Source organism: Desmodus rotundus, chromosome 6, assembly GCF_022682495.2.
Source record: "Desmodus rotundus isolate HL8 chromosome 6, HLdesRot8A.1, whole genome shotgun sequence".
Taxonomy (NCBI): domain Eukaryota; kingdom Metazoa; phylum Chordata; class Mammalia; order Chiroptera; family Phyllostomidae; genus Desmodus; species Desmodus rotundus.
In genome coordinates this window covers 157,342,709-157,609,185 of record NC_071392.1, presented here as the reverse complement: position 1 = coordinate 157,609,185, position 266,477 = coordinate 157,342,709, and the positions used below count along the sequence as shown (strand labels likewise).

At 51.7% G+C, this 266,477-nt stretch overlaps 8 protein-coding genes, 2 long non-coding RNA genes and 1 other non-coding gene across 25 annotated transcripts; 4 read left to right on the top strand and 7 right to left on the bottom strand.

The window, feature by feature from the left end:
* Positions 1-1,535: 1,535 nt before the first annotated feature.
* Positions 1,536-28,115, bottom strand: FBXL18 (F-box and leucine rich repeat protein 18). Of its 4 annotated transcripts, none has more exons than XM_024577036.4 (6): positions 27,958-28,092; positions 23,813-23,956; positions 22,723-22,938; positions 19,563-21,106; positions 13,687-13,905; positions 1,536-5,560 (listed from the first exon to the last, which is right to left on the bottom strand). In XM_024577036.4, the coding sequence occupies exons 3-6, from the start codon at positions 22,933-22,935 to the stop codon at positions 5,404-5,406; spliced, it is 2,133 nt and encodes a 710-aa protein (XP_024432804.2). In that variant the 5' UTR covers positions 22,936-22,938; positions 23,813-23,956; positions 27,958-28,092; the 3' UTR covers positions 1,536-5,403. The 4 variants fall into 4 exon arrangements, with proteins under 4 accessions (XP_024432804.2, XP_045041015.2, XP_024432803.2 ...); XM_045185080.3 differs by having other exon boundaries at positions 23,830-23,956; XM_024577035.3 differs by lacking the exon at positions 23,813-23,956 and having other exon boundaries at positions 27,958-28,115.
* Positions 28,116-30,769: 2,654 nt separating this feature from the next.
* Positions 30,770-34,162, bottom strand: ACTB (actin beta). Its single transcript, XM_024576734.3, has 6 exons — positions 34,026-34,162; positions 33,191-33,319; positions 32,787-33,026; positions 31,899-32,337; positions 31,632-31,813; positions 30,770-31,510 (listed from the first exon to the last, which is right to left on the bottom strand). The coding sequence occupies exons 2-6, from the start codon at positions 33,311-33,313 to the stop codon at positions 31,367-31,369; spliced, it is 1,128 nt and encodes a 375-aa protein (XP_024432502.1). The 5' UTR covers positions 33,314-33,319; positions 34,026-34,162; the 3' UTR covers positions 30,770-31,366.
* Positions 34,163-39,629: 5,467 nt separating this feature from the next.
* Positions 39,630-42,292, top strand: LOC123478342 (uncharacterized). The gene is made up of 3 exons (XR_006653516.2): positions 39,630-39,835; positions 40,237-40,280; positions 41,349-42,292. It is a non-coding gene; the product is annotated as an uncharacterized lncRNA (long non-coding RNA).
* An 8,119-nt stretch (positions 42,293-50,411) lies between these two features.
* Positions 50,412-51,734, bottom strand: LOC139441015 (uncharacterized). Its single transcript, XR_011651393.1, has 2 exons — positions 51,636-51,734; positions 50,412-51,505 (listed from the first exon to the last, which is right to left on the bottom strand). It is a non-coding gene; the product is annotated as an uncharacterized lncRNA (long non-coding RNA).
* Positions 51,735-63,876: 12,142 nt separating this feature from the next.
* Positions 63,877-72,695, top strand: FSCN1 (fascin actin-bundling protein 1). Its single transcript, XM_024576939.4, has 5 exons — positions 63,877-64,828; positions 70,204-70,360; positions 70,446-70,567; positions 70,799-70,966; positions 71,351-72,695. Exons 1-5 carry the CDS (start codon positions 63,997-63,999, stop codon positions 71,551-71,553), a joined length of 1,482 nt encoding a protein of 493 aa, XP_024432707.1. The 5' UTR covers positions 63,877-63,996; the 3' UTR covers positions 71,554-72,695.
* A 3,751-nt stretch (positions 72,696-76,446) lies between these two features.
* RNF216 (ring finger protein 216) lies at positions 76,447-183,316 on the bottom strand. 4 transcript variants are annotated; one of them, XM_045185172.2, is made up of 18 exons: positions 183,163-183,300; positions 181,390-182,090; positions 175,818-175,951; positions 171,073-171,206; positions 165,934-166,800; positions 164,896-164,972; positions 162,415-162,517; positions 160,926-161,090; positions 157,255-157,369; positions 152,548-152,687; positions 151,009-151,059; positions 150,026-150,163; positions 148,423-148,571; positions 147,863-147,941; positions 101,418-101,515; positions 93,342-93,564; positions 79,468-79,537; positions 76,447-78,861 (listed from the first exon to the last, which is right to left on the bottom strand). In XM_045185172.2, the coding sequence occupies exons 3-18, from the start codon at positions 175,882-175,884 to the stop codon at positions 78,542-78,544; spliced, it is 2,796 nt and encodes a 931-aa protein (XP_045041107.1). In that variant the 5' UTR covers positions 175,885-175,951; positions 181,390-182,090; positions 183,163-183,300; the 3' UTR covers positions 76,447-78,541. The 4 variants fall into 4 exon arrangements, with proteins under 4 accessions (XP_045041107.1, XP_053781903.1, XP_024432805.1 ...); XM_053925928.2 differs by lacking the exon at positions 181,390-182,090 and adding an exon at positions 176,493-176,752 and having other exon boundaries at positions 183,163-183,285; XM_024577037.3 differs by lacking the exon at positions 181,390-182,090 and having other exon boundaries at positions 183,163-183,316.
* Positions 183,317-194,360: 11,044 nt separating this feature from the next.
* On the top strand, positions 194,361-213,595 carry LOC112319750 (zinc finger protein 300). Of its 5 annotated transcripts, XM_053925916.1 has the most exons (7): positions 194,361-194,460; positions 199,604-199,723; positions 203,067-203,291; positions 204,310-204,352; positions 207,789-207,915; positions 208,161-208,256; positions 209,316-213,595. In XM_053925916.1, exons 4-7 carry the CDS (start codon positions 204,344-204,346, stop codon positions 209,912-209,914), a joined length of 831 nt encoding a protein of 276 aa, XP_053781891.1. In that variant the 5' UTR covers positions 194,361-194,460; positions 199,604-199,723; positions 203,067-203,291; positions 204,310-204,343; the 3' UTR covers positions 209,915-213,595. The 5 variants fall into 5 exon arrangements, with proteins under 5 accessions (XP_053781891.1, XP_045041100.2, XP_045041099.2 ...); XM_045185165.2 differs by lacking the exon at positions 194,361-194,460 and having other exon boundaries at positions 199,339-199,723; positions 203,078-203,291; XM_045185164.2 differs by lacking the exon at positions 194,361-194,460 and having other exon boundaries at positions 199,339-199,723.
* Positions 213,596-215,856: 2,261 nt separating this feature from the next.
* On the bottom strand, positions 215,857-220,603 carry LOC112319519 (olfactory receptor 10AC1). 3 transcript variants are annotated; one of them, XM_053925915.2, is made up of 3 exons: positions 220,514-220,599; positions 218,822-218,961; positions 215,857-217,326 (listed from the first exon to the last, which is right to left on the bottom strand). In XM_053925915.2, exons 2-3 carry the CDS (start codon positions 218,892-218,894, stop codon positions 216,350-216,352), a joined length of 1,050 nt encoding a protein of 349 aa, XP_053781890.1. In that variant the 5' UTR covers positions 218,895-218,961; positions 220,514-220,599; the 3' UTR covers positions 215,857-216,349. The 3 variants fall into 3 exon arrangements, with proteins under 3 accessions (XP_053781890.1, XP_045041101.2, XP_053781889.1); XM_045185166.3 differs by lacking the exon at positions 220,514-220,599 and adding an exon at positions 217,688-217,816 and having other exon boundaries at positions 218,822-218,895; XM_053925914.2 differs by having other exon boundaries at positions 218,822-220,603.
* A 5,947-nt stretch (positions 220,604-226,550) lies between these two features.
* On the bottom strand, positions 226,551-243,058 carry RBAK (RB associated KRAB zinc finger). Of its 3 annotated transcripts, none has more exons than XR_006653539.2 (6): positions 242,564-243,058; positions 241,562-241,619; positions 235,072-235,198; positions 234,706-234,801; positions 227,492-232,093; positions 226,551-227,253 (listed from the first exon to the last, which is right to left on the bottom strand). XR_006653539.2 is itself a non-coding variant. In XM_053925913.1 (6 exons), the coding sequence occupies exons 3-6, from the start codon at positions 241,574-241,576 to the stop codon at positions 230,178-230,180; spliced, it is 2,154 nt and encodes a 717-aa protein (XP_053781888.1). In that variant the 5' UTR covers positions 241,577-241,619; positions 242,564-242,695; positions 242,930-243,058; the 3' UTR covers positions 226,551-230,177. The 3 variants fall into 3 exon arrangements, 2 of the variants coding, with proteins under 2 accessions (XP_053781888.1, XP_053781887.1); XM_053925913.1 differs by having other exon boundaries at positions 226,551-232,093; positions 242,564-242,695; positions 242,930-243,058; XM_053925912.1 differs by having other exon boundaries at positions 226,551-232,093; positions 242,713-243,058.
* On the bottom strand, positions 239,549-239,744 carry LOC112319776 (U2 spliceosomal RNA). The gene has a single exon (XR_002976376.2). It is a non-coding gene; the product is annotated as a U2 spliceosomal RNA (small nuclear RNA).
* A 622-nt stretch (positions 243,059-243,680) lies between the features above and the next one.
* On the top strand, positions 243,681-256,472 carry ZNF12 (zinc finger protein 12). The gene is made up of 5 exons (XM_024577136.4): positions 243,681-244,263; positions 245,232-245,294; positions 249,174-249,300; positions 249,572-249,664; positions 252,758-256,472. The coding sequence occupies exons 2-5, from the start codon at positions 245,280-245,282 to the stop codon at positions 254,602-254,604; spliced, it is 2,082 nt and encodes a 693-aa protein (XP_024432904.2). The 5' UTR covers positions 243,681-244,263; positions 245,232-245,279; the 3' UTR covers positions 254,605-256,472.
* Positions 256,473-266,477: the final 10,005 nt, after the last annotated feature.

The following is a 266,477-nucleotide window of genomic DNA, read 5'->3' as shown; positions in this document are numbered from 1 at the left end:
AAACACAGCTGCCCCGAGAGCCCCCTGGAAGCCCCTCCCAGCCTTGAAATTGTCATCCTCAGACCCAGAAATCTCACTAACGAAGAGTCTTTCCTAAGGAAATCACTCTAAATATAGAAAGCCGCTCCAGCCCAAGGACGCTGGGAGCAGCCTTCCCTGGAAGAGTGACTAATTAGAGATGAGCTGATTCTCCAACAGCGGGGGACCAGCGGGCGGTGACAGCAAAGCCCTCTCATTAAAGTGACGGGTCTAAAGAGCACAGGCCAGGTGCTTTCATGGTGGTGAGTGAAGCAGGTCCCTAAGTCAGGGGGCCACACCCATGGACACCTTCACAGCACGTGATGGGGACATGGGGGACGAGGATGCGGGGGACAAGCACTCGGGGGATGGGGACACGGGGGACAGACGCGCACCGGACTCGGGCAGAGATTCTCTGGCTGCAGAGCACAGGGCGGTTTGTTTTCCCCTGGGATCTCCTCTGCACGTCCCGGAATTCCCAGATTTCCCGGGATGAACGTGATGGAAAAGCCTGCCTTTAACTGAATGAGTTAAGTAACCGGTGTGTAAAGTGAATTCGGGGCCTCTGTGGGAGTATGTGGACGTGTGTACACATTACCTCCATGTGTGTAAACATGTGTAAGTCTAAGACGGGTGGGAACTGAACTGTGTGAGGGTGGGCGTGAATGCAGGCATGAGTGCGACTCTGTGTGTGAACGCCGGTGTGCGCGTGCGAGCACCGGTGTGGGCTAGGATGCATGGGGCACGGGTGTCTGTGAATGTGGGTGTGAATTCACACACATGCTCGTGGGAATGGGCGAGGCTGTGACTGCATGTGGTGAGTCTGCACGTGCATGCGTGCCAGTGTGAGTATAAACGTGAGTGTGTAGGGCCGTGTGAGCACACACGACTGTGAGTGTCCGCTGTGCTCCCCAGTGTGGATGAGGCCTTGAGTCTGAGCGTACCACTGGGGAGGAGCGTGAGGGTGTGTGTGCGTGCGTGAGTGCTGAGTGTGTGCATTGGGTGAGCCCCCAGAGTGACTGAGGGTGTGTGTTTGGAGGGGCCATGATTTGGTGGCACCACTTTGAGGGCCAGGCCCCGCCTGCAGGTCTGGCTCAGAGCCCAGCTCCCTGCCTGGCCAGGCACGGTCTGCGCAGGCCACACCCCACACACCGGTGTGGCCCGGCTCCTGGCCCCCCAACACGCCAGGCATGGCCATGGGAGCCTGGGCCTCAGCTGAACACCAAAGCCGGCAGTAGCACTGTAAGCTCCGCAGCGGAGGAGGCCAGGCCTTCCACGGGGAGCACGGGTGAGGGCATCAGGCCATTTTTGATAGAAAGTGGGACAGCATCTAGTCCCCTCTCTGGGTCTCGTGTCTCCACCCAGGTACCCCTGATGCAGCCAAGCAAGGCATCCCTCCTCAACGTGTGAGGAGCGGCAGGTGGCAGGCTCGCCTCTGCCACCCTCCGGGGCTGGGGACGGGCTCACAGGGGAGAGGCCAGCAGTGTCCCTACCGGAAGGACCACAGAACTAACAGCTTTTCTAAATCAAGTCCACTTTATTGGAAACTTTTCACATGCCACAAATTCACATGAAAATACCCATTCAAGATGTGGTTTGAACACAAAACTCAGGAGCAGGCATCGCCAGATGGACAAGGTCTGTCGTCACAAGGCAGGTGACACACATCTTGTCATTTAGTACCCGGTCGCACACACGAACCGTGAGACCCCCAGAGACTAACCCCGCCCCACTAGAAACATGCTGGGCTCAGCTGTTTCCGTCAGAGTTGGCGGGGGGCGAGGGGCCACAGCCAGGGAGGCAGCTAGTGTGCCAGGCGTCACACACGCACCTGCAGGAACCCACACACACCCGCCACAGGTGAGCACAGCAGCCTCGCCTCCCCGAACCCGCCCTTCCAGGCCCTGGCCTCGGTTCCGTGACTGAGCGTGGCCGAGGAGCAGCCTGAGGTCACCACGTCCCCAGGCCCCCGGTCAAAAGTGCGGTGTGAAGCACCCTGCCCCCATGGTAGTGACACGGAGCCCCACCCTGCAGTGCGGGGGGAAGAACTTCAGAATGCGGGGTCACCCATTCGGTCGGCCTGTGTGAGACCACACTTGTTTTTCTATTCCTGTAGCTAAGTGCTCAGTGTGCCCAGTAGACCCTGGACATTTCCAACTAGAACCCTGCGTCCCCAGTGCAAATGGGACCGGTGACCACCACAGGGGCACCCTGGCCTCTCCCGCACAATCCTGCCCCTTTCCTGGCAGTGCGGGGAGGGGCTCGAGCAAGCCCACAGGCCTCCCGGTGCCCACCTCCCACCCACAGCTCCTTCATTCGGGTTTTACAGCTGAAACCGCTGGGACCCACTGCCAACGGCCACACGTCAGCATCCTCACCAATGATTTCTCGTTCTTTTCTTAAAAAGTCTGAGCGATTTTCAAATCCTAAAGGAGCAAATAACGCGGCAAAAAAAGGCAGCAGGAGGTTGCCGCTGCCCCGGTGCCACTGAGGCCTGGGACGTCCACTGGGCAGGGGCCTCCTTGGCACGGACCAGAGGGCCGCGGGCACAAGCGGACTGCGTGCTCCACTCTCAGACCCTCCTGAGGCCCCGTTCCCCCACTCCACTTTTCCAGCCCAGGCCTCCACGCTCTGTCCCTGCAGCCTAGGGAGTGTGGCCCTCAGTGTCCAGCCCTGCAGAGCTGCCCCTGCCCCCGCCCCCCCAGCCAGGGTATTCACAGACCTGGCCAGAGAGAGCGCCCTCCCACCACACACGTGGGCCGCCCTTGGAGGCCTGGAGGGAAGGGGCTCGGAGCCCAAGTCTGCTCAGTGTGTGGAAGGGCAGCCGAGAGGAAGGGAGAAAAGTCTCCATCGAATGAAAGAGTGGAGTGTTCCCACTAGGCCTCCTTGGCTTGGAGCAGAGGTAAGTGCCCAGGGAAATGAGCAAAGCCACAGAGGGCAGGAAGGGGCCTGCGGCCTCTGCATCTCTCCCTGGGAACACCTGCAGGCTGGGGCCAAGGGCAGGAGGGTGGCCGTGGGGAGGGCAGGGGTCTCTCTTTTAACACAGGGATAAATGCTGACCTCTCCTTCCTCATCCCCTCTCCCTCACACCACACACAAACGAGTGTGCACAAGTGCACTCAATCACACGCAGAGCTGAGCACAGGTGTGTGCAGACACACGCACGCGCCAGTGCTGACCAGGCCCCTCTCAGCAGGCAGCATATGGTCCGCCGCCTAACAGCCTGGCTCTGCCGACTAGGGACCATTATGGTGGGTTCTCTTCCCAGCGTAGATGCTGCAGAATATAAATTGCAATTAACACTGGTGCCAAAATGGCACTTAGAGAGAATAAGCACATTATTAACATCTGGTGGATCCTGTCTCGGGTGCAGGCGCGGCGGAACGTCTTGCTCTCAGTAAAAGGATGGCTGCGGGGGACACTGAGCACAGGTCTCCTGCTTCCCGACGCAGCCCACGCCCCTCCCAGCTGTTCGTTGGCATAAATGACGCTACCAGGTAGAAGTGCACGCTCACCCGGGCAGCCCATCAGGCAAGAGCTCAAACCACAGCCTCTGGATTACTTCCCGGGGGACTCTGGATGAAAAGAGAGGACACTCAGAGCCACCTGGGGCCGAGGGTGGGGACGGCCTGGCCCCTGGGGGTCCGAGAGACGCCCACATCCCACCCTTCCTCATCACCCTCACCTGGTGGTCTCCAGGTGCCACCTGAGAGAAAAGCCCAGACATTGGGGAGTGCGGTGCTCCTGCCTCTCAGACCCCCATCTACAGCTGCAAGGCCCCACACAGGGACGTGAGCCCTGCCTCTCAGGGCCCAGGAGAGCCTGTCCTGCAGCCTTCGAGGCCAGGAAGGGACAGGACTGGGCTGCGGGGTCAGGCCCACGAATGTGAAGGCTGCAGATCTGAGTGTGGCTGCTGGGGGGCACTCACCTGGAGACAGAGAGCCCCCAGCTGCAGCCCAGGATGGGGGGGGGCACCCTGCACTCAGAAGATGGCAGGAAAACCGGGGGACAGGGCGAAGCGCTCGCCCGGCTGCACCTGCGTAAACACGCCGTCCACTTGGTCAGGGCAGTGCCAAGCCAGAGCTGCTGGTAGCCGGCTGGACAGGCTGCTCTTAGGAAGCAGAACACTGGCAGCCTGCACCCCCGGGGCGAGGGTTGCAGAACAGGGTGCCCTTCTCAACCTCAGGGAAGGGCATGCAAGTGATGCCAAGGGGCCAGGTCCCTGGTGCTTTAACAACACATCAACTGCAGGATTAGCTACATGGAATGGGGCCACCGTCACCATGGAAACAGAGTAGGAAGATGGAGGGTCGAGGACCAGCAGGGCAGCAGGACGTGAGCAGGGCCTTGTGGGTTCTACATCCCCAGCCCAGAGGGAGAGGGCGGCGTGAGCCAGGCCCAGCGTGGGGAGCCACCCAGCGATGCCCAGTGTGGGAGGGCCTTGAGGCTGAGAAGGCAGGGGCTGTGGCTGGGCAAGCGGGGAGACCCTGGGCCCTGGAGCGGCTCTGCAGGGTTTCTAAAGTGCTGAGTGAGCTGCCCGAAACAGGGCAGCCAGTCACTGCTCCGGCCTTGAACACCCTCTCACGGCCCCGTCATGCAGCCGCACATCTGCTTCCCCAGAAACACAGACCCTCGCAGGGAGCTGAGGCCGCGGGGGAGCCCCTCTCCCTGGGCGCTGCCCAGCAATCCCAGCCCCAGGGGCCCCTGCCAAGCACTGACGTCAGCTGGTGGGAAACACTGGAGACACAGCTGGGTGAACCCGTGTCTCACCGGGAAGGAGAGCCCCACATCTGCAGCCACGAGACTTGCGAGCTCCTCACTGCAGCACCGCGGACTGGAGGGGGCCGCGTATCTCACAGGGGAGCGTGCCCACCCACACGCACAGCCACCCCCAGCCCTGGGCCTCAGGCCACCCTCCACGCAGCCCGGTGGCAGGTGGCCAGGGACACATGAGCAAATGGACACTCTTGGGGGTTGAAGTGAGGGGCAGCACGGGCCACACGGCGCTCTGGGGACCTGGCCAGAGCCCCAGGGAGCCAAGGCATCACGGTCTGCAACTCAGTTCAAAAACCCCTGCAGCCAGGCCTGAGAGAGGCTGACGCCAGCTCGCCCTGCCTGCCCTCCTCACACAATCGCCACCCACAGTTCGCTGAGCGAGGGGTCCTCACCAGGGAAAGCAAGAGGAAGCATCAGAAGCCCCAGGGGGCCGGGTGGGGGCCAGGTGGCTAGGGAGAGGCCTCCTTTCCTCTTGTAACCCACCCAGGGGTCCCGGTCTCTGGCAGGCAAGCCGGAGCTCTGCGGACAGGCGGTGGGCATCAGAGGTGGCCCAGGCAGGGGGCGGGGGGCTCGGCCCAGAAGGGGCTCCGCCTGGTGCTGGCCATCCCCTCACCACCACAGGTTTGGCGGCTCCTCGGCCACTCTGCTTTTAAACAAGGTGATCTCGTCCAGGTGCACCATGGGGACGTCCCGGATGACATCAGTCAGGCCCTCGTGGAGCAGGGGGAAGATGACGACGTTCAGCGCAGGCCGCTCAGCCTGGAAACTGAAGCACAGGAAGCCGTTAGCGGGCCCCAAGGCCACCTGCCCGACCTGCGGGCGCCGTGCACCTGCCAGACCCCTCGCCCACGGCCCATGCAGAGGTGCACCGGGCCCTTCCCACTGGGGCTGGAGAAGAGGCCCCAAGGCAGAGAGAGGGAGCCCGCCTGTGGGGGTGCCGTCACGCTGCTGTCTGGGCCCCCACTGAGCGCCAGGCCAGGGAGTGCAAGCAGAATGGGTCAGAATAGCCCCTGTGTTCCTGAGCACTGGCGGGGGGGGCGGGCTTGGGGGTTGGGGGCAGCACCCCAGGAGCTGCAGAACCAAGGCCAGCACCCACAGTGGGTCGGAGAGAAGGGACAGGACTAAACCCCACAGGCAGCCCTGGAAGGGTGTGGACTCCCAAGTCAGGTGAGGCAGCCAGTCTGCCAGGGGAGGAGACCAAGGCAGTTGCTGGGAGTCAGGAGCCACCGTCTGCACATGTGACGAGCGGCTGCCAGATCGACTCCCCGCTGCTGCGCCCACAGGCCCGCTGTGCTGTGGACGAAGAGCACAAGCAGACGTAGACAGCCTCCACAGGAACTCGGCCAGGCCGAGTGCTGTGCTAGGCGGTGACAGACGAGCTGCTCCGTGCCCCTCCCTGAGACCCCACGCAGCCGCCAGTGACCCCTTCCTACCTGAGGAAGCAGTGCTTGGGGAGGAGACGCCCAGGCCCCTGTCCATCAGCCAGTCACCAGTGGAGTGGGGCCCCTCCCTCCCTGTCAGACTGGGACTGGCCCTCGTGCAGCAGCCTGGACACAAAGCAAAGTGCCACGGGAGCTCAAGGAGAAAGGAGACGCGGTCCACCCCAAGGGACAAGACAAGACACCCAGAGCGCAGAGTGACTCTAGTCACAGGGAAACCATCTGTCCCTCGGGTCTGGGCCGGCAAGAAGGCAGGGACATGCCGCAGGATAGGGAACCTGGGCACTTGCCAAAAGTAAAGTGCGTCCCTACCCAGGGCCTGCGTAAGGGGAGGAGGAGACCTGGTCCTCTGTCGCCCCCCGCAGCCCTTCCCCCACGGCCCCAGCGCTGGATTAACGACTCCGGTCGAGTAGATGCCAGGAAAGCACTCATAAAACTTGATGTTTGGGCCATAAAGATGCTGAGGAAACGCCTCCCGTTCTGTGCACGGTGCTTTTCTTGTTCTGCCCTCGTTTTGCTCGAGGGCAGCGCTGTCTGTGACCGTGAGCCCCGCAGGCCAGTCCTTGCCTGCACACCCACTGTGCCACTGCCTTGACTGGAGACAAAACAGTCTCAGATGTGGGGTGTGCGTGCAAAGGCGCCTCACCTGCCTGCCTGCCTGCCTGCCTCCCGCCCGCCCTCCCACCCAGGGCTGCAACAAGCTGTCAGTTTGCTAAAGGGGATGGATTTCTCAGCAAAAGCCAGGAATGCAGCGGCTGCGGGCCCCTCCTCCACACAGCCCCAGCGGCTCGGGGTGGCGGCGGCAGCAGCTGTCCAGGTGCAGGAGCCTGTGCAGAAGGGCGGTGGCAGGAGGGGGCTCCTCCAGAACGAAACCCACGGCCCTCTGAGGGTCTCGCCTCAGTCCCCATGGGCCTGGCCTGGACTGAGACAACCCTCCAGGAGCACGCCCCCGTCCCCTTTCTCTGTGAAGTCCCTCCCTGGCCCCCCGGGAGCCCACCACACTGTCGGCTGGACCCACACCGTCCCCACGGAGGGGTGGGCCTTGCCCGGAGGAAAGCCTGCACTAAGTGAGGAAGACGGCAAATGCAGAGAAAGAAATCCCTCGCTTCCCAGGGCAGGGTCGAGGTGAGTTCTTGGCCGGGCGGGGGTGTGCTCGACCCATGTGCTCCGTGTAGCTCGTGTACCCTGCATACATGTCATAACGTTCTCTCGTATGACTCAACGTAGTTTGGGGTTTAAGTAAATAGATCCAATGAAATAAAACGCAACTCCTTCCGGCCACCCTGGTCTAGAAGCCGGGCTGGGCTGGTTACTGCAGGCAGGACAGCTCGCCTCAAGACCTTTCCCCTGCCCGGGGCTAATCAATCACATCTCCAACAGCCTCTGGCCTGGAGGACAAAGGCCAGGCCTGTGAGACGACAGATCCCTCCCACTGAGAAGCCCTGTGGCACTCCCCAGGCCCAGCTCTGCCCTTGGCTGGGGCAGGACTTGCACTGGGTGGGAGCCCTGGCCTCCCTGGAACTGTTCCCACTGGGCTGTCCCCTCAGGACCACAGAGGCAGAATCCACAGGGACTGGGCAAAGAGCCTACACACAGGGGCTGATGTCTGATTCTGAAAGCCAGCACCCGAGAGCTCACTGCCTGGCTCCCAGGAGAGGCAGCGAGAGGGGACAGCGAGGGGCAAGAGGAGACCCTGAGGAGCAGCTCCCCCAGGGTCGTGCAGTGGGTGGGAAGAAAGGCCGACCCCTCGAGGAGGGTCCGAGGGCATCGCAGGGGCTTTCAAAGAGAGAGTCTGAGACTCATCGAACTCACTCCACCATGCACAGTGGTGGGAGGGCAGCCGCAATGGAGGGCCCTGAAAGGCTCGGCCCCTGAGGCCTGCTCCGAGAGTCCCAGGGAGCAGGAAAGACTCTTCTACCTAAGAAACACCTGCTGGGTTTGCGTCTTCACCTGGGAAACTAGAAACAAAATCGAAGTTGACAACTTCTCCCCACCAAATAAAGGCCTTACACAACAGCCACAGTAATAAGATACTTTATAAAAGTCACTTGCACTACAACAACTACATTCAAGAAGCACCGAGGCAGACAGTGGCCAAGGATCAGCCACCCTGGAGCTGACGAGGAACATCCACCAAAGGCGCACGGAACCCACACTGCCTGCAGAGGCAGCGCCCACCAGGGCTCACCCAGACCCCAGTTCTGCCTGACAAACCGGCCTCGAGACCAAGGAGGGCAATGGGCTGCTCCTGTCCCCGCACAGAGGACGGAGCCGGAAGGACCCAGGGTTGAAATGCTCACTCTGGGCTGGCTGCTGTCAGCCTGCTGTAGTGTCTCCCAGGAACAAGAACACAAAGCCGAGGGCCCTGGCCATGGGAACCGGTGGCCTGAGTTGGAGGCTACAGCACGGAGAGGCCCATCGACAGCCTGCCTTCCCAAGGACTGGAATGCAGGGGAGTCGGCTTGGGGTCCACGGGGCTTCGTCCCTTCCCCTTCTAACAGACGCCCCTGTGCCTCTCCAGGGTGACAGCACAGGTTTCGTGAATCCCCTAGGACCATACGTGCACTGAAGGAAAGAAACACTTGCACCCTGCTGTTGCTTCTAAACACACCTGGCTTTTCCACAAGACTCTCCCTCCAAGGACGTCAGCGTGGCCTCGTCGCTCACCGGCTGCATGCCATCCCACCGCCTAGAGCCCTCCCCATTGCTTCCCCAGCCCCCTCCTGACGGGCGTTGGGGGTGTTCTCAACCCTTCTCGAAAGCCCGGCCTGTCTCGAACTCGCCTTACAACTGGGGAAGCAGCCACCTGAGCCCAGCACTTCGAGAGCTGGGGGCCCAGACCCAGGTCCACTGCCGGACCTGCAAAGGCCCCGGCAACACGAAGCAATTATCGCCCTGGCTAGGTGGCTCAGTGGACTGAACGCCAGCCTGCGAACCCAAAGGTCGACAGCTCAGTTCCCATTCAGGGCACATGCCCGGGTTGTGGGCCAGGGTACAAGAGGCAACCAATGTTTCTCTCTCACGTCGATGTTTCCTTTCCCCTCCCTTCCTCCCTCCCATCCCCTCTCTCTAAAAGAGGATGTCAATGACCCAGCTGACACCTTCTCCAGCAGGAGAGCTGCAGACGGGACACCGGCCCTGCTGGCTGAGTCACAGGGAAAGAGAGGCAGGTGAGCGGGCAGGTGAGTGAGGGAACAGTCAGGCACCGGGCACTGCTCCAGTTCAGTAACTCGGAGCTCGAGGCAGGGAAAGGGTGAGAAAAGAGGGGCATCAGAAGATGCGAGGGGGAAGTCTGGTCTTTAGCGCTTCGAGCTCTCCACCTGGTGGCCCAATGGCTAGAGGGGACAAACCCAAGTGCTGGGGTTGAGTGCAGGTTACCGTGAGCCACGGTGCCACCTGCTGGGGACTCGCAGAAAAGCAGCGGGGACCCCAAGGCACAGAGTGGCAGAAAGGCCAGCCCATCCTGTCTAGGCAGATGTTCCCCTGGAGCCACACTGCCTCCTGGCGGGGAAAGACCCATGGGGGGGGCTGCCCCACAGTGGAGGCCTCCAGGAAGACATCCGCGCAGATGTGCACAAAGAGGCCTGGACTGCCAGCAGACCCAGGTGTGGACGCAGCCCTGCTGAACACAGGGTCCTGCAGCCCGTGAGCCTCGTTCAGCAGGTAGGGGTCAGGGGACAGCCCCACACGGCACCCAGCACAGCCCCCTGGAGGGTGTGGGTGCCCTTCCCCCCTCATCCATCCAGTGCTGGGGTCCTGGCTGCACTGTCATCTCACGGAGCCTCACTACCCCATCTGCACACGGGGCTACTGGAACACCCCTCTCAGGGCTTTTTCCAGGCAGTACATGGTGCCCTCACAGATGGGGCACTGAGGGCAGGGGAGTAAGCAGGCCCCGGAACCTGGGTTTGCTGCAGGAGCACACATGAGGGCCACAGAACTGGACCGAGGCGTGCTCACTGCCACACCCCCAACCGGAGAAAGCCCCCTCAACGGGCAGAGGGCAGGCAGAGGGGGGAGCACTGGGCGGAGCAGCCGCACTCCCTGCCTGCGCCCTGGTTCCTGAAGCCCACGTGCTGGGAGCTGTCCAGCCTGTACCGAAGCCAGCCCTCTGACCACTGAGCACCCAGCAGTCAGCCATGCCGGCCACAGAAGCTGCCATGACCCTGCACAATGGGTACCAAACGGCACTTAAAAAGATGGTCTGGAGCTTTATTTATCGACACAAGGAATCCACGATGAGCGTTAAATCAGAAAAATCAGACGGGACTGTGTAAGAGCTCCACCCTGGCCTTCGGCCACAGGGACCGCCAGCTGCTAGGGCCGCGGGGGGGCCTTCACTTAAAAATGGCTTGATGAGCCCTGGCTGCTATAGCTCAGTGAATTGAGCGTGGCCTGCAAACCAAAGGGTTGTCGGTTCGATTCCCAGTCAGGGCACATGCCTGGGTTGCAGGCCAGGTCCCCAGTGGGAGCCACATGAGAGGCAACCACACATTGATATTTCTCTCTCTTTCTCCCTCCCTTCCCCTCTCTCTAAAAACAAACAAACAAACAAATAAATAAAAGAGTTGTTTAAAAAAAAATAATTGTTCTTTAAAAAAAAATGGCTTGATACAGAGTCTGCATTTTTAGAAACATTGTAAACACATACTAGTTTTACAGCCAGGGCAGAGAAAACCTCATTGAGGGTTTCTCTGGGGAAACCCACTGGCAAACCACAAGGACACAGCCCATCCCGCAGCCCCTGTGGTTCTGGAGACCCAGCTGACGGCTCATCTCGGATTTTGGGAACGGCCGGGTCTCCACACTGTCACCTCCCCCACCAGTGGCGACAGAAAGCGGGAGGAGGAGGCAGCGACCCCCTTGGCCATGCCACAATGGGGGCGCCCACCATCCACCCTCCCTTGGGCATCGCGGCACCTCCTCAGGAGAGGTATCCGGGTGCCGCCGCCCACCCTGCTCAGGTCAAGTTCTCTCCAGGAAGCCCTCCCCCTGGCCCACACTCCAGTTCTGGGGGCTCCCCTCAGCCCCCACTCCGACTCCAGGATGGACACCCTCACTGGGCAGCTGGGCCCGGCTGTGCAGGACAGCAGGCAAGAGGGCACCCACCTGCCACACAGTCCCCCGTGGAGAGCAGGAGGGGAACCCAGCCCCCAGAGAAGACAGTTGTTCTTAAATCCACCACCTTTACCCACCACCATCCAAGGAGCCCCTGCTACCAAATCTGAACACAGGGCAGAGATGCAAAAAATTTGGAAGGCAAAGGTCTTTGTGTCACTTCCTAGGAAGAGAAAGTGGATAGAGGCTCCCAGGGGCTGGGGAGCAGGCGGGGGTGGGTGCTTTGTGGGGCAGGGTCTCAGTCCAAGAAGATGAGAACGTGCTGCAGTGGACGGTGGGAGGACGAGCTGCAGTGGACGGTGGCGACGCTGCACAACAGCGCGTGGGCTTAAATGCCGCTGTCCTGGACCCTTCAGACCAGTAAAGTAACTTTGTTCAGCACATCTTACCACCATGAAGAGCGAGGGCTGTACGCACTGATACAGGGGGATTCCAAGACATCTCACTAAGTGAAAAAGCAACGCACACCTGAGAAGCATGGAGGAGATGGTCCTGTGTGTGCTCCTCTGTGCAAAAGCCACACAGAAAGAAAGGGTGTCAGAGCCTGTGAGGCCAGGGAGGCCAGGGAGACCGGGGAGTCTGGGGCGGGGGCTGGGACGGCGGAGGGCGAGGGGCAGACTTCCCCCAGCACCCCTCCTACAGGGCTGACTTCGCACACCCAAACACAAAGGACTGAACCAAACAGGATGGGGGTGGACACAGAACAGTGGTGCCTAGGAACAAACGACCCTGGCCGCATTAGGGATGAGTGGCGTGGCCACACTGGTGGAGGCGGGGAGCAAGGAGCAACCCTGAGAACCTGGGAGCGTGGTACTCTGCCTGGAGGCGGGGAGGCTGCGACAAAGAGCAAGCTCGAGTATTACCCTGCTCCCAGAGCTGGGTCAGCAGCTCTGAAACAGCCTCAGGTGTCCAATAGGACTGTGTGGACACCAGGGCCAGGCTGCACGCAGCTGGGGGGAAGCGTTACGAGACAGGAAGGGCAGGCTGCGAGGAAGCTGGGAGGCTGGGCTGGAATCAGAGGTGTCAGTATGAGCTCATTTCCCACATAAATGCAGACGGATGACATGGAGGCAAACACCGGTGTGTGTGGGGGGGTACATCAGCCAATTTCCTGCTCTGTCCACGAGGGGGCCTGGAGGCGATGATGCCTCCAGGAGCAGCGAGCACACCTAACACCCCATCTTGACTTCTAAATACTCCTCCCCCACACAAAGAACCAGTGTTAATCCCAGGGCTGGGGTAGGAGAAATACCTCGTGGTGACAGGAAGTAGGAAGGTGCTCAGAAAGGACAGGCAGGTTGGAAGGGCACGGGACCCAGGGTGCAAGCCCACGGCCACACCTGGGACAGCCCGAGCACCGGCATGAGCCGTGAGAGAGAAGGGAGGCGTCCACGAGGCCACGTCCCACAAGGAAATAGTCCAGGGAACACATAAGTAGAGGGGGAAAGGGGACGGGTCTGTCCCCCAGCAAAGGCCCCGTTAACCCACACAGAGAAATGACAGAAACAGCAAAGCGTCCCTAGGCAGATGCCAGAGCAGCACTGTGACCGGGCCCCAGGGGGATGCTGGGGTTGGTGGGCCCGGTCCGATGAGGAATGGGGCATCTGAGGACTCTTGAGTGGCCTCACCACACATGTTCGTCCATCAGAAAAGGAGCGACTGTGATTTCACGTTAGAGACACCTGGCAGACATGACCTTACCCACCAGCGACAAGACCTGAGGATACGTATATCCCTGACATGCTGCAGTGAGACAGACGCAGAGTCACCTCTGTGGTCTTCTGACCAAAAAACATCAGGCACAGCCGCACTGACTGACATTCCACCAAACACCGGTGCTCTGTGATGTCAGGGTCATGAGAGACCAGGAAAGACCAGGGACGGTCACGGACTGGAGACGAAGGAAATGTGACCACTGAGACCGAAGAGGGCCCTGCACGGAATCCTAGAACAGGAGGACTGTGGGGAAACTGAGCCAATCCAGAGGTCCAAGGCTGACTACCCACAATGCATTGTTCCCCCATTCTCGAGACTGCACTGTGGGAACCAGGAGGTGACGTCTCGGGCCGCTGGAAGATGAGGAATACTTCGGCCACTGTGGGTGAGGGGTTTCGACTGTAGAAATTCAACCCCGTGGCAGAGAGAACTCAAGGAGAGGAGGCCCTGCAGCGGACAGAAACCACCCTTTGCCCGGTGGTCTTTAACTCCAGGAAAGAGCTGTGGGGCACTTGAGGGAGCCTGGGGGAGGAACGGCACTCAGGACCCCACAGGGATGGGATGGTTGCTGGCGGAGGCCTCCTGGCACCAGAGGCTCTGCCTGGCCCCGCCCACTCACCTTCGGAGGAGGGTCTGCTGCAGGCTCTTGCAGGTGGCCAGGGACTCGCCCGTGAACATGTGGCACACGACGACATGCAGGCAGCGGGCCATGAAGGCCAGCACAGCCTCAGGCTGCAGGGTGCCGCTGCGGGAGACCAGGCACAGGCGCTGCAGCGCAGAGCACTGGCTCAGCGCCTGGAAGAACTGGGCGTTGGCGCTAAAGTAGGGCTGCTCCAGCCTGCGGGGAGAGAGGGCGTGTGAGTCTCACACGGTGGGCAGGGCCTCTGGGTCTTGGGCCCTGAGCATAGCAGGGACCCAGCCCTCCCTAGCCAGCAGCCAGGCCCCGACACCCAGCACCAGACAGCGCTGGCCAGGCGGCAAACCCCACTGTAGGGACACTGCCGCAGGCCACAGTGATACTGTTCTCTTCCCTCCACGTTCTCTGTTCCCCAAGGCCGGTCAACAAATCCATGCAGCACCTCCCCTGCCTGCCCAAGGCCCCGGCACTGTGCAAATCACTCCTGGCAGAAAGTCTGTGTCAGACCCGGGACTATGTCTCTCCTGGCCATGGCCCTGCCCACAATGCAGACACCCCCGATCCCCAGGTAAGCCCTCCATCTGCATGGCACACCCACAAGGAGCCCCACAAAGCCTGTCTCTCAGCACAAGCTGAGGGGGCCAGGCTGGCAACACCCTGGCACACCCCTGCAAGGTCTGCAGCGGTGAGCTCTCATCATGAAAGGAGAGGCTTCCAGTGTGGGCAGGAAATGCCTGCACCACCCCAAGAAGAAGCCGACCTGCCCTGGGGACAGGAAGTCCCTGTCCAGGCCCCCCAAATCCCCAGGGGGAGGGAGAGCCCAAGTTCTCTGAACGCAGCCACACACAGAGATCCCAACCCAACCAGGACACAGGTAAGGAAGGAGCAGTCCCCGAACCCCCACAGGAGCTGCACAGGCCTGGCACTGGTCTCCGCTGGCCCACCACCCAGGCACACTGATGGGCCACACGGCAGGGAAGGGGTTCCAAAATCGCGTCTGCGGGAACAGGTCATCGGAACAGTGGCCCAACAGGCGCCCCCGCACCAGCGCCCTCTATTCTGAGCCCTGCTGTCTGGGAGCTACTGGGCTCGGATGGGGTTTTAATACAACGTAAGTAGTTCTAGCAAGCTCCTGACGCCATGGCTGTGGGAGAAACGCGGGTGCTTCTTGGGTGACTATGAGAAGCCAAGTGTCGCCTCCTGCCTACAGCCCCAGGTGTGCAGGAGGGGAGCCCCCAGCAGGGCCGCCCGGGCAGCCACAGCTGGCAACAGGACATCCCCCATGGAGCATGAGCCTGTCCCTGGGCCCCCTGAATGAGCTGCACCCGAAAGAGCTGGGACTGAGCCCTGAGCACAGCACAGCACAGCACAAGCCGCAGGCTCACCTGGCAGAGAGAAAGGAAGCGCCCTCGCTCTACAGGGCCGGGGCAGTGAGCAAGTGGACATGCTATTTGGTTCTGTTAAAAACAACTTCTGAAACAACCTACAGGGAGCGCCTCCTTGCCCCCAGGAGAAGGCAGGCCCACGAGAAGGGACAGGCCTGCACCTCCGTCACTAGGTGGCGATGCAGGTCTGTGCTACCTAGGAGACCTCACTCCAACCTCCTGGGTTCCAAACCAGCTAGGCAGACGTGTGCTGTGTACAAACACATTTTAAAATGTGTTTTCAACTACCCAGCCACGTCCAGATCCTCCCACCCCAAAGGAAGCCACCTGTCACAGGTGCTCAGGTGGGCAAGCCTGCGGGAGTGCCCCGTCCATTCCCACTGTCTGACAGGCGGGGCTGCATGTCCACCCTACCTGTCCCCTCAGTGGACTGGCAGAAGGGACCTGGAGTGATCTTCAGGGTCTGTGGTGAGCGCAGAGGATAAGGAAAAGGTGTCCCCCATGACTGACTCCGCCTAGGGGGGCCTGCAGCCCGTCTCCCTACCAGCTCTGCCCCAGCCTCCCAACCAGGAAGGATCTGGACACGCACCCCACTCCCGGAGGGGTGACTCGGTTTCCCTGAGGCTCTGTGGGCACAGGCAGGGCTCGGGCTGCACCCCCTCCTCTGCCCACCCCGCTCTTGGCCCGCCCAGCAGCACCCAGGCCTCTAGAGTGGTCTTGGGACAGCCCTGGGGCCTGGCTCCGAACGTCTCTCTCGCATCCGCCCAGATGCCTCCCTGATTCCAGGTCACGGGCAGCCTAGGGTGACTCAGGGCAATGCTCCTCCCTTCCTGCTCCACAAGGCAGGGCTTCATCAGTCTGAGGAAGGACAGTGTCCTTCTCTGTCCAACTTATAACCCTGTGGCTGCCGAGGCAAGCCACAGATCTACAGCCAGAGAGGCCCCAGCACAGTGGCGAGACCCCGCACCACCTCCCCACAGGAGCAGCCCTGGCTGCACGGAGGCAGCTCCCAGCTCAGGCTAGCTACAAAAAGCTCAAACCCATGGTCCTCCCTGGTGGGGACAGCAGTGGCAGCAGACGGCTTGGGATCCCAAGGGCCGCCACCTCAGGAACACCCCCCGGAAAGTGCAAGAGTTGCCTGTGCGCACCGGCCTCTGCTGAGTGCAGAACACCCCCCACCCCCCGGGGCTGCGGCTCCTGCCCACACTGCAGGTAGCACCTGCTCCCTTCACTCCAGCCTCCCCGAAGAAGGCAGGGATCCAGAGTGAGGGGGCCATTGGCCGCATTTAGGAAAAACCAGAGTTTGTTCTGAACAGGCAGTACTCAGCCCCGATCAGACGTGGTTCCCAGCAGCCGGCGTGCACAGAGAGGCCATTATGAGCTGTGGTCGGGTTCTTAGGCGGCCCACAAAAGCCGTCTATCCCAGTCCAGCACGCCTCCCCAGCCATGTAACTCAGGCCGCACACACGGCCCCGCCCCTGGGGAAGACCTGGACCACGAGAATCCCATCCCAAGCCAGGGAAGCCACTCGGCAACCACTAAATGCGCTGCACTACCCCACTCAATACCCACCAACCAGTTGTGTCACCCAGGCAAGTTCATTAACTCTCTGGGCCTCACCTTCCTCATCTGCAAAATGGCTCAATAACGGCTACCCTCATGGGGTTGCTGAAAAGGTGTCACCACCTGTATGCACAGGAGAAGCACCATCACGACCTTGATGGTTCAACCCAACAGCAGCTGCCACTACCGCCTCCTTCTGTAGCTTCTGGAACACCTGCCCTCTCCACCCACCTCCTCCCTCCCTATGGCTACAGCTCGGTCACCTGTGCTGGTTCGTCTTCCTCCTCCTCCTGACCAGTTCCTGTCCCCCGTCTGTGGTCTCTCCAGTCCCACGTGCTGGCTGGCAGCCGGCTCCCCCACGGGGTCCAGAGTGTCTCGAGCTCACATGGGCACATGCATACCCACCCCACACGGCCTCCCTGGCCCACCCTCACCACCCCCTCACCCCAAACATCTGATCAATCAGCAAATTCTCTGGAAAGTCAAAATCCGGCCATTTCTGCCACCCTGCCTTTCGCCCCATCTCCGTCTGCCCCTGCAGCCCCCTCCCCTGGCCCCCTGGTTTTCTTCAACAGCCTAGTAACCTGCCCTTCCCCCTGGAAGCACAGCCAGCATCACAGGCCCCTGCTGCGCCTGGAAGACCGGCTCGCCAGCCTCCCACCCTGTGCTAACTCAGCTCCATCCAGAACTTCCTGTGCTTAATGACGTTCCTTCCGCACGCGCTCTGTCCGACACCTGGCCACTCACAATGTGGTTACTGAGCACCTGAAACATGGCCAATGTCGCTGAAGAATTGAGGGGCTGGATTTCGTGTCACTTGAATTCGTTTACAGGTAGGTTGCCCTGTGGCTTGTGGACACTGCCAGCTGGTGTGCTGTGACCAAACGGTCTGGAGCATGCTCTCCCCTGGTTCTGCTTTGCTAACTCAACTCCTCGAAGCCCTCGCTCAGCTCTCGCCTCCTTCACAGAATCTGCCTCGACTGCCGGCCCCGCACGTGCCGCCCTCTCCCCACGCCACCTGCACCCCGGCGCCGTCAGCCTCTGCCATGCTGCGCACTTTCAGTTCCTACACTCAGTGCTCAGCTGTTTTCCCCATGAAAACGCAAGCCCCACAAGGGTCGCTATTTTGTTCAGTGTCCCAGGTCCTGGAACAGCACCTGCCGTGACAGGCGCTTGCACGTTTGAGGGGATGAGGAACTAGGCCGCGCATCACGGGTGCCGCACCCTACCCCACACGCCCTCTCAGGAGGAGCTCCTTTAGCCCTAAGTCCCACCTCACAGATGAAGGAGCCGGGCACACGCAGCCCCAGGATGACCCAGGCTATCTGACCCCAGGACCCTGCCATAGCTCCTGTCCCATGGGACCTTCCTCCACCCAGGTCCCTCTGGAGGGTGAGAGGCCCGGGGACGCTGGACCAGCTTGGAGGCCACCCCCGTGCCCCACTGCACCGGGCAAAGCAGCTCTGAAGAGCCCTGGTGCATGCCCAGCACCACAAGCCCAGCTCTGCAGCCCAGGAGAGCTGGGGCCTCGGCGCTCTGCCGTCCCCCGGGGAGGGGGGGGGGGGGCTCTGTAGGCAGCAGGCACTATAAACGCTCTGGATGCGAGGCAAGCATGGGGAGCAAGATGGCGGCTTTTGTTACCCAGGGCACATTGATCCAACGTGGCAGGAAAACACTGGGGCTCCCTCGACCTGCTCCGCCCTTCGGAAGGCCAGGGCTGGATGTGCTGGGCTTGCCGGGGGCTCGGGGGTGGGGGGTGCAGCCCAGCAGAGGAGCTCTGGGAGGCTCCAGCCCAGATCTGGCTTGCTTCCTGTCATGGGAAATCTTCTAAGTGGGGGAGAGGTCTGCAAAGGATATGCTGGTCTCCATTTCCCATGCCTCAAGGGCTAAGGTCAAGTTCTGGAGCTAGACTGCCCCAAGCAAATCCTGAATCTCAGCTCCTGCCTCAGGCTGCCTCTGCCTCATCAAAGGGCCAACGTCATGGGGCTCAAGTCAGACAGTGCCTGAAAGCCCTTGGCTCTGGCCCAGAGCACAAAGCAAGCACTGACCGTTCCTTGTGGGGACAGTATCACATCCCCATGGCCTTCTGCCTACAGCCTCTCATAGACACCAGCTAACTGATCCAAGACCCACCACCGCTTGTCCCCAGCCCCAAGCCCTCGCAGAGCCCAGGTCTGCTGCCACCACCCCGTTATGGGAAGTTGCTGGGAAATAATGCAATTTCCCAAGACCAGATCTACCAAGATTTTCAACTACGTCTCAAGGTAACAAAGGCTTACCCTTTCAACGCCAGGCCCTCATGAGAACACCCGCCAGTCCACAGCGTGACTCAGGGGGGCCCCGGCGTGACAGTGGCCCCACGGTAAGGGCCTGGGGTGGGTTCTCTGAGGCTGCAGGCTGTGCCCCTCTCACTTTGGATCAGCCCTGCCACCTGCCCCAGAGGGGACTGCCATCACCTCTCAGCAGAGTGTGGTCCCCCACCTCTGAGCCCCCCTCTCCATCTCCTCTGTCCTCATTCCAGGTGGGAGGCAAAGGGGCCTTCCCCAACTGGAGGCCGGACCCGCTCCTGGTGCCAGGGTGGGTGGGAGACTCCATCCACAGTGGCACAGCCACTCTGAAAGCCCATCACGAGGACGAGGCAGGTGCTCAGCATCACAGCTCCCGCACACCTGCCCGGCTCCCTGACCCTGCCGACTGCAGCGACCCGAGGCCCCGCACTGCCCAGAGTCCCTGCTCAGGCTCCGACCCCAGACTCTCGGCTCCTGGAGGGCAGGTCTGCGTCCGGCTCATATGGGCAGGTGCCCGGCAGGCCTGCCAATGCTTGCCAATGAAGGGCCCTGCTCTCTCCCTCTGCCGCCTCCAGGCCCCAGAGAGCCAGTCGAGGCCGCAGAGGAGCTGCCAGGCCCTCACCTGAGGTCCTTCAGCCGCCTGCAGTGCTTCAGCATGTCCGAGAGGGCGGACATGTAGACCACCTTCCCCATCATGCCCAGGTTGGCCAGCGAGAGGGACTGCAGCTGCTGGCACTGCAGGCCGATGCTGACCAGTCCAGAGCCCGTCAGGATGCTGGGCAGCTGCGCCAGTGTCAGGTGCCTCAGGAAGGCCAGCTGGCCGATGGCGGCCACCTCCGAGTCCCCAACATTCTGCGCCCGGCTGCAGGGCGGGAGGGAGTTGCGGATGGCAGGCTCGTTGCGTGGCATGGCAGAGGAGAAGTTGGACCCGATCAGCTCGAGGCGTTCCAGAAAGGGCAGGTTCTTCAGCAGAGACCAGAACACAGAGGACGGCTGGGGGCCTGCCTGCCCTGAGAAGGGGCTGGGACACGTCTGCACGCCAATACGGACCTTCTTGCCAAAGCCGCAGGGCACAGCGTGCATGGCGGGCTGGGCGGGCTTGCAGTCGGCCCACGGCGCAGAGTCGGCCACGGAGCAGACCGGCAGGGACAGGGAGCGCAGGTGGCACAGCCGGGCCAGCAGCTGGCACAGGTGCCTGCCCGGGCCCTCGGAGCTGTGGTGGTGGGCAGCCGAGAGGTTGAGGTGCCGCAGGTTGCAGCAAGCCGCCACCAGTGTCTCCAAAATGCTGCTGTCAATGTCGTCCTCCGCCTTGCGCAGCAGGGAATCCGGGGACAGGCAGTGGACGCAGCCGCTGAGGTTCAGGCTTGCCAGGCTGCGGAGGTCCTTGCCACCGTTGATGACACGCTGGAGCAGATGGCCACCGGACAGGGTGCACCGGCTGAAGCTGAAATAAAAGGGATTGTTGAACTTCATGTGCTGGAGAAGGGACGAGCCGTTGAGCCAGGACTTGGGCAGCTGCAGGGCGTCCAGCGCGACGTTGCGGGCCATGGAGTCCAGCAGGTTCTTGGTGGCCCCGCTCTCGGCAAAGCTGCCGGGCACAGAGATGAGGAAGGCGTGCAGGTTCTCAGGTGTGCGGTCGCTGAGCACAGCCAGGTAGAGCCGCACCACCTCCTGGTTGATGTAGCCGGGCGCCAGGCGGGCGTAGAAGACCCGCAGGCTCTGGTAATGCGGCACGTTGCTCTGGCCCACCATGAGCTGGCCCGAGAGGATGGCGCCCTCGCGCGTGCGGTCCAGGATCTCGAAGTAGAGCAGCAGCTTCTCGAGGCTGGTGCAGCAGGGCACCACACCGTACGAGGGCGTGAACAGCGTCTGCTTGAGCTCTCGCACGCGGCTCAGCGTGGCCTTGCACTCACCGCTCAGCTGGCTGGCGTCAAAGCCGGGGCTCACGTCGATGGCCAGGGAGCGCAGGTGCTGCAGGGCCGACAGCATCTTGGAGAGACGCAGGGAGGTCAGGTGGCAGCCGGAGAGGTTCACCTTCACCAGGCTGCGGCAGCGGGCCACATGCTCGACGGTGGAGCCTGACAGCCAGTAGCAGCCAGCCATGTTGAGCTGCTGGATCTCCCGGCCGATCTCCTTTACCAGCTGCTTCACCTTGTCCTCACTTGCCTGCAGGACAGGACAGGGTGGGGACAGGAAGGGGAGGGGCTGAAGACACCCAGGTGCCACCCTCACCGTCACCCCTCAAGTCACCCTCACCCCAGACCATCAGGGCCCACAAGGACCTGCAAAGGCCCCACCCTCTGGCAGAGGGGACACTCCGGGGAGAGCTGGCGCCTCCTCTTCCTCCCCACACACTTACCTCCAAGCAACAGTCAAGAGTCCCCAGCGGCGGGGACGTAAAACGGTGCAGCTGCGGTAGGAAGGGTGGCGGTTCCCCAAAAACTGCACACAGAGTCACCAGCAGTGGTGACCCCACAATCCCGCCCCGGGGTGCACACCCACGGAAACCGAAAGCCGGACTCAGACATGCACTCGCACACCCGTGCTCATAGCGGCATCCTCCACAATGGTCCAAAGGGTGGGGGCAACCCAAGTGTCCACCCACAGAAGAATAAAGAACAAATGAGGTCCACCCATACAACTATTCAGTCATAGAAAGGAATAGAGTTCTAACCCTGGCCGGGCAGCTCAATTGGTTAGAGTATCATCCCGAGGTCGCAGGTTCAATCCCCTGTCAGGGCACATACAAGAATCAACCAATGCATACATAAATAAGTGGAACAACAAATCAACACTTCTCTCTCACTCTCTCAAATCAATAAATCAAAATTTGTATTTATTTTTTAAAGATTTTATTTATTTATTTTTAGACAGAGAGGAAGGGAGGGAGAACGAGAGGGAGAGAAATATCAATGTTTGGTTGCCTCTTGCTCGAGCTGGCCTGCAACCCAGGCATGTGCCCTTGTGTGGGAATCGAACCGGCAACCTTTCAGTTTGCAGGCCAGGGCTCAATCCACTGAGCCACACCAGCCAGGTCACAAGGATTTTTTCAATAGAATACAAAGAGCATAAATTCAAAAGTTTAGCAAAATGGGGACACCTGTACTTCACCAAAATTACAGAATGATGCTCTGCCAAATTCAATGTTAAGAAAATGAAACGGCAAGCCCCAGACTATGAGAGAACACACTCGTAATGCGTGCGTCTGACAAAGGGTTCGCATCCAGAACACATGCAGAACCCTTGTAACTCTCTGAGAGGAAGAGAGACAGCGGTAAACGGGCAAAGGCCCTGCATGACCCCTTCTGAAAAGCTCTACGGATGGCCCACACAGCTGATGGAGACATAATCAATCGACAAGAGCCTTGGTCAGAGAAACGCAAGTGAACACCACAGGGAGATACCATGTCCCGCCCAGCAGAACGGCTAAAGCTTAAAAAACTGACACCACCGAGAGCTGACGAGGACTCAGAACGAGCAGACAGCAGGCACCCTGCTGGTGGGATGTCAGAGGTGCCTCCCCTCCCCACACCTGTCACGGAGCCGGCTGTAGAGCTAAGGCGCCCTCTTAGCCCAAGGCCCTGCAGAACAACGTCCACGGTACCTGCACCCTCCCCCCAGGTGCCACGCTCCCTGTACTTTTCAGCCCCCAGTTTTTGTCACACAGGTGTCTTGGAGGCTGTCCCAGTCAGGAGTCTGAGCAACTGCCACCTGTCATGAGCTGCACGGCACCCCTCTGCACCTCAGCTGTGCCCCAGGCCACACCCATGTCCACGCCTCACCTCGTAGTCCTTCTGCAGCAGCACGGTGTGGGTGAGGCTCTTGTCCAGGCAGAGCTCCGCGAGCTTCCGGCAGGTGCGCCGGACATTCACTACCAGGTCTGTGCTGGGGATGTGGCTCAGGATGTGCAGGAGGATCTCGTCAGAGAAGCCCAGCAGGTGGGCACTGGCCGCCACCTCGGCCGCTGCAGGGGGTGCATCGCCATCATTGGACATGTCCTGAAAATAGGGGGGCACCAAATTCCCATGGGATCCCCAAGGGCAGCCTTCAGCCCGGTCTCCCCAGCCAGGGAGAGTTCATTTTACCAGAAGCCTCAACGGCAGAGCACGAGCCCAGGACACTCTAGGAGCCTGTCGCGGCCCACACACCAGGACCTCTCCTCACAAGCAAGAGACTCGAAATGCAATTGCACGTTTTTTGTTTTTTTTTTAACTTCAAAGTGATTTTTCCTGCTAAAGACTTTGGTCAAGCCTGGCGTGTTTCGGATTCAACTTAGGGCCACTGGCCAAGGTTCTTCGCTGGGGACACCTGCTGCCTTCCCACTCTGCCCCAAATGTCAAGCTGTACTGTAACCCTTGGGGAGGAGAATTCTATCAAGAAACAACAATAAGCCCTGGCTGGTGTGGCTCAGTGGACTGAGTGCCGGCCTGCGATCCAAGGGTTGCCAGTTCGATTCCCACTCAGGGCACGTGCCTGGGTTGCAGGCCAGGTTCCCCAGTGAGGGACGCATGAGAGGCAAACACGCAGATGTTTCTCTCCCTCTCTTTCTCCTTCTCTTCCCCTCTCCCTAAAAATAAATAAATAAAATCTTTTCCAAAAAATCTTTAAACAAAAAGAAAAGAAACAACAATACTTGGGGACAGAAACAGGGCCCCTCACAGGGCTGGTGTGACGGGTAAATGCGTCACTGCGCACAACCCTCAGAGCCGTGTGGGATGGGGACAGCCCTGTCACTGTTGGCCAGTAACACCAGAGGGCCCGCCGCTGCGAGCGAAACTGTGAAGCCCTCACAAACAAGAAACAGCGCCAACTAGACCGGCAGCATTTCTGAACGTTAAGATCAGTAATAAATCACAGGCCCGCTCCACTTACCTCCACCTGTCACACACCTGGTTAGAAACTCGGGTCGGAACCTCCGACCCGATGCCCACACACTTCTTTGTGCTTCTGCAGGTACCTTTCGCGCTACTGGTCAATGCCTTTTTGAGGCGCGCAACCAGGAGAGAGGGGCCCCACCTAGGTCAGTGTGACAAGAAATCCCCAAGTCAAGGCCAAGGGAATTTGGATGCTTTAAGGGGAGCACACAGTGGAAGGAGTCTGTGTCTCCCCAACACCTCCCCAGAGGGACCCTCCTGCCTCTAATAAAACATCAGAGGGGGCACCTCTCCGACCACACCCAGGAGAGGGCCCGAATCCTCTCTACTGCCGGTTCCAGCGACTCTGCCAACAAAACCCTCCTCCAGCCTGCGTTTTCTGCACATATTTCCATGGATGGAAGCACTGACGCTTGGAAAGCCCTGCGGCCGCTGTGGAAACCATGAAGTCTGGGGAGGAAGACTGCACGCTTGTCTGCACCCCAAGGCAGGCACTGTGGGGTTCCACCCTGTCCTCACAGGCCCTGCCCCTGCCAAGCCCTTGCCAGGCCAGGAAAGGGTTTCTGGGAATCAGTCCAGCCTGCTCAGCAGCACCTTCTTTTCTTCCTGGAGGCAGCAGCCTCCTCACTAGGCCTGCCCTCACTCCCTCCTTCCACTGGACCCGCCCTTGGTCCCACCTCCTGCCCCCACTGCTCACAGGGGCAGGAGGCGGCCCTCAGACCCAAGGCCACAGCTGCCCTGGCTGGCCGGCTTCTGGGTCCAATGTTTTGGGCCATAAGTGAGTTTTCTTAGAAATTTCCCAGACCCGATCACCTGAGATCTCACCCAGGCACCTGTTAAAAATCAGATTCCCAGACCCAGCCCTAGACCTAACGACTCCATCTCCAGCGAGAGGCTCGACTGGGGACAACCTTCAGCAGGCAAGCTGGCAAATAGGGCTCCGGCACCTAGGGGACCTAGGGACCAGGCGGGGGGCCTGAGGTGGACCCTTCCCGATCCCCAAGCTGCAGATTTACCAAAGAACACCACCACAGAGTGATGAGAACATAGGGCAAAACACTAGAAAATTCCAAATCGCATAATTTCCAGTTATACTAATAAATTTCTCTTAAAACCTCCTAGAAATTACAAGAATTAAAAAAAAAAAAAAAAGGAACTGAGTCACAGTTCCCTCCATCCAGTCTCAGCACATCCCAGAGATGACCTCTGGCCCACACCGTGCCCCCTAACGCTGGGCCAGCCTGAAGAACGAGGAGCCACTCTGGGAACAGGTCTCCTCGCTCCCCTCGGTCGTGGAACTTCAGCCCAAATGCTCCCTCCTCAGCGAAGCCCTCCAGGTATCCCCCAGACACACTTCACCACCACCCCTGCCCCTCCCCACCTCGTCTGCGCCCCGTCCCCTCCTCCCAGTCCAGACCCCAGTGTCCTGAGATGACTGTAATGGTTTGCTTGCGCATTTATCCCCTCGCTAGGTGGGGGGGGGCTCCTGAACAGGGATCTCTCTCTCTCTCTTTTTTTTTTTTTTTAGATGTTATTGATTTATCTATAGATAGAGAGAGGGGAAGGGAAGGGAAGGAGAAAGAGGGGGAGAGGAACATCAACGTGTGGTTGTGATTCACGCACCCCCTACTGGGGACCTGGCCTGCAACTCAGGCATGTGCCCTGACTGGGAATCAAACTGGCAACCCTTTGGTTCGCAGGCCCGTGCTCAATCCACTGAGGGCAGGGCAGGGATCATTTTTTAACACCCGAGAGAAAGAGGCACTGAACCAGGCGAGTCAACGAACCACCTGCTTCAGAATCCTTTGAAGTGCTATCAGAGATGGAGCTCTGCTCCTCAGAAACCCTGGGAGGAATCCTGGGCATGGAGCTTTACAACCAGCAATGACCGCCCTGGCTGGCGTGGCTCAGGGGGTTGGGCATCATCCTGCAAACCAAAAGGTTGCAGGTTTGATTCCTGGGCACAAGCCTGGGTTGCGGCCCTGGTCCCCAGCTGGGGGCGTGCAAGAGGCCACCAGTCAATGTTTCTCCCTAACATCAGTGTTTCTCTCCCTTTTTCCCTCCCTTCCCCTCTCTCTAAAAATAAATCAGCAAAAATAATTTAAAAAATAATAACAAAATCAGCAATAATTGGCCCTAGCTGGGCAGCTCAGGTGGTCAGAGCATTGTCCCCACAGGCCAAGGTTGCAGGCTAGATCCCCGGTCAGGGCACATGCAAGAAGCAGCCAATGAATACGTACATAGATGACAGCAAATTGCTGTTTCTCTCTCTCAATAATAATAATAATAACAATAATAATAATACCAGCAGTGACTTTCAAAATCAGAACACACCATTCTGGAATCAGATTATGAGGATGGGTACACAACCCTGTGACTATATATATATATTTTTTTTTTTTTAAGCTAATTTCCTTTTTTTCCTTTAATCCTCACCCAAGAATGTGTTTATTGGTTTTAGAGAGAAAGGGAAAGAGAGCGACAAACATCGACGTGAGAGAGAAACATCAATCAGTCGCCTCTCACACGCCCACCGACCAGGGATTGAACCTGCAGCCCAAGGCAGGTGCCCTGACAGGGGATGCAACTCACAACTTTTTGGTGTACGGGAGGACACTCCAAACAACTGAGCCACCAGCCAGGGTATGAATACGTTTTTTAAAGCCACTGAGTTGTACGCTTTAAAAATGGGGTGTTACGTCCTGGCTGGGGTGGCGCAGTGGATTGAGCACTCCACTGCCAAGCAAAGGGTCGCCAGTTTGATTCCCAGTCAGGGCGCATGCCTGGGTTGCGGCCAAGTCCCCAGTAGGGGGCGAGTGAGAGGCAACCACACAGTGATGTTTCTCTCTCTTCCTCCCTTCCCCTCTAAAAATAAATAAAATATATATATTTTTTAAATTATAACACCCAAGAAAAAGGGACCTTGATCTCCACTTCCACGGTGGAACGAAACTCCTCTCTCTCCTCTCACCCACAATGCAACAGGAGGCCTCACTGAGCAGGTCCCCGACCTGTGCTTCAAGGAACAGGGAAGAGGAGGCCTTTGTGCCAGGACCCCACAAGACCAAGGTACCAGACGGCAGACACTCCCCCCGCAGTACGTCCTCAAGAACACACCACTAACCAGATCTGCTACCACAGCCAGGCTATCCTAGGGCTCCGCCTCAGGGAGCTGCAGTTTCCCTGCCCTTCCATCCTCCGCCAGTCTGCGGCGGGCCCCACACCCGCCCCCTCAATCGGGGAGCCGCGGGAGCCGCTTCTGAGCGGAGTTCACTTCAAAGTTAGGGGAGCTGTCAGCTACTCCCGCCTACCTTCCACATACCCCAGCCCCATCCTCTCCTGTCCCCCATGCCTAGGCAAAGCCCTAAGTCAGGAAGTGTGCTCCCAGTCCAGTCGCGCATGACTGGATATAAACACAGGTGCACGTAAAGGTAGGCGGGGAGCAACAGAAGGGAAGACACTAGTCCGGGTCCAGATTCCCCATATCCTGGTCTGCGGAGAAAATACCTTGCAATACTTTTACAGTCGGTGGGTTGTCCATTGGACCCAGATTTGTGGAGCGTTGGAGAAGGAATTCTGGGTAACTCCTAAGTCCCCCAGCTGAAATGGCTTTCCCTTTCTACCCGCCAAGTCACACAAGTAGGCCCAAAGGAAAGTGGGCTAGACTTAATACTGAGCACTCAAGAGACTAAGGATGGGATGAGAGGCGGTAGGGGGTAGGGGAGAATCCGTGGGGGCACGGGGAAAGTGCCTGTGAGGCCTGCAGGAGCCTGGAAACGGGGCGGGGAGGCGGGGAAGAACTCTGGCGGTCAGGAATGCGGGGCTGGGAAAGGCCTGGACACCCGAACGGGGACAGAGCTTGTGCCTTCGGAGACCAGAGCGAAGGCCTGGAGGGCAGGATGGGGCAAGGCCAGGGTCAGGATGGGAAAGAATGCGCGAGGCCGAGTTCAGGGCGGGGACAGGAAAGACCAAGGCCGGCCGACGGCAGGGTCGGGGTGGAAAGGACCAAGCGGGGCCGGGGTCCGACAGGAAGGACGGAACAGAATGAAAAGGATGCAGAGGAACCGGAGCCGGGGTGGGAAAGACCGAGCGGGGCCGACGCCGCCGGGCAGGGACTAGATCGGAGAGAGGCGCCCGCCGTACCTCTCCGGAGCTGGCCATGTCGAGGTGGGACCGAACCGCGGCGGCGGCGGGAGCCGCAGCCCCAGGGCCTCAAGCCTAGCGGACCAGAGATGCTCAAAGCAGGAGCGTCCGCGGCTCCACAGAGACCCCGGCAGGGGGCGGGGCATCCAATCACTTCCGGCGCCCTCTTACGCACTTCCGCTAGCCCGCCGGCTTGCCCTGAGCGGCCGCCATGTTGGGTGCGGCGCTGCCGACCTGGCTCGGCTAAGGCTTGGAGTGCGGGTTGGAGGGCCCCAGGGGGTCCACCCATCTCCTGACTTTCATGACTTTAAATAGCCACGCGTGGCTCGTGCCCTGTGGGAAAGTGCAGCGAAAGTGAAGTCTCATGAAGGCAGGCACAATGTTTCCATGTTACTGCCGTACCCCCAACCCCTAGCGCTGTGTGTCTGCTCAGAATACAAGCTGAATGATGAATGCCTGAGTGAAGGCGGGCACCAGCCCCTGGCAGGGGGTTCTGAATGATTCCAGCCTCTGTGTCCCTTGTGTGATTCCAGGCCGGAAGACGTGTTCGAATACTGACCGTTCATATCTATCTTACCCGACAAGCGTCAGTTTCCCCACGAGGAGGTGGACTGCCCTGCATCAGTGTGACCACCAGCAGCCTCCCTGCCACCTCAACACCCGGCACCTGGATGAAGGGAAGGGTCTCGGGTTCGAAGCCTCTGCACTAGCCTGGACCCCTACCTCTCAGACATATTGGGGTGTCCAGGCAGGGCTGCTTTGAAGAGGAGAGACATTCCAGCGAGACAGGTTTCAGCTCATTGAAAAGGTGAGCCTCGGGTAGTCAGAGCTGCCTCATGGGGGAGCCAGCCACCTGAGAAAGCGAGTAGTTCCTACCCCAGGGCTAGGCAGCTGCCGAGGAGTTAGAAGCAAGTTCCACCTTTCTATGAAACAGAACAGTCGTGTTGATGGACGGGTCATCCGTCCAGGGAGGCAATGAAGCAGGCAGTGATTGGACTGCCTACATGTTAGGGTCCAACTCCATCTTCCTCACTTATAACTTGTGTAACCTGGGGCCAGCCACCTGTCCTCTCTGAGCCCATTTTCCAGACCTCTAAATGTGTGCTAAGACAGACGGGACCCTCCCGCTTAGCCTGGCTTGGGAAATGCTGGCCCTTTGCTCCAAGCCAGGCAGCAGAGGGGCAGCACCTGCCTGGGTGACTCTCTAGCTCCTGGGCCAACTCAGGGGTTCTCGCCACAGGAAGCCTCTGGAGAAGCCTCCTGCTCTGGAGTGATACCCCCCACTCACCAGTCGTCTGGGTTCATGATCTTTTACTACCTTTTCTGTCGTTCAAAAAAGGCAAAATGATTGAAAAGAAAAAAAGAAAAACAAACCACTCAAAGACTGGCTGAAGGAAGGAGGGAGGCAGGGTGTGTCTCTCTCCCCCCAAACTGTCAGCTCCTGCAGGGCAGGGTCCATCAGGCCATCCTTGTCACCCCAGGCCCAGCAAGTGGGGCCTCGATGAATAAATGCCCATGGAATAAATAAGTGGCCCGAGGTGAAAACTTCCTTTTAGCTCCCAGAGCCCAGGGTGTACTGCCATCCCTGACTGGCCCAGAAGAGCTGTAACTGGCCAAGGATGGACTTCCTCTCACAGACCTGGCTTCCCAGGCCTCTAAGACTGTGTGTGGTTGGGGAACAGAGCCACAGAAGTTCCTGGGCACTGGGCTCCCACCTGCTCTGGGCCAGCACTGCAGCGCTACCTGCTGTGATGTTTTAGGAACTAGACTAGGGAAACCTGCCCAGATGAGCTAGCCCAGTCTCCTACTTGGGTTTGGAAGCCATCACAAGGTCTGAAAACAGTCTCCTTCCTTAATCACCTTGCACTAATAGTCAAGTTACTCTCTGAATGCGCTAACCTCTGCTCTTCCTCTATAGACCACTCACCCTTCCAGGGCCACAATGCCCTTCTGAAGGGGCTTCATCAAGGGGCTCCCCTCAAACCTGGATTGATAGGGATCCAATTGTGCTTCGCTGTCTGGAGAAATGGGGGCAAAATCCCTCATGGCGGAGGGGGGCGGCTCACCCTTTCCCTTCCCAGCTGCTGCTGGCAGAGGGGACGGGAGGCCAGGCTTGGCTTTCAAGAGCAGCTGACTGGCAGGGCCAAGGGAAACCCCCACCAGGAGCCTGGCTGCTTCTCCTGCAGGCTGTTGAGACTGCAACCAGAACCACATTTTGGTGTCCAAGTGTGCACAGGAAGGCACCCACCCTCCAGCCCCAAGGCAGAATCCTCACACCCCCAGAGCCTTCTCTGCCCAACCAGACACCCTCTCACTCCCAGCCCCGGCCACAGGGCACAGCCCTGCAGACCCCTAGGAAGTCCTGTTTTCCCCTGTGCAGGATCACACCAGGAGAGCTGGTAGTAAAGGGCTCGGACCCTGTCCTTAGCCTCTGGAGTATGTGGCATACGAGCCACCATTGACTTGTCCCTTTCCAAAAGGACAGGACCAGCTGAAGGAGCCCTCACTCACAGGTGGTACAAAGGCACCCACCCAATCCCAAGAATTGTGTGGTGCCTGGTGAACAAACTCCCCGCTCTTGAAGCCACCTGCACTCCAGAAGCTGAAAGGAGCGCTTGGGAAAGTAGGTGGAAGGGCCAGCCTGGGGGATTCCTTTTATAGGTCTATAGGCCAGGAGTCCCCAACCCTAAGACTTTTATTGTCAAGGTTAGAGCACCTCAAAGCCCCCTTGGAAATTGGGATGGCCTGGTCCCCACCCTTCTTCCAAACTCCACCCAGTTGCCCAAAAACTCAGCCAAGCCACGAAAGCAGGTTTCTTTAAGGTGTGCACTTTATTGAACTGGTCTCAAGTCAGTGTACAGGGAAGCCCTGGCTGCTCCACACCTCAGCCCACTCCCGGGGGACCAAAAAGCCTTCATACATCTCAAGTTGGGGACAAAAAGGGGGGCCACGATGGTTGACCATTCAAAATAAAACAAAAAGAACAAGTATTAAGGCGAAGATTTAAAAATTTGGATTACATAATTTACACAAAAGCAACGCTATCACCCTCCCCTGTGTGGACTTGGGCAGGGACTGGCCCTTCTTAGGGAGAAGTGGGTGGCTTTAGGGCAGGCAAGGGACTTCCTTGTAACAATGCATCTCACGGTATTTGGAATGACTATTAAAAAATGAACAATGTACAATCAGTCCCAGGCCGCATTGTAGAACTTTGGGGATGCTCGCTCCAACACACTGCTGTCGCCTTCACCGTTCCAGTTTTTAAATCCTGAGTCAAGCGCCAAAAAAAATTCAAAGAAACAAACAAACGAAAAAAAACAAATAAAGCCATGCCAATCTCATCTCTTTTCTGCGCGCAAGTTAGGTTTTTTTGTCAAGAAAGGGTGTGACCCACTAAGTAACAGTCCGCCTAGAAGCATTTGCGGTGGACGATGGAGGGGCCGGACTCGTCGTACTCCTGCTTGCTGATCCACATCTGCTGGAAGGTGGACAGCGAGGCCAGGATGGAGCCGCCGATCCACACCGAGTACTTGCGCTCAGGAGGGGCGATGATCTGGGGAGAGAGTGTGACAGCATGAGGACCCTGGACCACACCCCAGGGGCCCACCCCCCAGGCCAGGCAACCTGACACTACTCCATGTGCCCAGGCCAGCTCAGGCTGGGTGGACACTCACCTTGATCTTCATCGTGCTGGGAGCCAGGGCTGTGATCTCCTTCTGCATTCTGTCAGCGATGCCTGGGTACATGGTGGTCCCCCCAGACAACACTGTGTTGGCATAGAGGTCCTTACGGATGTCAACGTCACACTTCATGATGGAGTTGAAGGTAGTTTCGTGGATGCCACAGGATTCCATGCCTGAAGGGAATGAAGACCCAACTTAGCTTTCCAGTGTGGCCACAGGGATGACCCTGGGGTGTGGGGGGCAGGGAGAAGGCCTTACCCAGGAAGGAAGGCTGGAAGAGAGCCTCAGGGCAGCGGAACCGCTCGTTGCCAATGGTGATGACCTGCCCATCAGGCAGCTCGTAGCTCTTCTCCAGGGAGGAGGAGGATGCAGCAGTGGCCATCTCCTGCTCGAAGTCCAGGGCGACATAGCACAGCTTCTCCTTGATGTCACGCACGATTTCCCGCTCCGCAGTGGTGGTGAAGCTGTAGCCACGCTCCGTGAGGATCTTCATGAGGTAGTCAGTCAGGTCCCGGCCAGCCAGGTCCAGACGCAGGATGGCATGGGGGAGAGCGTACCCCTCGTAGATGGGCACAGTGTGGGTCACCCCGTCACCGGAGTCCATCACGATGCCAGTGGTGCGGCCAGAGGCGTACAGAGACAGCACAGCCTGGATGGCCACGTACATGGCTGGGGTGTTGAAGGTCTCAAACATGATCTGTAGGGAGAAATGGGCCTTGTCACACTCGGGAAGCCATCAGGGGCAGGCAGGCAGGCCAGACTAGGAACATGCAAAGAGTGCAAGGAACACAGGCTAAGTGTACTAATAAACCTGGGACAGGGAGTCACTTCACACCTACTGTGCACCTACTGAATACACTCCAAGGCCACTTTATATCAGCCTTGTTGGCTTTGTCACACGAGCCAGTGTTAGTACCTATACCCACAGCACTTCGTACTTTAAAACACCTAGTCAGAAAGGCAAACACAAAAAAGATTCCATCTGGGGAAAAACAAATAGAACCTGAAGAGTTCCAAAGGAGAGACTCAGGTCAGAGAAGAAAGTCCTAGGAGAACAGCAGAACAACAAATAATGAGAAAGGGCGTGGCACAAGAGGGCCACAAAGAAGGGCGTGGCCAGCCCCTGAAGGCCCACAGACTACTGACCTGGGTCATCTTCTCACGGTTGGCCTTGGGGTTCAGGGGGGCCTCAGTGAGCAGTACAGGGTGCTCCTCCGGGGCCACACGCAGCTCGTTGTAGAAGGTGTGATGCCAGATCTTCTCCATGTCGTCCCAGTTGGTGACAATGCCGTGTTCGATGGGGTACTTCAGGGTCAGGATGCCTCTCTTGCTCTGGGCCTCATCGCCCACATAGGAGTCCTTCTGGCCCATGCCCACCATCACGCCCTGCAAAAGGAGCAGCAAGGTGCCCTCAGTATGGGCACAGCCCCACCAACCCCCATCCACCCAGAGAGCCAAAAACCTCCCTCCTAGTGAGGCTAGGCCTCATCCTCCGCCTGCTCCAAGAGCGGACCCCATCCACCAAATCAGACCCAAGGCTGGCACCCTACCTGGTGCCGGGGACGCCCCACGATGGAGGGGAAGACGGCCCTGGGGGCATCGTCACCCGCGAAGCCGGCCTTGCACATGCCGGAGCCGTTGTCGACCACGAGTGCAGCAATATCATCATCCATGGCGAGCTACGGAAGAGCAGGGCCATGAGCCTAGGTCGGGTGGGGCCGCCCCCGCCCTGCCCACTTCCGGCGCGCCACGCCTTCTGGCCGCCAGGGGGCGCCAACGCGCGCCCATATTGGGGACAAAGGAAGCCAGGCCGGCTGCATTATTACCATAAAAGGCAAACGCTGGTTAGAGGCGGCCCCACAGCGCCCGGCAGGAAGCCAGGCGCTCGGCCCCGCCCCAGCCCCGTTCAAAAAAGAGCCGGCTGGCCGCGCGGAGGCCACACCCACAGGAGCCGGCACCGCGGTTAGTGTGCGCAGGCGCTTAGGCGCCCCAGCGACCCCACCCCTTCCGGCAGGCCTCCCCACCCTCGCCCCGGTCCCAGCTCCCGACCCCAAAAGCGCACGCGCAAACGCATGAGCACGCGCAGTCCTGTCCCAGTCCCCAGCCCCCACCCGGCCCAGTGAGGCCCCCCCCACCGCGCCCACCCACCCGGCTGCCCAGCGCAGCTAACTAGCCATTCGAACTAAGGCCCGCAGCCGCCCTGGGTGGTCAGCAGCACTGAGGGAACTCGCCGGGTGCGCAGTGCAGCCGAACCAGAAACAAGGGCATAAGCCTCACTCTTTGCGCCCAGACGCTTTCCACCGGGCAGGAGCGAGGGGCGCCGCCTGCCCGGGGAAGGCGAGGGCCCGGCGCCGATCCGCACACCCGGCCGGCCCGAGGTCTTACCTGGAGGTGGAGTAGACCGGCGAAGGCGGAAGAGCGGCGAAGGCAAGAGGCCTGTGCTGGCGGGTGGACGAAGTCTCGGCAGTGGCTGCGCGTCGCGCTGCCGGGTTTTATAGGGCGGCGCGGTAGCCGCTCGAGCCATAAAAGGCAACTTTCGAAACGGCGAGCGCTGATTGGCTCCGCGCCGCTCACTCACCGGCCTCGGCGCACAGTGCAGCATTTTTTCACCCCCTCTCCCCTCCTTTCGCGAAGAAAAAAAAAAATGAGAGAGGGACTGGGAGAGAGCGAGAGCGAGATTGAGGAAGAGGAGGAGGGAGAGTTTTGCCGTTGGCCGCCCTAGGGTGCTGGACCTGCGGGCCAGGGGTGCGCGCCGTGGGCCACCGCCCTGCTTGGCAGTGCTCAGTGCGGACCCGCAAGGCGAGGCTTGCACCGGCCTGCCTTTCTCTCCGTATCCCCCCACCCCGGGACCTCTGGGTGTGGATGTCACATGAGCAGTGAGCTCCCCCGTGGGCACAAGGGTTAACACGGATGCGGGGTCTCCGGTTGCTATCGGGGGTGCATGCTTAAGTTTAGTAGCAGTTGTGGCCGAAGGGATGGTCAGGGAGTCACTCCCCCCCGCGTTGCCAACATTATCTCAACTAGTCAGCTTGGGTGGGGGTGGGGGCGGGGGCTCTGGCTTGGGGGTGCTCAGCTTACTAAGTGGAGGTGATTACTACCCAGAGACCTGGTGTGATAGCGGGGAGTCAGGGCCACAGTCCCCAAGGACAGTGTAGCCCCAGGGGCCAGTGCCTGGAAGTTGCACGTGAGGAGGGCTCCGGGGCTCCGAGGCTCCCCAGCTGCAGGCCTGGGGAGAGGTGGGCTCCCTAGAGCAGAGAAACTGTTGCCATGGAGCCGGGCTGCCTCTGAGGGCTGCCTGATCACACCCACCCAAGGCCAGGCCCAGGCTGTTAGCCTGGCCAGGCACCCAGGCAGCTGTCAGGCACTGCTGGGCTCAGCACAGCTCTGGGGCCCACCATCCATTGTCTCTCCTGTGTAACCACAGCTGAACTGCCCTCCTGGTCCATCTGGAGGTCCCCAAGGGCTGGAGAAGGACACTGTATGAGCCAGAGATGAGTTGGGGGTGGGGTACGGCAGGAACAGTAGCTAAAGGCCACCTGCCATAGGAGAAGACCCTCTCCTCATCACCCTTTACTGCCCTATGGCTCTAAATGCTTGGCAAGACCTGGGTGCCCTGTTCTGGGTGGTTCCCTGCTCTGAGAGCTGCCAGTTTGGCAGGAAGAGCCTGTACCCAGACGGTGGCAGACAGAAGCCCAGGGGGCCGTGGGACCCCAGAGAGGCACCTGGCTCAGCCTGGAGGACATAGGCCCCTCCTTAGAATTGGTGACAAGATGAATTTTCACATGAAGGAGAACAGCAAAGGAGGTCTAGCTGGGGGCACCGGCCCAGCACACCAGCCTGTCTCCAGACCGCCCGGGGCTCTGCAGCGCGCACTAGGTGTTCATTGAGCTTGTGCTGAGACCAGTGACCAGTTAGTCCATATATGGATGTGGAATGTGTGTCCAGGGAAGAGGTGGCTTGGTCCAGCCCACAGTAGGAAGCTGGTAGCAGGTCTCTGAAGGTTGCAGAGGCCACAACCAGGTGGACAGGGTGACCATCGCTCCGCACACAGCAGAGCCCACAGGCGCAGAGCCACAAAGTAACATTCCCATAGAGCTGCCAAGAAACTCACTGCAGCTCCCCGCCACCGCCCCAGCCGCAGGCAGAGGCTCCCAGCCTGTCCACGGCTTCCTCCTGAGGGCCAGACTGCCCTGTTCCTGTCCTTGTGTCTCTCAGTCACAGGCCTCTGGCCAGCCACCTTGGGACCTTCCAACCCTGCCATTCAGGGACTGGTTAGGTGGCGGGGCGGGGGGGGGGGGGGGGGTGACCCTTTTTGCTGCCGGTTGATGAGTGCTGCTTCTGGTGGTTCACTGAGCCTGGAGGGGCACTGGTAGGGCTGGGACCAGGGCCACAGGGCACAGGATGGGAGACTCTGACTCAGGCACCTGCTGGAAGCTATATGGGGTGGAAAACAGACATGGTCCCCACGCAGGACTTGTGCTGCCACCACACCTCTTAACCAGGGGCCGGCCAAGGGGCAGGAGCACCAGGGCCACAGGACCAACCTCAGACTGGAATAGTCCTGGCCCTCTGCAACAGCCATTTCCTGGTGCTCTCCTATGCACCCTTCAAGGCCCAGCCCAGAAAGCTCCTCCTCAGCAGGAGCTCTTAACATCTGCAACACGCACCCTCCCCCACTTAGAGCCAGCACGCTGGGCCTGCGTAAAGAACTCAGCTTCCGCACCAGACCGCCTGCCGAGGTTCTCAGCCCCCCATTCCTTCAGTCACCCCTCCCCGGGCCCCTACTGCTGTGTGCTGGGGGTGGGGCCGTCTCTCTTCCTCTTCTCAGCCTCACCTCAGATTCTTCCTCTGAAAAATGGAGCTTGGGGTCCATTCTCAACCCGCTTTCTCAGGGTCTCCATCCATCCACCTCCCCCCACTGTACCCACCCCAGGGCCAGGGCCCTGCTGTGCTGAATGAGTACGTAAGGGACTGCCTGGGTGTCCTCAGCCCTAGGAACAGACCTGGGGCAGATGGGGGGTGGGGGGCAGGAGCCTTAGCAATGGGGAGGAGCTGAGGGGAAAAGGCAAGCAGAAGGAAAAGAGGAAGTGCAGCAGGCGGAGGAAGGGGGAGGAGACTGGGGACAGGAAGTGAACAGGTTCTTCTTCGCTTGGGAACTTTGTCCTTGCAGGGAGTTTTCAGATCGGTCACTGGGGCTGGCACAGCCCACCGAGCGCAGCCAATGGGGACTCCACCTGCCTGTCTGGTGCTTTTTTTTCTCCTGCAGCTCCCCCACCTGCAGAGGCCTCCTGAGGACATTCACCCCCTTACCGAAACGGCCACCTTGCCTTTGCCCTTCTCCTGGGTGCTAGAGCCCCACTGTCCCCCCGCCCAGGCAGGGACCCCCAAGGTCCTTTCCTTCAGAGGAAGAAGTGGGGGTGGGCCTGAGAAAGGGAAGAGAAACTCTCCCTACCCCCCCCCCCACCACACAGTAAGTCCTCCATGAGGGGTAACTGAATGGATGAGGGGGCAAAACATTCCAACAGATGCACCCCCTTTTTACAGATAAGGAAACTGAGGTAGGAGCGGTGACATGCCAGGCTCAAGGTCCGGTGTCAAGGGCTTTCATAGGCCTCATGCTGCCCCTCCCGGAGTAAAGTGCCCCGGGGCGCCTCCAGGGCCTGGGTCCAGCAGCTGTTCCCAAGTCCGAATTCCTGGGCCCTATCTTCTTCCTCAGCGCTTATCTCCCGAGGCCCAGAAAGGACAGCCACCAGCCCTTGGTCACACAGCAATGGGTCCTGAGAGCCTAGGCCTGCTCTTTCCTGTGGCCTCTTTCCTCTGCACCCCTCCCCTTCTCCCAGGATTGTCTCAAGAGAAAATTCTGGGCCTCAGGACTCCTGAGGTCCTGGGAGGGGCTGGACTTGGGGTTCCTATGCCTCTTGCCCAACTTTACCCCAGCTTCCAGGGTCAGCTCTTGGGTTGCCTCCTGTAGGAAGCCTGCCAGGACTTCTTCCCTCCTCTATCATAACAGCAGCAGCTTTCCTGCTCAGAGAGGGGAAGCCACACAGTCAGGATCACACAGCAGAGGACAGCCAGGAGCTGGACCTCCGGCATCACACTGCTCCTGCATCCGACAAGCCAGCACCAGCCAGTCAGGCACACGCCCAGGGCAGAACAGCACCGCTTACTGTTTGAGCAACACCCTGGACACAGCAGGTGTGATCCCTGGGACAGACCTCAAAGGAGACAGCTAAAGAGACCAAGCCCCGATGCCTGGGAAGGACAGCAGGGACACGCTTCCTTAGGGAAGAGGGAGCCCCCAGTCCCCCAGAAGGTGCCCAGCCCTGAAGTGGGGCCCAGGGCAGGAGGGAGGGGCTGGGCCCAGTGTGCTTTCCTGGGCAGCAGCCAGGACCTCGGGCCCCACCCAGGCCCAACCTGGAGCTGGCGTCCCCTCCTGGGCTGTCCATGGCTCAGTCCATCCTGGGCCTCCCCTGAAGGAGCCAGCACAGAAGGGGGATCCCTGCCCTAGAAACTGGGAACTTACAACACTTCTTGGGAGAGTTTTTAAAAATCCTTAAAAACTACCCCTTCTCTTCCTATGCCCCAGGGGCGCTCAGAGAAAGGGCCCAGGACCTCCCCCCAGGAAGTTCCCAGCCTGGCTTCCTTGACAGAGATTTTCAGAAAGAGAACAAGGTGCCCTGGGCTTCCCCCCAAAAAGGCCAGCTGAGCTCTTCCTTCTCTCCAGACCCTCCTGCTGGAGGGGCTAGTTGTCCCCATTGTCCCAATGAGACACCAAGGTACCCCAAACAGACCCCCAGGGCTGGGAAGGGGAGGACCCCTCAGGGCCTGAAAACCCTGGGGAGGGGGTGTCCTAGCCTCACGGGTCTCCCCACAGTTGTGGTTCCAAGAGAAGCAGCCTGGAGCAGGTGGGGACCTGCCCAAAGTCACTTAGAGGTCAAGGCCAGGCTCACCACAGTGACAGGTCGGACCAAGTGGGGTGGGATCAGCAGCAGTTTCAAGTTCAGGCCGAGAGGGGTTCTGGAGACTCCTGGCCCTGACAGTCTGGGTGTCAGTAGACACACCAACAGCAAGTGTGCAAACTGGGGGCCCCACTACACAGACCCCGCACCCGAGACCGCTGGCCCTGGGCTGTGAAAAAGGGCAGAGGGGTATCTGGCAGCTGGGGGCCTGGGAACAGTCGGTGATGTGGGGTCTGGCGTCCGAAGCCCTGGGCCAGGCACCCAGGGACTTCAGGGTAGGTGCTAGGGCCTCAACCCCTTTCTAGCTGGGTGGCCTCATCCCTGGCCCTCCCCTGCCTGGTGCAGGAGTTGGGGGAGTGGAGGTCCCCTGTGGGAGGGGGGACCGAGGAAGTGAAAGGGGAACGGGCGGGGAGGGGGGATTGGGAAAGTGCAGGTGGGCGGGGCAGTGGCTGACTCTCAGCAGCTGACTCACCCAGGTCCCCAGCTCACCCACCTCTGGCCACGGCAGTGGGCAAAGCCTGGCTCCCCCAGTCCCTGAGAGGACAAGGGGAGGCAGAGCGCCCAGAGGTCTGCGGTGACCAGGGCTGGGCCAGTGCCAGCAGGCAGAAAACTCGGGGCCAGCTAAGCTGGAATCTCCCTATTTCTCAGACAAACTGAGGCTGGTGAGGGTGAGAGGCTCCGCCCACAGCTAATAGCGTGCTGTGACTGAATGTACTGAAACCTAGGAGTCCAGGGCCCACCGTGGGGGTGGGGAAGGCCATAGTGACTTGAAGGCACCCCCCACGTCCTCTGCCTCAGTGGGCACTGTTGGCAGCCCCGTGTTCCCGTGGGCAACCTGAGGCCCGGGAGGGTGGCAGGCAGTGGTAGAGGCTGCTCCCCAGCCGCCTGGGGCCCCACGTGGGGCACTTGTCAGCTGGTGCGACTCCTCTGGCCGCGGGTCCTGGGGCCCATCCAAGTGGAAACCCGATCGGTCACGGCCGTGGTGCTGTGTAACCAGGCCCTCCTCAGTCACAATCTCAGCCACCATTAGGCCTGCCAGGAACCCAAGCGGGTCCCACGGCCTAGGCTTCCTGACGTCCCCCAGGGGCCCAGCCCTGCACCAGCTGCTGGGGAGATGAGGGGATCCCCTCCCCAAAGCCTGCACTGTCCCCTGGGGATGGTCCTGACTTGGTGACATTGGTCCTGTGCGAGCCCAGAGAAGGCCCTGAACTCATGGGCTTGGGTTTGATGAACCAGGTGAGGAGGGTCCTCCTGGCCCAAGGGCCACTGTTTGGGGCTGGGGGACAGCAGCCAGGGCTCCCTGCCTCCTTTCCTGGGTCACTAGGGAGTGATGTTGGCTGTTTAATTAAGTGACCTGGGCTGCTGAGACCCAGACCCGTAGCACTGGGGGAGACAGAGGAGGGCACAGAGATGCGGCTGAGGATATGGGTACCAGAATACATAGGGGCAAGATGGGGGGTTCAAACCAGGCCCAGGCAGGACTCGGCAATAAGTCCCCTGCATACAGGGCCAGGGTGGGCACACTGTACCCTCAGTGAAGCTGGAGGAAAGAGAGCCCCAGAGCGGGCGGGGTGCCCCAAGAGGGAATGTAGTACCACCCCCCTGCCCCCATCTCTCTTTCTCTGGACCACTTTCAGGCTCTGTGTTAAGTGGCATTCAGTTCTGCCCCTGGATGTCCTGGGTAAGTGACTCAGCATCTCCGAGCCCACCAGGGTCAGACCGTGTGGGGGTGGCACCTCCTGGGCGGGCCTCCTGGGCCTTTCAGGGGTTGTCACTGACACCCTGGGAGCCGCCCCCTTACCGACGCAGAAGCCAAGGCCTAGGGCTGGCAGGGCTCCCCCAACCTCACCCAGCACTTGTGGTAAACTGGAGGCCAGGCCCGGAGGGCTGGGGATGCTGCATTCTGTCCCACTGGGAGGGCCAGGCTGGTCTGTGCAGGACGGGGCAGGGCCCCTCTGCAAGGCCAGAAATGACAATGGCTGTCGACAACGCGAGCGGGCCCAGCCTGGCTGACCTGGCCCTGCTGACCTGCACCGCCTCACTGTCACCCCTCCTGGAGACAGACTTCAGGGCCCTCAGAGGGTCAGGCTCCAGTTGAGGGACGCTCCTCACCAGCCCCCACTTGCTCCCAAGGCCCCACTGCGATGTCCCTGCAGGTGGGAGTGGGGGTGGGGCAGGCCTGGGCTGGCTCATCGCGTTCTCGGTGCACAGTGGGCAGCAGTGAGATGGCAGAAGTACACGGAGGGTTATGTGTGTCCAGCTCCGTCGTCTCCCCTACTGAGGACACAGCGAGCTGGGTTAGTGGCCTTGGGCAAGTGGCTCACCTGTATGGCAGAGCCATGGGGGGGGGGACAGGAGAATGACCGGAAGGGCTCAGGCTGGGCCCACCCAGAGCAAGTAGAGGGGGTGACCACACACTGACGACCTGGGGCCAGAGGTACCCTGTCTCTGTGGCATGAAGACCCTGGTACCTCAACTTCCTCCCAGGCTTGCTGGGGGCTCCAGGAGGGGAGGGGGCTCTGACAGGGGAAGGGAATGTGCCACCTCCAGGTTGGCCCCCTCCCTCCTCACCCAGCACACAGAGCAGAGCCCAGAGGGGTGGGTGGCCGCCTCCCCCCCTCCTTCTGGTCTGTGTTTCCCACAGAAAAGACTGGTAGCACTTGGGCAAGCGGCCCGGTGTGGGGGTGAGTGGAAGCCTTGAACGATGGCTTTAAACTAAAGGCCACCCAATCTCCAAATCTTTTTAAAGATAAAAAGCAGCGCAGCATCATGGGTCATCCGGAAAATGCGAACTAAAAACCACACAGATAGCGCCGTACACCCACCAGCGAATGAGAGCTAAGTCGGTGAGGAGCAGAGCCGGGAGGCTGGGAAACTGGGTGATCCGCTGCCAGTCTGACCCGGCAATTCCACTCCTCGGTATTTACCACGAAAAGCGTGTCCACGCGTCCTCCAATAGACAGGTGCGGAAATGGGCCTGTGGATTCCTCCATCACACACACATTCCTCACGGCCCCCCAAACTCCAAGCCCCCCGAGGGCACATCAGCAGTGGAATGAAGAGAGAAGACGCGGTGTGTTCACACCATGGAATAAACTACCGATCACGCAACACACGACTGCCACAAACGTGCTGAGCAAAAGAAGCCAGACGGGAAAGGGTGGGTCTGTGTGGCCCGGGTGTCAGACTGTAAGGCCAGGGACGGAGCCTGGGAGGCTGCAGTCGGGCTGGTGGCTGCCCTTCGGGAGCAGTGCCTGCGTCGTCGTGCCTGCGTCGGGCGTGGGGGCGGGGTTCGGGGGCTGGAAGTATCTCTTCATCTGGGCGCTGGGTACATGGAAGTAGTCAGTCTGTGGCACTGCGTGTAGCGGCACACGAGGGACACGCGCGCTTTCCTAAGACAGCAGCTAGGTAGGGAGCATGGTCCCGCCAGCCCTGCCAGCCTGGGGTCCTTAGCAGCAGACTCCTGCTGTTTCAGCCCTTCATGCTTGCTGTTCTCAGTCTATAATGGGCCCTTCCAAAACACTCTTTTTGCTTCTTTAAGTTCTGTGTATTCTTCAGGGCTCAGTGGAAACATCATCTCCTCCAGGAAGCCCTCCCTGATTCCCAGACAAGGGCATGGATCTTGTGGCTCCTGCACTTGTCATGCTCCTCACAGCTGAGAATTAGATGTGTCTGTGTGATTACAGGTCTACTCTCTCCCTCCACGCTCCACAAGCAGGACCACGTCTGTTTTGCTCACTGTGGGATCCCCAGCTCATGGTGTGTAGTTAGCGGAGTTTTCAGCTTCCACTTGCAGATGGAAGGAAGGGAGGAAGGGAGGAAGGGAGGAAAGGACTCAGTTCTGTACAAAGGGAGACAGGAAGCAGGAGTGGATGCGCTGTCTCTCTAGGGTGTGAGCATCCTGTCCCAGGAGGGTGTGGGCACGGGCAGGTGTGGTTTTCTGGGGCTGCCAGAGCTGGGGAGGAAGGGGCTGGGCAGCTGGGCTGGGCTCAGGACTCACACCTTCCAGGGGTGTTGGCAGGAGAGCAGGGGAGGGAGAGTGTCATAGGAAGTCCTCAGGTCTCAGGGCTGCAGCTGACTCACCCAATCTGATAATACAGGTGAGACTCCAGCCTTGTTCTCCAGAGGTACGGGCAGGGGTGGGGGGGGACAACTGTCTGACATCCTGAATGTGTGAGGGGTGGACCTGAAGCAGGGGCACCCCAGCCTGCAGGTCTGGCAAGGCTTTCCAGAGGAGGGTGTTTTAGAGCTGGGCCTTGTAGTTTGAATAGGAGTCCAAAAGGAGACACACTAGAGAGGGCTTGGACAGAAGGCTTCGCTGGGAGAACTGCAAACATCTGAGGTGACTGGGTGCTTCGGAAGTTGAGTCTGTGGGAACCTCAGTGGGAAGATCCGGCTGGCCCATTTCCAGTCTGGACATGCCCAGTAGAGCACATGGAGGCCCCACCTGAGAAAGAGCCCGACCCCAACGGGTGAGCTGGGGTGGGGTGGGCATGTGGTAGGGGAGCCCTTGTAGCCCCCCGGACACAGCCTCCTGGACAGAAGGGGGTCAGAGGAGGCTGTGAGTTCTTACCCCTTGGAAGGAATGCATCAGGCCTTGAATTCTGGTCCACTGTACCGATGGGGACACTGTAGTGGACATGGATACAGCTTAGATTCACATACCTGGGCTGAGCTTGGGCTCTGGAGCCCAAAGTATAAGAGACAGGCCCTCCCAGGGGCTGGATACCCCACAGCCACAAGTCTGCTGGGCCAGCCTCAGGGACCCAGGGCTGGGAGTGCCAGGAGACCCACAAGGGACTTGTTGGGAACCGGGATCTAGACCTCTGCACCAGGCCTCCCAGGTGACCTCTGCGCTTCCTTCCCCCAAAAGTGGCCGGGTGCCCCTTCCTCTCCTCGCTGGCCTCAGCCCTGAAAACCAGTGAGAGCCGCAAGCAGCAGGGCTACACAGCAAAGCATGTGGCATTGGAGTTCAGCCAGGAGGAGACAGCGCTTCATGGGCCTGCCATTAGCTGGCATCCAGCAGGTCTGGGGCAGGCGTGTCTCAGAGGGCTGGCAGTGATAGGAGTGGGGACTTTGTCCTGCAAGGGTGACAGGGAGCTCTAGAGGCTGTAGGAGCCGGAGAGGAACGGGGCAAAGTCTGCAGCTGCCACAGATGGCTCCCCCAGACCAACTCTACAGCCTTGGATCTTAGATTCCTTGCTGCCTCTGGCCAAGTGCCAGTCTGTGTTGGAAGCGCTAGAGGAGCGAGAGTAATTAAGTAACAGTCGTGAGTGGCTGGGATGCTCTCGCACGTCTCTGATGCTCTGGAGTTTGATTTGGTCCCCATGGTCTTCCGAGAGGTGGGCAGGGCAGCTTTCATTGTGCGGTTTTAGCCTTGCGGCCGAGGCTGCAGCTGGGCGTGGGCTGTGCTCACCTGGAGGAGGCGCTCACCTGTGGGCCTCCAGGAGCCAGGCCCGGTCTCACTGCCCATCAATTGCCCCCGTGAAGGTCCCCGAAATCACAGGCCAGGCTCAGAGGAGTGGGGGAACATGCCCAAGGGCACACACACACACACCCTGTGGGAAGATGGCCAGACGGGGCAGGTCTGCCATCTCTGTGACTCTGGGGAAGATAGTCTACCCTGAAGGACCTGTTCTCTCACCTGTAGAATGGGATGAGAACCGGGGTGCAGGGAGGACAAAACCGGTGTGTGTTGGGGCCAGAAAAGCGCCCCACGTGGCTCCCTGGCCGGAAGATGTCTGCCTGCTGTGGTGACTGCCACTCTGCTCCCAGGGGAGAGCCGAGGGCTGGTGGCCTCTCTGAGGAACCACCCATGGTGGGCTTTGGGGAGGGGGGTGGCGCAAGGAGGAAAGGAAGCAGGTGAGCTGAACTTCTGGCCCAGGAGCCCCCTAAGCAGAGGACAGAGGACAAAGGGCAAAGAGCCAGGGCTGCAGTCTGGCCTCTCCCTGTCATCAGGAGCCATTCGCAGGCACTATCTAGACATCGTCAGGACAGTCCAGCCACCTTGACGAGAGGGTGCAGGAGGGCGCAGCGGACGGGCGGTGCCGGCATTCCAGCCTAGCTCAGCAGCAGTGTGCACTGCCCCCCACGCCCCTCCTCCCACAGCCTGAGGGCAGGGGCCTGGAGCAGGTGTGGTCCCAGGTGAGAGAAGAGGCCTCGAGGCCTTTCAGAGCACCCGACTTGGGAAGGCTGGTGTCGCTGCATTTGCAGAGGAGCTGGCCCAGAAGAGCTCTCAGGCCCTTTCGCCTGGGGTGGGGGCGACTCAGGAGAATCACAGCCTGTCACAGGCCTCTTATGGTGGGGCCCTCCTCAGGAATACCTGGGACAGCATTCCAGTGTCTAGAGCCCTGGACCGGAGTTCTGTGGCCTGAGAACACAAGCACAGGACCCCTGCACCCCCCGGGCAGACCCCTGTCCTGCCCTCTGGGCCTCAGTGTGTCCATCTGCATGATGGGGCCCAACGACCTCAGACCGGATTCTCAGGGTCCCAGCTGGATGTTGGACCCCCTGATGGGGCAAAATACTGGGTTCCCAGAATCCCACAGCCACTCACAGTCCTCCCCCTGCACTCGGCCAGGGCCACAGGTGGGGGCAGTTGAGGGTTCTGGAGGGGACGCTGGGCCCCAGGCCAGAGACACCAGAAGGCTCTCCCAGGTGGTGAGAGGGAGGGGTCTAGGACTGAGAAAACCAGAGGGTGGAGGACCCATCTGGACACCCCAGATAGGTAACTGCAGGGGGGGCGGTGCCAAGGTGAGCCTGGTCAGACCCACTTCCAGACCAGCCTTCCAGCCTGGCTAAGCTGGCGCCCAGGGCCAGGGGCTGGCTCAGTCGCGAAGTCCAGGCCCGCCCCTCCCTCCACACCCCCATCCCCAGGCGTGAACAGAGCTGGGGGTGGGGCGGGATGGCTATAATCTGGTGCTCCCAGGCCCGCAGGGCTAGGGTGGCCCACCCCGGAGATAAACTGGCCACCTCTAGCTCGTGTCCAGCCGGGGCTGCTCCGGGCGGGAGCTCCCCGCAGGTCCCAGCCGCCCCCACCCCGCCCCTCCGGCAGCCCAGCCCACTTGGCCCAACTTCCTCTCCATAAAAGGCGAGGTTTGGGAGCGCCCCTGGAGGGGACTTAGGGCTGGCAGAGAAGGTTTGCCTGGGCCACCCCGGCTTCGCCCCCTCCCCCCAGGGGCCCGGCGTCCGCCTCCGGGCCCAGCCTCCGGTTTTTCTAAATCCCGGCCCCGCCCCTCCCCCTCTGCGTCCCAGACTGGGGACTGCCCCGAAGCCCCTGCTGTGTACGGCGTCCCAATAAGCTATCACGCTGTCCCCAATTTGTATTTGAGCAAATTTGTATTTGAGACCCACAGCGGGGTAGGGCCTGGGGCGGAGTGCTGGCCCGGGGGTCGGGGGTACGGGGGAGGGTGGGCGCTGAAGAGTATCAGCAAACTGCAAACGTGCCCAGGGCGTCACACTGCCACTCGGCTCCTGGTAGACACATGGCAATTCTAATCTTGCGTGGGGTGCACATGCACGTTAATAGCTCCAGGATCCGGGTGCCCTCTCCCAGGCATAGAAAAGTCGGGCCCCTAGCAATGCCGCTTAGCTCGCCTGTGACCTTGGGTTCAGTCGCTTTGCTCGCAGCCTCCCTTTGCCCACCTGGTAAGCGGGGAGATGATTTTCATCCCCTGAGTCTGTGCAAATACAAAGGAGGACACGCGGCCTGCCGGCGCAGGTTAGAGTGAAGGAAAGGGGAGGGGGCGCAGCTGCTTCCGGCTGGCACCGCCCCACCCGCGCACTCCTCCCAGGAGAGCCCGCGTCTGGGGTGCTGGCGCCGGACACAGGCCCATCCTCCCTCCAGGACTGCTGTGAGGAAGAGAAATAATGGGTACCTGGAGACAAACAGTGGGTGCTCAATAAATGCAGCTGCCCATCCCTCCCCACCCCAGGGAGTGTGAGTCATCTGTATCTTGGCCCTGGGCTGGGAAACCGGGCCTTTGGGTGTCATCAGGCTCCACCCTGCGACAAGTGTGACCTTAATAGTCTGCGTCCTTCTCCGGGCCTCAGTTTCCCTCTCCGTAAATTCAGGAGAGGCTGGACCCGGCCAGCTGGGGGTGGGTGCTGAGCGCCCGGTGGGGGAGCCCGAGCGCCCTCGCCGCAAACCCCGGGGTGGGGCGCTCCCTCCCAGCCCCCCGCCCGCAGTCACTGCCGCCCCTCGGAACCACGTCCGCTGCCCACGAGGCCGCCATAAAAGGCAAAGGTGGCAGGTCTGGGAGCCGAACTTAGTCATCGGGCCCGCAGGCTGCCCAGCGTGCTGCGCGGTTTCCTCCCTGAGCTTCCCGTTTGCGAAGGGGCCGGGGGAGGGGTCCCAGGGGTGGCCCGGCCTTTCGAAACGCTCTGGCTTCCCCGGAGGGCAGCGGGGCCCGGGGGCTGGGTGTGGGGCCTGACCTGGATGTGGGTACCGGCCGGGGGCGACCTCGGAGAGGCCGGGGTACCCGGCCATGGGGGATCCCGGGGTTGAGGACCCGCAGTGGACGGCCTCCCACCCTGTCCCCGCCGGCCCGCGGCGCTTTTAACCCTGCAGCTGCCAGACAGGCGGCAAAGGCGCGGGTGGGGCGGGCTGAGCCGGGAGCAGGCGCCTGGCCCCAGAGCGGTGACCTGCCAGGGAGGCCGAGGCTGCTGCTCAGAGAAATCTCAGCGAGGTCCCCTGGGGAGAAAAGTGCAGCGGAGTCACGCGCGGGCTGTGAAATGTAAGGACACGTCGGGATGAACACCCCAGACGCCGGTCCGCAGGGGCAGGTCAAAGGAATGTGGGCGGAGTTCAGAGGGGGGAGTAAGGAATGGGAGCGGGCAGCCTTGAGTCCGCGGGTGACGCTCAGAAGCCCCTGATGCAAACACCTTCAGCTGTCTGGTGCAGGACCCACCGACAGCACAGCCCACTTCTGGTGCCAGCATTGTGGGCAGGGAGGGGGGACCCAGGGGCTGAGGGTGGTGGCTGCAAGGCCCACCACTCGAGGCTGGTGACCTGGACTGTAAGGGACTTGTACCCAGCCAGAACTGTGAAAGTAAGCGTGCACACACAGGACACTCGTATGTTGTTCAGAGATGGCCTCATGGACACACAAAGGCCACGGAAATGCCTATGGGAAGGGGCCGGGCAGCTGCAGGGGGAGGGGCAGGGCCTCCGGGAAAAGTGTGGGAGTGGGCCTGCTGGGCCTGGCAGTCCAGATTTCAGAAAACAGAGCTGAAGAGAACGTGGTGAAATCATTACTACGCCTGGAGGTGCATTATGTTCCTCTCTGTATCCTTCCGTACATTTCACACTTTTCAAAAAGAGGTGGGGTGGGGGTGGGGGAGGTGAGCACTGAGGGCTAGACCTGGGGGTCCCCCACTTTGACCCTGGGTTTCTTCCATGAAGGCAACAGTCAGTAATTCCTTGGGGGCACCTGAGCCCTAGGCGCTCAGCGAAGGAAGGGGTCCACTGTGGGACTCCCCTTTTCCTCGCCCCTGGGAGAAGGGATGATGTGCCGGGGTGTGGGACAAGGGTGGGAAGGTATTTGCCCACAGCGCCCTTAGGCTGATGGCCTGGCCTGGCCGGGAAGGCTTGTGTTTCTGACAAACGGGGCCAGCCAGCCCTATGCCCTGCCCGTCCTGTCCTGTCCTGTCCTGTCCCTGCAGCCTGGGTCACTCCAGGTGAGGCTCAGGGCCAGCATGCTCAGTAGGACACAAGCCGGCAAGTCACCTGGCCTCCGATTCCAAGTGGCCGGATCTTCTGTGGGTGCCAGCCGCCGAGGCCTGGAGCTCTGCCCTGTGGTCTGGGGGGAGCACTGTTGGGGGTGCAGAACCCAGAGAGCCCCAGAGGGCTGCTGGCAACCCAACTGGAGCCAGCAGGTGGGAATGGAGGGGTTGTGGGGTTAACAAAGGGCTTCTGGGAAGGGAGAGGGAAGAGGAAAAAGAAAGCAAAAGGAGGGTTGGCTGATTTCCTCCCATTATTTTTGAGCACCCATAGGTGGGCAGCACACCCAGGCTCTCTGGTGAAAGCCCCCCCCCCCAACTTGGAATGAAGATCCCCAAATGCAGCAACGTTAAGTGACTAGGCCTAGGTGACCCATCTGAGAAGGGCAAGAACACAGACTGACAGGCTTCTGAGGGCGGGGTGGGTACAACGACGCTCTGGTGCTTTGGTCAGGGTGCGAAGCTGCTCAAGCGAAAGGGAGAGTAAGGAAGGGGGGTGGAGGCCCTGAGAAGTAAATGAGGGGTGCTGGGGGAGGGCCAGGGCAGGACCTGCTGGAAGACACTGCTCCTCTCGGGGGTCCTCCAGGGGGGACATTCACATCCCTGGCAAGGTGGTCCTGTGCCATCTCGCTCAGTCGGTCAGGCTAGCTGGGTTCTCCCTGTGCATGCAGCCAGCCTGCCACAGGCACCTGCGTCTCCCACCCTCACTCCCCTAGGCCCGGTTCCACCCAGGCCTTGCTGGACAAGAAGTGGCTGTGGGGAAACATCAGGCAAGCAGGGCGTCCTCTGATGGCCCAGGGCCCAGCTGCAGTCTCCCGGTACCCTGGTGGTGGGGACGTTTCTCTCCAGAGAATGGGGGTGTTGCATCCCCTCGGCTGGCCCGGGGCAGGCCCCTCCTCGGGTATCTGAGGACTCCAGCCTTCCCCGTAACACCCTGGCCTGAGGGGCCCTCTTGCAGGCTCCACCCGCTGGGGCCTTCTGCTCCAGAACTGGGGTCTGATTCCAGCACGCCCCAGGGCTGGGAGGGAGAGGCTGACCCTGGAGGAAACAGTTCATACTCCAGAACAAAGGCAAATGTTGCTAATTCCCAGCAACAGGAAACCAGGTGGATTAGGGCACGGCCCTGGGCCGGGTTTCCAGGTGTGGGCCACAACCCAGACAGTCAGCTGTGCATCGGCTGCACCTCCAACAGGTGTCTTGGCCTGTGGACTGAGGTTTCAACCCATCAGTGGCCTACATTCTGTGAGGCAGCCAGGCCAGAACTTCCCTGGCACAGCCAGGAGGAAGGATCCAAAGGGTGTGATTTGTCACGGGTGGCCTGCACACCTTTGGGAAACGCCTCAGTGAGGCAGCGCCACCGTCCCTGTGTTCTGGGGGACCCAGGGTAGCTGTCCTCTGCCGCTGAGAACGGCTCCTGGTCTCCGAGGGCTGATGGCAGCTCAAGTGGCAGAGGCTGAGCGGCAGTGCTTAAGCACTAGAGACAAGATGGGCAAATTACACAGAGATGGGGCTGTTTCCAGAAAGTTCTGGCTTGTTTTTGAAAATTTTTATTTATTGATTTTAGAGAGATAGAAAAACATTGATTTGTCCTTCTACTTATTTACGCATTCATTGGTTGCCTCCTGTATGTGTCCGGACCAGAGGTTGAACCTGAAACCTTGGCACATGGGGACGGTGCTCCAACTGAGCTACCCGGCCAGGGCAGGAGAATGAAGTAGTTGGGCCACTTACTGAAGCTGCACGTGAACTATGTAACTGGAAGTCTCCAGGTCTGCTGGACAGACAGCTATCTGGAAGCAGGCTGGAGTTTCTAGGCGTGAGGTGAACATAATTTCAGGCATTCATAGAGAACTGCATCTGTGTTACTGTCTCATCGGTTGTTCTTTCAACTTGTTGACAACCCTAATCAAATTATAAAGTGTCCTTTGTAATTCTACACATTTTATTTGATGCCTTTAAAAGCGTGATTCTGGGTGTGGCTCTGTCTAGCCGCACAAGCTTGCCTGGCGCTTTTCCCCACCCCTTTCCCCCAGGCTCGGTGTTCCCGGCCTGTCTCTCCTAAACTCCAAGGGCCTTCTTTTTGCCTCTGTAACTGGTTTCCTGAGCCCACTTCTTCTACCTATGTGACTTTCTAAATAAATTTTCTCTTACTAAAAAAACCCCATAAAAATAAAAGCGCGATTCTGACCCATCCATGAGTGGGTAAACAAAATGTGGCCTATACATACAACGGAACAGAACTCCCCCTTTGAAGGGAAGGAAATTCTGATTACAACGCGGGTGAACCTTGAGGATATTTGCTAAATGAACAAGCCAGACAAAAGGACAAATACTGTGTGATTCCAGTGAATGAACTAGCTAAAGTGCTTACACTCCTAGAAACAGAAAGGAGAAGGGTGGCTACTGGGGGAGGGGAAAAGGGGAATTTAAAGGGGATGCGGAGTTTCACATTGGCAAGATGAGAAAGGTCCGCGGCGCTATTTCACAACAGTGCGAAAGCGCGGAAGCCCTACAGTTGAAAGTGGTTATGGTGGCAGATTTTATATTGTGTATTTTACCAGAATTAAAAAAGTTAAAGATGCAATAAAAACACAACTTTAAGGCTTAATTTAAAAAAAAAATCATTCTTAGCCGAGGTCCCTAAGTATCAGTACTTGCTAAACGGTCCACACCGGTCCAGGACACCCGAAAGGTTAAGAGCCCCGGCGCCCCCTACTGGCCGGGTCCCGCAGGAATTCCGGAGCAACCGGGGTTCTGGGAGTCGTAGTTTGCAGCCTCCGGCCGAGGCCTCCCCGCGAAGGGTGGGCTTGGAGATGAGAGACAATGGATCCAAAACCCGCGTCCATGCCGGCAGGGAATGCGCTTGGCGCGCCTGTCCCCACGCTGTGCACGGCAGCCTCGCACACAGATACACGGACAGAGCGCGCGCACCTGTCCACTCGTACCAGGAAGCACGTAGCGCCCCCGGGTTGCTGTTTGCACTGGGACATCTCTGCCAATTTAAGTGTCCGTCCGAGCGTCTGCGGGTTAGGCTCGCAGCTACCCCCTGACACATCCCCGTGAAGCAGAGGCCTTGGCAGTGCCGGTGGGGAGGACGCTCTGGCTGCTGGTGCCGGGGGGCGGGGAAATGCCAGGCAGAAGGCGTGGCTAGTAAACAATCTTGAGGCGGAATCCTGCGTAGGGTGGCTGGGGGAGAAAGTCAGGGAATGGGGTTGAGGGTGGCCTCGCTGGCCCGCGAGGAGGCGTTAAGGCAGACAGTGGTCGGGTGTCCCAGGTCGGCGCTGGGCCGCGGCTCAGAGAATTGAATGACACTTACTGTTCTCACTTTGGTTGCAGCTGCAGCTTCGGAAGTGACTCAGCGGAATTCCTGGGAACTGGGGTTGACTAGGAAAAAGGCTCCAAGAGCGCGGGGGAGGGGCGTGGCCCTTGCAAAGGCTCCACCCCCAAGTTATGGCGACCGCTCGCCACGCCCACCCCCGGTGTTCCCCACCCCCTCCAGGCTCCTGCAGGCACCAGCTGGGGTTTGGAGGGCGGTCGTTGGCGACGCGAGTGCAGCCTGAGGATTTAGGGAGGAGGAAGAGCGGGAGCTGGAAAAATGGCGGGGTGGGGGGCGGGGATTTCCCCCCGCCCCCCTTGCCTTGAGAGAGGGTGAGGCAGACTGGAAGGATCTGGGGCGGAGTGGGGACCGGTTCTGTTTTCAATCCCGGGGCCCAGGCGTTTGGCAGGTGGCTGGGCGAGCAGAGTTGGCCCATCTGGACTTCCTGAGTGACTCAGCTGGTGGGTCAGGCCCTCTCCGGGACTAATTCCCTTCCTCTAAATAAAGGGAATCTTTCAATAAGCAGGGCTTCAAAGATAAACTCCCCGGTGGCAGGCTGGGCATTTTGGCGGAGGTTGGGAGGGCGTGGCTGGTCCAGCACTAGACCAGGGCGGCGGCGCCAATATTCTAAGAACTGAGCCTCAGTTTTCCAGTGCATAAAATGGGCATAAGGACCCTAAGAATGAAGCTTGCAGGAGTTAGCGGCGAGCCGCACGCTGTCCCCTTACGTCAGGGCAGGACCACGCTCAGGCTCCTGCACCCCGGGATGCAGGACTGAGAGGACGAATTAATGTGTCCTGCATGGCCCAGCTCCAGCTTGCCCTCCTAAGGGAAGCCGTCCACGACTACCAAGACAAAAGAGGCGGCCGTTTTCCTCCTAAATGCGGAGGCGGAGACACCACCGCCCTGGATCCGGCAGTCCCAGAACAGCCCCGCGCCTCCTCCCACCTCCAGATTATGCTGCAGGGGCACCTGGAGGCCACCAGGTGGCGCTGGGGATGCGTCTGCCACGCCAAGCTGGGCGGGGCTGGACTCGACCTGGCCTAGAAGTCCTCTCCCGCAGAGTCCCGAGACGCATTTAGAAGCTTATTGGAAAAATTAGAGAATGGACATTTATCAATTATTTGATTCAGCTCATTAATTAAAGAGGGAACAGTGAGATGGTAAAATTGCTGCAAAAAGCATCTGTGGAACTGGGGTTTGTATAGACCATTCACAAACACTAGAGTACCCGGGCCAGATAGCTTACTCGGTTAAAGCATCACCCCCTGCCCATTTGCCAACGTTGTGGCTTCAGTTCCTGGTCAGGGCGCATGTAGAAATCAACCAATGGATGCGTAAGTAAGTGGAACAACAAATTATGTTTCTCTTTCTCAAATCAATAAATTAAAAAAATAAAAATGCGAAGATAAGATTCTTAAATTCAATTTTTAAAAATCAGACTAATGGCCTCTGGGACATTGAAGAGTAGTAGCCTTTGGTGTTACCTTTTGTATCAGGTAGAAATCCACAAGTTAACCTATAACTTCATCAAATCTGAGCCCTTAATTGAAAGTAAACAGTAAGGCAAACAGACGTTTCCTAAAGAGGACCTGAATAGACCCCCCAGAGGACATACAGAGGGCCACCGAACACAGGAAAAGGTGACCTCCATCCCCAGTCGGCCGGGAAATGCAGATCAAAACCGCCATGAGATACCGACTCGCACTAGTCGGAAGGGCGATCGTCGAAAAGACGAGAAAGAACAAGTGTTGGTGAGGACTTGGAGAAAGGGGAACTCTGGCACGCTGTTGGTGGGGATGTAAATTAAGGCAGCTGCTGTGGAGGTGCCTCAAAAATTTAAAGATGGCTCTACCACAGGACCGAGACCCAGCAGTTTCACTTCCGGGGATTTATCTGAAGACGACGAAAACACGGATTCAGAAAGCTGTAGGCACCCCTACGCTCATTTCAGCGTTGTTCACAAGAGCGAAGCTATGGAAACAACCAAGGCATCCGTGGGCAAATGAATGGGACAAGGAGATGTGATACACATATTTTGTACAATGGAATATGACTCAGCAGTAAAAAGGAGTGAAATCTCACCATTTGCAACAGCATGGATGGACCCAGAGGGTCTTATGCTGAGTGAGACAAATCGGAGAAAGTCAAGTACCTTATAATTTCACCCATGTGTGGAAGCTAAAAAACAAAATAAGTGAACACATAAAGCGGAAACAAACTCATACATACAGAGGACGAACTGATGGTTGCCAGCCGGGAGGAGGCTGGTGCATTTGCCCACCCTGGTCTAGGAGACACACCCCTGTTGGAGTGTCTTTTGCATCCATTGAAAGTCCTGTGTCTGTCCGGTGGACGGTGAGCTCACAGCATTCACTCCAGCCCCTCCCTTTCCACGCTGCATAATAACTCCCTCCTCTGCCAGCAGCAACCTGGCTGCCCTGGTACCTGCTCATTATCTGTTCCCTGTGCTCCTGGCTCACAGTGCCCCAGCTTCCTCACCCCTCCTGGGTGTGGGCCCTTCCCGCTACTGCCCAGATGCGCTCCCCACCCCTCCCGCCTCGCCAAGCCCGCCACCCCACTCCTGCACATCCCACCTCCAGCACCCTGGCTCCCCGACCCTGGATTTCTAATGGCTTCAGGACTCAGTCGTTCCAGAAGGGAAGGGAAAGGAAAGGATGGGCAGAAGGAAGAAGCAGGAAGAGGTCTTCCCTGTTTCTTGCTTTATCTTGATAAGTCATGCAGACACTGCATTTTACTGTACGACAAATGCACTTCCTTTGGCTTTAACACGACACAGCGTTTCTCCTACACATCTCCAGGCAGAACCGCACCCGGGAGGGGTGCTGGGTGTTTCTGGGGCCATGTGTCTGGGTCTAGAGACAGAGACAGACGGGAGGCTGCAGAGCGTGGGGAGGGGACAGAGTGGTGGGGTGGGGGGGCCCTGGGCAAGGCTAGGCAGGGCAGCCTTTGCAAAGAGGCCTCCAGACCTCTGTACTTCCCTTCCTTCCTGAGACAATGGGCTGCGGGCTGTGCTCGGAGATAAGGGGCCGGTCTGGGTAGAATCACAGCCTCTGGGCTGCAGTCTGGGCGGACAGCTGCCCCACCTCCCCCAATGCTGGAGAGCCCACCCTGCAGCTGGCCAGCAGGGGGCTCTGATCCTGGTCACTCTGTACCTTGGGGGGGCAGGGGACCACCCCTGTCACTAGAGACCCTGCCCAGGTTCCAGGACTAGGTCACTCACAAGGAAAATATTTTTCTTTCCGTTTTTTTTTTTTGTTTTTTTTTTTAAATTAAGGCTTAACGCACCCGAAGTGCGCAGAGCTTCAGTAGAACTCTGAGTGTGTTGAGGCATGTGTCCTGGCCCGAATGTCGTTCCGTGGGGACCCCTCCGGGTGGGGCTCCGTCTAGTTCGGGGGTGGGGGAGAAGAACCTAAAACTTTTCAGTCATTTTTAAGTTGACTACATGTTGAAAAGACCACATTTTAGACATATTAATGGGTTAAATAAAATACATTATTAAAATAGATTTTCCTTGTTTATTTTTACTCATTTGATGTGGCTGCTGAGCATTTAAAGTTCTTATGTCTAGAGCTGGTTTAGAATATTTCCAGTCCCCAAAGCCCGCCCCCACCCCACTCGGCCAGGACCTCCCCGGGGTCTCTTGGCTGCTGTTCCCTCACACCAGCCAGACTGCTCTTGAACTTCCGGGAGCGTGGAGTCACAGAGCAAGTGCTCGCTCTGGCCTGTGGCGTCGTCCCTGGCCTTCGCCTGTGGCATGCTCACGGGGGGACTTAAAGAGCCACGCCCTGGACCTGGACGGGGCCTGTAGACCCAGTGGTGACTGCAAACGTCTGGTCCTGGCCTTGGGGAGCTCACAGATAAATTTGTTCTAATCCAACTTCTTTGTGGCCATTTGTTACAGCAGCCACAGGAAACTCACCCATGGAGCTGGTGGCAGGGAGCCCGGGAGCAGCACTCACCCAGGAACAGAGGGAAACGGGGAAACACAGGTTTGGGACCCAGCCCCACCCTGATTGGCTGGGCGTCCCCCAACAAGTCACTGCACCTCTCTGAGCCCCACACACCGCCCTCCTCACAGAGGAGCTGCTCAGGGTGGATGGAGACCCAGGGCTGGGCAGCGGCAGAGGGCAGGCACTCATGCCCTGAGCCCCGGGATGTGCTGCAGCTGGGCTCCTGGCGCTTGGGGCACGAAAGGGGAACCTCCAGGCCAGCACCACAGCCGGCGCTTTCAGAGCCTGGAGCAGGGATGGGGGCGGGGCAGGGGGCGGGGAGCAGCTTTCAGAGGCCCCTCTGTTATGATTTTGCTGTGTTGGTTTTACCAGAAAACCCCATAACTGGGCCACAGACCAGGTTGGGACCTTGCCAACCACTGGCCCCTTTGTGCCCCCACCCCACCCTGCCAGGGCTGACCCAGTTGCTGGGGGGAAGTGGCCGCTGGGGACATTATGGGCCTTGCACCCCCATCCTCCCATCAGCTGCCTTCCTCTCCATCACAACCTTGCGGGGTGGGTGTGAGGGGGAGGTAGGAGTCGGGGATAGTGGGAGGAAGAGGACGGTGGGGTCCAGCCCTGTGTGGCCTTGATGTTAGCTAGCTGGCTGTGGCTTCCAAGGGCTAGCTTGGCCCGGCTCCCGCTCCCCACTGCCGGTCCCTTGTATGGTGTCAAAGTTCTTCACCCCAAACAGAAACTGCTTTCCAGGCACATCCTCTGGGCCCCACTCTGCCCTTGTGACCTTCAGAATCTGGGGCTCCCCGCCACCATGCTGACTCACCCTCCCATGCGCTCACTGGTCTGTTCCTCCTCCATCTCGGTCCAGGCTGCCTCCTCTCCTGCTCAGACCTTCAGGGGCTCACTGTGCCCTCCGACCTGCAGCATCTGGCCTCTTGGACACCCGTTGCCCTCCCCTGCTCGCTCCAGTGGACGCTTCAGGGTTTTCAGAATATTTCCCCACAGCCCCGTGAGGGAGGCAGTGTTGTGCCCATTTCACAGACGACAAAGTTGAGGTCAGAGAGAAAAGAAGGTGGTGGGTGGGCAAGGGCCTGAGCCCCGGAGCTGTGCTATGCCCCACCGCCCTTCTCGCCCTGTTTTCTCGCCCAGGCGCGGGCCTGTGTTTCTCTGGCACTGTTGTCGAAATCGACTGGATGTGTCAGTCTGAGCTCCCCATCCCAGGCCTGCACTGTCTCCACTGCTACAGTGGCAGCTCCCTAAGTCACTGGGTCAGGCCACACCAGTTCGCCCACGTGGTTCCATTTACCCGCCTCTCGCACCCACCTTTCTACTTTCTGTCTCCATGATTGCACTTCCTCCAGGGGCCTCGTGTAAATGGGACTGTGTGGTATTTGTCCTTGTGTGACTGGCGCATCTCACTCACAGAATGTTCTCAAGGGTCCTCCGTGCTGCGGCCTGTGTCAGAGACCCTGCCTTCCTCCTCAAGCTGATGCCACTCCGCCGTCAGCCTCCGCCACGTTTTGCTTCTCCGTTCCTCCCTCGGTGAGCACCCAGGGTGCCTCCGCCTTCGGGCGCCGGTGGCCACGCTGCTACCCACCCAGGTGTGCACGCACCTGTCTGAGTCCCTGCTTTCAGCTCCTTTGGGTAGAAATCCAGGTGTGGCATTGCTGGATCTTCTGGTCATTCTAGGGGGCGAAGCTTCGGGGGGTGGCTGGGAAGGGAGGGAAGGTGGGCTGGGTGGCTTGAGGACGGGTTCTTTTGATTTACAAAACCAGTCCTCTACCAGGAGCCGAGGGGAATGGGGGAGTCTGGAGCCCATGAACTTGGATGAGGAAACCCTCATGCTGGCTGTCACTAACAGAAGTCAGCATTTCTCTCCTTTAGGAACGTGAGCGACAAACCCCAGCAGGGCCTGTGGCTTTGTCACTGACAGTCTTACGTTATTGCAGCAACTTAGGTCACATCACAGTAGGTCTTACACCCGCCACTGGAGGCTGTCATTCAACGCATTAATAAGAAGAACATATATCAGCACGCCACAGTCAAAGGGATGTCGACAGCAATGCAATTGATTTCCTTTGCAGTCAAAAGTGTTTTGTCTTATGCACTGAAAAACGTGATACTGAGAAGGGGTTCATGAGTTGTCAAAAGCCTAGGTTAGAAAAATGTTGGGAAGATGTGATGTCCGGAGCCCTGGCAGCCACCTTGTGACTCCGAGGGGCTCAGCCTGAGGGCAAAGCCACCTCAGTAAGGACGGTAAGGAGGACAGAGTGAACAGTGGGGGGAGTTCCAGGGTCTTTTCCCTGCTGATGCTAAAATTACCCAACCCAGGAAACTCCCCTCCTCAGGACTTCTTATTTCTTGTCATAACCGATGGCCTTGTTGAAGCAGCTGAGTCAGAGTTTTCTGTGTTTTGCATTGAAGGCATAGTAAAGGAGAGGGGGTTTTCCCAAAAGGTCCCTGAACGGCCTAGGGGTGAGGATGGAATCCTGCTGGCTTCCTCTGGGTGCATAAAAGGTGCCTTGGCTGGGGCTTTGTGACTTCTGGCAAAAATAAAAGCCCCTTTCCTCCAGGCTGCTCCAGCCCCCAAACTAGGGTGCAGGGGTTTAAGAGGCAGGACCAGTTTTGCCACAGAGGAAGCCACCTGGCTGCTTCGGGGCTGGATTGGAGGCCGTGAGGGTGGAAGTTGAGGTGACGCACCCGTGGGAGCTGCTGCTTGTCACTCCTGCCCCTGAGCACCCGAAGGTGGTCAGAATAGCTCGGAACTCGCTGACCTGGGGAGAGCAGCCCCTTGTCCTTGCAGCGGACCCGGGGCCCTGGACCTATGGCATGTGCGGTAGAGAGGGCTCCATGCCGGCTGGCAGAGGAGTGAGTGACCCTGCCATTCCACAAACAGAGCTGGCGCCAGAGACAGCCTGTCCTGCTGGGATTTCCTGGTCACTGGTGAAGGGGTGGGGGGACCCCGAGGGCAGCTGCAGGAGTCCGGAGCAGGAGTGGGGTAGCAGCCAGGTGCAGGGGGCTGAGGCCTGGCACCAGCCAGTGGCCTCTCCTCAGCCAAGGGACCCGGCCCTGCTCCTGGCAAGGACATCTTGGCAGGAGCGGAGCTGTGCCCAGGGAGCTAACGTCCTCTTAATTAGCCAGGCACTTACTTGCCAGGCACCCGCCACCACGGCTTTACTTTGCAAACCACGCTCGGGCCTCAGAGTGGGACTGGCCAGCATCTGCCCCTCTGGGAATCAGGTGGATGGCCAGGTGGGGCCTATGAGCTGCCCACAGAGGCCAATCCAGGCGTCTCCTCAGGGCATCACCATCTAGAAGGGTGACAGAGAGAGAGTCGATTTCCGGGGACACATGAGTACGGTAGCAGACAGAGGGCAGGCCAGATGTCGCACCTGGGCCCCAGCACCGACTCCACCCCGCTGACCTGTCCACCCTCAGCGGCAGCACTGCCTCCTGGAGCTCATGCGGGCGACACCCTGGGCACTCACAGGTTTGGTTTCCGCCTTTGAGGGGTCACATTTTGGGGGGGGTCACAGTTTTGAGGGGTCACAAATATCTTGGCAAATCTGATGAGAGCCATGTGCCTGGGCCCCCGAAAACTGCACATTGCTTTTTAAAGCTTGGCCAGAGCCTCTGTTCCATCCATTTCCCTATTTGTGACCTGAAGGCCCAAAGATTGGCAGGGTGTTTGTGGAGATGGGGCGATGGCGTGTCAGCTTTGTCCTGCTCTCCTTGGCTCTGAGCTGACAGTGCTGGGGCGCGGCCGGTGGCCCTGGGTGGTACAGCTGGCCTGGTCCCAGCGGTCAGCAGGGTGGCCAGGCCTGCCAGGAGTCCGGGCCTGGAATCGCTTCTTCCCACCAGAGAGGCGCGTCAGGGGGCGCAGGCCGCACCAGGCTGCACTGAGGGGACTGCAGAGGCAGCAGGACCAGGAAGACACCACTCCAGGGTTCCGGGGCGGAGGCCGGTCACTTACGCAAACGTGGGCCACAGTTTCCTTTTGAGAAAAGGGAAACTGAGGCTGGGAGAGGACAAGGACTGGCTCCCCATCATCACACAGCTCTAAGTGATGCTGGCAGGAAGCTCCCAGGAGAAGGTCACCTCCTGTCCCTTCATAGATGGGGGCTGCATTTCGCCCAAGGCCACCCATGGCCCCCCAACCCTGGTGTCTGGATGGCCCACCAAGAAAACCAGGCAGAGCCCCAGGCGGGGCGGGGGGCCAGGAAGGATCAGGAGGTGTGGGGGCTGCTCCAGCGGGGAGACTCAGAATGCACCTTCAGGGAGGGGGATGTGTGGCCAGAGGTGCCACCTCCTGCTCACTGTGTCTGGCTGGGCTGTGAGTGCATGGCTGACTGCGGGAGGCCTGGGTTCGAGTTCTGCTTCTACCAACTCCCAGCTGTGTGATTCAGTTGTGTTCCTTTTTTTATCTGTAAGATTGATGGATTTTTTTATTGTGGTAAAATTCACGTAACAGCACTGGCCAGTGTGGCTCAGTTCATCGGAGCGTCGTCCATACACCTCGAGTGAGTGCCCCCTACTGGGGACCTGGCCTCACAACCCAGGCATGTGCCCTGACTAGGAACTGAACTGGTGACTTTGGTTCGCAGGCCAGTGCTCAATGCACTGAATTGTACGGTACTGTAGCGTTTAGGACATTCACAGTGTTGTGTGAGCACATCTACCCAGCTCACAAAGTCTCATCCCTCCCGGAAGGAGCCCATGCCGTGAGGCAGCTGCACCCCAGCCCCGCCCCCAGCCCCAGGGGGCACCAATCTGTTCTCTGCTGGGTCTGGTTTCTTCAGCTCTCAGTTTCCTTATCTGTGTAAAGAGGAGACAAAAGCTTGTTGGAAGTTTAAGCAGATAAGGCCTTTGGCACAATGCCTGGAGACCTTACAATCTTAGTGATGTCAGGGCTGCCTCCCCACCAGCCAGACTCTGTGCCCCCTGAGGGCAGAGTCCAGTGGGAGGGGTCCCAGAGGCCCGTGGAACCTGGGAGAGTGGGACCTGAGGAGATTCCTGCAAGGAGGCGCCCACGGCGTCTGAGACCCGGCACAGCGCTGCTCTGCCCTGGCCCAGGCGAAAGGGCCTGGCTCTGGGGAAGATGCAGGCAAAGGCCCAGGGGTCCAGGCTGGCTCACTCCAGGATCCAGCCAGAAGCACAGCAGGAATCCCATGACATCCACATGCCAGGAGAATGGGCTGGGAGTAGCCGTGGAGACGGGGACTCGCGGGGACCAGTCACTAAGGCATGGAAGCAAGGCGCAGGGCAAAAAAACCCAAGCCAAAAGCAAACAAACCCGAAATCCTCAGACACAGAGCTCTGCATTTGTAGACCTAAATATCTATCAATGTTGCCCAGGGAGCCGTCTACTGACCAATCAAAAAGCACTCCATCCCTGTGCCGTGCTGGGTTCCCTCCTCTGGCCTTCCCCGAGTCTCTGTTGCACTGGGCACCTCTGTGTCCAGTGAGGTCACACGGGCCTCTTTGCAGGCCCTGCCTTGGGTCCCTCTGGGGAAGGATGGGAACATGGACACGATGTCCCTGGGCCCCACGGGAACCCAGGCGCCACCTGAGCTGTCCCGGAAGGAGGGCATGCCTGGGGCCAGGCCTGACCCGCTCCCAGGCTGGCCACTGGGCCTGATCTGGGGACAGAAATGAGGCCACCGGGAAGGGCTGCTCAGCCGGTTCTGAATCCAGTTTCCCGAGCCTTGGGGACTGAGACCCTTTCTCCCCAGCCAAGCAACCTCGGAGCGTTCCCTGCACTCACCACTGATGGGCAGGGGCCGCCTGAAATGAAATCTCCGGGTGCACCTGGCACAAAAGTCAAGGATCAGACACCAGAGTCAGGTGGCCTTGACCCATACTTGCCATGGACAAAGAGTAGTGAGCTCCCCATCACCAAAGGTATTCAAGCCTTCCTTTTTTACGTGGTGCATGGGCCATCGCTGGACAAAGAGAAGCACAAAAACCGTGCTGGTCTGAGGTTGAGGGCTTTACTGTCGGGAGGGGCTTCTGCCCAAAGCAGGACATCGGCAGCAGCAACCCAGGGGTCTGTCCACATGCTACCAGTTAAATAAACCTGGCACCGTGATCCCCTGGAATATTATGCAGCTGTGAAAAAGAACAAGGAAGCCACTGACATGCTGAGGCAGAAACTGTGCTAAGGTAACAAAAGCAGGGTTGAAAATGTTGTTTAAAAATGAAGGAAAGAAGAAGAAACCCACCCACACTTGCTAGTCTCGGTAAAGAAAGGAAACACCAGAAATGACTCTAACAGCACTAAGGTGGCGGAGCGGGAATGGGGAGAGGAGGCCTTCTGACATTCTTGGATTTTTGAACTATGGGAATGTATTGTCTATTTGGAAAAAAATCTGGCTCTCAGCATCTCCAGCCACGCCGCCAACACCCAGCCTGGCGCCCCATGGCCGTCCCTAAAAGCCTGCTGTTATTCTGCCCCCTTGCCTCAGAGTCTAGGTGGTGGGCCAGAGGGTTGGGGTCTCCCTAACTAGACACAGGCCTCCCTGGGTGCAGAGTGTATTCAGAAACAGTGTCTGAGAGTGCCCCCTGGGACTCTTTGGTCACCCTGAGTGGGGGATTTATATCTTTTCTACAAAAGAGGAAACAGGCTCAGAGACGTTAAGTAACTTGCTTAAGTCACACAGCCAGGGGGACTCCGAGTTTCAAGCCTATCAGATGACCTCAAATTGAGAAACTCGATCTCCTGGCTCTGCAGCAGGTGTGCCAGCGGGGGGCTCGAGGCCCTGCCAACCAATCCACGGGTGCCGCAAAGGTGAGAAGGTCACACCACGTTCCCCTGGAAGACAGAACTCCCTGGAGGGGGTTTCCTGCGGGGAAAGCACGGGCTCAGACCGACCAGCTGGGGGCCAGTGCGGTGCCTGCCGCCTTTGCCCGGAGACCTCGTGGGCAGCCTGTGGTCGTGCTGGCATTCCAGGGGCCTGCCCGGCATTCGGGGAATGTCCCAGCCAAAGCCTTGGCCTTCGGAGAGGCTCAGAAAAGGGAAGTTTCCTAGATGGGGTGAGGCGGTGTCTGTAGGAATGTCTCCCCCCTACCTTATTTGTAATTTACTGATTCAGAGAGAAAGAGAGAGACAGAAAAAAAGAGAGAGAGAGAGGAAAGGAGAGAGGCAGAGACAGAAATAGAGAGAGACACGGATTGTGGCCTCACGTATTCATGCCTTCATTGGTTGAATCTTGTCTGTGTCCTGACTGGGGATCGAACCCACAACCTTGCCCTTTTGGGGAGGCGCTCTAACCACTTGCACACCCAGCCAGAGAGGAAATGTCCCCTGTGGTGCAGGGTGGAGAGTTGGGGTCCCGAAGGATGAGGGTGTCACCCCCGCCCCACCCGTGTGCTGGCTCAGCGACCTGTGAAGCTGGGGTCTGGGGTGCAGAGTGGGAAGCACCCTGGCCCTAGAGGTGGGACCTGGGCTTGGACTGAGGGCCGCACTGTCCAGACCTGTGGCACCTCTCTGAGCCAGCCAGCAAAACGACACCCTGCTCACCCCGCTGACCCGTAGGCCACAATCCTGAGGCTTCTGCGTCCCTACCATGGGAACGCTGGTCATTTGTTGAGGCCCCTGCCAAGGAGACCTATTCCGCCCAGCCAGGCTGGGTGCCTGGGCCGCTGGGAGGGGTCTGGGTGGCCTTCAGGGCCACGTCCTGGGAGCGAGGCCTCCGGGAACCACAGCACCCCTCGGGAGGGGCTTACTGCAAGGCCTGGGTTGGACGAGTTGGGCCTGCAGACCCCTCCCCAGCTCCTGTCAAGCTCGCCCCCCACCCCACCCCATGACCCACACACAGGCCTTTGCAGGGGCTCCTCCCGGCTCCTTCAAGGCTCTGTTCTAAGATCACCTCCTCCGAGCTGCCTCCGGACAGCCTCCACCCCGTTACAACGTCTCTGTCACAACCTCAAACCCGGATTGTCTTTCCTCCATGCTAGGCTTGGGGTGGGGGGCCTCCGAGGGGTCGGTCCGGGGCTTCGGGTTCGTCCTCGGGCTGCGGCGCTGCGGGGGTGAGGCCGTGGCATTGGGGTGGCGGCCGAGGTGGGAGGCTACAGAGGCCTGCCGGCCAGAAATAGAGGACACTGGGAATCAAGCCGCCACCCGCGCCCCTCGGGCCCCCAGCTTTGCGGAGAGGGCTCCCTCCAGCTCCGAGCCCCCTCCCACGCGGAGCCGCGCTGCGAGGCGGGGGCGGGGCCTTGTGGCGCTGACGTCACCCAGCCTATAAAGAGGCTGGGGCGTCCCAGCCGGCTTTGTGGATCGCTGCGGAGGGTGCGCGCGGGCCCGCGGTCGCGGAACAAAGAAATCGCGAGCTGCCGCGGGGACCCACCACCGACCTCCCGGGCCGCGCCGGGGCCCGCCGCCCGCCTCCACCATGACTGCCAACGGCACGACCGAGGCGGTGCAGATCCAGTTCGGCCTCATCAACTGCGGCAACAAGTACCTGACGGCCGAGGCGTTCGGGTTCAAGGTGAACGCATCGGCCAGCAGCCTGAAGAAGAAGCAGATCTGGACGCTGGAGCAGCCGCCCGACGAAGCGGGCAGCGCGGCCGTATGCCTGCGCAGCCACCTGGGCCGCTACCTGGCGGCAGATAAGGATGGCAACGTGACCTGCGAGCGCGAGGTGCCTGGCGCCGACTGCCGCTTCCTGATCGTGGCGCACGACGACGGCCGCTGGTCGCTGCAGTCCGAGGCGCACCGGCGCTACTTCGGAGGCACGGAGGACCGCCTGTCGTGCTTCGCGCAGACCGTGTCGCCGGCCGAGAAGTGGAGCGTGCACATCGCCATGCACCCGCAGGTCAACATCTACAGTCTGACCCGCAAGCGCTACGCACACCTGAGCGCGAGGCCGGCGGACGAGATCGCGGTGGACCGCGACGTGCCCTGGGGCGTCGACTCGCTCATCACGCTGGCCTTCCAGGACCAGCGCTACAGCGTGCAGACCTCCGACCACCGCTTCCTGCGCCACGACGGGCGCCTGGTGGCGCGCCCCGAGCCCGCCACGGGCTACACGCTCGAATTCCGCTCCGGCAAGGTGGCCTTCCGCGACTGCGAAGGCCGCTACCTGGCGCCGTCCGGGCCCAGCGGCACGCTCAAGGCCGGCAAGGCCACCAAGGTGGGCAAGGACGAGCTCTTCGCCCTGGAGCAGAGCTGCGCCCAGGTCGTGCTGCAGGCCGCCAACGAGAGGAACGTGTCCACGCGCCAGGGTGAGTGGGGACGCCGCCCCCGCCTCCCCGGTCTGTGCACAAAGCGCACCCCACCCCCAGCCTTCCAGCCTCCCGCCCTTTCTCGTCCCGGGCGCCGCTGCAGTTCCCAGCGGCGCCCCCGCTAGACACGAAGGCCGCCCAGTCCCGCCGCGCTCCAGTCCGGAGGAGGGGGCGAGGGGTGGGGCTTTGCCCACCTTTGGGCGCCGCGGCAGAACCCCCACCACGTTGGGTTTGGGGATCCTAGGACCCGCGTATGCGCCGCCCTAGGTGCCACTTCGACCCCCCTGCCCACTCTGGGTTCTTCCCACACTCGCTGATCCCTCTCGGATCGGCTGTTTCTTCGAGCCCCTCCCCCGTCAGCAGGCCTTTTGCACCAGGGCGGAGGCGAGGGTCGCAACAAGTCCCGGGCGCGCCCCCAAACTCCAGGGGCCGCCTTTCGAGGGCGGGAGGGAAGGCTTTGATCTCTGCGGGGTGCGCTCCACCTCCCCGCCCTCCAGGCCTTTCTCCACCTCTTGCTGTCAGGAGTGGCTGGCCTCTGCTGGGGAGGGGGCCCCCGAGTGTCTGCCCTTCCCCCCAGCCCCTCCTCCCGCTTCTGCCCTCGCTCGAGGCCGCGGCCTTTGTGAACAGGGGGGCGGGTTCCTCGACTGGGCCCTCCCTCACCCCCTTTGTCCAGCTCGGTCTCTGCAGATGGGAAAACCAGATGCGGCGGGGCGGGTGGGGAGAGGAATCATATTTCCGCGGGTCCCCCTGCTGAGGACCCCCATTCACGTCGTCCCGAACCTAGCGCTTGGGTCCGGAGCCTCACTCCTCACGCCCGGGACCCTGGACGGCGTGGCGCGGATGACTCCCTGCCAGGCACCCCGCCCTGCACCGGTGGCGCGTCCCCGGGCTGGTGCGCACTGCCCCGCGGGCGTCGGAGGGCGGCCTCAGCAAGGAGCCGGATCCCTCGGGAAGCCCCCTGCCCTCGAGTGAACCCGCCCGGAGGCTCGGGCCTAGAACAATTAGCTGCAGCCCGTCGTGTCCTCTCCCGGGCCTCCCGCTGGTCTAGCCATTTCCTAGCCAGAAGTGAGCCTCGCTCTTTCCCTCCTCAGATTCCCTCCCCCCCTCCGCCCCCACCCCCGTCGGCTTCTCTTCCTTCTGGCGGCCCCTCCCCTCCTTTGGAGGCGAAGGCAGTTGATTCCTGGCAGCCAGAGGCCCCACTGCGCGGACCTGTGGGGTCTTGCTCCCCCGGATGGGAAAGCGGACCCCCGCCTCCGGAGATAGCTGGATGGGAGCCCAGAGTGGCCCCCTCCTGACGGGGCTCCTGTCACAGTGGTGGTGATTTTGTGCTTGAGTTTGTTGATGGGCATGGGCAGAGGGCTTCTTTCTCACAGATGGGTGGGTTCGGGCCCAGAGAGGTGAAGCCATGTGCCCCAGGTCACACAGCTGGGAAGCAGCGTGCAGAACTGGGCCTTTTGGACTCGGGTGGGCTCTTATCCAGGCCCCCTGATGCCTCTCCACCTCTGGGGCCCACGTGGGCCTCCCCTTCTGTTCTCACACAGTACTGGGTGGTGTGGAGTGGGGCTCCTCCCCTGTTCTGCGGACATTGAGCCCTTGCCAAGTGAGACACGCTGAGGCCTAGGTGGCGAACAAGTGGGCATGTCCCAGGCCCTTCTCTGGTGGGGCTGGTGTTCTCCCTGGGACATGATCAATATCCCAGGGGTGTCAAGCCAAGGCCTGGGGTCCAGGAAGTACATCGGGGTTGCACATGAGGTGGGGGGAGGTCCCTTCCTGAGGCAGACGCTTGGGCTGACCTGAAGGATGACTAGAAGGTAGCATGAATCAGTGTGTGGACTGGCTGCAGCTTGTGCAAAGGCCCTGAGGCAGGAAGGAGCAGAACGCCCAGATTAAACTCAAGGGTGTTTTTGGCAGCCACTCTCAAGCCTGGACGCACGCCCGCTCCTCTCTAGTAAAGCTCGCTGGGGGTTTATGATGTGATTCAGGCTGATGGGGCAGGAATAGCCGGAAATTGAGCCAAGAGAGGGGTGTTGGCTCATCTGTGAGTTTAGGGGGACGTGGAACTGGGGGAGGGGGCTTTGGGAGCTGATGTTGGGGCTCCATAGGCTTCAGATCTTGGGGTCTTCACCTCATTCTCACGTTAGCTGGCCCAGGTCTTCCTGGTGGGGTGGAGAACGACCAAAGGACCCCGAGCTGGCACCAGGCGGGTGTGCATCTGCTGAAGCCATTTTGGACGGGCCTGCGTGGCAAGGAGGCGGCTTCCGACACGCTGTGGGGAACCGCTGGGAAACTCCAGCCAGGAAGGAGGAGCATCCTGGGCTGGGGGGACGTGACTCATCCCCGCAGGCCTGCACTGGCTGGCCTGGTGGGGGTGGGGTGCGCTCTGCTGAAGCTGCAGCCTGCTCTCCTGCCTCAGTTTCCCATCTGTGCAGGGCTGGCTCCAGGGCACGTTTTCAGCCAGGCTTCATTTCCAGGAGGAGTCCATCAGAGCCACCTGAAGAGCCTGGGTTGGCCACCTGGGAGTGGGGTCCCGGTGTCTGAGAGCCGGTGTGAGAAGCAGAGGGCACGCGGCCATCCCAGGTCCCGGGAAGTGGTGTGGCTGTGACCACAGTGAGGACGCGGCTTGGGCAAGGGTGGGGGGTGGCAGGGGCACTGAGGGGCAGCGCTTCCCCTTCCTTGGGAAGCTCACCTGCCCCGGGGTCCAGCCAGACCCTGGGCAGAGCTGCGGCCCTCGCAGCCTCTTTGCACCTGGCCAGCTGTGCCCGGGGGGCTGCACACTCAGGAAGCTCCCTGTCCCAGCCACTCAAAGGCCAGGCTGGCAGGCTGAGGAAAGGCCGGTCAAGCTGGGCTTTGCAGGATGGGTAAGAGTTCTTCCTATGAGGCGGGGCATTTCTGGCCCAGGGAAAGGCTTTTGTGAGGGTGGAGGAGGGACTTGAAGGGGTCAGGGAGTGGCGAGAGTGACTGGCCACGGGCTTCCAGACCCCTCCCCTAAACTGAATGAGGGTAGGGGGAGTTTGGGAACTGCTAGGGCTGAGGGGGATGGGGACCGAGCAAACCATGATGGGGGGGATAGGCAGGGGTCTCAGGTGCTTCTCTGGGGCTCTCTGGGGGAAGGGGGGATGGGCCCGTGGGCTCCACTGAGCCTCCTGTGGGCCGGTGACTCAGGTTTTCTGTGCTGCTGTTGAAAAGAAAAATCCCAAAGAAAATGCTGTTTCCATAGTTACCCAGCTCTAATTAGAGACTCCAAGGCCAAGAGGGGCCTCTCCTGTCTGGGCCTGGCCTTGGAGCCAGGAGGAGCCTTGCTGGGTGGTGGGGGCAACTCCCCTTACCCCACCCCTTCCTGTTGGGACTAGAAGTCCTGGTGTCTCGGCAGCACCAGGCACCCAAATCCCCTCAGCTTCCAGGCAGGATGGAGAGACTGGGCCCTATCGGCGGGCAGAGAGAGACGCTGAGGCTGAGTGAGAGGGAGGTATTGTTGGCCCAAGGGTGCCACCTGGCCTCCACTGTGGGACCCTGGCTGGCCTGGGCCTTTCTGTCACACCCGTCCCAGTCCTGCCACAGCCAGGCTCGTGGGGTCTGAGCAAGGGAGCTGATGGTGGCTGTTATGGCCCCTGGGCACTGCGGAGCCTCCCTTTGTTCCTCGGAGGAAGTGGATGCTGGTGATGCTCCCTGGCTCCCGCCCACGTGCGCCCGCCCGCGGGCAGCCAGCTCAGTAACCAGAGCCCGCTGAGCTGGTGAGCGCCCTGTTTCCGTGCTGGGCTGGTGAGGCTGTGGAGAGGTTTGACCTCTGTTCCAGGTCCCTTCCCTGCCCCCTTTGGTCTCTTTCTGAGGAGTCCCCTCTGGCTTTTCTGTGGCTGGGGTGCACCAGAGGGGCTCTCCCTCTTGTCTGTGCCCCCCTTTCCCTGGGCCAGACCACCACGCACACACCCGGCAGGTTGTGCCACTTGGTGGGCTGGTGGCTGCAGGGTGGGTTTTGGCAGAGCGGGGTGTGGCTCCTCTGCAGCTGTGGGGGAGGGGCAGGTGGGCCAGTGTGCTGGGTGAGGTCTGAGCAAGGAGGGGATCCCAGCCCCCAGCTCTGCTCTTCGGTCCATTCTGGGTGGTGGCTTGGTGCTCACCAGGCCCAGCCCCTGCTGACCCTGTCCTGACTCAGTGCTGCCCTGGGCCGTGAGAGTCGATCCAGCTCGCTGTCCCTGACATTGGGGCGGGGCCTGGGGCCTGGTTCAGGGCCCTGGGAGACCCACAGAGGCCATAGCCGCTAGTCCGTAGAGAGGAGGGAGGGCTGGGGGGGCCTGAGTGTGTCCACCTCCTTCCTGAGAGCCACCAGGGCACTTGCTTTCTCTGCGTGACCTTGGGCAAGGACACCACCTCCCTGCCTCAGTCTCTGCGAAGTGGGAGTAAAGGTCCCCACCCCTTGGTACTGAGGTGGGGACATGTCACTGGGTTAAGAAGGGGCTGACACCTTTCAGGCCCTCAGAGTGGTGGCTGAGAACCAGGATGGGCCCTAGGGCGGGTCTGACCCGGCTCTGCTGCCCTCAGCTCCTCCTCTGAAGGGACATTGACACCACCATCAGGGTCACAACTTCCTAAAGGCATCAAGGTCCAAACAGTGACCCTCGGGCAGGCCCCCGCCCAGCAGCCAGCGCTCTGCACAGCCATTCTTTGGCTGTGGGTCTGAGAACCCAGGGCGCTGGGGGGCATGAATTAATTGGTTCTGTTGGGACAAAGATGCCAGGTCCAGGTTTTCGCTGGAGGCTGCAACCTGGTATGCAAAACGATGCAGATCATATGCAAATCCAGACACGCAGGGAGGATAATGTCCTCAGAAGCGGCAGCCCCAGTGCTGTCCAGGGTGCGCGGCTTGGGCAGGTGTGTGGCTTCGTGTCTGGACTGCTACGAGCTGCCCAAATTCCCTGGGCGAGCCTGCGCTCCCTCTCAGCTCTCGTTCTGCAAGCCTGACACCCGCGCGGGAGCCACACTCTGCCACGTCCCCACCCCTCCCTGTGGTCCTGGGTTTGGCTGTAGTCAGACCAACTCCCTGACATCAGGGCGTCTCATCTCGAAATGCTTCGGTCTGTATCTCTAAAAAAAGGTGGCCGTTTTCTAACATAACCACAACATGACTAACAACAATTAACCCTTCATATCTAACCCCGGGCCACGGGACGATTTCCTCTACTGTCTCTACAGTGTCTTCCTGCAGCTGGTGTGTTGGAAGGTGTCAGTTCTTTCGTCAGGGAAAGTAATGTGGACCCAGATGAGCTGCTTTGCTCCTGGGGGGGCCCCCGCCTGTCCTGGGGTCTGTCCTCTGCTCTGCAGGCCCGAGCTTGTTGGTGTGAGGGGACAGGGCCAGGTACCAGCTGGAGGCTCTCCCCCCCCAGGTATGGACCTGTCGGCCAATCAGGACGAAGAGACTGACCAGGAGACTTTCCAGCTGGAGATCGACCGCGACACCAAAAAGTGCGCCTTCCGCACCCACACGGGGAGGTACTGGATGCTGACGACCACTGGGGGTGTGCAATCCACCGCCTCCACCAAGTAAGTGCCCCACGTCCGCCGGTCACTCCCCTCCCCTGGGGCTGGGGCCTGGGGGCTCCACCTGACTCTGTCCCATCACGCCCAGGAATGCCAGCTGCTACTTCGACATCGAGTGGCGTGATCGGCGGGTCACACTGCGTGCGTCCAATGGCAAGTTTGTGACGGCCAAGAAGAACGGGCAGCTGGCCGCCTCGGTGGAGACAGCAGGTAGCCGCCTGTGGGTGCCCCCCTCAACGAGATCTGCTTTCCTGAAGTCTAACCATGCTGGGGCCACTCACCAAGGCCCCCTGTTGCCCACCCTGTGCTGGGCATCCCCACATTGTCCCCACCCAGTCTCAGCCCAGGGCTGGCATGCTATGTGGCCCCAGGGCCCCGCTCTCTCTCTCTGAGTCATAGTCTGGGTGTCCCAGCTCACGGCCCCTCCCCTTTCTGGGACAGGGGACACGGAGCTCTTCCTCATGAAGCTGATCAACCGTCCCATCATCGTGTTCCGTGGGGAGCATGGCTTCATCGGCTGCCGCAAGGTCACGGGCACCCTGGACGCCAACCGCTCCAGCTATGACGTCTTCCAGCTTGAGTTCAATGACGGCGCCTACAACATCAAAGGCAGGTTCTCCTGAGTGTGGTTGCTGGGAGGGACCCCCTGCCCTGCGTGGCCCTGGCTGTGGGGCTCAGCCTGGCCTCCCTCTGACTTGGCTTCTGCCATCCCAAACCCCAGGGGAACAGATGTCCTGAGGCCACCAGGGGCTCTGGACTGGGAGCAGCCCCTTCCCCACTTGTCTGTATAGGAGGGAGACTTCCCAGCCCACCCCATACTGAGCTAGAGCAGATGGGGAGTCAGGGATCTGGAAAGGGGGCAGGGAGTGGCCCCCATCCAGGACGGGTGGGTGGGAGGTTTGGGTGGGCCTAACTGCCCTCGCCCCCCTTCCGGAAGCCGTGATTATAGGGTGGGGAACAGGGTCTGACGGGCTCGCCCCCCACCCCCCCCAGACTCTACTGGCAAGTACTGGATGGTGGGCAGTGACTCCTTGGTCACCAGCAGCAGTGACACCCCCGTCGACTTCTTCTTCGAGTTCTGCGACTACAACAAGGTGGCCATCAAGGTGGGCGGGCGCTACCTGAAGGGAGACCACGCGGGGGTCCTGAAGGCCTGCGCTGAGACCGTCGACCCTGCCACGCTGTGGGAGTACTAGTCCCTGCCACCCTGCCGCTCCCCGCCCCCAACCCGCCCTGACCCCTCCTGCTAATCCTCCTCCAGGTGGGTGCTGCCGAGGGTGGTGTGCCCCTTGCCTTTCAAACTGGAAACCCAGAGAAAACAGTGTCCCTACCTGTCGCCTGTGTGGCCTCGCCCCGGGTGGGTCAGCGGCTGTGGCCTGGTCCTCAGGTGGACTGTGGCCCTCTGCCCTCTCCTCTGCTGTGGGCGAGGCTGGCACACCTTTCTTCTGACCTCAGATGACTCTGAGCCTTATTTCCCCAAGCGGCCGACGAACAGGGGGCCTGGGTGTGGGGGCTGTAACTGGAATCTCCTGCCCCCCTTCCCCAGCTGAGATCCCCCAGGTTCCCAGGACCCGGGCACTTGGCCCAAGCCCTTCGGTGGCCCCTGTCCTGGAGCGCCAGCCCTGCATCGAGAGGAAAGCCGTACAGGCAGGGGGCTGAGACTAGAGTGCCCAATACCCGTCCCCTTTGCCCGGAGTAGGCCTGCAACTGCACGTCCCCTGTGGTCTGGGGCCCTGCTCCTGTCTCTGTCGTTCACCCTGGCCTGACTGGAAGCAGAAAATAACCAAATCAGTATTTTTTTTAAAGAAATGTTATTGTTGAAGGCGGCTCAGGCAAGCCTGGGTATAGCCATGAGTGGTCCTCAAGGGTCTTGGGGGAGGGTCTTGGGACAGCATCCCAGGCCTGGGTGCCCTCTGCTCACCAGTGGTGGGCAGGCAGGGCGCCACCCCGAATGCGGAATCTGCTACCACCGGCCCAGGGGCTCTCACGGGCCCCTCCCACCTGCCCACCTTCCTGGCCTGTGTTCCCACCTGGTGGTGCTGCGCCCCTCACTGCCTCCAGCCGGCGTGGTCGGTGCTCCTTGTCGGACTGGACTCTGGGTTTCGGGGTGGGATGAAGCAGGGAGTCACCCTCAGCTGGGAGCCTGTGAGGAGCCACCCTGCCCCTGCCCCCGGCTCCCAGCAGCCCCTGCCAGCCCCTCCCCCCACCTTGGTTCGCCCCACCATGCATCTCACTCTGGGTGTCTTGGTCTTTTATTTTTTGTAAGTGTCATTTGTATAACTCCAAATGCCCATGATAGTAGCTTCGGACTGGAAAAAGCAAAATAAAATAACAGAAATCCAGCACCGAGGCCGGCCTGTGTGTGTCTTTGGGGTGAAGGTGGCAGGGAGGGCCTGGCCCAGGGCTCTGAGGGCTGGTCTGAGCAGCCAGGACGCCTCCCGAAACAGAGGAGGGCCTTGCAAAGGTGTGGCATCCCATGTGGTGGGGGCATTGCCGCTCCAGGGAGGGGAGGGGGCCGTCTCCAATGTTCGGGGCCTGAGCGGGAGGCACTTGGGGTGGGCCTGCGCCTGCTTGTTTAGGGGGCAGAGAGAGACCAAGCTGACAGCAGACCAGGAGAGCACACCCTCCTGGTGCTCTGGGTGGGAGGCATTTCCCCCCTGCAGACAAGAAGTGCAGGGAGTCAGCAGCTGTGCAGGAAACTTGGGTCCAGCAGTGGGGACTCCAGGCAGGTTGGCAGGCTCTGGGCTGGCCCTTTGGCTTCAGTGGTCCCTCATTCGCACCCCCCCCCACCAGCATCCCTGGGTGAGGGAGCTGGGTTCCCAATTTACAGAGGATCAGAGCAGCAAGACAACCTTGTGGGTGGAGCAGGGTGCCACCTGGGTGTCCAACAAGGTGGTGACTGAGAACGGACTGAGAGGTACAGGTTGGATGCAGGGCAGTGGGGGCTCCACCAGGGAGCAGTCAGCAGACGAGCTGATTGGCTGCTGCTGATGAAACTGAGATACCTGTGCTGTGATTGGTGGTGCCTGGGGGGTAGTCTTGAGATTGACAAGGGCAGATGGGGGGCTATAAAGGGATGGTGGGCATCTGGCAGTGTCCTGGCCAGTGCAACACCCGTCAAAGCCAGGCTGGAAGCCAGAAGGCTCAGTGACGTGGAAGGAACAGCTGAATGTCTCAGACCTGAGGGTGGGGGATGCACTGGAAAGGGTTTGTCCAGGGAGGGGGTCCCCAGTCGGGCAGTTGCACAACCTGTGTGGTGAGAAGCTTGAGCAAAGGTGACAATGCTCACTGGTTGCCGGTTTCATGAAACATTGTATAATTGTAGGAAGAAAGCACGCTGAAGGAAATGTGTAAATACATTATCAGCACCGCCCTGGCCCAGTAGCTCAGGGGTTAGAGTGTCTCCCTGCTAAGCCGAAGTTGTGGGTTTGAGGCCCATCAGGGTCCACACCAGCACTCACCGATGAATGCACAGAGAGGTGCAACAGCAAGTCGATGTTTCTCTCTCTCAAATCGATAAGGGGAAAAAACCATTGTCATTAGTTACCTTTGCATCACGAAACACTTTTTTTCTTTGCGCTAGCGTTTTGAAGTTTTTTCTATTTTGAAACATTTATAACTGGCCAATGTGTATATATAAAAAGAGATACTTTTAAGGATGGAAAACAAAAAGTTTGGACGGCACAACCACAAATGCCCCTGACCTGGAAGCAGCTCTCTCTGAAGAAAGGTGTGTCGATACAGGCAACGCCTCCCTGAGGTCAGATTCCAGAGGAAGAGCCCTCGACCAGCAGAGACTGACCAGCGGAGACTGACCGTGGGTGCAAGGCCATGCCCATGAGGGGCGGAGTGCAGCTCAGGGCTCTCCCCTGAGACCAGGAGAGAAATCTGGCTGAAGTCTCCGATAGCCCTGCCCCATCCTCGACTCCTGGCTCCACTGCTGCAGACTGGTCCAGAAGCACACAGGGCGTGCACAGAGGTGTGGGTGGTGTTCGGAAGCATCTGGATCTTCCTTAGCAGGGAATGCCTGAATGACGTGTGGCAAAGCTAACAAAGAAATCTCACAGAAGGCATAAAAGGGTTGGATTAGAGCTATGATAGAGCCACAGACCTGGAGAGCACCCCAGAAGGGAAAGGAAGAGAGCGAGCTGCAGGGGAAGCTACAGCATCCCTTTTGCAATAGCAAGGGCGCCCCAGTGCAGGTCTTCGCGCTGCCACATGCCAGCAGCTGTGTGTGACTCCCGGTACCCGGAGGGAAATAAAGATGGTAGCAGATGAGGAAAATAGGCATTACTTATCTACTTCTTGTTAACCTAAAGATAAAAAGGCCTTTCAAAGTGAGAGGCAACAAGCCTTAATTTGACTACAATGAGAATAGCTATTCAAGAATCATTAGTTCAGGCAGAAGCCCAAAGAGTGTTCCAATGAGGAGACAAAAGGAAGGGGTACTCACGAGAAGGAGGGGAAGGAGAACAGGTCCATCCACAGAAGGAAGGCCTTTCTACTGGTGCAGGTAATGCGACACAGCGATGTTAACCGTAACTGTTTTAAATTTCGGTCATTGGTCAAGCAGTCGTTATTTGCTTTCCAGTTATCTTTGCAGACAGTTTTTTGGGATGGACACCACATCGCCCTAGGCCCAGTGCAGGGATCATTTTGCTCTTTTCAAAATTCCAAAGACTTGAGGCCGAGGCCAAGCAAGGCCGCTCCTCTGGGGCCGCAGCTCCAGCTCCGTGTTGTGGTGGTTCCGTTTGTTATTGTTCTCATTACTGAAGCTGCAGAAAGTCTATGGTATCGCTGCCAATATGCAAAATACGTACGCCCCAGGCACAGGAGCAACGGCTGGACATGGGTAATTTTAAAAACAGCAACCCATTCAGAAGGTGGGAATGCGGGCACTCTTATCTTGGATGTACTGTGGGGCACGTTTGGGGGCTGTTGCGTAGCTGTAGCTGCTTGGAACCGTGCTGCTCCACCTACGTGTGGGTAGTTTTCTATTGACCCTCTCAGCTCCAAACTGAGTGTTTCCAGGGTGAACTGGTGGTTGGGAAGCTGGGTATGCCAGGGATGACGGGAGCTACTTGTGTGCTTATGGCAGCTGGTGCCCCCTTATCCCACTGATCAAGGGTCAGATGTACTTTAAAAAATAAAAAAGATTTTATTTTGGGGTAGGAGGGAGAAAGGAAGAGAAACTTTGATGTGCGAGAGAAACATCGATCAGTTACCTCTCCTGTGCCCCCAACTGGGAAGCTGGCTTGCGACCCAGGCATGAGCTCTGACTGGGAATCCAACCAGTGACCCTGTGGCTTGCCAATCCAGAATCACCCCAGCCAGGGCAGCTGTACTTTTTACAGACATACCCCCTCCAAAAAAAAATTCACTCAAGAAAAACTTGCAAAAAGCAGGAGAGGGTAGCCTTGCGTTTCATTAAAATTTTTAGCTTGGTTTGAGCCCAGGTACTGTGGCCCACCAGGATGCCCTCCAGGACTTGGGGCCAACTCCCACAGGTAGATCCTGGTACCCAGTAGGAGGTGCTCTGATGGGGCTGCTGGCTGGGGGTAGTAGGCAGGGAAGAGGGTGGGCCTGAGGAAGGAGGCCCTCGAGTGGTAGGGCAGGGCACTGCGCTTCGCTCCTCTGTCCAGCCGCTCGGCTCAGTTCTGCACTCAGCTCTGTTCTCCCACCTCTGTCTCTGGGTCTTAGGTGAGGTTTCTTCCATTCAGACCCGACCTTCAGGGAGGCGGGGGTTGAGCTTCTGCAAGTTGCTCTCCGAGGCGAATCTGCTGTAGAGGCCTGAAAGAGGGACTGACCACAATTTCCCAAAGGGGACTCTGTGCCAAAAAGCCATTTGTGCCCAATCTGGACCCTGGTTGGCATCACAAGCAGGGCTGGCTTAAGGGATCACGCATTTCACACCCACACAGGGAGGTGGGAACACCTTTCCCGAGCAGGCTGCTACATTGGGATCAAATCCTGCCGTGCTGAGTGATGTTCAGATCCAATCACCAGGGAATCGGGCCAGTCTGTGCAGCCTGCAGCTTCATGGGGGTAGCAGAGCCTGCCTGCTACGTGGAGAAACGAAACCAGAGGGCGCAGAGTGCACAAACATTTATTTACAAAAATGTCCAAGGTACATATGATACAGGCTTTTTACACACAGTAGTTAAAACAATTGTTTTATGAACTTTTACTACCAGAAAGAAAAAACTTAATCATTTTTGCCATTTTTATACAAAGTGACAGGTATGCACTTAAAAAGTTTTACAATTGTCTAAGTGCAAATACTAGATTCCTCTGTCCAGTTTTAAGGCAAGTGGAATGGGACTGTTGCGGGCCAGTGTCCTGCTCTGGGGAGCGAGCACTTGCCCTGAGGGGAAGGTGCCAGGCACCGCCGGGACTCCTGCTACCCCCACCCCCCACCCCCCACGCTGACCTCTGTGGGATTGCTGTCATTGGCAACTTGCGGCTCAGTGCTGGCTTGTCAGGTAACTACGGTCCCATCTTGCTCCCAAACCCCATCACTAGTATGGCTGCTTCTGGAGGAGCCCATGTCTCAGTCCTGCCTCTGAGACACTGAGGTGCCTAGTGGGTCATACAGGGTCAGAACTCATGGCAGTGACTGTCCTACATCTGGTGGGCAGAATGTTTGGGACCAGGTACCGGCAGAAATGCCTCCTGAGCAGCCCCGTGCCTAGAAACAGCCTGCAATGTCCACAAAGGACAAGTCCTCGGACTGGCCTTGGGGGAAACCATTATTCCAGTTCTTTGCATGCCAGGTCCTAGGGGAATTCCTGGATGGCAGCGACAGGGGCCTGCCACCTGCCGGAGGCCCTCCAAGGGGCCACATAACCTGAGCTGTGGGGAAGAGGTGGGATGACCTGCTCAGGCCTAGGAGGCCAGGGTGAGTGGCCACTAGCGGGGCAGGACATGCCTGCAGTCACCCTCCCCATCTGGTGGAATAACTGTCGGCAGCTGACGGCTCTCAGAGACCCTCCCTGGGGGAAACACAGGGAACATGCTTCAAAGGTACTTGTTGCTGCCATTGAGGCTGGCAGTGAGGAGCAGGTGGCCCCTGGGGAGACGCTGCAGGCAGTGCAAACCCAGAGGCCTGTCCGCACGGGCCCCACCCCACGCCCAGATGACCGTCTGCCTGCAAAGGGCACCACTACAGGAAAGGCAGTGAGGCGCAACTCAGCAGGTTTACCGTATTTTAATTCTTTAAATACTTCTAAGAAGCTGACAGCAGTGGGTGACCAAACAGTGACTCGTGGTCCCAAAAGCAGTGAGCAGGCTGGGAGGCGCAGGCCTCTGGCGGTGGGAGCAGGAGCCCTGTCGGGGACAGGCTTTGGCTCACTGTCCTCTGTGGGTGTGCTCTGAGCTCCTGGGAACCTCGCGGACCTCAGAGCCACAGCAACAGAAACAGGCCAACCCGGGGAGAGAGAGGCGCAGTCCCAGCAGAGGCCTCTGCTCTGCAGCCCAGTGGGGCGTGACTCCACAAAGTGGGGGCCAGGGCTGGGGCTAGACAGGAAATGAGAACTTGGCAGGGACCCCACACAACTCAACCTTGAGAAAGGCAGCTGCCGGGCCTGCAGAGCACCTGGCAGGGCAGCTCGTTGGGTGGGGGGCATCCACTGCCCCCACCAACCTTAGGGGAGCTGGTCATTGCCAGGTTGGTGACAGAGGAGGCTCCGCAGTAACTGGGCTGCCTGGGAGCGCCACCAGGCCCGCCAGAGCTACCTGACTTGGGAGCACACTGGACTTTTCAGAGACGGAGCGGCAGCCCAGTGGGCTGTGGAGAACCGGTGAACCCAAGTGAGTAAACAGCAAATACCTTAGACAAATCAGAACAGAACCCACAGCATTGAGATGGTCTCCTCTGAGTGGGCCAGGAGGGCAGCAGACCCTGAACTGTCACCAAGGTGTCCTGCACATGGGGGACACGTCTGTTGCCTTCCCACCCTGAGTGGTGCTCTTGGGCCTGTGGCAACGGCTCTGCCCTCTTTGCCGGGACCAGCGGCTGGGCTGGGAGCAGCAGGGTGCCACCCTGGGAGGCCCTCGGGCACCAGAGTAGCTGCAGGCCCGGCTGTGGCGGCGCTCCCGCCTCACTGCTCTCTCCAAACGGCACCATTTGTCACTTCAGCTTTATTAGGGATCGGACAGTGCTGTGGTAACGGCACAGCTCAGGCGTCAGAAGCGATGGCGCGGCTGGGGACCAAAGTGCATGGGCAGGTTGTGCTCTAGGGGCAGGTGGACGGGGGCAAACTCATAGTTGACCCGAATGTTGGGCAAAGGAGGCACGTAGGGTGCTGGGATGGGACCCATGTTGAGAGGGAAATTGTTGAATACAGGCCGGACCGGCGGCAGGGGGAAGGGCGGGTGCACGAAGGCGTAGGGGGGGATCTGCGGCTGGTGCAAGTTCTGTGGGACAGGTCTTGGCAGGGTTTCGATCCTCTGGACTTTCTCTGGAGGCTTCTCCAAGGGGGGCCCGATGCGCTTGAAGGTGTTCTCTGGGAAGGAGAGAGGGTTTATTAGAGAGAACAGTGAAAGCCGACCATACCCAGGTCTGGTTCTGCCCCTGGGGACATACCCTGACACAGGTCCCGCCTGCCCTCGGGCTGGAGCTAGGAACCAGGAGGAGGAAGAGGCGAGGCCAGGAACCTGTGACTGTGCGTACACAGGAAGGCTGGCCGGGCCACAGTGAGGCCCCTTAAAGCACCAACACCCCCACCCGTCACTAAGGACAAAATCATTCTTCTATCCGAGTGTGACACCCCATGGTGACCACCTTGGAAGGTGGGGGACTGATCCAGTTCAGAACAGGCCGAGCTTCTGAGACTCCCCTTCAAAGCCAGGGCCTGGATGGCCACCCGCAGAAATGCCACTTCGTTCTTTTGTGGCGCAGGGTGGGCCTGCTGTTTTCTAGTCTGGTTAGGCTGCTACTTGCTTCCTAAGCTGAAAGGTACCCCTTGGCACCTTCCTGCCGTGAGGAGACACTAAACCAGTACCTAAGCTTCCCGGCCTTTCCCGCAGGGGCAGGACATGCTGCACATCCACACCACCTGAGGGCCTGCGCTCCCTGGGTGGTCCCTGTGAGGGGTGGGAGGAGCACTTGCCTCCATTCTTTCTTTTCTGTTCCTCTTCAGCCTCCTTCTGGATTTCCTCAATCAGCTTCTCATCATCTTCCTAGAAGAACAAGATGATAAACAAGCTGGCTCTCAGCCGGCCGCATGCAGTGGGGAGGCCCCACCGGGATACTGGGGACGCCAGCTTGCTGCTGGCCAGCACTGGGGAGAAGCCAAAAACCCGCTGCTGACCAGCAGGGTCTTGGGCCTGCACTCCACTCATTCCCAGTTCCCTGAGAACCTCCTTCCTTCCTCACTGAGGGGGTCCCAGGAGGAAGCCCCTCTGAAAGGCTGGAACGAAGTCACAGGGTTTGTGATGGCAGGTGGGCTTCTAGGCATTGGGCCGAGACCCTGCTTTGCTCACTCAGCTGTAGGGTGAGCAGAGGGAGAACCTCTCTTGCAGCTCCAAGGGGCACATGGAGAACCCGAGGGTTTGGGAAGCGGGTGAGTCTGGGGCAGGCAGGGCCCGACGAATCCTGAGCTTATAGACTCTGAGCACAAAGCTTGTTTGTGTGGAGCCCAGCCAACTTGCTGGACAAATGTCCACTGAGGCCCACTGAGCCCCGAAGCTGGCCTTTAGCTCCTCGATGATGGTGGGCTGTAGAAGCAGCAGTACGCTGCCAGCACAACAGCGACCGGGGCCAGGCTAGTGCACAGGAGGGAGGCGGAACTGTCTGAGAAGAGATGTAGCACTCCCACCTCCCAAACGCGACACCTGGTGGGCCTGCTAACTGGCACCTCAAATGTGGAGTATTCCAGACTGGGGACAGGAGCCAATGAGGGGCTCTGGGCGCCGGCAGATGCGTGGGCTTCACCAGGGGGGTGGCTCTGGGGGCAGCACCGGGAAAGCAGGGTACCAGGTCCGTGTAGTTCCCACATCTCCACCTACCCTGGGCACCGTGGGGACAGCACTGGGCTGCTGGCTGGGACGACCACTCCAACCACGCCTGCCCCGTGCTACGTGCTAAGTTCTGCCATGGCTCAGCGGCCTAGTACAGAGGCTTCTCGATGATCTGGAATCTTGAAAACCCCCAAGATGCACGTCTCTGCTGGCTGATGGCAGGACTGCTGCAGCACAGCGTGGATGTGGGTGTGGAGGCTGTGGGAGGAGGCCTTGCCTTTTGGGGGTGGGGCTCGGTGAGGAGGAGAGGGCACTGCAGCCGAACCTGAACGCGTCTGCAGCACCGATGCAAGCTGAGTGACAGGCAGGCCTGGCCTGTTTTTGAGGGTCTTCCAGCTGCTTCTCCAGGAGTTAAAAGCAGCCAAGCTAGAAGAACGGGGAGGGGCAGTGGTGCCCACTGTGAGGGCAGCAGGGCACAAGCAAGTTTCAGTACTTCGAGAGCCTGCTCGTGGCCAGGTGTGCTCTGGGCGGAACACATCAGCGCCACATCTGGACTTTTCCTGCTGACCTGAGGCTCTGCCTGTGTGCTGACACCCACGGAACTTCTCAGATGGGAACGGAGGGACACAGAGGGGAGTGCAGGAGCCAGAAAGGACCCCTGAAATTCTTTGGACCAGAGGAGAGTGTGGCAGTCCCATCGTGGAGCTGAGCAATGGACAGTTTGACTATTTACTTAACATGCTATTAATGTCACAGCCAAGACGGCAACCTGTGATTCCATCACACAGTTGTGAGCCCTCGGGCTTCCGGAGGCACGACCCCCTCTGTCAGCGTGTGTTGGATGCCTGCTGTGCTGGGCACTGCCCTGAGTCTGCTGGTGAAGCCTCTGATCAACAATGAAGCTGATGGACGGGCGAGCAGCCACCGCACAGAGGAACCATGTTACGTGTATCATCTGTACTGCGGGCAGCAGCGTGGCCCCGGTAACTTCACTTCTATTCTCCAGGCCTCAGATGCCACCTGATGGTCCAGACTCAATGGCCTCAAGGTCTCAAGGATTCTTTCCAACTCTGACATTGGGAAATTCTTACCACACACCCAAGTCTTCTTCAGCCTCCCCTGGCCAGGTGTTGTGAGCGAGGCAAGGGGAAGAGGAGAGACAACAAAGACTAGGATCCCATCACCCACCTGAGAAGCTGCTAAGTGCTTGTGCGCACCAGAGCGCCATGTGTTCAGGAGGAATCCCGATGGGTGTCCCGTCCAGCCCCCAGGTGATACATAAAAATGCTTAACAACAACAACAAAAAATCCAAGACGCGGTCACCTGGCTTCCTTGCAAACACTCCACAAGAGGGACTTACTGCTCTACAGTGCATTCACTGAGCCCACAGACACAAAAGGCTGCAGGAGCTCAGAATGTGGTGGGCAGCCTGGAGGGCTGTGTGTGCGTGTCAAGATAAAGCCTACCCATTGTCTAGATTAGGAGCTGGCAAACCTCTTTAGTTTGGTGCCAGCGGCAGGCCTAGAAAAAAGATAAACAAAAACAAAAAGGACATTGATCAGGATGGAAAAGTGGGAGCGCAGTGGCCTACGCCTCTCAAAGACTAACCTGGGGCAAGTTCCTGAACACCCGATCTCAGCACCTCATCTGCACAGACTGTCACATGGGCTGACGGAACGCGAGTGTGGGAGGGGCGCGGCAGGAAGCAGGCGCTCACTGCTCAGGGAGGAAAGTCGAACAAGGCAGCACAGGGCTTACTTAGACAGGGAAGTTTCAAGAAAAAGCGGCACATCACTTCTCGGCCTTTCAGCTAAGTTCTAGCGAAGAGAAAGTGATACAGGTTGGGAGATGACCCCAACATTTCTCTCAATGGCTTTTTTTAACTCCTCACCCAACAACATACTTATCAATTTTAGAGAGAGAGGAAGGGAGGGGAGAGGGAGGGAGGGAGGGAAACATTGATGGGACAGAGGAAGATCGACTGGCTGCCTCTCACACATGCCCCATCCAGGGACTGAAGCTGCAACCCGGGCATGTGCCCTGACCCACAATTGAACCTGTAACCTTCCAGTTTACGGGACGACGCTCCAATGAGCCACACTGGTCAGGACTCAGTGGCTTTTTTATGGTACAAGTGACAGGTTTCCTGACTCTGGTTATTTTTAAGTTATCATTATTAGTACCTCACCTTCACCATTATCACCACCTTGTCCCTATTTCTACCACATCACCTAAGTGTGCTCATGCCCAGCAGTCCCCAGAGGGAGGCTCAAGGCCTCTGATGGCACAGAAGGTATCTTGGAAATCACCCATTCCAACTTCCTTTACAGCACGGAAAACAGAGGTCCCAGAGAAAGCGAGGTGTTCAATGTTATGGCTGGCTGGTGGAGGGGGTGGCAAATGCTTTAGACCACTCTACAGCGCCACTCAAATAGTTTTCCTGGACAGAATCCAAAGACAAATCCGTGAAGGTTCCCCTGCCCCGCGCTTGATCTGACTGCGAAGTCTGAAGGGCGTGTGCACCCTTTCCTTCAGGGGGCAGCACTGGCCCTGACTGGTGTGGCTCAGCGGCTGGGTGTTGTCCTGTGAACTGAAAGGTCACATGTTCAATCCTGGTCAGGACACATGCCTGGATTGTGGGCCAGGTCCCCTGTTGGGGGTGTTCAAGAGGCAACTGATCCATGTTTCCCTTTCTTTTCCCTCCCTTCCCCTCTCTCTAAAAACAAAGTCTTAAAAAAAAAAAAAAAAAAAAAAGGCACGCTGAGCACCTGGGATGCACCAGGCCCTGCCAGGCTGGCTGCACAGGGGAGAGTAAGGCAGACTGGTCTCTCCCCTTCTGGAGCTCCTGGTTTTGCACTGGGATCAGTTTTAGTGGCCAGTCTACACAGTCTGCCAGGATAAAGGAAGAATGAGGCCTGAGAGGCTTCCCTGTGGGTAGAAGATTCCAGGTCTTCTATCACACTGTGGAGAGGGTGGGTGGGCAGGGCACCTGCCTGTTATCAATGCTAAGTTTTCTGTTATAAATCCAAATGCTCCTGGTAGAAGCTCAGCGCCAAGTAAGCGCAGAGTTAGCAATCCCTTGGGTGGGTCTGAGGCCCTTGCAGAGAGGCACGTGTGAGTGGAGCTTCCCGACGGGGAGCCACCAGCTTCTGGGGCACAGGGCGGCTGGGCACGCCCGCTGGCAGGAACTCTTCTTGGAGCCCCAGTCCTTCACCTTCTGAAGAGTCAGCTGAAGCTTGTTCCTTCCTTCCTCTGATCGCTCCTGATCTGGCGAGTGGACTCAAGACCGTTTGTCCTTAAGCCCTGCCCTCCCCCCCTGCAGGCAGTGCCCTTAGAGTCTGAATTCCGTCTGTATTTCAGCAGAAAATGTCAGTGCTCAGCTGTTTTGAGCAGTGATTGTTACCATAAATAATGAGTAAATTGTCAGGTACACCTAGAATATGGGTCAGGAGTTTCAGTTTTCAACTTTCTCCAGCTGGTTGGAGCCACAGGACACTCGCTGTGTTTAGAAACTAAGATCTAAAACACTGCATAATAGATATGTATTTGTGGTTACAGTCTAGCCAAATACGTTAGCCTCTAAAGGGAAGATTCCTTACTTCCTCTGGGGTGGGGTGCAAGTTCCTTTCACAAGCAGTTTCCCTTAAGCATTTTACATTCCTCAAGTAAAGAGTGAAGGCAGGTTGAACTGTAAACTTCAAAAATGGAAGTTTTATATATATTTTACCACAATTTATAAAATTAATGTAAAAAAAAGAGTGAGGCCCTGGCTGGTGTGGCTCAGTGGACTGAGCGCTGGCCTGTGAGCCGAGGGGTCGCCTGCACGCGAGAAGAACCAACCAGTGTTTCTCCCCCTTTCTCACTCCCTGTCTTCCCCTCTCTCTAAAGAGTGAAGGCAAGTGTATGGTTATTTTGAGATAAAATGCAACACTGGCCCCTCATCAGAACACTTCTTGGGTTCGGGGCTGAGGGACAGAGGGGGCAACAGAAGCCCTCCTGGAGGTGAGCTCCCTCAGGACACGTGCTAGGCACCCCAACCGTCACCGCTCACAGTGAACAAGGACACTCGAGAAAAAGGTTCGTCCTTCTGCAGATCTAGGACGAGCTGGCTGCTGGGAATGGGGAACAATGGGAGGAAAGAGGATGTCCTGAGGGCAGTGCGGGCGGCTCAGAGGATGAACTGCCCTCCTGCCCTCCTGCAGGGCTGAGTCCCTCACAGGAAACCAGGTGTGCGGGGCTCCGTGCCAGCTCTTACTCTAAGCACCTCACATAAGAGTCATCTCCGGAGCCACCCCGGAGTTAGGGACTATTAATCAATCCCCACAGCACAGAAGAGGAGGAAGCCTGAGGCCCTGTGAGGCTCGAACCCAGGACACCCGTCTCAGAGCCCGAGCTCCTCACCACAGGACGACAGGCTCCTGAGCCACAGCTTCTGGAGGGGCCCAGGGACCGACCCTGCCGGCACAGCCCCACCCTCTCTCTGTCAGAGGTGACTATTTTTAGGTCCTGCTTTGTTCTAGAAAGAGTGCATCTTACCATTCGCAAAACACAAGAGGGTTCTTTCTCTCTGGAATGAGCGGAACTCTGAAATCTCCTTTCTCCACTATACACGGAATAGGGCAAAACAAAATAGCTCCACTCAAGGAGACAGCCGGCCAGTGCAGCAGAGAAGGGGGCGCGCCCCTGCAGAGTTTGAGGGAATTCTTATTCTCTGGGGTCAGCTCACCTAGAAGTTTATGTGCCATCCCTGAGATGACCCAGGCAAAGCTCTCTGGCCTCCCTGGCACTTGGCCTCAGATATGAAGCCAGCAGACTCTTCTGACCCAGTGGGAGCCAGGAGCTCGGGAGCCCAGAAACCTCAGGGGCAGGCTGGGCTCCATCCGCTAACAGCCCTAGTGAAAGTTCACCACCCCCATCCCAACCCAGCACAACTCTCCCTGGCCTTCAGGACACCCAGTAGGTCTCAATGAGTCCTCTTCTGTGCCCTCTTTCTGGCCCCTCCTAACCTCAGTGAAAACTTGCCAGCAGATCTGCAGAACGTGCATGTAAGCAAGGCTAGGTTGAGATGGGAGGGGGCGGTCACTGGTGAGTGATCAAGATGTCCCAAGACGGGTGGGTCTCAAAAGACTGACTGTAACAAAACACCAGGTGCAGTAGAAGTGAGCCATCCACGTCACTCTGAGAAGGCCAGGGGAACCACGACAGGAACACGTGCAGCCCCTACCGGGAGCCAGTGCACAGGACAAAGGATTAAAGCAGAACAGGGCATGCAGTCTCACCGCCCAGCAAATCTAGACGGCGCTTTAAATAAAGAACAGAGCAGGTTGCATCTTAACAGGGGGAAGGCTTTATTTCCTTCCTTTCCCTGAATTCCTGAGCTCAGCAGGATGCAGAAAGTGCTGGCCCGACTCTGGCACGCCTGCTTCACGCTCCCTGGGGAGGCGGGTGGGGGAATATGGTGGTGGGGGGAGCAGGAGTAGATGGTAGGGCCTGGCCTCACCAAGCAGGGACTCAGCGTGCAGGCGCTGGCAGGAAGTGAGGTAGAATACACCAGAGGTTCTAATAATAATAAAAACCTGCCACAAACTCCAATCCCTTGTCTCTCAACAAGGAAGCCTGCAGCTCTACCAGGGCTGCAAGGTCTAGACCAGGGAACAAAAAGGCAGAGAAAACGAGCCCTGGCTGGTGTGGCTCAGTGGACTGAGGGCCAGCCTGTAAAGCAAAGTGTTTCAGGTTCGATTCCCAGTCAGGACACAGGCCTGGGTTACCAGCCAGGTCCCCAGTAGGGGTCGCGTGACAGGCAATCACACACTGATGTTTCTTTCCCTCTCTCCCGCCCTTCCCCTCTAAAAATAAAGTAAAATAAAACTTAAAAAAAACACCACCACCACCCCAAAAACCAAAAAACGCAAGTGGTCCACCGGGAGAAAGCATGTTCCTCCAATTGAGTATTAACAATGACTGCCAGCCAGGCTGAAGGCGCCGGAGACAGACGTTCAGCCCTTGGCACAGGGCAGTCTTGCTATAGCTTTCAACAGTCCTTCTGAGCCTGTTTTCTTCAACATTTCTGTTACCAGGGCTGGCTGCCTGCCTGCCTGCCGTCCGTCCAGCCTCCTGTGACCAAGGAGAAAGGATGGGTGACTTTTCTTCTTCATTTAACTTTTTCTCCCCTTAAAAAGGTGACTGGGAATTGCAGGTTAACTGCTGCTTCCCCCGCGCAGTACTGGGGGCGGGGCGGGGCTGGGGTCCAGGTCATGTGCGGCCGCAGCTGTTGTTAATAAACTTGCAATGATTTCATAAGAGGCTTCCAAAGAGCTGAGGATTTAGTTTCAAATTATTCCCAGATCGGCTGCAGATCTCGGAGCCACACCAGACCCTAACCCCCGGCTCCAGCTGTCCCCCTGCAACAGGAAATTGCAGGGAGGAGGGTGAAGCACAGCCTCGAGGGACACATGCTGTGCAGCTGGGGTCTGGACACTGTGCTGGGGAGCTGGGGAGGAGCGAAGGCCCGAGGCTCTGGGCTGACTTCTGCAGCTATCTCCTCCGGCACAGAGGCCCAGCCCCCAAACACCTTTGCATCTAGAACTCCCCTGCAGGGACCTGGAGGCAGCCTGGAGTGTGGCCATGTTTTGACTCCTTTCAGGGTCAAGTGCTCAGTCTGGGGCCTGCTGGCATTTGCTGAAGACAACACACATCCACGTGCCAAGTGTACCGGACTGAGCCACGCTGCTGTCCTCCTCGGTCAAATCCTCCACCAGGGACCTGTCAGTCTGAAGCTGCTGGACCCGCTTTGTACCATCTACAACTTGCTCGACAGGGAAGAGTCCTGGGAGGGTCCCACCCCCAAGAAGGCCCCCTGTGGGAGAGCGCCTGTAACTGGGGCCTCTCACTCCAGGGTGTGGGACTTCAGAGTGGAAGGAGCCGTCTTCTGGTCCAAGACCTGGGCTCACATCCGGGTTTTACTATGAGACCCGAATGTCATTTTCCCATCTGCACAACAGGAAAGTGGTCCCACCCTCACGTTGGAAAGGAAACAATGGTATTTAAACAGTGACGAGAAAGAAAATGTCGTGGCCAATTGTGGGAGCTGGGGGAGGGGTAACATGGGGGCTCACTGTACTCTATTTTTTCTCTTGTAGAAAGTAACATTTAAAAAGTTGAGGAAAAAAGTGCTGAAGCCACAAATTAGTTACCGACCTGACTTCTGGGCTATCTGTCCCTGGGGTGGGTTTCCAGCTTTTCCTCAGCAGTCCTCCCCGAGACACCCCGCCACTTGCCTACCATCAGGGAGACCTGCACACGGGGTGGCCCGGGGAGAGCTGGAGCCACTGAGGGGAGGAGGCAGGCGGGTGGCTTGTTCAGGTGCTGGGAACAAATGACCTGAGCTGGAAACCCACACTCCTGTTAACTGACCACCATCTTCAGCAAATTTCCTCACCTGTGGAACGGGATGACACACCCGCTTTAGGGCACTGTCACAGAATGAAATATACGAACACATGTGGCTGGCTGCCCACCCCAATCCACTGCAGGCTTGGGAAAAATAACTAGGTCTCCTCACCAAGAGCCAGGATACAATGGGACCAAATTGTAAACTGGCTGTAAAAGCCCTGGTTTTATTTAAGATGAGTATGCGTCAAACTCTTACATTAAAAAAACAAGTTGTAGAATACAACTCTGTGCAGTCTCTGGTAGCCAAAACCCCAGATCCACACCAACCTTGTTTATATTTAAGGAATGGGGCCCTGCCTTCAGAATCCGGGCTGCCCGGTGACTGTTCTGGACACAGGCTGTTGCAGCTAGGTAGGAAGTGTGAGCCCCTACCTCTCCTGTGGCTGCGGGGACGACAGAGGAGCCAGCATACCTGGCTCCGGTCGAGTCCCAGGACAGCCTGACCCACACCCCACTGCGAAATGATGTCTGTTCGTTTGTGGGTGAGATTCTGACCTCTAAACCAGAAAACTGCGGTCTGCTGTGACTCAGTTTGCTTCTCTGCTTCTTTCTTTTTAAAAAGACATCTTGTTTTTATAAGACCCTTGGTTGAATGTTTTGGTTGAGTTTTGATAACTAACAGGGGAAGAAAGTTACTGGTCACCAGTTCAGCTCTCTTGCAGTTTGTTTGGGCTCCCAAGCAGTCTCTGTTTACCAAAGACGAAATCTCAACTTCTCTCCAAACCACCGAGGGACGACCCCCACCCCTGCCCCCACCAGTGAGAGATTCTTCCTGGCCCTGCTGGTTCATTAAGCGGAAAACAGGCGCTGTCGACAGGGCATGCTTTGTTTCCCTGAACTTCTGAATGGCTGTGTGTTCTCAGGGGCCCCAGCAGATGCTGGGTTGGAATTCAATCAGCCTCCTGGTGAGAATCAAGGAAACGGGGCTGATCCCAGTTTTGATGGGAACAGGACACATGGAACAAAACCTCTGGCTGTGGCCACCAGAGGAAATCGAAGGGGTTTGTATTTGCCTGATCTTCCTTTCCAGCTTTATCCTGAGCAAACCCAGAACCTTTCTCAGGGAAGAAGACAATTCCACAAGAAAACAAGGGGGCAATCTCATGCTACGGCACCCAAACAAGGTAACAGAACACGAGAAACCTTTATAATCATCAGCTCCACGCGTGGGAAGACAAGGAGGCGGCAGGAGAGGGAACAAGAACAGGGAGAAGGGAGAAGAAAGAAAAACAGTGCCCAGAACAGGCCAGACTGCGAGGCATCCTCCCTCACGTGGTAACTCCCACTCTGCTCTTTGTTTCTAGAGACGAGACGGGCGGTGGGAGGAATACTTCTCAGAAGCTGCAGCTGAAGAAGAATCCTATCGCCTCACGAAGTTCCTAGAGATGCTCAGCCCCCTTCTGCTAGGTGGGTGGGTCAGAGGGGTGAGCCACAGCAGGAGCCACTCCCGGAAGTCCTGTCACAAAAGGCCTCCAGGATCACCTTGCCCAGCGCTCCCACCTCCACCAGCAACAGATGACCCCTCTCTCTGCTAAGTGCCCCCTCCCTTTCACAGTTCTCCCTCAGCGCTGTGGGGGTGGAGGGAGTAGCGAGGGGGAGGCCTAGTAAGGGCCTTACGTAATCACCGTGCAAGAAAAGCAGTTCCTGGGGCCTCAGCCCAATTTCCTAACCAGTGAGGGGAGGTTGGCCCCGAGAGGCAGACACCTGGTTCCAGAGGACTCGCTGCTTTCCAAAACTGGTGGCTCTGAGGGTTGGGTTTGGCCACTGGGCTGGTCTGCTGTACTTTCCCAGGGACCACCTGCAATCCCGACACCCTCTCATCAGGCACACTGAGATGTCCTGTACCAGGTGAAGACTGGTCGCTAATAAGACTTTTCTTCAGCTTATAAAGTACTGGCTTAAACTGTGTTTTAAAGATAGTTGGATCGTTTTATTAAGAGCTAATAAAAATTGGGAGATTTCACATTAAAATAGATTTCCAGCCTCTCTGGACAATCTGAAGCCACAGGAACTGAGCACAATCTCATCTGGCAACAGTTGGAGTGGGGGTGCTGAGGAGCAGCCCGAGATGGGACCCATAGCTGCTCTTGCTGCCGCAGTCCCCACCACACCCTACTGTCTCCCGGACCCGGCCTACTGCATGGCCATCGGTCACTTCTGTGACTGCTTGCCCTGGGCTAACTTAGGTCTGCGAGCCCGGCTGCACGCTGTTTGTATTTTGTGGGTAAATCTTTCCATGTTGCCCCCTCGCCCCTCCATGCTTTTGAACGCGGACCCCTAGCATTGCTTTATAGAGCTGCGCGCCGTACTGACATGAGTGCCCCGTCCCTGGACTGCCCACCCCTGCACTTGTCCACCAGGCAGAAATAAACCTCTGTCGTGGAGCAGCTGTTTTGGGGCTTTCTGGTATTCCCAGACTAAACGATCCTTATTAACGCAGGAATGTTTACGGAGTCCCATCACTCTTCACATTCACAACACTCACCTATATGTTACAACAATTTTCTCTTGCTTCTCAATCCACACCGTAGCCAGAGTGACCCTGAAAACTCACTGCAGGCCGAGCCGCTCTCCCATGTGAGCCCCGCATCAGCGCCCACGGCACCCAGTGAGACCCACAGCCTGGTCCCGGGCCGCCTCTACTTTCCTCCCCTCACGAACCACCTGCAAGCCACACTGACCTCTTTTTGGTCCCCAAGCAGGCTGAATCTGTTTCACTCCCTTGGCCTGCCTTGCCGCTCGCGCCCCTGCCCCCACGAACCCCCGAGACTGCTCTCCTGCAGCCCATCACACTCCCTGCCCCGCCACTCTCCGCATTCCTACACGGCACCGACTGCACACCTGTGAACCTCAAGACGATGGGGTTTCTGTCAGACTTGCCCTGGCAACACTAAATAGTTGAGAATGAAAGAACAAATCTATCATTTCTCTAGTGAATTGAAATGGCATTTTTTTCACACATTAAGTTCTTACGGGTCTGTTTCTGGTCTCTATTTTGTTCCTTTGAGCTATCTGCCTATTTTTGTATTAGTCTGTATGGTTTTGATTGGTGTAGCCTCATAGTAAAAACCAGTTTCATTTTCAAAACTACAGGTAATTTTTCAAGAAAAAAAAATCCTTTCAATTTAAAAGGGAATTGCAGTAAACTTCTAGATCACTCCGGAGAGAACGGATCTCTCTCTGATACCCAGTCTCCCTGTGAGGGACAAGATGCTTCTCCACTGTCCAGGCCACGCCACTGGCCTCAGGTGAAGGCTGAGCCGGTGGGCTTCGGGACACTTCTTCAAGGCCTTTCATTTGCTCCCAGTTAGCAGGGCACTCACCGAGAGGTTGAATCACTTTTTGGTAGAACAAGTCTTTTCATATCTATCCTCATTTTCGTCGCTATCTTTTCATTGCTATCCTCATAGATCAACTTACAATTGGATGCGATAGTTTCAAATTTAAAACTATTTTTAAGAATTGATACATTTTAAATACAAAACTACTTAAGAACAAAGCACATTTCTCCATGTTTAAGTCTCTTCCTGTCCTTTGATACAGTTTTACAGCTCTCTTCATATTTCTTATTAAAGTTCATTTCTAGGGTATTTAATGATTTATATTGCTGTAAGAATGGCATTCTGTACATTTATTTTGTATTTAGCCACCTACTTCTACTAGCCTTCTGATTGATTATTCTGTCTTTTCTCAGGTTTGACATGGTGGACCTGCTTTTCCTCTTCACACATCGAAGTGCTAGGAACAGCATCTGACACACATGGGTGCCCTATAAACACAGCAATTACCTTCTCTGATGTCTGTACTTTCATTTCCTTCTCTCAGCTAACTGTACTGACTAGCAGCTCCAGAACAAAATAGTGGTGATAATCTTACACTTGACTTTTTGGGAATGCTAGTATGTATTTCACTATTTTTTTTAAAGGTTGGTATTTAAGTATTTATTTATTTATTCTAAAAGATTTTATATTTAATTATGTTTATAGAGAGGGGAAGGAGAAAGAGGGGAGAGACACATCAATGTGTGACTGCCTCTTGTGCGCCCCCCTACTGGGGACCTAAATGGCAACCCAGGCATGTGCCCAGACTGGGAATCGATTGGGAGACTTTTTGTTTCACAGGCTGGCACTCAATCCACTGAGCCATACCAGCCAGGGCTACTTACTTATTTTTAGAGAGGAGAAGAGAGGGAGAAAGAAAGGGAGAGGAGTATCAACGTGTCGTTGCCTCTCTCGTGCCCCCCTACTGGGAACCTGGCCTACAACTTGGGCATGTGCCCTCAGACTGGGAATCAAACCAGTGACCCTTGGGTTCGTAGGCCGGCGCTCAACCACACCAGCCAGGGCCATATTTCACTATTAAATACATTTTAACAATGCCCTGACTGGCGTGACTCAGTTGGGCATTGTCCTGCAAGTGAAAGGCTGCTGGTTTGATTTCTGGTCAGGGCACATGCCTGGGTTGTGGCCCCATCCCCAGCTGGGGGGTGTGCAAGAGGCAACCGATTGATGTCTCTCTCCCTCTCTTTCTCCTTCCCTTCCCTTCTCTGTAAAAAGAAATAAAATCTAAAAAAAAAAAATGCTAATAAAGACAGTTTTGAAATACGGACTTTATAATATTAAGTAAAGTACCCTATGATACTATTTTTAAAAGCTCAAATCAAGAATGGATATGATTTTTATTCAGTATCTTTTTAAAAAAGATTTTACTTTTAGAGAGAGGGGAAAGGAAGGAGAAAAACATCTATCAGTCGCCTCTTGCACGCCCCCAACCAGGGACCTGACCCACAACCCAGGCATGTGTCCTGACCAGAAATCAAACCAGCGACCTTTTGGTTTTGCAGGATGATGCCCAACTCACTGAGCACACAAGCCAGGCCTATCCTATGTCTTTTTACCATTTAAAGCTATTGCATGCTGACTTACATTAAGAGGTCTTAATTTTGAAACATCCTTGCATTTCTGGAACAATCTCACTTGGCCATGGTTTCTATTTGCTGGTATTTTATTCAGAGAATTTAAAACCTAAAGTAGTAAGTAGGGTAAGTTTACAGTTTTCTTTTTTGGGGTTATCTATCACATTTTGCTATCAGAAATATGCAGGTTTTATGCAAATATATGTAAAACTTTCCTTACTATGCTCTGAAATATTTCAGCTGTTCCCTAAAGCAAGGGACCCAACCCTCGCACAGGTCCATGGCCTGATGGGAACTGGGCCACACAGCAGGAGGTAAGAGGTGGGAGAGCAAAGCTTCGCTGGCATTTATGCCTGAGCTCCTCCCCAACCCTGACTCCATGGATTGTCTTCCACGAAACTGGTCCCTGGTTCCCAAAAGGTTAAGGACCACTACCCTGAAAGACTGAAAGACTCTGTTCATAAACTGGGCACGCTGCTTCTGAGGAGTAGCTTTCCGATTACTTTCAGAGTATTTTTTTCCTGTGGCTATTGGCGTGTGTATTCCCTGCCTTTGCGCGGGTCACAATGTGCTGTGTATGCACAACACCTCACTTCATTCTATCGCCGCACTGATACTCCCCCCGCAAAGCCACAGGCAGCCACGCATCCACTTACCGTGGGGTCGGTCCAGAGCGAGCATCGCGAACACTCCTGGCAGGGGGCTCCTGGAGAGCGCGGGTGCTGGCAGAAATGGTCATAGCCGTTGATGGAAACTCGGCAGAGGTAGCACATCTGGGCCCCGCAGCGGCAGGACATGCGGTTGCAGCCCTCGGACTTGATGAGGCCGGTTCCACACTTGTGGCATTTTCGAATGCGAGCAGCAGTCATTTTCTCCTCACTGAGAAGAGAATACGTGACTGGAGACAGCAGGGAAGCACGGCCACCAAGTACTGATTTCCCCCCACACATGACTGCCCAGTCCCGGCGGTGGCACTCGAACAGGGAAGGGCGCCTATGTCCTGGAGTCTGAGAACTGGGTTCGACTTACCAGTTGTTAACTTTGGGTAAATTCCTCAACTGACTGGAGACTCAGACTCATTTTTAAATTGGGAAACCCCAGTTTTTGAGGATTACAGGTAAAATAAAAAGTACCCTGGCTGAGTGCATGGCACGTGGCACTTAGAAAGTGGCTGTTCCCTTGTTTGGAGTCTCTGTAGGCTTAAAACGGAGAGAAATAACAGAGGGTCGTCCAAAATAATGTGTTTATGTATAAAAATCAGGACAATGGAGAGCCAGTAAGCCTCGACCTTAGTTATACTAGCACCTTGAGTTTTTAAATATTTGGCATCGGGGTGGGACGGACACAGTTGGGGATGAGCCCACAGCCAATGGAATCCCACATCCCCAGACCCCTTGCATTGAGGAGGCGGGCATACGTGACTCAACAGGAAGCTTGTAGGGAAGCCACCTGTTCCCAGAAGCGCTTTAACTGATGTGGAAGGACAGATGACAAGGGTCAAATTGGCAGGTCTTGGCTCTACATCAAGAGCGGGCATTGGCGAACTAAGTCACATCCATGGCACACTTTTCCTAACACTTGTGCCTTGGCCTGTAATTGTTTATGTGCCTTCAGCTGCTTACACTCGAGTTCCCTGGAGGTAGAGAGCAGAGGCTGTGCTGGTGTACCCAGCTGGCATGAAGAAGTGCGCTCTTGACAGAGTGTCAAAAGGTGTGTCTGCTGAGACTAGGGACCAGCACAAAGGACTGAAAGGATGGACAGCCCTGAAGTTGGGACTCGTCCCAGGGCTCCAAGCAGCTGTGACAATAACAGTGCGGGGATGAGGTCTGACCTGCAGACGCTCTCCTAAGGCTGAGAAAATGTGGTGTTCCTCCCACTGCTGCAAGCTGTTCTGCTGCATGAGAATAGCCACGTGAGCCAGGGGCGGGCGAGTGCTGTTGATTACTTGTATTTAGAAGACTGTTGTGGCAGTACGCTCCTTAGAAGCCAGACCATTCTTTAAAAACCGAGAAATGTGTTAGGAATTGGCTGCTATTTATTCAGGTCTAATTTCTGACTGACCCAAAATGAAGGCAGGCTGAACTCTGGCTTGAAAAGAATTTATACCCAGTGCAAGTTACAGAAGAACAAATGGGTTCTAAGTTTTGCTGAATAGGAAACACTGTCAAGCAGACAAAGTTTAAATGAAGTAAATTTATTATTATTCTATAAGTAATTAAGACTCACAAGGTTGTAATGAAAAAGTTTCCAATTTGAAATGCTGTGACCAAAACAATTTTGGTCACAGCGTTTCAAATTGTAGTTTTCTTAAATTTTTTTTTTTTTAATTTGAGAGAGAGGAAGAGAAAAACTGTGCACGACACACACACACACACACACACACACACACACACTGATTTGTTGTTCCACTTATTTATGCATTCGCTGGTTGACGGCTGTATTTGCCTTGACTGGGGACTGAACCCACCACCTTGGCAATACTCTAACCAACGGAGCTACCTGGCCAGGGCACAACTGCAATTTCCTACAGCACAGACTTTGTGTAAGAGGGCCCTCGAGACTGCGGTGCGGCTTTCAACCAGCGCACTTTGGTTGCCTGGGGCTGGCAGACATATTCCCCCAGCAGCCGGCAGGCTGTATCGTGGGAGAGAAGAGGCTGAAAAGAACCAAGGTTACACAGTCCTTCCGGAAGGTTGGGGGAGAGGGTGCGTTTGCTTGCTCTGCTCCACCACACAGTCAGTTGCCAATGGGGAATAGTAATGGGTGTGGTAAAGGAGGAAGGGCACTCCTAAATGGATGAGGACTACACAAAGACCGCATGCAACTCAATGTTGCTACAATGTTCAAACAGCTATTCAATACTGCATGAATATCCATTCAAGTCCTTTGCTTCTGCAAAACCACAGTACCAGGTAGGGCCAGAATAGCCTTGTACCCAAAAAGGATTGCTCTTATGGGATGTATTGACCGCCTGCCCAGGAACATAACAATGCCAACTGAACTGGGGAGAGATCAGTTGGTTCGTTAGGGAGGAGGGTGATTTGGCAACTAGATGCTAAGTTAGGCAGGAAAGAGCCCCACAGGATGTGTTCCTGTTTGAAACAGGAAGAGAAGACTGAGCCGCAGCTGTGCCTGCTGCCCTCGTGTTGGAACAGGAAGACTCATTACCCTCTTCTGCACAACCAAGAGAGGCCCTACGATCCCGCGGTCACTCGCCTCACACTATTCAAGTACGTTCATTCGCTGTGGCATATACCATTCAAAATCTTAAGTGGCTTTCCTTTGTGAGTTTGTGCACATATATTTTTTATTGTGGTAAATGCACATAAAATTTACTGTTTTAACCATTTTAAAGTACACAATTTAGGAGCATTTAGTATATTGGCAAAGCTGTGGAACCATCACCACTATGTCCTAGAACATTTCCATCATCTGAAAAGGAAACTCTGTATCTATTAAGCAGTAACTCCCCAGCCCCCGTTCCCTGCAATAGCTAATCTACTTTCTGTTTCTAATGGGTCCCTCTATTCTGCACACAGGCAATATCCATATGCCTGTGGACATTTTATATAAATGGAACATTTGAGATGTGGCCTTTTGTAACTGGCTTCTTTCACTCGGTGTATTTTCAATTTCTACCGCGGTGCAGCATGTATCATTCCCTTTTTACAGCCGAATAACGTTTCATTCATGGATATGTGGCACTTTGTTACCAATTCATCAGCTGACAGACACTTGGGTTGTTTCTGCCATCAGACTATTTGAAGCAGTTCTGCTGTGAGCATTCCTGGACAAGTCTCTTTTGGAACACCTGACTCATTTCGCACCACTTGTTATGCTGTGTTTTATGATTCAGCAAGGATGAACTGCTTATAATTTCCTGTGTGTACCCTGCTGTCTCTTACTTTTGACACTTGGCACCTGGCAGGACTCCTTGGCTCTCTGATCCATGGAATAAGTGCTGTGTGGCCAGGAGAGGAAGTGGAAGCCCAAAGAGCACCCCCACCCTACAAAAAGTAACACCAGGTTCCCGTGGGCACCTCTGAGATTGTGCCCACATGGGCACCACCAAGACTTCAAGGATGCAGGGCTGTTGATGGCCACCGCATCTCCTTCTACTTCTCTGGCCTGTGCAGAGAATGGGTCCTGGACCTGGTACACCAGTGGAAGCCTAATTAGGTGCTGACTGTAACTGCAGCTGCTGTTCCAGATGTCATTTCTCACCACGGCAAGTAAACAGAGCCTCTGGCAAATGGGATGCAGCTACTGAGCTGGAAAATGTTGTTATTCTCTGTGCAATAAGCAGAGAACACCAGAAGCAGTTGGCAAGGACCTTGAGCATCTGCTGTCCAAGAGGACAACACACCGGTCACCACTCAAAGGACACGCAGACTGAACCTGGTGAGCAGGTAGGAGCAGGTACTCCAGGACACACTAATATGGTGTGTGCATGCCAGGCGGTGGGGGGTCAGTCTCTTGAAAACACAGAGATCTATAATCTCCATGACGTTCTGGTGACCTGGTGGTCAGGTGTGCATTATTAGGCTATTGCTTCCAAAGCTAAGCACATGTTGCTGTATCTTGTATCCCTTACTGTGAAGCAAGTAGTCAGACACTTGGGAGGCCTTTCTGGATTTTGGAATCAACACATATCGTATTTGGATGTGACACTCTGATCTATTTACTGCTGGTGTAAGAGGCTGCCAGGTTCAAGTAGGGCCCGGGCCAAGAGCGACCTTCTGGTGGCTATCGGACCCAGGGGTGCCCCGAGGGCTACGGCAGACCAAGACACTGCATGCAGCCAGTAGCAGGAACTGACAGGGAACCAAAATGGGAGCTCTGCTTCAAAACGCAATCAGCTCTTCTCCTTTTGAGAAAGGCCTCCTGGCCCATGATTGGGCCCTGAGGTAGTCCAGGTGCCTGACCCCGGGGCATCGAGAATCAGCACAGGGCTGGGCATCGTGCCAGCACCAGCTCCAAGGGGAACACACGTAACCAGGCCCAAGCAGGCCCTGAGTGCCAGAAGTTATCTGCTCACGTACTGGCGTCAAGTTGGTAGATCAGGCTTCTACTGATGGAGGCCTTGTGGGTCTTCCATGTATGTCACGGGGATCCATTTCGTGTGTCAAAACCATTCTGGGCACTGTAATCTTCACAATAACCCTACAAGCTGGTGTGACTATGCTCTGTGCTTTACAGATGAGGAAACTGAGGCACAGAAAAATTAAGAAATTTGCTCAAGGTTCTTAACTACAGCTATTTATCGTGAGCACTTAGTAAACATGTACTGACTACATGAATAAGACAGCCTTCCTAGGAGCAAAACAAAGGCCCCAAAATAGCAACGACAGAAGTCCTCCCCTCCTCCCACCTTGAACCAGAAATGACATGTCTACAGCAACGAGAACAGCTGTTTTGGGAACCGACCCTTAAGTCAGCGGAAAGACGAGTCTGAAGGAGACACTGAAAGTGTTCCGGCAGCAGCACAACTGCGGAGGTCTGTGTGCTGCCTGACAAGGCGACTACTGTGGAGAAAGAATCATCTCTGATGTGCTGATCGTGTTGAGGCCACACCACAGGTCAGGCTGGTGGCCACTCTGACTTGTGACAGGGTGGCCTAGGTTTGAGAAAGCAGCACAAGATGTTTTTAGTTGGAGTGGCATGTGACTCTATGTACCTTGTTGTATTGGTTTTCCATTGTTGCCAAAACCTTAATTTCATCTGCAAAGTCCCTTTGCCATGTAAGGTAAAAACCGTCACAGGTGGTGGGGCTAGGGCAGGGACACCTCTCGAAGTCTCTCTTCTGCACACCAGTCTGTCCTCTGGCCTCCAAAGATTCACATCCATCCCCCACACCACAGCCACCTTGTCCCCAAGACCTTATCCGTTACAGCACCAGGTTCAAGTCCCAAATCTCATCATCTAAACACGGTATAGGTGCGACTCCAGACGTGACCCACTCGGACACAGTTCTCCATTTGTGGGTCTAAGAAACTAAAGAAACACATTATCTGCTCCTAGAATACAGCGAGGGGACAGGCACAGGATGACGGTTATAGATATTCTGGTTCCAAACCGGAGAAAACGGAAGGAAAAAAAGAGTCACCATTCCCAGTCAATTTGGAGATCCAGCCAGGCAAACCCTCTTATGTGTCAGACTCGAGAATAGCCCTCTTTGGTTCTGAGGCTCTGCCCTCTTGGCCCATGGCTCTACTTTCTGCGTACCCTTCCTCCCGTCAAGGAAGGTTGTGTATGCTTCCTTGAGCTGAGCTGTTTTCCATCAGCCTGTTTCCTGCTTATAGAATTTTGGGGGTCTGACAGACTTCTTTCACTTCATACTCCCTGGCTCTTCCAGTCCAAGTTAGCAGTGTTTCTGCTGATATAAACTCTCGTGAACCTTGTGGGTCTTCCATTTCTGTCACAGGGATTCATTCCGTTAGACATGAAGCTCATTCATAGCTATTTCCTAGATAACCACACCTCTATTTCTGCTTCTGCTGAGGTGGCTGAGTAATCATGCCTGAGTTTCCTAGAGGCTGCCGGGTGAGACTGCGAGGACCTGTGCCTGTGAGTCACTCCCTCCATCTCTTCGAAGAGCCTTTTGTGTGACAGAGCACTCCCGACGTTCTGTATGTACCCTCGTTTTCTGTTCTAGACCATGCTTCTCCTGACAGTGAGTCCATCAATTTTAGGGCCTTTTATCATCTGGATAGGATGACCATTTCAGAAACCATCACATCCCATTCCTTTCTGTTAGCACTCTTTCCTCAATGCCTCTCTTTCCACTTGCATGTTCACTCTTCAGTATTTCACAGGACACAATTTAGCTAGGCTTTCTGCCATTATGTAACAGCGTTCTCTTTCCTCCAGTTTTCAATAATATGTTCCTATTTCCTTCTGAGTCCTCACCAGTAGCGCCTTTAACATCCACATTTCTAACAACAGTCTGTTGATGGTGATTCTAGTATTCTCTAAGGAAATTTAGGTTTGGCCTGGAATGTTCCTCACTCACTTCTGAGCCCTCCATCGTGGAGTTTCTAACGTCCATATTTCTACTAACGGTCTGTGCAAGGCAATCTAGGTTTTTTCCCATCATGCTTCTCGAAATTCTTCCAGGTTTTTTCACTCCTTGTCCAATTCCAAATCCACTTCCACATTTTTAGGTATTTGTTACAGCAGTGCTCCACTACTGGTACCAAAATGTGTTAGTTTTCTAATGCTTCCGTAACAAATTACCACCAATTTATTAGCTTAATGTAACACAAGTTTATTATTATATAGTTCTGTAGGTCAGAAGTCCAGCACGGGTCTCATCAGTCCAAAATCGAGGTGTTGGCAGGCTGTGTCCCCTACTGGAGGCTCCGGGACAGGATGTGTTTGCTGCTCATTTGGGCTGTCAGCAGAATTCAGTTCTTTGAAGCTGTACGGCCAACGTCCAGTTTTCTAAAAACTGAACGCTCTTCCCTGCTTCTAGAGGCTGTCACATTCGTTGGCTCATGGCCTTCTTCCCGGTCTTCGAAGCCAGCAATGAGAGGGAGTCGTCCTCATGTCTTTCTGACACTGCCCACCACTGCCTCTGCATCTGACCAGAGAAAGGCTCTCTCTCTGCTTTTAAGGAGTCATGTGATTAGACTGTGTTTACCTGGATGATCCAGAATAATCTCCCCATGTCAAAGTCCATCACCTTAATCACATTTGGGGAGTCCTTTTTGCCAAGTAAGTTTACACGTTCACAAGCTCCCAGGTTCTGGAGATTAGGACATAGACATCTTGGAGGCTCGTTCGTTACTCTGCCTACCAAGCCTGTGGTACAGAGCAGTCAGAAAGCCATGTGATAGGCCACTCACTCACTGTGTGACCGTGGGTGAGTTACCTAGGTTCTGTGTGTCTCAGCTGTGTCATTTGTGAAGTGAAGATAGTAGTGCCTACCTGTGATGTGCATTTGGAGACGGTTAACTACCCCCAAAAGGCATTTCCCTCTTCATTTTTTTTAGTAACAAAACCTGCTCCTTAACCTCCAAGTTTAAGCTGGACATTAAGTCACCCAGCTAGAGACTACATATGATGTCTGCCTTGGAGCAGGCTGTGGCCACATGACTCAGTCTAGACCAACAGGGCACAAGCAGAAGTGGTATGTACACTTTCTGCATCACTTACAAAATGAAAGAAAACTGCCTGCCAGACATCTTGTCTCTCTCTCTCCTTACCCCTGGGCTAGAGCGTAAACGTGGCTGCAACCCAGCCCCAACAGACGGGTGAGAACACCACCTGAGGTAATGGTGAGGCAATGAGATAAAGGAACCTGTGTCTCTGAATGACCTCACGGGACAGATCTGCTCCACCCATCTAGCAAGGCTGGACACTTACATGAGAAATAGACTTCTGTATTGTTCAACTCAATGTAATTAATAAATTAATATTTGTAAAGTGTTCAGCAACACAGGGAGTGCTACACACAGTAATGGCTTTTATTACTGATTACGTTAATTTGCATGCTGGAGTTCGTGATTCTACTCAATGTCACCAGTATCCTACAGCTAATGCATATAAAGCAACACGAGTGCCACCTACCCGTGTTACAGTGTGTCACTTTGAGATCATTCTAGACTGAGGTAGCCTGAGAACTTGTTCTCCCCACACGACTCTCTGCCTCTCTCTCGGCCAGTGAGGCCGGCCGGCGTGCGTGTGGCTACGCTGCAAATTAGTCGGAACCCCCGAGTCACGTTACTCACATGGATGTTCGGTACTTGATGTCATCTTTTTCAGCCAGTTCTTCACAGGTGAGGCCGTTGTGCTCTTTCCAGAGTCCCTGACACTTCCTACAGGTTTCCTGGGGACAAAGCAGAGACACGCACACAGCTCCTGGTGAGTGCACCCCATGCAAGTTTCTGTCCAACAGCAGGGAATGTGAAATAAGCTCCACGCTGCCTGAACTCTTTCAGAGGTTCCCCCATCCTTTCAGCAGGCGTACTTCTACAGACATCTCAACAGAAAAGGAAGAATCACTAGAAGAAAGCACGAGGAAATTTTCTCTCCTTAGAGCAAAAGGATGCATGGTTTGCCCTGGGTGGAGGCTCAGTTGGAGTGTCATCCCATACACTGAAGGGCTGCAGGTTCGATCCCTGGTCAGGGCATGTACGGGAGGCTGCCAAGTGATGTTTCTTTCACATCAACACTCCCCCTTCCTCCCCTTCCTCTCTAAAAGCAGTGATAAAAAATGTCCTCAAGTGAGGATAAAGAAAAAAAAAAATAGAGAAAGGATTCATTGTTTCCATCACCCAATTTGTATACGGCTTTCTAAAATGCCAGGACCTGCTCCCCCCACTCCCCACCAGCAACAGACAGATATATGGGACTTGGGATTTTTAAAAAAGATTTTATTTATTTTTAGACAGAGGTGAAGGGAGGGAGAAAGAGAGGGAGAGAAACATCAAAGTGCAGTTGCTTCTCGCGTGTCCCCACTGGAGACCCGGCTTGCAACCCAGGCATGTGTCCTGACTGGGAATTGAACCGGCGACCCTTCGTAGGCCGGCACTCAATCCACTGAGCCACACCAGCCAGGGCAGATTTGGGATTAAAAAAAATAAAATACTGTGAGCTGTCTGAGGGCAGGGTCTGCCGGCCTTATCAGTTCCTGCTCTCCCTGAGCCCGGGGGCCCCAGCCGTTCTGACACAGACCACTTCCGCTGAACTGAAGTGGGGCATGGTCTCGATCAGGGTGGCTAGCAGCCCTTCAGCAGGCATTCCCTCAGGCACCCCTCCCTCATAAACATGAATCAGTCTCCACAGCTTAGTTTCATTTATAAACAGGAATTTAAAATTACTACTTTTTATTCTAGGATTCCTTGTAGTTTATACACTATCTCACACCAGTAGTAGGAATTAAAAAAACCCCATCAATCCAACCTAATTTAATTTCTGTAAGTGGAAAGTATAACCCTAATAACTATAGTAAAGGAGAAGATACTGTCAGCTTTAACTGGGGACCTGATCTAGCTTGGGGGACAGTGAAGGCTTGAGGAAGTGGAGCCTAGAATCTGAAAGAGGAGGCAAAGAGTGCCAGGGAGAGGAACATTCCAGGCCGAGGAGCACAGGCGAGGCTGGCAGGTCTGGCTCCTGAGACTGGACTGCAGACAGTGAACACAGGCCCGGTGAGGCCCCCAGGGGCCTTGTGGGGTGAGATTATCAGTTTGACTTTTACCCTGAGAGCACCAGGAAGGCGTCCAATGGTGTCGATCATGGGAGTAACATGACCAGCTTTGTGATTTTACAAGATCATTTTTCACCGAGAACAGATTGGCAGGAGGCAAAAGTGGAAGCGTAAGAGATAGTAGGAAGCCTCCTTGAGCTCTCTCGTCCAGGAGAGATCAAGGAGGCCCAGACCGAGGGATGCAGGTGAGGGCACGCAGAGAGCTGACTGATTTGAGAGAAACTGAGGGTGACAGCTGGCTCTGGGAGTGAGGGGAGGGAGGTGTCAAGGATATCACCCTGGTTTCTGGTTTGTGCAACACAAGGCAACAGCAATACAGATGGAGCTTGGGGACAGCAGGAAAGGCCTTGGCTTGGGTAGAGGGAGGGCTGGCTTTAAGATCCAGAATTTGATATGGGTGGCGATGGCAGAGGAGGATCTGTGGGACACCCAGCAGAGATGTCAGACAGCTGGGCTAGAGATCACCACGAGACTTACTAGATGATATTTTCACATCAATTCTAACAATATCTACTGCTGTACCCTCCACGTTATTGAACATTTTCTAACATATACCGGTAGGGTAACTCTAACAAGGCACAGAATGGTATGTATAGTACAGATGCTACCATTTCTATGGTGGTGGGGGGAGAAGACAGTGATATATGAAACCAATCTGAAAGGATACCCCAGAAATTGTTAGTACTGATTGTCCTGAGTAGCCAGGAGGCAGGGGTGGACTTCTTACTGTAGGCCTTTTGAATCTTATATCATATAAATGTATCTAATTAAAAGATAAATAAAAATTTAAAGCAAGAGAAAAAGGAAATGGACTGCTTGGGGAGCTGAGGACTCAAACAACCCTTTGGTGGGTGTTGTAAAAAGGTTTCGAACAACACAATGAGGTGGCATGGGGGGTAGAAATGAGCTGACTGAAGATGCTGTATTAAGTGCTTTTGTTTCCAAGGCAAACGATGTTCTCCAGTCCACTAATTACATCCCTGTCAGCAAACAGCCTAAATCAGTAGTGAGTTAATTATTACATACCAAAATTTAAAGCAGTATAAACCCCATTTTTGAAAGACCTTTCCCCTGACTATTCCATGAACCTGGAGGATAAACAACAGCTGGAGAATATAGATGAGTTGGTAGCTAGCTGGATCTTGACCTTCAAAATAATACTAACCTAGCCACCCACCAGGAATAGCGGCTTGAAAACAATGCACAGCATTTAGATAATGCTTAGCAGCATTCCTGGAGATCCAGTTATTACTTCACGGGCCCTTCTTCATAAGGGAAGGACCCATTTTCCAGGTGAGGCACAGGTCCACAACAGTAAGATGACTGGGCCAGGCTGAGTCAGTTGTGAGGGGTCACTGGGAAGCTACCACTCACTTCCAAAATCACAGTGGTTCTCCTGTAGGTCCTTGGGTGGATTTGCAGCCATGGTACTTCTCACTGAAGGAAGGGCCCAGGGGTCCCAGAAAATAAAACCAAAATGTCTTCTGAAAAGTCTGGCCAGCTAGACACCGAAATCCACAATTAAAACAAGGCAAGCAAACAGCAGGCTGGGTAAATTTAACATTTGGAGCTCTTTCTTTAAAAATGTACCTTCTCCTCTGAACACAGTATATACTTTACCATATTGTAATTCTCTCCTCTCAAGCACAGCTAGGCTCTGTCCCTAGACTCAACAAATGCTTAAACGGTATTAGGCAGAAGAATGTTCTCGAACATTTCTAACATGAAGCAATCTCGTTCTTCAAAGTGAGGTTAAGGAGAAAGCCCCAAGGACCATTCTGGAAGGCAGAGCACACTTTAACAAGCACCTTCAGGCACGAGGGCCACGTATATCCTGGCTTTCAAATCTAATTGGAGACTGCTCCCCAATACCTGTGTGCATTTTTGGATCAGGAGGAAACAGCTGATTTCATCAACATCCCCAATACAATGCGCACACGCGTATCCGGGAGAGCCAGCAAAGAAGCGGGGGGGGGGGGGGGGGGGGTTAGACAGAGAATTCTTTGAGGAGTTGGCATCTTCACGGGACTGACTAAAACAAGTATCCTGAGTGGTGAGAACAGCCGGGCAACCAGTCAAGTCCTCCTCCTTTCTGGGGTGACAGTTCTTTGTGAGACACCTTCTCCAGCTACGACAGCCATTAAAGCCAAGTATCTAAAATGTAGAACCAGGCGGTCAAACGTGACTAATGAAACATATTCAATATTTTAATGAGCATGAAAGGTTTCCATGTCATTAAATAAAATTATTTAGAAGTATGACTTAACGTCACCTTTAAACTTCCTTATGTTTTTGTTTTGTTTTGTGGTGTGTGTTACAAGAGCAATGCACACATACAGCTCACACATATACACACATTCCGGGAGGCATCCTGCTCTATGCATCTCTTCCGACACAGTGAGCAGCCGCAGCCGCAGGGTTGTGCGTCTACTGCCCTGGACGGGGACAGTCCTGACAGGGCAGCAGGCCGCCCGGCTTTGTTTGCAAATGCTTTGGTGGACTGAAGGGGCTGACATTACAGGCAGGAAGACAGTTAAGCACAACTGGAGGAGTTATGGAAGCGACGAGGGAGAAGCCTCTAGTAACTTCTGAGTTTCTGACTTGGGACACCAGCTGGGCTGGTGGAAACGTGAACTTGGACCAAATGATGCAGGAGGAGCAGCAGATCGAGTGAGAGTGCGAGCGCAGGCGAGAGCCCTGTGAACACAGTTTAATTTTAGACTGGCATCTTCATTCACCCTCAGTGTCTGCGGAGCTTCTATCATTTGTCAAGTGCTGTGTGAGAGGTTGTGGATATGGCAATAAGCAAATTAGACTCAGTTTCTACCTTCCTGGAGCTTAGGGTCTAGTGAAGAAAACGGGTATTACACAAACAATATACAGAACTACAACTGTGAGAGGAACATTTCAGAGGAAGAGCATCGGGCGCTGTGCGTGTGAAACAGCGGAGGTGCATTAGTCTGGGGTCAGAAAAGCCTTTCTGAGGACGTGACATGGAAGCGGAGCCCTGAGGGTGAGCAGGGTTAGCAGGTGTTCGGGCAGAGGGAAGAGAGGGTGTGTGCCAGGCTCTGGCGAGGAAGGGGGCCTGTCTCATTCCAGGAGCGCAGAGGAAGTTGGTGGGGATGGAGTCCAAGGGGCAGAGGCGGAGGGGAGTGGGGTGGGGGGAGTTTAGGATGGACAGTGGTCAGTGCAGATACTGAGGCTAGAGGGACGGATTTGGGAAGCAGGCTGAGTGGGTGAAGTTGTCCTTATGTTTTCACAAGATCGCTCTAGCTGCTGTTGGCGTAGGGCCGTCTGGCTAAGCTGCAGGGCCTTGCAGCGACCCCTCACTAAACTAGGGCCAAGTAGCTGACTGCTGGGGAAATAAGCCCTGGAGTCGGGATTCTATTCTCAGCCAGACTTCCTCCACAGCCCTCCACAAACTCCTTCCGGAGCTCAGCTGCACCAGCACTGAGGCTGGCGGGGCTGAGACTGACCTGGGACTAGAGAAGTAGCAGCGTGCCCATCTTTTCTTGTTAGGAATAACAGCTTTTCCTAATGTGGCTTTACTATTATTTTAAAAAGACTCTTTTTCAATTTTGGCTCTTTAGATGAATTCCCCACTAGAACGTTATCTACAAGGTAGTGTCCATCTTTAACAAGCACCTTGAACTCTCACATCCCTCCCACTGCCCCACAGTACTGGTTCCTGGTTCCACACCCAAACATCTTCTGGTACAGGGTGCTTTGCTGACACATCTCATTCAATCTTCAGAGCAACTCCACAAGGGAAATACTGGAACATTAGCCTCATTTTTTTATAAATGAGAAAAGGAAGGCTCAGAGAGGCATATTAACTTGTTTAAGGTCACAGAGCTATGGACTCAAGCTTGCATGATTCCGAAGCCACTAGCTCTTTCCCTTCTATTCTTATACTTGCCAGCATAGTGATTGTTAGCAAGAACAGGTCATTGTTTACTGGAAAACCCGAGGCACAAGAGTATGAGACAAGCCCTGAGGTTACAATGGCCACCTTGTGTACGGAGACCACAGATGAAAGGTCAGCAAGGCTGTGGAGCAACGAGTGTCAGGGTATTGAAGGCGCAGATGCCAGCTGCAGCTGTGCAGGATGCCTGCTTCCCTGTGCTTCCTGGAGAGCTGGGGGATTTTTTTTAACAAATACGATAGGAACCTTCTAATCACTGAGCAACCTTAGACTGGACCTGCGGGGAAGCAGCTGTTCCTGCCACCTTCGCCAGCTGCATGTCTGGCAGGGCACAGAAGGAAGCATGTTTTTAGATTCCCATTAGATGTGCAGACACAGACAGGCTCAATGTGACTGTTCCACACCAGAACCAAGTATCAGTTACTTGGTCCTCCCCTTCACCAGCCCCTGGGCCTTTACTTGTAAATACCTGCCACTCACGTCTCTAAAGGCAGCCAGGACTATGATACATGCAGACATGCTAAGGACAATGCCTGAGGTCATCACCGTCAGCAGCACTGACCTGCTCTAAGTCCTGTTCCCAGTGACACTGGTAGCATGGATGAGCCCCGCGCTGAAAGGAGCGACAGCACTCTCACCTCTCTTCTCCGTCTCACCCCCCCCCCCCCCCCCCCCCCCCCCCCCCGAGAGCCATCCAGGGTGCTTGGGCTCTGTTCTCAGCAAAGGATCAGTAACCAAACAAAGTCTCTGCCCTCCTAGAGTCTACGTTCTGGGAGGACTAGGTAGGTGGGAGGACAGACAGATGAGCACATGCTCTGTAGATGTGGCATGGCGTGGGAGTGCGGGCAGGGAGGCGGTATCTTCCACGGTGCGAAGCACACCTTGTGCAGAACTGGCATTCTGGCTCAAGCCTGAAGGGTCTCTGGCAGAGCGGTGGAAGCAGGATGGGGAGTGGAAGAGGAGCTGAGAGAGGCAGGCAGCACCCCCAGCGGGCCTCAAGGCTTGCCCAGACCAGCACGGTTGGCCTCCTGCCAGTGCCACACACCCGACACCCTCAACTGTGCAACGCTCTGTCTAGATGTCCTTTCTCCTCCGGCAGCATATACTCATCAGTTCTCATTTCAAATACCAAGGGCTCTAGGGGAAGCCAAATGACCTGGGCAAAAGTTGGCACTCTTCCCCTGGACTCCTACAGCACGTGGTTCCCACTCCAATGGAGTACTTTTAATAGTGCCTAGTAATTATCTGATTACATCACATATCCAAGGAGCCAAGCACTCCTTGCAGGCAAAAACTATGCCCTGCTGATCACTGCAGACAGGCTTGGAATGGAGAGTTCAATTCATTTAGGCCAAAAGTTAAGTTATCTTTGAATGGCTATTTGGTGCCACATGGTAATGCATTGGTGAATAAGCGGCACATTCCTGACAGCAAGGATATTACTTATGACCCACCACACTACGCCTGTTATCTTTGAATTTAAGGGCCTTGTACTAGGTCTGACCCCCCGCAAGAAGCTGAATGTATGGAAAACTACAGAGACGAAGGTGGTAAGACAAAGCGCACTCCCCTCTCACATGGGTGGGGGTGGGTGGGTAGGTGGAAAGACAGGCACGTGAGACTTCTCAGTAAACTGGCCCCTGCCCCAAAGAGTATTATTTCCTCCCCACAAGGTCTTCGTATTTATAATTACGCAAGTATAATGACAATTTTATGAGAAAATCAAGTTAAATATAAGACACTCTCTGGTTAATTCATTAGGGTTTATGTCTTAAGGATACGGGTTATGTATGAAGGGGAACCCCCCCCCCCAAAACCCTGGAATTCATTTATAAAAAGCTGTGTATTTATTCTCATATGTTTAAACTTCAGTCACCTTCAAAGTACTCTCCATTTGATGCAACCCACCTAACGAGACATTTCTTCCACTGCTTGAAACAATTTTTGGACTCATCAATGTTGATGAGTGCTTTTGGTGCTTCTGCCATTTTTTGTTTCACTTCTTCAACATTGGCAAAACATTTCCCTTTTAGGACTTTTTTTTATCCAGGGAAACAAAAAAAGTCATTTGGGGTGAGATGAGTAAATTGGGGAGGCACAACACAGTGGTCAAGCTGGTTTTGGTCAGAAACTGCTGAATAATCAGTGTGGTATGGGCAGGTGTGCTCTTAAATCACCCATCATGAAATGGGCAAACACACTGAATGAGTCTTCAAAAAAATCTCACTGAAGCCAAAAGCAGCCTCTCACAACACCACCAGCTGGTACACTGATACAGATGGGTTCCTAGAACACTCACCTAGTAGGGGAAGCCTGTACTATAAGGGGCCTGCCTTACGGAAGATAATTCTGGGTTTTTTGGGTCTCCCCCTTATATGTATTTTTTATTGTGGTTCCTTTCTTTGCTCCCTAATGTTCTTCCCCAATCTAACGCAAAACTGGAAAGATTAGTTATTACCAAAAAGCTCATGACCAAATGCTTGCCGATAGTGCTTGAGAAAGTACTGAATATACTTCAATTAAGATGTTCTTTATTGATTTTCTCCTATAGCTTCAATATGTGGAAACTGATTTCTTAATTTCCTTGAAAGGAGCTTCACAAATGGTAGCATAGGCAAACCTCTGCCTGGTACCTCTAGTTTAGAGGGGTTAGCACTGAAAGATCAGTCAGCCTGGCTCCACTCCCCCCCCCCCCCTCCACCAGGGGCTGTAGAGTTGTTACTCCCCAAGGTCAGATTACAGGTTCCTCCCACCCCATACAACCAGAATAAGACATCCAGCCTGCCTGGATCCACTGAATTTCTTACAGGACAAACAAAATTCAAACATCAGTTCTTTTACACTGTCTTGTACTGATCTGACCGCATCACATCTCTCCAAGAAGCCGAGCTGTCCTTGTGGGAGATTTCTTTCTTTTCCTCAAAGTAAATAATCTCTCAGAAGCAGGAGAACCTGTATTTCTAAATGCAGAAACTCAAATCTGGGCATGGCCAGGTGACAGCTCTGGGCAGCATTCCTGAGGGAAAGACTTCTCAGGGAAGACTTCATACTGTTGTTTTTAACAGCCATAGACTAAATTAAGGGGATTTTAAAAAGCATGTACACTGGATGTGCACTTTACCATTTCTCTGTACAGAAGTAGAGCTTGAAAAAGAAATCACCAAGTCGCCCTGGCTGGTGTAGCTCAGTGGATCGAGCTTGCGAAGCAAAGGGTCGCTGGTTTGATTCCCAGTCAGGGCACATGCCTGGGTTGTGGGCCAGGTCCCTGGTGGGGGGCACTCGAGAGGCAACCACACAGTGATGTTTCTCTCTCCCCCTCTTTCTCCCTCCCTTCCTGTCTCTCTAAAAACAAATAAAGAAAAAAATCTAAAAAAAAAAAAAAAAAAGGAAAGAAACCACCAAGTCTTATTCCTGCTGATTAAGAAGAAGCCAAACACTCCCTTCCTTTGGATCCACCAGCAGAAGGTGACAAAAACAGGTGGCCTCAACCTTTGTTTCTGTGCTAATGCTGCCCCCTAGGGACAGAAAGTTATGAAGGCACCCAGGCTCACTAACGTTTATGTTGCCTGGGAGAGGGGATGCTTGAGAAATACGGACTGGGAAAGCCACAGTTGCCTGCTTGTTGCTACCATGGGGACCAGGACTTTTAAGATGAAGTGGGAGGCCAATGATTCCTGGAATACAACAAGTTCTATTTTACCTTTATCAGAATAACACAAAATACCAATTCCTTTATAGCAGTTATTCAAATACTGATGACTCTTTCTCTCAACTGTCCATTTATATTGGCAACATCCAGAGCAGTGCCAGGAGGTAGGCATTTGTGTGCCAAGGAGAAAAATACAGGAAGGGAGAATGTTAGTGCTGGAGTGCAGAGATGGAAATCATTCAGATTGCTAAGGTGGTGGCTGGGGAACGCCTCTCTGAGAAGGTCTGTTTAAGCAAAGACTTAGGAAAGGTAAGGAAGTGAGCCTTGTGGTGTCTGGGGGAAAGAGCTCCAGGCTGAGTGAGGGAGAGCTAGGAGTGAGGCGGAAGGCAGTAAGGGCTGAATGGAAGGCATGTGTCTGGAGCCAGGGAGGTAATGATAAGGACTTTGGCATGTGCCCAGAGTAAACAGAGATTAAAGAGGATTCTCTCTGCAAGGGTTTGAGTGACGCTGGTCCAAAGTACCCCTCCCTGCTAGCTCCCCTTTTCATGGAGAGTTCTCATGCCTCTGTGCTTCACTCATAGGCATGAAGGGGCAGGAGGGCAGGGGTTATGACTAAGCCGCACCCAAAGAGTTCACTGGCAGCAGACACTCAACACAATACAAGTTTGGGGAAGCAAAGTTACTAATAGCTATGATTTTTAAACTATGAATTGCAACCCATTGGTGAGTTGTGAAATTATTTTAGTAGGTAACAACCAGTGTTTTGTCTATTTTTTAAAAACTAGAACAGAAAAGAAGATACTAGAGAGTGCATTTCACATGTCGGATATTTGTTTTGTAAAACTACTGTTTTGGTTATATATATATATATTTATATACATTTACGTATGTATTGGGTTTATAATAAAATACATTCTTACTATAGTTCAGAGTCAAAACAGTTTGAAAGCCTTTAATTTATGATTCATTCACTCAAAAACCTAAAGTTTCTTTAAAGGACCAGAGAGGCTCTTTCTCATAGTGGGAACTCCTAGGGACCACTGTTTCAGAACTGAACAATGGCCCCGCCCCCGGCTTTCTCTGCCGGGAACGACCACTCTCGGTGAGCAACACTGCATGAGAATCAGGCGGAACAGTGGCCTTCAGGAGGGCTCAGTTGCAAAGCAACGTGGTAGGAAGTGGCGGCAGGTCTAATAACAGACTGTTTTAAACTGTCAAAAAGAAACACTGCTACAACCTGGGCAGAAACAAGCCCAAGCAGACCTCTTTGCTCACACACTCCTGGCCTTCCTGGAATCTGGGCCTGGCAGGAGCGGCCAGCAACACCAGCTCTTTGACTCCACAGTTACCACTCCCTGGAAGAGGCTCAGGTTTCAGGAAACCCCAAAGCTGCACCTGGCACGTGGGACCGCATCTGTATCCTCATGGTATTCACTACGGCACGGTAGGGGGGTGGGGAGACAGACAGTAGGGCCCCTCACAGTGCAGGACTTGGAGAACATGAGGAATGCCACACATTTCTTGGGGGAGACACAAGTGGTGGAAGAGGCGATACAAATCACACAGGAGAGCGTTACGGCCAATGCAAGTTCCAACAGATTTGAGAAACAGAGAGGTGTTACCCCAGTTAGCTGAGGTTAGGAAAAGGGGAAATAAAGAGCTTGTCAGCTTGACTCCACACACTCTAAGGGAGAGGGAGCTGCACTGGCCAGCTCAGTATCTCTGGCTTTGTCACAGCTACCATCCTACAGTGCTGACATCTGGCCAGGAGGTGACTGGACCTCTCCCCCTGCCTTGTGCTCCCCCTCAGATGTGCCTCTGGGGACAGACAGCATATGCTGGAAGGCTGACCTAAGTATCTGTGATATCAGCTGTATCTATTAGCCCTGGCCGGGCAGCTTCGTTGGTAACGGCGTTATCCTGGGGGAACCTACCAAGGTTTGTGGGTTCAATCCCCAGTCAGGGCACATACAAGAATCAACCAAAGAATGCATAAATAAGTGGAACAATGAATTGATGTCTCTGAAATCAATAAATTAAAAAAAAAAAAACAACTGTCACTCAAGTATAAAACAAACCTTAGGATTCCACTATCTCAAACACTATCAAAACACTATCAAAAATGTTTGATCACAAAGAAATTAAGCAGGGTACACTAAGGTGTTGTAAATGGGTCTCCTAGCACAGAATGTTCGAAATGTTACTTTCCTCTCATCTTTTTGAAGCTGTCTTTCAGCCATAATCCATAGCTTCAATTCTCAGTTCCAGTTATATGGCCTGCCACAGGGAACTTGTAGTGCTGGTCATACAAGGAGCCCACCTGCAGCTTTTCATGACGGCAAGAGTCCAGCCCAGGAAGGTGGAGCTGAAGGTTGCCCGATGGGAACCACATCACTCGGCCCCCTTTCCATGCCCCCTCCCCTACGAGGCCTACAGAGTTCCAGGAATACTTGGCCTCTCAGAGAGCTGCCAGAGTGGTAGCCTGCTCTGGGATGTTGCTAGTATCTTTGTTTTTATTCTTAATTATTTCTTTACAGCGACTGCTCAAAATAACAGCAGATGGACAACAGACTAAAACTTCACAAGAAGCTATGTGCCTTTGCCAGGCTCCCCAGCCCTGCTCTGCTCAGGCTGTGTGTGCCAGGATGAGGGCTGCATAACCTGGAAATACGCAGGGCACACAACCGCTGATACTCTAATAGATTTGTCTTCGGCTCAACTGTAAGTCCCACTACAGCCGTTTCTGCTTCATACTATTTTCCCAACCGTCAGACGTGCGAAAACAGACACATTGCTACTTGGCACAGTCTGCGCTCCACAGAAGATTTCTGAGCCCCGTTGACTTTGGGCATTGTGCCTCAGCAAGGAGAAGGGCGACATCAGAGAATCGCATTTTCACAGGCATCACAGATCCTTATTTTTCTTTGTATTACTGGCTTGGTTGGAGTTGCTGGTTTGATAAAAAAGCCAAATGAGAAAAAAAAAGTGCCTTGGCCCTGGCTGCATAGCTCAGCTAGTTAGAGCTTCATCCTGATACGCCAAGGTTGCAGGTTCGATCCCAGATGAGGGCACATACAAGAATCAACCAATGAATGCATAAATAAATGGAACAATAAATCAATGTCTCTTTAAAATCAATAAAAAAGTTCCTCACCATAAGAAAAAAATCCTTTAAATTAGGTGACTAAAACTACTGTGTAGAAAGTATACTACTAATAGAAAAGGGCTCTGGCAGAGGCAATAGGTGTCTGTACTAGAGAGCATTCTAATTATCTAAAATGTGTGTTTTAATATATGCTGCTCCTCTTACTATATGCCAGGCACAGGTCCCAGCAAGGTACATGCTGTATCACGTTTAATGCTCACAACCACTTAATCAAGTAGGTGATATTTATCACTGGCCCAGTTTCATACATGAGGGACAAAGAAGTTGAGTGACTTGCCCGAGGTTACAGAGTCTATAGATCTGTGAGCTGCTGTTTGAATGGAGGCAGTCTGATTCCAGAGTCCCAGCTCTTAAACACTTATTTTATTGTTTTCTCAACTTTATAAGACTCTATGAATCTTTTTAAAAAAGATTTTATTTATTTATTTTTAGAGAGACAGAAGGGAGGAAGAGAGGGAGAGAAACATTGATCAGTTGCCTCTCGCATGCTCCCAAATGGAGACCTGAACAGCAACCCAGGCATGTGCCCTGACCAGGAATCGAACCAGCAACCTTTTGGTTCACAGGCTGGTGCTCAATCCACTGAGCCACATCAGCCAGGGCTCCATGAATCTTTGATTTAAAAAAAAAAATCCACTTGTGTTTTTTTTTGTGATCATAACATGATGTAGTTTAGATAAGCAGGGTCCAGCACAAATAATGCCCCCTCTTTATTATAAAATCATGAACACGTAATTCTGTAACATAACAGTATCGCACCCAAGCACACCATATGACATTTTAGGTGAAATGTTCCAATTATTGTCCATCTCATGTAAGACATTCACATACTCTACCAAGCACACTCAAGCAAGCCTTACTTCTGCTGGACTCTGTATATGGATAATTAAAACAGTTTTTGCCCTAGCTGGTGTGGCTGAGGGGATTGAATGCTGGCCTACAAATCAAAGGGTCACCGGTTTGATTCTCAGTCTAGGGCACATGCCTGGGTTTTAGTAGGGGCATGCGAGAGGCAACCACACATTGATGTTGCTCTCCCTCTCTCCCTCACTTCCCCTCTCTAAAATAAAAAAATAAAATCTTAAAAAAAAACACAAAAGTTTTTTTTGAAATGCATAATCTGAAGAAAGAAAAAGTCAAACACTTCACATGAACGGAGAGCCTACGGAATGGCTGGAGGTACAAATGACGTCCAGAAACACTTAAAAATAAATATTTATTCTAACATCCTCCATCATCCTGCGGCGGGGGTGGGGGAGACACATCATTTATCTGTGGCTGTTATGGACTAAAGTCCTAACCCCCATGCCTGAACCTCAGAATGAGAATCTATTTGGGGATAGGTCCTTTAAAGAGATGATTAGGTTGAAAGGAGGCTCCTAGGGTAGACCCTAACTTAATCTCACTGGTGTCCTGGAAGAAGAGGAGATTTGGACACAAGGGCATTCACAGCGGAAAAGCCATGTAAGGATACAGTGAGAAAGCAGCCATCTACAAGCCAAGGAGACAGGTCTTAGAAAAAAAATCAAACTTGTTGACACATTGTTCTTGGACTTCCAGCCTCCAGAACTGTAAAAAAATAAAAGTTGTTTAAAACCCCCAATCTGTGGAATTTTGTTATGGTGATCCTAGCAAACTAAGAGCGGCCTTTAGTGACCATCACACACCGGGTGGTGGACCCAGAGAGGCCCTGGCCCCTGTGTGCACACACTGCTGCCCTCTGAGCTTCGTAAGTGCTGGAGACTCTACCTCGTGATTCTTGGGAGGAGAAATGGGAAGCAGGCTGTAGAGACAGTGATTAAGTCCTAGAAAAGCAAGGGTACCACCAATGTACTTTCTGCCCAGATGAACACATAGTTTCCAGAACTCACAAAAACACATTGACTTAAATGTGCATCTATCTCTCTGCACTCTCTTACTGGTACCCAATGACAAATAGTTATGATGTTTGGGTATGAATATTTCAACAAATATTTACTAAGCAAGTCAGGCACTGTTAGGAGGTAGAAATAAAACTATGATGAACAAGACTGTGTCCCTGACTTTTGGGAGATTACAGAGGAGCAGGAACTGCAAACTCAAAGTGCCCATGTGGCGGCAGGCAATGCAAGCTGTTTGAAATATAACCACCAAGCGTGGTGACTGACAGTTGCTAAGCAAAGTGAGAATTCAGTCTGCCCAAGGTTTTAAACTGAAAAGAGGCCAGAAATCTGGAATTTTACATAAAAATCTGATTTTTATATACTGGTAGTGCAGGAGGCCAAGGTTATAATCCAGAGTGAGAGAATGAACCAGGTGAAATAGAAGGATGGCACATTCTGAAAAAATTCTTCCCTTTGGCTCCATTCTGGAAAGAAACCAAACAAAACACTCCCCAAACACCCAAACAACTCTAAGTCATCACAGACTATCACAAAAACCTGCTAGCCGGGAACCCTTGGGAAGTCTGTTCAAAGAGGCGCTGATGCTCACTCTCACTTGTAGGAGCACAGAGGGGGAGCCTTTAAAACAATGTGGATGCAAAGCAGTTCACGTATGAAAAAGCCAGCTCCTTCCCTGGCCGGGTACCAGTTGGCTAGAGCGCCATCTGGATCAGCTGGCAATCTCTCAAATGAATTAAAAAAAAAAAAAAGCAGCAGCAGCAGCAGCAAGCTTTCTATGTAACACAGAAGAACTCCCACAGTTTAACTGAAAGGTTAATTTTTGATTTTAAGCTGATGGCAAAGAAAGAAGTGGCCCTGGAACACTTTGACAAGGGACCACTTATTAAGCATCTGTTATGTGCTCACTGCTGTACTGGGCGCTGCATATCCTGCGTCCCGCACAGACACCAGGTCAGGTCAGTCAGACAAGAATCTGAGGCTCTGGATGCAGAAGGCTGAGGGCTCACGATTAATCAATCAAAGCAGGGGGTGAAGGGGACCTTCCTGGGCCTGCATCTCAGTGGATGGGGGAGAGAGGCAAAACCACTTCTATCCAAGTTCTTCTCATCCCAAATAAATTCCCTCCTCCCCAGTTCCACACCTTAGTAATGTATGCAAACTGTAACATGAAACAAAGCTGACGGCAAAAGCATCAACAGCAGGTGAAGGAAGCAAGCACTGCTCTGCAATGGGGCCAGCTGCATGTGCAGCAGAGCCGGTGAGCCCCTTCCCGCAGCCCCCATGCACGAGCTTGTCTGTGCTGAGCACACAGCGCAGTCGGCTCCAGACCCACCACCTTGGTCTCATCTGCCCGACGGTACTTCTGGAACACAACAGCACCCTGGACACCCTGAAGGGCACAGGAGGTGAACAGGTGTATAACTGGGAACGGTAGCTTTGAGCCATCAAAGCTGGTCTAATCTGAGTCCTTACTGTTTCAGAAAAAAGGCATTTCAGGCCCACCAACCAGGAAGGAAAGAAAAGGGCTCATACAAACGGAGGAGCACGAGGACACGACATACCGAAAAGCCACCTGCCTTCCTTGGGCCTCAGGCTCACAGCGCTTCCCCTCCAGCTATTGTCCCATGCTGCATTTCAAGGCTGACCTTGGGCCTGTGACCGGTGTGGTCCAGCTGGGGTGCTCCAATACGGGACCAGTCAATGCCAGATACAATCTCAACTAAGGACTATATTACCAGATGGGCAGGGATTATTGTTTCTTAAAAACAAAACCGAGGAGGAGGGTGGGGTAGGGGGATAAACGGTAATGGAAAAAAATACAATAAAAAATTTAAAAAGAAAACCAAAACAAACTGAATTATATTAAATGACCTTCTTAAGAAATCTAATTGGTGACCTAATTTAAGTAAAATACCACTACAGAAAACACACACGTGTGTGTGTGTGTGTGGACTTCCCATCCATTTTTAGGGCCCTCTGACACAGCTTAGAGTGTGGAAATGATTTTATTTTGTGCTGGCATTATTTCTCAACTGTCGAGGTGTGCATTTCAGAAGAAATACATGTTACTTAGAGACTGCTAAACACACACTGCCACATGTCAATCAAGGGGGTCACCAATGACTCTATTTTCCTTGCCTCTGAACAGGACAGCACAGGCAATGCACCCTACACTCAGTAACGGTGAGCATGAGATAAATTCTACCCACTGTAATGATATATCTGCATTCCTTTGTGTTCTTGAGAGTCCTCCAAGGAGAAAAAAAGGACCCTGGCTGGCATGGCTTAGTGGATTGAGCGCTGGCCTGTGAACCAAAGGGTCACGGGTTCAATTCCCAGTCTTGGGCCCATGCTTGGGGTGCGGGCTGGGTCCCTGGTGGGGGGCACGCGAAAGGCAACTACACATTGATGTTTCTCTCCCTTCCTTCCCCTCTCTAAAAATGAATAAACAAAATCTTAAAAACAACAACAAAAAACAAAGGAGAAAAAAAGGGAACACTCTGCCTATATATATAAAAAAAGGGCAAAGAAACACAAGATCCAGCCCCACAATTTGAAGTCCAGTTTTTGGCAGATTGTAATAATAGCAAGCACTTATAAAGGCTTTGTTCTAAGCTATCCATTAATCAATCATACCTACCTTAAGACCCTCAGATTAGAAAGAAAGCACTAAGAACCAGCTTGGAATCTAGCCACTTGATTGCTAACACTGGGGGTTAAGAGCCAAACAGCTTAATCCTGCTCTGGCATTTACTGCCCATAGTCCTGGGCCTGTTGCTCAGGATCTCCCAGGCAACAGTGTGCCCAGGGGGAGGGTCATACATGTAGAGAACGTTAGGGTTACTGAATCAGGACCCAGCAAAAATCAGGGCAAGGGGATACAGAACGTGAAAGAGTTGGGTAAACAGTTTCGTGTTCCTTTCCTGGTTCCTGTAGAGGCCAGTGGGTTCCTCTTTTAAATACAATGGCACACGGTCTCATGCCCCACCCTCAACGCAAGACCATGCGCGACCAGTTTCTGCAACTGTTCTTCTGCAAATAACTATTAATTTCTATCTGATGCCTTATATTGATCTCGGAGGTGCTGGAGTTTCCTCTCCATTCAGAGATGAGCACTCCAGTGTGGGCTTGCTGGTGAACTGGCAGGCTTCCCAGAGAAGCCAGATTCAAGGCTTATTGGTGAGGCTCTAGGGCCCTCTGCTGGCTCCCTCCTGTTAGCTTCTCACTAGACCAACAAGAAAACTGCCCTTTCTTGCTGTAAAATCTGGACTGTACCTGAGTTGAGTGCTGTTATTCAGAGGGACTGAAAAGCCAGCTCAGCCATTACCAGCAATCAAATGTTTCTTGTTACCATGCATAAGGTAGAAACCTATCTCTCCTGTCAGAAAATCTATTATTATTTAGGGCCAGAATCTAAATTCCAATCCTGTTTTTATCTTCCCTCATTTATCTAAGGTATTTTAAGGGGGAAAAAGCCACCCTTGGTTTCAAACAAGCGTCACATTGTACAGCTAGCTACAGAGAAATGACTTTGGATTACCATGTCTTAGACAGCTTCTTAGCTTCTGGCAAGAAAACCACCAGCCCTGTTCTGGCAGACATCTCACTCTACTTTATTCCAACGTTTTCTCAAAGCCTCAAGGGTCAGGTGTTTTCCTCCCTCCTAAGCCTACTGACAAAACACGTCAAGAACCTTTCTCTGCTCTTCTCACTTAGAAGCGTCAAAAACGAATCCCGTACCTCAACTTGGGCCAGTTTTCTGTTTGGTATATTGGCCTAAGCTTCACTGGTCACAACGTACCTATGACACTGACAAAGCACTGATCAGCTTTAATACTTAGATCAAAGTGTCCATCCAACACCACACATCATTACAAACAGGAAACAGACCCAGAACAGGAAGGGAAAAGACTAAGCTCAAAAGCAAGTTCAGAGCCCTGGCTGGGTAGCTCAGTTGGTTAGAATATGGTCTCGATATGCCAAGGTTGCAGGTTAAATCCAGGTCAGGGAACATACAAGAATCAACCAATGAATGCATAAATGAGGGGAATAACAAATCGATGTTCCCCTCTCTCTCTAAAACCAATAAATAAAAAAAAGTAAGAAAAAACAAATTCAGAGCTGAGATGGGATTTCTATAGCCTCAAAGGGTGGTGGCCCCATGGATATTCTAAAGAATGATACAAAAGTGACCAAAGGTGACAAACTCCAAGCCAACAGCAATCTTGATGGAAGATGTATGTGCTTGCGAAGGTGGCTTCACAGGCACACCTGTGGTTCTTCTCACGCTGTCTCCACCCCAGCAGCTGCTCTCTGCAGGGCAGGCATAATCCAGAAATGCCTGCACTTGAGATGCCAGCACAACTGTCCACTGAGAGAAGGACAGCTGAGACCACAGTGGGTGCCACGCTGCCAGGACGAACTGTGTGTTTTCCCTTTTCTAAACTGCAAAGCTGTTAGATTCTGTACCTGTGTGCTGGCTCACATTTTTTTTTTTTGGCTCAAATCTGAATGTAAAAATTCCTGTTTTGTTTTGATTCCGCTGGAATCATCACAAATGAGCCCTCACAGCTGACAGTGTCCCTCTGGAAGGGCAGCTGGCCACGCAGCACGTGTTACCGGTCAGCTTTTCTTTTATTTGAAGACTTATTTATTTTTAGAGAGAGGGGAAGGGAGGGAGAAAGGGAGGGAGAAAGAGAGGGAGTGAAACACCAGTGTGAGACAGAAACATTGATCAGTTGCCTCTCTCTTGTCCCCTGGCATGTGCCCCTTTCTCAGGGCAACCCAGGCATGGGCCCTGACCAGGAATGGAACTGGCAACCCTTTGGTTTGCAGGACTACGCCCAACCCACTGACACACCAGTCAAGGTACATGTTACCATTCAGCTTGGGGCTAAAGAACAGACAACATTTTTCCTTTTAAAATGACCCACATGTACTGGAGAAAAGACAACCACATAAAATCCTTTGGAAAGAAATTTGGAACTGTTACAATATTCTTTAAAAAACTGATTGGCTTGGATCCTGGAGTCCTACTCTAGGGACATATCCTCAGGAATAATTCTACAAAAGACAAGGCTTTATGTACAAAGCTGTGCACTACATTATTTGCGGCAGGAAAAACAGAAAACAGCCGACATTTCCAACTCAGGGGTGCATGTCAGTCAGTCAGAGCACAACAGTCTGATGCAACGACAACCACACACGACACAGATTTACAAACTGTTTAAGAATGCAGAAGGCACTTATGTCATGCTCAGCGAAAAACAAACAAAACAAGGCACAGGGACATCCACATGGAATGATTACCATCGTAAGGCAAGAACCCAATACCAGACCACAAGCTAACACTGCAGCATCACAGGGTATAAGGAGCAGGGGACAGGGGACCAGAGGAATCTGTGTGACCCTGAGCAAGTCCTGCCCTCCACTTCCTCACCAATAAAAATGGGGAGAGCAAGTACCCAGCAGGAGTTCTGTAAAGATGAATGAGAAAAACGTGCATGCTCAATAAATGACAGCAGTGACGGAGACACAGCCAGAGGCGCACCGCATGCGACCTTACCCGCTTTGCTAGAACTTTCCAGACGTGCTGGCCTCACTTCTGGCCCTGCAATCCACAGGTGGGTGAACCCCGAGCCCCAGCAGCCTGTCTGGTAAAACGGGCAGAATGCCACTGCTGCTTTCAGGGCTGCCCTGAGGGTGAGGAGGAGTTTTGCAGTGCGCGGCCCAGCAGCAGATAATCAGTGAGTCCTAGCATTCCCACGGTGGGGAGTGGGCGGGCTGGCAGTTAGATCAGTGTTAGGTCTTGGAGTGAAATCGTAAAAAGCTCCCGAAGAGCTGAGCGGAGTTCACAGCCTGGTTACTCTGACCATTATCAGAGGCAAAGAGAGACAGGATACTCCAGCTTCATTTTGGATGATGATGGGGGCAGCTTTGGTTTAAAGAAATACAATAACGTTACAACACGACAAAGTACATACGGTGAGAAGGCTGGCCATAGTTCACTGAAGGCCTGGGTAAAAGTGGGTGGTGATGTGGGAAGAACAAGGTGCAGAAAAGCAATTGCACCTGGTCAGCAGCTGGCAGTGATCTGCGATGGGCGAACATGAGTTTCCATTAGCGGGGCTTTCTAAGCCAAGTCCCTTAGAAAACAAACAAACAAAATCCTGAGGTTCAAACTACTGCCAGGTTTTGCTATCTCTGACCTGCTCCAGGAAACACCAGCCACCACTTTCGCTGCACGACGCTCCCTGGCGTTTCTGGAACTGCGAGCTTGGCTATGTCAGTAGCAGTCAAGATTACCCCAAGTATGTCCCCAGTTCCACTCAGGCTCAAGTGGCTGTGCCCTGGCTGCTGAGCAGCAGGGCAAGGAGGGAACTTATACAAGCAACAGCTCTTCCAGTGAGCACCTCACCAAAGAAAACAAAACCTTCTCTTTTGCAGGGTGCTCTCTTCCAGCAAATCAGGTAACATGCCTCACTTTTTTTTGAGGTGGCTAAAGGGATAAGTCAGCAAAACACCCGATTTATCTCCACACGAAGGAAAAGTGAGACCCGCTGGGGTGATCTGCGGCTGCTCCCCAACCACAGGCCGGCCATGGACGAGCTGCCAGAGACTGCGGGTGCTGAGCTGCACACACTGCACGAAACCAGCTTCTGCTGGCCGCACCTCTGCTTTTCCTCCCCCCGCCACCTTGGACGCTAGCTGGGTATGCCACTTGGACTCCTGTAAGGAGCCAGACCCCTGCAGAAAGTGGGGTGAGCAGTGAGGCACTGGGCTTGGGCTGTAGGAATCAGGGAAGCTCACCATGACCGTCCTACACTGCAGAGGTGTGCACACAGGGGCGGCTCTGCTGGTGGTGGCAGTCCACATGGAAGGGAACACAGTGAACTTGAATGTTTGTTCACTTCCTCCTCCTTGCCCCACTTCCCTGACCTCCACCTGCAGAACTAGGTGGATAAATGTGATTAATGTTAGGAGAGGCTGACTTCCACTAGCCCCTGTCTGAGGTCTGAGCTCTTTTGTGGGCCTGTGCCTTTTCCTCCGCTCCTCACAGGGCACCAGGGTGGAAAGGCGTAGGGTGCGATAGAAGATATTCAAGTCTCTGGGGAGCGGGCCTGTGGGAACTGTCATCGCCTTATTTTCCTGGGGGCCAAGGGATGCACACTAACTGCTACTACTGTGAAAACACAGCAAGCTGCAAGATGAGCTCCTATGCTCCACAGGACAAACTCTATTACCTTCCCTCTTTTCCTGGCCAAACAAAAAGGACAAAGGGATGAGCAATAAATACGAGGGGAGGAGTGGAGGGGGGAGGGAAATAAAAAGCCAAAGGCTGAACCTGACAGAAGTCATGGTTCAGCCCTTCTTCACTCAGAGTCACATCCAAATGGCAAGTCACCAAAGCTGCAAACAGAAACCTCGAGTAATTAAATCAGAGTAATCTTGGGAAAAGAGCTTTAAATGTTCAAAGACCCATTAATCCTCATGCCTCGTAATTAAATATGTATGTTAAAAAGGCTTGGATAAAAGGAAAACATTTTCAAAATGTGAATTCTTTACATTTATAGCAGTACAATGTATTCTAAGTACTGATCTTGTAGAAAACTATGTAAAAAATTCATTGAAGCACACGCTATAAAAACATGGCAGAAAGAATGCAGATACAATCTCAGTCTATACTGAGCTTTAGAAAAATGTGCCTTGATAAACATCTTCACTCTCAGGCTCCGCACTGTTTGCCCAATGATAAGTCTCCCTTTAGTGTGAACTCTCTCTGATCCTCACCCTTCCGGGTCCTCTGGGCACCTTGCAAAGCCCTTTGTTTCTACTGTCCTGGGACAGCTTTGTGTCATCTTCTGGGGATCACCTCTCTTTAATAACCAACCACCAGAGACTGATCACCCCTGCACAGTGTGTCTCGGAGGGAAGGTCCCTGATCTGCCATTTCTAAAACTGGGTGTGCTGCCACATGCTCTCCAATCAAGTCGAAGAGCCCCCACCGCACAGAACCCTGAGAGAGAGAGGAGACAGGAGCCCGCAAGCCTGTTTTTCTGAGAAGTCAGAGGAAATGATCTGCTGAAGGTCACAGAGCAGGGGATTAGAGTGGGAATGTTATCAGTCCTCTGATCCAGTGCTACTGGTCCCACCCGCCAGTACCTTCAGGAAAGGCTGTCAACAATGCGGGCTAATCACCTACAAGGGGCTCTCACAACTTGTTTAAAATCTGGGCTCTGTTAGAACAGTAGCCATCAACTATTTCTTTTCATTTTTTAAAGATTTTATTTATTTTTAGAGAGAGGAGAAGGGAGGGAGAAAGGGAGAGTAACACTGATGTGTGGTTGCCTCTCAAGTGCCCCCAAATGGGGACCTGGCCTGCAACCCAGGCACGTGTCCTGACTGGGAACCGAACCAGCAACCCTTTGGTTTGTAGGCCTGTGCTCAATCCACTGGCCACACCAGCCAGGGCCTATTTCTTAAAATATTTATGAGTGGGCCCTGGCTGGTGTGGCCAGTGGGCTAGAGCATCGTCCCATAAACTGAAAGTTCAAGGATTTGACTCCTGGTCAGGGCATGTGTCTAGGTTGCAGGTTCAATCCCCCGTCAAGATGAGTAAGGGAGGCAACTGATTGATGTTTCTCATATCAGTGTTTCTCTCTCTCTCTCAAATATGTAAACATGTCCTTGGGTGAGGATTAAAAAAAAAATCTCTATTGACAGTGGTGAAAGAAAAAAAGATACTTGTACATACTAAAAAATACGAAAAGGTATAAAGAATGAAAGCTCTCTTTTCCTTTCAAGCCTTCCTTTTGCAGTTTGTTTCATTCCAGAAGAATATACACATTTAACATAGAAATCTTTTTTAGAGAGAGAGGGAAGGAGAGAGAGAGAAAAGAAACAATGATGTGACAGAGAAGCATCGACTGGCTGTCTCTTTTATGCACTCACGGACTAAGAACCAAACCTGCAATCTAGGCATGTTCCATGACTGGGAATCGAACCCACTGGTTATAGGACGATGCTCCAACAAACTGAGCCACACCGGCCAGGGCTAACAGAGAAGTTTTTACATTTACATTCAAGGAGCCAAAAGCTCACACTGCACCCACTGTACCTCGCTTTCCCTAGACAGTGCATTGTCTTGGATACAGTTCCTGATCAGTCCCTATCGGGTTTGTCTTATTTTTTTGGAATGGGCTATGTGAAATTTTGTTGGTGACTTTTTATAGCACTGGGCAATTTTCAATTTATGTGTTTTATTGTCTTATCAATAAAAGCACTGGTTTTCATAAAATATGATAAAGCTTAAATGATAATAGCTAATAGTATGCAGACCACTGTGCTTTTTAAAGTAAAATTTAAGAGACTATGAACTCAAATATTAACAGAGTGATAGAACAGGAAAAAAAAAGTTCATAGAAATGAATACAGGAAATAACCCTTTTTTCCTCAAATGGATCTGAGACCCGTGGGGGCAACAAGATTCTGCTGTGGAAGAACAGGAAGTCAAGACTGCAAAGGCAGCCAATTCCCACTGGGAGAGCCCACAGCTTGGTGAGGAAGGGGTCTTGGGCCAGCAATGCTCGGCGCCTCCTCACAGACCGCCTGCCCTGCCCACACAGCGGCCTTCGGCGTCTTGCTGGTGTCTGAGACCAGGGAAAACTGACAGATTTACTTTCGGTTTTGAGAGCCATGACTCACCCCAAACACTCTCTCTACGATGGCCTCACGTGCCGTATTAACAAAGAAGAGAAAGCAGAACGTGTCAAGACAGGGTACCTAGAAACTCACATTCTCTGGGTTCTGCAGTCAAGTGATCAATAATTCATCACTTTCACAAAGCCTTTTTCAAGAAACATCTAAGCCTTGCTTGCTCTCAAAATGTTCTTTCCTACTTTTCAACAATTAAACAAATATTGTTTCAAAGTAGTTTTCCTCTTCTCCAGGACATCCCATGAGTAAAGTTCCAAAGCATAAGAAACCTGGTTTCCGAGTTGTAGTTCCAGGACAGCAAACACGAATACGGTAACTTAGGTATTCAGAGTTCAAGGCAATGGTACATAAGGGGGCAGGTAACCCCCGTGTGCAGAGTCAGCTGTATTTTATTTCACTCAAATCGTTGAAGTCCCTCTCTTCTTCCTGTCCTCTAGAAGGTGTAGTCAGTGTTGCTCAGAAGCTGGGTGGGCCTTTGCTAAGGTTCTCCAGGTAACATTAAAGGCCTGAGATTTAGCAATGGCTACGGCACAATGAAATTTCCTCCCTGAAGCACACACTTTTACTTAGGCCGTGAAAGGAAGTGCTGCCCTCACCTCTCACAGAAACCATCACACCAGCTCTGGCATGTCAGCCCATGTCTTGCACATACATACATGCTTGCCATGAAGTTGGGACTCGAGGAGACTTAACTGACTCAGACCTGGAGGTGAAGGGCAGATCCCAGCACACAGCCGGGTGCAGCCCTCAGCACTCTCCCTGCAGTCCTCCTTTTGACTCACGTGACCAGTGCAGAGAACGTGTTTTCAAAGGGCTTATTCTGCCAGAATAGGAGTTCTGGATGTCTGTTAACTTCTGAAGAAATGAATTCCCTTCTATAGCCCTGCACACAGACTTGAACGTGGGGTGACCGATGGGAAGTAGAACTCCCCTCCGGCCAGCTGCCCTGGTGGGTCCTCTGGTGAAGGCCCGCCTCCACACTGAACAAAAGAGCACAGACACCAAGCAATTCGCCCGACAGCAGTATTTCATTGTTATGACACTGTCTCATGACCCACTTTACTCCCCGCTCCTTACTTCTCAGTTATAAGCAGTAATTAGTAATGTCAGTGTTCTGGCTGGATTGCTCCAGGCCCATTAATAATTCAAGAGCAGGAGCAGGATGAATGCCTAAGTGTACAACAGAGGTTTCAAGGTTAAAAGCAGTAATGGAGAGAGCTATGGAGGGGGTGTATATGTGTGAGGGAAAGAGAGAGGGAGAGAAAGCAAGAAAGAGGGGTAATCTTAAATCTACTTTTTAAAGCACTCGGCTTCCCTTAGGGGCAATATGTGTATGGTGAAACACAGCTTCTTAGGTGTCCTTGATCAAGCTGGGCAGCTCCCTTTCTTCTGGAGTGGACACAGGTCGAGTGTATCAGCGCTGGAGAGTTACTACTGTATGAAATCGAGGTCAGAGGAAACTACACCAGCATCTTTCAAACATGTTTTCAATGTTTTATTATTATTATTATTATTATTATTATTATTTTTACTTTTGATGTGAGAAAGAGGGGAAGGGAGGGATAAAGAAAAACATCAGTGTGTGAGCGAAACATCAATAGGCTGCCTTGGGACCGAACCTGCAACCCAGGTGTGTGCCCTGACTGGGAATCGGACTCGTGACCTTTTGGTTTGCAGGACGATGCCCAACCAACTGAGCCATACTGGCCAGGCTGTATTTTCAATGTTTTAAATGACTCCGCTTACAAAAGGCAATGCCTGTTTGTTCCGCACAGCTGGTTAACTTCCTACTTTATTCCTTTACAGGGAAGTCAAGATAAGTGATGCAGAACAGGCCGTGGGTTTGTGACCAGGCAATCCTTTAGTGGAAGAGACATGCGTCTCTGCAATCCCCACACTAGTGTTTCCAAGGGGGTATTCCAAAAGGTACACTATCCGACTTTCCTGCCCAGAGCTTTGTACAGTGACAGCAAATGCGCCTGCAAGCCATGCCTAGAAGAGGATCAGTATGGCTGTTTGAAAAATATTTGCTTGGGAGATGGGGAGGGGGCTTTACAGCAAGGCCAAGGGCCATCCGTGACTCCTGAGCTATTCCGATCCACATCACCATCCGAGCAGACAGAAGGGCTTGCTACTAAGCCTTTCACTTGTCCTTCATATACTGAACGCGAACTGTTTTACATAGTAGGAACAACTTAATCTGCTGGTTTCACAACCCAAAGCAGGCATTTTTAAAACTGGTCATTGCAATGCTTGGGTGAATCAGAACCCATCCTTACTTGTTAGTCAGAAATAGTCTCTGTGGGAAAAGGAAGCAGTTGGAAGCAGTCCTGAATCACAATTACTGAAAGCTGTGTTTATTCCCGTGGGGCCCTGACTTCTGGGCCAAGGTTTTCTCCCTGGCTGCACACCACACAGCTCCAGAGTGTGTGCTGTTGGGCGGGGCTCCTGCCAGAAGGCCAGTGAGAGAAAAGGCAGGGCCGGGAGTTCCAGCTCTCTCTATTGCCACCAAATCCCATCACCTCCCCTCCCACTTGAGGCAAGGCCTTCCTCTGGAGGGCGGTAAAGTCAGGCCCCACAGGGATCCAGGAGAAATGGCTGCGGGCTGGAAATGATACCAGCATATTTTAAAAATCACGTTTCTTTCTTTTCAAGTTCTCTTGAACAGCGAAATAAAATCCTTTTGCTTTAAAAGTCAGATGACTGGGCTGATGAAAATGGGTACAATTTTTTCTTTAATTAAAAAAGTAACACCCCTGCCAAGTAAGCCTCCCTCGCAGCAATGCCCTGTGGCCAATTTCTTATCTACCCTTCCACACAGATTTTTTGTACAAGTCAGCACACAGCTCCTCCTCCTCCCATTTGAGACCCAAATAGCAGCACACTATACCCACTGTTCTGCGGCTTGCTTTTTTTCACTTGATACATTTTGAAAACAGCTCCACGCTGGCACAACTGGATGCACGTCATTCTTTTTTAACGCTGTGGTGTATGCCAGGGGCTGGCAAACTGCAGCTTACTGCCCAAACCTGGCCTGATGCCAATTCTTGTAAATATCTTAATGGATCCCAGCCATGTTCATCTGTTCTCTATTGTCTGTGGTTACTTGAGAGCTACAAAGACAGCTGAGTAGCTGCAGCAGAAACTATATAGTCTGAAAAGCCTAAAATATTTACCGGCCCTTACCCACTATAGAAAATGTTCGCTGACCCTGGGTGCATGCCATTGTATGGATGTACCAAAATGCATTTAATCTGTTCCCTGTTGATGAACATACATTCCTTAAAATTCCTTAAGAATAAACTCTAAATGTTGAGAGGCACTAAGAAGTATGGGAAAGATAAGAGCAGGAACTAGCTGGGAAGAGGCGGGTAGGAAGAAGCAGGCACAAAGAGGGAATGCAGGGTGACTGAGTGCTAACCTCCCAAAGCGCCACTTCCTCTTTTTAGAGGAAGTAAGAGGCGAACTGCGGGCCTTTTGATAAGAGGAAATTCCCTTTTGCTATACCAGAGTTACTCCCTGTGTTTGTGTTTTCTAAGTTCGGCTAGGCTGCCTGAAGCATACTGTGACCAAATTAGGAAGCAAGCACGCCAACGTCTCTGAGCTGGTCACCACATGGCCACAACACCCAGGCATGCGCAGACAGTGATGGATGAGGGAGGAGAGATTCGGTCCAAGAAGGAAATGCTATTTGCTCGAGAAATTGGCCTTACAAAAGTTACACTGATCAAGAATAATTATTCTATGAGACAAATTCACTTGCTGCTGCTGACAAAAAACACCGTCCAAGGGTTTTCACAAGGAAAGAATGTGTGGCGTGCATAGTGGAGACAACAGCTTTTGGGCATTGTTCTGTTTACTCCAGGGGCAGTGAAGGTCCTAAAAAGTACCAGGGAAAAACATATCAACGAGCTCTTTGATACATCAATAAGTTACTCAGTTTTACACTAGTGAGAAGAAAAAAGAATTCAGAAACATTATGCTAAAACAGAACTGTGTATACTTTCCATTTGATGACTGCCTACCCAACCGCTTTATTTGTTGGAAGGTGAGGTTTTAAACTAGTCTTACAGTTCCAACAAGGTCTTGGAATGCAATACTGAATCATTCCTACTGAGGTGGTTTCCACCATTGCAAGTGATACTCTCTTTCAGGAATGACTTCTGAGTTAACTTTTGATTTTGAGCCAATGAGCTCAGAATCTATTCTGACCACCAGCACTATCTGGGTAATAAAATTTAACCTTAAAAATCCTTGCTTTCCTCCCAAAATTCCAAATCAGCAAGATTCTTGGACACTGTTTTTATTCCCTTACGAATGTGCTTGGCTGAGTTCCAGCATTCACGATAAGATCAGACATCAGATGTGCACTTAGAATCAAGGTAAGTTTAAACAACAAATCTCAGTTCTGCTTCACAGGAAAAGCTTCAAAGGAGCCAGGCAAAAAGAAGTGGGCACTGCTGATGGCTGAATCTGCGGTGCTGCTCTCTCCAGGGTGCAGCAGGTCCCTCAGAGAAGGAGCAGAGACCTGCCTGGGGACCATGGATCTCTTGTAGAAATGACATTCTCTGCCCCATCTGGGCTGAGTTGGGACACCAATTCCTTGGTCAGGTTGCATGGGGCAGAAGTTTTGCAGCCACTGTCTCCAAAGAGCTCAAAGTGTGGTCAAAAGAGGTAAATGTTTGCTTTCTATTTGCTCCTGTATTGATTTTGAACATTTATTTACAATCACCGAAAGCAGCAGTCCCCAACTGTTTTGGCAACTGGTTTTGTGGAGGACAGGGGTGGGGTGACAGGAGGTGGAGCTCAGGGGAGCTTTGCTCACCCTGGTTCCTAACATGCAGACTGGGACCCAGAGTGGGACCAGCATTGGTCTGCAGCCAGGGGGTTGGATACCCCTGACCTAAAGGACTCATGAATTCTACATATATCACTACAAAGAATACAGGGGTGGGCAAAAGTAGGTTTACAGTTGCAAGTATGTGAAACAGTATTCTTGTATTATTTATTAATTATCATATTATTATTAACCTGCTTTGGCCCACCCTTTGAAGTACTTTCTGAAAAACCCTGGTTGATTGACACACAAACCCACCAAACCCACCAATTAAAAACTGTATTTCCACTGTCAAAGTTTCTGTGACTCACTATTAACTAGTCAAACTCCAAGACTGAGGAAACAGACAGGTCAGACAGGTGCACCTGAACCCAAAGTCCACATATGACTGGAAGATGGAAGTTGGAAGATTTCCTTAAGCTGTCCGAACCTGGCACTGAACCTTTCTTCATCTGGCCAGTGAAGGTGTCCGGGCTATTTGATCTCCAGGACCCCTTGCAAGTGCACACCTGCAATTCCAAATGGAGAGAACCACATCCCACAACCTAGAACCACGGACCAGTTCCGTGCAGTTATTCCCAACAGGGTACGAATGACATACTCAAGTGCCACAGCTGAGCACGTGAGCGGCCAATGCCACCGCAGCCTGGCCCCCGCTGCGCCATGAGAGCGCCTCTGTTCCCGCGGCGCGCATCCCTTGGCCCTGTCTCCTGCTCTCCTCTCCCTGCAGTGGAGGCACAGCAGCTCTGCACAAGCTCCGTTGCCCTTTTATGGTAGAAAAATGAATTGCAAGCCCAGCAATGGAGCCGAGAGAGATGACAGAACGGAAAGTTGTCATTTGTTGTGGTTTTGGCAGCGAGAGTAGTGTCCTCCCCTCAGCCACCCCTGGACGGACAGTGCACACCAGGCAATCAGCGAGGGAAAGCAAAACCCCGCCAAACTGCTCCCAGATGCCACCCTCTCCAGCCTTGCCTGTGAAGGGATCGGTCTATTTATGAGCAATGCCAATCCTTGTTTTTGTGGAAGTGCACGTTTTACAGAACAAGGTATGAAAAGGCCGTCTGTGTTCTGCTGAAAGATCGAAGCAGAGGCACCCAGAAAACAAGATTCTGTCAGACAAGAACAAGATTCTGTGCATCCAAGGGAGAACTCATTTCCCTGCATGACAAGGTCACCGGCCCGAAGCTGGGCAGGGAGGAGAGCTCACTCTGAGAGGTGCTGTGGCTTTTGTTGTGACCCAGTCCAGCCCGATCCCTGTCTCCTGTCCGACTCACAGGGATAGGAAGTGGCCCCGAACTCTAGTTAAATACATTCCTTAGGAAAACACACCAACATCCACGCCCCTGTGTAAACAGCAGCTGATACCATGGTGCCTTAAACTGTTTGCATTTCTGTCAGGAGGCCCACAGAAAAAAAGCAGGCCTCACAGCAGCTGGGAAAACATGTTGCAAAAGGAGAATTAGGCAATTATCTGTACGTACATCAGAGTTAGAGAAATTAAGCTTATCTGAGTGAGAGAAATTAAGCTTATCCAGCATGCTTTCAGCTGGAAAACAAGTCTTTTTAAATGGGTGGGGGGAAACTTGGGATGGCTGCATGATTTCTTCCATAGCTAAGGCACCCGAGGACTAAAAACACATGCCAGCCACGGAACTGTAGCAAAGCAGCAGCTGTAGAAAGAGGGCCAAGTCTCCTGTTTTCCTGCAGCAGCAAAGCAGATTCCTCCAACACGCCCTTCACTTCCCATGGGCTGTGCTCCCGGGACAGTCACCACGGGAAGGAGGAGCAACGCAGGGCGGCCTCCTGGACACATGCCCGCATTGTGCCTACTGTCAGTTTAGACAGGCCACCCCACCATTGCTCTGGACAGTTGCCGCCTCTCCCCTGCAGCCCCTCATCAGCCCCCAAGAGACCCGTGTCTCTTCAGGCCAATCCAGTCCCACTGAGGCCTTCTGGGGAAGGGGAAAGAACCGCAGCAAAGACCTGCGCCACCACACTGATGAGCCCTGGGACTGGGGGTGCTGTTAACCAAGGACTATGGCAGTGCTGTGGGTTCCCAGGTCTCAGGGCACTTGGTTACTAGTCATGACCCCTCATAACTAAACTGACGGGAGGCGCCAGCTCCCCTATGTCCTGTGTCTCATCTCTCCCCAACCCCTACTCCCTCCTTCACGGCTCCCCAAGGCCCACCCTCCCCAAACAGCACGCTGACCACGTCATCCCTGCGTCAAACCCACCACCATCTTTGCTCTGCAAAGCCTTCTTCCACCTGGGGTCTATTATCCTCTGAGCCCTCTTTCTGCCGGCCCTGTTGTCCTTGTCCACTGGCTGACTCTTCCCACAGCCTCACTCGAGTCACTCCTCGGCCCAGAGTGCTCTGTCCCTGTGTCCGCCCACTGTAGGTCCTGCCAGGGCCCAGTCAGGCCCAGACCAGTTCTTTCACGAAGTATTTCCCAGCGGAGCCTTTGGACCGCCTGCAGCCGTCACCGTCGCTGTCGCCGTCGCGCTAGTGCATCGTCCACGTCTGAGTTGGCCTCCCGTGCACAGACCTTAGGTTAGGGTTGTGGCCGCCCCTTCCGTAGTTCTTCAGGCACAGCCCTCAATAAACAGCTGCTGAGTGAATGACCAAATTCCAACCAAAGCAGCGATGTCCTGCCTGTCTCGGCACAAGCCTATGTTGAGGGAGCAGCTCGTGAATGTGTTCAAAGAGGGAGGAAATGTCAGGGAGGCTGAGGGGTGAGACCTTTACCAGCTTTTTCCACATGATGGCCACGCAAGGGTTTTTAAGAAACAGTGAGTCGAGAGAGAAGCAGAGGGGAAAAGAGGGAAGGACCCGCACGGCAGGCAGAGCCAGGGTCATGGCGGTAGTGGTCAGGGGCCCATCTGGAGAAAAGGTCTGAGCCCGGAGAGATGAGCTGAGCTCAGAGTGGGCACAGGCCCTGGGGGAGAAAGGAAGGTTTGGTGGGAAGCGAGAGGGCCTTGGAGCTAAGATGATTGTGGTAACACAAGCAGCAGCCACAGGAGGTGTTTTTAGCTGCAAAATCTGGCAGAAGAGGAGAGAGGAAGGCAAAAGGACAAGCTGCAAGAGAAGAAAAAATTGTAATCTCACTCTTTTTGGACTAGAATCTGGATCAGCTTCTCAGATGCAGGGAGCTTTTGAAACTTAAATGCTTTTCATACGAACTTCTGATGGGAAATAAAACTGAAAAGTGCTTTTATGAGGCAATAGGGATTTGATCTGAGAAATTCCCTTAGCTTATTTCTCTTTGAAAACCAAATGCCAGTGCTGGTTTGAAAACCCTCAGCCTTCTAGGACTCACAGGCTCTGGACTGGAAGGACATGGAAAGGTCATCTGGTCTCTCTTTGGGGCCGCACGCTGGAAGTCGTGCTAGGGCAAGGAGCCTGTGAATTTGTAGCCTGTGGATTCAGAGAATGCCCCGAGCAGGACCCCAGGCTCCCAGGGCGCAGTTCACTGGTTATACTATGGTCTAGGAGCCATCTTGGATTCCTTACAGGGAGCTGAAGTCTCCCTTCTCAGAGAAGCTGAAAGACGCCAGGCCACCCCCACTTCTATGGGAGAGCTTGTACAAACACAGAAACTACCCACAAAGCCTCCCCGCCTCCAGAATGACTAGCCCTCTAGTCTTCCCACAGATAGCTGTTAACATTCTCCTGTTACGTCACAAGTTCCTTCGTATCTTAAAAAAGTGACCTCGCCACAAAATACACAAAACGTCTGAGTAAGGACCCGTCCAGTTCCTGAGAGTGAGGTGCCTCAGAGCAGCAAAGCCACGTAGGTGACGGCACAGGCACAGAATGTCAGACCTACGTTTCTTTAGTTAGTGTTTTTTAAAATTAACTTTTTATTACGAAAAAATTTAAATACATACAAAAGTACATAATATCATAAGTCCCATGTACCCATCACTTCTGTTTAATAATTACCAACTAATGGCCCGTCTTAGCTTATCTAGACCCTATCTACCCTACCCTCTCTCCTCCAGGGCAGTTTTGAAGCAAACCCTGGATCGCACACCCATCATACCAAAACCACACCTGAAAACACAAGAGTAACAGTAAGTAAAGAAGCCCTGGAGTGACTCCTGATGTCACCTGCTAGCTGAGTGACTTTGAGCAGATCAGGAGTGGAAAGCCCCTAGAACCTGCTAAGAGTTCTAGCGGCAGGTACCCTGACTTCCCTCTGCTTTAATTACGATGTGAGATGCCGGCCTCCAGGAACCCTGGCCACGTGTGCTACGACTTCCTGGCAGAACAGCACACTAGCTTTGGGCTGTGCTCCTCACCCCAACCCCAGAGGACTGGACTTCAGTTCCTCAGTGCTGCTCTTCTGAGTTACCAAGGTGATTCCAAGTCTGTCTTCTCAAGGACATTAGCACATGATGCAGACAGAGAGCACACACTGCCAGTTAGTTTCAAAAGAATTGCCAGGGCTGGCTCTTTGGCCAGTTACACGAAGGACAGTGGGTCTGGGTGGTTGATCTCACTTAAAATGGTACACTGGCCACAGACAGACACACGCTTTTCTAACTGTGGTCTGGGAGAAGGTTATGTGACTTTTGGGGACTAGAAAGGTAACAGAAGCCCTTCTCATTCTCTGTACACTTGTGGGGGAGGCACTGAGGCGTAAAAGGCTATTTACATTTCTCAGCCACCACTGCAATCGGAAAATGACCTTGAATTCAACAGTAAACACAAGAAATTCCCCACAGCAGCAGTGTGAGCCTAGGCTTCACTCGGATTCTGCTCGATGCTCTCTGAACACTCCCTCTTTGCTACAGCTTCCCTCGCCCACATTCCTCCTCCTTGACACAGGCACCCACGGGATACAGGGTGTTTTTATGCTTGTGTTATCACCATAGCAACAATCTCTTCTACCTGGAAGGCTGGAAGCCCTGCAGTGCTCTGTGCTGAGAATGCAAACAGGGGACACTACTGCTCTGCACTCCCACACACGTGCGCACACACACTCCTCCCTCAAGGACACTGCAATGAGAACCACTAAAACAAATTAAGATGCTGACACCTGGTAACACACAATTAGTGTAAAGACAAAAAGGAAGCAAATGACTCTGTAAAAAGATATTTTGTAGATACCAATTCTTGAGGAATTTTTAATGTGAGATTTCTAAAGACCTTGAATCAAAATGCACCTCTCCTTTGATGAGGCCACAGGCACAGAAACGTGCCATTAAGTTATTTCAGCAAAACATATAAGGCACTAAACAATGTGTGGTTTCCAGAAGCAGAGGCACTCAGAAACTTATGAATCTGTATGGTCTGTGAATGGGGCGAGACTGTGATGAGACTGATAAACAGTGGCCACGAAAACCATGGAACAGGGTCAGACTCGACTCTAATGAAGTGCCCATACAAACCTATTTTCTTTGGCAGAGACCGAAACAAGAGAAGAGACAAGAAGGTATGTCCTTCCACAAGGCCAGTGAAAGCTCAAAGCCCCCACCTCCAGGCCTGCCTTCTGCACTGGAGGTGGGTGGGGTGGTCAGGACTCAAAGGTCAGTGCCCTCCCAGGAAGGCAAAAATGACATCACCAATGAGTCACTGAGACAAACCATGGGTTTTTAATCTTCATTTTGCAACTACTTCTGAGTTCTCCAGCAAAATGAACTATCAATTTTGTTTCTAGGCCCTTCCTACATCCACCTCTTTGCTATCATTCCTTGAGATATGAATCCTTTTGGATAAGGATAAAAAAAATCAACAAGAACCCCAAGAGGAGGGGATGCAGAAGTGTTGTAAACCAGGCAACTGAGACGTTGGGGCAAACCTACCAGCAGCCTTCTTTAGAACACAGCTCTCCACAGGGCAGCACGGGGTCTGTCCCCTAACTCGGACAATGTGGACTGAAGTGGCTCAGTTGGCTGGGCATCGTCTCACAAAGCGAAAGGTCGCCAGTTCTATTCCCAGTCAGGGCACATGCCTGGGTTGCGGGTTCGGTCCTCAGTTGGGGCGCATACAAGAGGCAACTGGTTGATGTTTCTCTCTCACATCGGTGTTTCTCTCCCTCTCAATCTCCCTCCCTTTCCCTCTTTCTAAAAATAAATAAATTCTTTAAAAAAGAGAGAGCGCACGATTATTTCTTATAGAACATCCTGGTTAGCAAAAATTTAGCTTCAAAAATCTATCCCCTTTACATTGTAGAATGCTGGCAAGAAATGAGATATTTTGAGTATAGTTGTGCACCACATAACAACATTTTGATCACCAACCAAATATACGACAGTGATACCCTAAGATTATAATGGATCCAAAAAATTCCTATTGTCTAGTGATGTCACAGCCATCATAATGTCATAGGGCAACGCATTACTTACACGTCTGTGGTTACGCAGGTGTAACAAACCTAGTGCACTGCCAGTCATATAAAAGGTTAGCACACACAGTTATGCACAGTGCATACTTAGCAGTAAGTGACTGTGTTACTGGTTTCTGTGTTTCTTATGCTTTTTATTGTTGTTTTAGAGTACACTTTCTACACACACACACACACACACACACACACAGAGCTTGCTGTGAGACCGTATGCCACCATATGCCAGCAGCAGCCCTCATACATCCTGTGCTTATGGTGTCTCTTGATGGCATCTATTCTCTTGCTCTTGATTTAATGTCATGTCGTTTTATACCGTACCCTGCTGTACAGGTTTGCAGCCTGGGAGCAGTGGCCTACACCCCCCGGCGGAGGTGTGAGGCAGGCTGCCCCTCCAGGTGTGTGTAAGTGCACACTATGATGTCTGCATGATGACACTGCCTGAAGACACGTTTCTCAGAACGTGTCCCTGTCCTCAAGCAGTGCGGGACTGTACATGATTTGAAAAGCTAATGTAACTAAGGAGTCACCTTTTGGGCCCCCATCTGCCCACTCCGGGGGTAGCACGCTCTAAAGGCAGGAGATTTGACAAACCTGGGAGAAGTTTCTCCTTTCTAGAAATTCCTTTCCTCACCTGGGCTGGCACCGCAATGGCACATATGCCGGCATCAGCCTCTGCCTTCCTTGTTCCCGACTGAGGGAGTGCCGGGTACTGGAGTAGGCGCTCTACCCACTTCATGCCCTCAACTCCCCCCTACCCCAGCTTTCCTGAGATACAACCAACATGCCATTGACTTTCCGCCAAAGCTCTACGATGGAAATACAACTGTTCTCATTTTACAGACAGAAAATAAAGTGTGGCTCAGGGGCTCAGGAAGATGACATATTTACCCTAGCTCACAAAGCCAAGAAGTGGAAGAGCTGGAATTAAAGCATGAACAGGTTTAATGTCAAAATCCCTATTTTAACACCACTGGACAAGACTGTCTTCTTGGCTGCAGTGTAAGTGAGAGCCATGAATTCTCTAATATTCCAGCTCAGCACTGGACCCACAGTAGCGCATCAACAAACACTTCTCCCATACTGCCTTCCACGGAACTCGCAAAACAGAGTCCTGCAAAAGGACTTTTCCCAAGCAATGCTGACAGGGAGAAACTCGAAGCCTCTTTATTCTAACTGAATAGGAAATTCTGTGATTTGTCTCTGGGAAGGTGGCAATATTTTAACCATCTTTTCTTCATTGGGTGAGAAAAGAAGCACTGGAATGTTCTCTGGGGGCAAGGCCGAAGCATGCCCATTTCCTGGGGGTCAAGGAAGTCGAGCTCACAGTGACAGCTCAGCCTGCCAGAAAGTCAGCAGTCAACCTCTGGAAGTTTCAAGGGCAGGAATCTGAGGGCTGTGCCAGCCCTCGTGAGGGGCCAGCATGGCAGTGCCATTGTGCCCACGCACCAGTGCCCTAGCCTCTTCGAAGGCAGGCCGAGAGGGAGAGGGAGTTGTTTCACCATTCAATGCCCGAATCAAGCGCAAAGAGGAATAAAAACCACTTCTGTGGGACTGAATGGAAACAAAAATAAATGTTTTATCCAGATTGGCATTTTAGTTTAACACATGTGTATTTTACCTTTCCCTGTTTTGGGTACATGCTTCTCTCTTTTGTTTTTATTTTTTTTATTCTTTAAAGATGTTATTTATTTATTTTTAGAGAGAGAGGAAAGGAGGGAGAGAGGGAAAGAAACATCAGTGTCGGGGAGAAACATTGATTAGTAGCCTCTCGCACGCCCCCAACTGGGGACCTGGCCCGCAACCCAGGCGCGTGCCCTGGCCAGGAACCACACTGGCGACCCTTGAGTCTACAGGCCGGCACTCAGTCCGTAGAGCCACCCCAGCCAGGGCTGTCTCCTCTGTAAATAAGCACTGCAAACAACAGCATACAGGGTGCTTCTTTGACTTTTACTGGGAAGGCAGGTGGGAACAGAGGTGAGCAGCACTCGTCTCTGTTGCTTTTACTCTTCACGGAAACACACAGACACACACACTGAAAGAACTGGGCTCTCTAATCACAGTGCTCGAGATGTGAAGACATCAAGCAAGGAAGTGGAATTATCAGCCCAAATCTCTCAAGGACCCAGAAGGCCTAGTAAATTATGCTGTTTAGTATGAGGAATTTTAAGGAGTGGAAAATAACAAAAATAGAGTTAAATCCTGAAACCTCACTGCTGCGATGCCAGCTCTGCTCAGTGCTCGATGGGAGAGTGGCTCACTGGGATGGCGTTTGGGATCCCCTCTGGAACTGTGTTGGGGTAGAGAGGACTCCCTTCAGGTTCTCTGCTCCGCAGTTTACCATCACCCGGCTGCACGCTTCAGTGCCCGCTTCACAGGGCGGCTGTGGGGACCGACAGGAGTGGGGCTCTGCAAGGTGCTCTTGCGTATCACTGCAGCCTGAGGTCTTAAGCTATTCAGCCTGAACCCCGAGACTCTGAAGGAAGCACCTCAGCTTGAGAGACGCAGGGAGAGGCTGGATCTCTGAGAAGGACCACCCCCTCCTCTTTCTGTGGACTTGCACTATACAGCATGGACTTACATACCAGTAAATGAACCCTCATTTAGGGACTTAAAACTCCTTTTGTTACTTAGACACTTGCTTCTCGTTCATGTTACTTCCTGAATAAAGGTCCTCCCTGATAGCGGGAACAAGAGGATCAAGCTTCACTCACATCTAGATAAATGCAAAGGCCTGTGCTCAGCACAGGAGTCAGCTGACTGGCTGGGCCTCAAATTATAGTGCTGCTAATAAGTGCCAACCATCCACTGTCACAGCTGGAGCCACCCTGGCACTGACAGCTGGTCCAGACTCATTTACATTCTCTCCACGCAGCCATTCAGCGACTGTAGGCGCTGCAGATGCCTGTTTTTTTAAAGCAACAAAACTGGCCCATTGCAGATGTGAATTTTGGTTCTATTTCACTTCTGTAGACTCAGTAACACTGAGTGCTACAATGGACAGGAGGCGGCCTGGAAAGGGTGGGAAAAGGTGAGCAGGGAAGAGAGCTGATGGGTGGGAAAGACACATTTAAGACAAAGTGACAATGGGAAGAGATGAGCAGTTATACATTCCTGTTCTCAGGCTCCCCGAAAAGACAGCAAACTGGGTTCTTCAGTCAGTCACACTAAAGCCTCCCCACCTGATGGCCTCCCCTCTTTAGCACTTGATTCTTGAGTACTCCAACTTCCACCTTGTGGCCTTGGCTGCCTTTCCAGAAAGGTCTACTTTATGGAGCAAAATTATGGTTCTGGAAAGACAGAAGACTCAAAAGGGAAATTTATGACCCTAACAATAAATATCCCAAAAGCATTGCTTTCAAATCTCCTTTTCTCCAACACTGCAGTCCCACACTCAACACATCTAATACGAGGCCGAGCGACATGCAGGGAACAAACTGATGGCTCCTTTGTCTGAGAGCACATGGCCACAACACAGCGTTCCCAAACACCAAGGAAACAGAGACTCTTCCCCTTTTCATCAGATAGAGTGTCTCGTCCTCAGGGATTTCAGAGGAACGACTGCAGGCACTGGCGACCTCCTCCAAATAATGTGTGAGTATAAACACCTCATCTCAGAGTGACAAGTGCCTGGAAATCAACCTGGAGTTTAGATTACTGGCAAAGCCACTACAATGAGGAGGCTGATGCCCTTAGTCTCACAGGGGCCAGAATCAGCTCAGGGCTCATTTCTTAAACCTCGGGAATCCTGCAGGATTAACAGTTGGCTTAGTCACCTAGAGAAGAGAAAGGATGCCATAAGGAGCTTCTGCGCAGAGGAGAAAGGTAAAAGCATGTGCCCGAGCCACACTGGCGTCTTTGACACTGCAATCTGAATGCACGAAGTGGTTTGCTTTGGTACTAAGCCTAAGAGAATTCTGTCAGTTCTGCTTACAGGACAACGTTTTGCTGACACAAACTTAAAATACCCAAGAGAAACACCTTTCCTCACAGAGCTTCGGCGCCACCTAGTGGCAACTCTCCCCATAGCTCATACTAAGGATGGACGCGGCTTTCATCTTAAGCTCTCCCCCTTCAAAGGACAGGGTGGGAACCTCTCTGCAGTCTGCTGTCACTCTCTTAGGTTCCCATGAGACAGTTTTCATTATATTTTCTACAGTAGGCCAAAACCAGGAAGACCTTTCCCTAACAGTAGAAAGCAAGTCGAGAATGTCATGGTATCATCCACAAGTGAGAGTCAAGTTCTGAGGCACACTGCAATAGACATCGCCTCATCAAATAGAACATGACTGAGGAATGTGACAAGATTTGAGTAAGTGGAAAGACATACTTTGAACTTAGATAGCAGGATTCAACATTTTTTAAGGTAGTAAACTTCCCTAAACTCATCTATAAATTTGGTAAGACTCTAATCAAAATGCCACCAGCTGTCCTCTAACTCCTAGCTGGCCCCAGCTCCGGTCCCTCTGCCTTCCCTGGCTCCTTGATGCCTCCCTGTCCTCTGCCTGTCCCTGGGCTCTTTCTCAACGCTTCTCACTCAGGACTAGGAAGCCCTCCTCCAGCCTTGACCGCTCCTCCTGTGTCCCTGACACTAGTCACTTGCCGAAGTTGATTACTGATCATCTGCTGTCTGCCAGCCACTGGAAAACATATGCATGCCAAACAGTTCCACGCTCAAAACTCGGCATGTCGAAAACAGAACTGATCTTCTCTCCGGGAATCTGCATTTCTATTCTATTTCCAATTTTGCGTGAATAGCATCATCATCCATTTAGTGGCCCAAACCAGAGCCGGGAGACTTTTCCCCACCATCAGAGTATTTCCTTCTAACCCTGTCTCCCACTGATCTTTCAAATCTGCTCCCTTCCTCCGCCCCCACAGTCAGCGGTGGTTCTCGTGACCTCCATCACTCAGGATGTGTCAGGTGATACTGTTGGGAACCAACTCAAACTTCAGTACCCCAGAACAAAGACTCACTTTTACAAGTCCATCTTGGCAGAAGGAAAAGCGACAGTGACCCATATGCTGCTGATTTTAAATTGTGGTAAAAAACACGTAACATGAAATCCACCTTAAAAACACATTTTCAAGGGCACGGTGAAGCACTGTTAACTCTACGTGCATAGGTACGCAGGAGATCTTCAGGACGTCTGCATCTTGCATGACTGCAATTCCGTACCCACTGCATGACAACTCTCCACTCCCCCTCCCCCCGCCCCCACCCCTGGCTACTTTCTGCCTCTATGCTTGCCTACTTCAGATACATCCTGTATGTGGAATCACACAGTATTTGCCTTTTTGCGACTGGCTTATTTCAACAATAACGTACTCAAGGTTTATCCACGTTGTTGCATGTGTCAGAATTTTCTTCCTTTTTAAATGCTGTGTAATATTTGACTGTGTCTTCTATGAGTCATACTATGTCTTCTTTACCCATTCATCCACTATGGGACACTCAGACGGTTTCCATGTCCTGGTGGTTGTGAATAATACTGCAATAAACATGTGAGTGAAAAATCTCTCTTCAAGATCTGTTTTTAATTCTTTTGGAGAAATATCCTAAAGTAGGATTGCTGCATCTGGTAATTTTATTATTTATTTTTGGGGACACTCCATACCACTTTTCACTGCAGGTGTACCATTTTACATTCCCACGAAAATGCACAGGGGTTTCAATTTCGCCACATCCTTGCTGATACTTGTGTTTTTTGTTGTTTTTTTTTTTAAGATTTTACTTATTTATTTTTAGAGAGAGGGGAAGGGAGGGAGAAAGAGAGGGAGAGACACATCGATGTGTGGTTGCTTCTCACACTCCCCCCATTGGAGCCCTGGCCCACAACCTGGGCAGGTGCCCTAGACTGGGATTCAAACCAGCGACCCTTTGGTTCACATGCTGGCACTCAATCCACGAGCCCCATCAGCCAGGTGTCTTTTTTTTTTTTTTTTGCTGTCTGTGTTTTTAGTGTCATATCCAGAAAAACCACCAAACTTTCCCCGTTTTCTTCTAAAAGTTTTATAGTTTCAGGTCATATGTTTAACTCTTTAATTCATTTTGAGTTGCTTTCTAATAAGATAATGTGCAATTTCATCCTTTTGCACGTGTTACACAGTTCCCCCAGCGCTATTTGAAGAGACCATCCCTTCCCCATTGAGTAGTCTTGGCATCACTGACTATATATGCAGGAGTTCACTTCTGGGCTCTCTATGCTGTTCCATTGGTCTCTGTGTCTGTCTTTATGCCAGGACCACACTGCTTTGATTACTGTAAGCTTTGCAATATGCTTTGAGATGACAAGTGTTAGGTCTCCAGCTCTGTTCTTCCTTCTCAAGATTGTTTTGGCTATTTGAGTCTTTTGTGGTCCATATGAATTTTAGGATTACTTTTTCTGTTTCTGCAAAGAACGCTACTGGGATTTTCATTGAACTGCACTGAATCTCAGATGGCTCTGGGCAGCATGACGTTTTAACAGTGCTGTCTTCCAATCCATGGACATGAATGTCTTTCCACTCACCTGGGTATTTCAGCAATGTTTTGTGGTTTTCAGTGTACCAATCATTCACCTCCTTGGTTAAAGCTTATTCTTATTCTTTTTGATACTGCTATACATGGAACTGTTTTCTTAATTTCATTTTTAGATTTTTTTTGTTAGTGTAAAAGAAACAACTAATTCCTGCTTGTTGATTTGGTATCCTGCAACTCTGCTGAATTTGCTAGTTCTAACAGTTTTTTAAAAAGTGGAATTTTACAGTTGTTTTTTTTTACATAAACAATCATGTTATCTGCAAGCAGAGGTGAATTTTACTCTTCCTTTCTAAACTGGATGCCTTTTATTTATTTTTTACGGCTTACTGCTCCAGCAGAACTTCTAGTAATATATCAAATAGAAGTGGCAAGTGGGCACCCCTGCCTTTTTACTAATCTTAGCAGAGAAGTGACTGGTTTTCACCACCGAGTACAATGTTACCTTTTTCCGTCCTTTCACTTTCAGACAGTGTGTGTCATTAAAGCCAGTCTTCTGCAGACAGTGCATAATTGGATCTTGTTACTTCCTTTAAAAAAAATATCCATTCAGCCATTCTATGTCTTTGAATGGGGAGTTTGATCCATTTATAGCTAAACCTAGTACTGACAGGGAAGAACTCACTATTGCCATTTTGTTCTGTCCTGTAGTTTTTCTGTCCTTGCTGTCTTCAGGTCTCACTGATTTTTTGTGGTGACATGCTTTGTTCCTTTCTCACGTTCCCTTGCGTATATTTATAACATCATATGTTAAGCTGATAACATCTATCACATACAAAACTACTCTTCTATCCTCTTTATGTTATTAACGTCACAAATTACATCTTTTATACTGTGTACCCATTAACTATAAAAACTATTTTTATAGTTAAATACTTTTGATTTTTAAAGTTCTATACCAAAGTTAAAAGTGACCTCATATACACCATTATTCTGTTTGTCTGTGTATTTACCTTTACCAATGAGCCTTATACCTTTATGAACTTTGGTGTTGCTATCCGTCATCCTTTCATTTCAACTTGAAGGAGTCCCTTTAGCATTTCTTGTTAAGGCGGGTCTAGCGGTGATAAACTCCCTCAGCTTTTGTTTATCTGTGAATGAAGAAAACTTATGCTGGACACAGTATTCTTGATTAGCAGTTTTTTCTTTTATTCTTTCAGCACTTTGAATACAGTATTACTACTCTCTTTTGTCCTGCAAGGTTTCCGCTGAAAAATTTACTGAGAATCTTTTGGGAACTCCAGTGTATATTACAATTTGCTTTTCTCTTGCTGTTTTAAAATTCTTGCCCTGGCTGGTATAACTCGGTGGATTGAGCGCAGGCTGAAAACCAAAAGGTCGCTAGTTTGATTCCCAGTCAGAGCACATGCCTGGGTTGCAGGCCGGGGGCCACGTGAGAGGGAACCACGCAGTGATGTTTCTCTCCCTCTCTTTCTCCCTCCCTTCCCCTCTCTCTAAAAAAAATAATAAATAAATAAAATCTTAAAAAAAAATCTCTGCCTCTGTCATTTGACAATTTGATTATAAAATGTCTCATTCCATCCTAATTGAGGTGCATTTGGCTTCTTAAATCTGGATGTCTACTTCCTTCACCAGATTTTGGAAGTTTGACCATTATTTTTTCAAACATGCTTTCTGCCTTTCTCTCTCTCTCCTCTCCTGGGACACTCAAAGTACGTACAGTGGTCTGCTTGATGGTGTCCCACATGTCCCTTAAGCTTTCTTTACTCTTCATTCTTTTTTCTTTTTTCTTCACTCATTAATTTCAAATGACTTGTGTTTGCTGATTCTTTCTTAGGCTTAAGTCAGCTGTTAAACCCTCCTAGTGAAATTTTCAATCATTGATTGTATTCTTCAGCTCCAAATTTTGTTTGGTTCTTTTAAATATTTCCTTGTCCCGGCTGGTGTGGCTCAGTTGGTTGGAGCATCGTCCCATGAACTGAACAGCTGCAGGTTCAGTCCCAAGTCAGGGTGCATGTGAGGGGCAACCAATTGCTGTGTCTCTCTCACATGGACGTTTCTCTCCCCCCTCTCTCCTTCCCCCCCCTTCTAAAATCAATAAACATGTCCTTGGGTGAGGTTAAAAGTAAATAAGTAAGTACATAAACATTTTCCCTTTGTTGATAATTTCACATTCTCATTCTCATCGTCTCATATACCATTTTCCTGAGCTCACCGTGCATCTCCATGATGGTTCTGAAATTTTTGTCAGGTAATTCATGTATCTCCATTTCTTTAGGGTAAGTTTCTAAAGATTTGTTGGGGTTTTTTTGTGTTGGACCACATTTCTTCTTGTGCCTGGTTACTTTGTTTTGGAATCCACACATTTGAAAAAAGTCCCCTTTCCTACTCTTGTTCAGGGAAAGATTTTCACCAGTCAGCCTGGCTTAGATTTGGAGAGCCTCTGAAGCCTTTTCTGTGGATGAGTCTTCTTTAGACTTTGAAATCTCTTGCTCCCTCTGGTGTCTGTCTACCATAGTGCAGGTTCTCTGGAGCTGCTGTAAGATGCCCACCTCTTCTTTGTTCTCAGAGGCCTGCCAGTCTTTGGGGTCAGGTAAGACAGAGACCAGGCCCTTGCACAGTCCTCCAATAGCTGGAATGTTGGACACACACTCCAACACTTCCCCTGCTGAGGGAGAAGCCAGGATTTGGGAGGTTTCTCTCACACTAAGCAGAGAAGCAATGCTGAGTGAACATACGACAGTTCAAACCACTGCCTTTCTTCTCAGTGCCCGACCTGATGCCCTTCCCTGTCCGTGCTCAGAGTCAGGGAAGAGAGAAGCCAGCCCCTTGGGTGGCCCTCCGAGAAGTCTGAAAGTTAGGTGTACGTTCCACTCTTCTCCCTCCCTCCCCAGGGAGAAGCTAGGGGTTCAGAGTTTCCTCCCAAATGAGCTGGTAGGAGGGCTCTGGTGTGAGTTCTGAGATTTTCCTATAGGTTTCATTGCAGCTGGCTTTCCACTGTTTGGAGTGCAAGAGCCTCTTAACTGGTTTCTAGATTTCCCACTGAAGGAAGCGGTCTGTGTGTTGATGAATAAGGGTTACTTCGGGGAAGAAGGGTCTGAGGCTGCCTATTCCACCATCTTGCTGACATTACTCTAAAGCATATGCTTTTACCACTTTTTTATGTAAGTGACCTATTTCGCCCACACTCACATTTCATTAGCCAAAAGAAGCTACACGGTCACCTCCAAGTTCAACATGGCATCTGTATCTCTCCCACAGAGAGGAAGCAGAATATTTGGTGTTTCTGCCTAGGATCGTAGGGACCTCTGGGAGGCTTTCACAGGCATCCCAAGTTGGGTGTTCTTGACACCCACGGGTGCTGTTCCAGACTCACTGTGTGCCCTCGTGACTGCCTGCAATGGCCTTTGGAGAATAATGGCCCCTCCTCCTCTTTGGCCTTCTAAGTTGTGTATGAGCACTTTTCTTAGAGTCTAATTTGGAATCACACCCGAAAATGTACTTCCCAGCGCCATCTTACCAATCCAGGGAGACTCCAGACGGGACGGTGCTGATATGCGCCTCTCACCTGGAGTACTCTAGCCAAACAGATCTCCTGCTATTTTACACCCTCATCCCTCTCCCTCAGAATGGTTTCAAGGCTACCTGACCCTGGCCCCACCCAGCTCATGAACCTTCCCCTTCACGCTCCCAGTACAGTCAGTGTCCAGGATGCTACTGCTCCTTGGACCCAGATATTCCAACATCTTCACTTTCACTTCACTCCCACCCCTTCCTTCCCTTGGCTATTGTCTCCTTGCTCTCTGTGTCTTAGGCCTGTCGGTCACTCCATGTGATTAGTTCCAAGATGCCAGAGACTCTTGGGACAATTATAGCAACAACTTGATGTGGGGACAAATTATTAAACACATTAGTTGTAAGAATACACTCAGACTTTACACAGAAATGTTAATGCTGAAAACAAAAATGTCCATTAGTTTAGTTTCTTTCTTCCTTTTCTAACATCTACTTTCATTTCAAGGAAGAGATGTAATTTTCAATTCCAATCATACTATTGTATTTTAGAAAAACTGCTTAAAAGATACTTGTCTAACCCTGGCTGGTGTGGCTCAGTGGATTGAGTGCTCGCCTGCGAACCGGAAGGTCACCGGTCCGATTCCCAGTCAGGGCACATGCCTGGGTTGCAGGCCAGGTCTCCAGTTGGGGGCATGAGAGAGGCAACCAATCAATGTATCTCGCACACCATTGATGTATCTCTCACACATTGATGTTTCTCTCCTCCTTTCTCTCCCTTCCTTGCCTTCTCTCTAACAATAAATAAAATCTTAAAAAAAAAAAAGGCATTTGTCTAAGTGGATGCCAATATTCATTAAAAACTCTAAGTGGCTTATAAATAGTTGACAAATTTAAGGCACTCTTAATTCACAGAATAGTTGTCTAAAGAGAAGAAAGATTTTGAACAGGGAGGTGACTGGATAGCTTCGGTCTCACCAAACACAATCATCTCTCATGAGAACAGTTAAATGAATAATCTTACGTGACAGAGATGCCACCATGATGCCCAGTCCCTTAATCAAAGCAATGAAGTTAGGACTTTGAAAATTGCAGGCTATGAAACTGATTTGAGCACAACAGGGTGGTAAAAAGAGAAACCAAGAATAATGCTGGTATGTGGAAGAAACACAAAACTCACCACATTTCACATGACAACGCCCTTATGGGAAGATGGCATAACACAGAGACCCGGAGCTTTGCAACTGCAATTCCACAAGTGGCCCCATCTGTTACCGTGTCAACCACCATTCACCAAGTACTGATCTTCATCTGCTTTCCTGAAAAGGGGAGCACTCAAAACCCTTCTCGCTGGTCAGCATGCAGATAACCACATGTTTGCACCGTTACGGTAGCTCCTAATATCATAATTCAAATACAAACGTAGAAAAGAGTTTGCCTCCCTACCTTACGGCAGCGAGGATTGGGACAACTGAACCTCTTCACATCGCTGTCCAACAGAGCGGGAAAGCTGCAGGAGGGGCACCTAGAGCCAAGAGAGCAGAAGGCACGTTACTCCAAACAGGAAAGCGGGGTGTGGCTCCACCAAACGTTCACCTGCGATGGAGTTCTCAGCTGGATGGCCACATCCCCTCTCACTCCTGTCTTTTCATTAAAATGTGACTGAGGTTCTCCTTTGTGCTGGCTCCTTCCAGGAAATGCAGGTGCCATCTGGGTCCCATTTCAGTGCAAACATGCAATAAACACACCTTTCTGAGAACTCCTCCAACCTAATGTACAACGCTTGTACCTATAAGCCAGATGATTAAGATGCCAAGGAATGTAGGCAAAAATATGAACTGCAGATTTTTCCATCATCAATTCTTTTACTGCTCAGCAAGAAATGCCAGAAAATCAGGAAGGTATAGCTTTGTTACAGAAATCTCATCACCTGATCCAAGGGCCCAGGCAGCTTCCCTGATGGAGAATGAGTTGACAGGTAACACTATCTGACCCCGAGAACTCACCTGACAAGCTCATCCGCGTAGGCTGCAGCGACTTCTTCTTCAGCTTTCCGCTCATAGTACTTATACAGGATGGTCTGGGGAAGCACCTTCTCCAGCTCACTGGTGGGGAACGAACACGTGCAGCTGCCTTCCATGCAGCTGAGCTCCGACTAGAACGGTAAGGTCAGGAGGCAAAAAGGAAAACAAGAAATTTCAACCAAGGTTTCAGAAAAATGAAAGCCTCAGTGGCTAAATCCATCTAAAGCAAATGAATCGTGGTTAAGAACACAGGTTCTGAGATGATAAAGACCTGTCCGTCCTCCCTTCTCTGCGAAACCACACTCAGAACAGCAAGGGAACTAGGAAACAAAACACCAAGTCCCTCTCTGATGCCCCAAGAGGACCTCTATCAGCCCAACCACAACGCATGAGGGTGGACGGCAGATGAGGAAGGGTGAAAGGCACAGCAGACTGGAGGGGAAGGCCACGGCCAGCGTCTGAAAAGGAGACCTTGGCGAGCAGCACCCTGGTTCCCTCTAGAGCCCCTGGAAAGGCGGAGCCTAGATGCCCTGGGAGGCAGAGGGGAGGGACATGAGGGGAGGGAACTGACAGGACTGCAATCTCCAAACTCCAGGATTGTTTGAAAAGCCTCCAGTTCCTACCCCCTTCAGATGGACTTGGGTGACTAAAACTCTCCCGTGAGAAAGGAGGTCAGGCTCCGAATGGCGGAACCAGAGGGCTCTGGACTTCACCTTCAAAGCCACTCACAGCAGGCTGAGTCCTCACACTGTAGTGCTCTGACCTCCTTTGCTGCTCCTGTCCATTTTTAAGGACACTTGTAAAGAAACTGCACCCACCTGGATAATCCAGGACAATCTCCCTACTTTAGGGTGACATGAAAAGCAACCTTAATCCCCCTTTGCCATGTAAGGTAGTATAGGCACAGGTTCTGGGGATAAGGAGGTGGATGTCTGCGGGAGGGGGACGTGGGGAGGAGGCATTATTCTGCCGATCTCAACCCCTCTGCTCATAACTGTTCCTCAATTCTTGACTAAACTACAGCTACCTTTTGATTAACTGATGTTGAGTGATTTGATTATTGGTGAGCATTTATGAAAGGCAATTTTGGTTTTTAAATGTTCATTAAGACAAAACTCCTTTCTGTATTGTTATGCTATTGTCAAGAAAAACTGGCTTTGAAAGGAGAAATATGATTGCATATAAGTTATTGATTTTAATACAACTATAAAATCCTTTGAAAATATGTAAAAATCTGTTAAAAAATACTAATTTACATTCCCATCCATTCGAATAGGCTGCAAGATTCTCTCTTTTTGAGTGTGTCCTTCACTTTCCTCCCGAACCGGAAGTTGAGGGAAGAAGAAGCAGGCGCTCCTGTGGCATGGAAGGACACCACTCCCTGAAAAGAAATCTGCTGTGCTTGGAACCAACATAATCACATGGGTCGGGGACTGTCAAGGAATCCCACACGCTACTGTGTCTCAGCAGAGTTCCATCTCGCTCCAGAACAGGTGCTTCCACAGGACACTCCTACCTGTCTATACATGTGATCTCCTCAGGCTCTGACTGTTTCCCACCTGCGGGCGCAGTCCACGGTTCTTACCTTTCCAGACCCAAAGACGGCCTCCTGGGCATATCTGATGAGACACTCCTTGCAGAACAAGTGAGCATCCGCGCACTGTGTCAGCTCCTCGAATGGAAACTCCCCGTAGCAGCAGCGGCACTCAATCAGCTGGCCGTCCTGCAGGCCACCACAAACACACGTGAAATGCCCCCACATAAGCAGGGGGACAGCAAGGTTCACATCCCCCCACTCTACCTGCACCCTTAGGTGAAGAGCTATCCCTAAGAGCCATAAAACAACGAGCTGCTTTCTGCTGTATAAATGTAGCTCGATGCGCCAGTACAAACATTAACACATAGTTAACGAAAGTGAGATCTTCACTTTCGGGGGGTATTTTTGGTTGTCATCTTTGTTTAACGTTATCGTATTCATGACTTCCACGGGGCTGGCAGAACTATACCACCTGCCATCAGGTTATATTGCTAACATGATTTTAAGAGTCAGGGACAAGTGGCACGAAAAATGCTATCTCAAAAGCTGGACTGTCTCTTGTGAGAGAGCAGTGTGAGAAAACCATGTCCCAAGCTTTATCTCAAGTAACCACGGAAGCCGACTAAAGCAGCAATCACAAGCACATTCCCACCACGTCAGCAAAGGCCGCATGTGAGGGACAAAGGGAGTACCAGACCCACTGGCCCTGAGGTCATACGGACCTCTGCCTCCAACTCTAAGTGATGGCTGAGTTCTACGTTTTCCTCTAAGAGTTCACTCAATGGATCACAGGCAGTGTTCCTTAACAAGAACATTTCTCTCATCATCTTCCCTTCAATTCTCATCCAGTCTGGTGGGAAGGGTGACAATGATGTTTCCAGTGTCTGACTGTACTGTGCTTACAAACTCAGCAGAACAAGAGGCGCTTATCTGGGAACCAATGTGCCATCGAAACCCTGAGGAAATGTGATAAGAGAAAACAGCCTATGAAAAATATCAGAATAAATGAATTAGGCGAGTTTTCAAAATACCTTTTGATACTGTTCTTCATTCATCTGCAGAGCAAGCAAAAAGTCTTCATGCTGAGGAACAAACAAACCAGACATGTAGGTAGAAATTCAGTAAAGATGTCACAACCCATTTACAATACATTTCCACAGACATAAAAAAACTATTATTAATAGTCTTCTCTTCAGTTACACGGCTTAGCAGTTTAAAATTTATTTTATCAAATTTTGGCCCTCAAAAACATCTTTTCGATACTCTGACAAAACGGGAAAAATGTTTCAAGTTCTTCTGCTGCACCCTATGACAGTCGTCTCAGGGAGAGAAGCCCTGGGGCCAGTGAGTTACAAGCTGCTGAATTAGGCACTTTTTTCTTTGAAAAAAGAATACCATTTTTATGTGAAAAAATGACTGACAAAAAATTTAGGTATTTGGTAGACATTTCCTCAAACTGAATGACTGTTTGTGGCAGTGATAAAATTCTAGATCTCTAACAGAAATTAGAATTTTGGAGCTCTGACTAGTGAGGCTCATTCCACAAAGCAAAAGGCTGTCGGTTCAATTCCTGGTCAGAGCACATGCCTGGGTTGTGGGTTCGGTTCTCTGTTGGGGTGTGTGTGAGGGACAACCGATCGATGTTTCTCTCTCACATAAATGTTTCAGAAATCAGAATCCTGGAGAAGTCATCTTGAGCCATCTGTCACAGAGTTACCAGTCCACCTATCATCTGCTACATTAGGTGACACTGCTGTTTTGAAAAAATGTGAGTACGTGCTGGTGAAGAAAATAATGATTTCTGGTACAATTTGGTGCCGCTGGCTTGACTCATGGTAAGTCACCATTCCTTTTGTTCTGTCTGTATAAATTCTCCACAATGAAAAAGAAAGAAATGTCTTATCATGATTACAAGAGATCTGACCTTGCAGAACCCCTAAAGAGCCTAGGAGGCAGGGGGTCCGTGGGTCATACTTTCAGAGCTGCTGGTCTAGAAAACACATATTAAACAACCAATACACATATTCTGTTTGGCATTTGATTGTATGTTTGAAGAATTACAGAGCGTAATGGACTCCTTCTGGTTTTTCTACACCACTAGAAACTGAGAAAATTCAAACAGAAATGGGTGCTAGGCTCCCATTAAAATTTTCTACCATTAACCTGATTTATGAAGCTGTGAACTTCAGTCAGTATCGTTACAAAACCCAGTTTTCTTTTCATTTTAAAAACTTAAAAGTTTAGCCCTGGCTGGTGTGGCTCAGTGGACTGAGCACCGGCCTGTGAACCAAAGGGTGGCTGGTTCAATTCTCAGTCAGGGCGCGGCCTGGGTTGCGGGCCAGGTCCCTAGTAGGTGGTGCACGAGAGGCAGCCACACATTGACGTTTTCCTTCTCTCTCCCTCCTTTCCTCTCTAAAAATAAAATAAATAAAATCTTTTAAAAAATAAATAAAACCTGAAGAGTGTATTCAAATTAATCACACAAAAGGAAATGCAAATCTTCGAAGTTTTATACTAAGCCCTAACAGTAAGCCAGAATCCCAGAAACACGTCCCTGCGCGTCTTCCCACCTCTGCCATCTCTTTGATTTTCTGCTCGTAGAACTCCTGCTCTTGCTGCACAGCCGGAAGGAGGGCACGCCGGTCATAGGACCTACAGTGTCGCCGCTTATTTTCCAGAAAGAACATCCTCTTTTCTATTCTTATGTCACCTGGAAGATACGACAATGCAAAATCATGCAGGTAACTGTTTGCTAGGAGCCCAGGCCAGCCGTTCAGTCTTCTGGGACTTGGGCCCCACCTCCTTTCCACCAGCACATCTCATTCCTCCCCTGTGTGCTCCACCCCCTGGGGAAATTGGGCTCTATCTTGTTCCCTTACCTATGAGCTCTTTTTGACTTTCATGTCTTTTTTCCCTCTGTGCTCCCATTAGAGCATCTCTCTTATCCCATCAGTGTTGTGCTGTGTGAATATACCAGTTTATTATCCACCCTACTACAGAGAACAGGTGGGTTTATAGTTTGGGGCCAGTATAAATTGGGCTACTGAACATACGTCTACACCTCAGTCAAGCACACACAGAATGGAATGAAATTGCTGGGTCAGCTTTAGAAAACAGTGCCAGTTTTCCAATGCGGTTTTTCCGATTTACACTTTTCCTCCACCAGCAATATATATAAGTCCGAGTCATTCCACACCCGCAGTTACGCCTGGTATCATCGGTTTTCAATCTTAGCCACGCTGGTAGGCGCAAATCAAATAGAATGTCAAATAGAAAAGCTAAAAGAATAATACCTAGGTTCACAATAAATAACACACAGAAGAAAAGACAACAGAATGATAAACATCACATCATGTAAAATTGGTCTGTTCAGGTTTTCTATTTCTTCTGTTGATTTGTTAATTTACATTTTATAGAAAATTTTCTACTTCATCCAGATTTTCTATTTCCTCACTAAAGCCTGTTCCTTGTACATTTTTTGACTTTATCAATCTTACTATATGTGTGCTCACTTTGGCAGCACATATAATACTTATTCTATCAGGTTCCTGAAACTTTTTTTTGGTTCATTCTCACTAGTTTTTAAAAATTAAAAAAAAAAATTAAGTTAGAAAACTAGTTTTTCTTTGTTCTCTGTTCTTTTCCATCGATCTGTGTGTTCTATTTTCCTGTCAACCTGGTCTCAATCACTGTAGCTATGCAGCAAGTCTTGAAATCAGGTAGACTGATTTTTTCCTACTTTACTGTTTAAAAACTATTTCATCGGTTCTAGTACCTTGCCTTTCCACAGCAGGATGGGCTTACCTGTACCTACCAAAGGGTCTCGCTGGGGTTTTGACAAGGAACTACACTGCGCCTGCTCAGACACGCAGAGCTCAGACAGTGCCGGTCTAGTCCCCGACCGCTGCGGTAACGGGGGCACCTCGGTGGTCACAGGGACCTTTCGGTTTCCCAGCGCACATAAAAACTGTATCTACGCCTTACTCTAGTTAGGGCTAGCGGCACTGTATCTAAAAAAAACAGTACATACCTTACTTTAAAGAATACTTTTATTGCTAAACAATGGTAGCTATCACCTGAGGTTTCAGCAGGCCGTTCACTTGCTGGTGGAGGGTCTTTGCCTCCACGTTGATGAAAATGCAGAATGCAATAAAGCGAAGGGAAATAAAACAGGGTCTGCCTGTAGGATTTGTATGTTCCCATCCATGAACACAGTATGTGTCTCCATTTATTTGTAACTTCTTTGATTGCCTTCCAGTTTATAATTTTCATAATAAAGTCCTGTTGATGCTGTTAGCTTTACTACACCTAAGCATTTAATTTAGGGAGGAGCGACTGTAAGTGGTGTATTTTCAATTCTCATTCCACATGCTTATTGCTGGTAGAAATACAACTGGTTTTTGTTGCCTGATCTTACATCCTGCAACTGTACTGAACTCATTTAATAGTTCTAGGAGTTTGAGGTAGATTCTTTAAGGTTTTCTACGCAGACTATCATGTCATCTGCTTGAAGAGACAGTTTTATTTCTTCCTTTCTGACATGTACCTTTTATTTCCTTTACTGCACGGCTTAGAACTTGCAGGCCTATGGTGAGCAGCAGTGAAGAGAGGACTTCCTTCCCCTGCTCCCATCCTGGGGACGGGAGGGAAAGATTCCCCATTAAGTATGTCGTCAGGAACAGATTGTATTGTAGACGTCAAGCTGAGGAAGCTCCTCTCAACTCCTAACTTCCTGAGAGTTTTAGCCATGAACAGATGTTAAGTATTAAACACCTTTTCTGCATCAATTGACATGGCCAGGTGACTTCTCTCCTTTGTCTACTGATACAGTGATCTGCACCAATTCGTTTGTGAATACTGAACCAGTCCTGCATCCCTAGAATATACCCTACTTGGTCTTGGTGCATATTAAAAAATATTTTTATATATTTATATAAACATACTTCATATATTTATATGTAAGTTCCACTTGCTAATATTGCTAAACATCCTTGCATCTATGTTTACGAAGGATAACTGGTCTGTAGTTTTTTTTTTTTAATTTTAACTGTCTTTCTCTGGTTTTGTTATCAGAGTAATACTAGCACTGTAAAATGAATCAGGAAATGTTTCCTACTCTTTCATTTTCTCAAACGAACTGTGTAGAATTGGTGTTCACTCTTTTAAAAATGTTTTGGAGCGTTTTCCAGTGACACCAACTGGGGCTGGATATTTCTTTTTTCGGAGATTTGAAATTATGAATTGTTTCCTTCATAGCTATAAGGCTCTTTAAATTACTTTATATGCATAAATTCTGGGGAGCTTGTGTTTTTGAGTAACTGGTCCATTTCACTGAAGTTGTCAATACTGTGAAAGTTCTCCACAGTATTTCTCTCCGCACATCCGAAGGGTCTGGACCGCTACCCCTGCAGACAGCGATCACTGCCGACACTTGTAATTTGTGGATTTTGTTTCTTCTTGGTCAGCCTTGCTAGAAGTAATAGGTTGTGTTTTTATCCATGTTCATCTGAATTCTCAGCAGACTCTTCACGGGAGCCTGTGTAGTGGTTAGTTCATTAGGACAATAAAAAGTAGAGCCGATGGAGAATCCTGTCTTTGCCTTTGAACTAAGCAATGTGCGGCCCCAACAGCAGTGACTAGATGGAAAACAAGCCAAGAAGGTGAAGTACGGGATCCCTGGGTCAAATGAAGGATTCTTAGCCTACGTGCTTATTTATAAATTGCTGTCAAGAAAGGTTATGTGTATCTGTAAGCCATAAATGCTAAACTAATAGAAACCAAGTGTATCCTCTACTTCTAACTTCCAGTTCCCTTATTAAGAGGGATATACCTAAAACAACAGGCTAAAGCTAACAAGATGAAGGTAACAGGGAAAGATGTCACATGCATCAAAGCTGAGAGAGGTTAGTGACTTAAAAGCAAGGTGGGTGAGCAGACCAGTCCTTAATGTGAGCCAAAGGTGGGACATAGTTTCATTTTACAGAGCTACAACATCCTTTGGCTATACAGACTCAAGTGGAAAACGGAAATCCCAGCTGCTGTCTTTACACAGCAGACCTCACTTGGAGGACTTCGTCCAGCCTGGTTTCCCCAAACTTTCAGTGAGATACTGACAAGCTAGTGAAGGGCATACAGAGGAGGAAAATCAGGAAGATGAAGTGGCAACAGACAGCTTCCAAGTCTTTTCAGAGGCAAGAGCGACAACCATGGCAGGAAATTTCAGGAAGATACCCTTTGGCTTGATAAAAAAAAAGAATTTTCTAAAAGACAGAGCAGACTAACAAGGGAGTGGATCGCTTTACAATGTGGCATTTTCCTTTCCCTAGCGCTGGAAGTCAGGAACAAACACAAAATGACTACGCGTTAGGGGGGCCCAGTCTAAGGTATGAACACATTTAGCTGAATGCAAACCGCTTACACACTGTCCCCACTCTCATTCCACCACAGACCCGTGAGAGTGACACGTCAGGAGAGCACTGCTCCGCAGACTAGCTTGGGGACCTCAGGCGTCAGAGCCCGGAAGATTGTCTTTTAGGTTCTGCAGAGTTCAGAAACTCACATACTTCCCGACTGTACAGCTACCTCATGGATGTTCCACGTAGTCACACCTAACACCAAGTTACGTAATGCGGTGCAGATGTAACAGAAAGACACAGAAAAGGGAAATGTTTCTTTTGATGACATCATCTATAGGAAAAGCTTGAACACAAGCAACTCAGATGAAGTTTGTCGTAAAATTCAAAACATTTACCTTTTGCGGGGATTAGACTAGACCTAACTAACCTCTTTAGAGGAGCTTTGGGCAGTTATTTCGTCAACAAGAGTAACAGAATTTTGAATAAACAAGTGGCTACTTCAGAGCTGTTTATTTGGTTCTGACGGAAGCCACTCTTCAGGTGTGCAAGTGACCCCTCAGCAGTAAGCAATCACTCTCTGGTCTGGACAGTTTTTACTGGTGAGAAAGCTAACTCTCGTCCAACAGCCACACCCAGTTTCTCCCCAAGCTCCCAGCGGCCCCAACTCTTCACCACATGTGAGCTCTCTAACCCTGCACTACGCTTTCCTGTCATGGTGGCGCCTCAGCAGGAAGAGGGAAGATGGCAACTGCAGCCGCTTTTTATTTTAAAATACTGATGTGCTGTCCAAGCAGTCCACGACAGGGTCACTGCCCGGACTGATCTTGAGGACACTCCCCAAGCAGCTATCCCGCAGCGTCCCTTCCAAGAGTGGGAAGGGACTGGTTCTGCACAGCAGCCCCTCACACAGTTGGCCATTACCTTGTTCAAACTTGAAATCTATATAAGAATACTGATTCATTTCTTTTCTCTTTTTTCTTTTTCCACTGGTTTCTGGAGATAGCTCCTGCCATTTTTTAATGGCATCAGAAAAGGCCTAAAAATGAAGAGAGGGAAAGGTCAGCACTGTAGATGGGACTCAAGACTACGTGAAACACAGGCAAGCCCCAGCCCTCATTCTGACTCAGTTCTAAAGGTCCCCCCTGCAGGGCTCACAGAAACAGGCAGCGGCCAAACAAACAGGCAGCATTCCATTATCTTTGTTTTCTGACTTTCACAAACTGCTACAACGGCAGGACCAAAATGCCCACTGACAAATTAAAGGGCAACTTAACAGAAAATGCTCAAACTGACCTTGAGTAAGTACAAGTTAAATCACTCAACAAATGGCTAGAGAGCCGTACTTCACAGGCGTACCCTACAGGGTTGTTTCTCTGCTCAACACTCCTTGCTCCACCCCGCCGCCCCCACCCAGTGGCTTTCCCTTTGTCCTCGAGCACCAAGCTCTTAGGCCAGTGACAATCCCCTGTCTTTCATACCTTTCACTCCTCCCTTTTCTAGATCTTTCCAATAGGCATTTAAATGTACTAAAGTCTTTGTCTTAAAAAAAGAAAAACCCTTCCTCTCTCGGCCTCCTTCCCCTCTTCCTAGGCAAACTTATCAAAGAAGCCGTCTGTACATGTTCCAACACCTCACTTCCCATGAACTTTCCAACTTCTAAGCTAGGATCGAACCCCACCTTTCCACTTGCTAATCTACTGGTAACACGGGGCTCACTGGAACACCTGGCTTTCAGTCCCACTTGATCTTTCAGCAGTGTTCCACCAGCTATTCCAGACCTGCTAGCTGTGATTCACACCTACATATCCCAAAGGCACCACAGTTACTTTTTCTTGCCTTGTAGCCTTTGCTATGTTCCTCTACTGAAAACATCTATTCTTTTGAGACTCTGTTCAAATACCACCTTCTTCACTTCTTTCCTATGCTTTCATGTACCTCTCTTTTATGATACTAAGTACCACACTGTTTTAATCTTTCTTTTTAATCTCAAACAGACTGAAAGCTTTTTGGAAGGAAGCTAATTTGTGTTCTATGATGCCAGTGTCCTCAAAGGATAGCTGGTAACTACCACAAAATGCTCCAAAAACCTACCAGGAGGAACACAGGAACATAGATGTGGAAGCTGTTTCTCTTTCGCTATTAACTGGCACTTCTCCCTCTAGCTTGCTCATGTTCACAAATCAAACACCCACTCACAGTATTAGATCTGAGAATCAGGGACACAATCTACTAAGATTTTTAGGATACCTGTGCAATGGCCGAAATTCCTTTAAGGGATGACCTACAAACACTATATAACAGGCATTTGATGACATAAAAGCTGAGGAATAAACAGAGACTCAAGCCTGGAGGAATGAAGAGCAAAGATTTACAAATAAAAGAACTTAAGTAACATATCAACCAACTAAAACAGACAGATTTTACTGGGAACCCAGTGTGACCGAACAGGCTGTCTTGACACATTGAGAGAAACATGAACCCCGACTGGCCATCTAACAATGACCATTTTAAATGTAACAATGGCATTTTGATTATGGTTTTCAAAAAAATTCTCATCTTTTAAAGGTAAACACTGAGATAGTTATGGATGAAAAGAAATGGCCCTGGCTGGTGTGGCTCAGTGGATTGAGCGCTGGCCTGCAAACCAAAAGGTCACAGGTTCCATTCCCAGACAGGACACATGCCAGGGCTGCAGGCCAGGTCCTCAGTAGGAGGCGCATGAGAGGCAACCACACATTGATGTTTCCCTTCCTCTCTTTCTCCCTTCCCCTCTCTAAAAATAAATAAATAAAATCTTTAAAAAAAAAAGAAAATGAAATGATTCCTGGAATCTGCTTCAGAACAGTCTGGGAGGGAGGAAGCAGGTGGAGATAAACAAGACTGGGCAGGCACTGATAGTTACTGAAGCTGAGCGATGAGTAAATGTGGGCTTATTATAACACGACCTTCTTTATAGGTGCTTCATGTTTATAATAAAAAGTGAAAAAAACAATCCAGGGGAACGTGACTGCCTTCACAGCGAACACACCTCCCCTGAGCTATCATCACGTTTGAGGAGCAGCATGCACAGGGAAGGCGTGTTGCTGCCATAATTACACAATGTCCCTGGGCATGCTGCTACATCCCTGTCTACATGAATGTCACTTTCGAGAGGACAGAGCCCTTGTGCACCATCTCCACACTGCAGGGAGAAGTTCTAAGTAGCAATTGAGAGTGCCAGATTTTAGCTTCTGCCAAACAGTGCTTTCCCCCTTTAACACTTCGCTTTCATTCAAATAGCCTGTAAAATTTCAAAATACCCACCAAAACAAGCAGACACCATAAAAAATGTAAAGGGTCAGGAAGATAAAGGGATAAGAAAGGTATAAATAAGGGAAACCAAGCCACAAAATTCTACAACCTCCCACCTGAATAATGAGTGGGCTGTGGTATGAACCACTGACGAGGACCACGCACCCCGAGACCATGGGAACTGTCTCCTGCTGTGGCCCTTTCACTCCTCCACTGGGCTCCCTGGGAGCTCAGGCAAACATAAGACACCACTGCAGCAGCACAGCGCCAGGCAGGGCCTTAAGATAAGAGAACTGGCTTCCTGCAGTTATTTTTTGGGGAAGCTCATTCACTTTTCAGTGACAGTACAGGCATCTCCTATTCAGATAATTTAGGGAATGAGATTCAGAAATAGAAAGCACTAACTTTGTATTCCCTTTAGAGTAATTCAGTCTAAAATGAACCTACAATCAGGAGTTTGTTTAGAGTTGCCTGGATCTTCTTGGCAACTCAAAGGCAGAAGGATTCTAGACTCAGCATGAAGTCGTATTCACCTGTGGTTCACCTTCTTTCAGGTTAAGACGTGATGGGTACTTTAACCATTAAAATAACTCCACATTTGTTCGTTCTTTTGCAAAAGGCATACTGTTTGCTGGGAATCACAACTTCAGCAGAATACATGGATTTCATGGCAGCAGAAGAGAGGAAGAGAAACAAGCCAAAGACCTGTTGGAGCTCTCTCTGTCCTTTCTGAGCACCAGGAAGAGGCACCGTGCCATGGACTGCACTAATGAGGCACGTCTGCGTTACCCACTAGTGACCAGCACTCTTCTAAGCCTTGGAACAGAGGCCCTAAAGTGGAATCTTATTTAGGGCCCTGGAAATAAAACAATGGGAGCACTCACTCCCTTCTAAGGCAAGCCACCACCCACTGGGAAGACCCTGCCTGGTGTACCTAATACCTGAGCCACCTGGGACGATAGGACGGTGTGGCCTGCCCTAAGCCAGAAAGCACATGAGGGAGGAGCAGCAAGGGAACCCATCTCTCATATTCTAGGCATCTTGCATTCCACAACAGAATTCATTACCCTGTACATCTTCATGGTCAAGACAGAACTTCCCTGCTTCTAATACACCATTTCTTTTCATTCAGTTCTTCCTGATCAGCACATACCTTTGTCTATTTATCTTTACCCTGACAAACTCCTTAGCCCTTTGCCATGATAAACCATCCCAATTTCCTCAAGCTGAACTCTTCATTCTGTTATCACAGGAAGAAGTAGTCAAGAGGTGTGACCCCACCAGAAGACGAAGTAGAGCACCTTTCGGGTGATTGCATAGTGTCCTTTGAGCTCATGCAGGGCCCACTTGATGTCCTGACTGCTGAGCATTTTGAAGTCGGCCATCAGGAGGTCAGCAGCTTGGATGAAGCAGGGCTGGTCAAGAGGAGCCAATTTAGAATAGTCAAAAAAGTCTATCTCAGGCAACTGAAACAAGAGAGAGGCACAGCATTAGAGGGCAGACGGTGCACTTCCCATTAGAGAAATCATCTGCAGGACTGCTTACTCAAGAATACAACAGCCTCACTCATAAATACCCATGAAGAGGTTACCAGCGCTGAGAGATGAGGGAATGGTGATTCAGAGAGGTTAAGCGCCTGTCTGAAGTTTGGAGACTCGTTTTACTACTTAGAACTACTAAAAAAGCACAGCTGGGGATTTGAACCCAATCTTTTAGCCATCTTCTTTCCACAAAATGTTTTAAAAAATTAAATTTTTCCTGCTACAAAACATGTAGAAGAGTTAAGTCAAAAGAATTTGTGGAAGATAGAAGGCAGGAGCAACAGAACCCAACGAAGCCGTGCTAAACTATATTTCCCTTCACCACTTACACTGAGTGCTTTTTGGACCACAAATAAAGACAATGATTAAGAACTGAAAAGTCAAACTGTTTCTATCTTGATACAGGACTTGGTTACACAGGTATATATGCACTGTATATAAATCTTACATCAGAGGTATAAAGAGATACAGGGGCAGTGCACTGGTGCTTTTGCAATTTTTTAAAATTTATTTTACTTTTTTAAATTCTCACCTGAGTATATATATTTTTAACTGATTTTAGAGAGAGAGAAAGGAGGGGCGAGAGTAGAGAGAAACATCGACTGGCTGCCTCCAAAATACGCACCCTGAGCAGGGCTTGAACCTGTACCCGACTGGGGATCAAGCCCACAGCCTTCCGGTGTACAGGACGACACTCCATTTGAGCCACCTGGCCAGGGCATGATTTACTTTTAAATGCATAATAAAAATACAAGAAATAAAATACAAGAGAGAGGTGCTGATGGACAGAGGGATACTCATATGACAAAGTGGATATAAATAAATGTTAACTTCTAACCGCACTGCTGCTGGGTACATAGGTAATGAATGTACAATCTCTTCACATGCCTGTATATTTAAACTTTTCCATGTTTTCAACTTTAAATGTTAAAAAAGACTGAGAGGACACAAAGAATTCTGGCAAATTCTTGTTTCATTTTAGGAACTTACTTTTGTAGGATTAAAGATATGGAGGGTTTAATTGTTTATGAGAAGGGGAAGAGAGAGTTACAATGAAAAGTTAAATACAGAATTCAAAGGGGCTCAGATTGGGAAACCCCACTAAAATTTAAGTATATCCTGAAATCCCATTTTGCTGGCTAGTCTTTAAAAACGTGTCCTAACAAAGCACTTTCTTCCCATAAAGATGATGAAAAAAAAGCAAGAGTACTTCTGGGTAAAGACTGCAAAACAAGAGCACAACACTCACCTTTGTCTCATCTTGGCTCGCAAGCAGGCTGCTACTGGGGTTGATAATCACTCGGTCTTCTCTCTTTGGATAATCTGGATTTTCCAGAAGAAAATTACAAATTCTGCAAAAATAAATGACATTACTTTCATACTGCTTCCAAATCCCACATCTGCCCATTGATTCAAAAGCAGTGTTTGAAAAATGAAGCCCCTAGTTACACATAAGTGACCTATCAAGGAATTAAAATGTTTGCAGATCAGAAAAACAAAGCAAGTAGACAAAAGACAATTACACTGAATTTCTATTTTTGCTTGATAGTTTAAAAAGCAAAGCTCTCTGAAGTCTTTCTATTAGTTGGGTGTCAATGTAATGAAGTCACTGAAATTCTTATTGGTTGAACTGTACAGAACTGGAGAATTTAGATGAAAAGTATCTATTTGTCAAAAAACCATGTAACAAGGGGTGGGGAAAAAGTGTGTATTCACATTCACAGTTAAAACAGTATGCTAAGAGAATAAGTAAATGGAATATGAAGGCCTCCTGTTGATCATTCATACTTCTGTAAAGTGCACCTGTGGTCACACCCACCCCTAGGAGCATTGAGAATGACACTCGTTTGTTCTCCACCCTGCAAGGCTGCAGGAACAGACCATGTGTGCTCTTCTCACCAAACCCAGAGCCCATCTCTTTATCTCCACTACAAAACGCTGTACCAGTGAGGGTGTAGAGAGCAAGGTAACACACACAGATGCGTCCCCACCCGGACTGAACAAATGTTAACTAACAAGGCTGACCTGTAACACCCAAATCAGGCAACCAAGTATACTCCTGGGAGAATTCTAGATTTCAAGATCAGCTGGTCAGCTGGGCAGTGTGCAGCCCGTCACTTCGGCCTGGAGACAGCGCCTCTGCTCACAGGGCAAGTGAGGCTTCACCTACTCCATCCTTCCTTCCTGGATCCTGCTGATTCTTAAAATACTCCACCTGCTCATAGGTGACCCACCCATGGTTCTCACTTGACTCCCTTTTCCCCAGGTCCCTCCTAACCAGTGTCAGCATTAGAGCCTCTAATAGGAAGAAAGGTACAAGAAAAAGAGGAAATAAGCTCAGCTCCAGCTCTTCTCCTTACCCAAGTGTTTGGGGACCAAAAAACGGGGAGGCAAACTTCCTCTGCAATCCCCCGATGCCGCTCAGCACTGGCCTGGCTGCTGAGCCCCCACCTCACCCTGCTCCAAGACTGGTCGTTACACCTCAGCACCTTTTTCTGCACCATCATTTCCGGGAGTCCCAAATGCCTCTTCTCTCTGAGCTTTCCTCTTCCCTACCATCAGCCCTGACTGCTGAAACACAACAACAGAGGCCCAGGGAGAGAAAAAGCCCCATATTATAATTGTAGCTAAGGAGAGACACCTTTAAAACCACCCTCATTGATGCTAATTCTTTCTTCCATGACAAAATGATGAGCACTGTAGGTTATATAGACCTTTGAAGGCTGACTTCAGAACTAGCCACCATTAAGAATGCACTGTCTGTGGGGACAGGCCTAGAAACCCAAATAATTCCTTACACGTGCGCACCTGCACATCCAACAAACCAGATGTGGAACAGCACCTCCATTTTAACTTGCCTGTCGATAATTTTCTGGTAAGTGTGTCTCCCAAAGATCAAGAAACTGCCAGATACCAGAAGTTTGGTCTACTAATAAAGACTCTTTGTTAGGATGGCCCACCCGTGAATGAAGCCAGTGGTTTCCAAGTGGTGTGTGTGGAAAATGATCTGCTAGGGTGTTGGAAATATACTACCTCTTTTGTTTAATTAAAATAACCTGTATTAATTAGTTGAAAATTGAATAATTTCAATATTCTACTGTTCTTTTCAAATTTACAACTGTTCTGCAGACTAAAAGGAGGAGAAAGAGTGGAAAAGGAAAAAGACTTATTTTTCATTCTGAATTCAGACGCTTCATTAAACAGGTGAACTGGCTGCCAGGCACTTTCAGTACGAATATAGGGGAAAAAACCTCAACATCTTGACCCAAACACAGGCAGTACCAATGCTCAGAGTTAACCAAACATGCAGGGTTCTGTAAGACTGAAAAACAAAATAAATCTGTATCTGACTAAAGTTACAACTCTTCTAACAGGACCACTAAAAAAGACCCACTGCTGAGTAAGACAAGCCAGTCACAACAGGACGCACACTGTGCGACCCCACTTCCACGAGGTCCCTGGAGCAGGCACACTCTCAGAGGCAGAGAGCCGAGTGGTGAGTGCCAGGGCTGGGAGACAGCATGGGGAATACAGAGTTAGTGTTTCATGGGGACAGAGTTTCAACTTGGGAAGATGAGAAAGTCCTGGAGATGTATGGTGGTGATGGTTGTGTAAAAATGTGAACATGCTTAATGCAACTATACACTTGAAAATGGTTAAGTTATAAATTTGTATGCTTTGTATATTTCACTACAATAAAAATTTACAAAAGGCATGGTGGTATACTTACACATTCAAATCATAGTAATTCTTCAAATGAATTATTTCCTCAATATATCCAGTTGCTACATCTGGAAACCTTATTTCCTGGAGAAGAACAAAAACATTATTTGTATTTCATCCATTAGAATGGTTTCAAATTGCAATAAAAACCAGATGTCAAAATTATATAAATGAATACAAACTAGAAAAGGGCTATGAAGCAAGTTTGTTTCTGGCTGAAAACCGCACACGAGGTGCCCAGATTTATTTGTCCACACCAAGTATGGAATGTAGAAGGGTCCCTGGAGATCACCTGGTCCTCCACCTCCATTTTGTACATCTTTCATTCTTTTAACAAACATTAAACATTTCTGCCCAGGCAAAGGGAGTCCAAGGATGAGTAAAGCACTATCTCGTGCTTACCCCCAGAAGCACAGACCTAGTGGGCCACATGACAAAACCTGGGGGAAGAAGGGTTAAGAGACTATTCAAAGGCAAAGGGCAGCAGGGCCAGGACAGAAAGCCCTGCACTAGTTTTGAGGTAGGTGCTGTCTGACAGAACTTTGTACAGCGATGGGAAAGCCCTACTCTGTGCTTTCCAACGTGGCAGCTGTTCGGCCCCATGTGGCTATTAAGCACTGAACGTGCGACTGCTGCCACTGAGAACAAACTGTAAATTTTACTAATTGTAAGACATTATAACTCCAACCACCGTGTGAAGCTACCACCTCAGGCAGCGCGGTTCTAGGAGATCTGGCAAACCTCCTTTAAAGGTTTGACTATGGAGGTGACTCCATGCCATTTTAAAACCTGAGGGACTGCTCGTGTGACAGCGCCAGGCTATCCACAATCTACAGTCAGAAGCCCAAAGGGCTTGCCAGGGCATTAAAAATAGATTAAGAAATCCTGATTTGATTTTCATGTTTTCAGAGTTCCTCTTCCATTCTATAAATGCAGCTATGTACCCCTTAGGAAAATGAAATGCACATACACAGTGCTTTTGCAATAAAAGAAAACTCAGTATATATAGTGCCTATCATTACTTATTTAATAAAAGAAAACTTACTGTTTCTTTCACTAGTAGTGCAATGGCTTCTTGATCTACCTCAGTAGCTTCTCGCCCCCAAAGGTTTTCCAAATTGGGCTCCCGAGACCCTTGCAGTGGAAAGGCTGGGCCTGGCTCGTCGCCATCTATTGCTAACTGTTGGTCTTCCAGCCCTCCTAGAGGATGGGCAGACTGAGGAGAAGAGGGGCCTGGAATCCCATCCTGCTGGGGTGCTGGTCTTGGAAAGGCAGGCCTTGGAAAAGTCAGCCCTAGGGGCTCATGCTGAAAGAACAGTGGGCCCAGTGCTGGTCCAAGCCGGCGCTCCTGAGGAACCACCTGGTTTGCTACCTCCCGGGGCTGCTGGTTCAGAGGCTGTAAGTAAGGGTGGTCTAACCAGCAGTCTTCTTCGATGGCCTGCTCATCCAGGACAGCAGTCGGTTCTCCGAGGTTCGATAACAGGTCTGACTCTGAGTCTTCAGATGACTCCGATGACTGGTTCTGAGTGTCCAAAGGGTCACTGTCTGGAATAAGGAGGCCACCTTTTCTCCAGATGAATACTTTTGGCCCTGCTCCGGGACTGGCAATACCACTTGCTGCTTGGTTATGACTCGGTCCAGGCTTGGGTTCTCTTTCTGTTTGGCCGCTAGGCTTCATGAATTCAGAAACTCCAGGAGGCCCAAGATTCAGAAATTCACCGTAGTCATCCTCAGAATCACCCTGTGTCCCAGAATCAAACAATGAGCTGTTATACACTGAAAAATAGTTGTTCTTATTTGATTCAAAAGCTGCTCTAGACTTTTTAGGCCTTTCTTCTCTCAAACTTTTGAGATCTTGCCACTGGGCAGCTGGTTTGATGAGATTAGGTCGTGATGTCTGAGGTTTACTTGTCTAAGAAAAAAATAAAATTTTAATAATAATAATAATTCAATTTCCTATGTCTATGCCTCCTTATGTATTTACATGCTTCTGAGACGAGAGAAAAGAAACAAAAACACCCTCGTCCACAAAACCTATTCTCCATACTTATCGTAACGCTGAAATCTGATCATATTGTCCTTACTGTAAGAGTAACAGTAGCCATTCATGTATTAAAGTCTGAATTACAGTTTGAATTATATCCTCACCCAAGGCCACTTAAACAAAAACAACTGCAGAAAAATAATGAGAAATTGACAACACAGTAAACGCATGAGAAATGTTCAATAAACAGATAAAAAATGTAAACCTCAATAATCAGCAAAATGTAAATTAAAACAAGATTTGTTTTCTCCCCATTAGACTAGAAAATTTTAGCTAGGTAATATGAAACTGCTGGTGTAATTAGAAGAGCAATTTGGCATTATTTACTAAAATAAAAAACGTATATCCCTACACTCTATCAATGTCACTTTCTCCTATCTATGCCCCCTTCTCAATCTAACAGGGGCGCATACAAGGAAGTTAACTGCCACAGTGCTTGTAGTGTAGAAAGCACTGGACACGCTCTAAAGCTTGTCCCTAAGAAAATAGTTAAGTGAACTATCTGCTCTACAGAATACTTTCCGAATCCCCTCTCCCAAAGAGGGGTAGCCTCTGTGTACTGAAATGGGAAGTTCACCAAAGAAATGCCATTAATGAAAAAAAGCTGCAAAATAATATGCAGAGTAATTCCATATTAAAAAAAATCAAAACACAGACATAACATAGCCATTTCTAAAAGCATATATATGTGTACACACGCACACACACACACACACACACACAAATTCAAAGGGTAAGACCTGGAAGGATACATGCCAAACTGATAACAACAGTTCCTTTGGGAAATCCCTGGGGAGGAAAGGGTTGGTGAAGAGACTTCAGTTTTATCTGTATTGTTTCAATTTCTGTAGAGTATGCAATCAGGTGTTACTTGTAAATTTAAAAAACAATGTCCAATTTGGAAATGGATGTCCAATTTGAAGATTGTGAATAAAGACGCCTCTGGCCCTTCTCTAACACACGTGTCTGCTGAACACACATGCCTGCAGGAGGCAGAATGGAGAGAACTTTGAACTGGGCTGCTCTGAACTGGCCGTCTCTGTCAGGAGGCCTAAGAAGTGAAGGTTAAATAAATACAACTGCGTGTGTGCAAACACCCTCCCCGACGTGTCCTCTGTCAAAAGGAGAATTCCTGCTAGCCTAAGCCCTTTTCCAACATAAAAACTTTCCAACTGCCTATAAAAAACTGGTCCAAGAAAACTTATGCATTCAAATTTGAGTAACAATAACAAACAACCCAGAAACTATATAAAGATGCCTATTAAAAAAAAAAGAATGGTAGATGAGTAACACATACTAGAAAATCGGCGCTACACAGCAGGTGAAATAATGACAAAATATAAACACAAGGGCACAGCCCTGGCTGGTGTAGCTCAGTAGACTGAGCATGGGCTTATAAACCAAGGGGTCACCAGTTCGATTCCCAGTCAGGGCACATGCCTGGGTTGCAGGCCATGTCCCCAGTGGGGGACGCATGAGAGGCAACCACACATTGATGTGTCTTTTTCTCCCTCCCTTCCCTTCTCTCTAAAAATGAATAAATAAAATCTCAAAAAAAAAACCAACAAAAAAAAACAAGGGCACAAAGAAGTAATGTTATCTCTTTAATATAAATGTTTTAAGTCATGATTTGTAGAAATAAGATAACCATCAAAAGTTAGGAAGGGAAGTAGAAAAAATGGGGTCAAATTATACACTTAGAGCTGATAAATCAAATAGTAAATGTAAGGACAACATTTGAAAGTATAAAAGTAACTACATGAAGAACTAAAAAGAATAAAACTACAAATAAAAACCTTTCAAATTGCCCTGTCTGGTATTGCTCAGTGGCTTGAGCGCCAGCCTGCGAACCAAAGGGCCACCAGTTCCATTCCCAGTCACGGCACAGGCCTGGGTTGTGGGCCAGGTCCCTAGTAGGGGCGTGTGAGAGGCAACCACACACTGATGTCTCTTTCCTTCTCTTTCTCCCTCCTTCTCCTCTCTCTAAAATAAATAATCTGTAAAAAAAAAAAAAAAACCCAAAAACTTTCAAATTAATCAAGAACTCATGCTTCCAATAGAAATAAAAATAAAACCTCAAAGATGCAAGGAATACAGTGAAAAGTTATTTTTAAAAGCCATACAAAATGAAGCATATTAAATACTATGAGGGAACTAAAAACAAACTATATAACAACTATGAGGTCAATTCACCTATTAAATTGGAGTCTCTCTAAATAGAACCACTAAATAAAACCCAACTTATAACTGAGAATGACTGGACACAGTGATTCAGAAAGCACAGAGGTAAAAAACACAACAGTGGGCTTCTGAGTCCAATAAGTGGAATGGCAGGTCATTCAGATTAACTCTACAATAGTACAGTAAATGCAGAAAAATCAGTCAAAATATCAAAGCAAAAGCAAAACCAAAACATCTACTTGAAGGCTTCAGATACAGGGGACAGGAACCAGGAGAAAGAAATGTGGCAAAATGAGCCCCACATTGGGGTACTTTTTTCCCTAAGGTGCACCTGCCAATTCCAGGCCTGGCTAAAGAATGAGATACACAAAACTTTTGATATCCTCGTTGAGAAGCTAAGGGTACAAAAACCGGAATTCAGAATTCACCATGGAGAAAGGTTCTGATGAATTTCAGGCTCTAGTGTAAGTCCTCCAAGAGCTACACCACTGAATAAGGGTAAACTGGGAACATGTTTGACCTCCCAGGAACTGAATCCTAGTTTGGATAGGTTAAATTCCTGAACCTGAGCCCTGGCTGGTGTGGCTCAGTGGATTGAGTGATGGCCTGTGAACCAAGGGGTCGCCGGTTCAATTCCCAGTCAGGGCACATCCCTGGGTTGTTGGCCAGGTCCCCAGTTGGGGGTGTGAGAGAGGCAACCAATCCATGTTTCTCTTGCACACTGATGTTTCTCTCCCTTTCTTTTCCCTTCCCATCTCTCTAAAAATAAATAAATATTAAAAACAAATAAATAAAAATGTATACACAATTAAAATGTATTAAAAAAGCAGTATTTAAATTTGGAGATGAGTATGTAGAATTTAATAGAATTTACACTGACTAATAAAAACCTGAAACAAAGTAGATGGCAACTTCCCTGGCATAACTTTAAAAATGTTTTCTCATGCAAAAAAGCCACCACCACATTAAAGTATTCTCATTTATGTCAGTGGCTACTTTTCTTATTCCCATTACTACATAAAATTTTGAGGAGGTATCACTTAATATAATTAGATAAGGAAGAAACTGTAAGCATTATTTGCAGATAAATAAGCTGCCATCTCTTGAGAAATTATAAAAGTCAAGTGAAAAAATGACTACAGAGGGCCCTGGCTGGTGTAGCTCAGTGGACTGAGCACAGGTTGCGAACCAAAGGGTCGCCGGTTCCATCCCTAATCGGGGCACATGCCTAGGTTGTGGGCCAGGGCCCCAGTGTGGGTTGTGAGAGAGGCAACCAGGCATTGGTGTTTCTCTCCCTCTCTTTCTCCTTCTCTTCCCTTCGCTCTACAAATGAATAAAATCTTTAAAAAAAAATTACTACAAACAATAAAAATAAGGTGACTGAGTATGAACTTCATATAAGAACCAACAAACATTTAAATTGACAAAACTTAAAAAAAAGTTTAAAAAATGACAAAACTTGATGTTAGAAAGGATCGATATAACAACTATTCTGTAAGTACGACAATAGGATTTGTTGTCTATCTATCTACCTGTATTAGAAAGCTGTTCTTCAAATTTATATAAAAATACAAGCAGAAAAATGTCCAGGATGATTCTGAAACAGATGGAGTAACAGGGGAGATGAATGCTACCTGACATCAGGATAGGTTACAAGGCTGCAGGAAGTACTATAGTGTGGCCTAGCACACGGACAGTCAGATGGGGCAACGGTGCAGAGAGGTCCAGAAACACAAAGCACATGGCTTCCAAAGGTAAGGGGAGAGCGGGCGGGGTGGAAGAGGGCTGCTCTCAGAAACTCGGACCACATGCAAACGAGGCGTGCTGCTGCACGTGCGGCCCAAGCACAGCTCTCAGCCCTCCCGCAACAAGGCCCGGTACCCACTACCGAATGACCGAGGAATCCGGTCACTGAAACTCGCGATAATGCCCCATGGTGGTAAGTTTAAGAAAACTCACTTCTGTCAGGATGACATCATCATCCAGGTCCTCTTCGTCGTGTTGCTGAGGAGCCGGGGTGACCATCATTGGAACTCCTTCCTCATCAGAGTCATCAGATATGGTGATGGGTCCATCTCTGAGATTGATCCAGTCTGAAAGCAGGCAGGGGGCACTGTTACCAGGAGGTAAGCACAATCCCGTTCCGTCCTTCAGTTCAGCTTTCGCATGGAAAGGGTCAAGTCTAAAGGCAAGCTTATGGCTGCTAGTATCTCAAGCGGCACATGCACCTAAGCACTAAGAGCCATGTTTTCATGCTGATCTTTACCAATAACACATTTTGGGAATCACTTGAGAAAATGTAACATTATTATGCTCAAGATTATCAACTTTTTTTCTGAGGCTGGAGAAATCTGTTGATAAAATCTGTCAATTTCTTAAAAGTGAAATCATGGCCTCCAATTTCACTTCTAATTCTCCCAGGGAATAAAACACTGTCATTAAAGCTGACATACAGGTCTGAAGAAAATTTTCACTCGAAATAGTAAAATTTCTGTTTAATATTTAAAATTCTAAAATTTGCTCAACTAAGACCTAAACCTTAAGTATCATTTATAGAACCATGCTTCAGTGTTTTAGCCTCATATAGCATCTATGACAGTAAGCAATTTAACTTTTCCAGTTTCTTTTCAAATATAATTAGAGCTAAACTAACATCTAGATGTAGTAATTCTGCTTGAGGTCTCTAATTCCTTTAATTTGTTTGAAAATAGATCTTGTTGGATGTGAATTACTGAATAACACGAACTTATTTTTTTCCTGTCCATGAAACTGTTAAAGCTAAAATGGGCAATGAAGACAAAAATGCATTAACTGTCCTAGAAAAAAAGGTTTAAAAATAAAAAAGGAACAAGTAAGAGGCCTCACATTACAAATTTTGAAATTCCTCCATTAAATGTCTAATTTCTTTCTCCAGGTTAAGGCCTCACCTACAGAGTATAACAAAAGTAGGCTTACAGTTATGAGTATGCAAAACAGAGTTTATTCCTGTATTACTATTTATTAATTATTGTACTGTTTTCTATACGAGTGACTGTAAACCTACTGTTGCCCCACCTTGTATTTTTATGGCACCAAACAATCTGAAAAGCAATCGAAAATCAACTATCTCATTTCAGGCCTGCAACAGAGCTGTGGCAATGCCAGGGACGGCAGTTTAAAACAGCTAAGTCTATGAGCTGTAAGATCAGACTGCCTGGGCTCGAATCTCAGTGCCACCATATGCCAGCTACCTGTCGCTGTTATCTAACTTAGACATCCATTTCCCCAACATTACAAAAAGGTGCCTGCCTCAAGTAATTGTATTAATTAAGACAGGTCACATAAAATGCCTAGTACTTGACATACAGTAAGGTTGTCTGATTTCAAGTCTACTGCCACTTACATAGTAGAATGATAAATCTAACCACCAACTGAACTGAGGGTCTGGGAAGTACATGATATAGGACTTCTGGTTAAATCTGGCAGAATGAATTCAAGTGATTATCATCACCACCTCCTGAAATCCCACTAAAACGGTAGCAAAGGAACTTAAAAGTATAACCTCTCAAGAACACAAAAAGGAACGGAGATGAGAGCTGGCAAGAGATTTAAACAGATGGCCAGAGCTCTAGCCGAGTGGAGAAGGCTCAAACCCAGCCTGCAAGAGGGGGCAGCCAGCCAGAAGTGGCCTAATCCATGCTGCAGAATACTAGATTTTTAAAAAATTTTATTTATTTTTAGAGAGAGAGGAAGGAAAGGAGAAAGAGAGGGAGAGAAACATCAATGTGTGGCTGCCTCTTGCACGCCCCCGACTGGGGACCCAGCCCATGACCCAGGCACATGCCCTAACTGGGAATCAAACCGGTGACCCTTTGGTTCACAAGCCAGCACTCAATCCACCAAGCCACACCAACCAAGGCCGCACATGTAAGTTTTCTTCAAAACATGACATTAGATGCATCTCATAAGCTTCAATAGATTGTATTTTCATTATCATGAAGTTCAAAATTTTTTCCTAATTTTCATTGTGATTTTTTAAAAAGAATTCTCAACCAAGGACATTCTTTTATTACTTTTAGAGAGGAAGTGGGGAGGCAGGGAGAAGTGGGGAGGGGGGATAGAAAGAGCATGTGTGCCAGACAGACAGACATCGATTGATTGCCTTCTCATATGTCCCCAACGCTACCTGGGTATGTGCCCTGACCGGGAACTGAACCCATGGCCTTTTGGTCCTCTGGATGATGCTCCAACCATCTGGGCCACAGCAGCCAGAGCTCATTGTGATTTCTTTGAACTATGGATTATTCTGAAGGGCATTCCTATTTTCCACACATACAGGGATTTTTCTAATTGTATTTTTTGTAATTGATTTATGGCTTAACTCCAATATGGTCAGAGAACATAATCTATATAATTTCAATCCTCTGAAACTTGTTTTGTGGTTCAAAATATGGTCAATTTTGATTAATACATTGGGTATAATATTTCAGATATGTCTATTATGTCAAGTTCGTTGATCACGTTCCCCTAATATTCCATATTCATACAAATGTCTGTGTGTGATTGCTCTCTCTGTTATTGAGAGAAACATGTTAAAATCTCCCATTATGATTGTGGATTTGTTCATTTCTTCTTTTAGTTCTGCCAATTTTTGCTTTGTATATTTTAACACCATGTTACTAAGTGTGTAGGAATTAAAATTGTTTTAACTTTCCAGTGCATGAATCCTTTTACCATTATGAAATCTTTATTAATACTTCTGGCTAGAGTGGCTATTTTATCTGATAATATACAGACATACAAACTCGTTTTTTAGCTACTATTTGCATTACAAACTTTTTTCATTCCTACACTTTTAACCTTTATCTTATCTTAATTTTTAAGCCTATTTTCACTGGGTGCAGAATTCTAGGTGAATGTTATTCAGCAATTAAAAAGGACTGAATCAGTTCTATTAAATACATGCAACAACATGGAAGAACTCTACAATGAGGCTGGGCAGGAAAGTTCAGGCACAGAGAGGACATACTGCATGCTTCCAATTACAGGAGACTGCAAAGTCACAAAAGGCAGACCCGTGATTCCCTTCAGAAAGGAGCAGGGGGAAGACTGACTGCAGAGAGGCACGAAGGAATCTTTCTGGGGCGACAGAGACATTCCATATCATGACTGAAGTGACAGTTACATGGGTGTATTCATTCTTCACAACTCACTGAAATATACACTTAAGATTTGTGAATTCATTGTATATAAATTTATAGCTTAATGAAGATTACAAAAAACCTGTAGGGGATAGCATAATAAAAATTATTAGTACAGCTAATAAAAACAAAACAACCCCATATGCCTAAAAAGAAATCCTCATCATGGGTGTAGGACACATAAAACGTGTGTAACAGAAAAATGCACCTCCAGGGTGCACCCTTCTAGTTGCCAGACGAGAGGCTGCCCAACTCATGAATGGCTTAATAAAACCAATTAGATCTTTAAAATAACTACCTTAATTTTTACATGTTCAGAAAATTTGGAAATGATCATATATACAAACTATAGCTAAAATTTAAAACTTTCTTAATCACAACAAATTACAGCTACAATCACTACCAAGTTAGAGTACAATAATGGAATCCTTTAAAAATCAGTATTTCTTTGTAGTACTCTTAATTTGCATAGCTTAAGCAATTTTATTTATTTTCCTCAATTTATTTGCTTAATAAAATTTGCTCTATTTTAAATGCTCTGAAAGCCAAATATATATAATTTACCCTTTGCTGGAAAAAAATCATTTTCATAAGCACAAAATATTATCAATCAGAAAACATACACAAAAAAACCCTAGTACAATCTCTTCTATATACTTGCAAAAAAATTATCTTTTCCTACTCATTAGCATAAAATCTTTTCATTTAGTGATGTATAAATGGGAATCAGGATTTGGTAGGAAATTTCATATGCATTTAAGAATGAAGTTACAGAAATGCAAGCTCCCTTCCTTTTATGAATCAATGAATTTCCCCAAATTAAAAAAACTGTAAGACAGAAGAACACATGTCCTAAAATTCCCTGTAAGGCTAAACCAGAATCTGCTGGCGAAAAAGAAATTAAGCATGGTATGAGGGGGCAAAAGTGGGTTAGCAGCAGCCTCAGTACTTTCAGACCATACAGGTCTGGAGGAGGATGTCCACATAGTTACCACTCCTCCCAAAACAGAGAACCGCCACTGCTGTCGTACTCCCATTTCTTAAGACCCAAGGACTGCACGGTCACTGCTCTTTTCACCCCGCTAAGTCATAGCTTGTTAATCTACTTATGATGAAAGACTCTTACACTCCAGTCATGCCAGCAAGTGCCACCGCCTGACACAAAATTCTGGTCTGATGAGTCCATTCACACCTGATGTTCTGAGGCCTACAGATGAAAACAACTCTGGGTTCTGCATGGTGCAAAATAGACTCATTTTAAAGAAGATATAACTGGCCCTGGATGGTGTTGCTCAGTGAACTGAGCATAGGCCTGTGAACCAAAGGACTGCAGGTTTGACTCCCAGTCGGGGCACATGCCTGGGCTGCCAGCTAGATCCCCGTTGGGGAGCCCACAAGAGGCAACCACACACTGATGTTTCTCTCTCGCCGCCCCCCAAAATAAATAAAATCTTAAAAAAATAAAAAAGACATAACTGGATTACTAAGGGAAAAAGCAAGATGAAAAGGAGAACCAACATTTACCTTGTCCCTGGTGGCAGTGGAAGTTGTTCAAGTGAATTACCTCTTCATTGTTATTTCCCTCTGCCATTTTCAAATGCAGGCATACACATGTGTGCTTGCTAATATCTAAACATGGTGACTATCTGTTCCAAAAACTGAAAAATAAGAACAAAAGGAACATTAAGAATGAAGAAAATATCTGCAGCCTAAAACTTAGATTTTTATGAAGTATTATAATACCATTTTGTGGTAACTGAAATAAAAATTCTCATTGAATGTAAAAAAAACCAAAACAGAATGAAGAAAATATCAAAACTCTTCCCACATATCTGGTCAAGGTACCAGCATCCTAAGCTTATGGTGAAAATACCACTTAAAAACAACACCACCACCTAAATGACTACATTACTAAAAAGCTAGTAAAAGAAGAAAAAAAAGGAATAAAAAAAACAATTACTGCAAAAGTACATATAAAAGAGAAATAAAAGATCAAACAACAGATGGGACATAAAAAACAAAAAGTACACTTAAAAACTCAATTATGACAACCTGTAGAATGGGAGGAAATATTTGCAAATCATCTGATAAGGGGTTAAACTCCAAAGTATACAATGAACTCATATAACTCAATATCAAAAATACAAATAACCTTCAATCCAGGGAAATGCAAATCAAAACCACAATATCACCTCATACCTGTCAGAATGGCTATTATCAAAAAGACAAGACAGAAATATTGGTGAGGATATGGAGAAAAAGGGCATCCTCGTGCATTGTTGGTGGGAATGTAAACTGGAAACATAACCGTGCAAAAAAAGCTTGATGCTTCATCAATTATAGCGGAAGATACGTATCCCATAAAGACAGAACAATCCACTGCTAGAAGTCTGTAGTAGAGAAATGTGTGCTTCTACGTGCCAGGTCTCTGCACCAGGATGCTCATACGGACATTCAATCTACAAGCCCAAAACGGAAAGGGATGCACATCAACGACAGAATGGACAGACACACTATGGTATGTTCATACAATTAAAACCTACAGTCCCCCAAAAAAGGCATCACAGTCACATATAACTTGGATATATACTAAAACATAATGACCGAGTGAAGGAATCCAGACATAGAAGTATTCATGTTGAACAGCTCCACTTAGATAAAGTTTAGGCACAGGTCTAAACTTTATTGTTTGGGGTGAAACTTCTTTGTGTGTATTGTATTTCACAATGGGAAAGTTAGGGGGGAAGAGGTTGCCTGTGTGAAACAGCAGTTGGGAATCAGGAGATGATTATTGCTTTTAATTCTTTCTGTAGTTTGATTTTGAACCATTTTCCTGCTTTAATTTAATAAAAATTAGAAGAATGAAAATCAGTAAGAACTAAAAGGATACAATTATACCTGCTATGGGTCCTCTCCAGTTCCAAGATTCTATCTTTAACTTACCCACTCAACATTCTTCTTCATCTCTAAGAAAATCTGTTTTCTTTGCTTTCCTGGGAGAAATCATGTGCTTTGAGGAGGTAAGCTCCAGACCCTGGTTTCCCATTAATTGTCTACAGTTAATAGTCAAATAACATCAGCATTTTTCTAACTTAGAGAATACAAAGTTGTATATCAAGATTGTTTTACAACAGAATTTTCTAGTATCTATAAATGGACAAAGGTATCGCAAATTCAAAAAATTACAAATCCAAGAATAAGTTTGGGTCTCTCACTTGATGTAATAGTAATGTGACTTATAAACAGTGACTTCAAGTACTTTACTACTTTTTTTCAAATATTTTTAAAAGTATTTTGATCTACAACAGCCAAGTCTCTTATTTCTTCTTTTAACACAACTAGGTTCCTTCAATTTTACATTGGTAATCAGAAGGAAATGTGATTTATTTTATATCTAATTTAGTTAGAATGTCAATCTTGTAATTAAGCCAATTAGTAGTGGTACTTTAAAAGCAAGACTTCTCAGGCACCCGCAGCAGATGGAAGCTGCAGGGGGAAAAAGAATCTGATAATGGAATTTCCACCTCTGACTAGTTTCTCTGTAGAAGCCACTCAACCCTCTGACATTCAGTCCTGTCTGGGCCCCATAACAGAGTGCTTAGTTATAAACCTGGTTTCACCATTTAGTGAATCAGTAACCTTGTAAATTGCTTAATCTCTTGGGCCTAAGGGTTCCTCCATTTGTAAAATGAGAATACAGTTATTTAAAAATTTAATTGTGTTAAATATGTACAAGTTTTCAGCATAGTGCCTGGTACACACAAGTGTCACATTACGACCGTTACTATCATCTGTGAAACAGAAAGAGCTATTCTTATAAGGCAGTGTTGACGATTAAATAAAAAGAGCTTTATCATAAGTACACAGTAGATGATGCAGTGTTTATTAATAATAAGAGTTGATAATACAGCAAAACAAGAGGGAGGACTACATTTCCCTCTTACAAGTTACTTTTCACTAGTACTGTAACTATTCACAGTAACGCTTCCTTCCTTCTGTAAAAGAAACTTCATTTTCCCTCTGGAAGTAGCAAGAAGCTATTCACTTCTTGATCAGACAATTTAAGAGAATAGCTGAAAAAAGTGAAGTTCAGAAACTGGAATGCCACCCAAGAAAGATTACGTCAATTCTTACTTCTCTTTATTTTAAGTTATAGGTATGTTTATGACTATAGTTTATAGTCAGTATCAGTTAATGTTTCCAAAAATAAAACTAAAAATTAGCACATATTTTTTTCACTTCATAACTGTGCAGAATCTTCAGTAGAAGTAGTACATTGTAAAAATTTAAGAAAACCAGATGACCGTTCTTCTATGTTCTCTTCTACTCCAACAACTGTCCTTCCTTTTTCGGATGAACCAATACATGAGAAGGAGTTCATGTTTGAAATGTTTTCTCCCTATGCCCTTGAACTGTGTCTTACTCATAGCTGTATTTCCAGTGTCTCAGAGTTGATTTATAGAATGGCTCCAAATGCATCTCTCACTGTCAAAGACTGGAGGTGTGAATCACAGACACATGTAATCCGAGTTAGGTAAAATGGCTTAAGTGACCACAATCAGTTTATCAGGATTTTCTTCGGTTATAAAGTATGGCCCATCACAGAAAATTTGGGGGGAAAAAAAAAAGGAATCATCCATGGTTCCCTCATGCAATTTTCTGGCTTTCAGAATTGCCTCTTTGCTTCTTCCTATGACCAGAGACAGGTGGGTCTAACAGTCATTTTCTTCTCATCTTCCTATGCATGCTTCTCCTCCATGTTCCCTGCCACATGTTCCCAGCATATTTAATACTGCACGGTCCTGGGTTCTGCAGTGTTCCTGCTGTCCAGAGTAAGGTCCATAGATATGCCTGTCACCTCTGCAAACACTGAGTGTGGGGCAATAAAAGATGCTTCAAATTTAATGAGTTAATCTATGAACACCCCAGGGAAAGGTAGGCAAAGCAGAGTCAAGCACAGGCTGGGAGAACCTGACACGCCCATCAGAGCAGCCCCCACAAGGCCTCTTCCTAGTAGATTTTTCAAGTGTCTATAAATCACTGTTGCTTCTCAAATTCTAGTTTCTCATCTTAACCAGTATTTGGATATCCATTAGTATATCTAAATATACTAATATTTAATCAATATTAAACCAACACAACAAAAGTTAACAACGGCTATTTTGAAGTAGTAAGTTTAAGGTCATTTATTTTTGCTTCCTTATATTTTCTACTTTTTCTATACTAAATTGGTATTATTTACATTAACACTTAAAAATTAAAATACCTTAACCCTGGCTGGTGTGGCTCAGTGGACTGAGGGTCGGCCTGCGAATCAAAGGGTCGCTGATTTGATTCCCAGTCAGGGCACAGCCCTGGGTTGCAGGCCAGGTCCCCAGTAGGGAGCATTCGAGCGGCAACCACACTTTGACGCTCTTCTCCCTCTCTTTCTGCTTCCTTTCCCTTCCCCTCTTTCTAAAAATAATAAACAAAATCTTTAAAAAAATTAAAATACATGAAAATAGTTCAACAAATACTTATTGTGGGTTTGTCATGGGTGTAAACAACGTGTTATACATCATGGTGAATAAATACAAAGAAAATCCAACTTGAATCTTGACGCAAAAAACATGGGGAGTCCCATCAATGAGAGAAAATACGCATACAATTAGGTATACTAAAGAGCAGAAAGCCGTTAGTGCAGTAGAAAGACTATTCCAGTTGGGGAAAGGCAGGCAGTCCAGAAACACTTAGCAGAGTCAGCAGTATTTAAGTTAAACTGAATATAGTGCCAGCTGCAGGCTTAGCCTTTAGGAGAGGCAGCAGCTTCTACCTCAGTCTCTTGAAGCCCAGAGCTACCATGTAAGAAGCCCAAATACCCTGCTGGAGAGATCACATGGAAAGCCCTGACATGCAGACAGGGGAAGGCCAGCTGAGCCCTGCTTCCAGCAATCTGACAAGGCTTGGGAGTGAAGAAGCCATTTTCCAAGTGGGACCTCCAGCCCCAGCCACCCTGTGGCACAGCATGAGAATCAGAAAAAAAATTGCCCAGGTGAGCCCTTCCCAATCTCCTGACTCACAAAACTGTCAACAACTAAAACTGTTGTGTTGTATTGAGTCACTAAGTTTGGGGGTGGTTTACTATGCATCAATAGCTAGCTGATGCGGAGCTCCCATTTCATTTTCCATTCAACGGGAAGCAGTGCAGAGCTATGCTTTAGGAAAACCAACCTAGGTGCAGTACGTAACAGACTGCAGAAGACATCTGGCGGCAGGACATCAGAAATAAGGGCCAGAGAAGTCTGCACTGGAGCTACCAGTAAGCAGGGGAGGAACACGATACAGGATACTGACTGCAGAATAGATTCAATGGGATTTCTGTATGTATTAGTCATCAGGGCAACAGAAAGAAAGGAGTCAAAGGTGACCTGGATGTCGAAATCAGGTGACTGAAGGATGGTGATACTATTAAGAACAAGGCAGGTGAGGAATTCAGAATAAGAAAGTGCAACGAGTATTAAATACATTGACAAAAATGAAAGAACTAAGGTAAAACACCACCCATAGTTAAGGTGAAAGATTTACACAACCTGAAGAGAAACCAGAGTATACCACCATGCATAATTAGATATAATTATGCAAACATTTAGCCTGGAGTTTAAAAGAGCTCTAAAAAAATCCTGTAATTAGTTTAGTTTTTAGTTTTGTTTTTTTGTTTTGTTTTGTTTTTTACAATAGAAGAGGTTTAATTCAAAAACTGAATCCAAAATCTTCTTTGGGCAGGCTAAAGAGTTTAATGCGTAACATTAAGATCTCCCTTAACTGTCAAATGAACATTGGTTCAGAAACCAGGACAGCTCAGTAAGCACCTTCTCACCTTCTACAAGGTGGTGGCAGCCGCGTGGGGGATGGGAATCAATGTTTTCAAGGACCTTTTTGTAGGTGAATCCTGCGTGAACCCATGACTCCCTGTCCCTTCCACCCCAATACCGCCTACAGGTTCTACCCTGACGGAGTCTAACAGCCCCGAGAGTCGGGTTCTTTACACCACAAATCTCATCACCGAAGACAGAGCCTGTGAAACGCTGCGGCGCAGGACCCTTGCTGACAGCCTCACCTCCTGCCTCTTGCCCCGTTCACCATTCCGCAGAGGTAATGGCTGTCTCTTGACCACGGCATGCTCCTTCCTTCCACGTCCGGCTCTTTTCTCTGGCGGGATTGTCCTTCACTGCCTCTCTCGTCCTTTGCTCCATCTTGAATGTCCCTTCTTCAGAGAGACCTTTCCGGACTATCTCCAGTGTTCAGTCACCCACTCTCACTCCTGCCAAGGACTTGGCCCAATAATCATCTGCAGTTACTCAGGCAGCTGTGTTTAACGTCCATCTCCTCTGCTAAGACAAGTTCCACGAAGATGGGGCCCTGCATCTTATTCATTCCCCCGAGCCCAGGACATGCACACTTGCCTGGCACAAAGTTAATACGCCCTAATAGTTTGGTGTTTGTGTGTTTTTTTCCAAAAACATTCACAGCATAATTAGGAGCATGAACTCTGGAACCAGACCGAGTTCACGTTCTAGCTCGGGCCCTTGTAAGCTTTGCGATTAGGTACACTATTTTGTAGCACATTTTCTTCCTTTTAAAAAATAACAAAACCCATGTCACTGAGGATTAAGAGTTACCCCGTGGAAAACGCTTAGAACAGTATCAGGCACACAGCATCACGTTCTGTCCTATCACTGTATTATCAGCAATGAAGACAGAACACCACGGGTAGGTAGGTGTGCGATCAGTTAGGAAGTCTGTGAAAATCTGCACAGCCTAGAACAGAGCAAACACTCATTAATTAAGGAGTAGCCACAGGCGGTAACAGACACAGATTTTCTCGGCCATCCCAGTCCAGAAACTTTGTCTCCTCGACTCCCATCCCCACTTCCCGGACTCGAGTCCTCCGGGGCTGCGGGGCTTCGCTCGTCGGCTGCAGCCAGCCCTCCGGGTAAAAATCGAAAGCCTGCGTCTGCAGCTACTTCCTCAAGTCCCACCCCTCCCCACCCCCGGCCGCCAGAACTCGCTCGGACGCAAAAGTCCGGGTCCGCCCTCAAGTCTTCCCCGCCGTCGCCCCCCCCCCCCCCCGCGGTGAACCGTCTCCGTCCCGCAGCAGAGTGCCTGGGGCGGGCCCCGCCGGGCACCTGTCCCCACGCACGGCGGTGGTCCGCAGGGCCCCTGGCCGGGGCGCGCGGGGAGCGGCCCTAGGGACTGAACCGGGCCCCGCGGGCCCTCCGGACGGCTCGTCACAGCCCTAAAGTGGCCCGAAGTTCAGGCCCCGCGCTGCACAGCGGTCGGGCCCCGGCTGCGCGGGAGCGTCGCAGTCGTTCGCTGCCCCGCGCCGCAGCACGTGCGTCGGGACAGCCGCCTCCGCGCCGCAGGGGCTCGCGCGCACCTGCACGTCCCCCCTAGGGCTAGGAGGGCGCCGCCCGCTCTCCGGGGGGCACAGCCCTCCCGCAGCCGAGTACCGCGGCTGCAGGGCCAGGGCCGCCGGAGTTCAAAGTCACAGCGCATCTTCCCCCGCGCTGACACCGCCTCCCGGGAGGTGTCGTCCAGCAAACTCGGACTTTCGGCGCTTTCGCCCTCGCGCTGCAAGCGGCCGGAGCGGCCCGCGAAACTTCCCGAAGTGCGGGGAGCGGGGCAGGGTCCGCCGGCCGCGCGCGCCTCTGTCGCGCCTGCCTCACGGCCGGCCCCGCCGCTCCGGCCGGCCGGAGCTCCGCGACGCCCCGCGCCCCCGCCGCCCCTCACCACCGAGGCCCCCGCCCCGACCCCAGACTGAGGGAGGCGCCGGGCGGAGACGCCACTCGCCTCCCGGAGGAGCAGGGCGCGCCCCGCGGCCGACACTTACTCGCCACTCAACTCTCCGGCTCGCGAGGCGGGCTTGGCGGCTTCTGTCGCCGGGGCTTTCAGTCTCCAGAAGCCGTGGCCCACTGGTCCGTCGCCGCCGCCGAGGCCCCAGCTGCGCTCCTTCCGGCCCTGCCGCGGCGTCACCTCGCGCCTGCGCACAGCGCCCCCTCCCGACTAATGACAGGAAGAACCATAGAGGCTCGCCGGGGGCCCGGGAGGAGGGGCTTGGGGACCGAGACCATAGAGAGGAACGCCTGGCCGCGGCTCCGGCGTGCTCACGGCTCACTGAGTCTTGACTCCCCCTCTGGGCAGGAGGACGACAGGAGCTGAGGCTCCCTCAACCCGGTGAAGTGTTACTGGAGCCCTGGAGTTGAAAAGGGCGTGGGGCAGGTGGCCGTGGAAAGCTGCTGGGTAGGCACCTATTTGCACCCGTTGCCCTCGCCAAGTCATTCATTCATTCAGCGCATATTTTCGGAGGGCTTCCTGTGTGCCAGGCCCTGTTCTAGGCATTGGGAATGAGAAGGTAGAGGTCCCTGGTCTAATGACGCCTGTGTTTTAGCGGGCAAGTCAATAACTAGTGAACTAACTAACTAAAATACTTGCTCAGGCAAAAAGTTTAGAATAAAAAACACAGGAAAAATAAAGCAGGGAAACGCAGAGAGAGACAGTGACAACAGGATAGTCAGGGACACTGTCCCCTGAGGGCATAGAGCAGAAAACTGAATGAAGTTAGGGGGTGAGCCAAGCTGACCCCCCATAGGGCGAGCACTCCCGCAGACGGCATAGAAAGGCTTGTGCCTGGTGTCTGCAAAAACAGCGTGGCTGCAGTGCGGTGACAGAGATGGTAGTGGTAGGGAACGGGGTTGGCCAGGTGGTAGGAGCCCGAATCCTAGAAGGTCTTAATAAGGAATTTGGATTTTATTCTAAGTGTGATGGAAGCTACTAGAGAATTGGGAGCAGGGACATGAGTATATCTGCTTATGTTTTGCAAAGATCACTCAGGTGACTGTGTAGAAAATAGACTATGAAGAGGTAAGCTCAGACAGAAGCAGGAAAGCCAGATAGGGAGCTATTGCAGGGGTCTAAATAAGAAGCGGTGGCGACTTGGGCTAGCATGTTCGGGGGGGGGGGGGGTAGTGAGAAATAATCAGATCAGGGTTGGGTTTTTTTACGGTAGAAGAGAAAGATTCACAGTTGGCCTGGATGTGAGAGAGAAAGGAAGGAGTCAAGGATAACTACAAGATTTTTGGCTGGTGCAACTGGGTCAATAGTGGTTCCATTCACAAATGCGGAGAGAAATTGGGGGAACAGATTTTGGTCAGGGCAGGGAGCCGTGAACACATTTTGGACGTATTAAATTGCCAACAAACCCTAAGCCGTGATGTCAATAGGCAATCAGAGTCATGCATTACTTAAGGGAGGGGGGATGTTCTGAGAAACGCGTCTTTAGACCATTCCATCATTGGGCAAACTTCGTAGAGCGCGCTTACACAAGCCCAGACGGCACAGCCTGCTGCACGCACACTAAGCTGTGTGGCAGATAGTCTATTGCTCCTAGGCTACAAACCTGTGCGGCACGTCACTGCGCTGAATGCTGTAGGCAACGGTGACATAATGGTAAGTTTTTACGGCTCTAAATATATCTACACATAGAAAAGGTACAGTAAAAGTAGGTATAAAAGATAAAAAATGGCTCACTCGTACAGGGTACTGCTGAGCCTGCTCCATCCCATCAAGATGCCACAGGTGAGCGCACCAGCACCCCCCCCCACCCCCCCCACCCCCCACCCCCCGCCGCCTTCTCAATGAACAACGAAACGGGAGAGCTGAAAAGGGGACAGCCTTTCCAAACTTCGGACGTTTGAGCAGTCCTACCACAGCGTTTGCCTAACCCGTTCATTGCCCACCCATGACATTTTTCCTTAGACTGTTTCATTTTTTTGTTAAAACATATTTATTTTAAAAGAAAATGCCATGTCACACTATAGAAAGAGAATACAAGTCTCACTTCCCATAAGCAGAAGGTAACCATCCAAACAGACTCCGCGAAATAAACAATATTACCGGGTCGTTATCATTAAACAAACTGATGAGCTACAGTAACAATTAAATTGAGGGAATTAAATCGAGGGAAGGTGTGTGATGTGTATAACCGAAAACAAGCTTCGTCGAGAGCAGAACGGAATCGTTTGTAATCAATCAGAAGTAAAGGGGTATTTGGTTCCTGGTTTTAGTTTCAAGGAAAAGTGAACTGCGTCAGTAGGAGCAGTCACGTGTTCTTCTTGTTGTTGTTTCAGCATCGGGAATCAAAAAGGGCAAAACATATCTCCCTGCAGATGAAACTGTGTCAACAAGTGATGCTTTGCTGCTGTCCTGGGAAGAAACACGGAAGCTCTATCTACGGAACAATGCGTCATGTGTCCTGACCTCCTTGCCTGCAGTCGTGGCCGAGGTGTGAAGCACGCACAGCACCCCGAGCCTTCCCCGTGAGTCACCACAGCGCTGCTGCCTTATTGCACTTTCTGGCTACGATGCGCAGAATGTGCCTGTGACCTGCAAAATCTTTCCCGATAGTAGAGGACTGCTGTTTTCACAGTCTGTGTATCGTCGCTTTGTTCCCGAGAGCTCACCTGGGGCACTACGGTCAGCTTTATCTAGATGAGGCGGCGCTGGTCTGGCCGTGGGGGAAATTATTCCCGAACTCTGCCCGCTTTCAGAAGTAGTCATTTCCTGCTATTCTGGCCCACTGCTTTTTTTTTTTTAATCAATGTCATTGCAGTGTAATTTATATGCAATACAATGCGCCCAATTTAAGTGTACATTTCTATCAGTTTGGGCAGATTTATATACCCATGCAACCCCCACCATAATCAAGTCAGGGATCTTTTCCATCACTCCAAAATATTCCCTTGTGCTCCTTCCTAGTTGATCTACCACCCCCATCCCTGGTGCTAGGCAACCGATTATCTGTTTTCTGTCACTTTAGATTAGAATTGCTTTTTCTGTAGTTTCAGATAAATGAGATCATAAAGCATGTACTCCTGTGTCTGCTTTCTTTTGCTCAACATTTGTTTCTTTTTTCAGGTATTTTTACTGTGGTGAAATACACATAAAATTCATCATCTTAACCATTCTTAAGTATATTAAAATACATTCATAATGTTTTGCAGCCATCACCACCATCAATCTCCATAACGTTTTCCATTTTGCAAAACTGAAATTCTATACCTATTAAACAATAACCCTCCTCCCCCCCCCCCCCACTGCTGGTACCCACCATTCTACTTCCCGCTTCTAGGAATCTGACTCCTCTAAGTACCTCTTGGAAGTGGAATTACACAGTATTTGTCCTTTTGTGACTGACTTATTTCACTTAGCATGATGTCCTCTAGGTTCATCTATGTTGTAGCCTGTGTAATTTCAACTCCTTAACTGTTAAGGAGTAGTTACACTTACACAGTCCTAAAATTACATTCGGCCCTTTGAAGGCAACCGCGAGGCTGATGTGGCCCCCGGTGTAAATGGGTTTGACACCCTTGCTCTAAGAAGTCAACGATGTTACATTGTAATCTCAAGGGTAACAACTACAGAATAATGAAGTTATGCATGTTAATAGAGAGGAACTAGCATAATTAAAATACTCAATGGAACCTTAAAGCCATACAATTTGAAAGTAATGATAAAAGCTGGTTGAAAAATTCCACATTTGCAAACAAAATAGCATATTACTAAATAACTCAAGTTAAACTGGAAACTACACAGGAAACCAAGCAAGATTTAGCACAGAATGCGATAAAAACCACTTCATGTCAGCACACCACAAAAGAAGTACGTAATGACAATTGATTAGTTTAAACGCAGTTATTAAGATACAATAAAGTCTAAATATTGAACTCAGGAGGCAAACCCAAAGCAGCAAGCAGAAAGAAAATAATAAAGATAAGGTCCACTCAGGAACCGATCAGACAGATGTTAGAGGGAAAAAAAGAGAAGAGTCTTTGAGTCTTTGATTTCTTGAAAACAGTTAAAGAGATGGATACAGATCAAGAAAACAAAAGTTAATGGTGAAAAAAATTACAAATCCAATAAAAGTTATCTATCTATCTATATTCTTATATACAAGAACATAATCAACCATATGACAATAAACTTGAGAATTTACAGGACATGGCGTCTTGGTTTGTGTTCTTCCCAAAGACTCTGAGACAAGGATTTAAATGCAGGTGGTGTTTTGGGGACATGATCCTCAGTGATACCCAGGGTGGAGTGGGGAAGGGAGACAGGAAAGGAAGCTAACAAAGTGTATTATTGAGCCAGTTTCCTTTGAAGCTTAATCCCGCCAGGAACTCTGGGAGACAGGCAGAACACAAAGTTAGCCCACCCATGAGCTGAGGAGGCTGGGGTTTTAATTCACTAACTCACCCTCTATCTGTGCTTTCGGGCTGTTTCCAGGGCCATCTTCCCTCCTGCGCCTCTGGATGGCCCTGTGTATGGTCCAAGTATGCTCCCAGGAGCCAGGCAAAGAAGCTCCGAGCCCCGGAGCTGCCAGTGTTCACAGTCAGTGGCCTTTGGAGAGTAAGTGAGTGCCGAGCATCACTGGTGAGGCAGGGGCAGCTTCTCCTCCAGGTCACACTTGATTTCCCATCATCCACTTGTGCCCATTCATTCTGCCTTGCCACTGATTCTTGAAAGAGGTGGCTGGTCCTGATGCATTTATTAAAAAACAAGTCAAAAAGCAAAACAAACCAACCCAAAACACCCCTTAACACAGGATTACTGGGATAAGTCACAACGCCCCCTACTGCAACTGGTCCTTCAGTTTGTGCTGCGGCCGCCGAGTGTGGCTTCTCTCTTCCCCCATCCCATCCTTTATCTTCAGCTGATCTACATGGATTGCTGGGTAGGGCAACCTTCCTCTCTGAGAGGTCTGGACCCCGGTCACCAAACACCCGGTTAGGCCTTCGTTCTTGCCCCGTTCTGACTGTCAGGAGGCACAGAAGCCCTGAGACACCATTCGGGGAATCTCTGGAGTTCCAGACACCCATGGCCCCTGGGCTCTCCGGGCTCTGGTAGCCCACCAATGGAGCAACTCCTTTCTTTGCCTGCTGCTCAGTTGGCATAAGGGGGCCCGAATGACCCTGTGGCAGTCACAGCTTTTGGCTAAGTGGAATCCTTACTGTGTTCCCTGCTACCAACAGCTCCACTGCCCGTCGCCCAGGAACATTCTTCTCTGGCAGACTGGCTCTGCCGCCACCAGTCAAATAATCCCTGTGTCCCTAACGGTGCGGGACAAAGCTTCAGATCTGAAATCAGCCCATGAATCAGCAACCGAAATGGATGCTGCCAGGCTTATCCTATTTGAATCGACGTCCATTATAAACCGTCCAAACAAAGAATTTGTACAGGGATGTGGAGGCTATCTGAGCGGCAAATGACGTCTTGTGTTTTCTTTTTGTTTGTTCCCATCTAAGGGGTTGAGCTAAGTGAGCACTCTTGCCACTGGGCTGCGAATGACAGGGACTCGGAGGTTCCGTGTTGCTATGGGGATGGGATTACATGATTCAAACGCACAGCATGTCCTGTTGCTAAGGTGATTACAGGCGTCTTCACCCTTCTATTGGGGCTGGCTTTGTCACAGATATTAGCCATGGGGTAAAATGAGCCTGGGGCTTGGTGGGCTGAGGGAGAGAGAGAAGGGAAAGTCAGCTCTGTGGAAGGTTTGGGAGGAAGTGAACAATTCCACTTGCTGGTTGACCTGGGTGGCCTTGTGGTGACAGCCAGCTGCATGGATGGTGTGTTTACTGGAGTCCTCAGAAAGCTGGTTGGCGGGCAGGAGTCAGGGACTGTGGCTAGAGGGCACGCCAGGAGCCAGAAGGTTCGAATGCCCCAGAAGGTGTCGGAACCTTCTAGACCCGTGGTTCAAGGACAGGAAGGAGACTGAGTGAAGGGGGCGTGAGGGAAGTCTCTGGGATGATGGACAACTATCTACCCTAACTGGATTTACTCCCGCGGTGTATGCATTTGTCCAAACTCACCAGATCGCACGCTTACGTGCCGTGCATTCACGTAACGTGTACATTTCATCCCAGTAAAAGCAACAACTCGGACTAGACCGGGAGGAGGCCTCCTGGGAGAAGCACAGGCGAGCCGCCGTAGAGCGTCCCTAGGGCTTCTTCCCTGTGGTGAAGAGATAGGCTGGCATGTGCTGCGGCGTGTGCTGCCTGCTTCTCCGAGGCAGAGCGCGCTCTCTGCGCCTTTGTCTCACGTGCATGTAGGCCGCCCCTGCTCCAGACTCTGAGGGTGGTCATGTCAGCCTCACTCTCCTTTTCCCTCAGTACCGGGGGTCTTGTCATTCTTGGCTGCCCTGCTCCCTTCCAGGACAGGGAAAGGTGTCAGGGAGGCACAGTGGGACGGGGAGTTAGGCAGGCAGGGCTCTAGTCCCCGTCTGGTCTCTAATCCACTGAGCGCTAGCTGAACACTCACGCTCGGGGGCTGCAGCTTCCGCACGTGCCACGTGGGGTTAGAGGATCTCAGGGCGTCCAAGAGGATGGACAGGACACACTGGAGGTGTGCTGGACACAGGAGAGTGGGAGCTGTGCGGGGGAGGAGACCGGGGGCTGCCCGGTGACATAGGGCATGGGTACAAGGCAAGAATGTCAGCACCCGGGCCTCCGTGGCTTCTACAATATTTGGGGGGCAATGAAGGAACAAATCGGGGGGGGCATCTCAGGACAAGATGACCGAGTCAAATACCAGCTGTGCCTGCTGCATCTCAAAGTGCTCGGTGCCTAAGTTCTGAGAGCCTCAGTTCACACATCTGTAAGATGGGAGGGACAGGAACAAAAACGCAGAGGGAGAGGGGAGAGCGTGGGGAAGCTACTGGAAGTGTTGGAGCCACCACGGAACCTCCCACAACCTGGGTTTTGCAGACTGTCTCGTTGTCGCATTTTTTTGACATACTCTTCTGCTTCTCGGTTCCCTATAGTTTGGTGGCTCGATCCAGAGGCTTGGTCTGACGCAAGTTGTTACTGTTTCCCAGATGACTCATAGCTGATGTTGTGGGCAGCCCAAGAGAACAGGGTGTTGGGCTTGCTTTCTTTAAAAAGATGTCAGCAGTCATTGGGGATCATTGCCCAAGGATTCATTGGGGATTGCCAAATGATAAATATTATAATCTATTCATTCTTAATTTATTGATTCCCCCTTATCAATTATTTGGTTACCCGTATCGGTTACTTGGTTACCCTTGGGTACTATGTAGATAAGAAAGACAAGTGTTTTATTTTTTTCCCCATATATATCTGCTTTCAAATGACTTGGTCTCCTGATATTATATTTTTGAGTGGGTTGTCAAATATTTAGATTCTTGTCCATCTGACATGTGACAAATGCTCTCCCTGTGTGTTCCTTCTGAAGAATGAGATCAAGCAATGTTTCATATTTTAAAAGTTTGCCTTTCTTTTCCTGTGAACTGTCAATTCACAGCTAGTGGGCATGTTTATACAGCGTTTTGTCTTTCTCTAACTTCAGGAGCGTTTTCTATACTACAAATACTAACCCTTTGGCCGTGATGTACATCACAGATACTTTCCACGGGAAGTCATTTGTCTTTTTACTCTGGTCACGAGCTTCTATGCTACGTAAATGTTTCCCATTTTCATTCAGTCAGCTGTATTGTATTCATCTTTCCCACCATCACACGGATTTCAGGTCTTAGGGAGGTTCTCACGGTTCCCAGTTGCAGAGGAATTTCCCCAGGTTTTCCTCTGATACCTGCATGGCTTCATTTTTCATTTTACACTTAAATCCCTACTCATTGGAACTTAAGGGGTACACAGTATGAGGAATAATATATTTAATTTTCTCTGTTTCCATAAGGCCAGCCAGTTACCCCAGCGTCACATATTAAAAGTCCTTTATCCCTCCCACTGGCTTGAGATGCTGACTTTACTGGGCACTTACCGGTTTTGCATCTGCAGTTGGTTCTCTTTGTGGATTTTCTCCCCTCTGTCTATGAATGGGCCAGTGTCTCGTTTTGTTTTGTTTTTTAATTGTGTTTTTCCCATTACCGTTTGTCCCCCTAGGACCCTCTTCCACCTCCACCCTCGCCCTCCCGACTCCCGCTCTGACGCGTGTTCACTCTCGTCCCACTGTGTTTTGTGCCACGTGGGACACCTTGTAATTTTTGGTTGAAAGGGGGATGAGATGTAGGCTAATTCCTCACTTAATGTAGTCGATGGGTTCTTTGACTTTAAGCCGACTATAATGAAACCAGTTTTACCATAGGCTCGTTGATGTAACAAGAATTAAGCTCCTGTGTCTTGTCCTCAACATTATACCTAAATGACATTGAGTGAAATGATGTTGTTTGAGGACCTGCTTGTACTGGGGGCAAAACAACAGACACACAAAAACCAAAACAGGGAACCTGCTGTAAGTGGACCTTTAGCAACGTGCAGTAAGGTGTGGGGTACACAAAGTGTTCACATAGTCCATTGGGGAGTCGGCGCCTCCAGACTCTGACTTCAGGAGATTTCTCAGCCCTCCCCTCCCCCACAATAGCACAATCTAGTTGGAGTGCACAGGAGTTGGTTATTTCCCTCCCCCCAGTGAGCTGGGCTCTGATAAAACCCCAGCAGGGCAAGCGCTCATTGACTAGTTTCTCCTGAGGGCAGCCCTTGTTAAGAAGAACAGAGTGCTCTGGTGTATTTCATATGGAAGCAGGACCGGATTTTTCGCTCCTGGTTGAGCTCCTAGAGGTAACACTCTCAGAAGTGTGGGGACCTCCTTGGAGATTTTGACCCTCACACTTGTCCACACTGAGCCTCCAGCAACTTAGCAATCGCAGGCCAGGACGGGTTCACGGGGAGGTTTCTGCCCTGGTAAGTGGTGATTCTCGGACTCTGCCTGTTCCTCTCTCCCGTTTCCGGGGCAGCGGCTTCCCCTGTGATCTCACTTCCCTGAGGGATCCCGGAGTTGTTGGTTTTTCGTTGGTCGAGCTTTTAGCTCGTTGTGTGGCTAGAGTGGCCACTTCTAAGCTCCTTACATCGGCTGTGTCATTGTAGATATCTAGTTGACTAGTTGGGATTCTGGATAAGTGAAAACACAATAGCCTTGGGGAGAGTTAACCCACCCCTGAAGATGCCTAAGGAAACATTAATTTTAATGGACGACTGTGCAGACTTCAGAAGAAGGCAGAGTCTACTTAGGCACCCGAAACCCACATAGTGGGACTGTGCAGGATTTTTTGTAATCATCACCCAAGGACATTTTTCATTGCTTTTAGAAAGCTAGGAAGAAGGAGAGAGAGGGAGAAGGGGAAGAGAGACAGACAGAGAGACAGACATTGATTGGTCGGCTCCCACTTACACCCCAACTGTGGATGGAACCGGCACCCCAGGCATGTGCCCTGACGGGGAATGAAACCTGCAACCTTTCAGTTCATAGGACAGAGCTCAGACCAACTGAGCCACCCCACCGAAGGCTGTGCAGAATTTTTTAAGTAAAGGGTAAGAGATTTAGTTATTTAAATTTTTCTAGAAAGAGATTTCATTATGAGACATTGATTTCCTAGTTGAAGCTGGATGATACCAAGCGTTCACATTACTGAAATATGGGACATTTATAGTGTCTGCATTGTGACATTTTAACTGTGCTGCCATTGGCTCCTGGTTAAATTATTATTGGTTGTCTCAAGAACATATGGGGCTACTTTACTTCCGGGTAGGATTCCATATTGGAACAGAGATTTGAGGCTGAACCTGAGATTTGGAGCCGCTCTCCGGGATAATATTTCTCCCAAGAATGAGCGATAAACCCTGTTTTATAGTCGCTTTAGGGGTGCCAAGTCCAGCTCTCCAAATGGAGGTGCTGCAGGGACCCCATCAGTTCTCATGGACTACGGCCCAGGCTCCAACTATGGAAGAAGGAAACAGATCCTACCTTGTAAGCTACACACTCTGGATTCAAGTTGCTCGTTTTCTCAATGTCTAGTCTGATAAGGCTGGAGCTCCTGGTCCAGTTCACATAAACCACCTGACTGGTTTAAACCAGTGATTTTCAACTTGGGGCAATTTTGCGTCTTCCGTCTTCCCAGTGACATTTGGCAAAGTCTGGAGAAATTTTTGGTGAGGGGTGGATACTTGACTTTCTCTGGTTGGTCCTAACTTAGAAGTGGGGACAAAAGTTAGGGAAGCTGTGAGTTACTGATGAAACTCCAGCGATTTGGGGACAACTGTTACAAAAGTTACTCTTTGGCCTTGGCTGGTGTGACTCAGTGGACTGGACACTGGCCTGCGATCTGCAAGTTCGAGGGTTCAATTCCCTGTGAGGGCACATGCCTGGGTTGCGGGCCAGGTCCCTGGTTGGGACTGTGGGAGAAGCAACCACACATCTGTATTTTGCTTCCTCCCTCCCTTCTCTCTGAAAATAAATTTAAAAAATCTTTTTTTTAAAAAAAGAAGTTACTGTTTAGCTTCCGGATTGTTCTAGAGATAGCAACCTGGCTTCCTGGGCTGTTTGTTGTCCCTAAGGCACTGGTTTCCCGGGTAGGTCAGAGTCTCGTCTCAGTGCCGACCGGCCACTGTCCGCGCACGCATTTGGTATCTCAGAGGTACGACTGCATGATCGCCTCAGGCGGCATGAGCTGCAGACATAATATTTAGGCGGGGTTCCCTGAGATGAGAACTACTTCAAGGATTCCTTCAGAGTGAAAACATTGAGAAAGGCTGCCTCTGATTTTTCATCTGGGAAATGGGGATAACGATACCAGATTGGGGGGAGGGGGTATCACAAGGACCGAAGGGTAGGTCTTAAAAAAAAAAGAAAAGGGTCCCCTTAAGGGCAGTTAACTTTCTGAGACGAGGCCTCAGCCAGGTCCCCGTTGGACTTACAAGTCTGGGACACACAGAAACTGCATCCCGCCCCCCCCCCCGCCCCCTCCCTCACCGCAGAGCCCCGGGATCGGATCCGGCGGGAAACCGCCAGGGCGACTGCCACGGAGCCACCACGTGGAAAAGGGTGCGCTCACGGACCTCCACCCATCCACCAGGGCTGTTGCTGCACTCGGCTCCCGGCCAGTCCACGGCGCCGTGCCCACTACCACGCCCGCGGCCACACCTGCTTCCACCGTGGCAGGAAGTGCCTCATTGCTTATCGGAAGAGCGTCACGCGGAGGCTCTCGGGAGTTGTAGTTCCACCCAAGTCCAGGGGTACCTACGCAGTGTTGGGAGGTCTCCGAGTGTGATCTGCGCATTTCCGGACCCCAGGCAGGGCTTGGCTGGCCAACACCTGGGACCTGGTGGGTTCTGAGGCCTCCGTGGAACCTCGGATTGGCGGTTGCTTCTTTGCCAGGCTGTAGAGTGGACACGTGTGGCAGACTCCACACCGCGAAGGGTGCTCTGTGCAGGGTCCGGTGGGCGGCTGCGTCTGACGTCTTCTGCAGAGGGTCGGGGTACCTGTCTGCTTTGGGGTGGGGGGCGCAGGCAGTCTGTGTCTCACTGCTTCTATGTCCTCCCGCAGCTCGGCCACGTCGGAGTTCATCATTTGCAGGGGACTCAGTGACAGCCTTGGCTGGGTGAGCTGGGGGCCAGCTCTCCCCACGAATGGTCACCCCTTTTTCCCAGTGGTGGATTGTTTCTATCCCTGGACCCCGAACTTCTCTGCCCATACAGGTCCCTGAGCTCCGCTCAGGTGGCCAACCTTCTTTTGGGCAGGAGGGACTGCTGAGGAAAGACCCCCATCTCTCCGCCCCTCCCTCACTGCTGTGGACCCCATATCACAGCCCACGGTAGGCTCTGAGCTATGAGGGCAGCGAAGGAATGCTGTGAAATGATTGTTATTTCAGGAATCTACAAGTGTCTGTCTTCGTTCGACACACCTTTATTGAGTGTCTGGGTCAGAGTCCCAGGGAAGCACCGGGTCTCATCCTTGGCTGGGGTCCTGTGCATACGTGGGTCCCGTGAACAGAAAGGGACTCCCCAGAGTGGGTGCCCCGATGCTTCTCTTTGCTGGATGAGTGGACACAGGGAGGGAGGTCAGTTCCTGCCGTGGACGGCGTGTCGAAAGATCAGTCTTAAAGAAAAGGACGAGCGGTAGTGCTGCATTTGGCGCCACGGAGGAGCCCCTGGGAGGTGCAACTGGAGGGGGCTCCGGGAAGCAGATTATTAGGGGCTGTAGACTTGGCCCTATTGGTGCCTGACGCAGTTATTTGTCTCTGGGTCAGAATATGTGAGCAATGAGTAGAGTTGGTGGTGGATGAAGTAAGGTAGCGGGAACAGTGAGTGGGGGACAGTATCTCAGACTTGGGAAGAGGTGGCAGCCCTGCCTGGGCGAGCGGAGGTGGGGCGGCGTGAGCGCGTCGGTTTGCGGATGGATGAGAGAGGTGGCGGGCGCAGTTGAATGGAGACCTCCTGTTATGGCATCGGCGAGGGTGGGAAGTGATGCAGAGATGATGGATTTGTCTGGCTTTGATGCTTTCTTGTTCAAGATGGGATAGACTCGAGCTGGGGAGGCAAATGAAACTGGATGTGTAATTTTAAACCTTGACAAGGCCAAACGTATCAATTTTGTTCCATTATGACTTGAACTTGGGTCTTATTACAGGTTTTGCTTACTTTAATACATAATTCTTTTTATTTAAAAAAACCCTTCTATTAGTAACCCTATTCCACCTTTCTTCCTGCCACAATGAGGTCCCAAGTCCTGAAATTGCTGTGTCCTCCTTTGTTTTTATTTCCTGACCAGGTATAAACATAGCTGTAAACAACACATATGGTTGTTTTGTGTGCTCATTCCCTTTGCCTGTATGTCTTCGGGATTGTCTTTTTCTTGTTTATTTTTAGTATTTTTCATGTATTCTAGATACAAATCCATTTTGGCTTATGCACATTGTAAAAATCTTGGAACAGGATTTGATTGTGTTTCTTTGATGGGTATATTTTTGAGTAGGGATTCATTTCATTTTCTATGTAGTTGTCTATTCAGTTTTCTGTTGCTTTGTCAGTTTTTGTAATTTATATTTTTTATAGAAAGGTGTCCAATTTAATTTCGTGTTTATGACATCCTATTTGTAGTAGTCTAATAATTTAAAAATACCTCTACTGAAATTGTCTTTTTCCTGTCCAAATATTGTGTATATTTGCCTTCTCTTGTTTTCTTCATCAGTCATGACTGGAGTTAGTCTATTTCATCAGTTATAAATACAAACCAATTATTTTATTGGTGTTAATAATTCTTTCAAGAATTGGTTTTAGGTTTTTTTTTTGTTTTTTTTAATTTTATTTATTTATTTTTAGAGAGAGGGGAAGGGAGGGAGAAAGAGAGGAAGAGAAACATTGATGTGCAAGAGACACACCAATCGACTCTCGTGCGCCCCCTACTGGGGACCTGGCCGGAAACCCAGGCGTGTGCCCTGACTGGGTATAACCCGCGACCCCTGGGTTCCCAGACCAGCTCACAATCCACTGAGCCACACCAGCTACTGCTCTTTTTAATTTTTTATTGGGGCACAGTTTCAGACTTAAAGAAAAGTCACAATGGTAGAATAGTACAAAGAATTCCTGAATACCTTTCATCTAAATTCCCCAAATAGTAACATTTTACCACGTTTTTATGGGGGGAATTCAAGGGGTTTCAGGGCTGATTAAGGAGAAGATAGAACCATGAGGTGACAGGAGCGCATACAAGCGCATGGCGGGGGGTGTCCCTGGGAGGATGAGAGCCCCCAGAGGCTGGGGCCCAGGGACCACTTCCCCAGAGGGAGGAGGACAAGAGAACCCTCCAGGCATCTCTGGGTCGGAGCCCCTTGGGGCGGTTGCAGCCCCATGGTTTATTTTACCTGTGGCCGCCTGGGACTGGGTGCAGTTTCACGGAGTGGGCAAAGCAGGTCGGCTTTGAGTGACTAGGGATCTGCTGCTCTTCCGGCTGAGCTTCGAACACGTGTCCACCTTTCAGTTTGTTGTGGCTGCCCTTTGGAGCTACGGTGTCAGCCAGCTGCGAAGAAATAAACCTGGGGTCGCCGTACAGAGCCATCCTCAGCCCGTGTACACAACACCCCGCTATCTCCTCCTTTTTCTCCCCTCCACACATGCGTGTGAATACAAGTCCATCTTCCCCACATCAGGACAGTCTGTCACAGCTGCACAGAATAATAGTGATCGAAACCAGGAATCAGCTGTGGATGAAGCACCTTGTGGATCCCACAGATTCCGTGCAGATTTCACTAGTCGCCGCTACAATACCCTCTCTTCTAAAGAAACCTCAGCCCACGCCCCCCAGGGTTTTCCAGCTCTCTTTAGCCCCTTCCCAGTCTCCCATTAATAACACTGACATTTGGGGGAGTGCAGGCCAGCTATAAAATGACCCTCAGGTTTCATCAGGAGTAGATTTGGGTAATATATTTGTGGTAGGGTATTTTTTTTAACCTGTTCTATTATTTCTTTTTAATCGATTAATTAATTAATTAATTTATAGGGGGGGAAGGGAGCGAGAAAGAGAGGGAGAGAAACATGAATGCCTCTCACACGCCCCCTACTGGGGACCTGGCCTGCAACCCAGGCATGGGCCCTGACTGGGAATGGAACAGGTGACCCTTTGGTTTGCAGTGATTTCTTCTTTTTAAATCTCTGTTCCTGGTTGTTTCTTTTCTTTTACATATTCTGGGTTTACTCTTTTTTTCTGTGCTCACCTCCTGAGTGGAATGTCATTAATGTTCAGTTTTATTTAATGCATATCTTAGGGCTACAATTTTCCTTCAAGGGTGTGTAATTATCCACTAATTTTGATATGTAGTATTTTTGTGGTCGTCGTGTTTTTGCTTTCTTTTTATTATTTTCAAGTCGTGTTGCTTTTTGGTTCAGAGAGTGGCATCTACGCGATGTTGATTTTTAAAATGTTTGCTGAGGTTTATTTCTTAGCTGACTCGTCAATTTTATAACTACGTCACATGTGGTTAAAAAGAATGTAGGTTCTCTAATTACATTCTTCTGATTCAATAGATCAAGCTCTTAAATTATTCAAATGCCACGCATCCTTATTTTTCTTTTGTATCCTAGGTCGTCATTTCTGAAAATACACCCTAGAATCTTTGCCGGGTGGTGGAAGGGTTGCGCGTCTCTCCCATTTGTGTCAGTGTTTGTTGTCCGTGCGTTTGAGCTGCGGACGCATCGGGTATATTCATTGGTGACCCGGAGCTAAGATCGGGTTAGCTCCTGGTCCTGGCCTTGTCGCTTTGTCTCTTTGCAGTGGGTGGTTCTTTCTTGCTTTTTGTACGTCTCGTTACGTGTTGTTTTTTTTAAAAAAAAAAAAAAAACAAATTGCGGACACTGTGTGCCGGCCAGAAGAGACTTCAGCTCCACTGTCCCTGTGTGTGGGCCGGAAGTTGATTGCCATGAGACTGGTCAGGAGTTGAGTGGGCTGGCATTTGCCGTTGCTATGGTTACCATCAGACTGCTGCTTTCTTCGCATCTCACCGGCATCGCTCAGTGCACAGAGTGGGCTGATTACTGTTGTCCACACGGTGTGCGGTGTGCAGGCTCCTCTTCCTGATGCCCCCCTTGCCCCTCAAGTGCTGGCTGGTCTGGTGGGGGAGGGGCAGGGTGCGCTTTCTTTCTCAGGCTTAGGCGGGCTCTGGGTCTTGAGTCTCAGGGCTGGGGCTTGTGAAAACGCTGCCCTCCCCAGTATCCTCCCCCTGGGTATGTTGGAGGTTCTAGAAGTGTGCGCCCAGGGCATATGCCAGCCTCTGTCCTCCCCCTGCCGGATGTGGGAGGTCTTACCTGGGCTCTGGGGCCCACACAGTTGGCTGCCCTTCTCCAGCAGCATTGTGCTTCTGTTCCTCAGAAGAGAAATTGACGGAAGGATGATACTTCCTGTGTTTTCCACAATGGCAGCCACTACCCTCCTCCTGACCTGCACCACCCAGGGAGCCTGTCTCTGGTGGGCTCCGGCCCTTCCCTTCCTCCTGAGCTCTCAGTGGAGGTCCGTGTTGGGTCTCTAGGGCCGTGGACCAAAGCACCACACGTTGGAGGTTTAAAGCAGCACCTGTCTCTCAGCTCACAGTTGTGCAGGCAGAAGCTTTGGGGCTGTGGCTGGCCTCTTTGCTCGGGTCTCCCAAGGCCAAAATGAAGTCAGATGGGCCGGTCTCCCACCTGGGACTTTCCTCCAGGACAGTCTGCTTCCTGCTCATTCGAGGGCTGACTGACAGGGTGGGTCCTTGCCAGTTGTAGGCCCGAGTCCTCCCTGGCTGCCGGCTGGGGTCCTCTCCCAGCTCCTCCTCATGTGGTGTGTCCCTTTTGAAGGCCAGATTTGGGACAGAAGAGGCTTCTTGTGTTCACTCTTTCTGATTTTCCCTTCTGTCCCGACTTGCTTTCTGATTCAGAGGCAACGTTAAAGTGTCCTGCTGATGTCTTCCCATGAGTCTCACCATGTCGTCTGTTTATTTTCAGGGGTTCTTAGTGTCTTTGCAGAGGCTTAGAATCAGGCTGTAGCTGAGGGGCTCAGCCCTGTCTGCATATTCAAGTTCACTTCTACCCCGCAGAGAGTGGGAGCCGAGCCTGCAGCTGAGGGTAAGTTCTCAGCGGGAGGGCAGAGCTTTGGCAACATTGGTCCCAGGCCTCAAGACCCATGAGTCCCAAGAACAGAGAAGCCTCACGAAGAAGGAGACCCAGTGGGCAGCAGTGCACTTTGGAAGGGGGGCTCCCTCTCTGTAGCCTAGGGCCACGGTTGGAGGTCACAGTGTGGGGCAGCCTTCAGAGCTGTGACCTGAAAACAGCCCCGGGGTTCCCTTGCTGACAGAGAGGATCTGGACGGTGCCATCGCAGCAGGGGACCCGCTAGGATTTGGGTTAGGGAAGGTGTGCCGGGAGGAGTGGCAGCTAGAAGACGGACTAGGAGGGAAGGGGTCCCTGAGAGGCAGGACAGCCTGGCCCACCCATGTCTCTCCGCTCCTGTGCTCGCTCATTCCCTGCTGTCCGTGCAGCGAGGTCTCTAGCTCATCCCATCCTGCCGTCACCTCCATGCATCACTTCTCGTGGGGCGAGACCCCCTCTAGTGAAGCCAGGGCACCAGAGTTGCTTCCTTAACCTAAGAGGGTTTCATCTTCCCTCCTCACGTTAAAGATGAAAGAAAATGAAGTGGAGCCAGCACCAGCCCCCCAGGACTCCTGTCCGGCAGCCCTGGTGGGGGGCTCCCTCCCACCTGCCACAGTATCCCCCTAAAGCCCACCCCCACCCACCTCCACCCCTTCAGACGGACTCAGGGACTTCCTCTCCTCCAGGGAAAGGACTCTGATAGAAGGTCGTGGAGAGAAACCCCGGTACCATGGCATGTGTATTATATTCTGAAATATTTAAACATTCCACAATGAGCATGTTCATTGTTTTAAAAAATAGGAAATGCCACTTTGTAAAAACAAACCAAATCCTGCCATAACAGGGGTAACCATTGTTAACATTTTGTGTGTTTTCTACAGAAGTTTTCTTTATATGTTTATGAAAACCCATTCCACGTGCCGAAGTTGATGTTTACAAACAGGAAATGCAGGGAAGCGTCTCCACCGATTACATTTCTCCCGTGCTCTCTCGGGTCTGCCTTCCTGTGCAGGTTTCCTGGGGCTGCAGCAAAAAGTACCAACAACCGAGGGGCCTAAACACAGAAATTTAATCTCCCGCAGTTCTGGAGGCCAGAGGTCCAAGGTCAAGGTGTCTACAGGGCTGGCTCCTCCTGAGGTGGGAGGGAGGGTCATCTGAGGCCCCTCCAGCTTCTGGGGTTTACTCTCGCTCCTTGGTTTCTGCAGCATCACCCTGATCTCTGCCTCCGGCTTCACGTGCCTCTCTCCCTGCGCATGTCTGTGTCCGAATGTCCCCTTTTCACAAAGACGCGGTCCCTTAGGGCCCACCCTCAGGACCTCCCGTGAACTTGGTCATCTGCAAAGACTGTTTCTAAATAAGGTCACGTTCTGAGGTGCTGAGGGCTCAGATGCCCACCTATCTTTTTGGGAAACACAGTTCAACCCATAACACTTCCCCACCAGCATGGTATACAGGGAAGTCTTAGTTGCACGGTCACTTCAGGGTGTACTAAAGAACAGTCGCCCCCCGCTTGTCAACAGCCTAACGAACATTTCATGCTCACGCCCAGCCCAAGCTTCGCCCTCTTCCCCATGGAGCTGTAGTCTGGAATCTCCCCAGGGGAAGGGCCTCCTCCTTAACTGTTCCTTCTCATTGGGTTTTTGCCTTCTCCTCCTGGGTCAGGGAAATACAGTCATGCATCGCTTAACGGCAGACACGGGGACGGGTTCCGAGAAGTGTGTCACTAGATGATTGTGGGTTTGTGCACACATCATACTGTACACTCACCACACGCCGACGTGGTACAGCCTCCCCCCACCTCGGCTGCGCGGTGTAGCCTGTTGCTCCTGGGCTGTGCACGGCACGTCACTGAACAAAACAGTGTGAGATTAATCAGTCCCGTGTTTTCATGCAAGAGGATGAAAATGATGCCATCAAGGGCCTCGGGAAATGCAAGACGTGTGAGGCTGCCAGGGTAACAGGCCTGCTGCCTTATGGCAAACTTTGTAAGTAGGTACAGAGTGCGTCCTAAAACGACACAGAAGTAGATACGGTGAATACGGAAACCAGTAACACCGTTGTCCGTGGTCGTGGCCAAGTGCACGCTGCACTGTGAGATGCCTGGCAGCACAGGTCTGTTTACATCAGCCTCCCCACAGACACGTGAGCAGTGTGTTCGCTGTGATGTGACGGCCACGAGGCCCCTCGGTGGCAGGAGATTTTCGGCTCCACCGTAACCTTAGGGGACCTCCATCGCATGTGCAGTCGCTGTTGACTGAAAGTCCGTTAGGCGGTGCATGACCCTAGAGGAAAAGTAGCGGGGCTTTTTCCCCGCTGGGTGCTGCCTGGAGCTCTCACTGCCTAGCCCTGGCCGCCCTCTCTTGTGCAGGTGGCCTCACGATGGCTGATGGCCACTTGCGGGGTGCACAGCCTGTGACGCCAGCAGGGGCTCCCTAGCAGGCTTCTGTGCAGACCACCCCCACTCCTGGCTCCACAGTCCCCCCTATCAGGGTGGCATTCCTCACCCAGCAGGCGGCCTGCCTGGTCAGTGTCCTGGCAACACAGCTCAAACCCACTGGGCTTCCCCACCACCTCTTAGAACTTGCATCCTTGTTCCAGTAAAGGCAGATGGTGCAGGTGGCTCTCACTCCTACCCTCTCTCCTCACCTGGCCGCCATGGGTGGCCTTGACCAGCCTATGATTTCCAAGTTCCTCAGCTGTGAAGCTGGCAGCAGTTCCTGGGTTCCCCCACACCCCAAACTTTCACAGGCGTTTCCCTCCAGTGAACTACTATGCACCTAAGAGTTTCCGTAGCTGGACACACACCAGGCCTCGGGGTGCGAGGTCACTGCCCCAATTTTTGCAGCTCCATCCAGTCTCCATGAACAGTCCCTTTGGGGCCCCCCCTCCCTTGGCTTGGGAGGGAAGGACAACCCCATCTGACACTCCTCAGTAGACACCTCTCCTTCAACTACTTCCCTCTCAAAGGGAGGGATCTGCTAGGGTGTGTCTGGCAGCTGCTCCTTAGAATTTGGGGTGTTGGGAGTTTGCCCAAAACTCCCAAGCACCTGGGGAAATCCCATCCATCCGCGTTACTCATCTGTGAGGCATATGCTGTGCACCTGCTTCTTTCAGTTTCCAGTGTTGCTGGAAGAAATACCTGATTCCGTGTCAGATGGCTCTTCCACAGTATTTTAAGTTGATTCATATCTTGGCATGCTTTAATTGTATCATAATTTATTGACCAGTCTTTTATTTTTAAGCACTTAGGTGGTCTCTGTTTTTTTTTAAAAACCACCCTCAGGACTCCTTATGAAGTTTCTGTAATTCTAGAGTTTTAGTGTCTCTGCAGAATCCTTGGATCAAACCTCAGTGTGCCTCTGTCCTGAGTAGGAACATACCTAAGACCAGCCTTGAGTCTGCTCAGGAGAGATAGGTGTGGGGTCCAGGAGATGCTTCCAGCCACAGTAAATTTGCTCCTGAACCTTCGTGTTCCTGTTCCCTGGGAAACTGAGGAAAGGAGGAGGAGGGCTCAGGAGAAGTCATCAGATCTTGTCCCAGTTTTGGTAAGTGGCAGAGCCAGACCAGGACGGCCCCCTGGGCAGGGGTCAGTTTAGCCAAGACGGTTCTTAGTAAAAGTTTGGGGTGACAAACAGCAGCTAGGAGAGGAGAAACGAGCAACAAACAAAACTCAGCAGGAGCCCCAGACAGAGCTGGGTGCCTCCAGTTAACAGAGCTCCGCGTGCCTTAGCGAAGCTCCCTTAAATGGACTTCCCAAACCCATTTTATACGTCCCCATCCCGTGAATTTCCCCAGCACCGGGGCACGACTGGCAGTAGAAGCTTTGGGTTATGAGTAGATTACAGATATTTAAAAAATAATTACAGATATCTTTTAAATAACCAGAAGTCATATACCAACTGCCCGTTTGTCATAGAAAAGCTTAGAAAATTCACCTAACTACACAGAAAAAAATTTTCCGCCGGTCATAATCCAACTACCCAAAGCAAAGCTCTACTAGCTTTTGTCGCCCGTCACCCCGGAGATTACTCTGCGAGTGTGCACGCACGTGCCGGTGTGTGTCGGACCCACTAGTGTCCGACCACCTTATTCAGTGATCAGCATGCTACTAATAAGTCGTTTTCTATGATTTCATTTTTTCGCTGCAAAAGTATTTCCCTTTGTATGTAGTATATTCATTTCACTCGTGTTCTATAATTGGGCATTTAGTTGCTTCTGTTTTTTCAGAGTTTCACCAAATTTGGAATAAATATCTGGCCACTAAATCTTCGCCCAAATGCATGACTGTTTTCTTCAGAAGAAACAATTTTCCATTAATGAAAATTTGGGGTGGTGCTGGGCAGAGGGTAGCAGACTGCACGTTAATTCCTCAGACACAGAGAGGTATATTCATTAACTAGAGACATCCAAGTTCAAGTCTCCCTGTCACATCCCAAGCCGAGGGGTCCTTGGGACCAGCCTGTCCTCCCCCGTGCCTGGGGGGGGGGTGCAGCATTGTTTCTGAGGCTGGAGGAGGCCTGCCTCACGTCCTCTCCTCCCCCACCCCCGTCTCTGCCTCTGCAGGTGTCTGCTCCTCCCAGACCTGCAGGGAAGCACCATGTGCCAGGTGAGTGTGGCCTTTCTTTCTACTGTGCTTTGTTTAACCACGGATTTCAGGTTGCTTATGAGAACGCAGCCCATAAAACAAAATGCAAACAGAAATCATGCCCTGGCTGGTGTAGCTCAGTGGATTGAGTGCCAGCCTGTGAACCAAAGGGTTGCTGGTTCGATTCCCAGTTGGGGCACGTTCCAGGGGTGCAAGAGAGGCAACCACACATTGATGCTTCTCTCCCTCTCTTTGTCCTTCACTTCCCCTGCCTCTAAAAATACATAAATAAAATCTTTAAACATAAAAAGCAATCAAATCAGTGACAATTCAGAGGGAATGGAAGGCCAAGGCTGTGGGAAGGGTGGGCGGATGCCGACCAGGGGCTGCTGGAATTGTTAGCTGCCCTGTAAAGTTTTGTCAGGCATTCCTGGCACTTAAAAATGACAGACTCCATGCAATCCAGGACGTATGTGGTCTGTCGGGGACAAGCCTGCCACCGTCTCAGGGGACATCCAGCTTTGGGAGTGTTTAGACATTTGTGCGATGGGGTCTGGTCTGTGCGTGGCAGCAGGCGGGCCCCTCAGCGATGCCAACGTGGAAACTGACGCCTCAGTGAGCCTCCCGTGACACTTCCTTTCGGGGCAAACAGTGGATGTCACGCCAGCACAGAAACCTGTGACCACAGTCGTCCAAGTTCGACCTAAACAGCCCCGTGTGGTTCAGACCGACCTGGATACAGCCCCACATCCTCCGGAGGAATGAATGAGTAGCACAGCCTTCAAGTTACCCGTACTTTGCTGTGTATAATACGCACTTCTGCCCAAACTTTTGAGGGAAAAACAAGGATGCGTGTTATATGTGGGTATAATGATCACATGCCACGGGCATAATAATCCCGTGTATAATGCACACAAAACTGTGGGTGCGCATTATACACGGCAACATACAGTGTGTTTTCCCAATAATTGTTGACACAGACCGAGAGCCAACAGCTCCCCGTTTCAGTCCTCGGCAGGCACCGGAGGGCAGGTGGTCAGAGCATCCCAGCCTTTTCTCCCCAAGTGTGAGGCAGCAGCGCCCCCTTCTGCTCAGGACTTGGACTCAGACCTCTCCCACCTTCCCTCGGGCCCTTTCTCCCTCCCTCCGTCATCATTCTCTCCGCAGATGCCAGTGCTGTCCTTTGCCCTTGGCCTGTCCGCATCCTTATGTTTCTCTGTTCCTAAAGGGCCTCTCCCCGCCCTGGGCTCCAGGGACGTGTGGATGTCACATGCACTGTGCAGAAGTTATGGGCCAGGAACCCAGCGAGACCTGGTTTAGGACAAAGAATCGAGGCAGCACCCCACACTGTGGGAAGAGCGGGTATGCAGCTGGGACTCAGGGACAGTGACACCCAGGAACCCAGATGTCCCCAGGATCTCTCTTGTCTTCTGTCCCTGTGACTTCCTTCTGTCATAGTGACTTCATCCGCGTGGCCAGAAATGGGATGCCCATTGCTCCCACCCCTCACATGCACAAATCTTGCCATGGGAAGGGGCCGTGTGCCCTCTCATAGAGCCATTTGCAAGATCTTCGGGGAGGGTTCAGATGGGTCCACCTTAGTTCAGGTTGGGCTGAGGGGCTGGGTCTGCGGTGGGGAGTCCCCAGGAGCAGCACGTGGCTGGGGGCCGGGGCAGGGAGCAAGAATGTTAGTCCTGGAGGAAGATGAGGCCTCATGGACAGACGTTACGGCTGCCCACTCCAGGAAGAAACGCAGTCACAGGGTTGTAGTTTCCAGGTCAGGACCAGTCTTGGCGGGAGTGTGCGAGGTTAATAAAGCTGGGACGCTCTGGATGCTCGCCACCAAAAATGTGGGGCGGGGCCCGCATGAGAGGTGGAAGGCCAGGCGGTAACTCCGCAGCCTTCTCAGAGGAGAGAGCCGGCCGTGAAGCTGGACGTTTCATGTGGTGTCTTTTTGGGAAGCTCTTGTTTTGTAGGAAACCAAGTCTCATGGGGAACCGCCCTTTCTTAGGCCTCTATCTGCGATCAGATAATGACGATAAAAGTATAAAACTCCTTCTGTTGAGCACATGTGTGCCAGACTGTGTTTTCCACAATCACTCCATGAACAATCCTGTGAGGTAGATAGGAACCCTTTCTCCCCATTCTACAGGTGAACAGCCAGAGGCTAGAGATACTAAGCAAATCGCCTGAGATCTCACAAACAGGTGATGGGTTGGGAGCTGAATGCAGGCCGGCAGGCAGACACAGAACTGGGCCCTCAGTGGTTAAACTGAATGGTAGTTTCATCGACCGATACCATATCCCCAACAAAGAAATCCATCCGCACAGGGACCAGCCACCCGGCCCACCTGCAGAACCTCATCAGGGTGACTGGTGGACATCTGCCTCTGCCAAAGCCAGTGGGCAGAGAAAGCCGGGAAGAGGCGATGGCTTCTTCATGTGCAGATGCCGGTGCAGGGCTCAGAGGATCACGAAACACCAGGTGAACGTAACACCACCGGAGGCACCGAATAAAGGTCCAGTAACGGACCCTGAGAAACAGACCCATGACCTTGCTCTGGGCGGAATGTCCTTGTGACATCTGAACTCGCTGTTGATTTTCCATGACTGCTCACGCGTGACCGCCGGGGAGGCGTGGCTCCACATCAGTACGTGGAGTTTCACTGCTGTCTTCGTCGTGTCTGTCCTGCGCTTAGCTTTCTGCCATCCCAGCCTGTAGTGTGATCTTTCCGTCCAGCGGTCTCTCCTGTCCATCGCATTCCCCCAGACTGTACGGCCATCGCAGGAGCCGTGACGCCTTCAGCTTCCGACCCCAAGCACCAAGAAGAGTGCCAGTAACATACCAGGTCTTCAGTAGATGCCCGTTCACTGAACGAATGAATGGAGATCCAGATTTTATTTAATTACTTTTTTAGAGGGGAAGGGAGTGAGAAAGAGAGGGAGAGAAACATCAGTGTGCAAGAGATTCAGCCCTGGCTGGTATAGCTCAGTGGATTGAGCACTGGCCTGTGAACCAAAGGCTCCCTGGTTCGATTCCCAGTCAGGGCACAAGCCTGGATTGCAGGCCAGATCCCCGGTGGGGGGGGGGGGTGTGCACGAGAGGCAACCACACATGGATGTTTCTCTCTTCTCCCTCCCTTTCCCTCTGTCTAAAAATAAATAAATAAAATCTTTAAAAAAAGATTTTGGTTGCCTCTCACGCACCCTGAACTGGGGACCTGGCCTGCAACCCAGGAAATTGAACCAGCAACCTCCCAGTTCGCAGGCTGGTGTTCAACTGAGATTTTTTTCCAATATGTTTTTCTCCCCCCCAAAATGTACAAAGTGAGGGGCATGCTAAGCCTATATAACTTCACATGGGGAAACCTGACCCCGAAGCTGGCGAGGTCCACCTCCTCTACCCCTGGCCCTCAGTGCGGAGCACGCCAGGTTAATCAGGGGTGTGCTGTTGCAGGGGTCGTTGTCATTCAGCGACGTGGCTGTTGGCTTCACCCGTAAGGAGTGGCAGCAGCTGGACCCCACGCAGAGGACCCTGTACCGGGACGTGATGCTGGAAACCTACAGCCACCTGGTCTCCGTGGGTGAGAAGCTCCCCCTGTCTCGCGGTGGTGTAAAACCTCTCAAGCACCAACAGCGTGTGGCCTTGCGTTTCAGTTGTCAAAGAGGCTTGCTCCCCTCTCACCTGGATTATTTGTGAATTTACCTCCCAAGTGAAATATCTTTTCTCTGTCCGAGATGTAAATGTCCCTTGTGTGGCCTGAACATCCTGCTTGCTTAGATGGCTCCGGTGGCTCAGCACCAATGCTGTAACTGTTGTTTTGAACAGGATGTCAAGTCACCAAACCGGCCGTGATCTCCAAGTTGGAGCAGGGGCAAGAAGCATGGATGGAGGAGGAAGAAATCCACAGGTGGAGCGTCCCAGGTGGGAGCACCAGCTTGCAGGGGGGCCATGGACATACGGCCAGGAGGTCACAAAGCAGAACCTTGGGATTCTCTGGTTTCAGGCAGCTAGTCCTGAAAGCCGGGGGTCTTTGCAAGCAGCTGTGGACGTTCGGCCCAGGAATTTGGGGTTCCCAAATGATTCCTGCCACCTGCACATGTCACACGTCACTGCACAGTCACTCTCCTTTCCCTGGACGTTAGAGAAAGACAAATTCCAGTTTTATTTCTCCTCGTATCTATCCTGCCATCCCTATTTAAGACCTTACTTGCTTGGTTTTTCTCTAGATTCTTCATTCTTACACTTTCCCCACGGTTATGAAATAGGCTTTTTCACGCATTCAGGGATTCCACAGATCTGCCCTTGTTTAAAAATAACTCTTACCTCGTGCCACTCGTTTTTGTTTAAGTTGTTTTTCTTTCGCACTGAAATGCCTCAAAAAACTCATTTACGACCTAGTATATGACTTTAAATTCCTCTTCTTTCAAAACCATGTAATATGACCCCATTTTCTCTAGTAAGTTCTAAATGAAGCTTCCCCGCATCCCTGCATAACCCCCTGGGGAGAAGCGCCTGCATTTTTTTTTCCTACTTTTTTTGTTCAAATCATCACCCAAAGATATGTTTATTGGTTTTAGAGCGAGAGGAAGGGGGAAAGAGAGAGAAACATACATCATTCGTCCCCACACGCGCCCTGACCAGGGATGGAGCCCACAACCCTTTGGTGTTGGGAGGACTCTCCAACCCACTGACCTACGTGGCCAGCACTGTCCTTAACTCTGTGGGACTCACATGGCGGACGCTGACCGCCTCGTCCGTGCAGGACAGGGATGCTTTAACAAGCGCCTGTTCAGGGCAGTTGTTATGAATCAGGGGTGCATGCGGGAATCACCTGGCAACCTTTAAAAATACCTGCTGGCTGGGTTCCAACCCACACAATCCCAATGGGAGAAATCAGCACACATTGATTTCTGAAGAAATTTCCTTCTACGATGTAATCCTGAAAAGAATAATGAGTTTGTGTCTTCTTTTCCCCGCTAGCAGTTTTGCAAGTTGATACCCAAGTAGATCGCCAACAGAAACAGCAAGGCAAACGTTTGAGGCGAGTGATATTCCTAGACAAGAAAGATTTAACCAAAAAAGAGCACCAGCCACGTAATACAATTGAAAAAGACACCAGTCAGAACCCAAACCCTCTTCCTGCAAGGCAGCGGGCCCATAAATGCGACTCTCGGGGAATGAGTCTGCAACGTGACGTGGACGTCAGGCCTAATGCCTACCTGGCCAGAAGGAGATTCAAATGGGACGGACAGGGGAACTTACTTCTCTATTCCAAGCTCGACCCTGCACCTTCTGGGATGCCTCCGCGTGAGTGTAACCAGTGTCAAAAAGCTTTTAGCAATGCCCCAGCCCTTCGTGCAGATCAGGGGACCGACGGCAGGGAGAAAGCCCGCGAACGAGCCAGCCGTGGGGAAGGCTTTTCCCCCAAAGCAGAACTCCTTCCATCGCAGAGCGCCCACAGAGGCAAGAGATCCTATGGCTACGCCCAAGAGGGGAGCGGCTCCAGGGAGGGTTTGCCTCCACGGCCGCCAGGAAAATCACACCGGAGAGAAACCCGGGGGAAACAGCAGTGGTGCTGAAATGCTCCCCCAGCAAGAAGCCTGATGAAGTGTTCGGAATGTGGGAGAAGCTTCTCCCACAAGTCACCTCTCATCGACCATCACAGCTCTCGTCAGGGAGAGAAACCCTGTGCCTGGGAAGAGTGCGGGAAATCTTTCTCCCGGAGTCCTGCCCCATCACCCACCCCAGAATCCACACGCGAGGGAAGCCCTGTGCATGCCGCGAGTGTGGCAGAGCCTTGTCCCAGGACAAAAGCCTCATCCGACATCCCAGAGTCCACACGAGGGAGGAGCAGTACAGAGGAGGTTTTTATCGAGGAGTCTCAGCACAGCTAGGAATGGAAACCTGCGGACACTCCGCGTGTGGAAGTTCCTTCACCAAGAAGTCCAGCGTTGCTCCCTGTACACAGAGATTCATCCTAAGGTGACATGCTACCAATTTAGACATTTAGGAGAAGCCTGTTCTCGTAAAATCAATGCCAGGATGGTAATGAGGTGTTACCAGGGGTGTCCAACCCATGGCCCGCGGGCCTCATGCGGCCCAGCACAAAACGGTAAATTTACTTAAAACTTTTTTCCTGCTCATCAGTTTTCATTAGTGTTTGTGTCTTTAATGTGTGCCCCAGAGACACCAAAAGGTTGGACACCCTTGTGACTAGAAAGATATATTTTTATGGAATAGATTTAATTGTAAAGCGTATCTGCACCTATATTAACTGTGAGTACTGAGCTTTGACATATGTAAATAAATTAAACCATTAAGCAAAGATCTAAAAAACAGGACAATCCCATAGCTATAGAGGGGTTGTGTTCCTCAGAATACACAGAAAAAGAATTTTATTTATTTTTGAACTGTATTGAACATAATTGAGAATTTTGTTCATAATTGAGCATAATTGAGAATATGTGGACACAGACACCATAATATACAGAATGGCATCTATCAAAACTTTCCACACCAAGTCACAGCCTTTTGTCTGTGTAACATACATTGTAATTGGAACGCCGCGAGTTCATTGCCAAACCAGAGGCTCACACACTGTACCCCATACCACTTGGGGGTGTCTGTTGTTCATTTGCTGGCAAGTCTTATAGAAGCCCACTGATTGTGACATCTGATCATGTCTCAATCAACTAGTGAGTAAGTTGTGTTTGTGTAAAGGGAAGCTCAGGCCTCCTCCTTTCTCCCGCAACGTGGTGGACTGTCTACAGTCCCAGAGAACCACTTTGCTGCGGACAGCTGGAAATGAGGAACAGTCACCCAATCTTCTTTTCAATGCATAATTCAGTTTGCATGAAAAAGGTGAAGTTCCAGGGGCCAGCTGGGCATAGGGAACTGGCAGCCACACATCAAGTTCGTAAGTCCGTCGATGCTGTAGCTGCCCTGCGGGTTTAATTTCGTTTACCCAAAACGTGCTGTTGAGCACTATAGGAGGCTGAGGAGCACGGCCTTGGGCCACACCAGCAGAGAGCCGGCACCGAAATAAACTTAGAAATTTCAAAAATCTGTGCGTATAGCGAGAGGGGGAACTAGAGAAAAGTCTGCTCATTTGCACAGGAAGCTTGAAGATGCCTATTCGTGTCCCCAGTAGAAAACCGATCAGTTAACATAGAAATTTGTCCTGGCCTTTGAGACAATTTAGAGAAGCAAACAAAATATATAGTTTTGCTTTTTGTTTGTTTTGGTAACTTGAGTAATTAGTGCAAACAAAATATTTTGGAGGAAGACACACTGGATCCATGAGTGTTGGGCTTCTGATAAATATACCCAAAATGAGTTCATAATGCAGAAATTTTTTTTAAAAGATTTTATTTATTTATTTTTAGAGAGAGGGGAAGGGAAGGAGAAAGAGAGGGAGAGAAATATCAGTATGTGGTTGCCTCTCGTGCGCCCCCTACTGGGGATCTGGTCCACAACCCAGGCACGTGCCCTGATTGGGAATCGAACCAGCGACCCTTTGGTTTGCAGCCCACAATCAATCCACTGAGCTACACCAGCCAGGGCCATAATGCAGAATTACAAAACAAGAGGAACCAATCCACCGTGAAAGTCAACAGACATTTTAACAAAGTAAGAATCCCAAGTTTTTCGGTAATAGAAAAACCAGAAGTTCTATTAAAACAACTATCTTTAAAAAGGATTAAAGACAAAAACTTAAAACCATATGAGAGCAAGGCGCAAAGCAAGATAACTGGTTTATTTGGGAAAGAACTACCTGGAGCATCTAGAAATGAAAAACATAGTCCCTGAAAATTAAAATACTCCATGAACATGTCAAACAGTAGATTCTACTCAGCCGCAGAGAAAGCAAATGGGAAAACTGAGCTGAGCAATTTAGCACAGAGGGATGGGAATGTGAGCGAATGGGCGAGAGACAGACTGAGATGACCAGAGCAATGGGAGTTCCTGAAAGACGAAACAGAGAACGTGAAGAAAGGTAAATACGCAAAGAGATAATGGCTCAGACTTGACAAAGGACAGGAGTTAACAGATTTGAGCAGCAGAATAAGTGCCTAGCTGGATAAATAAAAATAAATTCACATCTAAGTGTACATCTGTCCATCCTTTAGCTAAGCCACTCCGTGGAATGGCAGCCTTGGATCCATTGTCTGGCCCGGCCATCTGCAGGGGCCTCGAACAGACACTAGTCCCCTCCTGCAAATGCATGATCTGCAGGGCAGCCGCAGAGTCACAAGCCAATTTCAGTCCCCGTTATCGCTCCCTGCAGCCCTTGGGATCAACTGTTTCCCCTGCTTCCGGCGCCTGTATGGCTTGTGCACCCCTTAGCTGAGAGCCCCATGGAACACACCAAGACCAGGCTCACTTGGTTTGAATGGGCCTGTGGGCTCTAGCCAGGGAACCCCAAAGCGCTCCACCCAGGGACCCCTAGCAAAGGCTTGTGCTCCCCCCAAGGCTCCATCCTACCTTTCGTGGTCTGTACTCCACCTTGCCCTTCCCAAGTGGCCCGTGCAGGTGTGCTTGTGTACCTCCTCCAGCTTGTGAGCTAGAAACTTCTCTGTTCCAGCTTCTCTTGTGGTGTGTTGGTGAACCAGCTCCCCCTCCCGCGCCGTGGCAACACGTGTGTTAATTTAACCAAGTCTTGACAACTGGCCTCACAGACAGGGTGGAAGGGCGCCCCCAGCCTGCAATTGGTCTCAGGGGAAGCATTATAGCTGCAAACCACTGGCTGACGGGCTCCCCCAGGTGGACAGCGCTGTCTGGGGGTCCTACCACCTGCGGGTCGCCTGCCCTCCACAAAGTGCCAGCTCCCAAAGAAGCCCCCGAGTCCTCCTGGACCTCGGAGCATTGTTATCCTGGGAGGTGAATGCATGCCTGTCACCTCGCAGAGTGTTAAAGAGTTCAGGTGTGCTTCCCCACTGCAAGCACCGCGCCAGCTGCCCGCTGTTGGGAGATTTGGCCACGATTTTCATGAGGTCCTGCTGCGTCAGTTAATGGCTGGGACACAGGAGTGGCAACCTTGCCCAAGTATGTTACCCGGTGAAGGTGCCAGGCAGTGCCCTGAGAAGGAGGACAGGGAGACGGGGCGGCATGGGGACTCCAAGTCTAACCAGACGGTAGGGAGCGCCATCGCCGGAAACGCTTGGCTCCTGGCAAAGGCAAGAGCGCCCCGGGCACTGTCCCTCTGGTGCCGCACACCGCGCTGCTGTCCCACCTTGTCCCCTGACCCTAGGGGGTGTTCTGGGTCTCACCCCTGGCGCATGGTGGCACAAGCTAATGTTCTGATGTTCCAAACAGCCTGAGTGCCTGGTGCCAGGCCACCTGTAAAGAGCCCATGGAGCAGCCAGGGCACTGCCCAGCGCCTGGTGCACCCACGTGACAAAGAGCTGGCGGGACCTCAGCTGTCGCCGGGTCTGGGGGCCACCGCAGGGATCCCTCCGCCATGCGCAGCAGAGGCCGACCCTAATGCGGGAGTGGTCAATGGGGACACCCTGGAGAGACAAGGGGCCACCTGCGGGTCCAGCCCCCAGGGAGGTCCGCCGCAGAGCTTCCCGGTAACCATCCATAAGGTCAAATCAGAGCGGGGTAATACAGTTTGAAACTGAAACTCCAGACTGTGTTGTATATTTGAACGGTGCTAAGAGAGAGGATCTTAAAAGTTCTTTTCACAAGAAAAACAAATTGTGACTGCGTGAGGTGACAGATAACGAGACTTACTGTGGCGATCCCTTTCCAATGTATGCAAATGTGAGGTTGTGACATTGTACGCCTGAAACTAACATAATGTTGTATGTCTGCTATAGATGAATAAAGAAAAAAAACCTGAAACTGAAACTTTGTGTATTTCAAGACTCAAAATATTTGAAAAGATTTGGTACATAACAAAAATGAAAATAGAAAAATACAAAAAAAGAACCGCCCCCCTAAAAAAGAAAACAAACAAACAAACCAAAAAGAAGCAAGTCAAAGACAAAAACAGACCAGACTGTGTGCAGCGGGAGGGAGGAAAGAGGGGCAGACTGGCTGTTGAGAGGTTTAATGCTCACCTCCAGCTCACTCTGAGCCACAGAAGTGCAGCCTCTAGCGATATTTCTAAAGACCCAAAATGCATGGCCCTTTAAAAGCGCTCCAGGACCGAGGGCTGGGAGGCTGAGCCCCTACCCTACTTTAGCTGAAAAGGTAAACAACCTCTTACTCCAAAACAACCACAGCTGCCTTTGGGCAAATACCCAGACTGCTCACCCCTAGGAGGCCCCCTGCCAGCTAGTCACCTGCAAAAGGCCTCCTGGGTGGTGGCTGTTTCTCTGAGGTGTTCAGCCCCGACACTATGTTGCTGGTGGACGCCTCAGGCCTGCAATGACTCAGGAAATGCACCACATTAGCGCACGGGCAACTGCACCACAGACCGCCCCGCGTCCCTAAGCCTCTCCTGAGGAGCAGATTTGGGGAGGAGGTGGGGGTGTCTGGGGCTTGGTCACAAGAACTTCAGGAAGAAGCAGGAGGTGAGGATGGGGATGGCCTGGAGAGATGGTCAGAAGCCACCTTTCATGACACTTCCCGGGCAGTTGATCCTTGGCGCACTGTGTTGCCTGCCCAGATACAATCCTCCCCGGGCTCCATGTCAGCCTTTACGGGCGTGCGATGGCTCCTACCAAGAGGTCAGGGGGGCAGCATCTACCAGCACTGAGTCTGTCTCCAAGACTGTGTTCCTGAATGGACCCTTCAGGGTGTATTTCTCAGAACAGCTCCCTCCCATGGACTCTGGGACTCTGGCCTTGGGGTACAGCCAGGGCTCTCACGTTTTCTAAGCGCAGTAGTTATGCCAAGCTACCCCCCTGTTGCTGCCGAGGCTCTGTGCATTGGGAAGGTGGGTTCTCACAGCTGGCTCTGATGCTCTGGGGAACAGACCAGGGGAGGATTCAATCTTCTAGATCCTTCCCCTTGGCATGACTTGAGCTGTGTCCCAGCCCTGTAACCCCTAAGCCACCTGTTCAGGCCACTGTATCGAAATACCAGACTGAGCAGCTTACAAAAGAACAGAAATTCATTTCTCATGGCGGGGGGACAAGTTTTGCACGCCTTTAAGCCCATGTAATCACCACCCAAATGAAGAACAGAACATCTCCAGTGCCCAAGAAATCTCCCTGCGCCTCCTGCAGTCCAATCCTTCCCCAGGTAACCACCATCAGGACACCAGCGGGCACAGATGAGTGTGATGTCGGCCTTTTTAAATTTTATTTATTTTTAGAGAGGGGAAGGGAGTTGTGTGGTTGCCTCTCACATGCCCCCTGCTGGGGACCTGGTCAGCAACCCAGGCATGTGCCCAGACTGGGAATCGAACCACATACCTTTCAGTTTGCAGGCCGGCACTCAGTCCACTGAGCCACACCAGCCAGGGCTGCTGATGTTGGCCTTTATTTCAACGGAAGCATACGGCATGTACTCTTTGTACCTTCCTGTGCTCAGTGTTGAGTCTCTGTTGTGCTTATTTTTGGCTGGTAACAGTAGGCTGGTCTTTCTCATTGCTGTGTCTCACTCCCTTGCTTGAGTATGGGGTGCATTGTTCGCATCTATCACGGTCATGAACATTTGGATTGTTTTCAAGTTTTCATCTATTATAAACTCCTTGTACATTAGTACTCATTTCTCTTCAAAAGATACTTCGCGGCTAGAGTTTAGAGCAGAGGATCTCGGCCATCGGTGATTCTGCCCGCCTGAGGACGTTGGGCGATAATGTCTGATGACATTTTTTGCCGATCCCGGCTTGGGAGTGGTGTGTGCTACTGCCATCTAGTGGGTAGAGACAGCGATGCTGCTAACCATCCTACATTGCACAGGAAGTCCTCCCAGGGCCCGGCCCATCCAGCTCCAAACGTCCATAAACGCTCTCCAGGTTCTGTGCCGGCGGCATGCAGAGCCATCGGTGGCTCTGGGACGGTGAGGTCTCCGCCAATCAGTGAGGGAAATTCAGAACAGACGCCACCCAGCAACTGGCATTAGGCAACCCCAGCCTGGTCCGCAGTCCCCCGCGTCCCAGGGCTGAGCACCCGCTGCAGCGCGCCATGTACATCCCGGTTCCGCAGCGTGTAGATGGCCGGGTACAGCAGTGGTGTGAGGTTGATGTAGATGAGGGACGCCAGCTTGTCCTCCTCCAGGGAGCGGCTGCGCAGGGGTCTGGAGTACATGACCGTGGCGCAGCCATAATGCAGCACGGCCACGGTGAGATGCGACGCCACTGTGTGGAAGGCCTTCCGGCGGCCCGCAGCCCCACCGACGCCCAGAATGACTACCAGCACCCGGGTGTAGGAGAGCAGGATCAGGGCCAGGGGCAGCACCAGCAGCAGCAGGCAAGCTGCCAGCAGGATGTGCTCCTGGAGGTCGCGGCTCCCGCAGGCCAATACCAGCACAGCTGGCAGGTCACAGAAGACGTGGTTGACCATGCCGCTGCAGAAGGACAGCTGGAAAATGGCCGTGGTGAGCACTACGGCCAGGACAGAGCCCCCTGCACAGCAGGAGGCCAAAAGGCACCAGCAGAGCCCCGGGGTCATGAGCTGAGGGTAGTAGAGGGGGCGGCAGATGGCCAGGTAGCGATCCAGGGCCATGGCAGCCAGCAGCAGGCACTCGGAGCCTCCCAGCGCCACAAAGAGGCCCATCTGGGCAGCACAGGTAGAGGGGGCCACTGCCTGGCCGCCGGGAAGCAGGAGGAAGCCAGCCAGCATGCGTGGAGTCAGCACGAGTGTGTAGGCCACCTCCACGGCGGACAGGGCCCCTAGGAAGAAGTACATGGGTGTGTGCAGGGCGGCATCCGCCACCGCCAGGCCCAGGATCAGCAGGTTTCCTGCCAGCGTCACCAGGTACAGTGGCAGGAGGAGGGCAAAGAGCAGCACCCGGAGCCACTGGGGCCACCCGGAGAAGCCAAGGATGACGAACTCCTGCGGGGCAGTCCAGTTTGAGCAATGGCTCATGTTGGTACCTGGGGGAGGACATGCATGTAGGTGGGGAGGACAGTCAGGGTGACCCACCCTCCCAGGAAGTACACGTCCTTGGCCTCTCCTGGGCTCGGAAGCCTCTGCCCAGCCTTGCAGGGGCCACCCCTTGCTTCTTACACCCTCGTCCCCCTTCCCAGGGACTCAGGGTCCTCTCTGCAATGCAGTACTTTCCACCCTCACTGCCCACAGCCCAACGTCCCCCGGGATTCAGATGTGCAGAGCCGCTGTCTGCTCTCCCTCTGGCCCCCCATGCCCTGCACACCTCCCGGTGCCCAGGGGTCTTCGGCACACCTGTCTGCCCCCCTCCAGTTCCTTCCCGCATTCGAAACCCCACATCATCTGTACCTATGGAGCCAGACAGTCTGCGTCCCAGCCCACAGCAACAAGATGAGACAATGGCGGGAGGGACTCCGATTTCTATCCAACGGCCTCCTTACTGCAGGGGCTGGTTCTGAGTGACAGAGCCAGTCACTCCTGCAGACAGACACAGGGATGAAGGAGCCTGAGCATCTTAGAAGCTCCTGGCACAGAGCCCCACCCCCCCAACTCTCTCTGCACAGCCACTCCTGGGAGGGATGGCCGGGGGGGGGGGGGCACCTCCAAGCTCTTTGCTAATAGACCGGGTGTGCTTCTCTCCTCCTGCTCTGGATCTTGCGTCCTGTTTTATTTTATTTTCCACTTCCTCCCCTTTGCTGGACTCAGGACAAACCCATCCCGGGCCTCTCATTCCTCTCTGACTCGGTTATAGGGGAAAATGACCAAGAAAGACGGCCCAGCCCGCTCCATGTTATGATGAAAAGCAGCCTTCATGACCCATCACGCAAAGTGATCACCATGGCTGAAGCTCCGATGACAGATCCTAAATCTAAACACACATCCCTCCCCTAGCTGCAGAGCCTACGATCTCCGCCCACATGTCCCACCAACACTTCCGATTCAGCCTGTCCCCAACTGAACACGTTATTCTAATCCCAACTCCCTCCTGCTTCTGTGGACAGAGCGGGCTCGGGGCCACGTGGGAAATCAGGAAGCCCCTGCAGATGAGCTCACAGTCCTGCACCCTCAGGTGCCACCGGGCACCACATCCTGCAGCAATGCCCCAAACTTCCAGAGGGTCCTCTTTCCTCTCATGGCTGTTTTCTTCTCTTTCTGTATAGTTACAACAAATTCTACCGGGTGCCCCTGCCTCCAGCTGCTTCCTTCGATCACTTCTCATAGCACCAACTGGAAGGACCCTTCTAAACGACAGACACCAGTTCTGAGCTTCACTGTCCCTTCTCAACCTCCAGGGCAAAGTCCAAAGTCCTCAGCCCTTCACGCCTGACTTCTAGCTTTGTCTCCTGCTGCTCGTTTGCACCACAGACCGGGTCGGGTGGGTGGCCTACCACACCCTGTTCCCATTTCCTGGGACCCCCTGGCATCCCCACATCACCAGGGGAAGCTAGGAAATTTCTGTTCCTCCTTCAAGGCTGAACTCACACGCTGCATCCCAGGGAGACACTCCTGTGCCCCAGGCAGGTTTGGTGGCCTCCTGTCCTTCCACAGTTGTCATGGCAACACCACTGAACTCAGTCCCCTGGAATCAAAGGTGTGGGTCCTATTTGTTGTTTGCTGAATTACTGTAAGTAAAGGAATTCATCAGTCTTCATTTCCCCCTAAATGTACACCTCCTCTCAGTGTCCTGTGATGTCCCGAGTTTCGGGCCCTGGGACCCTAGAGTGAGCGGACTCACTCACCCTTTAAAATGGCCAACTGCCCCCAACCTCTGTTGGCCCCCCCTAATGTGCCTCTCAGCATCGACTATTCATCTCAAGTGGGGTGCATGGAATCAATCAGCTTCAAGGTCAATGCCCTGTTCCCCCAAACCTACCAGAGTCATCTACGTCTCCCCACCTAGCCATCAAAGCGCAACTGGCTAGGTGGGAACACAGCTTCAAAGAGTTTCATACGTGACATGATGCCCATCGATGCCCGTCACACTATCTGACCAGGCTGGTGTTTAACCAGTGGTTCCTCTCCTCGTGGGCGGCTGGCAGGGCCTGAGGTCATTTTTATAGAGCATGGACCAACAGCTGCTGCGTCGTGACCGTGCACGCAGCCACCCCCAGCCACCGACCGTGTGCCGGAGACCTGGTCAGGGCGGACCGGGGCCTGTCTCCTCGCCTGTAAGAGAGGAGAGTCGGACCACGTGGTCTTTACAGTTTCTCCCAGCTCTGATATTTTACGGTTCAACCAAAAGCTGTGTTTGTGGTTATGTGTTTATTCCCAAGGTGAACCATTTCTTTTAAAAAGATCTCTCTGTTTCAAACGCCCACAAAGAAGTTGGGAGATGCGGGTTTAATTTAGAATTCTCACGCAGGGAGACGTCAGGTGAGGTGTACCGTAGTTGACGTCCATTTCTGCGTCTTAGAAGGACCTTCAACCGGTGCACAGAGCAGAGCAGGTCCTCACAGTTAGACCAGCGTGTCAGTACAAAGTGCCCCCTGCACGGGCGCGTGCAGTGCCCTGTGGGCTGCGTTCTGCCTCATCATTTGGCCCTGGGTGGCCTCAGATGATAGGGAAGTCTGGGAGCTGGGTCAGGAGGGTTGGTTTCTAGTCCTGTCTGTGATGTTGCCCAAGTCACCTCTTTCTTTGGGTCTCAGATTCTTTGGAAAGACAAACAGAAACACAGAGACAGAAAGAATCTCCTGTGTCCCCCAGGCTTCTGGACCTAACACTCCCTCCTCACAGAATTTCCTCTCTGTGACGAGCAGGGGTCTCCGCTGCTGAATCAGGGGCCCTGGACTCAGGACTTGGCGCTGGACCCCACAGGAGCCACCTTCCGTGGTGTCCCCAGAGGAAAAAAGAGCAGAATATGAAAATTCTTTAAAGGGGACATCCGGACTCAGGGCCACCAGACCCAAGTTCCAGCCTGAATTCCCTCCTCAGCTCCTCGGTTCACCGGGCCCACTGCCCACTGTCCTAACTGTAACCCCTGAGAGAGGGACAGATCCAGTGCGGGTGAGGAGGAGGTGCCCTGAGTTGCAGGTGGAAGGAGTGCGGACTCCAGCCGCCACTCTACGGACACACTGTACCTGTCTGGCCCCATCCTCACTGTCTCTGCTGCACCTGTCATTCGCCACAGAGCCACACAGCCACCTGCATGTGCCACATCACTCTTTTATCCCTGACCTTGCACACACACACGCCTCCACAGCAGACTGTCCCTTCCGCACCTGGAGGTCTGTCTACTCGCGCTCCAAGGCCCACACTGACTGTCAGCTCCTCTGTGGACAAAAGTAATCAAGTGGCAGAGTAGAGAATTTTATAGAGAACGGAGAGCAGGCTGACCCTACCACATCATTCCCCTCTTCTCCCACAGTCTTCCCACTTCAGGGCCCAGGGGCCCTCAGGAGGGAGGTTACCTAATAAGTTTCCCAGGGCCCACTTAAGGGTCTGCCTGGGTCCAAAGCCCCGGGGCCTCGTTAATGATCTTCTCCCCCACCTGTGGCCCCTGAGGAGCATGCGGTCTCAGGAGGCTGGGCACTGATGGGATGAGATGGGGGAGGACTTGGGAGACCTGAATGGGGGTCTCCTGAGAAATGCTGAAACTTTGGGGCCAAGGGGACAGGAGACCAACTCCCTGTAGAGATGAAGAGATTGTCTGCAGCAAGAGCTGGGGGTAAACTCGAGCCCAGGGCAGTGAGCACCCACAACAGGTTGGGAGGCAGCTCCCTGGAGAGAGGAAAGTTACTGCTTTCTCCACATTTCCCCAAAGTTTGAAACAAGGGGTAGCCAGGAGACTGGAGATCTTATGATAGACTGACTGGTGTAGTTGATGGGAGTAGACATTTTCATCATCACCACCATCACCATCACCATCACCATCACCATCACCACCATCACCATCACCACCATCACCACCACCACCATCATTACCACCACCATCACCACCACCATCATCATCATCACCATTACCACCATCACCACCACCATTACCACCATCACCACCATCATTACCACCACCACCACCATCACCACCGTCATCACCATCACCACCATCACCATCATCGCCAGCACCACCATCATTGCCAGCACCACCACAATCACCACGATCACCACCATCATCATCATCACTGGGAAATACTCAAAAGTGCTGAACAACAAAACCCAACACACAATCTTCTTGTGACCCTGTTGCCCATTTGCAGAGAAAATTATAGCCCTGCAGAACATACAGCTTTGTATCCCGCTATTCCCTTTCGATACTGAATTATATTCATTTCCCACATACTGCTGCACATACTCATTCTTTAACTATTTCAAGTAGTAATTAATTTTTTTAAATATAAGGTACCTGGTTAAAAATTCAAATGGTCGTCTGACCCAAGAACCCCACTCCACACTCACCCAGAGGCAGCAGCTTCCCTCAGGTCCGTATCCCCCTTACAGACATTCCAGGTATCTATGGGACAGCATGTGTGTTTGGGTGGTTTGCTATTTTTAGTGGGCAAAATATTAGCAGCAGCCTCAAATTATCATTGTACGTCCTCTTTCACTTGGCAATGTATCCTGGAAATCATTCTATATTGGCACATCCTAGTTTATTTAACAAACACTTACGTAGTCTTCACTGTCTACCAGACCCGGTTCCTTGGTGACAGAATATATTGATCCCTTCAATCCTCACACCCCATTTATGTAGGTACTGTTATCACCGCAGAGGCTCCAGGTGTGGCAGGACTTGCCCACGGTCACACAGCTGCTGAGTGGGTAGTGTGCCTCTGCTTCAAACTCTGTGGTGCGGCCCCTGCCTCCTATCCTGTCCTGCCACAGCACAATGACGAGCGTCCCCATTTTTCATCACGTTGCACCCCGTGCCATTGTAGGTAGGTGTGATAACTGATTCAAAAGCCTCTGTTGAGCTCTGGCTGATGTGGCTCAATGGTTGAGTGCCAGCCTGCGAATCAAAGGGTCGCTGGTTCGATTCCTAGTCAGGGCATATACCTGGGTTATGGGCCAGGTCCCCAGTAGGGGGCGTGCGAGAGGCAACCACACATGGATGTTGCTCTCCCTCTCCCTTTCCCTTCCCCTCTCTAAAAAAATAAATAATAAATAAAAATCTAAAAAACCAACACAACCTAATCTATTTTCCTCCAACCTAAAAAAATTTTTTTAAAAAAGTCTCTGTTGAAGGACACGGAGATGGTTTCTGATCTTTGGCTCTTACAATCAATATTGCAACAAACATCCCTGCCCCCGTGTTATTTGGTGTGTGTGCAGTTAGTAGGGCAAAGGGTCTGCACATTTTAAATTGTGGAATTTCACTAGTTACGGACATGTTACTCGCCACAGTTACCATAGCGCCCTGTGCTTCCGCCCGGAGTGTATGGAGAGACCTGCCTCGCCACATGCCTTCACCAGCACAGCGAGAGGAGACTGTTTGGACATCAATAATTCGATAGAAATATGGCATCTCAGTGTAATTTTAATTTGCACTTCTCTACGGGTGACATTGACCTTTTCATAGTTTTAAAAGATATTTGTATTTTGGGCACTGATTACTCATATTCTTTCCATTTTTTTCTGTTTGCCTTTGGCTCTACTTCTTCTTTGTTGTAACTTGTTTTAAATGTCCTGGTTTGATATATGTCTTCCGATGTTTGTAGTGGCTTTTGCCACAGAGAAATTTTTTTCTTACGTCTGTGTAGTCAGACTTACATTTTCTTTTTAGCTTCCGGGTGGTGCATCATACTTGAAAGACTGTACTTGAAATCAAAATATACTTGCCTATGTTTTCTTCTTAAACATTTATGGTTTGATTTTTTTTTTACCCATTAAATTCTTAATCCATATGCAATTTATCCTGTAAGATGTGGGTAGGAATCCAATTTTATTTTTACATGCTAGACATCATTTAAAAAATAAATATTGAAAATGACATATAGCCCCGGCTGGTGTGGCTCAGTGGATTAAGTGCCGGCCTGTGAACCAAAGGGTCCCCGTTTCGATGCCTGGGTTGCGGGCCAGATCCCCAGTGAGGGGTGTGTGAGAGGTAACCACACATTGATGTTTCTCTCCTTTTCTTTCTCCCTCCCTTCCCCTCTCTCTAAAAATAAGTCAATAAAAAATATTTTTATAAAATGACATATAATAGACTTACAGAAAAGTGCACAACATAATGGTACAGTTGGATGGAATTTCACAAAGTAAAGAAAATAGAACGTCACCAGAACCCCAGAAGTCCCCCTCGCCCCCTCGCCATTGCCTCGGCTGCCGTCCCTCTTCCCTGAAGGAACATATTTGTTAGCGCCCTGTGTTAGTTTTGCTTTTGTGCCTGGTGTCAAAGGATGTGACAATCACTTTCTGGAAACACGAAGCATAGCAGACGAGGGCTGCGTGTGACGTAAGATTTTTCTAGACCCCAATTTATCCCCCAGTGGAGAAAAACACTTCGGGAAATGGGATCCTCGGCACCTCCGTCTCAGATGAGTGGGCGTCACGCATCCCAAATGTGGTGGAAGGAGAGGGATGCACAGCAAACCCCAACACTTCGGTGAGAATAATGAAACAACAACAACAGCGGTAGCTGACGCCACCACGGCGCCGAGGAGCTGCAGGCCAGTGACCTAAAGTCGCCACGCACCGGCGGGCTCAGGGGGACGGAGCTCAGAGGGGGTTTGAAGAGTTCTGTTCCCTGATGGGGACTTCAGCTCCCAAAAGACGGCATCCACGCAGGAGTATCAGCCGAGAGGGGGAAACCTCTCCATCCCATGGGTGCAAAGAGGGAAGAGTTGCCGCCATGCCTAGTGACTTACTCCAGGGCAGAGCCAGAGCCTACAGGGGACCATTTTCTCAGGTCTTTACGACAAGCAGACCAGCTGTGCCAGTTTCTCCTGCACAGGAAGCTTTGGCTCGGTGACCTTCCACGTGACCTCTAGTGATTACTGCTCTTAAGCATGCATTTCAAGGGAGGCTGGTGCATCGGGAAGGGCATCCCTCCAGACAGCTCGCAGCGGACCCACTGTGTGCAGGTCTAATTCTCCACAACAAACCCTCTTTGAGAACTAAGCGTGCGCCGCGCTCCCGGGGAAGCATTGGGCAGCACCTTCCAGCCTCGGGAGCTTCTAAGCGGCACTCGGTAAAAGCAGACAAAACGTTTTCCAGTTGGGGGCAGGTCTCGGAAGGAAGGTGCAAACTGGCTGCGAGAAAGAACTTTATTTCTAAGTGCAGCTGGGGGTGGGGGCTGGTGAGGACACATGTCTGTCGCCTGCCGGTGGGTGGCCTGATGCGCACCTCCAGCAACTGTGGCTGATGCTGAGCCTGGGTAGGGACAAGAGTGGGCCTGGGCGGTGGACTGTGTGAGGCAGGGGAGGCCCCCGGTGCCCCTGCCTCGCGGGTCCCCTTGAGGAGCTTGTCGCAGAGGGTGGATGCTCCTCACGGAGACGCAGCCCCCAACTCCAGGGTGCCCAGCAGCGCAGCCACCTCATGACCCCAGAGGAGAGCCACACTTCGAGGCTGAGTTTTTGGCCACCCACAGCTTTTCATGTTCTCTAGCCTGGGCACCTGGGGAAGAAGAGAAGGGCTCCAGGAGGCGCTCCCTGCTGCGAGCGAGGAAGGGCGCTGAGCCCCAGCCAGGGCCCCTGCAGAGGCGCCTGAGAGCACAGGGCAGAGGCAGCCTCCCTGATCTGCAGCAGGTCCCGGGGGCTCGCAGCGGGGGTGGGGGTGGGGGTGGGGGTTGGGGGTTGGGCTGAGGTTGGATGGCCTTCCAGGCCGTCCTGTGTCCCTTCCTCTCCCCCTTCGCTCTCCACCCGCTGACCCTTAGGGCCCAACCAGCCCACACCCCCACATCGTCCCCCCTTCTTATCGGGACTCCTGCCCTTGGCCCTGTCTCTGGTCTGTCCCACTCTCCCCTATCCTGACCCTCTCGGTCCACGGGACCCCTCCCTGTTTTCTCCGTCTCTGTCTCCCCCTCCCTGGGTCTCTCGCAGTCCGTCCTGTCCCTCCTTCCTGTCTGAGTCCTCCCTTCCCCACCCGGACCGTAATTAGAGGCGGTCGCCACCTTGCAGTAGGTCCTCCTGACCGTCCTCGGTTTCGGCATTCGGGATGGGAGCAGCAGTGGCGGTGGGGACGGGGGTGACAGAGAGCAGCAGCAGCAGCAGCAGTGGGCACCACATGGCTAGGCAGGGCTGGGGGAGGGGGCGGGAGGGGACGGGTGGGCGGTCAGAGGCCCCACGCTTTGTCCGGACACCACCTGCCAACCTGCCCACCCCTCTTCGATCCCCTCCGCCCCGTCCCGTGTGCCGGGCCCACCGCCCCAGAGGCCCGGCCATCACACCCAGGTTTCAGTCACACTTCGCCTGCCACAGCCCGGTCACCGGCCTCGGGCTCCCCAGCGACTGTTGGATACAGTTGCTTGAGCTGCCCCTGGAGTTCGCTGGAGCCCGAGCCACGCCCACCCCGACCACACCCTCTCCGGACCACGCCCACCCATTCCAGGACACAGCCACGCCCCCACCCTCCAACCACACCCCTAGAATCAGACAAAGCATCCCTTGGACCTGTCCCTGCCACAACAGGCTGCGTGCCAGGGTGGAGCCGCGGGCACCAGAAGCCCCGCGCGCGCGCGCGGGGGGGGGGGTGTCCTCGGGGCAGGGTCGCGCGGCGCCCTCCTGCTCAGCTCCCTCTGCGGAGGGACGCCGGGCACCGCACCAGGGCATGACTCGGGATGGAATAGGACAGTGCGTGAGCTTTCGTCCGCAGGCGTTAGGTGGTGCTGCTGTGCCTTCTGATCTGTTTAACAGGCTTTCGGGGACAATGAGAAGAGCTAACTGACCCCACGCCGAGCAGTAGTAACTTCGGGGATGCAGGAGGGGACCTCAGGCTCAGCCCGAGTCCGCTGGCCCAGGCAAACCACGCACACTTCCCCGCGCGGCCGAGCACGGGCAAACCCGGGCGCTCAGCCCGTCCCTGCTGCGCCATCGCTGAGCCCGCTGAGCCCGCTGAGCCCGCGCCGTCAAGGGCTTCCCTGGTTACCGTGCGAAGTCTCAGTTAACCGCTCCCTTCGCTCTGGCTGAGCTGTCACCTGTACCTCAGAGGATCGCCTGGAAACTCTTAAGTATACTTTTTCATGAGATCGAACTCACCGTTATATGTACATACCGCAAAGAAAGGTCACCTCTGCGACAGGGTAAGAGGCCCCCCGAACTCAGAAATGTGAACAACTCGAGAAAATTCAAAACGTTTACACACATCCGTTTTATTGAAGAGCCAGTTCAGACCCACTTACATATGCAAAGGGTAGGGCGACAAAATACGTCATGGCCCGTCACCTCTCCGATATTTTACTTAAAATATGCATTACAGTAATTAAGCTGTCTGGTTGCAGTGTAGGAAATCTTAGTAGTTGCCATTAAAACTACTAGAGTATTTCCTGCACAGAATTATGCAAAATCCACCACTGAACTTCTGCAGAACACCCACACCCACACCCATGTAGAAAAGGTGGCAACAGCGCTGAGCAACAAAATGGTAGACATTGGTGATTTTAACAACCTTTTGTGGAAGTATCATACACATGCAGGACACACACCTCAAGCTCACAGAACACTCAAATACTCAGCACCCGAATTTCGCAAGAGCTTGTTACCAGCACCGGGGAGCCCCGCCCCCCCCCCGCCCCCAGCCGAGGCTAACCGCCATCCTCATTTCTAACTGCAAGGACAAGTTTTGCGTGTTCTCAAACCGCACAGATGGAGTCGCACGCGAGGTTCGCTTCTGTCTGGACCCTTCACTCGGCACCGTCCGGGAGGTCGAGCAGCGTCACCGCCCATTCTCTTCGGTTTACACTGTCCTGAGTGGGAACACGCCACCTTAGTGCCTCCAGATGGCTCTGGCTTTCGCATTTTACACCAACACTCCAGGACACGTACCTGTGGTGGACACACACGAGCATTTCTGCTGGGTCCAGCTAAGGGGGGTGTGCACAGGTTCGGCCTACGTGCCCCTGGCTTCCCAAATGGTTCTGTCAGTGACACCAGCAGCACATTCTTGCCGAAACTTGATGCTTTTTAATGCTTTTCATTCCAACCATGTCAGTGGGAGGGTGGTGGTACCACATGGCACTTTCAAAAACTGCATTTCTCCTGATTACTAATAAAATTAACATACCTTTTCACGTTTATTGGCCATCTGAATATCCTCTGGTGAAGTGGGGGTCCAAGTCTTCTAGCCATTTTCTAGTTCTGTTGATTTGAAGGTGTTCTTTTTGTTTTAGATTAGGAGGTCACAACCATGGTCAGTCGAGACTGCCCCCCGTTTGTGAGTCTTATTGGGGCCCGGCCACGTTCACCACTTCCGTACCGTACAGGGCTCTCATCGAGTAACGGTGAAGTTGAGTGGCTGTGGCAGAGACCGTCCAGTCTGCGTGGTTCAAAGGCTCACTACCAGCCCCCCACACTGAAGTCTCCAGCCGTGGGGTGAACTGTGCGCTCTGCTCTCCCCCTGTGGTTTGCCTACTGGCTTTCTTAATGGTGCCCTTTTTGATAAACAGAAATGAGTCTGCTTCATTTTATTGTCTGGTGCTTTTTGAGACTTAAGAAAATTTTGTTTACTGTAAAGCTACAGTCTAAGTTTTCTTCTAATAGCTTTATTATTTTACATGCTATATTCAGATCTGCATTTCATCTCAACTTTTCTATTAAATTATGGAACTGACATAGCATTTATTGGAAAGAACATGTTTTCCCAAGTTACACTGCATTATCATCTTCATCGCCAACTGATGGTATGACGGGTGGGTGTCTCTGGGCCCCATAATCCGCTCCACTGGCTCAGCTCTATGCCAATAACAGACTTGATGTCTGTAATTGTAAGTCCTCTTCCTCTGTCTAGCCTAGAAGACAGCCTCGACTATTGTCAGTCTTTGGAATTTTCACAGATTGTAGAATGAGCTAAATTTCATTAGGACTTCAATATTGTTTTGAGTATATTAATTTGAGGAAAACTGACATCTTTTAAAGAACTGTGATGGAATCCACGAACTAAACACATCCCTGTTTAATAAATGTTCTTTTTTTAATTTGAAAATATGGTTAAGTTTTCCCCTAGGCACTTAAGGATTTTTGATGCTATTGTAAGAGGTATTGCTTCTAAATTTTTCACTTTCTATGTTCACTGCTGGTATATTAACACAACTTTTCCATAATGAACTTGTGTGCAGAGACCTTGCTAAATGTACTCGTGAATTCTAATTATCTGTATAATCGTCAGGATTTTCTGTGCACAAACCGTGCCACCTGCAAAGGAAATCTCTGCTTCATTCTAAACCTCACGCCTTCTGATACTGTTTCTTCCTCCGCTTTCCTGGCAAGGTCCATCCGCGTAACATCGAATAAAGTGAGTCATAGTAGACATCCTTGTCTATTTTTCAGATCTTGGGAGAAAACTTTCAACACTTCCCTCAGAGGTACGCTGCTGTCTGTCGTTCGAGATGCGCTCTATGCAATGAAAGCAGCTCCTGTCTGCAGTTGGCCGAGAACACGACCGGGGTGACTTTGCCGCATTAGTTCCCCGCTACCACACTACTTTTCCTCCTGTGATGTGCTACGGTTATTCAGTTTTGATGATTAAAGCACCGTGCTGTTCCTGGGGTAAGACACACCTGCTCACTGGGTGCCAGAAGGGGTCAGGTAGCCTCTGTAAGACTTACTTGGCACTCAGAATGGAATTATCAGGATGGGTTTGGACTAATCGGGACTTACCCTCTGAGTCACATGGAAAAATGACAGGCACCAAACCCCTCCACCAAGGAAAGGGGAGAAAGGACATCGCGTTAATCAAAAGGGTCTGCGAGACTTGTATTAATTTGTTCCAAAATCCTGGAAAGAAGGGGTAGTGCCCAAAACAATGGCCCTGTATTCACATGAAATAAAAGTACAGATACAATTTCTGGATTCCCGGTCCCGGCACGCTGCCTGACCCGACTTAGGGGCTGAACCCGAGAGCGGTCTGAGAGGGGCGCCCCCAAAGGGTGAGAACAGGAGGACGCCTGTCCTGCATCACCAACACAGACCTGATTCCAAATTATCTACAATTTATGAAAATAGTCTGTTTTAAAATAGTTTTTGCTCAAATGTAGTTGAAAAATACAAACATCACTATTAATGAGGCATTTATTAAACGCATTTATAAATGCCTCTAAATAGAAAATTCTGCACTTAATTATTTTGTACCTCCCAAACATCTCGCCGTTTTGCCATCTCGTTATGCAAATAAGACCACTGCGTTTTCACACATCACTCCAGCCCCAGTGCAGAATTGCATAGAGTTATTGCTAGATTGCATTTGTAAAACACGATGGAAACTTCCACCGGGGAATTAGTGCTGCTGACCTCATAACCTGGTCCCGATGACCTGAAAACTTCACTTTATACAACAAAGGTTTATCCCGAGGTGGTAACTTCTGATAGCTTTCTCATAAACGTGTGATTTTACACCAGAAATATGGCTTTTGGTCTAACAGTGTCCAAGACAAAATATTCTCCTACATTTCTTACTTCAACAGACTTTGCCTTGGTATGATTCCCTGATATGTAAATACAATTTGAATCCAAAATAAATATTAAATATTTATAAAGTTTACTCCCGTATAAGTTATCTAGCGTCCAATGAACTGTAGTGTCTTGATGAATGAAGGCTTTGCTTCTCGTTATCTTCTTAGGGGCTCTTCTCTGTGAAAACGCAGGTTAAAATAAACCTAACGCCTAAATGTTTTCCCCATTCAGAAGCATGAACTCTCGATCATATCGGACTCCAAATCATTAGATTCAGAGGGTTTTCGAAATGAGATCGGACTTCACAGGAGGCTGCCCACGTCGAGCACGTTCACAGTCCCTCTCCGATGGATTCGCTGATGGCTGTTGAAGGCTGATCTGTGGTGGAATTTTTTCCCACACTCGTTACATGCATAGGGCTTCTCTCCTGAGTGAGTTCTGTAGTGGACGGTGAGGTACGACTTCTGAGAAAAGACTTTTCCACACTCGTTACATTCATAGGGCTTCTCTCCTGAATGGCTTCTGTAGTGGACGGTGAGGTTTGACATTCGGGAGAAGACCTTCCCACACTTGCTGCACTCATAGGGCTTCTCCCCCGAGTGGATCCTGTGGTGGATGGTGAGATACGACTTCTGAGAGAAGAACTTCCCGCACTCGTAGCACTCGTAGGGCTTCTCTCCCGTGTGGACCCTCTGATGCCTGAAGAGGGACGAGTTATGGGAGAAGGTCTTCCCACATTCGTTACAGCCGTAGGGCTTCTCTTCCGAGTGACTTCGATAGTGCACGGTGTAGTATGACAAATCCGAGAAGAGTTTTCCGCATATGTTACATTCATAGGATTTCTCTCCTTTTGGAAGTGACTGGTGCCCGTCAAAGGCTGAGTTTCCAAGGAAGGGTTTCCCACATTCGTTGCACTCATAGGGTTTCTCTCCCAAAGGGGCCGCACGATGGTCAGGGACGCAGCTGAACTGCGAGGACTTCCCACACTCACTGCACTCGTGGGCTTTCTCGTCTGTGTGCACTTTGCGATGTCTAATGAAGGCTGAATTTAGATTGAAGGTTTTGCCACACTCATTACATTCATAGGGTTTCTCTTCCAAATGGCTTCTGTAGTGTATGGTGAGGTACGACACCCGAGAAAAGAACTTCCCGCACTCACTACACTGATAGGGCTTCTCGCCCGTGTGTGTTCTCTGGTGTGTGATAAGGGTGGACTTGCGGTAGTAGGACTTCCCGCACTCGTTACACTGATACAGTTTCTCCCCCGTGTGCGTCCTCTGGTGGTCACTGAGGGCTGACTTGCGGGAGAAGGACTTCCCACACTCGTTACACGGGTAGGGTCTCTCTCCTGAGTGGTTTCTCTGGTGCAGGGTGAGGTGCGTCTTCTGGCAGAAGGTTTTCCCACACTCGTTACATTCATAGGGCTTCTCTCCTGAGTGAGTTCTCAAATGCTGAGTGAGGTGTAACTTCTGACAGAAGGTCTTCCCACACTCGGTACATTTATAGGGCTTCTCCTCCAAGTGCGATCTCCGGTGGACGGTGAGCGTTCCCTTCTGGCTGAAGGATTTCCCACACACGTCACATTCGTAGGGTTTCTCCCCCGTGTGAGCCCTCCGATGTATGATGAACTTCGACTTTTTACAGAAGGATTTTCCACATTCGCTGCACTCAAAGGGCTTCAGTTCCACTTGTGATCTCTGGTACACATCGAAGTTTGACATCTGGAGGAAGTCCGGTCCAGAACCGCTCCACTCACAGGGCCCCGCCCCCACACAGGTGCTCGTCCGAGCCATGAAAATGGCGTCCCCGTCCAAGGCTTCCATGCACCCATCATACTCAAAGGGTTTCTCTAAAATGGCAAGTTTCTGAAGAACACTTTCTTCATTTTGAGAAAAGCCTCCCCCATTCTGATTAAATGCATAGAGTCTCTCTCCACGGTGTGTTTCCCCACATTCGCCACACTCATCCCGTTTCTTTCTTGCGTAGCTTCCATCACTGATGATTAATTCAGAACTAGGTTCCAAATTTTTTCCACATGAGACACAATCATGAGACACGCTTGAAGGAACAGGGTTTGCTTCTGTATCGGAAGTTTTATCAAATGCATTCTCTCTCTCTCCAGTCAGAGTTTTGCTATTGATACAAACTGCTTGCCTTGAATGTTCATCTTCACTTTCTCGGATTCTGTCTAACACGTCATCTGCTTTCCAGATTTCTTCTGAAAAGGAATAGAGTTAAATAAACCTTGTAAATCTGAATACACCAGCTGCAGAATCGGAGTGGTTTCCAGTGCCTTACTGTGGGGTTGACTCTGGCTTTTACACCGACCTCCACAAATAAAAAATGCACAGCCTCCTATTCCCCTTGATTTGTCATATCAGACAGACACACAGACACACACGTACACACAGGGGTGAGCTGGGGGTATGGGGGAGGGATGAGCGTGGGACAGGACCCAGCACTAGTGGATAAAGGGAGAATAAATTCATGTTGAACACGAGTACCTTTGTTAATTTACAAGTATGTTGAACGCTTTGGTAGAAAAGGTGAAATAAACACAAGAAATGAAGAGCAGAGGACCAAGTCATTGAAAGAGTGCTAGATCCAGGCAGAAATCGGAGGACTCAGAGCAAACGGGGTCCATGGAAGAACAACAAGTTCTAGATGGATGTTCAAAGGGAACGTTCCAGTTTGAATTACATATGGGGGGAGAGATTACAACTTATATTATATGGAAATATATCACTTCATAACAAGATTACCATAGTAATATCTTCACTAGTATAAATCCTTCCAAAATTGTACTCGTTCTATTCTGCACAGAAATCCAAATAAACATTCTGAAGACTCCATTTTCCTCACATTCAGAGACAGTCCCACAACCAGGGCCCCACCTGCCTAGCCCTGTTCACATTCACCAGGAAGGAGAGTTTCCGGGGAATCTATGTCCCAAAGATGTAGGACCAGATGGCAAGAAAACTTTCCAACAAGATTGCCTCGCCCTGGCCGGCACGGCTCAGTGGGCTGGTCACTGTCCCGCAGGGAAAAGGACTGAGTGCTCAATTCCCAGTCAGGACACGTGCCTGGGTTGAAGAGTAGGTCCCCAACTGGGGAGTGTTCTGGAGGCAACTGACTGTTGTTTCTCTCCCTCTCTCTCCTCCTTTCCCCTCTAAACAAAATTATAATAAATAAAGTCTTTTAAAAAGTGATCTGCTCTCTGAGGGGCTGACAGCCTTATTCCATGCTCACTGGACTTGCTTGTACAGCCGGGCACAGTGGCTGGGAGCGCTGGAACTCCGACTCCAACACGTGACAAGCCAGGGGACCCTGGGCAAGTGAGTTGGCTGTGACGCAGTTTCATCCACCTGGACTGTGGGCTGCGGTGCCTGGGGCACAGGGCTGGGGACAGACCAGCCCAGTTAGCATGTGTCATCTGCTTAGAACGCTCTGACAGACAGATGCTCACTTCCTTCCCGTGTTCTGACTTAAATGTCCCCAAACCAGTCCTGGGTCTGACACAACACTGTAAGTTAACTCTGAATACAATCAAGAGTCATCCACTCCTGGATTTTATTTGGTGTAAAACCTTAAATATCAGATCCCTACAGGTGGCCCTAAAACAGTAACTTTTCTGTAGCGAGAGTACAGAAAAGCGAGATGGATTCTCTCATCTCTCATTAGCTGCTCTCATCCACGTTCAACGCAACACTGACTGTTCTGTGCTCCAAAAGCTACACACCCTAAGCCCCAAAGCCCCAAATACCAACAGAAAAACCCCGGAGAGGACAGACTTCACCAGTAAGACTTTTCAGGACCTGGATCCTCAGTGTACGTTCAAAACGGTGCTGCACTAGTCTCCACAGACGCCCGCTGCTCCAGGGAGCCCAGGCTCCTGCCCCAGCCACGAGCCTGCGCTCAACTTCCTGTTCTGGAGACCTGTCCCTGTGAATGGAGGGATGGGCCCAGGACTGCTGACCTGAGAGGGGAAGAAGGGCGCCGGCACCTGCCACAGAAAAAGAGTCCCCTGGACCGCAGGTTAAAGGTGGTGGGTGAGGAGGTATATCAGCAGCATACATACAAAGTAAGTCCTAAAAGTTGGGACTAGATGATCCCTTTTAAGGGGCCCACAGAAAAGAAAAGGAGTGTGAAGCAGGTCCCAGAGGGCAGCACCCTGAGGAAGGCCAGAGAATGAACCAAAACCCACCGATGAGACAAACAGGTCCGGAACGTCTGCTGTGGACACAAGAATGGACAGACAGACATCAGGGCACTTGGGGAAAAGAGGAAGGCGCAGCTGGTGTCGCGGCACCAGACGAATGGAGGCTGCGGCTCGGGAGCGGTGGTCAGCACCTCCCTGCAGAGCACACACACACTGGGCAGCGGGGCGGGGACTGGCCTCACACCTTCGGGAGGGGACAAGGGGTCAGCATCTGAGTTCACAGGGCGGGGACAGAAACTGGGGGCAGAAAATGAGCCAGGGGCATTTCTCAGCAAGAAAGGAAAGAAAATGGAAGATAAAATGGAAGGTAAATGGACAGGAAAGTCTCAAGAACGTGTCCTGCCAGCCTTTTAAGTGCCTGGAACAAAGGAATCCTGTGACAACGGGGAGGCTAGTCACTGAGCTCGCACAGCCAGGGCGGGGACTGTGAGCATGGACCATCCCTGCAGTTGGCGTGAGACCACAAGGAGGCTGTGGCCACGTGCTGGACAGCGAGTGCGGCAGGGACAGCGGGAACCGGGACTCAAGAGCACCGAGGCACACAGGTACCAGGGGTCATGCCCAGAGGTCTGGGGGACTGTTTCTAAAACTGTGACATTCCACTAACTTACCTGGACAACTCTGGCATGGGAAGTCACCTTCTGCCACCCACGGCTCTTCCCCCTGCTCCAACTTGACGATCACATTGGGTTTGGTGCTGTCGTACCCTGTGGGTGAGAAATGGAGCCAAGCTCGGGCCAACTGCTCAGCCTCTACGTCTCCGCATAGAAGGTGCTGCTCGGAGGCTGCGGGGTCCGGTGGCCCGTTTTGCACCTTATCGGCTCTAGAACTTTTTGATGGAGAAGCAGAGATACAAACACTACCTGGTACCCACAAGGAATTCAATGCTCTTATCACTTATTTCTTCAAAGTCGAGGATAAAATCGCTGGACGAGAAGCCCCCACAGAGCACAGCTCCAGGCGCCCGCCCCGCTCACCCACAGAGACCAGGTGGCTGTAGTTCTCCAGCATCACGTCCCTGTAGGTTGTCTTCTCCACGGGGTCCAGCTGCTGCCACTCCTCCTGGGTGAAGTCCACGGCCACGTCCCTGAACGACACTGGCTCCTGCAATGGCACCGTGGTCAGAACTGGGTGACGGGGACAAGGCATCCAGAGACAAGAGCTTACTGAGCTCACTGATAAAGTCAACCAGGAGCGTGGTTTCCTTTTATGCTACAAGTTGTAGACAGAAAACTAATCATATAGGAAACGTGTGGCCTTTGGGTTCCTTCCTGTGTCAAAAAATAAACTAACAAACCCTCAGACCACAAGAAAACTCTTTTCCAGTTTCACAAGGGAAGCATCTGAGTTTGCAGGCCACAGATGACTAAGGCTTCATTCCTGCCCTCAGGAAGCTGTGGTCCCAGGAAGCAGACACCAGGTAAATGCACAGGCTGTTTACAGCCAGTTGGGTTCTTCAGCCGCCTTGGCTGGGGCCTCCCGTTCCCCACCCCGTGCTGGTGCCTAGGGCCCTCTCTGCCCCCACCCCCCTCCCACACTCGCTGCTCTGGAGGCCCTACCGCCAGTTCTCCAAGCCCCATCCCCATGGCCCGCTCTGCATGACCAAGCTTTCCCCTTCCTTTGCGTTTTATCTCCAGTGTCTCCTCCTCACGGCAGCAATAGCTGTGGTGGCGTGAATGCTGAGGTGTCAGGTGTCATTAGCGTGAAGCGCACGAGGCGATGTGAACAGTTTTCATTTTCTGTCACCAGACTGGGCTCCACAGGCTGCACTGGGGACCCCACATGACGAAGGGGAGGGAAGAGGGTGATGTGTGAAATGTGTCCACGGCAGAAACCGAAGTGGCATCAGTATTAGAGGGTCAGCACAGGGCAGAGACCAAGAGGGCTCTTTGTCAAGGATGGCTCTGTCACAGTAAGAAGTGATTCCAACTCAACAGCAAGATGAAAACGCACAATTACTTTCCTGCCTAAGACAAAACCCTATGAGCCCAGTTCAAAGAAATTAACCACCGAGTCCATTCTCACAGGAGCCCTGGGACCTAGTGGTTTCCAGGAGCAGGGGTTTCCTGAGGGAATTCTTGAGACGTGGGGCAGAGTGCTGAGAGGTCAGAGCCACGGAGCACACTCTGCACAGGGCAGGGGCGGGGCCAGAGCACAAGTGACCGGCAGGCTCACCCACAGAGCCCTCCAGCGTCCCCAGGCCGGTCGGCAGCTCCTGTCACCACACAGCAATTGCCTGACCGAAATCAACCGCAGGAGCCTGAGCTGCCCAGGGCCTCCTGCTCTCAGTGCACAGAGCGGCCAGATGACAGCTGAGTCTGGTCAGAACCATGCGGCCAAGACTAGCACAGCATGCCACTCCAGAGCCCCAGAATTAGAGGGTGACACATTCGCCGTCCAAACAGAAAACTCCTGTCTGGGACAAAGAGTGAGCCAGACGGCACACCGGGAATGGGGGTGTAATCCGCGACCACCCCAGGCAAACCAGGGCGGATAGTCAGCTCAGTCCGTGCTGGCCATGGAGGTGTTCCTGGGGGCCACGCTCAGAAAACGACTCTCACCAGCCAGCAGCCTGGACAACTTCCCCTCGGCCAAGCAGCAAGCGCTGGAGAGCCCGGGACCTGGGGGCACACCGCGGGTGGGAATGTGACGTGGTGCAGCCACCGTGGACACAGCGCAGTGGCTCCTCAGCAATCAAACAGAACTGCCACACGACCCAGCAACTGCACCTCTGGGTCTACGCCCCAAACTGAAAGTAAGGACTTGAAGAGATATGTGTGCGCCCGTGTTCACAGCGGCATTATTCCAACAGCTCAGACGTGGGAGCAACCCACGTGTCCACAGGAGATGGACGGGTCGGCGAAATGCGGTACACACTCATAATGGAGCCCGATTCTGCCTTAAAAAACAAGGACATTTTGACAGATGCCACAACATGGATGAACTTCAGGGACATCGTGCTAAGTGAAAGAAGCCAGTCACAAAGAGACAAACGCTGTAGGATTCCGTTTACACAGGTACTTAGAGGAGTCGAAGTCCTAGACACAGGGAGGAGAACGGGGTTGCCGGGGGCAGGGAAGAAACGAACAGGGACAGAGTCTCAGCTCTGCAGGCTGAGGAGCTTCCTGCAGACGCTGGCGGCGATGGTTGCACGACACGAACGTACTTAACGCCGCTGAGCGGTGGCATTTAAAGGTGGCTGAGACAGCAAATGGTGTTAGGTGTACTTTACCACAATAAAGAAATTGGGGGGAAATGAAGTGACCGCAATCCAGTTACATACACCCCTGCCCATTCCCTTCTGCAGCCAGCACCCCTGTAAAGAGGGGAGGGGCAAACCGGAGCCATTCGCTGAGTGCGTTCACTGCGGCTTTAGCAACTGTTCTCTCAGAAATTGAAGTTAAAAAGTCAAGAATTGTCAGCTGAGGAAAACAGCAGAAATAAAAGATATGCATCAAGATGAACAACCCAGCAACAACAGAATCAAATCCATAAAGGAAACAACTTACGTTGTTTTGTGTTAATTTATACTTCTTACATATATCAAGCAGGATATTGCCTCCATAAAATGTGATAATTCTGCTCAGAAACAGCCACCAGAGGATACTTCGAAATTAAAGACTGGATTATTAAGTTTATTAAGAAAGCTAGATCCAACAGATTGGACATTTTCAGAAAGACAGAACGTGAAGGATGAACAACAGGAAATATAAAAGGCAGAAGCGAAAACGGTACTGAGGGGAAGACTCCCTTCGGTCTTCACACCACAAGGGGCATGTAACGTGCAAAGGAGAATACTGGGGAAAAAATACTCCTGATAAAATATTCAAAAGGATAAGAAAAAAAATCCAAAAAAGTTACAGAGGAGAACAACGCACCAGCCCCTCGGTCACCGACACTGTTTCTCATGGAGAACCGCCCACAGCTTGTAAAAGGAAAGGGATTTGTGACCTGGAACTCTCACCCACTCAAACTAGCACATAAGCCTGATGACACGCACGGACTCAGCCCCACTGTGGGTCCCCAGCTGAGGGGCCTTGGGTGGCGAAAGCAGAGCTGACTGACAGAGCAAAGCAGGACATGCAGGTTATTCCAAGGCCAAGTCACGTGAGCTATCAAATCACCGAGCGGAGGTGACAACCTTCTGCCTTAAGTTAGTCCGCAAGGCGGGGAGCGGGAGGGGTTAGAAGACTGCTTACTCAGTAAGTCCAATTACACACCCACATCACTCATGTCAGCACAGATATCCAAAAGGATCCAATACCAGATTGAAGAGATCACATATAACAGGTAAATGGGACTACTTCCAAGAAAACACAAAGAGAAAATCACACTGGACTAGATTAACAGCACGGCCAGAAAGCAGATCACTGACCGTGAGGACAGAGCCACAGACTAGGTGGAACGAAACGAAACGCACAGAGGAAAAGGAGTTATCAGAAAACGAAGAGGGCCCCTGAGCTTTGGGGCAATTTCAAGTGGGGTAATACACAGGGAATAGCAATCACTCATCGGGGAGGGCGGGGGGACAGGTATTTAAAGTAACTGTCAAGTGTTTCCCACAGTTGATGAAAACCATAAATGCAGAGATCCAAGAGTTTAATGATCCCCAAGCACAGAAGCATGAAAAAGCAACATTAAGATATATCACAATCAAACTGCGCAGAACCAGTGATGAAGAGAAAAGTACCAGAAATGGTAACTACTGGTGCGTATTTTCTCATATTACTTACACCTCTTTTTTAAAAAAGATTGATTTTAGAGAGAGAGGAGTGAGGAGAAAATGGGGAGAGAGAAACACCCTGTTGCCAGTCCGCTCACTCACGCCTTCATCGGTCCATTCCTATCTGTGCCTTGACCAGGACGGCCTCCAACTTTGGTGTACAGGGACGAGCTCTAACAAGTGAGCTACCCAGCCAGGGATACTTAGGTCTCTTGAACGGGTAACTGTTTAATTAAAAATAACAATGTGTCATGGGACGGATACTACCTGAACAAGTAAAAGGCCACAACAGGGTAAAGACCAAGGGTGGATAAATGGAAGGTAACTGTGAGCTTCTTCTACTCCATGTGAAATGGTATATTACTTGAAGATAAAATGATAAAGTTGCATACTATAAACCCCAAAGCAGCCTCCAAAATAACAAATCAGTGTTATAGGTAACAATCCAACAAACGATATAAAATGGAATGATACAAAATACTCAATTAACTGAAAAGAAGGAAGACAAATCCTGGCCGGGACTGGTCCCGGCGGCTACACACAGGTCAGCGGACTCCCGGCGGCCCGAGCATACAGTCCCAGGTGGAAGGCCCGCCTTGTATGTTCACTTATCCCAGGGACTCTAGAGCCTGGTACTTGACTTCCAGCCCTGGCCCTGCTGTTGGGACCACCCATAAACTGCTTGAATTCCCGCGTGCACCGCTGGCTTCTTGAGAGGGTTTCAAAGATCTAGACACAGTTACCTATCTCACCGAATAGGGTTGATGCGTGATACCCGCGGAATGGCAGAGTGAACTCCTATTCCGTCCCCCTGCTCCAAAAAATCCATTTAGTGAGTTGTCCTCAGATAGAGGACGTGTCTGATATTAAACTGATGAGAACAGAGAAATACTACACTTGATCTTAGCCAAAAGGCCGAGAAATGACTGAGAGATTTTTCTTCAGAAAAGAATTTCGGCTAGTAAATAAGGAAGAAATGGTAAAGAAGCACATCACCACTTGGCCTCCCCTAAGGAATTAGTGGGTCGTGGCCACAAACACAGATCGAAAGATGCTAACATCACAGAACAAAGACAGGAAGAGAGCACGGGCCTCCAGAAGAAAGAAGACAAAGCTCACGGACAACACGGTCTTGCCGAAAGGACTGAACCCACCTCTGAGTCAATTTCCAGATCTAACCATTAATTTTACAAGGCGTACAAGGAATGAAGAAAAAGAAAAAGTAAAGTTAAAACAAATGGCAATGCAATCAACACAATCTAGACTCTGTGAAACTGAGGATAAGCAACCCAATTTCTTCAAAAAACAAAACTGCAAGGAAATCACATGAATCATAAAGGGGGAGTCACTATTAAAGATTTGGAAGACCTATCCACCAACTGCAGTGTGTGGGCTCTGTTTGCATCCCGACTCAAAAGAACACACCAGTCTACAGCCAAGCCACGCTGAACACGCCTAAGCTCGTCCGATCTGGGAGGCTAAGCAGGGTCAGGCCGGTTAGTACTTGGAAAGGAACAAACCAAAAAAAACATTGAGAAAACTGAAACTTGGAACACTGGATATTATATCAGAAAGAATGCTATTGTAAGTTATCCCCACCCACCTTTTGAAAGACTCTTTATTATTCAAAGATATATGAAGAAATATGGGTAAAATTTTTAAAAAGCCAAGTAAAGGAAGAAAGTATCAGTTTGGAAATAACAGATGTCAAAGGCAGACAAATGGTCACGTGAGGAAAGGACTGGAAAACGTCCATTGGATTTGACTATAACTAGGTCACTGCTAATCTTTACCACCAAATGCGGCAAAGCGGTAAGGACAAAACCAAGACTTTGAGAACACAGGTGGGAATGGGAAGTGAGGACATCTTTACCGGAAAATGCTTTTTTGTCCTGTTTGCTGGCAACCAAATAAACAGACTAACAGAAATATCTGAAGGGCGCATAGGTCACTGCCCCATGGCTTCAGTTTTATCCCTAGATTAAACAATAAAAATGAAAAAGCGTCTATTTGCATAGCAATATTTTGGTGCCTGGAAAACTCACAAGCACCAAGTTCTCCTTGGGCAGGAGGCCCTCTGCTAACAAAAGTGAGTATAAGCCAATATTGCAATGATTTCTTGGGTGGTTATTACAAAAGCTATCCATATTATATCAACTTTATCAAAGAAAACTTTCCAAGTCCCAGGAAATCTTTGCAACCCACAAGTAACAAAAACAGTTTCTCTTCTTATTCTATACAAATCACATAATGGATGGCATTTTCCTTTTCCTATGACAGTCAAGGACATTGGTAATAGTTGCAGGTCAACTTTGACAGTATCGAAGTTGATAGTATGATACCCTAAAGTATCATACCACCTGTATTGTGAATTTGACAAAGATTCTTGGTGCTGATCTAACACTGGCAAAACTGCATTTTAGCCCTGGCTGGTGTGTCAGTGATTGAGCACTACACCAGCGACTTGCGACCAAAGGGTCGAAGGTTCGATTCCCAGTCACGGCACATACCTGGGTTGCAGGCCAGGATCTCAGTGTGGGGCTCTCAAGAGGCAACCACACATTGAGTCTCTCTCCCTCTTTCTCCCTCCCTTCCCCTCTCTGAAAAGAAATAGATAAAATATATATTTTTTAAAGCTAAACTGCATTTTACATGTCTTCTATGTATTTCTATGTTCCTAATTTAAAGCACTGATCCTCATAAACCTCCTAACATGTATTACAAAGCCAAGTGGGAAAACTCACCTGGAATTCACGCATTTTTCTGCTGCTCTTGGAAAAGTGTAGATTGGTAACAGTGGACCTAGGAGAGAAGAAGCAAGTAACTGAAATCATGAGTAACCAGGCCCGCCAAAGCAAGAACGTCTTGCATAAAAGCCACCAAAGAAAGTTCAAGAAAATGACATCGCGTGAACACTCAGAAGGGGCGAGAAGAGTGACAGAGTGACACGCTTGATGCAAAGGGTTAGAGGTCATTAGGTTATTCTCATTGATGAATATAAACACTGACTCCTTTTTCAAGTAGTTGGTCTCCATTAAATAAAAGGTGGGAAAACCTCCCTCCATATAGTTTACACATTTCCTTACTGTTCCTTTCAATTCCTAAAAGTCAAAGAATCCACCAGAACACAGAATATGAGCTCTCAAAAATGAGAAAAATGTGCATCTAAGCATAATTTTGTTTAGCCTACTAAACTTGATTAACGCTGAATCTTTTACTAAGAAAACAGTAATAAAGTGGGGCCAACACCTGGCCTGGGAGTCGTGGTCCTGTCAACAATCCCACCTACAGACAAGTCACCTCCCTTCTCAGGCCCAGTCTCTGTCACCGAGGCAGCACGACGACCCCCTTGCAGACTCAGCCTGCACTGCCCCGTGTGACTGACGCCCTGCACACGGCAGAACCAGGGGGAGTCAGCACACACTTAGATCAGAGAACAGCCCCGTCTGGAACATGAGGAGGACGAGCAGCAGAGGAAGGGGTGTCGGGTGGGCAGGGAGGGGACACGGCACGTCCAAAGCCCAGGCTGTGACACCCTAGTCGCCCAGGAGACCGAGAAGTCACAAGTCCCAGGGGAGCGCCCACTACCAAGCATCCCGCCCCTGCACGCCAGCCCAGACACGAGGGTCTCCGAGAAGTGGCCAACCCTCCCCCGTAGCACACTCGCGTGCCCGCGGCCGGGCGAACCTGCTCACCGCGGCCGAGAAGAGCCAAAACTGCCTCGGGGCCGCAGACGCACGACCTACCCCGGCGGGACTCGCTGATCTGCCCCAAGGCTCCCGAGGCTCCGGGACCAGACTGTTCCTCCGGCGCCTCTCCCCCAGGGTTCCCGCCGCTGCGCCTCCCGAGGCCGCGTCCCCGAGGAGCCGGCTCTGGGCCTGCGGGACAAACTCACTCAGGAGAACGTTCCTTCCGGGACCTCACCGTCCGGCGCGCCTCGGCCGGGCCGCCGCACTGCAGGCGGGCCCAGCCCGGACCCCGCCGCCGCCGCTGCCGCCGCCGCCGCCGCCACCGCCACCCAGCTCCTCGAGCCTGGCCCGCGGGCTCCGGAGTCGCCTCGGGGGTCCCCGCTCCAGAATCCGCCCGCCCGAGCGAATCCTGGCCCGCACAGCCTCGCGCCCGCTGGGTGGCGGCCCGACCGGACAGCGTCCAGCCCCGCAGGCCCCGGGATCCTGGCCCAACGGAGGCCAAAGCCTGGGAACCACGGCCAGCGGTGACCTGGGCACAGACAGGAAGCGACAGCAGCGCGGCGGCAGTGCGCGTGCGCGAACACGCACGCAGCCCGCGGTGCACAGGCGCACGAGGACGCCGGAAGTCCGCCTGCCAGGGCACACCCGGGCAGTGGCACAAATACCAGGACTCTATTTCCCATAAGTCTACGTGCCGTCGAGTTAGGGAGCATCTTAATAGTCATCCAGCTGTAAGAGGCGCTGTGCGAGAACTTGCCGTCCCGTTTGGCGGCGGTGCGTTTCTTTTTCCCAAGAAGGGGGAGGAAGGCATTCCAGACTAATGCTCAGTATGTTATAACGGAGTTCTATTTACTAGTATTGTAATTAAATGTCACATCTGTAAGTGCGTATGTAACACCCCTTCCATTATTTATCAGTGTTGTTTGTCGTCGCTGATTCTCAGTCTTAAGCTCTCAAGGTAAGGAAAGGACTAGGTCGCCGGGACACGTGGTGCAGCGGCGACATTACAGACGTCCCTTTAAATTATGGGGAAATTGGGGTCCCGGTCGGGACGGCAAGTTCTCGCACAGCGCCTCTTACAGCTGGATGACTATTAAGATGCCCCCTAACTCGACGGCACGTAGACTTATGGGAAATAGAGCCCTGGTATTTGTGCCACTGCCCGGGTGTGCCCTGGCAGGCGGACTTCCGGCGTCCTCGTGCGCCTGTGCACCTCGGGCTGCGTGCGTGTTCGCGCACGCGCACTGCCGCCGCGCTGCTGTCGCTTCCTGTCTGTGCCCAGGTCACCGCTGGCCGTGGTTCCCAGGCTTTGGCCTCCGTTGGGCCAGGATCCCGGGGCCTGCGGGGCTGGACGCTGTCCGGTCGGGCCGCCACCCAGCGGGCGCGAGGCTGTGCGGGCCAGGATTCGCTCGGGCGGGCGGATTCTGGAGCGGGGACCCCCGAGGCGACTCCGGAGCCCGCGGGCCAGGCTCGAGGAGCTGGGTGGCGGTGGCGGTGGCGGTGGCGGCGGCGGCGGCGGCGGCGGGGTCCGGGCTGGGCCCGCCTGCAGCGCGGCGGCCCGGCCGAGGCGCGCCGGACGGTGAGGTCCCGGAAGGAACGTTCTCCTGAGTGAGTTTGTCCCGCAGGCCCAGAGCCGGCTCCTCGGGGACGCGGCCTCGGGAGGCGCAGCGGCGGGAACCCCGGGGGAGAGGCGCCGGAGGAACAGTCTGGTCCCGGAGCCTCGGGAGCCTTGGGGCAGATCAGCGAGTCCCGCCGGGGTAGGTCGTGCGTCTGCGGCCCCGAGGCAGTTTTGGCTCTTCTCGGCCGCGGTGAGCAGGTTCGCCCGGCCGCGGGCACGCGAGTGTGCTACGGGGGAGGGTTGGCCACTTCTCGGAGACCCTCGTGTCTGGGCTGGCGTGCAGGGGCGGGATGCTTGGTAGTGGGCGCTCCCCTGGGACTTGTGACTTCTCGGTCTCCTGGGCGACTAGGGTGTCACAGCCTGGGCTTTGGACGTGCCGTGTCCCCTCCCTGCCCACCCGACACCCCTTCCTCTGCTGCTCGTCCTCCTCATGTTCCAGACGGGGCTGTTCTCTGATCTAAGTGTGTGCTGACTCCCCCTGGTTCTGCCGTGTGCAGGGCGTCAGTCACACGGGGCAGTGCAGGCTGAGTCTGCAAGGGGGTCGTCGTGCTGCCTCGGTGACAGAGACTGGGCCTGAGAAGGGAGGTGACTTGTCTGTAGGTGGGATTGTTGACAGGACCACGACTCCCAGGCCAGGTGTTGGCCCCACTTTATTACCGTTAAGTTAAACTTCTTGGTAAGAGATCCTTTGGGCAGCACACTGGAGTTGGTACAAATAATTTAAAGACTTAACTGTGCTTGAGTGTGTCTCCTTACTAAGAGCATCCTGCGGGCTTTATGATCTTAAGTTGTTAAAACAGGAAGAAAGATAACTATAACAAAATTTCTTTTTTTATCTTATGTGTAATGATGGAGCATTATTTCAATAGGCTTTGATGCTCATTCTCTAATCAGAAATGCACCCACTAAATCGCCACATAATCATGTGGGAGTTTCAGACATACAGGTGTGTCTCCTTTCCATTCTTCCAGTGACTTCTTTAGGTTTAAAGGGACAGTCTCCCCTAGGTGTCTTTGATGGAACTTTCTGGCTGCCTTCTTACACAGGAAGCGTACTTCCTCAGCCAGCCAGATCACATAACTCCTTTGCTGCGTTTTCCTTCTCCAGGTCTGGCTCCACTTTCACAGTCTTCCAGTTTCCCAAGAGCGGCAGAAAATGAATAAATCTCTGGTGAGTTTTTCTGGTTACGTGTTTATTCCCTAGTTTGTTTTATAATACACCTCAAGAGGTGGATAGTTCAAACTTTAAAATGGGAAAGTAGACCAGATAAAGGAGGTACTCGGACACATCACGGGGCAGCAGATCAGCGCCAGGCGTTTTCTGTCGTGTTCATATGTGTGGACAGCATGACCCTTCAGAGCTCTTAAAGCCAAAGTACACGTTTGCCTCGTGTTCTTAATATTTGTAGCAAAAAGTGGCAAATGCCATCCCTTACTTGACTTACACCAACCAGCTGAAACACATTTGTCACGGGGTTTAAAGATCTCGTTGACAGTCTCACTGTGATAGTGAGTAGCCTTCCTGAAGGACAAGCTCTGAGCCATTCCCATTGGTGCCTGGCACTTCCTGTAAGCCAAGGGTGTACCGCCCAGGGAACACTCAGTGCACGTAACTTTGCTGGTGACTGAAACGTCGTCGTCCCATAGATAGGTTGTGTTTGCTGCTTAAGCCAGCGGTAAAACGAGTACCATCTGGAGCAATGGCCCTCTCACCCTTCGAATTAGTTTCCCATGTGCCTCTTGGATCATCTGTTGGGGCTGCACAGCAGACCGGGCGGTGATGTCTCTGGCACAGATCCTGCATCTCCCACTCACGTTTTATCGTGCAGCCCCACCCTGAACCTGACTTGGGGAAGGTCCCCTGCGGTCTGCAATAGGACTGCTGCCACCTTGCCCTTCTGCAGTCTCCTTGTCGGTTTCTGTGACCAGGTCTTTCCTCAGACATGATCTTAAGAGGCAATTCTTTCCCTCACGGAGCCTCCATTCTCCTTGGAGGAGGGTGACTCATAGAAGTTATAGTGGGAGCTCACAGGACCCCCCCAACCCCCTGGCCGTCAGTAGACAGGAAGCTCTGCCACAGTGGCGAGCACAGGCTGGCTGTGGCTGTCCTGGCAGCGGAGTGGCCCAGCCACTCGGCAGAGGTGGTGGTGCAGGTTCGATGGGGCAGTTTGTGACTGTGACGGCTCTGAAATGAGCAGGACCTCAGTGGCTGCAGAGGCTGGCCTGGTGCTCACATGGAGGATGGCGTGAGGTGGCTGACTGTGGCTGCTGAAGTGCCAGGAAGAACCTTTGCTTCCTCCAGACGAGGGCCTGCTGGGGGGGCAGTGCGGTGGGACGGCCGTGAACACGGGATTGACCAAGGGGCCGCCAGTACCATCCCCACTTGGGCTTTGTCCTGCAGAGAATCTGAAACCTTTGCACTGGGAGAGTGAGTCCTCCGATAAAAAGGCATCCCATTAGACAGGGACCACTCGTGCTAACGGCATGAAATGCGGGGGGAGGGGGGAGTCCAGGGGACTCGGGCTCCCAGTGAGAGGCCAGAAAAGGAGTTGAACTTGGGGTGTTGTCGCTGATCCAGAACCCCAGCAGTATGTCTGTGAGCTTGAGATTTTCTCTCAGTCATGAGTGAAGTTTACATTTTACGTAGTTAGAAACTTCTCTCCCATTAATAGACTGCTTTTAGAGCAGTTTTAGGTTTACAGAAAAGTTGCGCAGACAGTGGGGTTCTCGTGCACCCCTGCCTCTCAGCTGCTCCTCGTCACCACATCACAGTAGTGTGGGACTTCGCTGCAATTGGAGGGTCAGTGTCCCTACCGCAGTATCTGAAGTCCGTAGTTTACATTAGGGTCACTCTCCGAGTCGTGCGGTTTAGGTTCGGACAACTGTATAGTGACATGTATCCACTGTTCTCGTGCCATACAGAATAGCTGCAGGACCCTAAGGTCCCCTGGGTGCCACCTGTTTCTCCCTCCCTCCCCGACCCTGACAAGTGCCAATCTTTTTCGTCTGTGTGGTTTTGCACTTTGCAGAACGTCAGATATTCAGAACTACACAGTGTGTCTGGCCTTTGCAGACTGGCCCATTTCCAGGTCCACATGACGTGCCTGTTCGTGTCCACTGCTGGGCATTCTATCACGATACTGTTTTGTTTTCTTGCTGACTTATAGTCTTAAGTGTTTATATATTTTTCCAATTTGGGTCATATTAGTAAACATTTTCTTCCAAGTTTACCTGTCTTTTTACTTTATCACCAGGATTGCCACATAATCCAGTAATATTTTCATTTTGAGAAATTGAGTGCTTTGTATTTTTTTTAACGTCCCCAAATGAGCAAGTTTGCATGGGTGGGATTCCTAGTTGAAGAGGCCCCCTTCGGTGAGTCCTGGGTGCAGTGTCTTTCATGGTGGTGGGCGGGAGGGAGGCATTCGTTGGTCTGGTGATTCTTCCATTTCTGTCTGTTCATTGTCTTCCCCTTTCCGGCTCTGGAGCGCCACATCTTTCTTTGAACGGGCCACGCAGGGTGTATGCTGCCACCTGACTCTGGAGGTCTGCATGTCTGAGACTGTCTTTCTTCCTCCTGATGTGGAGGAGGGCTCTCGACTGGCTCGGGAGTCCTGGGACTGCAGTCCTTGGCCCAGCAGGTCCCGCTGTTCCCTGTGTGGCCTGTGACACCTCTGACACTCTGAGCCCGTGGCTCACACTCTCCTGGGTCTTTGTCACTCACCATCCCCTGGGGGCTACTCTTTCTCTTGGTCATTGCCAATGGAGTTTCAGTGCTCGCTTCTTTCCTGACCAGTCAGGAAAGGCCTCTCAGAAAGGTAAGGAGACGTGTGCCCCTCCCCCACTGCAGGGGCGCAAGCGGCACTGTGCGCAGGGAAAGCTGGCTCGGACAAGGTGGTGACTGAGATGGTCGCCAAGCGTTCTCCCTCCCACGTGAGATGTTCCGGCTCGTGTGGAAACGTCCAGACAGTTCTGCTGCTGAGATCACGAAGCCGTCTCTGGATGGTCCCCGTGCTTAGGGGTCTTTAAACCACCGTCAGCAGTTGCTCCCATTCCATTTGTAACTAACCTAAACATCCGAGTATCTGCGGTTCTTACCAGTTTCCTAATGTGTTATCCAGGTTTTCTGAAACCCCACTTTCTTAAAGCTGCTCACAGAGCTGCTTGTTTTAAGCGAGAAGAAGAACAGTGCAGTCTCCCCTTCTCCTTACGCCTGAAGTGCACTCGGGCAAGCCGGCACCATGTCCCCAAACCAAACGTCATTCGGAACGCTCACCGTGTTGCCGTTTGCGAGCGGGCGCCCAGGGTTCCGGTGGTGGCCGCAGGCAGACCTGCCTTGGGCTGCCTGTGCAGTAAAACGCGAAACGGGGCTGGATGTTGCCTGGCTTGCTTGTCGCTGTGGCAGCTGTGGCAAGCACTGCAGGCTGGCTCTTTGGGGAAGCTGTCAGAGGACCAGGTTTGGACAGGAACAGCAGCTGAGTTTCGGGCACATTGAGTTTATGACCTGGGACCTATGTGCCTAGAAGTTAAGAGTGGAGTCCAGGCTGGCGATATAAATTTAGGAGACGTCAATATTCATATGGTGATCAAAGCCAGGAGGCCAGGTGGGGCCGCCATCAGAGGGTGAGTGCACATGGCAAAGAGTAGCAGGACGAGAGCAGAGCCCGGGGCTCCTGCTCAGGATGACGTGGAGTAGATGGGCCGGCGAAGGCGCCTGAGCAGGAGCAAAACCAGCACTGCTCGGGTTCTGGAAGCAAAGCGAAGGGGCAAAGTGTGCCCTGTGCCCCCACGAGTGTCCCTCAGGCCAGTGCTTGCCGGCCTGTGTCCCCCGCAGCCAGCCTTGTTCCTGGCTCACTGTGCAGGGCAGCGCCTTGTGTTGTATGCTGAACGAACTCCTCCCAGTGTCTGTCTGACAGCTCGATTTCCGCCCACGACCCGTGACGTAAAAGGTGTATGGTGTTCGTAGTTGACTTTACCTGTGGGCTTGGCCGGCCCCTGGCCCCGGGCGCCCTCTCTGTGTCATCCGGTTCCCATCACGCTGCTGTTGCAGGGGCCAGTGTTGTTCAGGGACGTAGCCGTGGACTTCACCCAGGAGGAGTGGCAGCAGCTGGACCCCGAGCAGAAGACAACCTACAGGGACGTGATGCTGGAGAACTACAGCCACCTGGTCTCCGTGGGTGAGTGGTGTGGGTGGGGCGGGCGCCCCAGCTGGCAAGGGAAGGGGATTTCCCTCCCATTCACGGGCTCTGACTCTGATGGGAAAGTGTGAGTCACGGGCTCTGGGCACCAGGCAGGACACTCTGGTCTGCGCCCCGGTGAATGGCCTTAAGTTTGACACAGCCCAGCTGGGCACCTGGGCTGTGCAGCCCGTCAGGCAGCACTTCGCTCAGGCAGAAGCAGGTGGAAGCCCAGCAGCTGGGCTCAAGTTCCCGTTGTTTCTATTAACAGGGTGTCAGGTTGTCAAACCGGAAGTTATCATCAAGTTGGAGCAAGGGGAAGAGCCGTGGGTGGAAGGAGAGCTCCTGCCTCGGAGGTGGCCAGGTGCGTCGGTGGAGGCACTGGGGAGGTTGCTGGTAACTGGCATGCTTTCCCAGGGATTTTAACGGTCCCAAACCTCTGGAAGTGACTGCAGATGTTACCTGTGTGCTCTAGCTTCCTGACTCCCAAAGGCATCTTCCTTCCCCACAAAAACTGCGGTTTGTAGAGCTTTCCCATGCTTCCCTCCCAGAACCAAAATCCAGGCACTTCTCTCCTCGTAAACTCTGGGTCTCGCCCACTCCTAAGTTTGGTGACCACAGGAACTGGCTTTGTCTTGTGTCTCTCACTGTCCTGTCCCCTGAGCCTTCCCAATGTCCTGTCACAGCAGGTGCTCAGTAAGTACAACAGACAAAGAGGAATTGTGACTCTTGTTTCCTCCTGGCTCCTCCCAGCCCCTCCATAAATGTGGCTGGAGGATCTGCTTCCTCCTTCAGTGGTTTGCTCTGTGAGGGGCTCCTCCTGTCCCAAGTCTGGGTTTCCGCTTGTCTGTTTCAAGTGCCTGGTCTGCCCGCCCCATCCCCTGGGACACACGTGTTCCTTCTGCTCGCATTTGCAGGATGTGTTCACGTTAGGTGTCCAGTGGCCCTTACTGCCCGTCGCAAAGGACAAGCCTGCGGCAATTCCTGCAGTTTCCTACAGGGACTGTCTGCTCCTCACCCTGCGAGGGTCACCGCCGTGTGCACCCTGTGTTGCTGGGAAAATTAATTTTCAGTTGTTCCCCAAAACACAGCCGAACTCCACTTAGCCCAAATTCCTCAACGTGCCACATTCATGTGATTGCTGTCCCTACAGCTCAGGTGTCAGGGCTGCGACTCCTCTGGCCAGATAACACATTCCTTAGGTCTGAGCTCAAGTTTTCAAACTTTCCCTCCCAGCTCTCATCCTTACTCCAGTCTCTCCTTTCTTTCAACTCGGACTCCACTCGTGGTGACACCTTTAAAAACGTTAGGCCTGGTCAAAGCATCTAGTATTTGGTGCTACGTATGGAATTTTTTTTCCTGGGCGTCTTTCCACTCCCCATCTGAATCCTGTAGAGCGTGTTCTCCCTCGAGTAGTAGGTAACCTGTGGTGCACATTTGCCCTTTGATTACATGGGAGCCAGGCAGGTGGCAGAACTTTCTTGTCCATCGTTCAGAAATACTTCACAGGTAATCGTCTCTGAATGTGTGTGTGTAGGTCACATTCCCACATTCTGCAGGTACTTGAAGGACACCCGCCCACAGGACTCAGACTAAGGACAGCATCTCTGGTTTCTATTTAGGGGTTCAAAAGAAATAGGAAAAAGAGCCATACTTTCTAAGAGACGGGTTTGGGGTTTTGGTTAAGAAAAGAGAACAGAGCCAGCTGGAGTAATGTGAAAGTCAGCGTTTCACACGGGCCGTTGGTGTCCCCCTGCAAGGCTGGGCCACTGTGTACTGATGTGGTTGCACAGAGACTGACTGTCTTCAACTTTAAGGGAAGATGGAGCTACTGGAGATGAGAAAGGATGTGAGAAGTGTTTCCATAAAGCGTAGGGACCCCCTGAGAAGTAGGTTTTGAGTCCATTGAGGCTGGAAGTCAGGCGGCCTGAGGGACCCAGCAGCAGCAGAGACTTGGGGCTGAACGTGAAGGTGGGCTCTCTCAAACATGCTGCGGAGGGGCGTGGTGCACAGTGCCAGCCACCTCCTCCAGACTGTTCCTCCTTGGCTGCGTCTGACGACCGTCTCTGCCCAGGGGTTGGAGGGGTCGGTTTTCCTGGAGCAGGAATGGTCTCAGTAGACTAGGATAATCCCAGTTTGGGTTCTCGCTGTAAATCGAGGTGGCGAGAGGATTCTTTCTCAGATTTTTATCTGTTGCTGTTTTGACAGTGGACTCGTGGGAGTTGTAGGTTTTGATGTGGATAAGAGCAAGCACAATAGTCAAGTTAGTCTAAAAATTTGTGAGATGAGTAAAACTAAAGGTCACAATTTTTGGAGCAGTTGAGTCCAGTTTTTAACGTTTGTACGTTGAATGAGACTCGGGACAGGGAAGTGCCATTCGCGTCCACCTAAGTGGCAGTGGCATGCAGGCCACAGACACAAGGTCCAGGACAGTGAGTGTCCAGAGACTGAAAATGGGGAAAATAACCACTAAACAAACCTGCGGGGCTCGCATGTGGTGCCAGACGCTGTTCCTGGCGCATCGTACGTACTGACTTGCGTGATCCCACAACAGCCCCACAAAGCAGGTGCCGTGTTGTCTGCCTGTCGCCAGGACGCTGCTGAGTCGGACAGCAGGTTGGGAACTTGCCCTGGGTCACCTACCAGAGTTCCTGGTCAGCATGAGTTCTGTTTAGGTGGTCACACCACTAGAATAGTTAAGAAACCCAAAACGCAGGAAAGGGCGACCTGCTTTGCGGTCGTTGCACACTCCCTGTTGGACACACCTGCCCCTGGGACTCTCCTTCGAGAGGAACAGAGTTAGCCGTGGAGCCCTGGTTGCAGGGCTGTTACTCTAACCACGAGGGGATTTAGGTGTCAGTGTGTTTGGCACTACTGTGTGGAATCTGGAAAAAAAAAAGCCAACTAGTCTGGAAGGATCTAGACTAGTCACAGTGCTGCCACAGGCCTCTGAGTGCGAGGTGACAGGGCCCTGGGCTGCCACGCCTCTCCCAGCTGACAGGAAACCACCCTGTAAAGCTCTGCTCTTCCTCCTCCAGAGCAGGTCCGTCCTTGGAGAGATCTTACGACCTCCTTGTCCCCAGCTCTCCTTGTTGCCCTGTCACTTGTCCCCACTTGGGGGGAGTGCCCTCACTCCTGGCATTCAGCGGGCACCCTGTCCGCTGACCACCGCTCTGAGTTCCTCTTTCACCTTCCATATCCAGGTCAAACAGGGCCTTGTAAGGTAATAAAGACCACAGGTGCTTGTGTTCTTGTCAGTTTATTCCCCCTCCTGTTACCACTGGAGCCTGTGTGTGTGTGTGATTCCAGACCAAAGAGTAAGGGGGGGGAGGGATGCATGGAGTTTTTTTCATCTGTGAAGCTAGTATCTGTGCTGGAATTAAATGCTTGTGTGTGTCTCACTCCCTATCTTATGTAGGAAGAGGGACAAAATTTGGTTAATTCTGCCTCCTTGCAGGAGTCTGGAGAGCTGATGTGACAGAGATAGTCCGGGAAAGTGAGGACAAATGTCCGAGGCAGGCTGCGTCCGTCAACAACGAAACCCTGATTGACGAGAGGGTTACTCTCCTTGGCAAGACCTTCAGTGTGGGGACAAACCCTGTTCCTCCGAGGAGAGTACCCTATAAATGCGACTCGTGCGGAAGGAGCTTGAAGCCCACGCCCGAATACATCAGCCGTGACGGGAGCTACGCGAGGGCGAAGCCCAGTGAGTGCAGTGCGTGCGGGGAGTCGCTTCTCCACGCGAAGCTGGAGGAAACGCACCCCGGAGAGAGAGCTTACGGATTTAGTCAAAATGGGGAAGCTTATACTCTAAATGAAGAAAGTATTTATCAGAACATCCGTATTGTGGAGAAACCCTTTGAGTATATCGAATGCCGGAAAGCCTTTCGGAAGGATCCAGTGTTCGTGACTCCCATGGAGGAGAAGCCCTATGAGTGGAATGCATCGGAAATGGCCTTTCTCCAGATGTCCGACCTCAGCGTCCACCCAGCAGCTCACATGGAGATGAAGCCCTTTGAGTGCAGCGCATGCGGGAAATCCTTCTGCAAAAAGTCGAAGTTCATCATACATCAGAGGACGCACACGGGGGAGAAACCCTACGAATGTGACCAGTGTGGGAAATCCTTCTGCCAAAAGGGAACGCTCACCGTCCATCAGAGGACGCACACCGGGGAGAAGCCCTACGAGTGTAACGAGTGCGGGAAGACCTTCTACCAGAAGCTGCACCTCATCCAGCATCAGAGAACTCACTCGGGAGAGAGGCCCTACGAGTGCGGTTACTGCGGGAAGTCCTTCTGCCAGAAGACGCACCTCACGCAGCACCAGAGGACGCACTCCGGGGAGAGGCCCTACGTTTGCCACGACTGCGGCAAAACCTTCTCCCAGAAGTCCGCGCTGAACGACCACCACAAAATCCACACGGGCGTGAAGCTCTACAAGTGTAACGAGTGTGGGAAGTGCTTCTGCCGCAAGTCCACTCTCACGACGCACCAGAGGACGCACACGGGGGAGAAGCCCTACGAGTGCAACGAGTGCGGGAAGTTCTTCTCCCGCCTGTCGTACCTCACCGTGCACTACCGGACTCACTCGGGGGAGAAGCCCTACGAGTGCAACGAGTGCGGGAAGACCTTCTACCTGAACTCCGCCCTCATGCGACACCAGCGGGTGCACACCGGGGAGAAGCCCTACGAGTGCAACGAGTGCGGGAAGTTGTTCTCCCAGCTGTCGTACCTCACCATCCACCACAGGACTCACTCAGGAGTCAAGCCCTACGAGTGCAACGAGTGCGGGAAGACCTTCTACCAGAACTCCGCCCTTTGCAGGCACCGCAGGATCCACAAAGGGGAGAAGCCCTACGAGTGCTACATTTGCGGGAAGTTCTTCTCCCAGATGTCCTACCTCACCATCCACCACAGGATCCACTCGGGGGAGAAGCCCTACGAGTGCCACGAGTGCGGGAAGACCTTCTGCCAGAACTCCGCCCTCAACAGGCACCAGAGGACGCACACGGGAGAGAAGGCCTACGAGTGCTACGAGTGCGGGAAGTTCTTCTCCCAGATGTCCTACCTCACCATCCACCACAGGATCCACTCGGGGGAGAAGCCCTTTGAATGTCACGAGTGCGGGAAAGCCTTCTCTCGAATGTCGTACCTCACCGTCCACTACAGAACTCACTCAGGAGAGAAGCCCTATGAATGTAACGAATGTGGGAAAAAATTCTACCACAAATCCGCCTTCAACAGCCATCAGCGAGTCCATCGGAGAGGGACTGTGAACGTGCTCGACGTGGGCAGGCTTCTCTGAAGTCAGACCTCGCGTTACCGCAGAGAACCTTCTCGGTGTCCTGCGTGAGGCTCTCCTGCCCCTGTGAGTCCGAGTGCCCGTGGGGAGTGGGGGCCAGCCTCTGTGCGTGAGTCACACGTGTAGTCTGGACGGCCACAGGGTAGAGGGCGCGACTGCGACCAGACTGCGTGACTTCTTGGACACCGGACTGTACGGGACTAACGTTTATAAACGCGGAGACGGCGTACCTTTGCATGGTTGGGCTGTTACACATCAGGGAATTCACGCCAAGGGGCAGTTGTCGTTCCATGGAATGTGGGAGACACACCCCTTTGGAAATTGTCAATACTGAAAGTTATGTTTTTGATATAAGGGTTTCTTTTTGTCAAAAAAGGACATGTGAATAAATGTGCTCCTTGTGTAAACAGAAGCTGTAAAGTCGGGTAACTAACCAAGACAGCAGCACAGCCGCATTAACCTGCATTAAACTCACATGCGAGTGTCTCCCGAGAATGTATGAGTTTGTTTGCTTGCGTGCTTTTTAGGTGCGTTATAGGAATTGTGTGTTCGTTCTCAGTCAGGTTTGAAAAGGCACTGTGTCTTTACTGGTATAATTTGTAAGCCACATAACAAGGTTACTCGTTTTAAATAGCACCACTGTGTTAGCGCCTGATACGCACTGCCATTGAACCACTGTGCGATAGGCAGGGAGAACGCTTCCTCTTGTGCTCTTCCCCAGCACTTACAAACGTATTTGGCCTGTTAAGGAACTGATTCTTCCATACAGAAGTCAGTGTTTTTAATAATGTCACCCACTGTATCTGAGTCAGCAAGATGTACAAATTATGTATAAAATAGATAGGAAACCGCATAGCTAATTTTAAATTGTTCCAGGAGTCTCCAGTACTGAGAAACAACTGAAGTATTCATTGAACTCTATACAGTTTCAACATATTTCCATTTTTATGTATTTGTTTTTCTAATTTGTATCTATTTTTTTTTCACCTATTATTATTTGGATGTCTACACAAATGAAAGCGTGCAGACCACCATACAATGTAACTTAGCAGTTATCTGTATTCTTATCAGCTATAACAGTACTTTTAAAGGTTGTGCTCTACCCCTTCCGGGTCCTGAGTGGATGAACTTATGGGTTCCCATGGGTTTGTGGATGATGTTGTTGTATGACCACCCTCGTCACCTGCTCCTTGCTATCTGGTGGCAGAGTCTGGGGAGCCATTTCTCCTTATGGAATGGGGGGTAGATCCTGATCAGTTTCAGCCACTAATGAAAATCCGTCTCTTATCACAAGAGATGGAGGGGTCATAGGACCCAGTTCTAGACACGTACAAAGGACATATCTGACAGGTTATTCCTGGAGAAGGTTTCCTCCAAGATTCAAGGAATCCTGAAGGGTGACGTGGAATCTGGTGCTGAACGCTTCTTGTCGAGCTGTGATGCCTGGTGACGTTCCATCAATGAAGGCCATTGAAGCGTGACACAGCGGGGAGACTGGAGGGACCTGGGGCCTGGTTGATGACGCTGAAGCCGCTGAACCAACCAGCATTGTAGCCACTTCACCTCTGGATTGTTTCTTTTGTGAAAGACTGCATTTATTTTTAAGCAAGTGGATGTAGGTTGCTCTGTTAGTGATAACTGGAGATAGCAAGTTACACTTTTTTAGGAGATACACAATTGAGAAGTGGACTTTAGGGAAATCATTTATTTCGAGGTGTTGATATAGAGATTTATTTTCTTTAAATTTTGATGTAAGTAGCTTGAAATTAGAAACAATTAAGCGTGTATGTTTCCTTGAATTGTTACATCATTGACCTAAGGACCTCTGGAACCTGATACAGTCTTCTTTTTTATAAAGCACGGATGAGTTTTGTTTTGGTTCATTTTTTTCACTCATGCATCATTGCTACAATGTTAGCTGACAACACACGGTGTAAGGTAAGGACCTACTTTAGTTTGCTTTCTGGAGCCCAGAGCCTGGAGCCCGATGGCCTCTATCTCATCCCTCGCCACTGAGATGAGCGGCCACGTTTCTCGTATATTTCCACCACCCTTGGCGCCTGTGTCGTTGCTCACACCCTCCTCCACGTTCTTCGAGGTGGCTGGAGTGTGCCACGGATCAGGACCGAGAGGTCTGGCAGGTTATAGAGTTCGGTGTGGGAGCCATGTGTCATCATTGTCACTTAAACCCACAGTATGCGTTTCAAGTGAAATGTCTGAAAAGTCCCCGCGGCTGGCCACATTCTCCTCCGACAGAGAGCCTGCACACTCAGGGGCTGCCCCGGAGCCGCCCCTTCAGTAGCCTGGCCGTGCAGTTTGTCGCCATGTGTTTATGTCTCAGTCACGGTTGGTCTTAGAGCTGACGGAAGGCCATGTTGAAAAGCTGGACTCTTCTGGCGAGCGTGTAGGACACACAGGCCTGAGTTGGTGAGAGGAGGCGCCAGGTCAGTGTCCCCACCAGGCAGCAAGGACCAAAAACCGACATCACCCGAGTGCTCGCCTTGTGAACACAGGGCCCTCGCAATTCATGCTGTGAGCGGGTCAGAAGCCCTGAGGGGGCCTTTCACAGGCTGCGCAGGAGATCAGCCCTTCCTGGCAGGTGGAGGGGAGGTCCCCCCATGTTTTCAATCCCCCCGCGGTCAGTGGAGAGTTGGGTCAATAGCTGCTGCCATGGCCGTGTGCTGTCTGAGGCCACAGCCCCCCTCCCCTGTCTGTTCCGTCTCAGTCCACCTGGCGGGGGCACCCAGTCGGGCTCCCAAAGGGGGCTGCATCCTCAGTGACATGTCTGCACCCACAGACAGGCAGCTTTATGGAGCACCTCCCAGTACCAAGGAAACACACTTAAAGTTAGGCTGCTTTTTTCTCTCATCACAGAGGTAACTACATCACGAACAAGCTGCTTTCCCTTCCTTGCATTTAAAGTCTGATTCCTGCCAAACTGAGGAACTGGCATGGGCTGCGGGCTTGTTTCCATGGCCAACTCAGGGATGCCACAGAAGAGCGAGCAGGGCCCCGGCCAGGGAACGAAACTAAACGGGAGCCGGCTCTGCAGGAAGACAGATACGGCTCTTCATGGGGGAGGTGTTGGCAGCCAGACACCATCATGGCAGGTGGAGAAAACTTGGACTGGAATCGTTCTCTACACTACACACGTTCTTGTCCACCGTGGGGCCTTCCCGGGACAGGAAAGAAGGGCTTCACTGGAGCAGCCCCTCGGGCCAGCTCGGGCGGGCAGACGAGCACAGGGTCATCCTGCAGACTTGCGCTCCGAAGCCATGCCGTTGGGGTGAGCGGGCACGTTTCCCTGGATGCAGGTGGCACTTCCGGTGACCCATATCAAGTGCCCAGAGGAGAGGATCAGTCCGGAAGGGGGCTCTTCCCCGTTAGGGACAGCCTTTCTCTTCGGTACCACGTGCCTGAAACCGCCCCGAGGAGCAGGAACGAGGGATCGCACCGCTCTGCTGCTGGTTATCAACCGAGACTTGTGGATGCCCCAGTGAACATTAATTCCAGAAGAAAACAGACACAGAGGCAGCACACCACACCATCCACAGCTGGGAAGCTCAACGGGGTGTGGAGCCCACACTCCAGATTTTCTTGAGAGACGCATTCTCAGCAGAGGACGGTGTGTGCAGGGCCTCTCCCCCTTTCCTTGCACCGTGACTGCTGTCGTGCTGGTGAGCTGGCCACCACCCCGAGCACAAGGACAGCACCACCCAGCCTCTGGCAGCCACTTGCCTCCCGCTGTCCCCGCACAGTGCCCCCGGGACACAGGTACACGGGCCTGGCCGAGCACGGGTAAGCTTTGTTACAGAGGGACACTGGGACCTGACATTTGAGACACATCTCACACCACAAATATTCTTTTGATTAAAAAGAAATGACAGATGTAAAGACCACCCTTAGCTCAGTCTGTGCAGAGCGAGGCAGCAGGCCAACGCTGGCCCGTGAGCTATTTCACTGACCCTGCTTTCACGAATGGAAGAGTAGCAGGAACAGGGAAACCTCCCTGGATGATGTCGCAGAAGAGGGCCGGCCTCCCTCCCGGGACCAGCGTTTGTCTGGAATAGCACACGAGACCACTCCCCTGTCCCCATTCAGCCGACCCGATGCCGACACGGGATGGGCCAACCACATGTGACCGGCAGGAATTTCCTCCGAACGCAACCTGTGTGGTCCTCAAGCCTCGTGCCCAAGCGGCTAGTGAGAGTCTGAGCAAGACAGCAGAGGAGCCCACTAAGAATCTTTGCAATCTAACAACAGTGTCAGTAGACTCAATAGCAAGCCTAATAGAAAACATTAGCTCAGTTTAAAAGATTAAATTCCTAATGAAATGTGCACTATTTTAATTCCGAAAAAAACGTGTGCCCAGATCTAGTTTCCAAATATTACTCCCCCTACAGGGCCCCAGAGCTCTGGAATGACAGCAGCTTATCCCAAGGCCGATGAGAAGATAACATCTACCTGGGCCAGTACACGGGGGCGCTCAAGTATCGATGGGAAGTAGCTTCCCTAAAAGCGGCAGCGTAGGGAAACCTAGGATTCTGTCTCCCCAGTACGGACAGCTAGTGAACCAGCAACACCGACCCTCAGTCTGGTCCATCCCAGGAACAACTACACTGGGCCGAAAGCACAGGGGCTGTGATTGGCCGCCAGGGAATGTGCCCGTGCCTGGGCCTCCGCTCCCGGGAGGGTGAGGGCAGGACGCTGAGCGGGCAGAAAGCAAAGCCAGTGCAAATGACACCAGAGTCCATGGTGAAGACAGTGTTTCCAATCCGAGACAAAAAGACAGGTTAACGAGATGGCGTAAGGACCCCTCGCAATTCCTCAGGAAAAGGAAAATCCGACGCCTTCATCGAGCCACTTCCAGTCAAGGAAAAGTGGGGAAAGACCCAGGGATCATTCCTTTAAAAGTTTACTTGTTTCACATAAAGAGAAAGACTACTTAGTACGCAGCTTGGTTCCAGAAGGAAATTTCCTGTGCTCCATTTCTTTCAAACCAAAAATAATGTTTCTTGGAAATTTTACATTAATTTACAGTTAACACTGCATGAACATTTACAGGGCACAAAGCAGTTACTGAGTCACTTTCTTTTTAAAAAAAGCTCATTCTTGCCCCCAGTTGCTGTGCCTAACAGTTCTGAACTACGCAATGTGGAAAGTGTGACGTCTGCAGTGTCAGGGTGCCGTAGAGCACCGAGTGCGAGGAAAACTCCTGCCCGCAGGTCTTTCCGATGCAGCTTCGGTGCCAGTCGACTGCCCGCTCCGTGTGGTCACTGCCCACAACTCTCCAGCCCCACAACTCTGCTGCCAAACTCAGACCAGCAGCCCCGACTCACACGGTGCAGCCCACGCTAGTGCCTGTGTGGGCGATGCCCTTCCGTTCAGGGCCATCGACAAGGAGACCTGTCCCCCCAACCACCCAGAATGCTTCCCTAAACATGCTCCTGGCCAAGTTCGGTCACATGCCCAACCCCAAACAGTCCGGGTGAGAACAGGAAACAGGGGCCTTGAGGAGTCTCCCCAGGCAGGAGGAAGCTGAGCGCAGCCTGCCCGCCTGCCACAAGGAAACCATCACAGCCCTGCGATGCAGGGGCTCCCGGGCTCCCACAGCTTGGGCTGTACACCCTGTACCTCAGAGAAACCTGTGCCCCCCTCGGGGGTAGGACAGGGAGGGGTGTTTTCTACACCCAGCACTACTCGGAGTGTGATGGGCACTACCTTCACAGGCCGTGCTGTGCGCACGGCTGTGCCAGGCCTGGGCACTTCGTCGGCGTGCTTCCCTTAAACCGGCTGCACCCGAGACAGTGGCACGCTTTAAAAAGGCCCTGTCTGTCTGACTGACAGCGGGTGGGTAACGATGGGAGTAACTGCTCAGATGGGCCAGAGAAAACCCAGCGAGAGAACGGGTGAGTGGCATGGCACTTTCCCGAAGCCCTTAGCAAAACATGTCGGAACTCTTCTAAGGAAAATACAGTGAACACCCACGTGCCCACCGCGAGGTTGGACGCTTGCTAAAATACAAGTGTTTTCACTCGAGTTTTACAGAGCGCAGAGGCTCCATCTGTGTACGTGTGCACTTTCCCTGAGCCGGTGCCGAGCTGCCGACGTGGTGGCAGCACGTGGGTCTGTATTCTGCACGCCGGTCCGAGAGCAGACACTGCAGTCCGTGACCGCAGTGACCACACTTACAAAGCCAGCTCAGATCCCCTGCTGTCATCCCACACCCATCCCACCCAACTCCCCGAACTCTGCATGGAGGTCTGTCGGATCCAATCAAAGTTCTTGCACTGCATTTGATTTTTGTCTCAGTCCCTTTGAAGGAAAAACAGTCCCTTACCTTTCTGTTTGTTTGTTTTAATGACATTGCCTTTTCTGAAGAGGCCAGCTGTCTTATCTTTGTCCCACATTCAGATTGTTTTCTTGTCAGATTGTTTTCTCTGCAAAGCTGTTCCTGTCTCTCCTGCATTCCCTGTAAACCACAGGCGGCAAACACAAGGCCCGTGGGCTGAATCCGGCCCTCCACCTTGTTTTACCCAGCCCGGCACCTTGTTTCTACCCGGCTGCAGCGCTGAGCTCTCGCTTATCTGTTAAGGAGCAGTTACATTTATACAGTCCTAAAGTCCTACATTCAGCCCTTTAAAGGCCACCACGAGGCTGATGTGGCCCCGGTGAAAATGAGTCTGACACCCTTGCTGTAAACTGTTGAATAAGACTTGGTTAGGTCCGCACTACAACTTACGTACTTCCAACTGCATCTCGTAAAACACACAGTGTCGCTGCTAATAATGCCACCGTTGATCACCTGGTTAAAGTGAGGCACCCCATCATTTCACCGCACAGGTGCACTTTTTCCAGCTTCGGTGACTGAGACGCTGAGCGGGATACTCAGGCTCGGCACGAATACCATTTCCTTGGCATATGCTCTTCCATCCACTGACGATCTCCTTTCTCTTAAAACAAAGTTCTTTTCTTGAAAGCTTCCGTGCATATTAAATACGTATATGTTTTCACTCTGATATCAATACCTGATGTGGCAGTTATGAGTCTTAAGTGTGTTTATACTCTTGTTTTATCCTCTGTGTTTCTTCTCCCCGTGATCCCTCTGAAGCATATCTCTGACCCGTAGGTGGGTGCTGAAGCACAGGGCATTTGCAGGGATCTCTCCCCGCAGACTGCTCTGCTATTCAGTCAGGCACAACCCAGGTTTTCCGATGGCCGTTCCATCCGTGGGGAGCCCCTCCCCATGCGTGTTTTCTGATGTCACCCAGACCCATTTGCACAGAATGGAGTATCCCGTTACTACATTCACAGGTTTCTCCCGTGAGGTCTCTACGGTGCAACACAGTTTGACTTAACACGGGATTTTCCACCTGTGTTCAGGGCATCCCTCTTGTGGGACCTGCCTGATGTTTAGTGAGAGTGGAGTTTTCGTGGAAGGATTTCCCGTATCTCTTACACGTGTCGGGCTTCTCCCGTGTCCGTTGGTGCGCTGTGAGGGTTGACTTCATTCGGAAGGATTCCCCACATCTCTTACGTTCATAGGGCTCCTTCCCTGGGGGAGTTCTCTAATGACTAGTGAGGTTGGCCTTCACATAAAAACTTTTCCCACATTCGTTACATGCGAAGGGGTTCATGCCTGCGTGGGTTCTCTGATGTACAGTGAGGTGCGATTTCATACAGAAAGATTGCTGCCATTCACTGCGTTTATAGGGTTTCTCTTCCTGTGTGAGTTCTCCGATGTATGCTTAAGGCTGACTTGGAGTGATTCCCCACATTTATCCCATTCATATGGCTTCTCCCCTGGGTGTATTCTCTGGTGTTGACCGACAGCTGACTTCATATAGAAGGGTTTCCCACATTCGATACATTTGTAGGGTTTCTCCCCTTTAAGAGTCCTCCAGTGTACGGTTTGAGCTGACTGAAGGCGAAAGGGTTTTGGACATTCGTTACATTCATAGGGTTTCCCTCCTGAACGTGTCCTGATGGACAGTGAGGTTGGACTTTGCAGAAAAGGCTTTCCTGCCCTTGTTACCTACGTGGGGTTTCTGTCCCGTGTGCCCGCTCTGAGGAACATTCAGAAGAGACTTCACACACAGTGGCTGTTCACACTCATTACGTTTAAAGGGTTTCTCCGCAGCGTGAGCTCTTGGGTGTATTCTTAGGGTTGATTTCATGTGGAAGGCTTTCCCACATTCTTCACATTCACGCGGCTTCTCCCTGTGAGAGTTTTCTGGGGGTGAGTGAAGGCTAACATTTTGTAGGGCTTCTCACATTTATTGCATCTGTAGTGTTTCTCCCCCGTGCGCGCCCTTTTGATGTACAATGAAGATCCAATTCATAGTGAAGGGATTACCACACTCATTACAGGAATAGGATTTCAAGCCTGTGTGAAGTTTCTGATGTTTCAGTGACACTTGACCTCACACGGAAGGTCTTCCCACATTCGTCACATTCATGGGGCTTCTCCCCTGTAGGAGATTCGGGGTGTATGATTAGGGCTGACTTATGGCAGCAGGGTTTCCCACACTCAGTGCATTAATAGGGTTTCTCTTCCGGGTGCTTCTCCTGATGGACACATAGGGCTGACTTACCGGAGGAGGATTTCCCACATTCGTCACATTCATGGGGTTTCTCCCCTGTGTGTGTGTGTGTTCTCTGCTGTGTAGTTAGGTTTGAAGACACACAAGAGGATTTCCCACAATCCATACATTCATACGGTTTCTCCTCCCGTGTGTGTTCTCTGATGACAACTGAAGAGTGATTTTGCATAGAAGGCTTTCCCACACTCACTACGCCGACAGGGCTTCCCTCCTGTGGGAGGTCTCGGCTGGACTTTGAGGGCTGAGCCACGTCTGAAAGATTCACACTCATCACACACATAAAGCGTTTCTCACTTGGTTCTCTCCTGATCAGTTAGGGCTGACTTCACGGGGCTTTGTCACCGTCACAGGGTTTCTCTCCTGGGTGACTGCTCTGCGTGTCTGTGCGCTGTGATTTCTGGAAGGGTTTCTTTCCCACATTGATTACCTTCACACGGTTTCTCTCTTACGCGTGTCTTCTGATGTTGAGTGAGGTGGGACTCCTGGTTAAAAGACTCCTCATAACGACTACATTCCAAGGTTTTCTGTCCGGGGCGAGTTTTCTGAGGTTGAAACCACTCTCATTTTCATTAGATGCATGGTTTTTCTCCTCCCTGTTAACTTCCTGATGTTTGCCGAGGGCTGACTTCTCACACTCATTGACTTGGGAGTGCTTCTTCCTCGGGTGCATTTCCTGATGGACTTCGAGGGTGGACTTGTCACTGATGTGTCCTCGTGTTATTTACAATCACAGGATTTCTCTTCCATTTGTGCCCTCTTCGGGGCAAGGGGGGCTGCTGTGTTAAAGAAGCCTTCTCCACATCCATTATCTCCAAATGACAGTCCCAGCGTTGTGAATTTGCTGTTGCTCAGTAAGGTCCTCATTATGACTTAGGGATTTCGCATCTTGGTTAGAGTCGTCAGATTTCTTTCCAATGTGAGTGTTTTCTTGCTTTTTTCCAAGAGACAACTTCTCACTTGCATTAATTTCATCACAGTTCTTATTTGAATGATTTTTATCACTAGTAACGAATGCCGAAACATTTTCAACCTCAGTCCAGGTGAGTCATGTTGACAGGATTTTTTTTTTCCAGAATCAGGGTTCGTGCCCAGAGTAAATGTGTTTCTGAAAACATTATCTCTCTCTTAGTCAGTGTTTCCTTTTAGATTTGGTTTATTTAGTTTTAGTCAGAGAAGAATAGAAACATCAATGTAGGGTTGCCTCTCACGGGCTCCCACTGGGGCCCGCAATCCAGGCATGTGCCCTGAAAGGGAATTGAACCAGAGGCACTTTGGTTCACAGGCCAGCACTCAATCCACTGAGCCTCACCAGCCAGGGCTAGTGTTTTTTTGTTGATGAGTGAAGCTCACCACAAATGTTTATCTTGGTTTTCCTGGTTCCTGTATATTTGACCATCAAACTTCCTGACTTCTAGAAATTAAAAAAATTAAGTATACTTTTAAAAAGTTAACACATTTCCTATGTTAGTATAATTTATTAAGTCACTGATTCTCAATTTTCAGGCCCAAGTTCCTCGGATCAGGAAAAAAAAAAAGAAAAAAGAAAATGCCTGTTATAGTGGACAAGGAAGAGTAAAGATAGCAATGAACAGATGTATATTTGCTATTTTAAAAATATGACCTTTAGGACTAAAACAAGAAGGGGAAACTAAACGTAGGAAACGATGAACTGGGGAAAGCATTATACAGAAGCTCAGATAATGGGGCAAACCCAGCAAAAGCCATGACCAGGAAGGAGAATGGCAGGAAATGATTGTACATGAATGTTCGGGAGGACCAACACAAGACCCCTTAGGTGCGGGATAAAACAGGTAATGTACATCTATACGGACAAAGCCCACTCTCTTCGCCAATGGACAAAAGAAGATTTATATCAGTTGTTCAAGATGCCCTTATAAAAAAAAAACACAACAAATATTTTGTAAAATATTCACTCCCAATCACAAGTTACAAGTTCGATACAGACTCCTACACTCAGCAAACTGCTTTTCAGCTTTGGTCCAACTAAAAACTCAGATGTCCTCCAGAAAATGCATCTCTCCCTAGCCTGTCTGTCTGTCTGTCTCACTCTCTCTCACGCACACACTTTTTCAAATCATGCCCCTTAAACTTCATTTTCTCAAATACCAAAGGTCATCCCTAACTACACTTTTCATTAATACACTTTGAAAGGCATTAACTGTATCCAATAGCATTTGATAACATTGAATTTCCAAGTGCATCATGCAACTTTGTTTACCTCCCCCAACTACAACCGAGGCTCCCAGCAGGTTTGAATGTGTCTCCAGTTGCCTCGACAAGCAGAATGCATCATAATTACCTGGAAATTCACTCAAAGCACAGCATAGTGACTCTCACGGTCCTATGTCATGCCCATCTATCTTCCCCATCAATCAGAATCGACAAGAACACCACACAGGCCTGTTACTCAGGAAAGGCTCTCTGAATAAACATATCTATCAGTGTTAACAGATGACATATTGCCTATTACACATCACGGTAAGGAGGAGTAAGAAAAGACCCTTCAGGTGGGAACAAAAGCCTCAGGCAAATAACCAGGTGCTGTCAGGTGTCACAGTGAATGATCAAGTGTGAGTTGCTTGTGGCTCAGCCACCGAGTGAAGTGGGATTTTTTTTTTAATTCACTCATTTATTTTTTTGGGAAAGGGAAAGAGAGGGAGAGAAACATCAATGTGCTGGAGAAACATCCATCAGTTGCCTCTCACATGCCCCCAACTGGGGACCTGGCCTGCAACCCAGGCGTGTGCCGTGACTGGGAATCGAACTGGTGACCTTTTGGTTAGCAGGCCAGCACTCAATCCACTGAGCCACAGCAGCCAGGGCTGGAAAATACAGTTCTATTTTGCATTGTCAGGCTAGGCTTCTCAGAATAGCACATCTTCACGAATGCGGCACCAGGTCATAAGCAAAGTCAAAGAGGCAGGAAGAAGAACCCGCCGCAGTGTAACAGAAGCGCAGGGCTTAGGGCTGAGAGGGTAACGAGCGCAGAGGAAGTTAGGAACACGTTATGGAGTAATTCTGGACTCATTCCTGGAGGTCACTGGTCTCCAAACTACTCCATCGCCTCCCTAGCAAGACCCAGCAAAAGTTCTGAGCACCCCTAACTCATTTATCTTTCAGTGGATACTATACACGTCCTGTCAATCTACACAGGTGCTCGGTGAGCAGCCGCCCGCGGTCACCGTTGTAGCCATAACGTTTACGGGAAGTAACAAGAAAGATCTCAGGTCAATAACCTAACTGTACAACCTA

Bases quoted from the DNA above. Each gene is read 5' to 3' on its own strand.
- LOC112319519 (XM_053925914.2), bottom strand. From the start codon at position 218,894: ATGACAACTGTGGAAGGACAGGAGGCCACCAAACCTGCCTGGGGCACA. The intron at 217,327-218,821 runs GTGAGTTCAGCC...GTCCTCCCCCAG, and splicing joins GTCTCCCTGGGATGCAGCGT to GTACCAACATGAGCCATTGC.
- RNF216 (XM_024577037.3), bottom strand. From the start codon at position 175,884: ATGGCAGAGGGAAATAACAATGAAGAGGTAATTCACTTGAACAACTTC. The intron at 162,518-164,895 runs GTAAGTATACCA...TTATTTTTGCAG, and splicing joins AATTACTATGATTTGAATGT to AATTTGTAATTTTCTTCTGG. The intron at 79,538-93,341 runs GTAAGTGGATGC...TTGTTCTTCTAG, and splicing joins CGCTCTGGACCGACCCCACG to GAAGATGATGAGAAGCTGAT.
- RBAK (XM_053925912.1), bottom strand. The intron at 234,802-235,071 runs GTGAGCGGGGCG...TCTCACCCACAG, and splicing joins CAGCCACCTGGTCTCTGTGG to GGTACGACAGCACCAAACCC. The intron at 232,094-234,705 runs GTAAGTTAGTGG...ATTCCTTTTCAG, and splicing joins CCCATGCCAGAGTTGTCCAG to AAGAAATCTGGAAAGCAGAT.
- FBXL18 (XM_024577035.3), bottom strand. The intron at 21,107-22,722 runs GTGAGGCGTGGA...CCTGTCCTGCAG, and splicing joins TGCTGCAGAAGGACTACGAG to GCAAGTGAGGACAAGGTGAA. The intron at 13,906-19,562 runs GTGAGGGCCTGG...CTCTCCCCGCAG, and splicing joins AGGCGGCTGAAGGACCTCAG to GCTGGAGCAGCCCTACTTTA.
- FSCN1 (XM_024576939.4), top strand. From the start codon at position 63,997: ATGACTGCCAACGGCACGACCGAGGCGGTGCAGATCCAGTTCGGCCTC. The intron at 64,829-70,203 runs GTGAGTGGGGAC...CTCCCCCCCCAG, and splicing joins GAACGTGTCCACGCGCCAGG to GTATGGACCTGTCGGCCAAT. The intron at 70,568-70,798 runs GTAGCCGCCTGT...TTTCTGGGACAG, and splicing joins CGCCTCGGTGGAGACAGCAG to GGGACACGGAGCTCTTCCTC.
- LOC112319750 (XM_053925916.1), top strand. The intron at 207,916-208,160 runs GTGAGAAGCTCC...TGTTTTGAACAG, and splicing joins CAGCCACCTGGTCTCCGTGG to GATGTCAAGTCACCAAACCG. The intron at 208,257-209,315 runs GTGGGAGCACCA...TTTCCCCGCTAG, and splicing joins CCACAGGTGGAGCGTCCCAG to CAGTTTTGCAAGTTGATACC.
- ZNF12 (XM_024577136.4), top strand. The intron at 249,301-249,571 runs GTGAGTGGTGTG...TTCTATTAACAG, and splicing joins CAGCCACCTGGTCTCCGTGG to GGTGTCAGGTTGTCAAACCG. The intron at 249,665-252,757 runs GTGCGTCGGTGG...GCCTCCTTGCAG, and splicing joins CCTGCCTCGGAGGTGGCCAG to GAGTCTGGAGAGCTGATGTG.
- ACTB (XM_024576734.3), bottom strand. From the start codon at position 33,313: ATGGATGATGATATTGCTGCACTCGTGGTCGACAACGGCTCCGGCATG. The intron at 33,027-33,190 runs GTAGGGTGCCAG...CTCCTTTTGCAG, and splicing joins TGGGGCGTCCCCGGCACCAG to GGCGTGATGGTGGGCATGGG. The intron at 32,338-32,786 runs GTCAGTAGTCTG...TTCTCCCTACAG, and splicing joins ACCGTGAGAAGATGACCCAG to ATCATGTTTGAGACCTTCAA.